At 37.4% G+C, this 268,572-nt stretch overlaps 18 protein-coding genes and 2 long non-coding RNA genes across 30 annotated transcripts; 7 read left to right on the top strand and 13 right to left on the bottom strand.

The window, feature by feature from the left end:
* The first annotated feature begins 595 nt into the window (after window positions 1-595).
* On the top strand, window positions 596-8,446 carry LOC131310219 (high affinity nitrate transporter 2.5). Its single transcript, XM_058337126.1, has 4 exons — window positions 596-1,186; window positions 4,182-4,563; window positions 5,707-6,057; window positions 7,880-8,446. The coding sequence occupies exons 1-4, from the start codon at window positions 742-744 to the stop codon at window positions 8,250-8,252; spliced, it is 1,551 nt and encodes a 516-aa protein (XP_058193109.1). The 5' UTR covers window positions 596-741; the 3' UTR covers window positions 8,253-8,446.
* Window positions 8,447-16,104: 7,658 nt separating this feature from the next.
* Window positions 16,105-20,349, top strand: LOC131310216 (cysteine-rich receptor-like protein kinase 3). Of its 2 annotated transcripts, none has more exons than XM_058337123.1 (8): window positions 16,105-16,652; window positions 16,931-17,319; window positions 17,668-17,781; window positions 17,867-18,006; window positions 18,104-18,317; window positions 18,417-18,651; window positions 19,516-19,660; window positions 19,758-20,349. In XM_058337123.1, the coding sequence occupies exons 1-8, from the start codon at window positions 16,276-16,278 to the stop codon at window positions 20,091-20,093; spliced, it is 1,950 nt and encodes a 649-aa protein (XP_058193106.1). In that variant the 5' UTR covers window positions 16,105-16,275; the 3' UTR covers window positions 20,094-20,349. The 2 variants fall into 2 exon arrangements, with proteins under 2 accessions (XP_058193106.1, XP_058193107.1); XM_058337124.1 differs by having other exon boundaries at window positions 16,106-16,652; window positions 18,104-18,314.
* Window positions 20,350-32,019: 11,670 nt separating this feature from the next.
* On the top strand, window positions 32,020-38,638 carry LOC131310218 (cysteine-rich receptor-like protein kinase 3). Its single transcript, XM_058337125.1, has 8 exons — window positions 32,020-32,523; window positions 35,985-36,370; window positions 36,683-36,796; window positions 36,874-37,013; window positions 37,111-37,321; window positions 37,439-37,676; window positions 37,753-37,897; window positions 38,000-38,638. The coding sequence occupies exons 1-8, from the start codon at window positions 32,144-32,146 to the stop codon at window positions 38,330-38,332; spliced, it is 1,947 nt and encodes a 648-aa protein (XP_058193108.1). The 5' UTR covers window positions 32,020-32,143; the 3' UTR covers window positions 38,333-38,638.
* Window positions 38,639-40,481: 1,843 nt separating this feature from the next.
* LOC131310220 (2-phytyl-1,4-beta-naphthoquinone methyltransferase, chloroplastic) lies at window positions 40,482-45,075 on the bottom strand. 5 transcript variants are annotated; one of them, XM_058337127.1, is made up of 7 exons: window positions 44,883-45,075; window positions 44,649-44,713; window positions 43,592-43,682; window positions 42,410-42,498; window positions 41,963-42,158; window positions 41,205-41,328; window positions 40,482-40,784 (listed from the first exon to the last, which is right to left on the bottom strand). In XM_058337127.1, the coding sequence occupies exons 1-7, from the start codon at window positions 45,021-45,023 to the stop codon at window positions 40,684-40,686; spliced, it is 807 nt and encodes a 268-aa protein (XP_058193110.1). In that variant the 5' UTR covers window positions 45,024-45,075; the 3' UTR covers window positions 40,482-40,683. The 5 variants fall into 5 exon arrangements, with proteins under 5 accessions (XP_058193110.1, XP_058193112.1, XP_058193114.1 ...); XM_058337129.1 differs by having other exon boundaries at window positions 41,229-41,328; window positions 44,883-45,074; XM_058337131.1 differs by lacking the exon at window positions 42,410-42,498 and having other exon boundaries at window positions 41,229-41,328; window positions 44,671-44,713.
* A 2,264-nt stretch (window positions 45,076-47,339) lies between these two features.
* LOC131310221 (protein trichome birefringence-like 2) lies at window positions 47,340-55,057 on the bottom strand. Its single transcript, XM_058337133.1, has 5 exons — window positions 53,650-55,057; window positions 52,181-52,373; window positions 51,903-52,093; window positions 51,485-51,643; window positions 47,340-48,032 (listed from the first exon to the last, which is right to left on the bottom strand). Exons 1-5 carry the CDS (start codon window positions 54,882-54,884, stop codon window positions 47,690-47,692), a joined length of 2,121 nt encoding a protein of 706 aa, XP_058193116.1. The 5' UTR covers window positions 54,885-55,057; the 3' UTR covers window positions 47,340-47,689.
* An 8,187-nt stretch (window positions 55,058-63,244) lies between these two features.
* On the bottom strand, window positions 63,245-64,919 carry LOC131310222 (F-box/kelch-repeat protein At1g23390). Its single transcript, XM_058337134.1, has one exon. The coding sequence runs from the start codon at window positions 64,647-64,649 to the stop codon at window positions 63,504-63,506; it is 1,146 nt and encodes a 381-aa protein (XP_058193117.1). The 5' UTR covers window positions 64,650-64,919; the 3' UTR covers window positions 63,245-63,503.
* An 11,209-nt stretch (window positions 64,920-76,128) lies between these two features.
* On the top strand, window positions 76,129-81,955 carry LOC131310223 (pterin-4-alpha-carbinolamine dehydratase 2, mitochondrial-like). The gene is made up of 6 exons (XM_058337135.1): window positions 76,129-76,406; window positions 76,511-76,609; window positions 77,906-77,991; window positions 78,073-78,196; window positions 80,191-80,259; window positions 81,622-81,955. Exons 1-6 carry the CDS (start codon window positions 76,265-76,267, stop codon window positions 81,708-81,710), a joined length of 609 nt encoding a protein of 202 aa, XP_058193118.1. The 5' UTR covers window positions 76,129-76,264; the 3' UTR covers window positions 81,711-81,955.
* A 984-nt stretch (window positions 81,956-82,939) lies between these two features.
* Window positions 82,940-88,623, bottom strand: LOC131310226 (putative disease resistance protein RGA3). 2 transcript variants are annotated; one of them, XR_009195148.1, is made up of 4 exons: window positions 85,826-88,623; window positions 83,552-84,136; window positions 83,304-83,384; window positions 82,940-83,197 (listed from the first exon to the last, which is right to left on the bottom strand). XR_009195148.1 is itself a non-coding variant. In XM_058337138.1 (3 exons), exons 1-3 carry the CDS (start codon window positions 88,506-88,508, stop codon window positions 83,365-83,367), a joined length of 3,288 nt encoding a protein of 1,095 aa, XP_058193121.1. In that variant the 5' UTR covers window positions 88,509-88,623; the 3' UTR covers window positions 82,940-83,364. The 2 variants fall into 2 exon arrangements, 1 of the variants encoding a protein (XP_058193121.1); XM_058337138.1 differs by having other exon boundaries at window positions 82,940-83,384.
* A 929-nt stretch (window positions 88,624-89,552) lies between these two features.
* LOC131310228 (putative disease resistance protein RGA4) lies at window positions 89,553-193,237 on the bottom strand. 2 transcript variants are annotated; one of them, XM_058337141.1, is made up of 3 exons: window positions 188,818-193,237; window positions 188,272-188,637; window positions 89,553-90,498 (listed from the first exon to the last, which is right to left on the bottom strand). In XM_058337141.1, the coding sequence occupies exon 1, from the start codon at window positions 192,969-192,971 to the stop codon at window positions 192,057-192,059; it is 915 nt and encodes a 304-aa protein (XP_058193124.1). In that variant the 5' UTR covers window positions 192,972-193,237; the 3' UTR covers window positions 89,553-90,498; window positions 188,272-188,637; window positions 188,818-192,056. The 2 variants fall into 2 exon arrangements, with proteins under 2 accessions (XP_058193124.1, XP_058193125.1); XM_058337142.1 differs by lacking the exons at window positions 89,553-90,498; window positions 188,272-188,637 and adding an exon at window positions 90,998-91,117.
* Window positions 90,412-90,904, top strand: LOC131310229 (uncharacterized). Its single transcript, XR_009195149.1, has 2 exons — window positions 90,412-90,516; window positions 90,770-90,904. It is a non-coding gene; the product is annotated as an uncharacterized LOC131310229 (long non-coding RNA).
* On the bottom strand, window positions 91,095-96,124 carry LOC131310227 (disease resistance protein RGA2-like). The gene is made up of 2 exons (XM_058337139.1): window positions 92,747-96,124; window positions 91,095-91,840 (listed from the first exon to the last, which is right to left on the bottom strand). Exons 1-2 carry the CDS (start codon window positions 93,381-93,383, stop codon window positions 91,095-91,097), a joined length of 1,383 nt encoding a protein of 460 aa, XP_058193122.1. The 5' UTR covers window positions 93,384-96,124.
* On the bottom strand, window positions 98,893-112,745 carry LOC131310224 (ABC transporter C family member 8-like). Of its 2 annotated transcripts, none has more exons than XM_058337136.1 (12): window positions 112,625-112,745; window positions 110,242-112,187; window positions 109,829-110,149; window positions 109,646-109,732; window positions 104,395-105,015; window positions 104,127-104,291; window positions 103,727-104,021; window positions 103,424-103,638; window positions 102,735-103,040; window positions 102,532-102,595; window positions 102,060-102,299; window positions 98,893-99,141 (listed from the first exon to the last, which is right to left on the bottom strand). In XM_058337136.1, the coding sequence occupies exons 1-12, from the start codon at window positions 112,647-112,649 to the stop codon at window positions 99,041-99,043; spliced, it is 4,386 nt and encodes a 1,461-aa protein (XP_058193119.1). In that variant the 5' UTR covers window positions 112,650-112,745; the 3' UTR covers window positions 98,893-99,040. The 2 variants fall into 2 exon arrangements, with proteins under 2 accessions (XP_058193119.1, XP_058193120.1); XM_058337137.1 differs by having other exon boundaries at window positions 102,060-102,295; window positions 102,528-102,595.
* Window positions 153,968-161,620, top strand: LOC131309354 (uncharacterized). The gene is made up of 7 exons (XM_058336012.1): window positions 153,968-154,107; window positions 156,253-156,320; window positions 157,235-157,311; window positions 157,831-158,007; window positions 158,089-158,212; window positions 159,982-160,050; window positions 161,373-161,620. Exons 1-7 carry the CDS (start codon window positions 153,968-153,970, stop codon window positions 161,447-161,449), a joined length of 732 nt encoding a protein of 243 aa, XP_058191995.1. The 3' UTR covers window positions 161,450-161,620.
* LOC131309355 (putative disease resistance protein RGA3) lies at window positions 179,076-184,006 on the bottom strand. The gene is made up of 3 exons (XM_058336013.1): window positions 181,232-184,006; window positions 179,302-179,892; window positions 179,076-179,098 (listed from the first exon to the last, which is right to left on the bottom strand). Exons 1-3 carry the CDS (start codon window positions 183,912-183,914, stop codon window positions 179,076-179,078), a joined length of 3,297 nt encoding a protein of 1,098 aa, XP_058191996.1. The 5' UTR covers window positions 183,915-184,006.
* On the bottom strand, window positions 190,278-192,008 carry LOC131309356 (putative disease resistance RPP13-like protein 1). Its single transcript, XM_058336014.1, has 2 exons — window positions 191,457-192,008; window positions 190,278-190,949 (listed from the first exon to the last, which is right to left on the bottom strand). Exons 1-2 carry the CDS (start codon window positions 192,006-192,008, stop codon window positions 190,278-190,280), a joined length of 1,224 nt encoding a protein of 407 aa, XP_058191997.1.
* Window positions 193,238-198,598: 5,361 nt separating the features above from the next.
* LOC131310230 (ABC transporter C family member 8-like) lies at window positions 198,599-210,405 on the bottom strand. Of its 2 annotated transcripts, none has more exons than XM_058337143.1 (12): window positions 210,246-210,405; window positions 207,861-209,806; window positions 207,464-207,784; window positions 207,281-207,367; window positions 204,276-204,896; window positions 204,008-204,172; window positions 203,608-203,902; window positions 203,305-203,519; window positions 202,612-202,917; window positions 202,409-202,472; window positions 201,938-202,177; window positions 198,599-198,873 (listed from the first exon to the last, which is right to left on the bottom strand). In XM_058337143.1, exons 1-12 carry the CDS (start codon window positions 210,268-210,270, stop codon window positions 198,773-198,775), a joined length of 4,386 nt encoding a protein of 1,461 aa, XP_058193126.1. In that variant the 5' UTR covers window positions 210,271-210,405; the 3' UTR covers window positions 198,599-198,772. The 2 variants fall into 2 exon arrangements, with proteins under 2 accessions (XP_058193126.1, XP_058193127.1); XM_058337144.1 differs by having other exon boundaries at window positions 201,938-202,173; window positions 202,405-202,472.
* Window positions 210,406-238,221: 27,816 nt separating this feature from the next.
* On the top strand, window positions 238,222-241,922 carry LOC131310231 (pterin-4-alpha-carbinolamine dehydratase 2, mitochondrial-like). The gene is made up of 4 exons (XM_058337145.1): window positions 238,222-238,387; window positions 238,469-238,592; window positions 240,356-240,424; window positions 241,755-241,922. The coding sequence occupies exons 1-4, from the start codon at window positions 238,286-238,288 to the stop codon at window positions 241,829-241,831; spliced, it is 372 nt and encodes a 123-aa protein (XP_058193128.1). The 5' UTR covers window positions 238,222-238,285; the 3' UTR covers window positions 241,832-241,922.
* A 3,618-nt stretch (window positions 241,923-245,540) lies between these two features.
* Window positions 245,541-246,514, bottom strand: LOC131310232 (putative disease resistance RPP13-like protein 1). Its single transcript, XM_058337146.1, has 2 exons — window positions 246,110-246,514; window positions 245,541-246,035 (listed from the first exon to the last, which is right to left on the bottom strand). The coding sequence occupies exons 1-2, from the start codon at window positions 246,410-246,412 to the stop codon at window positions 245,997-245,999; spliced, it is 342 nt and encodes a 113-aa protein (XP_058193129.1). The 5' UTR covers window positions 246,413-246,514; the 3' UTR covers window positions 245,541-245,996.
* A 1,519-nt stretch (window positions 246,515-248,033) lies between these two features.
* LOC131310233 (uncharacterized) lies at window positions 248,034-252,335 on the bottom strand. 2 transcript variants are annotated; one of them, XR_009195151.1, is made up of 3 exons: window positions 252,208-252,335; window positions 251,918-251,994; window positions 248,034-248,861 (listed from the first exon to the last, which is right to left on the bottom strand). It is a non-coding gene; the product is annotated as an uncharacterized LOC131310233 (long non-coding RNA). The 2 variants fall into 2 exon arrangements; XR_009195150.1 differs by lacking the exon at window positions 248,034-248,861 and adding an exon at window positions 250,653-250,809.
* Window positions 252,336-252,378: 43 nt separating this feature from the next.
* Window positions 252,379-256,874, bottom strand: LOC131309357 (putative disease resistance protein RGA3). The gene is made up of 3 exons (XM_058336015.1): window positions 254,139-256,874; window positions 252,575-252,798; window positions 252,379-252,426 (listed from the first exon to the last, which is right to left on the bottom strand). Exons 1-3 carry the CDS (start codon window positions 256,819-256,821, stop codon window positions 252,379-252,381), a joined length of 2,955 nt encoding a protein of 984 aa, XP_058191998.1. The 5' UTR covers window positions 256,822-256,874.
* Between the last annotated feature and the right edge of the window lie 11,698 nt (window positions 256,875-268,572).

The raw sequence follows: 268,572 nt of genomic DNA on the forward strand, positions 1-268,572 counted from the left end.
AAATAGACCAATAATTATTTTTCAATGGTCAGAGATGTTCGAGCTAACTTACACGAATCTCAACTAATTCCCTCCATGCTAATCAAAAAAAAAAAAAACTAATCCCCTCCTTGGTCAAATGCATTCACGCTAGAATTAGAAAATTCACCAAAAAAATTACTGTAGTAGTATTTTGTGGCTCCATCCCAACTAATGGTTAGGGCCAGAGCTATGTTGGGACCCGGGGGGGGGGGCGGATCCCCAAACATCCCAGTTTTAAATTTTGTATATACGTGATTTTGAATATTATTGATAATTATTCGTGTATGCCTACTTATAATCTTAATAATTTTGGATTGATTTGATAAAAAATCGATTATTTTACGTTCCCATTTCTCAATTTTTTTCATAAATAAAAAATAAATACGTGATAGTTGATGTAGCCTAAAGACTAATTTCAATGTACAAATGTAATGAATTGAAAAGCCAAAACCTTATGATATAAAAAAATATATATCTACTGAGCCGGTCATCCAAGATTAAAATTCTGGTTCCGCCGCTCCTAATAGTCTAACTGATTTGCCGTTAAATAGAACGCTGTTCTCAGTTTATTTTCCACTTTCGAAAGTCAAGCCCTAAACGGCTAAACATCTTACACGCACTGTGAGAGAGAGAGAGAGAGAGAGAGAGAGAGAGAGAGAGTACTCTGTCTCTCTAAAGACTCTGTTTTCTCTCAATTTCACCAAAACCCTCCCTTGAAAAATGGAGAACTCTCAACCAAACATCCCCCAAAATATGGAGAACTCTCAACCCTCACCCAATCCCGACTCCAAAAAGTTCCCGATTCCCGTAGACTCCGAACACAAGGCCACCGTGTTCCGCCCGTTCTCGGCCGCAGCACCGCACTTGCAGGCGTTCCACCTCGCCTGGTTCTCCTTCTTCTGCTGCTTCGTTTCCTCCTTCGCCGCCCCGCCCCTGCTCCCGGTCATCCGCGACAACCTCAACCTCACCGCGACTGACATCGGCAACGCCGGCATAGCAGCCGTTTCCGGCGCCATGTTCGCCAGGGTAGTCATGGGAACCGCGTGTGACCTCTTCGGACCCCGGCTCGCGTCGGCTTCGCTCATACTTGCTACGGCGCCCGTGGTGTTCTGCACCTCTATGGTTAACTCGGCTGTCTCCTTCCTCCTTGTACGCTTCTTCACGGGTAATATTTTCATACTCCTTCCATCTCTTTTTTAGAATTCAATATTTCATTTGGATTGTCCTTCAATAAGTGTTCATTTTGTAAAATTAATGGGTAAAAATTGATAAATTTTTCATTTTGTCCCTAAAAGTAGATTCCATTTTAAAAAGTTAGTGAGTAAAAATATGATTATGATGTTTTCATAAAAATATAATTATAATGTTTTTATAGAGGGTAAGGAGAGAAAATTGAGGTAAAAATTGATATAAAATGTGTAATGATGATGTTTTTTTAATAAGTTAGAATTACGAAGCAGAACACTTAAAAAGGGACAGAGGGAGTACTAGCGAAAAACTTCACGAAAATATTTTGGACCCAAATGTCTTGACATAGATACGTTCACCCGTAACTAATTTATGCACGTGACAATATCTCCGTGCGTCAAGTGAGGGCAGCATGCTCAAACGATTTCGCACACATCTGTAACTGAATATGTATCATCACTCAAAACATAGCTGCCAAAAAAATTGACACCTAATTTTCGTACGGGTAACGAAATGGTGATATTTTAGGGCAATTGATTTTGGAAGTTGATTTTCATACTCCTCTTTTAATATCCACACTTTCTTTTTTGTTTTAATCCACGTGAATTTACAATATTCTTCTTGAATGTGTGAAAAGTTGAATAAAAGGCAAGATAGTAATTCAAGTGGACAATCCACGTGAATTTACAATATTTTTCTTGAATGTGTGAAAAGTTGAATAAAAAGCAAGATAGTAATTTAAGTGGATAAAAACAAGAAAGGAAATGTGAATTGTAAAAAGAGAAGCGTAAAAATTGATTCTCTTGATTTTCGCTCTTCCTTTTAACCATCTGCAATTTTTTATCATTATTTGTGTAAAATTTAACAATGTCTTTTTCATGGATGAAAAACGGTCAAGTCAGAAGAACGATATTATTGTATTTTCATACGAATAAATATCAAAAAAGAAGAAGAGAGTAATCGATGAAAAAAGTATGAAAAACAGTAACCTAAATAAGTATTATATTTGTTTTATATAATTTTTTTCTGACATCTTAGGAGGTACGGAGTAAGGAGGTACGGAATACTAACCGTAGCTATTTCGATAATCGAAATCGTTCATGAAATATTTAAAGAATAACAACTTAAATTTTTGACCAAATATGCTCAATGACATATGCAAGATTTTATACCAAGATTTTGTCGCGAATACAAATTTTTGTACCTAGATATATAGTACCAAACTTGCAATTTTTGTTACCAGCCACAAAAGTAGTTTATAATGTATACTTTTTCCACTCGTCACTTACTCGGTCGCATATTTCATTTTTTTCAGATCATCAATCAACACATCATGATTCGCCGTGAAAGGAACAGAGTTCTTAACTTCTTAGAGGGTGTTCCACTAATTCTTTTTTTTATAAAAAATTTTTTTCTTCAATTTTCAAACTCAAATATAATAAAAATAAAAAATAATTTTTTAATTTTTTTTGCACCGTATAAAAGATCTCAATGAAATCTATCAAATAAGATCCATATTGGTAGAAAAATTATTTGCGTAAATATATAATTTTTGGGCTTGAAATTTACCTTCCTTTTCAAAAACCCACTTTTTGAAAAAGTGGAACACTCTCCGTATAATTTTCATTTCCAAAGTCAAGCCCTAAACATCTCAAAGTCAAGCCCTAGACATCTTAAATTGAGCAAGTGCTCTTTACAGTTGTTTTTGGTTAATGGTGAATTAAGTATGTAGATTTTGTTAGATATTTGTACCTTTTTCCTTGTGCTTTTCAATACATAATATATGCTTTTGTGGTCCCTATTGTGTATGTGTGTCTAATTGAATACATCTCTCTTGTTTTATGAATCAGTCCCGTTTTCAAAAGACAAATAAGTACTTATTTTTTAAAAATGAAATTTCAAACTTAAAAATCACGTGCTTACGCAAATAATTTTTCTATCAACTTGATTGTCCAGTATAGTGAGATATATGTTACCCTTAGTCGCGGTCCCCCTCTCAACTTGTCTCTCTTACTTCAAACTATGAAATCCCTGAATTTATAAGCTTTTAAGTCCTAAATCAGCTTACCGTAGGTGTTATGCAACCCGAAGTCGAGGATTTTCCACCGCCAAATGGGTCGTCATGATCCAATACACAGCCAAACAGAGAGATTAAATTGCGGGGTGATCTGATGTCATAAATCTTTATGCAAATATGTCCAAAACGATATGATGTGTGGGGTAAAATAAAAATAAAAAATATGATGTATGGGTCACATGCTCCCGTAGCATTTTTGTCATACATATGCAGGGACAGATTCAATGTACGACCGCTGGTCACCCAGCTGACCTTATAATAAATAATAAATAAATGTTAATACTATTATAGAAATGATTGATGGTTGGTAAGTACCCCTGCATGCAAGGGAAAAGGCACAGGTTTGAAACTTGTAGTCTACTTTATTGTTTTATTTTTAATGCTCTAACAGTTCTCTCTCCATAATTTTTGGAAGATTTCTCTTTGCTTCATACTTAGTACTCTAAAAGTTCTTTCCTCCATAATTTCTCAAAGTTTTTCTGCGCAAATATATATACACAATACGTTTTAATGTGTTTGACTTAGTTTCAGAAAAAATTCTTCCTATAACTTAAAACTTATTTACTTTTTTTATATTTAAAAAATCGATTATGTGTAATTATAGCATGCCATATATTTTTCTTTGTGCTCTTAGCAAGTTTATTTTTTTTATTGTTGTTCATTACATGATCTTAATTCAAACTTAACTACATTACTACAAAGGTTTAATTTTACTTGAGTGATTTTATAATTTTCAATTATTGTAAAACATTATCGAGAGCCCATATTTGTAGTAGAAATCTCTAGACAGTCTTGTACTCCGGAGGTGAACCATCTGTGTGAAATTCTTGGATCCGCTACTGCACATATGTCTACACAAAATTTGAACTTGTAAAATAGTTTCCCCTTTGCACAGGCTTCTCTTTGGCCACATTCGTCTCAACCCAATTCTGGATGAGCTCAATGTTCTCCTCCTCGGTAGTCGGCACAGCCAACGGCGTCTCCGGCGGGTGGGGCAACTTAGGCGGCGGCGCCACCCAACTCATCATGCCCCTCGTCTTCGACCTCATCTGCACCACCGGCGCCGTCAAATTCACCGCCTGGCGAATCGCCTTCCTCATCCCCGGCTTGATCCAGACCTTCTCCGCCTTCGCCGTCTTCTTCCTCGGCCAAGACCTCCCCGATGGCAACTTCGCGAATCTGAAGAAAACCGGGGCCAAGGAAAAAGACAAGTTCAAAGACGTATTCTACAACGCCGTCACCAATTACAGAGGATGGGTGTTAGCACTAACTTACGGGTACATTTTCAAATTTAAATTGACCATTGTATAATTTTGACGAAACCATAATAAAAGCATTTCCGTGGATCAAAATTTGAAATGAAATACACACCCAAAGGGGTTCTCTCAGCGGTTCGGGCGGATGTTCTGGCTTTAAGAGTACTTCTTAAGGTTTGAAATTCGATTTCCCACCGGATGAGTACTCTAAAATAAGCGGGATGCCGTTATAAGTGTAGTTGTGCTAGCGAATCTAAAGTATTGGACTGTTCATCCGTTACAAAAAAAAAATTGAAATGAAATATTCCCTCTTTCCATTTTATTTGTCCATTTTATGACTTAACCAGTGGCTCAAATTATTTGTCTATTTTGAAAAATCAAAGAATAATATCCTATAAAAGTACTCTTGTACTCTTCTCTTTTTGTTTTGTTGTTGGGTACTTCAGAAGTTATTTACCCTTCTCTCTTGATTTCATTTGATGTGGGAGTGCAATTTGAATACATGGGCGTTTTTGGAAAATTTGAAGTTTTCAATTATTACTTGTAATTTTAATTATTACTTTTATTTCTCTTTCAATTTATAATCTTATAAAATTTTTCAAAAATTTCTAAAAAATTCATCGAATCACAGCATATATCTTTTCGAATAGTGCCCGTTCCACTTACCTTTTTTGCACGTTTTGTCTTTCTTCAATTTTTTTTTGCGTTTGTTAATTTTACACAAAACTTTTATGGATTATTAATTCGTGTCGACGAGACAAGTTGAAAAAGTAAAAAATTTCTACTTTTACCCAATTATTTTGATAAAATAACAACTTTTAAGCACACACAAAAAAATTGACATTTTTTGTGTGTGTTTAAAAGTGGTTATTTTCAAAAATATATAGGTAAAAGTAAAAAAAATATTTTTCCAATTTGTCTCAACTAATAATTCATAAAAATTTGGCACAAAACTAACGAACGAACGCGAAAAAAAATTAAATAAAGACAAAAATGTACACTTTTTTTAATTTAAAAGTTAAGTGGAACAACCAAGTCTGGTTTTTCAAATTGGACAAAACAAATTGAATCAGAGGAAGCAACAATCACCGATGTAAAGGCGATATTACATATTAACCGAATTTGCGCGATTAGTAACGGGTGCGAAAATTGCGGTCCTTACAGCTACTGCTTCGGAGTCGAATTGACGATAGACAACATAATCGCGCAGTACTTCTACGACCGGTTCAACGTGAATCTTCGCACGGCGGGGATCATCGCGGCGAGCTTCGGGATGTGCAACCTATTCTCGAGGCCCGGTGGGGGGTTTCTGTCGGACGCTGTGGCGAGCAGGTTCGGTATGAGGGGGAGGCTCTGGACATTGTGGGTGGTGCAGAGCTTGGGCGGGCTGTTTTGCGTTCTGCTGGGTCGGGTCGGGTCCTTGAGCGGCTCCGTTGCTGTGATGCTGGTGTTCTCTGTTTTTGTTCAGGCTGCTTGTGGGCTTACTTTTGGGGTTGTTCCCTTCGTCTCCCGAAGGTATGTTTTCTCGAAACCACTTCCCATTTTATTCGCATCTAACCAAACAAATAAAACCGAGCCCTGTTTCGCAATCAGTTCGGATCGACTGCATAAATTTTATTTCCTCATCGAGATCCTGACAGGATTACTTGTTCACTCATATTGGGATTCATATCATAAAGATCTAACAAGGCTTTTACGAGCCGGCTGTAAGTTTGCTAACACACGTGATACAATCCTCGTCATTCATCCGGACTTGAGACGGTCGGTGAAAAAAACAAGACTTGCAGAGTTTTTTTCTATTTTCGTTTCTCCGTGAAAAATTCTTACATTACTCATCCAGAAATGATTTGGACATGTATTTCTTGATGCAAATTCGAACACATATGTGTTTGGAGCCGTCACATGTGTGCATGCCCTGCGGGCATCAAACGGTTCCAAACATGTACTTGAATTTGTGTCCTTATATCAGTGTTAACATTTCTCTTTACTTCTCTATTGTAAATGCTACCGTGTTGCATAATTTTTTTCCGTTTTAATTTCTCTCCTATTTTTCCTTCTTATAGAATTTCAAAATAAGAAATTTGGAACTAAGAGTTGAAAGTAAATATCTGATAGTATAAAATTTTCTCTTGTTTTTTTTTTTTTTAAATTTTAAAAAGAAGCATATTTTATCATGCTACGGAGTACCTTTTATATTGGTCCCTCCTTTAGGAAATTAATGCGCCTTCCACTGGGCTCAAGGTAGAGGTATCGATTATGACCCAAGAGAAAAACTTCTTTGCCGCAATTTCCGTGAAAAATAGTTTACGGATTTCAGATCGCGTACGTCTAAAGTAAATTGAACGGTTCGGATTTTAATGAAATTTTTCCATAGAAAAGTTAAACTTTTCCCCTAACTTTTCTCCGAAAAAGTTTTATTAAAATTTGAACCGTTGATTGCCAAAACAAACGGCTATAATTTGACGTCTCCGCAAATGATTTGTTCACGACCGTGAATAAGTCTTATCTCATGAACCAAACCCATGAAGTCATCAAAATTCAACTTATTACCTGAGTGGTAATGGGTCCTAACATAATTTGACCCATATCAAATGAGTACTTTTGGATTGGATTCACTAAAGTATCACATTTCAATTACTTTTTTCAATACGGATTATTTATTAATTAGGTCTCTAGCACTGGGGGATGAATTCCACATCATGTATATCAAAGAGAAATGCTACACTTACAATATTTTTCTACAACATGTTTACAATATGGTGACGTGGCCAAGGGATCCACTCACTTTACCCAGCCAAAAAACAAAAAAATGAGTGGGTCCCCTGGCCACGTCATCATATTGTAAACATGTTGTAGAAAAATATTGTAAGTGTAGTATTTCTGCATATCAAATTTAACTCTTCCCCAACTTTCACTTGCTTTTGCTCCCCTTCACGGCTTCACCCTGGGTCGCTAAACAAATCAAATTATTTAAGTTTGTGCTAATATTTGTTCGTTAAAAACTTATTCAAGATTGGTTTGTTACATACACAAATCAAATAACAAATCAATCTTGAACACTTTTGGAGGTTCATTAAGGTTTCAAACCAAGCTTGAACAAGCTACTACTCAGCTCGTTCGGCTTATAGTAAATAAAAATTCAAGCTATTCTATATTGGCTCTTATTTGGTTTGATTAAAACTTGTTTGAGATCGGTCCGTCTCCTGCACAAGCTAAGCTAGAACATATTTTTGAAGTACGTTAAGTTTTTAAATTGAGCAAGTTTGATCATCGATCTGCTCAGCTCGTTTGACTCGTTTATCACCCCTCCACTTCACATCTCCCATTCTTCATTCAGGTCTTTGGGCATAATTTCCGGAATGACCGGAGGCGGCGGAAACGTCGGAGCAGTTTTGACGCAAGTGATCTTCTTCAGAGGATCCAGATTCAAAACAGAGACAGGAATAACCCTAATGGGCATCATGATCCTCTGTTGCAGTCTCCCAACAGTCCTGATCAGCTTCCCACAATGGGGCGGCATGTTCTGCGGTCCATCATCGAAAGGAGCCACCGAAGAAGACTACTACATGTCCGAATGGAGTTCGGGAGAGAAAGAGAGAGGGTTCCATCTGGCAAGCTTGAAATTTGCTGATAATAGCAGGAGAGAGAGGGGCAGAAGGGTTCAATCCGCACCCTCCCCGTCTGATGAGACCCCGTCCGAACATGTTTGATTATTCGAATATAAGCCTGTTCGATTCGTCATGATCACCGCACGGAAAAGCATCAACATACACTCCCTTTACGAATTTTTGTGGCTCATCTGATGAGACCCATGCATGCATGTTTGATTATTTCATATAAGCCTCAGTTTGATTATGTAAAGACCCGGTATTTTAATAAATAATAATAATTGTCAAAACGAAAATATTATTTTTCTCGTTTGTTTATTTAATGAGAAAAATTAATTAGATCGTCACACCAATTTTAATTCCGTAATTAAAATTGGTGTGAAGATTTTTCTAGTGTGTGCGTGTGTTGCTCCGGACCCAACCCTTCCCCATTTCTTACAATTTCGGCTGAGTTAAAAGGAAACAAAATCCCTCATCTCCTCCCTATTTTCCTCATCATTTGACAACACAACGTCCTTAGGGTAGTATCCCCCATGCAAAAGTCCAAACCCTTTTTAATATCCTCCTCTCCCATTTCAATCTATTGTTTTTCCTTGCAACTATTTTCACGACCGAGAGAAATCAGCTCCATTTCACTCTATAAACTGCTCTGTTCCAGCCCGAAAACAGCCGATCCTACTCCAAAAACCAGCCGCAAAACCAGTATTGCAGTTCCGACCCGCCACCGAACCTCTCCAAGAACCGTTCGCCGGACGAGAAGCAGTCCGAACTCACCTGTGGAGATGTATTGATTAGAGATTGATTGATGGTGAATTTGTGAATTTTTGGTTTGCGAAACCCTGGGTACGACATGGTGGTGATCGACTGTCAGATATTGGGATGGGTCATAAAGGAGGTATTGTTCTTGTGTCACAACCTGGGCTCGAATGTGCTCGCGTGCACATCCGGTGAAGTTTTATCCGAACTTATGGTAGCGGATGGGATACTCGAGTACATAACTTAGGTATCTTTCATCCAGATCTGAAAAATGTGAGTCAGACAACACTAGTGTCTTGTGTCAGAGGTTAAGGATAGGAACGGATCTGTGGATAAGATCTGAGGATACACTTAGGTTGAAGAATAGTAATAAAATGATTAATAACACTCTTCTATGTTTTGTCAATGCATTTCAATTATTGTATCTTGTTGTTTGTAAGTTATGGGTTCAGATGAATTTTGGCTACTAAGCGTCATTGTTCACGGTACTACGTTGCCCTGGTAACTCAAACGTCAGGTATTGAAGATGGAACAGAAGGGCGTAGACAAGGAATGATTTAACGTTGACCGAAGAAGATATTATCAAACTCTAGTTACACTCTTAGTTGCTCTGTAATTTCAATTAACGATTTTAATACTCCATTGTACAGTAAGAGAATCTGGCAAAATTCTTTAATGTTGGTACGTTGTGATTTGACTAAAATTGACAAAATTTTTGGAATTTTAATGCTTCAAAATGGAAATCTATTTAGAAATCTCAATTCAATATTTTTTTTTATATCTCCAAATTTTCGAGACGTTACAGATTAGTTGGATGATCACACGTTCCATGAGATTGGTGAATGTGATTCTGTATAAATTGTTGTCTATAAACCGTAGAATCACATGTCATGTCTGGCCAAACAATAAAATGGCCCATATGGTACTAAATCAAATGTGGAGAACCCGCGGCCATGTTTGGTTTGAGACTTAGGAAGTTTTTTGGAGTAATAAGAGCATCTCCAACGGGAGATGTCTAAGTTGAGGTGGACAATCAAACAACTAGTTTTGGCATTAAGTCACCATCCAACCATGATGCCTTCTATCATGTCAAAAGTGAGATGGCTTTGAAGGGAGGTGATATGGGAAATCCAAGTTATCAACTTTAACATCAACCTTCTAGACTGTCAATTTTCAAAAATTGACCATAAGCTTTCAAAGTAATTTGACATAAGGGTTGGAGAGAGAGAGCTTGATGTCAAATTAAAGATGTCAAATTGCCACATAAGCCTTCAATATAATTTGTCATCTCCATTTTTGACCTCTATGGTTGGAGATGCTCTAAGTAGAAAGATAGATAGAAAAATGAGAGTAATAATTGGAGAAAAAAATTTATTGAAGACCGTGCACAGAAAGAGAATGGTTAGTCTAGAGTCCCAAAACGAACATGGTAATTTCCGGAGGAAAGAAAGATAAAAATGGTTAAAAATTCCATGTTAGTATATACAGTAAGATAATGCAAAATTATTTAATTTTGACTATGAAAATCCCAACCAATCATAAAATTTATAATTCCCTCGTATATATCAATCTTACGGTCAAATTAAAAAAAAAAAAAATCTTGTTTCCAAGAAAGTAAGAAACGTATGATTTCACAAAATTGTTAAGCGACTCTAGACAATGGCCCACACATTCTTATCACCAGATTCACCACACAGAACACCATGACCGTGTCAAAAAGGGTCAAGAGGCAAAGTCATACAGTCCTTCGATAAAATTTTATTTTTTTCGTTCTCAATTCATGCTTTTTGATATCATTCTCAATTATTGACCTTGCGAATTTTAGTAGTTCATAAAATTTTGAAGATGCTTACGAGCTTACGCTTTCGTTCACGAACGCATATATCATGTGACTTAGGTTGTTAAAAAAAAAAAAAGCATTGTTTCTTGAGCATGCATTGAATAATTTCGTGCTACTCACTCAACGATAAAAGGCAGTCAAAATACGATTAGTAAACACAGAGGACTGCTATTCCCCCCCCCCCCCCCCCCCCGACACACCCACGCCCGGCCCCACCTCCCTTTCCCAGATTATCCCCCTCTCTCTCTCTCTCGCTCTCTCTCTCTCTCTTCTTCTCTTTTCTTTCTTTCTTTCTTTACAGTTTTTTTTCTTTTTTTCTTTTTTTTTTTCTTTTTATTTCCGGTTTGGTTTTTTTTTTTTTTTTTCATTTTATTTCCTTTTCTTTCTTTCCATTTTGAATTTTTTTTTTCTCTTTAATAATACGTTCAAGTCTAATTCTAGACTTTGTAAAGTAATTGAGAGAAAAAAAAGTGTTTCAATTGATTATGTTTATCCGACTGTTTTTTTTATTTTTATCCTTTATAGATTAAAAAATATAATTACAAAAATAAGTGTTTCAATTTTCAATCCGTTTGAACCGGTGCAAAGTTGTTATTTTTCTGATCATTTCATCTTAAATGGTTATAATAAATTTTTGGCTCTAAGACCTTTCAATGGACACCCTAAGAGAGTTTTGAAACTAAATAATAAGTCTTAGGGTGTTTGTTGAAAAGCCTTAAATCAAAAAATTCATTATGACTATTTAGTTAAAAAAAAGTAATCCTAAATATAACATTTGTATTCTGGATTAGTATGTCGTTTGCAAAATACATTTCGTAATTAGTTCCCGAATACTAATTGTAATCTTAATAAATTTTTTGCTTCACGGCCTTTCAACGAGCACCGTAAGACTTATTATTTAGTTTCAGGACTCTCTTAGGGTGTTCATTGAAAGGCTTTGGAGCCAAAAATTTATTACGACAATTTAGGATGAAATGATCAAAAAAATAACATCTCTGCACTGGTTCAAACGGATTGAAAATTGAAACACTTATTTTCGTAACTATATTTTTTAATCTATAAAGGATAAAAAAAGAAAAATAAAACAGTCCGATAAACATGATCAATTGAAACATTTTTTTTTCTCAATTACTTTACAAAGCCTAGAATTAGACTTGAACCTATTATTAAAGAGAAAAAAAAATTCAAATAGGAAAGAAAGAAAATGAAATAAAATGAAAAAAAAAACTGGAAAAGAAAAAGAAAAAAGAAGAAGAAAAGAAGCAAACGTAGAAAGAAAGAAAAGGGAGGGAGAGAGAGAGAGAAAGAGAGAGAGAGAGGGTAATCCGGGAAAAAGGGTGGTGGGGCCGGGGGTGTGTGTCAGGGGGAGTAGCAATTTTCGTAAACACAGTACGCCTTTGCGGGCCATATTCAGACTGCGATGCATCAAAGTCATTTATATTTTGTCAAAAAGAGGATCAATCTTTCGTTAAACTCCAAACAAATCCACACCACTTGAGAGAAAGTGCCAAACATAGCAAGTTGACTACAATTCTTTCTTTCTTTTTTTCCCAATATTGTATATATTGGCAAGGCCGTGAGAGTTAGCGGGAAGTCGGTAAATTAATCTAAATTGGATTTTAAAGACTATCTATAGACTTAATCTCAAATGTTCATAACGAGAGTCGAATTCTGGTCTCCCACATGAAAAAGACTAGGAGATGTCAGCTGTGGACAGTTGACCACAAGTAGGGGTGTAAACAAGCCAAGCCTAATTGAATATTGGCATGTTCGAGCTTAACTCGATCACAAAATTGGTCTGGCTTGAGCTCTGCTCGAGTTTGAATCGAGCAGGAAAATCTCGGCTCAAGCTCGGCTCATTAGTATTCGGTGTGGAATAAAAAAGCCGGCTCGGCTCGAATTAGAGTTTGAATTCGTCAATTTTTCAGCCTTAATATTAAAAAATTAGCTAAACGAGCCTAGTCGAATCGAATATTGGCATGTTTGAGCGGAGTCAAGCCAAACCTATATATTTCGAGCCAAGACAAACCTGGTCAAGCCGAGCCCTACTAGGTTCAAGCTTGGCACGTTTATCAAACGCGCTGCAAAATCAAGCTCGAGCTCGCTCATTTATCTTTCGAACCTAGCCCTTACCGGGCCCTTACCACAAGTCAATGGACTATTTCATCTCATTGGTCGATTTTGTCGACATCCTTTTTTTGACTGTTCTACTGTCCCTGACCTAAAATTTAATTTTTTGACTGTTCATACTGTACCTGACCTAAAATTCAATGTTTGGTACACCCAATTTTTGTTTTATCCAACGCACAATTTGCATTCATTCAATAAAAGTCCTCATGTATTACAATAATATTCATATGAATACAGAGATATGGAGTTATGACCAAGCTCGATACTCTAACGATTTATAATAAATTTAAAGAGACGAGTTTATGTCTAAATTCTAAATGCGAGTCTCAAACTCTCTACTTCTTTTAGAAAATGCCAAGCAATCACTAGGCTCTAGCCCACAGGTGTAAAATAATTGGAGATTTGAAGCCTCTTCCTCGTCCCCACTGGCGTAGCTAGCTTAGGCTCCCTTCCGGAAACAAAATAAGAATTATTTTTTGTGTAATAAGAAGGTTTGTTTCTGAAAATAAGAAGGGTGATACTTATTTTGGAAGAATTTGTATAGGTACCGACCGGCCAGGGAGGGAAATCGTACCGGTGGCCGTGCCGGGCCGTCTCCGGCCACCGGACGGCCGATCCAAACCGTCCAAAAATTCTAAAAAAAAAGAAGGGGGTCAATGCGGGAATCAATGGCATCCGAGGTGTGTAGGGTGCTTGATCTGAGCACCCATTTTCTGTGTAGGGTGCTTGAACATATATACACGGAAAAGGGGTGCTCGGATCAAGCACTCTACACACCTCGGATGCCGTTGATTCCCGCATAGGCCCCCTCGGTTTTTTTTTTAGAATATTTGGACGGCTCGGATCGGCCGTCCGGTGGCCAGAGACGGCCCAGCGAGGCTGCCAGTACGATTTCCCTCCGCCGGCGCCCATTATCATAGCAACAGTCTTATTTTTTGTATAAGGCAACTTCAAGCTCAAAAATCATGTGTTTACGCAAATAATTTTCTTACCACTATGGATCTTGTTTAATAGATCTCATTGAGATTTTTAATACGGTGCAAAAAAAATTGATTTTTTTTTTCATTTACATTATTTTTGAGTTTGAAAATATGGAATGAACTTTTTATTTGGGTTTTGTGGAATGCCCTTCTTATTTTTGAATAAGAAGTGGCAAAATAAGTACTTATTTTTTTAAGAAGGTTTTCGGAACGGAGCCTTACCCCATCCACTCAACTCTACTTCTATGACTCTAAAGCGCTACGTGACGTTGTTTCAAACTTTTTTCTTACACATTTGTGTGAGTTTCACACTTTGTAGTAGAGACCAAACGAATGTGTGATCAAAAAAGAGTTTGAGATACAACGTGATGATATTTCAAAAATATTGAATAATTTTTCCCTTATCTCTGGTGGGACCCGTCCTGTTTTCCTACACTGTTCCCCAGTTGACAAATCATTCCCTCTTAGTTTTCATTTGCTATAATTCCCTTTCGTTTATATTCCATCCGTCTCAATTTGTTTGTTCATCTTTTGGAATTCAACTTTTTAAGGAAACATATAATTACACCTATAAATATTTAACTTTCCAACATTTATCCTTTGAACTTTTTTAAAAATTTACTTTATTTAAAAAAAGAAAGGGCAAAAAAGACATTTAATTCATTAAAAAGTCAAATGGACAAACATTTTGAAACATTAAAAAGTCAAAAAGTGGACAAACAAATCGGGACGGAGGGAGCAAAGTTCTGAATACCGTTTCGGACAGAGTACCGGTTTTCTTATTAGTACGGTACGTACCGGTACCGGTCAGGTACCGAGTATCGTTTCAAATTTACCGCAACTACAATTATATATAATTATAACTCAATTTTTTTCCATACTATGTAATTCATTTTATAATAAAAATATACATAAGACAATAAAATTCACATAATTTCCTCTTCCTAACAAACTTAGAAATCCATTTCTTCTCTTCCTTTTTTCAATCGAAAAATTACTCCACTTCCATTCTCAAACCATGTGCTGTAAACCACTGATTTTGTACACATAAAAGAAAATCCACAGCTTTTGTAACTTTTCGGAAAGGTCTTTTCCCAATCCAACTCTCTCTCTCCCCCTCCCTCCTCAGACAAATGAAAAACCCAGATGAACACCCGCCTGAGGCTTCCTCTCTCTCTTAATACTTACAGTCTTACACCACTCCATTTTCCTTAACCAGTGGGAAGATCTAATTTCATCACCCTTCCCTTTTATTCTCCAAGTGGGTTGTATTCTGTATTATTGAGAGGAATTCCAATGGAAAGATCTATGTAAGTAATCACTTCCAACCATGGTCGATCCTAGGATAAGCTGGAGAACACCACGAGGAGCCACTTTTTTTTTCAATCTCCTCTTTTCTCTTTTTTTTTTTCCCTTCTATTTCTCCATTTTCTCCAGCCATGGTCCTGTTTTGCAAAATTCCGGCCAAAATCGCCGGTAACATCATCTTGGCCGGTATTTTCCGGTAAGGTCCGGTATTGGAACCGGAACGGTATTAAAGGGTTACGGTATCATTTTTCTGTCAAACCGGTACGTACCAGCCGGTACGGAATGATATTCATAACTATGGAAGGGAGAAGTACGCGTTCTTTTAAGGAAATGATATTGGCACTCCAAGAATTGATGCATGCACTCCAAAATTAGTGTAATTTCAAAGCCACTTTTCTTTACGTTTTGGAGTGTCTGCATCAATTTTTGGAGTGCCAATATCATTTCCCTTCTTTTACTCTTAACTTAATTTATTTTTTCCCCTTTCGGAATTTAAATAAAAATAGGTTAAGTTCATCCACTCTTCTAAACTTAAACTTAATTGCCTAACATACACAATTACAATATAAGTTAAGTTTAAGGATGGAAAATAAGTTAAATTAAAAGAATGGACTGAATTAAAAAATATATTAAATTAAATTTAAGTTAAGTGTAAAAGAACACAACCTTATCAAATCCAAGTGAAATTTTTCAATAGTCAGGGAGCACCGCACCGCACGTGGTGTTCCACATAAATCCACGACCACATTCTTCTAGGGATCATGATTAAATATATAGACCCACATGAATGTGTGGTTCTGAAGTGTTCTGGAGCACCACGTGGCGTTGCTCTAGACTACTCAACTTCTGTTCGGTTCCCATCTTTGAAAAATATTTTTGATATAATAAATGAAAAGAAATAGGTGGAGTAAATTATTAAAAAAAACGTGAGAAAAATGGGTTTCTCAGGAGACCAAACAAAGGCTGAATAATTACTCCAAATCCATGCCAGTCTCTCCCTTAACCATACATACATCAATTTTTCTCAACCAATCTCTCTCTCTCTCCACAAATAACCCATTAACCAAAGACTACCCATATCCTGAAAACCCACTCCAATTCCTTCATATAAATGGCCTTTCCACTACTCTTCACACTAATACTGCTCTCCTTACGGACAAAACTCTCCCTATGCGACCCAAGGGCCACAGAAGCAGCTCGAATCTGCACCGACACAAGCGCAGCGGAGTCCGATCGGCGAGTCTTTGTGGCGAACTTCTTGGCCGCCGTCGACGCCATGAGCGCTCAGGTCGCCACCCAAGGCTATGGCAGCGCCGTCAATGGGTCCGGGAATACGACCGTTTACTTCCTTGGCGAGTGCATGAAGGACTTATCAAGAAACGATTGTGATCATTGCTTTGCCCAAATCAAGATCAGGATCCTGAGCTGTTTGGCTTTCCAGACGTTGATTCGCGGTGGGAGAATTTCCTATGATGGGTGTTATATCAGGTACGTACGTGAGGACGGATAAACCGTGCGACAGCTGGACCCATGTTCCAAATTTTTATTAGAATCATGCTCATTTTTCCATTGTGTTTGCTAATAAATCTTCGAACTTCTTTGAATTGTCAAGTAATCAAATTTCAATAAAGTCAGCCCGCCCAGCATCCTTTTGAAGAAAAAACAACACCCTTGAAAATGTTGTGAATGCTCGCCCGCTCAAAACCCTTCATTTTTTGGTGAATGTTCGCCCGCTCAACCTTGAATTTCTACGTCCATCCCTGCAGGTACGATGAGTACATGTTCTTCAATGAGAGTTTGAGTGCGGTGAATAGGACTGTTTGCGGGAGTGTTGATTTTGGTGGGAATAAGACTTTGTTTGGGGAAAATGTTGTTGATTTGGTGAGGAATTTGAGCGTTGAAGCTCCAAACAATGATGGGTTCTTTGTGGGTTCTGGGACTACTGGGAATTTATCTGTCTATGGCTTGGCTCAGTGTTGGGAATTTGTGAATAGGAGTGGTTGTGGGGACTGTTTGGCAAATGCGGTTTCCCAGATTGGGTCATGCCTCTCTATGGAAGATGGAAGGGTTGTGAATTCTGGCTGCTATATGAGATATTCTACATCCAAGTTCTACTATAATGATTCTTCGACCAATCCCCCGCCTGGAAAAGGAGGTGAGTTGGGTTTGTTGAATTCTTGTTTCCTTTTTCCTTGTATCATCTTGATTTGAGGGTGTTTTGCTACTCAGAATTTGATTGGAATGGAGAACTAGAAAACAAACGGGGAACAATTGCAAAAAGAAAGACTTCAACCCAACACCTAACGTGAACTCTGATACCATGTTAAGTTACTAATTGTCCCAAAAACTTAAGCTGTTAAGAGCTATCGAGCAATATAGTAGTGAGATTTTGCCATGGTTATGCAAACAGGAATGCGTGTTATGATTGTGTTTCTGCATTTTGTCAAATAACTTCTTGGTTTTTTGCTATGAATTGACACAACCTAATTTTGTTCATAATCAGGCGGCAATCGCTTAGCTGTTATTCTGGCTGCAACATCAGCTGGTGTAGCTTTACTGCTGATTGCAGCGACAATATCTTTCTTTGCGCGAAAGAAACGTGTGAAGAAGAGGAGAGGTGTCTAAATGGTGGTTTAATTTATACAAGTTTCTCCTCTATTGTTTAACATAGAACTTGCACTGATCTTTGTATTTTGTTACAGAAAGGAAGCAATTAGGTGCTCTGCTGGTCTCTGTTAACAAGTCGAGGCTCAATTTCTCATACGAAACACTTGAACATGCCACAAACTACTTTAGCAATTCCAACAAGCTTGGTCAAGGAGGATCTGGTTCAGTTTACAAAGTAGTTTCATATTTCCCTTTCCGCCAATTTCTTCTGCTAAGTCAAGAATCGTTCCATACATGTAGATTAACTGAGGCTGTTTCTCTGCTTCAAATAGGGGATTCTGCCGGATGGACAGATTGTTGCGGTTAAGAGGCTTTTCTTCAACACAAGACAATGGGTGGATCATTTCTTCAATGAAGTCAATCTGATAAGCGAGATTGACCACAAAAATCTTGTAAAGCTGTTGGGATGCAGCATTACAGGCCCCGAAAGCCTTCTTGTTTATGAATTCGTCGCGAATCAAAGCGTTCATGACCACCTCTTCGGTTGTTCTCCCATCTATGCTTTTCTGCTTCAATATATAAATCTTTGTTTCTGTTTTCCCTTTTCAATTACATAAACTAACGAGTTCTTTTGATTTAATTCAGTTAACAAAAATGTTCAGCCACTAACGTGGGAAGAGAGGTATAAGATTATATTGGGTACGGCTGAGGGGTTGGCCTATCTTCATGAGGAATCGAACTTGAGAATCATACACAGAGATATAAAGTTGAGCAATGTGCTTCTTGACGACGACTTCTCTCCAAAAATTGCTGATTTTGGGCTTGCTCGATTGTTTCCAGAAGATAAGACCCATATCAGCACTGCCATTGCTGGCACACTGTAAGTTCCATCACCTTGGCTTTCTTAATCAATTAGCCAACCATGATAGCAAACAAGACTGGCCTAGTTAAAAATTGAATGTTTTTCAACAAAAAAACTCCCCGGGAATCGTAGTTCTTTTGGATCGAGATCAATCGGAAAGACATTGCACGCATGATAGGCATGGCCGGCTCTGGGCTAAGGCCCATGAGGCGCAAGCCTTAAGCCCCTCAAAATGTCAAAAAACTAAGGTCTCCACTTATTTTTAGCACCTAGTATATATGTGTTGCTATAGGCCTCATTTTTAACCCATGAATATGTTTCACATAAAACCCAATGACCAGTAAAAATGGAACGGGGAAAAAACAAAAAGCGAGAATAAAGTTGGATCATGGGACCTCAAGATTGATGATCTCTGGGAAAATTATTCAGTGTGGTGAATGCATCATTCACACGGATGCATCTTTTTCCCTTAAATGTTAATTCTTATAGCAAACAAACCCAACGAACTGACGAAAAAGGAATTACATGTTAAGTGATAGGATATTAAGGGCCTCATTTTCGAAGATCATCTTAGGCCTCCGAAATCTCAGAGCCGGCCCTGATGATGGGGACTAATACCACAAGACGATTCCATATGGTCAACAATTGGTTTAGGGGAAAAGTCTTACCATTCTCATGCTTTTGCCTGAACATTTATGAGCTAAATCATTGTTTTAGGCAGTATTTTCAACGGGAAAGTAATAAATTCATTGAATCTTATCTTGGGTTATGTTGGGAAGATATTCATCGCTGGATATTCCACCTCATGCCTATCTAGCATTTGTTGTGTTTCCATTTATAAATCAATTGAATTCACGTCTGCAATTGAATTCACGTCTGCAGAGGTTACATGGCTCCTGAGTACATAGTCCATGGCAAATTGACCGAAAAGGCAGATGTGTACAGCTTTGGTGTTCTTGTGATGGAAGTTGTCTCTGGAAAGAAGAACATCTCATTCGCTCAGAGTGCACACTCTCTCCTACAAATGGTACCTCTATTTGCTTGACATATTTCATTTATTTCCTAGTCTTAGAACCCCCGTACGTTGTGAGATACTAGCTACTTTGTTTTTCAATTTTCCATAGGCGTGGAACCTCTACCGATTGGGGATGCCATGCGAAGCAGTTGATCCATCGCTGCAGGGTAAGTTCGAGGAAGAAGAGGCCCGTAAATTACTTCAAATCGGTCTACTTTGCGTACAAGCGTCTGCAGAACTCCGTCCGTCTATGTCTATGGTGGTGAAAATGATGAAGGATAACCACGACATTCCTCAGCCGACACAGCCACCATTTCTGATTGCTGGTAGCGCGGAATCTAGTACTCAATTTGCTCAATCAAGAACTAGTCACTCTCGGCCTGCGTCTCACAACACCCAGTCTTCGGGGAATAACATTTCAGAAATCTTTATTCAGCCTAGATAATACCCTTTTCTTCTTAATTATTTATTTTGTTTATAGGATTTTTTTTTTTTTGGTAAATAATTTTGTTTACAGGATTTGTTTGGTTGAAATACCCATTTATGAGAAAATATTTCCCCCTGTTGTACCATTCTTCTCCAAAAGATCCAATTTTTAGATTTGGGTTTTGGGTTTTAGTTTCTGGAAGAGATGACAGGTATACGATAATTTGTAAGAATCTGAGTTATAAATGGTTTTTGTAAATTACTTGTACAGCTAATTATGTATTCGAAAGGTCTATGAGTACTTACATTTTTTTTTTATTAGTAAATGAGTACATACATTTATGTACATACACCACGTACATATCAATTTTGGACCCATTTTGAGTCTTACAAAAATGATCTGAGCCGCTTATTTTGTTCAAAATAGTTTATTTACGGTCTCTGCAAAATATTAACTCAATCCGATATCGATAATGACGTTTACAAAATAGATTGTTGTGGTCGGAGGTGGGAGTTGGTCGATGATCGTCGATGAGGAATCGTTGGTTGTCACTTACACCTCGTTTGGATGGATGGAATTCAGGAGAGGAGAAAAGAAATTGATGGAATATGTATTCTCTCCCTTGTTTGGATAGCCAAATGGGTGAGAAATTGTGAGAGAATGAGAGGGAATGAGAGAATCAAGAACCCCTTAAAACTCATATTTTGTTTCTCACCAATTTTGGTGAGATTCCGTGAGAGAAGAGAGCCGAGTTCTATTTTTTAAGTTTCCGATTTTAACCCTCCTAATTTAAAAACATCAATATCCTAGGATAATACGACACGACAAGCACAATTTTATCTTTCCTTCCTCTCTCATTTTTTACCTTCCCTCCATTTTCCTTGATCAATTTTTCCTCCATTACATAAAGAGCCCTCAGGTAAGTTCATGCAAAATCCTTCTCTGCCATTTTTCGAACGTGAACTCTTTGTTTTAGCTTATGCATGGTTGATTTTGAAACTTGCTTACCATCTCTCAACCTCAACTCAATATAAAGAAGCAAGGAAGCATTCTCTTTTATGAAGTTTTTTTTTTTCTGCCATATTTTGTAGTTAGTGGGAGTTAGTGGGAAGTCAACGAGGGGGTTCAGAAGCTATCCATAGCGCTTAAACCCAAACCCCACCCCTTATGGGGCTCAAACCTTGGTCTCCATGGAGGCATTCTCTTCTTTTATAAAGGTTATATTGGTCAAAATATATGTGACACTCTCTTTTCTTTTCTCTTATGTTGTCTAGCCAAACAAGATTGATGTGAAAGGATGAGAAATCATTCTCTCTTTTAATTTGTCCATCCAAATAAGATGGCGAGAAATCATATTCCTTTCTTTTCTTTTATTTTTTCTCACCTGGGTAGCCAAAGGGCCAGGGTGTTAGGAAAGGGGAACGGGAGGAAGAAAGATTGTGAAGAACAGAGGGGAGAGAATTCGCTAACTTTTGGAATCGCCGGGCCGGGGTTGGATAGTCCGCTGATTTGTTTGGAGAAGTCCTTAAAGCTAACGTATAAAATGATTTGTCCTTGAACCTTAAAAAAGGTCGGAAATAAGAGAAATTTTTATTTACGGAGGAGTCATAAATAAAGTTTACGGAGTTCAATCTCAGCCGTTCAGAAGTATTTTGGATGATTCAGATTATTGAAACAATCTCTTAACGGTAATAGAATACTTATGGATGACTGAAATTGAGTGGAGTCATGAATAGGTTACTCAGGGCGGAGATTTCTCTCTCTCATACACACACACATTGTTTCTCCTCTCATTTTTTGTGTGATGAGCTTTCGGTTTGAAATTGTTTGGTACTGTTCGATCCGTGGCAGGGTTTCCCTGATGCCACTGGCGTTGATGATGAGTTCACCGGCCAGTAGGGGTGTGCACGGGTCGGGTTCGGCCCCGAACCCGACCGACTTGTTGGTTATCGATTTTTTTGTGACCCGAACCCGAACCAAAGGAGGGGGAATAACCGTCCGCGTAACCGATTTTTTGGTCGGGTCAGGTTTTTGTCGGGTCGGGTTTGACCAAAACCGAAGTAATCTATGTGAATTGGTCGTCTTTTGGTCGGGTCGGGTAAGAAAAACAGCACCCCGAGTCCCGAACCGAAAACTGATTTTTTTCAAAAATTGGACCCGTATCCGACCGAACCACATGTTCGGCCCCGCCCGAAAACCTTCGGGTCGGGTCGGGTTTTTTGCACACCCCTACCGGCTAGATCCAGGAGGAAAAAAAGACAGAAGAGGAAGAAGAAAGAAGACATCGGAGAAGGAGGACCTCATATTAGAAGCGATGCAGAAGGAATACTCTTCTGAAGATGCCGATTATCCCGTATGCATATACATACCAAGTTACCAACACATTCTGTTTTTCCAGATTATTTATGTAGGTCTTTTTGATTTTTTCTGTTAATTCTGATGATGATGATATGATACAGTTAAGCACAACTTCATCTCATATATGTAATCATACAGAAGTTTCGTGCTGGGTTTCGCAAACCTTATGTTCTGCGAAAGAAAAAAGCGGAAATTATGTGTCATGTTATCCACTTCGGCTTCTTTTAAACCTCCTAAGGCCGCAGTAGAGGATTCCATCAAAGCTATTGAATACTAGTACAATGAACGACACGTATGTTCTTCATTGAAACGATCTATATACTTGGATAGGGTTTTGTACGTACTAAAACTTGTTTTGTGGATGAATTACATTTTTTAGAAAACAGAGTACAAGTATCATGAGGCCCTGAAGAGCAACACTGTTACTGATCGTACTGGTGGCCTGATTTTCATTACCTTTGAGGCCTGTCGTCGGGATGGGGATCGTCCGGAGATCTTCGAAGGTATCATTTATGCACTCTACAACGCGTGCAACTTTGTATGTACTAAGGTCCTCATGTGCAGGCAGTGTGTACTCGAGAAGTGCTGAGGTATGCTTTGTTCAACTTTGTTTGTTCATGTACAGTACAATGTTATTACCGGTTTGTGCAATGTTTTTATGTGCTATTGTTCGGCTGCGATGAAATCTGAGCCGTTGATTATATTCTCCTTTTGTTTGGTCACTCGCGGCACTTGTGCTGGTGAATGTCGGTTTGAATGCTTCAAAGGTATTGGGAAGTTGGGTATGTATGTTGCTCTCCTAAGTTGTTCTAAATTGGTGAAGATGTCGCTACTAAAAATTCATAACTAGTTGGGTTAATTACTCTAAATCCTCCTTCCTCATCTCACACGAAGTAAACTTTATATCCATCTCAAAACTAATTGGCAATGAGTGGAGAGGTCCCAAATGTTATTAAGTGATCACCCATTCCACCCCCAAGCAATGTGGGATTCATTTCCTTAACATCCCCCCTCACGTGCAGCCGCGTTGAGGTCTGTCACGTGTAGCCACTTTTTGGGTCCTATCATCGTGCAACCTTTTTGCTGGTCTGTTATCGTGGGGTGTGAATTGTTAATTTTTTAAAATGTGGGGTGGAACAGGCCCCGCTCTGATACCATGTAGAAATCCATTAATCAAACCAGAGAATTGAGAGAGAGAGAGAGAGAGAGAGAGAGAGAGAGAGAAATCAATTTTATTTCTGAATGTAATTTTACAACTGAATGCCCAAGTGGTGATGCGTCCACTCCTTATACCAAGAGGTTACAACATAAGCTGACAGCTCAGCCACTAATTAACTAACTCACTAATTTTGACTAACTAACTCACTAATAACAATTGTTAATACTAATGAGACTTACTTACTGTATCAGTTTACACTTCGGAACGAAAAACAATTTACAATGCTCCCTCCCTCAGAGAGAGAGAGAGAGAGATTGGGATTCAATTAATTCATCTCTGTTTTCAATAAGAATGGCTACTTAATTTGCACTTTTAAGCTTAATCTCATACATTTTCACCTGTCAAACACGTATATGTATACGCAATATTGACAACAATATGACCAAAATCATGAGAAAAGGTTGGAGGGTTGTTAATTTTTCCCACGTATTACGCACGTAATGTTTCAGTTTAGTTTTAGCAAGCGAAGCCATGCTTGTGACAATCTAGAGTTGCTTCTTACCTTTTTCTTTTATCAGTTGTCTCTATTTAGGGTGAAACCCGAAAAGACACGAAACCTGAAATGAAACGACACAAACACGACTGGACACGACACGACACGACGTCCACCCCTAAAGGCATATTTCTCCAGCATATACTTTACTCTGTTCCCGTTCATGCCTAACTTCTTCGTAATGGAAGGGGTTAAAGTAAGACGATTTCGTACTCAAGCTTACTGACTTGTAATGGTTTTTCAGTTCAATTGTTAGTCGTTGGTGGCTTAAAAATGAGGGTACGGGAGGCAATGAGACAAGAACGGTTTGAGGAGCGGTGAACCGTCGATTCCCCCTTTCCAGTGAAGCAGGGAGGGCTTTTTTTTTTAGGTTTGTCCTGATGAGCGCACTATTTATTCCTTCCGGTCTATCCCTTGCCGAATGCTCCTCCTACATATCGTTATCCCGTCGCACGCGTCGACGGCCATGGTCTCGCTAGTTGCATAGTGGAATGGTATATGGTATTTGAACCTTTGAAGCGGCGACGCGCCATGCCATGTTGCATAGTGGGGTCAAACCGGGGCTTGCGTGTCTCGAGTTGCCCTTGTTCGAAATATTTTGTAATTCGGTTTTGTTTGGTTTCTAAAATGTCGAGACTAGTTTTAGAATGATCGAACTAGTTTTGTTAATGACTTTATCATAAAATTTCTCCCAAAACGGTTAAAAATAAAAAAAATCAAGAAAGAATGGTTCTAAACAGACAAACACCTCATAAAGCAACCAATATAAATACACTATATGATGAAATTCAAGCATCAAATTAATTCTATGTGTGTATTTTTGAGATATATGCAAGTGCGTATGTTTATATATTAGCATACTTTTATAATTATGCTAATTTTTATGAAAATCCTTTTAAAATAGTTTAATTTTGAGTGGGGGCACGTGCCCCCACGTGGATCCGGTCCTCGGTATCGTTTGATATGATTTATAAATGCATTAAGTTTGTTAAAAAAAAAGTGTGAAACACTGGATTGCAACTTATTTGACACAATTATCTAGAGATAAATGCATTTCCATATCGTATCAAAGGATATCCAATTAATGTGATTTTTGACTTGGTAAATGTTTTCATTGATCTCTAAAAATTAAATGGTTTCGATCATTGTTGTGGACCTGGAAAGGGCCCACAAACGGGCCAAATAGGACCGGATTGGAGGATAGCCAAACTGGACAGGACCCTCGCCCAAAAAAATGTACTGACACAAAAGAAATAAGTTTGTCGGACCTAATTAGCCTAGGCAACAATACTGAGAGTATTAACATAGGAGAACATGTATAGACATATATGGTCTTGTTTGTTTGGGGTATTCAAAATTTTTATGCACGATCTCCAATATTTTTTTTTTATCTATTTATCTCTACTCATTACACTATAAAATCTCCCTCAAAATCCAAACTAAACACGGTAATAGCATGTATCACCACCATCTCCCATGAGTGGGATCCAAAATTTTCAAAGTTTTTATAACTACTTATTCGACCGTATTATAGGAGACTCGGAGTCCAGTGCATCATGCCATATTGCCATTCCACAATTTCAACAATGAATCAAGGGTCAATATATTTATTGAGTACTCCATGATGAATTGGAAGTCGCCTTCAATTTGGTCAAGTCCTGTGTGCTTACAAAAAGAATGTTGGCTGCATTGGGCTTGTTCGTCAAAAAAGAAAGAAAGAATGTTGGCATTGATTAATCGGTCTTGCTATTGTCAGCCCACTGGACTGACGATAAGCACACTAGAAGATAAGGAAAACACATATTTCTGTGTACTTTTTACACTATTTAATACACATTCACACATTTATTATTGTCTGCCCATTGGACTGATTTTAGAATTTTCCTTGATTAATTGGTCTTCAAGAAAAAAAAAACCCACCACTACGTTTACAACAATTACCCAAGTCCCATTCCCAAGTCGTGGTTTAACACCCTTCTAGTACATTTTTGTACGGAGAGAACAAGGAGTCAAGTCTTGCGGAAGCCAATAAGGGCCCGTTTGGATTCGGGATAAGGATTAGGGGTATTAGTTATGAATGAGGATAAAATAGTATGAGGTATTATGTAAGAAGGGTGAGCCAATATTAATGTGACGGAGGGATTAAATAGTACTTGGTTTGGATGAGGGATAAAATGGGAGGGATAAAGTTATTTTTTAGTTGAAATGGAAGAAAGATGGGATATTATGTAATAACACTCCAGAATCTCCTCATAAATAATTCCCTCTCCGGGGGTATAACGGGGCACAAGAGAATCCGGAGCTTAGCTAATACCCCCGGCAAAATGTGTTCCCAAACCATGGCTTAATCATGGGCCCACGGTCTTAGGAGGGGGTATTACTAATACTACTTCGGTAGCCCCCATCCAAACAGGCCATAATTGTTGATGATCTTCTCCCATATAGAAAGTATTCCGTTTCGTATGGGGTTGTGCTTGAGTTGATGTGCGTTGGGCTTGATACCTCACATAATTGATGTAGTATTCTGCTATTGCAACTCTTTTTGAGTGTAAATCTCCTACCGGTGGACAAAAAATTAAGATATCATGGTTTGCCAAATTGCATGAGATTAGATCAGGATAATAATACTATTTTGAGGTTTTAATTGGAGCTTAACTGCTATAACACCCAATACATTCTGCTCGTTTTTCATTATAGAACAAGGGTACTTGGCCACAAAATTTCAGAAGTGCATTATATATCCAGAAAAAGTTAACAACCACATCCACTAACACACACGCGCAAACGCACACACAATCATGTGGACCGTCCACACACCAGTCGTTTCACAACCACATCCACTAACACACACGCGCGCAAACGCGCACACAATCATGTGGACCGTCCACACACCAGTAGTCGTTCTGATGCATGTATCAAACCTTTGTCTAGAATATGATCCGATTGTTTTTTCCAAGCCTAAATCCTCTTGCTACCATACTAAAAGCCCGTTTAATTTTGTTATTATATATTACTACATTAATCTAATCAGATTAATGGTTATAGAAGTAATCGCACATCTCTCTTGGTGGCGTACATTCTTTGTTGTTGTGAGAACCCCCATATATTTCAAATATTTATTTTTTGACTAAGAAAATTTCAACCAATCATAAAATTTGCAGTTCCTTCGAATATACTATAACATTGATAATCAAATAGTCATGATTCTGTAGGACATATTTTGCAAAATTGAGTGACTCTAGACAACGACCCACACATTCTTCTCACCACACAAAACACCAGTTACGCCACAATTGTGTATGTTGATCAGCTGATAGGGTCGAAAGCTAAGTCACAATTCTCCAGCAATATTCTTCGTTCTCATTTTCCATCCGCGATTATTGCTCTCAATTATTGTTTTTGCAGATTTTAGTAATTTAGAAAACCTTTGAAGACACCCGAAAGCTTACGCGCGCTCTCTCCCGCATACGTGTATTACGTGACTTAGTTAAAAAGCATTGCATTCAATAATTTCATGCTACTAGCCCCAAGGGTTCATCCGGTTGGTTGGTGAGTTTGTTCCCCACACAATTGATCAAGGAGGCGGGGGAGCTGCTGCCCCTTTAAGGGGCAGCAGCCTGTTGTTCCGGCCAAGTGGGGCTCGCTCCGGTTTCGCTCCGATGATCAGAAAGGTTCACTTCGTAGAGCTTGTCGAATTAAACAAGTGTACCAAAAATTAGTTCAATAGGATATCATTCAGTACCTGATGGGAACACATATAATTTGCCAATAATGGATTCCAGTGGATTTGGTCCGGTGTTTAGGATCCATTCTTTTTTTTTTTTTTTTTTTTGAGAAACACAAACATAATCCATTAACATCAAAAAAAAACAATTACATCCATGTCTAGCCATGCATCCAAGATCATACAAACCCCATACAACAAAAAGCACACCACACCCCAAACAAACAAAGACAAAGACCCATTAGAACAAAACAAACAAACAAAGCTAATGCAAACCTTCCACAAAACTCAGAGGAACACCCCAAGCAAGTCCTTAACGCCGATCACACAACACACGATACCTGCAAAACAAAGGTGAGGAACAATAGGCGAAGGAACTTCAATGGGAAGCACGACGTTGAGGGGCACGAAAAATATGAGGGTCACTGCAGCCTTAACCCGTTCACGTTTACGCTTTCTCTGAGGGGAGTTGTGAATAGCCCTGCCACCATCACAACTAGCTTTGTGGTCAACCTTGCTCTTCCGGCCGTTTCCATTTGCATTCACAGCAGAAGAATGACCATAGTCTACTAATCGATTTCGCTAGCTGGCCATAATCCTCTTAGTCCTCAAATTCCTAGGCCCCGTAGCATCATCTTGAAGATCACCTTCAAACCCAGCCGTCGAATCATGAAAACCATCTCCAACCCTATTCAACGAGGAGCCCTCAACGTTCAACTGCTGGTGATCAGGTACTTGAGAGGCAGTCACACAGCTAGTAGGCGAAGAAGGAAACTCATCCACCACATCCATCTGGGAAGGACTAAAAAGATTAGGCACACCAACCACAGTCTTATCACTTTCTCGGACATCAACACAAACCTCCTGAGCCCTAAGGCCATCAGGGCTACGTGGATGGCTAACCGTCAAAGATGGCTCCTGAACATTAACTTCCACAGCCGAAAGGCTGGGCATATGGAAAAATCGGAACCTCTTTTCCTCACATCGAAGGCAATGGCGACTTACTAAGAGAAACTCTCGCCCCATAATGACCATTTCTGCCGTCGGCGAAACTTCAAACCACCATTGGACATCAAATTCCTATAAGGTCCTTCAGGCCCTCCAAACCTATCAAATGACCCCGAGCCACCAGTAGGACATTGACAATCAACCTTGGACTCTGTAGCAGCACAACTAGAAGAAACCATGGAAAGGTCATTGGACACAACTACCAAACAACCAATCCCATCCGCCCTCCATCGAATCATTAGACCGTGAAGATTCCCCAATATGAAAATTAGCACAAGTAGCTGAACCCCCACACGATTGATTTGGAAACTCTCTATCCTCAGAATTCATATCCTCTTAGTCGGAATGGTCCCAATTGCCACAGACTCCTTCCCACGGGCTCATAAGCCGGATCACAAACCTCACAAAACTTAGTTGCTGCAGCAGCTCTATCTTTAGCTGAACGAGAAGGTAAGACCCAATCCGATCCAAAATCCTCTAGACCCATATTATCCAAAACCAAATCATGCTCCATAACCATGTCTAGAGATCCAGCAATACCCTTACCTGCTTTAGACAGACGTTGAGAACCACGAGAAGACCCCGCAAAAAAACTCTTACTCAACTGAAATCTCTTAGCCATCGTAAATCCAGAAATCAAACAAAGGACGGGACTAAAATCAAGCCTAAAAAGCTACAAATGAAGGGTCCCCAAAGCAATAACCATGAACCCCGTGACCCTCCACTGACCGGAACAACTAAAAAGATGAACAGATGGACGGAATCGACGAGGACCAACCCAAATTTCAGACCTTCCTTTATGATGAGCAAAGACCTAAACTATCTCGAAACTAAAAACGCAAAACAGGATCACGTAACTTCTTACTAGACGAAGCTAGAACACAACACCTTGGCGCCGTACGGCCAACGGTGAAGCCGCATGCGCGGGAGAAAGCTTAACGGAAGGGAACAGTGCCAAGCTTAACGGAAGGGATCCATTCTTTTCAAGATAAAAATGTTTCAATAAGGCACTTAATGATATCTGATCAAGCTGATTTTTGATACTCTTATTCTACTTGACGAGTTCTACGAAGTGAACGTTTCTAATCATCAAACCGAGACGGAAGATAGCCCCATTCGGCCGGGACAGCAAGCTGCTGCCTCTTAAAGGGACAGCAGCTCTCCCGCCTCCATTGATTAGGGTTCGACTTTTAATGTCAGGCCGCAAGAAAATAATTTCTTACAAATCCCTTAATCCAGGCATAGATTATCTACCTTTGATCGGACTAGGGAGGAATTTAGTTGAGATACGCATAAACTTATCTAGATAATCTCTGATCGATGAACAAATAAAAAAATAATTTTCGTGCTACTTACTCCAATGAGAAAAAGGCAGTCAAATACGTGTAGGAAACACCGATGCTATGCGGGTCATATTCGGATTGCGATGTCCTATCAAAGTCATTTATATTTTGTCAAAAAAGAGGATCTGATAGGTTTTAAACTCCAAAACGGATCCAATTCCAAACCACTTGAGAGAACGTTCCAAACATATATAGCAAGTTGACCACACAAGTCGATATTTGATTGGTCCAACATCCATTCTCCCGAACCCCCATTTTTCATCTCATTGCTCGATTTGTCAACATACTTTTTTGGACTTCTCAAATACATTTGTAAAGGGCTACGAATGGATCGAGCTTTGTCGAGATCGAGCTCAGCTTATACTAAACGAGCTGAGTCGAGCATAAACAGGTTGAATCGAGCTCGTAATTTGCTCGATTCACTTGCAACCATAATTGTGTCCAAATCGTATGTGTTAAGTTGTAAAATAAAATTTCACCATCTTCGTCTAGATGGGCTTCCTTCCATACTCCGTCTCTACCTATCCCTTCAAATTACTATCATTTTTTAGGGTACAATGGTTGCAAATGGCATACTAATTTTTTTTAATAAAAAAATGAACTAAATTAGATATTACTATGCAAAAAAATATTAATTCGTAGCCGATATTACACTTAGACCGTCCACAATATCAACTAGTAAAATATATTTATTTAGGTGCTCGTTGAATTTGATCAAGTTATTGTTTATAAAAACATTTTTGTTTGCGGGGACACACATTGTAAATGATTTTCAAACATGACAACGTGATATCACGTCACTACTGCTGCCACTCTATCGCTTCCAACATTTCTAAAACTCGTTGCTATTGACATAACCCCAACCACCACCATTACTCCACCGCTTTAACACTATCAATCATCATTCAACCGCCACCCCCGCCGCCGCCACCATCACCGTCATTGCCACTCCACCACTGCCACTAATCCACCACCACTGGCACCACCAAACTATCGTCACATATCTACCAGCACCACCACCACCTCTCCATCTCTCCACCACCGTCTAGCGTTACAATAACCCACCTTTTCCCCACCAAGATGACACACAACCAAGCTATAGTCACTAATAGAACCACCTCCTGCCACTGCCAATATCTCTCCGCCATCACCATCCTTCCACCATCACTAATACTTTTGCCACAACCACCACCTGGCTGGCACCACAACCACCACCACACCGTCTCTCCACCACACCACTGCATGAAGTCACCACCTCTACACCATCACCCTTCCATTGCCTCTACAAACACATGGCGCGATCTTAGTAATATTAAAAGAGAACAATTGTTTACAATAATATAATTAACGTTATTTAATTTTAATAATCAAACCATTTGTTTAATTCAACTTTTCACATTTTCATTAAACTTTTCAGCTTAAAAAAATTCATCATCCAATTTTAGTTACTATTCAACCTTCCAAATTTTGATTTTAGTTTTCAACTTCTAAGACTCTGTTTATTTTAAACTAAAATATTTTACGTCCAAATAAATTGAGCCCGAAAGAAGACACATTTGTATCGAGGTCCACGTCAAGTTGTGTTCGTGCAGGGATACAAACTATTCTTCCTCGTCCCCACTCGGTAGATAGCTACCCCATCCACTCCTCGTCTCATCTCTGCTGGGACCCCGTACCGTTTTCCTACTCTGTTTCCCCGTTCACAATTATCAAATCCATACATACATCAATCAAAAACTCTCTCTCTCTCTCTCTCTCTCTCTCTCTCCACCCTTATCAACAAAGAACTACATACATCAATCAAAAACTCTCTCTCTCTCTCTCTCTCTCTCTCTCTCTCTCTCTCCACCCTTATCAACAAAGAACTCATATTAAACCAAAAGCTACTCATATGCTCAAACCCACTCCAATTCTTCCACACCTATGGCCTTTCCACTTCTGTTCACACTAATACTACTCCTCTCCTTACGTACGAGACTCTCTCTAGCCGATCCAAGAGCCACAGAGGCAGCTCTAATCTGCACCAACACCAGCGCGGCGCCGTCCGCCCGGCAAGTCTTCGTGGAAAACTTCTTGGCAGCCATCGACACCTTGACCCCTCAGGTCGCCGACCGAGGCTACGGCGGCGCCGTCAATGGGTCCGGTAACACGACCGTCTACGCCTTCGGCGAGTGCATGAAGGACTTGTCGAGAAACGATTGTGATCAGTGTTTTGCCCAAAGCAAGACCCAGATCCTGAGGTGTTTGCCGTTCCAGAGGTTGATTCGCGGTGGGAGGCTTTTCTACGATGGGTGTTATATCAGGTATGGACCGATGGGCGGACGAATCGGGAGACAGCTGTACCCGTGTTCCAAATTTTTAAGAGGAAATTAAATAGGCATCTTAAGTAGAAGACTTATTTAGGTGCTTATCCGTAAGAGTTTGAATACTTATGTTCACATCTTCAAAATGTATTCTTGACCCATTATACCGGACAGGGGGTGTGTGCTGTGCAGCTTCGTGCTGCACAGCGTGCTGCACGGCTTTCGGTGAGGCTTTTCCGGCATCGATCCGACGATCGGAGACGTTCACCGCGTAGAGCTCGTCGAGTTCTACATGTGCGCCAAAAATTAGCTCGATCAAATATCGTTAAGATCCTCGTCCGAACATATATAACTTGAAAAAAATGGATTTAGTGGTTTTGATCCAGTGTTTCATATCCATTAGGATTCATTTTTTTTCAAGTTATATATGTTCGGATGAGGCCCTTAATGATATTTGATCGAGCTGATTTTTGGTGCACACATAGAACTTGACGAGCTCTACACGGTGAACGTCTCCGATCGTCAGATCGATGCCGGAAAAGCCTCTCCGGAGGCCGTGCAGCACGCTGTGCAGCACGAAGCTGCACAGCACACGCCCTCTGTCCCATTATACCCCTAGTGTGTGTATATATATAGCTATTTATTTATAAATATTTTATACCCATTATTATGTTCCCACGATTACAGGGATTGGGTAATCCCAATTGAAGCAAATCTGCCCCTATTTTCAGGTTTCTCTCGCCCATAAAACTCTCTCTGGAACCAAATTTTATGCCCACCGCTTCTCTCTCCTCCCTTCGAACAGCCTCTCTCACTCTTTCTCTCTCTCTCTCCATGGACAACAAAATCAACCAAGATTGCATCGGTGATGGTTTGGTTGCTGAAGATGAACAAAATCAGCGGTGGTATTCCTACGATCCTAGCCCTGTCCAAGCCATACTACTCAAGAAATTGTCGCCAAATATTTCGGTGACATCCGATCGGTTTTTTCATTCCTCCGAGTGAAGTCTGTTCTTCTATTTGTCGTCCCGATTACCCGACCTATTTTTTGGCACCAAATTTGACCGTGTAAAGTACTACTCATCCAAAAATCTTGGTGGGGTTTACTCTCTATTTTTTTATGTTTATTCCTTACCTAAATTCCTTGTGCTATATGTTATTTTTCATAATCTGTATGGAAGATCGCTCGGTCATATTTTTTAAATTTCATCATGACTTTAAAAGTTTATTATGCGATACAAGTTATTATCTTTTTTTTGGTTTGTTTGAGTTTAATGGTAGATTGGTACAATTTTTTTTGTCGACAGTGCATATAAAAAGGGATTGTTTGAGTTTCAACGCAACATTCTTTTATTCTGAATGGGCAGTAATGGTTTTAACAATTTTTTCATGTTTGTAATAGTGATCATGTTCGGGATAGCTTAGTTTTTAAATTGAACTTGTTTTTTGTAATGTACGTAGGTAACAAACTTATCATGTTTGTCGAAATGTTCACATATTGTCATGTTTTTATTTGATCATGTTTTGTTATCTATCTCGATCGAAACCTACACTTCTCGAAACTTGCCTTGTTTTCCAACCTTGTCATGTTTTTAATTGATCTTGTTTTGTTCATCTACCTCGATCAGGTTTTGATCATATTTTTACACATTCGTTTTTGTAAGAGTCATGCTTTCTTTTTAGATTTTAGGAGAATGAAAATATGAAAGAGAAGATTGGGGGAAATTCAAAAGATTAGGTGAGAGAAATGTTTGAAAGAGGAGAGAGAATTGAGATAATTAGAAAAAAGAAAATAGAAAGATTTGAAAAATTAGGAGAAAGAAAGGATAGTTTAGGATTTAATTGAATTTGAGGATGGAAAGATAAGTATTTAAACACATTAGGATGAACACCTAAATAAGTAGGGTAAAAAGGATAGCTAATTAAGTTTCCCAATTTTTAATTGTGCACCCTTTTTCTTATTCAATAAGTCTAGTATAAGTACACTGCCTCCGACCATTATATTTTTATATTTTTTATAGGGCTCATCTCATATCTTAAAAAAATAAAGAAAAATGTTCATAAATTTTAAAATAATATATTATGGGATTTTGTAAAAAATCAGCTCCAACAATTATCGATAAGTATTATTTCTTAGTTCGTAGGACAAAACTGTACAGTTGAGCAGTTTCGCTCCTAATTTGTTTCGTACAAAAAAAGAGCTAGCACGAACGCACCAATCACGGCCTCTACCCACTCACTACAAGGCACTTAACCTTTGGGGAATCGAATAGACTTTGAAGAGCACCCTCGAAGCCTAAGCATCCGCCCGAGTCACTGAGCAACCCCGGATGTGAAAAAAAAAATCGTGTCATTTTGATGGCAAAAATGGTTCTTTCAATATAAATGACCGTTCAAAATAACCGTTCTTCCGAAGGGAATAAATAAAATAGGACAGATGTTAGATTTATCTTAAAAACTTTTAAACTATTTAAGACCGACCACCCGCCCAACATCCTTTTGAAGAAAAACATCCGTCCAATCAAGAGTTTTTGAAAAAATAATGATATCTTTAGTAATATTTTTATTTTTAGTATTATTTTTCCTTTAAAAATGTAAGTTTGTGTGCATTTATGACTATAGATGAGCATATCTTTGTAATTTCGTAATTCAATAGATTGATCGGGAAGTATATGTAACAATCTTGTTGGTAGTAGGGGTGTTCAAAAAAACTACCTGAACTGTAAAACCAATCAGATCCGGATCGAACTGTCATATTTGGTCCGGTTCTACGGTCATGTTATGGTTCCAAAAAAATTAAGAACCGTTAATTTTGGTTCGCTTACTGGTTCTCAATTAATGAATCATGGTTAGAACTGAACCGGACCTTTTAAAACTAAGATAAATATAGATATATATATGTGTGTAATTAAATATGTATTTGAATTTGATAGGTTAATCTTTTCTTTGCTAAACTTAATTTATTTAGAAATGAAATTTCATTTATTAGAAAAGCTTTTATTTTCTTCTTTCCTTTCCTATTCCAGCATATTATCTTCTTATTTTTTTAATTTTATGAGTTCATATTTTGTGAATAAGTGTGCTTATTGGATAGAACCAGAACAGAACCAAAATCGGACCGGTCTTGCAATTTGGTTCTGGTTGGGTTCCATGCATATATTGGTTAGGTTCCGGTTCCGGTTCCCAATTTTCTAGAACCGTTTGAAATAATTCAGTTACTGGTAGACCTATCCAGATCGTATACACCCCTAGTTGGTTTTTTGCAATTTGTGTTGAAAAAATAAAGCCCCATTCCGCTAAGGTTTTTATTTTATGTTTTGCAAGACATGTTATTCTCTCACACTACATTATCTTTAATTCAAAAAATAAGTACTTACTCCATATTTTAGTTAGTGGAACAAGTGTCGTGTTTTTTAAGTGTTCGCCCTTCCAACCTTAAATTTGTACGTCCTTCCCTGCAGGTACGATGATTACATGTTCTTCAATGAGAGTTTGAGTGCGGTGAATAGGACTGTTTGTGGGAGAGTTGATTTTGGTGGGAATAAGACTTTGTTTGGGGAAAATGTTGTTGATTTGGTGAGGAATTTGAGTGTTGAAGCTCAAAACAATGATGGGTTTTTTGTGGGTTCTGTGACTACTGGGAATTTATCTGTCTATGGCTTGGCTCAGTGTTGGGAATTTGTGAATGGGAGTGGTTGTGGGGACTGTTTGGCAAATGCGGTTTCCCGGATTGGGTCATGCCTCTCTATGGAAGAGGGAAGGGTTTTGAATTCTGGTTGCTATATGAGGTATTCTACATCTAAGTTCTACAATAATTCTTCGACCGATAACCCGCCAGGAAAAGGAGGTGAGTTGGGTTTGTTGAATTCTTGATTCCTTTTCCTTGTATCATTTTGATTTGAGGGTGTTTGGCTACGTAGAATTTGATTGGATTATCATGAGCTCTGATATCATTTTAAGTCGCATATTATCCCAAAAGCATAAGCGGTTAGGAAATGAAAAACAATACAGATCTAATAGTATAGTGGTAATTTTATGATTGATTTCGCCTTGGCCGAACAAACAGGAATGCATGTTATGATTGTGTTTCTGCATTTTGTTAAATAACTTCTTGGTTTTTTGCTATGAATGGGCACAATCTAATTCTGTTTGCAATTAGGTGGCAATCGCTTAGCTGTTATTCTGGCCGCAACATCAGCTGGTGTAGCTTTTCTGCTGATTGCAGCAACAATATCTTTCTTTGCGCGAAAGAAACGTGTGAAGAAGAGGAGAGGTATCTCAATGGTAATTTATTCAACTTTTTCCAATGTTTAACATTGAGCTAACATTGATCTTTGATATTTGTTACAGAAAGGAAGCAATTGGGTGCTCTGTTGGTCTCTGTTAACAAGTCGAAACTCAATTTTTCATACGAAACACTTGAACGCGCCACAAACTACTTTGACAATTCCAACAAGCTTGGTCAAGGAGGATCTGGTTCAGTTTACAAAGTAATTTCATATTTCACTTTCCGCCTTTTTCTTCTGCTAGTCGAGAATAGATCCATGCATGTAGATTTAACCGATGCCGTTTCTTTGCTTCAAATAGGGGATTTTGCCCGATGGACAAGTCGTTGCAGTTAAGAGGCTTTTCTTCAATACAAGACAATGGGTGGATCATTTCTTCAATGAAGTCAATCTGATAAGCGGAATCCACCACAAAAATCTTGTAAAGCTGTTGGGATGCAGCATTACAGGCCCCGAAAGCCTTCTTGTTTATGAATTCGTTGCAAATCAAAGCGTTCATGACCACCTCTTCGGTTGATCTCCCATCTATGATTAAATACTTCAGTATATCAATTTTTGTTTCAATTACATATTTAATTTTTGTTCCTCTTTTTCTTTTCCAATTTCATACTTCTTTTGATTTGATTCAGTTAAGAAAGATGTTCAGCAGCCACTAACATGGGAAGAGAGGTACAAGATTATACTGGGTACAGCTGAGGGCCTGGCCTATCTTCACGAGGAATCGAACGTGAGAATCATACACAGAGATATAAAGTTGAGCAATGTCCTTCTTGACGACGACTTCTCTCCAAAAATTGCTGATTTTGGGCTTGCTCGGTTGTTTCCAGAAGATAAGACCCATATCAGCACTGCCATTGCCGGCACACTGTAAGTTCCGTCACCTTGGCTTTCTTAAACAATTAGCAAACAAGAGTGGCATAATAAAATGCATTTACCTCTGCAGAGGTTACATGGCTCCTGAGTACATAGTCCGTGGCAAATTGACCGAAAAGGCAGATGTATATAGCTTTGGTGTTCTTGTGATGGAAGTTGTCTCTGGGAAGAAGAACATCTCATTCTCTCAGAATGCACACTCTATCCTACAAATGGTACCTCTTTTTGCTTGACATGTTTCATTTATTTCCTAGTCTTAGATATAAGTCTCAGAACCCACGTCGTGATATACTACTTTGTTTTCCAACTTTCCATAGGTGTGGAACCTCTACGGATTGGGAACGCTATGTGAAGCAGTTGATCCATCGCTGCAAGGTAAGTTTGAGGAAGAAGAGGCCCGTAAATTACTTCAAATCGGTCTACTTTGCGTACAAGCCTCTGCAGAACTCCGTCCATCTATGTCTATGGTAGTGAAAATGCTGAAGGATAACCACGAGATTCCTCAGCCGACACAGCCACCATTTCTGACTGCTGCTAGCGCGGAGTCAAGTCAATGTGCTCAATCGAGAACCAGTCACTCTCAGCCTGAGTCTAACAACACCCATTCTTCAGGAAATAACATTTCAGAAAGCATCATTGAGCCCAGATAATACTCTTTTCTTCTTACTTATTTTGTTTACAGGATTTTGTTTGGTTGAATACCCAGAATACACATTTATGAGAATATATTTCCCCGTCTTACCATTCTTTGAGTTTGTTTTTCTTTAAGGATTTTTTTTTTTTTTTGTTTGGGGGGGTGTGGTGTATACGATAATTTGTAAGGATCCGAGTTAATGTTTTTTTTGTAAATTACGTGTACAGCTGATTAAAATTCTTTGACGGTGATTAGAAGTTAGGTTCTTCTGTACAGGCAGATGCAAGAAGCTTTGTGGATTTTATAAACCATTTTTTCTTTGCTCTTTTTCTCATTCCTAAAGCAATTATTTAGGTAACCTAACAGTGCATTTGTTTGCTAAGATTTCTTAACTTTATTTGAATGTGTGACATTGACAGACCAACAAACATGTTTAAACCACTTCCATAGTACTTTGAACTTTCATTCTATCTTCCTTCAGAAGTATACTTCTTTAAGATCTTCAATACAATGATGATGCACTACGAGTCAACTGATTGACGGAACATAATCAACTATTTATTAGTTATCTTTACCATGATTTCAGTAGACTTTTAGCCCCCAAACAACCATGTTTAAGTCAAAATAATCCTCCGAATTCTTGGAGAACTATGCTAACTTACATATCCCGACTTTTTGGTGCTGTCTTTTTGGTTGTTCTGTTAATGACATCGTTCATCTCGGTCTGCGGAATCAGAAAATCATAAAATATAAAACAAAGGGGAAAAAAAGTTCATATAAGACGATGAAAAGGACCAAAAAAGTCAGTCTAGAGGAAGAGGACGGATTTTTTTGGTCTTTTACATCGTCGTATATGAACTTTCTTTAACTTTGATCTATACTTTTACACTTTTTCAATTCATCTCGTCGTTACGAATGATATGATATAAAACTTTGACCCATATGGGCCATATCTAATACAATTAAGAGAAAACAACAAAAGAGACCGTGAAAAAAAAAAAGTCAGGTTAATGGGAGTTGATTCTAAGAAGGATTCAAATGCTCAAAAAACTGCACAATTTTCAAACTTTGCGTTTATTGTTGACTCTCTTAAGTTTTATTCTATTCGTTTAGTGATTAAGATGGTTGATTAATTAAGCCATAAACCCAACTCACTTTCGGTGTAGTTTTACAGGCAGTGGGTTAAAATTGTAAGCTAAGCGTGTTTTATGTGGTTAACAAACTGCACCTAAATACCTAATGTTCCAGACCCATAACAGTGTGACTAAACAGACCTGCTACTGCTCAAAGCAGTGACAAGTTTTTTGATAACTCGGTAACCTGTCCATAGTTTGGGAAACTAATCTTATAGTCCACTTGCGGAAGGCTCAATTAAAATGGGGGCTAAACTTCGTCTGGGCTAGCATAACACATAAATTGATAGCACGCGATAGGAAATTTAACCTCAGACCAAAGGCTTCTTAAGGCCCCTGGTTGCCAGGTGGCGCGTGCTATCACTGTGCCAACCGGAGAGGGTTCAGAGCAGTGAAAAGTTATAAGAGGATATCGAAATTTTAATGCAATTTTTGAACAAAATAGTTACCATCTTACCAAGTATGAAGCTTATGTCTAGTAAGATGTAAGATGGAGTAATAGGAAAGCATTACAGTGGGCTTAGAATAAGAAGTAAACCTTAGCAAGTCGCTTTTAAGATTCAAATAGAAAATGCTAAGCTCAACCGCAAGGGCGATGGATAACTAGTAAAAAGTGCATCGATATCAGAGAAAAGTGAATTGATATATGTGAAAGTGTATTAATGTCCGACATATGTTTTCAAATCTGAACTTGTTTCGAATAATTTGCATATTATCCCATCGCCTAGTAAGCAGAGGTTAGCAAGACCCCATTAAAATTGTGGTCATTTTGGTTCTTAATGCTTCCCCAGCTGGCCACTAAATATTGACGAAATGATGGTTCTCATTCAGGATATTATATCCTTATTAAACTTTCTGGGTTGGATTTGACTTAAAGGAAATTTGACTTAAAGGAAATGCCATCATGTCACCATATTTCTAATCCTCCCAATAGCTACATGCCAATTGCGACTCTCTTTTTTTTCTGACCTTCACTTGCAGTATGAATTTCAGGAAATAATTCCGACATATTGTGCCTCTTCATGTATACCATTGTATGAAATAATCCAATTCCAAATTTTGTTCCAATCAAAATTTAAACATATTATTTAGAAGTTTCACAACTAGAATAAAAACTCAATTTCGTCACGGGTTAAAAGCTGAAAGTATATATATCAGGCAAAATTTAGATGTATCGTTTCAAAGGCATAACATTCACTCAGAAACTGCTTAACAAACAATAAATAAGACGCGCCTACCGTGTGGCTACTAAGTTCCCCATTAGTCCTCCACCAATCTCAAAATGCTTTGAATTTGTAAATCCTACTTCTAAGGCAAGCTCCTCTAACTCCTTCCCTGAAGCAGAATAAACAGTAATTTCTTCAAACAGAAAGCAAAGCGCAAAGTGCACACATTATGCGTTCTTTTGAGGCAAAATCACGAGTTCCTTTCATCTCCTGACAATTCTGAAATGCATTTGTGCAAGTGATCTTTTTTTTTTTCAGAGAACTGATATTGAAAAGATTGCCTTGTGAATCCAAAATTGCAGGGTTAACATCAATGACTCCACCACACACATTAGTGTAGAAACTATACAGTGCTACAACTCTTTTGGTAATGAAAACAAAATGGTTAATTCCATATAATCCTATGACTAGATATTTGGTGTTAGGAAGACAAACACCTGAGTTAATAAATATCAAAGCAGATTGGATTTTTCAGGGATGGTTATTCTACAGAAGGCTAGAAACTTATGCACAAAGGACAAAGATGTACAGTTGGTTAACGAGAAGAAAGAACCTGTTAAAAAATCTTGAATAGAGCTTTTCAAATACTTGTACTCCTCAGCAAGACCATAACCATTTGCCACAGGAACGACTACATTGTCAATCATCCACTCCTGGCAAAAACAGTGTTCGCAGGGTCAGAATTTCTGTTGTTTGATGAAAGGTATTTAGATATGATATTTCCTAAACATGAAGTACGTAATTGATTGGTACAGTTGGAATGACACTCAAGTCACTCAACTATCCAAGGAATTATAGCACTCTCTCAATTTGAGGAAGTGAACGGAAGTGTATCTGTGATATAAACAGCAGAGCATGAAGAGGGTAAAGCATTCTCACCTTTCTTCTTGACTAAAAGCTAAAAGTCTAGAGGCCAATTGTTCTGTGGAGCAGAGGTGATTTTACTATTGTAATGCAAGGGTATAAATTGCAAAACAAGAATGCAACTTCAATTCAAGAGCTCCCAATTTTTGCATGTAAGACCACATGTTAGGTCCTTCGTCATTCCTTCCTACACCACTAATTCCCAGCTACCAAACTTGGGGTAATTTGCTTTCTATTTTTGTTGACAATATATGATGATTTTTGTCCGCAGAATTCAACTAGAAAAACTACACAGCAGAATCAGCCACCTAAGCAAACTAAAGATCCATGTTTAGTTCAACAGCTACCAAATGGTTCTAGAAATCGCATATGGAATGGTGTTTTATTTGAATATCAAACAAAACCATTGTCTTGTCACAATACCTGAATTGAAGCGCTAAATGTGTCGGTGCTTTTGTTGAAGTCGAGGATGGACACCTTTGAACTCGGTTTCAGGACTCGATACATCTCCTCCATGGCTTTATGGAAATTAATCACATTACGCAGCCCATATCCCATGGTGATAGCATCAAAGTAACAATCAGAAAATGGTAACTCAAGAGCATTGCCTTCAACCCACCTAGGATTCATCGCATCAGGTTAATGCCTTGGCATTAAGCATTAGTAACATAGATAATGAAAAGCCTAATGCAACTCACAAGATCATTTACTTATGGATTTTTCTTCAGTGGCTCACTGTATCATAGTAACAAAACACTAAAAGAATTGCTCTTTTTCTTTTTTCCTTCTTTTGGTTTATTCTGTATATGAGGGATACTTCCTCACAGCCAGTTATTTAATCTGTCAATAGCTAGATTCGCCAATGCTCACTCAATATTGTTGTAGCAGGCCTTTGAGCGTGAATGTTGTCGAGATGAAGCAACTGATAATTGCTCCTTGGAGTAATCAAGCCCAATCACCTGCAAATTGTGCCCAAAAAAGGACCTAGTACTTGTAGAGGTGAGATGTATAAATCTGATATTTCAAACCTTTTTCCACAAATTCCTACATTGGGTCTCGAGAGGCAATTCATTCTAAGAAGCAATTCATGTCGATCTCAAATTTAAGTACAGAGTTCTTTTTCTTGAAAAAGAAAAAATTAATGGTGGGCAGCCGTTATTTAAAAATGGTTCTTAAATGTAAGTTGTAATCTTATATCTGACAATACTGCTGATGTAAATCAGAATTTTGTGATGCTTTTGAACAGAAGAAAGAAATATTGCCAACAAAAGGGAAAAACAAGCCACACTTATGCTAAACAGTATGCAACTTCAACAATGTTCGCTAGAGAAGAGACCTGAGTCTACTGGATATGATTCTCGAAAGTTCATTTCCAATGATTTATAAGACAATAGTGACATGGAACAAAAGACATACTCGATAGAAGAGATTTTTTGAACCAAAAAAAGCTACCTTGACATCAAGTATGGCACATCAAACCTAGTTGAAGATGCTTGCAGCTAAAACCTTTGACGAACCAGCATTTTACCCGTTCTGTGAGATAGTATAATACAGCATCCGAAGCGAAATGCAATGAAGGCTTTTGTAAGGACTCATTTCTTGTATAGATAGAAAGTATCGACAGATAATATGCTACTATGTTGCTTGATGAAATGTCTATGTTCTTTTCCAATGCATATTGTTCAATGTGCTTCTGTGCTGCTTGATGAATGTGTTTATTACTTGAAATTTTTAATGTTTGAGTACTGGGAATGGGGTGAGCGATTTTTCACAGCAGTGACACCTTATGTGAAATGGAGGTTCTAGATTGTGTTGTATACTTGTATTAAATACTTGATGAATGATCTCAAACTTTAAGCTGTAGAACTTTAAACCTCCATCTTATTCTCTTTTCAATAGCTTAAAAGTGTTGTTTTTTCTAGTATATTTTCAAGATTACTACCAGCACCGGGAACTAAAGAAATGTGTAAAAGATTAACATGGAAAATGTCTTCAGCAGAAAATTGGACAGGAAACAAACAGGAGGGTGAAGGGAAGATCAGAAGAGCAAACCTTGCCATTGGGACCAACTTTCTCAGACAAGAGAAACGCCAAATCCCCGCTTCCACAACACAAATCCAACACCTTGTTTCCCTCTCTTGCCCTGTACAAAGAAACTATTAACTTTACCAATCCACACACATGGGAATGGACCAGAGGAACTACGACCCCAAAGTTTAGAGGAAACCCCCCTTTGAGGAAGTACTGTAATGAATCTATCCAAATTATAAGGTTCACCACCCCAAGATTCTGGCTAAAGTTTATTTCTCGTCTCCCATATTGCTAGTTATACGTTATTGTGCATTAGAACATATGCAATTTCACTTTCATTTCATTCTACTGATACTCTATTAGATTTACTCATTCAGAACAAACTTGTGCCTCATTCTTTGACCTTTGGTCTTGGCAGACCCCCGGCATCAGCGTCATTGACCTATCGACGGTGGTCCAAAACTGGCTCCTTGGATGCTTGCGCTCAGTGTTATCAATCTAAGGTGCTACTGCTTGGCACTTGGTCGGTCATTGGTAAGATTTTTGTGGAGAAGGATTACACTAGCGGAACCACCGTTTTTAGTTTATCACATTCAGCTTGCCTACACATCTCCACCAGGACCCATCACAGTTTGACCGGTGAATCTATGTGATTACTCATCGCCGACAATTTTGATGGGGGCCATTTTCGCGTGGTATGTCCACCATGTACTGTAGGCAATAGGTTTGTTTTGTGGCCGTGTTGTTCTTTAACAGCAGAAAGTGGGTTTTTTGTGGCCGTGTTGTTCTTTAACAGCAGAAAGTGGGTTTGTTCTTGTTTTCATAACTCAATATCCGGTCCAATGGACCGACTAATCCCGGACTCAAGACCAAAGGCTTCCAAGGTCCTAATTGCCAGATTTGTTATTGTAATTCCTTCTTTTCAGTGAAGCTCTTGCCATTCTCTAAAAGAACAAACAAACTTCTGTAAATGCACATTCTTAATTCGTTCCTAAAATTAGAATTTCCTCCGTCCATGCTCCCATACATACAATTATGCAATTGAATGAAAAAAACAAAAAACAAAATTTGACATTACCCACTCCAGGACACAGCCATACGTTTCCAAATTCGATGCTGCCCCAGGCTCAGCACATCATTCAACTTCAAAAAAAAAACAAAACAAAAGAAACCCAATTTCAAAAACCCCACAAAATATTTTGGAAAAACAGAACAAACTTATGTCATTAAACAGTTCCTAAGTAATATCTGGGGATTAAAATTCATGCAAGTGAGGAGGATAGTACTATATGTGAGGGGGAAAGAGGCGTACGCTATCATAAACAGGAGCAATGCGGCTAAACAGCGCCTGGCGTTCGGCAGTGCACAGCACCGGCCGCCGCCGTGGCCGGAAAATCGAACGGTGGTGGTTCGGCGGTCGGTGAGGAATGAGGTGTACTGAAGCAGCAATCATCGCTCTATCCAATCAGCCTTGTCTATTGGTTACTGTTGCTGTTAACTGATGACAAATAGCGGATTTTTAGTTTGGGCCGTGTTTGGTTTGGGCTGAAATCCAGTCTACATTTTCGAGGCTTTGGAAGCCGGAGTTACACCCATGATGTACAAATTGTTGTGCTTACAACGATCCTCGTTTTCTCAATGCCTTGTTTACCTTGGCTTTTTGGGATTTGATTTTTTTTTCGTCTTCATTAATTCTGCGCCAAATTTTTATCTATTATGAATTCATGTCGATGAGAGGAATTGATTAAAAAAAAATATTTTTTCCTTTACCCAAATATATTTAAAAATTTCTAAATAATCTTGGATATATTTAAAAATGTCTAAATAATCCGGTTTTGGGAGCTTTATCTTGGATATTTTGAAAAATTTTGGGGTAAAAGTAAAAAAATTGGGTTTTCTGATTCCTCTTGTGAGATGAATTAATAATTCACAAAAATTTGGCGCAAAACTAACAAACACGGGGGAATTTTTAAATAATAAGAATAAAACGCCCAATGAAGAAATGTAATTCCACAATCAACAATTCGTGCCCTAGAAAAAGTAGGTCATTTTGGGATGCACTAGGACGTGAATGTCGATTCTTGATCCCCCTCAATTTTACAATAATCTTGTAAATATCCCAAGTTATTCCTCCTAAAATATACTACTAGCATTTATGCATCGTTACCATATATAGCAGTGAGTTCAATTTTTGTTACTAGAAAACTTTCATAAAAGAGTGCATACGAGAATATTACTTACCGAAATAATATCTCAAAATTTATGATCGGTCTTGCTATTGTCGACTCACTGAGCTGACGATAAGCACACTAGAAGGTAAGGAAAACACGTATTTCTGTGTATTTTTTATACCCTTTAATACACATTCACACACTTACTATTGTTAGCCCATTGGACTTATTTTAGAAATTTCCATTTACGATATGCTCCTTTCAATGAAATCTCTTATTATACCTAAAAGAAAGTTACTAGTTTAAGCCCTAACAACTCGAAGGGGGCTTGGACAAGCGAGCATGAGAAAACAACTTAAGGGCTTGCCCCCAAAAAGGTCGCGAGTTCGAATCTTTTGAAGGCAAATCTTTCCAAACTTAGGGGTTACTCGAAGTTTGCTCAGTTGTTAAATTTAGAGCCCTGTTTATTTGGGGTGCGGGCAAACTGGTAACTTTAGAGCCCCTTTTATTTGGGGTGCGGGCAAACTGGTCTAAACATCCAACTATCAAAAGAAATAATTTAGGCCCTATGCCTAAATAATTGGTCTACCGACATCTTTTCACGTGGTGTGAGGTTCAATTAGTAGCCATACATATAACCTGATACATCCATCAAAAATTAGTTGAGGTGCCAGGAAACTGGTTTAAACATCCGGGTAATCTCTCCACTACCTTTTGACTCTATCTCATTGCGTAGTTGGGTGTGAAATAAAACAATCTATCAGTTTCTTGAGACAGATAGCCTGATAGGCATGGATACTATAGTGGGGGAAGAATCCACACATGGGTCGTGAAAGTTAAAGCAGAGCAATTTGGAGAGAGGGTTTATCCAATTCCCTTCTCCAGAATCCAAACAGATTTTATTTGGTGCCTCAGCCAAATTCATCTGAAAAGTGTTGCGTAAGGCCTCGCAAGCCGGCAATTCACAGAAAGGGCAATGGACTCTTGATTGAAGTCTTTATGGCCGAGTCTTTTTTAAGCGTCAAACTCACAACCTGATGCGTCCAGAACACTTATACTTTGGCATGACGGTTGGTTCCTCTCTTTCCGTGTGTGAGGTCCATGCAATTGATCAGAACACTTATACTTTGGCACGACTGAGGTCCATGCAATTGATCAGAACACTTATACTTTGGCATGACGGTTGGTTCCCCTCTTTCCGTGTGTGAGGTCCATGCACTTGATCGTACCCCAAGTAGAAACTTCTGCATTTTGGATTTCGAGGTTGGAGGCAAGGAGTCGAACCCACAGCCTTGCGAACAAATTTGGAAGACCCTCAATTACCACTAGGGATGGATGGCTCGTTCTTCCCTCTCTCGATCCGCGTATGTGACTGATACAAGTGGTGGTGGTGGTAGAGCGGTAGTCCTATGTCGTTTAACTTGTTAAACTCAAAAATATTTGCCGGTAAGGCGGTAACATTCACCTTCAAAATTTAAAGAGAAACATTTTCTGATAACATTCAGCGATATCTTCATTGGATCTACCTTGAAACAATAACTTAAAGAAAATGTAAAAAACATAAACAGGGAATTCAAAAAAAAAAAAAAAAACAAGTGTTACTGAACATTCCCTACATTATATGAAATTTCAACGGTTATGAATTATTACAGAATAAAACAAAAGAATATTACAGAATAATGACTGGACTCTACAAAAGCCGAATTTCTACACGGGTAATCTGGACAATTGGATCCTATATCCCAAAACGCCTTGTCGCCCGTCCCAAATCGATTCCCACAACAGAATGCAGTGGGAACTCGGAAAAAAAAAATGAGCATATGAAATTTCAGGGACAAAAGGACTCCCTTACCGGTTATCTTTAGAATTCAAATCTTGGCCAATTCTAAAAGCTCTGAACTAAGTAAACATACAAAGGAGAAATATACCTATGTCACGAATTGCAATTTCAGCTTCCCCAAGAACCTTTTCCGGCTTGGAGGAGAGAAGCGTATAACAACTCGTTCCAAGTATCGGGTACTCCGGGTAAGCACCAATGGCTGCAATCCTGAAAATGCATGGCAGCAATCTGTTCTTCGACTGTGTTGTATTGCCTTCTGTAAATGGACGGGTGGCCATCTATGCGGTAACCTGTAAGCCTACTAATGTTGAGATATATTACAGTCGTTTTCATTTCTTGGACAATGTCTTCTAGAACTTTCATCTTTGAAGGGTACTTTGCTAAGAATTTCTGGTTGAAGATTGGCTCGGTTTCTTTGTGGCACTTCCCTCCTGAGTTCCATCGCCCTCCCCTGCAACCACATCAAACACCTTTTAAGAGCCTAACTCTTTTTCCTATGACTCAAGTCATGAAAGAACTACGACTTTCTCGTTGTTTATAAAAAACACAAACAACCCTGTGATCTGTACACGATCAATGGGCTTGAGGTAGAATATATTATAGAGTACAAGTGATAAACTTTTATTGGACTATAACAAAGTACATCTCATTTGTTGTATTCACTATGGGATGTAAAGAATAATAAGGGGCATCCCTTCCGGGACATCCGATAAAATTGCAACAATACAAAGAAGAAGAAGAAGAAGAAGAAGAAGGGACCCTAAAAATTATCTAGACTGGCCTTGAGGGAAACAGTTGATGGCATTGGTATCTAACAAGACAAACCATCCTCTGCGACGGAAATATGAAACATATATCACATGGACTCAGGTATGATTATGTCTCCAAGTGTTGAACTCATGTAATTCCCGTGTCAAGGATGCCAAGAAACTGCAAAATATAGGTACTTTATAAACCAGTTATTTTAGTTTCTAAGGTATATGGCGTTTACTAGGTGGCCTAGATTATTTCACTAGTGTTTTGGTAAGGAAACTTGGGTATTGAAACATGCTTAAATTTACTCTGTTTGAGAGTCCAGCATGGGTTAAACTTCGAAGCGTCCAGACTCCATATTATGTGATCCAAGAGAAAGGACAAAGGAGACTGGCTTAAGGATGTTATTATCCATCAGTCATCCGTATAAGTTGACAAGAAGTGGAGGAAAATGGCCACAGAAATCTGTCGTAAAATTAGCAGCCTCCATAACCCAGCCAAGAGTAGAAATAGTGTTCCAAAAGGCGGCCTAGGCGCCAGGTCGCCGCCACAATATACCCCTAGGCGGTTTATTAGGTGCTCAAGGAGACTAGGTGGAGCTAGGCGGCTATGGCCTTAGTGTTGTGTTAAGATAATAAACGGCCTTTGGTGTAATTTTTATTAAGTATATATTCAGTCAAGTCTTTTGCCCTAATAACTCGTTACCCAGTTGCAAGTCGAGGACAAGGAGAAATCGATCGTGATCACCCATCTGTCTCCTCCCGTCGCTGATTGTCGAGATCAAGTTTTGGAGGGGTATGGACAAGAAGAGGAGGGAGATGAACTTTGAACTTTGCATTATGGATCTAGTTTCTACTTTTCAATTTATTTGGTACTTTAGTTTCATTTGCATTTGTACTTTGATATTTGAACATTGAACTTTGCACTACAGATTCATTGAAGGTAGTGTGATGAATTATGTTTCTAACAAAAATATGGAACTAGTAGTCCCCAATTCCATTTTCATCTTGGGATTCCTACTTTCTTTGTGCAAAATTGCGAATGAGGTGAAGAACATTTAGAATAGATCAACTGAAAGAATAATCTCCTGATTGTCTTAAAAATATTAACTTAAAAATATTAACGCCTAATTGTTTCAGCGGCGCCCAGGCGGGCTAGGCGCTAGTTAGTGGGTCGCCGCCCGACTAGCGCCTAGCGCCTTTTAGAACACCGAGTAGAAAAAAACAAAATCTAGCCAAACAAAGAGCAATATTTGACAGCAATTATGTTCCTAAGACTAGGATTTATCGCCTTCTTTCTTCTAATATCGCGTACACAGGTCTTTGGGTTTTGCATCCGAATAACAGAGCCTTGAGGCACTTTGAGCTGAGGATCCTGCCAAGGTACTAGGTGAGACAATTTGATCTCAAGCCCCATACCTCCTCCAGAAGATGGATTTTGGGATCAGGTCAAGATTTTCTATGCTCATCTCCAGGTACCCATATGAAGCCTATATGGTAGAGGACGAGCTTCCATTGGTGACGTGGATATTAAGCTTAAAAGCTCATCGTGAGGTTAAAACTGGAGAATAAGAAAAGATGGATGCAGTCGACATTATGCTCACGTGAAAAATTCCATGAAGTTAGTGGTTCAATGTTGGTATCAAGGTAGAGCGATGATCCTCACACCATTACAACCAAGAGGGCAATATCACCCAGATTGAAAGGACATGTGCACCTTGATACATGCCTGAGGGGAATCCTGGAGGGTGAGGAAAAGTGCATTATCAATCCCTAAACTCCAAGAACTGTGCCACGTCCGGTTGAAGTCCTGTCAAAATGTTATAAGGATGCTCGGGCTCATCATATCGTGGCACCTGTGAAGCTTAGTACCACATTGCCTCGGTTCCAAAGTAATATGAAGTATATAAGCGTGAGGACACCATCACTTCAATAGCTAGCTCGGGGTTGAGTTTTACCCAAGACCGTGTAACATGGTATGAGAGCTAGGTACCAGAGATGGATAGGGTGCATGTCTCTGGCCAGCACACAGCATGTACTGCCAAGTGAACACGCTGCATCGCTTGGATACCAGAGTAATATGAAGTATATAAGCGTAAGGACACCCTCATTTCAATAGCCAGCTTTTGGGGTTGAACTCTGCCCAAGACCATGTAACATGTTATCAGAGATAGGTAGCAAAGATGGGTAGGGTGCGTATGTCTAGCCTGCACGCGGCAAGGGCTGCTGAGTGAGCACACTGCGTGTGAAGAAGGGTGTGAAGTGAAGTCCCACAACACCTAGGTACCAAAGTATATAAGGGTGAGACCTCACTTCAACTAGCTTTTGGGGTTAAGCTCTACCCAAGACCATATAATATGGTATCAGAGCTAGGTACCAGAGACGGGGAAGGTGTGTATGTCTACCCTGCACGTGGTAGGAGCTGCTGAGTGCACACGCTCTGCGTGAGGAAGGTGTGGAGAGAAGTCCCACATCGCCTTATATCAGCATGAGGGCACCTTTACTTCAGTAGCTAGCTTATGGGGTTGAGTTCTACCCAAAACCATGTAACAGACATCGTCAAGGTTCCTAAGTGCTATTCTTACCTAAACTTGCGTGGGGAGCATCAGGCTACCATATGGAGATGATTTTCGAGACAAGATTCAAACAGGCTCCTCTATTTGTTTTCTCTTTCAATCACTGAATTCTCCGTTCCCAGAATAAAACATGTTCCCATGGAGAAACTCTTGTCCCAGCCAAAGGACCGACTAGTGAGTGCTTCATTGCAAGCTGGGGAGATGACGCACCGAGTGGAGGTTGGCTTTGCCATGAAATGACTAGGAGGCCGCACGGATTTCAGGATTTGTAAGTGGCTACTGCGTAGTGTTGAGGCCGAGGCACGCATATGTTAGCCTTGGCTAGCGCCTGGCGGAGCTCGAATCCGGAGATAGGATGGTGATTATGCCGTGATACGTGGGAGATTCACATAGGGCGACAACGTACAGCCCTTAAAGCTCATGACTAATTCAATGCGTTAAATGGTTAACAGTCAACAAGTATCTATTGAAACATCAAACAAGTAAAAGGGACATTTGAGAATACAAGATAGTATAAAAGACTATTATGCAAAGGCATCAACATGTGTAAAAGATGGGGGGCAACAATGAAATACCTGAAATGGATAACTGAAAATCCCCTAAAGATAACCTGAGTTCTGCTGCCATCTATGTTCTTATCTACCCATCTGGCCCAAGTTTTCAGTGCCTTCTTGTATGCTTTTAGGACCTGGAGCCTCGGGTATACATGGTTGCCTTCCTGATAATAATCTTCTCTGTAAAACCAATAGATGCACAAAATTTTAAACGAATATGGTTCTGGAATGGCAGTGGACTTTAAAGCTGAGGAAAATAAAAGTACGCAAAACCCTTTGGACCTACTAGACAACTGTTGTTTCCACTAATTTTTGGTGTCCTCTTTTTGTTTCATGTTCTAATCAGGTTCAGACTCATAACAGATGCAAGAACTCTCTGGTTAATCACACGTAATGTCCTCAAACCTAAATAATGCTACTAAGAAAATGACAGCATTACCCTCTAGAGGTTTTCTCGTGAGTCCACCAATGGCCTGTATTAAAGACTACAACATCGGCATCAGCATACATCGAAGTTGTCTGGTCCATCAAATCCAAGCGTAGTGTTTCCAAAGGACCTTTTGTACCGTTAACAGACATTTCTCTGACAAGAAATGGAGAGCTAACGAAATCCACAGTACAGTTATAGTCCTGCAAAAACAGCAAAAGCATGGAATTTAGACAGCACATTAAAGAGGTAGTTTCATATCATCGTCAAAACAAGTTTGGGAAGCTTGCCTCATGTCTGAATGCATAGAAACCCTTCTTTTTAAACTCTGTCTTTCCAGATATCTCATGTAATCTGTTCTTGTTACGGACACTCTGATGGAGGATGCAAACAAGAGACTCCCACATATTCCTATTAAGTGAATCCCCCACAAAAACCAGCTTCTTCCCTCTGAGTCTTTCCAGAAAATCAGTTGCATTAAAACTGCAGATAACACAGTGGTCAACAGGAAGTTCAAAAAGTGTTCGTTTTGTAATCCAATCTTTCAGTAAAAATTCCTTGGGAAATCCCTTTTCTTAATACCCTTATTCTCCTTTCATCCGGAGCTGCCGTAACTTGGGCTCATCATGCTATACTTGCGGGGAAAGAAAAACGAGCAGTTTACGCTTTAGAGCTACCGTTTTACTGGCTCTAGTATTCACTGGCTTTCAAGGAATGGAATATTATCAAGCACCCTTCACTATTTCGGATAGTATTTATGGTTCTACCTTTTACTTAGCAACTGGCTTTCATGGGTTTCATGTGATTATAGCTACTCTTTTCTTGATCATATGTGGTATTCGCCAATATCTTGGTCATCTGACCAAGGAGCATCACGTTGGCTTTGAAGCAGCTGCATGGTACTGGCATTTTGTAGACGTGGTTTGGTTATTAATCCACACAAAAGATTGCTACCTCCTTATGTAGAAAATGCTAGTAATCTCAGTCGAGCACAATTGCAATGCTAACAATGTGACAAAAAGGCAATGAGAGTTTTCATGGTTTCCATTTGAAAATAAAGGGACGGGAATAATGCTTAATCAACAATCAGAAAAAGTATGGAAATGAGTTCAAATGACTAAACTCCGTAACTTCAAATTTCATCCAAACTAGTCTAGTTTTGAGTAAGATGATTCCTAGGGCTCTTCTATCATATAATTTAGCAGTGGACAAATGAGACAAGTTTATGGGCTAAAAGGATGTCTTGGACACGTAAAGCGACAGATTCTGCTCGAGAAATTCTACAGTATCGTGGAAGTTAACCACTCAAGGAGTCCCAAGAGTTTTGAAATGTAGGACTCATATAGTAGGATTGCGGTCTGTTTTTTCCTCTCTTTGACAATCTTTGATATTGTTTAGTTAGAAGTGTCAAGTGGCTGGGTGAATAAACTTCTGTTAATCCCATATTAGTTTTTTACTCACCTATAGCAAGAGGGGCACGGAAAAAGGATATTGTAGTTTCAAGTTTAAAAGAGCAAGGTTATTTTCCCATTTGTGGAGAAGGAGTGTGATGTTCCCTTCAACATTAAGGCTACTCCCATTTGTAGAATACCTCCAGAAAGGACCAATATAAAATCAGCTTCCACTATCATATTTCTAATAACAAATGATTGTGCCACCACATAGTACAAGTATTTTATATTTATCCAAACCAAATCCAAAGTTCTTTAGCTGAATATACTTATGCATCGAAATTCACAAACAATAAAATAGATCTTACCTTGGAATATCACAGCCATATGGCTTCCATTTCCATTTCAAATACTCACCGTCTGGCCTCCCATTAAGGTGACAATCAAAATCCTTGTCAATGAACGGGCAAGAGCCTGCAGGATAATAGGGTTTCGTTTCATCTCTCACCCATCTACCATCAAAGATATCACAGTTTCCAACTGAATCCTTCTGCTTTTTCACAGGTTGAGGATCGTTAGAAGGGACACTAATATTACCTATATTACTATTTGATAAATTGCCCACATGGCCATCTCCAGTGACCTTATTCACAGAGGTATTAAGAGAAACTTCATTAACACTCTTCCCAGCCACCACATCTCCACCACCAAAGCTCCCATTTTTCATCTCCTCAGAAAAATTCCCCACGCGGGTCGTCCCCAAACCCGCTAACCCTTCAGATTTTGCAGAATTTGCCTTTTTACCAATCTCAGACCCATTTTCAACCCTTCCTTTAGCATGGGTCAAGCTTCCATTTTCAACCTTCTCAGAGAAATTCCCAGCGTGGGTCATCCCCGAAACCGCTCCTTCCCCTTCAGATTTTGTGAAATTTGCATGTTTACCGATATCTGACCCATATACAAACTGGGTTTTTTCTTTAACCCTTCCTTCAACAAGGGTCAAGCTTCCATTTTTAACCTTCTCAGAGAAATTCCCCACATGGGTTTTCCCCAAACTCATCCCTTCCCCATTAGAACCCAAAACATCTCCATTTACCAGAGACCCATTTGTCTTCCCCAAATTTATCCCTACATCATTAGAACCCAAAACATCTCCTTTTTTACCAACCACAGACCCATTTACTTCATGGGTTTTATCAACAACATTCCCTTCTCCATAAACATTCTGTCTCAAATCCCCAGAATTTTGCATGTCTTCATCAGAAGCAATAGAACCAGAAACTCTACTACTATTGGAACGAGGAGAAGAAAATGCAGTAGTACTCGAAAAAGAAAAAGGCCAAGAGACAAGAGAAGCACTACTATTATTATTCACACGAGAACTGCTGCTAACCCCTTGAAACATAGGGCTAAAAAAGGGACCCTTAAAAGATACATTGAACAGTACAACACTCAGGACAATGAGAGAGACCACGAGACCTAATCTGAACCCAGAAACTACCTTCCTTCTGGGGGACACGCAGTAGGGAAACTGATCTGAAACCGCTAAATTCCTCATACCCAATGGCGAGAGAGAAGCAAAATCAACCGGATCATGACACATTAACTGCCTTTGTGGGTATGTTAAGAGTAGTTATTAGTACAGATATCGTGAATGTGGTGGTGGGTCAGAAAGATATCGAGGCAAGAGATTACAAAGAGGAAGTTCCTGTATGAATTTGGGAAAAAGGCAAAGCATGGCGATGGGAATGAGGAGGATTGTATTTTGAGTCAAAAAAAGAAAGAGAATGATTTGTGTTTACTGTTTAGGAAATGGAGAAATTTTTCAGTGCCGGGTGGTCACAGGCCACGTGGTGCCGAGCACCATCCCAACCGTCTAAACGTGTTTTAAACGGTCCCGATCTGTTTAGATAAATTTTGAATGTAAAATTACCAAAATATTTTCTCAAGCCCAAACAAATTTAGACCGTTCAAAACACATTTGAACGGCCGAAATACATGCTCGGCACCACGTGGCCGGTGCCTGATCGGCACTGAAAAATTTCTCAAAGGAAATGGTTATATTGCTGCCTTTTATGTGGGCACAAGGGGTTGATTTGCCATAGAGGCAAACAAACTATAAATAAAGGAAATTGAATTGTACACTTTCTTTTTTGACATCTACTACATTCTTTTTTTTTGTTTTCTAGCAAAAAAATTACATATACTTTAAATACTAAAATCCAAAAAAAAGAGTGTAGATGTCAAAAAAGAGAGTGTAGAATTCAATTTCCTAAATAAATTACATTTTGCCGAACGTTAATATTTTGATTCGCACAAATGGTGATGCTATTTTATTTTAATTATTGTAGACAAGAATTGCAAAAAAAAAAAAAATTATAAATCAAAATGAAGACATCCTATCTCTATTATAAAACAGAAGGGTGTGTGGACAAGTTGTTAGAATGGCTTAGATTCATTTCCCGGTTAAGTGCACATGGTTTTCACTTAAATCACACAACTGTCATCCCCTTTCAATCGGGATGTGTAGTGCCGTAGGCACAAGTTAGCACTAGTAGTACTAAAAATTATAAACATCTAATCCTAGAAGTTTATTAAGAAAAAATCATTTTTAGGTGTATTTAAAATTATTAGAGTCAGCTATTATGCTCAAAATCTACATCAAATAATGTTTAATCCGTTGGAAATCTATGATATCATCATATCGAAAACAACATGTATCCAAAGATTGTCAACAATCATACCTAAGATAGAACAATTCTTTCCCTCCCATTCTTATAATATTGGACACGTACATTTCTTTTAATCACCTAATGAAAAAAAAAAAATAATTCTTCCATCGATGTTTTCAAAGGTAAGCTACTCTAATGTTGTGTTAATAAAAAAAAATCTTTGAATTTTTCAAAGGTAAGCTACTCTAATGTTATTGTGTTAATACTCTCTCTCTCTCTCTCTTTCTGTTTTTTTTAATCTTCAAGGCAGATCCATATCAAATTTGCATGATCCTTGCTTGGGTTTTCTTTATTAATAGTTTATTTGGATAAATAAAACAAGTAGATTGCTTGCTCACAGCTAATAACAGTACTTAAACATGGAATATTGTCACAAATTCATAGGGTAAAAAGCACAATTGTCACAAATTCATGGGAAAAAAAAAGAGCATATGTCACTTATGAATGAAAAGTTGGCTTGTTCGTGGCTTGTTTTTTTTTCCTTATTCAATTTTTTTTCGTACTTGTTTGTTTTTCATTAATTTTTTGTGGATTATTACTTCGACACGACAAGAAGAATCTAAAAAGTAAAAAATTATGATCGAAACCTAAATTTTTTGAATGAAGACAAAAATAAGCCAATTTTTATTCAAAAAAATATGAATTTCGATCGTAATTTTTTACTTTTTAGATTTTTCTTGTCATGACAAAATAATAATCCTAAAAAATTTGACAAAAAACTTATAAATGTGAAAAATATTTGAAAAAAGACCAAAAAAAAAAAAAGCCACTTGGATACGCTGCGATTCGGTAATTAAAAGCGACCGATATGATAATTAAGTGTACAGGGGAAATTTGGTCATTTTGTAGTAGAGGGATAGTATGGTAATTTTAGTATACATGATATTTTAGTCCTTTCAATTTACAGGGGTAATGTGGTCATTTTAGTTACATATGTATTTTAGTCATTTTAGTACTCCTATATAATATGTAATTGGGTTAATTGGCGGGTTGGGTTTGCTTTTAAATAAATGGGTTGGGTTGGGTATGGGTAATTAGACTCATAATTAATGGGTCTAAATGGGTCAATGACCCATTAAAGACACAACCCACTTGCAACTTACTTATTTTGACCCTAACCCGCTCATTTGACACTCTTACTTAAGTTCATGCGTCCCATGCAAAACTTCAAGGGGTGGGGGTAGGGGTGTCAAATGGGCGGGTTTGGGTCAAATTAGATAAGTTATAAGTGGGTTGGATCTTTAATGGGTCATTGACCCATTTAAACCCAATTTGGCCAATTAGTTAGAAATCCAATTACTCATACCCAACCCATTTATTTAAAATCAAACTCAACCCGCCCATTAACCCAATTAAAAATAAAAATGACTAAAATACCCATATACACTGAAATGACCATATCACCCTGTACATTTAAATGACCAAATTACCGTTGCATACTAAAAATACCATAATATCCCTATATACTAAAATGACCAAATTACCCTTGCGCAGCTCCGAGCCTTTAGATTGTGTATCCGACGGCTCGGATCTCATCTCGGCAATGAACGGCTTTCGATCGTTGATTGCCGAGATGAAATCCAAGCCGTCGGATGCATAATCCGACGACGAGCGAGCCTTAAGTCCATCGTGATTTGGAAAGGATCTGCCACCACAGTTATATGAGACACATGCATTTAGACCTCCTAAAATAAAATGAGGTTAAATCTCGTTGTGCACTCGATGCTGTTATTCAATCTTTCTCTAACCTTGTTTTTTTATAAAGTATTTTTTTGTCTAGAAGTACATTTCTAAGTCAATGAACATTTAAACTCCCATTATAAAGCATTCATACAACTTGTGCAGCCCTTAATAGAACATGAAGTAACCACTAAGTACTCTAGCCCAAATCGTTCGGCTAAATAAGCTAACTGATTTTTTTTTTTGTTTTTATTCAATTTTTTTCGTATTTGATTGTTTTTTGTTAATTTTTTAAGGATTATTACATCGTTATGACAAGAGAAATCTAAAAAGTAAAAAATTACGATCGAAACCTCTCTTTTTTTAATAAAGAAAAAAATAAGCCAATTTTTTCGTTTTTATTAAAAAAAAATTGATTTTCAATTATAATTTTTTACAGTTTTAGATTCCTTTCGTCATGACGATGCAATAATCTTAAAAAAATTAACAAAAAACTAACAAATACGAGAAAAAAATTTGAATAAGAACAAAAAAAAAAGCCAATTGACTTATTTAGCTGAACGGGAAACTGCCACACATCCCACGATTCCCTAGAAGTTAGAAAGAAATTAAAAACACGTTCGTAGATTTTCCGTCCACTTGCTGATCTGCGCACCTCATTTCCTCTTTGTAGATTTTCCGTCCATTTGCTGATCTGCGCACCTCATTTCCTCTTTGTAGATTACAGTTGTTTGATGCTTAATTAGGGTGAGGTCATCCGGTTTTTCGGTGAATTGTAATTGAACCGAATGAGTCGAACTCAACACTCTAAATCCTCGGCTCGTTTTGTATAAACTCGGCTCGTTTACAAACAAACGAAGTTTGAGTTCGAATTTTTGGTTCGTTAGTGTACGAGTTCACTATAAAACTCGGCTCGACTCGGCTTGTACTATAACTGAAATTCGTAACATGAAACCATTCAAACCGAGTCACCAGTTCCCGATTTGACCAAGAAAAAGGTTTGCTTCACTTAACATGTTTACTTTTGTTTTATTCATTTTTGTGATAGTTCTATTTTTTTGTTGGGTAATGTTCATGACCTATTGGACATTTAAGTTGGCCCAATTAAGACCCAATAATAAATGGGTTAGATGGGTTTGGACCCATTCTAACCCAATTAATAAATGGGTAAGGTTGGGTCTTTTTTTTAATAGCTGGGTTTGGATTTCTTAATGGGTCTGGGTTCAATTTGTCACCTCTAAGTGGGGGACTTGCGGTTTAATCTCATTTAAGTCAAAGGGTATGTTTGGTTAGATGGAATCAAGGTTGGAATGAAATAGTCATTCCAATGACTTACTTATTCCAATGTTTGGTTCACTATTGAATAATGGAATGATGATTTCAAATGGAATCGATATTCACTAAGGGTCATCATCGGGCCGGGCCGGGCTGCCAATGTACTACCAAGCCCACCCACGGGCCGGGCCGATCGGACTTTTTCTTTTTTGCGGGCCGGGCGGGCCGGGCTACCTACTATAAATTGAAGCCCAAGCCCGGCCCGCAGGCTAGCCCAATTGACGGGCTAGCGGGCCAAAAACCGGGCGGGCCACCGGGCGGGCTTAAATTTCCTTGGGAAAGGGAAAAAAGAAAGGATTTTGTGGGATTTGGGGCTAATGGGCTGGCCCGTGGGCGGGCTTTTGGACGGGTACCACGGGCGGGCTCACGGGGCGGGCCTACAGGCGGGCCGAGTAAAAATTTATAGGCCCGAGCCTGCCCATTACAAACTATGGGCCGGGCCGGCCCACTCGTTTCACGGGCTCGGGGCAGGCTGGCTTAGGGCGGGCCTTCGGGCCAAATGATGACCCTTAATATTCACCTTAGTAAAGGAATTGTCATTCCATCCAAAAAACTAAGGAATTGTTATTCCATTTTTTTGTTACACCAAAATAACTAGTGTCACTCCAACATTCACTATTGCCACACCAAAAATTACTATTGCCACTCCAAAAATTACTATTGCCACCCCAAAAAATTACTATTGTTACTCTAAAAATTACTATTGTCAATTCAAAAATTGCTTTTGCCACACTATTCCATTGGAGATGAGAATGACTATTCCTAAGCACAACCAAACATGAGAATGATTATTCCATTCTCAATTCCTCCAAATCTTTTCCATTTTTAATTCCATTCCTATTCACATTCTTATTCCATCCAACCAAACGCACCCTTTTAAGTTGAAACATTCTAGGTGCTATGGGTTAGTGAACACGAGACTTTGCATTGAATTTTGCTTTGGTCTCCGTTAATGGACTGTAGTATTGATTAATGATAATCCCTAGGAATTATCCAATGTGCTGTGAAAATTTGCTTGAATAGCCTCCGTTATAAAGAGATATACAACCCTTTTTCTTAGGCAACAAGAGATACATAGAATCATGTTCACCTATTGTGAAATTAAATAGGAAGTTTCTAACCCTTTTTCAATGAACGCTATTAATTGTAAATTTGGATTGTTAATTATAAATTTACATTGTTAATTGTTTGTTTTAACACAGTTATTTGTAAATTTAGACAAAAATTAACACTATTAACTATGAATTTGTATCGTTAACATAACGTTGTTAAATAGTGAATTTAATTGTTATTTGTGAATTTCGACAAAAATAAATACTACTTAACATTACAAAAAAAAAAAAAACTAGCAGTGTTTAGAATAGACAATAAACATTTGAACCTAGGAAAACATGCAAAAATCACAATATAAAATTCAGTCACAAAAAAATGAAAAATGAATTTTTTTATTTTTACGTAACTTTATAAACCTTCCAACATTTTAAACTTTAAAATAAAAAGGAGAGAGAGAGGGAGGGGACTGGAGGAGTGTGTTGTACACGACAAATCGCCGTTGCTCCAATAATCAGAATCGTTCACTTCGTAGAGCTTGTCGTGTAGAATAAGTGTACCAAAAATCAGCTCAATCGGATATCATTAAGAGCTTCATCCGAACATTTATCTTCTTCTCTCTCTTTTTTTTCTCTCCAAATCTGAGCCATCCAAAACCGAAAATGAATAGACCGGATCCGTTGCTCAGGCACCACATGGTGCCCGCTTAGCACTCAAAAATTCCTCCATAACTACCACTAGGGGTGTGCATGGGTCGGACGGGTCGGGTTCGGCCCCGAACCCAACCCGACTGGTCGGTTATCGAATTTTTGGGCCCCGAGCCCGAACCGAAGAAGGGGGAATAACCGTCTGCGTAACCGATTTTTTTGGTCGAGTCGATTTTGTCGGGTCGGGTCGGGTCCTACCAAAACCGAAGTGATCTATATAAATTGGTCGTCTTTTGGTCGGGTCGGGTTGGGTAAGAAAAATAGCACCGAGAGCCCCCGAACCGAAAACTGATTTTTTTCAAAAAATGGACCCGTACCCGACCGAAACCACATGTTCGGCCCCGCCCGAAACCCTTCGGGTCGGGTCGGGTCGGGTCCGTCGGGGCTCGGGTTTTTTGCACACCCCTAACTACCACACCCCCTTTTTTGTTGGACGGCTCAGCTTGAAACCTTCTTTCTCCTCTCACCCCATCGTTCTCTCTCCAAAACCGAGCCATCGAAAATCAAAATGGACTGCCTGAATGCGCTGTTCGGGCACCACGTAGTACCGCTCGCACCCAAAAATTCCTCCATAACTACCACCCCTTTTTCGTTGTGCCATTTGACTTAGTCAAAATGACCTTTGAAATGCATGGAGGGAAAAAACCGACTCCAGGGATAACCGATTTCCCTTTTCGTGGGCTCTGTTCCACTCACTTCCTAATTTCATGGACTAATCCATATCTTGGTGTAATACCCATAACTCTTGGGCCAACAGAATTGATCAAATAACAAGGCCCAAGATTATTTAGACATCATGGCCCATAAGCTTTTGATCCGTATCAAAGCCATAAGCTGGCCCAATATAATTATTTAAAATGGCCCAATATAATTATGGGAAATTTTTAAAAATGGTCCCTCTAGTTTGCACGAGTTCTCATTTTCGTCCCTCTACTATTAATTGTATCAATTTTAACCCTGTAAGTTTTCATTCCATCTCAATTTCATCCTTCTCCCTGACACCGTCCATGAAACAAACGGAATTGAAGGGCAAAATTGTCATTTTCTCTCACAGAGGAACCAAATTGAAATTTTATGCAAACCAGAGGGATTATTTTTAAAATTTTATATTTTACTACTTCGTTTTTTGCAAATAAAATAAAAAAGACCATAAGTAATGTATTTGACAACTGAATTATTTTTTATTGGGTAATCAAACTATATTGAAAAATTTATATTTCATTACACATTTTAAAAATATTAGAAAATGCACAAATCAACCCCTTAGCTAATGTCTTTGTATCATGTTCTTATAATCTTCTTATTTTTTCACCCAATAAAAAAAATGTTTAAAATCCGTGTTTATGAGTAAGTCCCAAAATAAATACACTTATACCCGTATTTTAATGTATTTGATCTCTTAATATTTAATAGTGTTTCATTGCTTAATTAAACACAATTACAAGATTTCTAAATACTACTGAACAACTTTTTCTTTTTAATCATGTGATAAAAAAAATAACGATAGTGAAAATTCAATTGAAAAAAAAATACAAGACCAAGACAATTATCATAAGGGTTGTTTTTCGAATTTTCTCATATTTTTTGTGATGTATATAATAAAAACTTTACAAAATTTCAACATATTTTTTATTATTCAATATAAAATGAGATGAGAAATATATTATATATGATGTATTTTAAATTTATTTACAAAAACAAAAGTAAAAAATAAAATTATAGAAATAGTCCCTCTAGTTTACATGAAATTTCAATTTAGTCCCTCTGTGAGGAGAAATGACAATTTTGTCCTCCAATTCCGTTTGTTTCATTAACGCCGTAAGCGAGAGGGATGAAATTGAGACAGAATGCAAATTATAGGACTAAAAGTAACACAATTGATACTAGAGGGACGAAAATGAAAATTCATGCAAACTAGAAGGACAATTTATAAAAATTTCCCTATAATTATTTAAAATGATTTGTTGGGCCCGGAGTGCCCCCATAGATTGGGTTACACAATTCTACTTCCTGCGACCACTCTAAAAATAGACTTGCGGGTGCGATGTCGAATGCCATAAAAGACTTAATTAAAGCCTTTGCCAACACCAATTGATTTTTGAAGAGATTGTGGAAAATCGGTCCGACATAGCCTTCCGATGCTAGTCCGATGCTTGGTGCAAAAATCGGATATAAATAGCATGACAGAGAGATAGAGATGGGTAAGAGAAATAAGACAAAATAGTAAAGACTTATGCCTAGAAGTTGAGCTCCCATGAGTGTGTGTCTATTTGTGTGTGTGTGTGAGAGAGAGAGAGAGAGTTAGTTTGGTTGGGAGGAGATAAAACCGCATTAAGGACTAATGCGACGACATTGATCAGCAAAATGACTTACTCCGTACATAAGTTTACACAAAATGTCATTTTATGCCTTTTCACTGAAAATATTTTACAGTGTGAAATGTTTTCGACTACCAAAAACGAAAAATTAGATGAAATATTTTATCAGAAAATATTTTATCTCCAAACAAATAGAGCCTTAAGATGAAAAGAATTTAATCTCTGATAAAAGATTAAATTTACACTCTACAAATTTACACTCTACAAATAGAGCTTTTTACATTCTCAATACAAATTTACACTCTACTCTTTTGCACATTATTGTTACTCATATTCTAAAACACTGTAATTTACGCCCAAAAATTCAAAATTTTTAAAAATAATCGGAAATCCAAACCCCCTACCACTGTAAAGGCCTAAACCTCCTGTTACCCCACCTCATCGCCTTCTCCACATCCTCAATCCCAACCGTCGAGCACGTAAACACCAACCTCTCCATCCGATTCCGCTCAATCGCAACCGCACACCGCACGCTCCCCCACCTGCACCCGCCCGCACCCAACTCACACCAGATCACTTCCTCCTCCCCTTCAGGATCATACGCATACACTACACTCCCCCCTACACAAACACTAAAATTCTCTCTCTTCAGTTTCGCAACCAACTCCAACGGCATCTCTCCAATCAGTCCTTCACACTCAAATGTGTCGCAATTTACCCCCCACATTTTCACTCCTTTTAACCCATCCACGTCCCCGATTAACCCGATTAAGATCAGACGGTCGTTAGAAAACGCGATAACGGAGTAACAAATACGTGGGTCTGGACGTAGATCGAACGGTCCAGACCAGGTTTTTGTGTCCGGCTCAAACGCATGCGTGGCACCGGATTGTTTCTCCATTATAAAAAGCTTTGTGTTGTTAGTGGCGATGGAAAGCCACGTGGACGACGAGGAGTCCTTGAGATTTGCCGGCACGGAGCCGCATGTGCGGTCCCACGTGCGGGACTTGACGTCGTAGATCTCGACGGCGAGCGGATTGTCCTCGAAGTCGCAGCCGCCACCGGCGATGATAACGTGGCGGCCGACGGCGGCGACGACCGGGTCGGACCGCCATGTAGTCGGAGGGGCGGCGTGGTGCCACGTGAGATGCAGGGGGTCGGAGGAGAAGGAGAGGCTCGATGGGGAGAGCGAGTAGAGGAGGGTGGAGTGGGAGGAATGGAGGATGGACACGTGGCCGATCGAAGGTGGCGGGGTGATTTCGATCCACACGTGCGATCTCGGGTCGTAAGCGTGTGTGGTGGTGTGGTAAGGGGATCGGACTCTCTGCTTATGGACGATGAGCCATTGGTTGAGTTTATTGTTAGTGGTGGTGGTAGACCGGTGGAGGGATGAGAATACGGCGGATTTCCAGGACTTGGACACGTGGGAGGCGGGGACGAGGTCAATGAGTGGCACGTGCGAGAGGATTTCTTCTAATATGTCCCCATCGAGTGGCGCTTCTTGGTCCTCGACCACCTCCACCTCCTTGCAGTTCTCGGTAGCCATTTTTTAAATGTTGGAAGATGGTTTTAGGAGGAGGGATTTATGAGTTCGAGGTGTGCTATCGATGTTACCTTAAATTTTGCAACTCAATTGGTTTTGGATGACGCAATCGATATCTTTGATTATACGAATATCTGGAGTGCCGTCTGGGAGGAGCTTCTTTTTTACGTGGGAAAAATTTGCTAGCGACGTCGGCCCCGAACTTACATGTAACTGAAAAGACGGAAGATATGGAGATTTGAGTTTTTGCGTGAAGTTTGCGTAAAGATGATGAGAGGGTGTCTAAAGTTGGTCTCCATTTATAGGGGTGGAGAAATGGAGGTTGGTAATAGTGGGCCGGACCCTAGTGATTTACTATTTCTAGTTTAAGCACAGTTTAAATAAATTTAAGGGGAATCTAAATCGTGGATTTTCTTCTATTAGATAGTTCATGTGAAGATGTATAGTGCATATGTTCAATGAAAGCTAATTAAACCTAATTTAGCTCAAACATAGTTTAAAGTGTGCGTAAACTGACTCGGAACACCCTGTATTACTAAAGAAAAAAACCTAGTTTGAGCCAATCAGCTCGGAAAGTGATGAACTTTAAATTATTCAAGTTCTTATTTCAAACTAGTTTTCAACGAGGCGAACCAAAGTTGCGTTCGAAGAAAAATAGTACTACCTAGCTCTGTCCGAAAAAAATAATTTGGTTTGCAAAAGGAGAACTTATAAATAATCCTTTTTTGTCAGAAAAATTCCAGATTTCTTTCCTAGAGTTACTAGATAACAATAGGTTATTTCAATTTCCGAAAAAAAATTGAAAATTCTTTGACAAAAATGGATTAATAAATTTTAAATCTCATTTTGCGGATTGGATAATCTTTTTGGGACGAGAGTAAAATAATTGGTTTTACAACAGCTAGCCTTATCCGAAATAGTATTTGGGTAGGTGGGTTGTTGTTCCATCTCTCTCGTTGCTTTCTTTACAGGTGAAAGGGCTATTTACAATCTTGGACACCCCACCAGTTGATCTCTTTCTTTAAGCCATATATTAATTCACCGATTAGACAATTGAAAATTATTTGCTAGGACCCGTTTGGGGGTAGTTAAGTTGATGGATTTAGTCCTCCTAGATAGAAAAGACCTTTCGGCAATCAGAAAAACACAGCAAAGTCATTCGGGACTGTTATGTCTGCTCACCAACTCCTGAAACGACTTAAGTTTGGTGTGGCGTAACTTTTCGGGACGGTCGTTATTATTGGTTTCTTTTAATTTTTACGAGACGATGAAAATGTTGAAAAATATTCACATAAGACTGACAATAAATAAGAACAAAAATAAAGCTTAACAGAAAATAACCAAAAATATTGTGCCAAAGCCCTTGAAAGTTAGGCCAAACTCGCCTTAATTTGATAGCTGAATTCAAAAAATATTACGATAGGTTTGGATTTTGGTATAGGGCAAGTGAAAGGAGAGAGAGAGAGAGAGATAACAAAACAAAATGAATTGAATGAAACTATTTTATTCCCCCCTTTGTATGTGACGGAATGGGGATGTTGTCGAGTATCACCTTGCAAAGCGGGTGCAAATCGAGCGACCGACTCGATCATTCATCTCAGCAATCGACAAGAACTAGCCAAGGAATCATACGATAAAAATAAGAGCTAGCCAAGGTCGGTAGGTAAAGAAAACGACATATGAAAGAGAGATATGCAATTGCAATCCCTGCCGACCAGGATGTGGGGTTGCACTTTTGAATGGATGCACAAGATGATCATGAGGCCGGCCAACATGATCTTGACTTCCTCAGTTTGATATAACTACGTCGTCGTTTTGATTGCTTAATTAAATTTTTTTGTAATACTAACTCTTAAGACATTTTTGGAAATTGGAAGTGGTGAGTCCTTTTAGGCTTTAGCCTCCGTCGTCGTCGTCGTTTTTAAGTTTACCCGAGGAATTTTACGGTCTATCTTTTTTTAACTATAATAATAAACTTGAGTGGACTATAAATGACTAAAAATCCAAGATGGGATAGGAAAAATATGGTTTGTAACATCATGTCATTGATCAAGTATTTGTTTTGTAAGACTTTATTTACTTGTTTGAAACTTTGAATATTTATTTGTGGACTTGATGTCGTAATCGTTTTTTAGACTTTATATGTGGTTTTTCATCGTGTATTTGTTTGTTTGTGTGCCGAGCAAAAAATAAAAAGACTTTATTTGTGGCTTTGAACATGAATTTATGGACATTGATGTGCTTCTTTCCGTAAATGAATATGAGCATTGACTATAGTAGGAATGAAGAAGCTTACCAACTCTCGTAAGAAGGGAGGGAAGGCAAAGGAGGAAGGAAATGCAACGGAGAACGTTGTTGATTCAAGCAGGCATTCATGGATATAGAGGGAGGAAGACACACTTCTTAATGTGTTGAATGAAATGGTTGCAAAAGGTGAGAAAATTGAAAATTCTTTGACGCCTGGATACTTGAGAGAATGTTACTTGTCAGCTGTCGCTTTGCCTGGCACTGCCATCCGTGCCACTTCTCAAATTTTGTCGAAGTTGAAGGTTTGGGAAAAAAATTCTCTCTGTCAGGGGTATGCATAATTCTAGTAGAGAGCGATAAAATTTGGGAGGACTTAAGGTCTTATTTTTTTTAATAGAGATAAATGCTTATTTGGTTAGGTATGTTAACCATGCAAATAACCATTGTATTTTCAATTTTTTTTAGAGAGACAATAATGCGAATGGACCAAGGTTCAAGTCATTCCCTTAATTACTATGAGGATTGGTGCATCATTTTTTAGAATGACAGAGCAACTGGAGACATGGCTGAGTGCAGCTGATGTGGTTGAGGCCTTTAGATGATGAGGATGTTGCTACCAACGAAGCCAGTGATGGTTCAACCACAGTGAGCAAAAATGACAAGTCACCCTCAAGAGCCTTCGAAGAAAAAGACTAAGGCTTCTGAAACCTTCGTAGCTGGAATCAAGGATGGGATCAGGGGGGGTCTAGTAACGGCGACCGCCACAACAAGAATTTTAAAAAATGCAATTATTATATGTAAAAAAAAAAATTTATGCCCAACTTATATAGTTTCGCCACCACTAAATTTTTTTAGTATATATTTCGCCACTGCTAGAGTAAAATCCTAGTTCCGTCCTTGGCTGGAATGTCTGATTTTGCTGACAAGTTAATTGGGGATATATTTTGAGAGGAGTACATGCTAAGCTAGAGGGGATACTTGGAAGTAGGATGGGTTATGCATATGACCTCTCAAAACAAAGAACCGCAGTTAATGAAGCTTCCAACCACGGTGGAGCATAGGGTCAAAGTTGGAATGACAATCACCCAAGATGCACAAAAGGTTGATTACTTTTTCAGCCTTGAGGATGAGGAGAAAATGATAATGGTGCCGAAATTGTGCCCTTAATTTTCTAGTCTAGTTGGAACAAAAACTTAAATCTATGTTTAATTTTAGTTTTTGCCGGTAGCTATGTCTTTTTTCGTGGGGTGATTGGTAAAAATGGTGGCAGCCTGATGCTTTGGTCTATTTTGTCAGAACTATATTTTGTTGGCTTTGCTTTTGCTTGTTTTTTCTTTTGGCTTTGGATTGAGGCTGAAGGTTTGGGTGTCAACATATATATAACAAAATACCAAGCATGATTCTGACAAAGTACCTATAGATATAGTAGAAATGTATGTAATTTTTTTGATTATAAGTTACCTAACAAAATACCAAGCATGTGTAGACACTCCAATCTAGGTTTTCAAATCAGTTTACTTTCGGTTTTTAATTTTCCAATGATGAAATGGATCAAGAATACTCCGGGAATGTCGAGTGGTTGAGTTTTGAGTATTTGGTACCCTTTTAACCCTAACCAAACCTAACCTTTACCCTACTGTCACGCGTTGATTCAAACCTAGCGTGTGCTAGTCAAAGTGTCAGGTATTGGTCAAATTGTTAGGTTTGACCATTGACCAAGGCAGGGTGGCTTTGATTGGCGCGCACAAGTTCTTAACTCGCGTGCGCTAGTCAACCCTTTTCGTTGACCTGTGCGCACTAGTTTAAAACCCGTGCGCGCTGATCAGAGCTCTGGTCAAACTTGTTGTATTCAACATGTAGAAATCATGATTAGGGGAGTACAACACGTGGGAACCTTTCAATCTGTCGAAAAAGCAGTCTTCAGCGAGGAGGAGTGTGTTTGTTTTTGTTTTTGTCCAGAATGGAGCTCGCCGGACTGATGCGTTTGTTTTTGTTTAATATTTTTAGTTCCTTCTTTTTTTTCCAGATTGTTGTAGTGTTTGGGATGAAATACTTGTGATGCCCTCCATTTTAAAGGACAAGAGAGACGGCGTTAGGGGTGGGGATCAAATTGACACACATTTTAAACATTGAGAACGAAATTGGACAAATATTACATTGTAGACAAAATTAGCCATTCGCTAATAATTTGGAACCAAAAAAGTAAATAAGCCTTCTCCTTGTAATCTCATTTGGGACAAAACTTCTTGAGAAATGAGCATATCATACTAATCTTAGTAATCTAGCTGTACCTTTGTTTTTGTTTTTTTCAAGGTTTTTGTCTACTTCTAATGTCACATGTAATCTCTCCAACATCGTTGGGGACGTGTTTCTCCGACTCCACTCATATCTCCCGACAGTTTCCTTGTAGGCTAGTACTCTCTCCAACATTATTATATCCCCTCATTCATAATTGCAGAATCTATGGTAAGTATTTAGTTGAACCACCCCCACGCACTCCGTCCGGGCCGTCCCCTTTCAAAATGTTCACTACGATTTTGCGTATAATTTTTAATAAATTATATTTCTCAAAGTGTATTATATTTTGTGTTTTTAAAATCATTAGTATCAAACAAGATTCATATTGTCTTTTTAGCATAATTAGGAAGTGCAAGTGAATTAGCTCCCATTCTAAGGGCCAAAAATGAAGATTATTTTCTTCTTTTTTTAGCATAATTAGAACTTAATAAAGCATTGTCATCTTCTAATAGCAGAATCTTAGCGAAACATAATGATTGTAAATTAAGAACATGTTAAATTAATTTTTAGTCTAAATGCAGAAATAAAAAAATTAAATTAAGGGGGGCAGCATTTTGAATTAAATTTATGACAAAAGATTTAAACAAATTTCAGTAAAGCTTAAAAAAAAAAAGGCCAAAACAATGTACTTTTTTATTTATTTAAAAGTTTCAACTTTGATCCATTTTTTTGTTTCTCACGTCAAAATAAATAGAAAAGGTCAAATATTTTGTCTAAAACTTCAAATAAAGGTTTTAATTTAGGCTAAACTTGAACTTACCTCCTTCTTTTGTATTTTTGGGTAGATCATATATAACTTCTTATCTGCCTATTAAATGGAAAATACACACCCTAGTCTAGGGCTTTTAGGCTTCCTGGCTGCTGGCCGGTGAGGGTGAGCATTTTGGCGGGTGGAGAATGAGGTAAGTAAAAATGTGAAATAAATATATGGGTTAAAACTATAATAATTTTGGAAGAAGTGCAAACATATTGAATTAAAGAGATACTAATAGTAGTATATACTCATCGATATGATCATAAGGCCAGGGGAATCTGTGCAAAGATTCCCACAGTCCTTACCTCCTTAAGGTACCATTAGTTTTACGGAATTAATTTTCACATTCTCCTTTCATTCAAATGCATTCTTTTCTTTGTTTCGTAGTGATCATGTGAAATTATATGATTACTCTTTTCATGTGCGAAGGAAGAAGTGCATGATGGGTAATTTTGTAATTATACATGAATAAAGACAAAAAAAAAAAAAGGAATTCACTTGGACAAAAAGGAAGCGTGAAAATCAATTTCCAAGTTTTATCGCTCATTTATACTATCGGTCTTGCTATCATCAGCTAACGATAAGCACTCTGAAAGACAAAAAAAACGTATATTTTTATATATTTTACACCCTTAATATACATTTACACACTTATTATTATAAATGTATTGAACTGATTTTAAAATTTTCCTTATGCTATTGCAAAATCTAGGACATGGGAGAGGGTTATCTGTGCAGAGATCCCCACAGTCCTTAACCACACGTTATTGGGCTGAGTCAACTAATCTCCCGATTCCCAGTACTCTCTCTAACATTATTGCATGCCCCCTCATCTTTTACTGTTTTGCAAAATCCTGCACGTGATATAACGTATATTTTATCGGTCACTTGACGACCGGCCCCTAATAAACAAGTCACGTCCGCTTGGCAACTGCGAGATCATGTATGTTGCCGATTAAAGTACTTCATCCGTCTCAATTTAAATGTCTATTAGGGATTGTGGTGTGTTTGGGAGGTCGTGGTGGGGGGTGCATGTGGGTGTGAAAGAGAGAGGGGGGCAAAGTCAGGATTTAACGGGAAAAAAACACATGTTACCAATTCCATTATCAATTTAATAAAAAACAACTTTGGGAGTAAAATCGATTTTTTTAAAAGTTTAAAAGACGTCTAATAGACATCGAGTATAAAGTTCGGGGAATATTTTGAATTTTTCCCTTTTAAGAGTAAAGGCTTCCATGTGAAAGTGCGGCTTATGTAGTTCACTATTCTTTACTACTCCCCATAAACCTTTGTCTATTTAAATGTCTGCAATGAAGTTTTTTAAAAGTTTAAAAGACGTCTAATAAACATCGAGTATAAAGTTTGGGGAATATTTTGAATTTTTCCCTTTTAAGAGTAAAGGCTTCCATGTGAAAGTGGGGCTTATGTAGTTCACTATTCTTTACTACACCCCATAAACCTTTGTCTATTTAAATGTCCGCAATGAAGTTAAGATCTTGTTCTTTGTCAATGGCTTCCGCACTCTAATTACATGGTGGTGCGAATAGCTGGGTCATTCAATTAGTTTCAAACACAACTCCAGACTTTCAGGAATCAAGAAATCGGCGACCCAGACAATAGAAGAGAGAGTCGGGTTCAGGTCCATAACCAGAGCGGGTGCGATGCTGTATGTAATGACTAATTCCGCGTTGTTTCAATTGATAAATGGATTATTTCATCCGTCCCAAATATCTTGTCCATTTTTAGCATACATTTTTGAATTACTTTTATATCTATGATGTATTTTTTATGACTTTAAAAATTTTGTTTAATAGATAAAATCGATATCTATCAATTAAGAATCATATTGTATATTTAACTAAAACATTATACATTTCAAATATAAATATTTTTCTGACATGTCCGGAATAGAATAAGTGGACAAGAAATTTGGGACAGAGGGAGCAGATATTAGTTATTTATGTAAAATTTGTCACCATTTTCATCATTATCGAATAAACTACAAGATTTATAACCATCGTATCAACGTAAATTTTATTATGTCATGTTCAGTGTGATAAATTTACAAATAGACAAATTCTTCCTTTTTATGTCACTTTTTGACATAAAAAAGTGACACTTACACAAACTCATTCACATTAAACATGGGACCCACAAACACTTTGTGGGCCCCATGTTTAAAATGAGTGAATTTGTGTGATTGTGTGTGGTTATATATTAGTAATTGTTTACAAAACTCTCGTACGTTTTGTCCAATTTCAAAACGACATATATCATTCAAATAAAAAAAAATGATTAATATTTTTCCAAAATCAAATGTACCTAAAAACTACCTTAGTTATCGTATTAAGAGCTAAAAAATCATAACATAGTTTTAATTAAAGACCTGGTCAAATACATAAAATCGTTGTATAGAGCTAAAGTTGTATTAGAGTGAAAATAGAATTGAAAGAACAGGTATAAAGAATTTGCTTTGATTCAAGTTCTGTAAATGGGTATGTTTGATCTACTTTTCTTTGACATCCTTTCGAAAGTCATGTGTTTTTAGAGCCTCCTCATTTCAAGACCAAATATTATGGTTCAAAATGCATTTTTTTTAGTTCGTCCAAAATTTCTTTCATAGGTGACAAAAAAGAAGAAGGGAAAAGATCACATCTTCCATCTATTCTATAGGTAATACGTCTCTTACCATTTTCTTGATCACTAGATCTTTGTTTTCTTCCTTTTGGGTCACTCCTTAGGTTTAATTTGACTTTGTTCATACTTTATGCTGTGTTTTACCCTTGACCTTGATTTCTCACATTTTTCGTATGAATTCCATTTATCGCAATTTTTTATAAGGCTATCCACAATAGCATAATCAAAAGTAATAGGTTTCTAAAGTTAACAATGGTTGTGAAAAATATGGCTCACAATAGTATAATCAAACTTAGCAACCTTAGAAATAATCAAATTTTGGGCTGTGGATAACCAAAACTAGCAACCTTTTGTAAATAACCAAATTTAATAGGCCCCACATATTTTCAATCAATTACACCCATCATTATGCAAAAAATTTCTCTCGCTTCCCTTTTCCCCTCTCTCTCTCTCTCTCTCTCTCTCTCTCTCTCTCTCTCTCTCTCTCTTTATTTTTCAAAAATGTTTTTAAAAATATATATATTTTACTACTAAAAAACTATTTTTTAAAAAAATAAATTTTCCCCAAAAATTACTCCCTCCGTCCCAATTTTGAATTGCTTATATATATCTTTCAATCTATAATGTTTTTCATAATTTTGAAAAAATTTGTATTATAAGACTAATCGAGAGCTATCTAACAAGATCCATATTGCATATTTTTTAAGATCCACATTGAAAGATATAGGTAATAGAAATAAAAGAGACAAATGGAATAATGGACAACCAAAATGGGACGGAAGGAGTATTTTCTTTTGAAAAACTGTTTGCTTTTAAAATATGTTCCCTCTACTTATGTTCTCCATGATATTTATGTGTTTTTATGTATTTATGTATTTTCATGTTATGAAGGTGATTATCTACACTCGGACCTATGGAAGGGTTCTGCCAGTTAATGCATAAGGTTGTGAAGTTGAGGAACAAGTGAGTTTCTTTTCTATTATTTATTTCTTATAATTTCATTTATGCGGGGAATTTTAGATGATCTATTTCTATTATTTTATTACTAGCAGCAATCTCGTGCTACGCACAGGAATCGGAATAAAATGTTAAATTATAATATATACTGTTATTATTTTCAACCATAAAAGGATTTTTGTTTCTTTGATTTTCATATACAATGCGAAAAATTGTTGAAATTTTGCCTTTTGTATAATGAGGGTAGAGGAGTTGAGTTAACATGAACGTGCATTGCTACTCGTAAATTTAAAATCACGTTAACAGTATGTATCTTACTTCCAAACATTGCAATACATGTTTTCGCATGTTTAAACTAAAGTACCTCTATTTTGAAGCACGTAAGAGCCTTGAGAGAATTTTTTTTTTTGTTTATTTTAGTCAAGATTGGTCAATTAGAATAAGATCAAGTTATGTATAGATAAATTTCTTTCTCTCTTAATATTTGCTTGTATACGATTCAAGTTGGGTAATTAATTAAATGATAAAAGAAGTTGGAGAAAAATCCATATATGTAAAAGGCATCAAGGCCATCTCATATGTCTAGATAAAACAAATCCTAATCAATCAGGATTCATACACATACACTAGATCGGACAAGTGATCAAGAGAGTCAAATAAAACATACAAAGATCAAGAAAGTAAACTAAAGAAAAATATTATCCAAAAAAAAATTACACTCTCTACACGTTTTCATTTGAAAATACAATGAATTCATTTGAAAATATTACGAAAAAGTGTAGCGAGGGTAGATGTGGGGAAAATTGCGAGGGAAAGTTTTGAAAGTTTTTTTTCCTTATTAAGTGAAAAACAAATAGAATGATAGATGAATACTAGTTGATGAGATGGATTTTAGTCTCATTTTTTATTTTTCTGAAAAAAGAGCATGCCATGTGTCATAATAAGTCACGCTTGGTAATTTCTTTAACATGGCTCCTTTCCTTCGTTTTTCTATTTAATTAGGTTACAAAAAACGTATTAAATCCAGGGATACAAGAATCTCCGTGAATTTAGATAATTGGGATAATGCTGAGGGGTGGGATGCCCAGGAAGACCCTAGGTGGGATATGATTGTGGGTGGCATACCGGTGATGATCGACGATGATCATGAAAGTAAAAAAGATAAAGAAAATGATAATAATCCTGGTGGATTCTACAAATATAGGCATTTTGTGGGTTCATTGAGACGTTTGTTATGGTTTAAATTATAAGCCAGTTTTTAATTCACAAATGTATATTTGTGAATGTTGCGAATATCATGTGTAAATGAATAGTTCGGATAGAATTGACTTTTTGATTGATCTAGACACTTGGGTTCCTATGAATGAAGATATACACGTGCTTAGTACATAACTATATATCATTGTGCTCATTTGAAGAATGAGACAAAAAGAAATTTGAGTGAGAACTTTTTTTTCATATTTTCATATACATCACTCCACTTCCCAAAAACAGTTAAAGTCCTGTCGAGTTCCAGTCCCATCCGGTTTGAATCATGTGGGTCCATTCAGAGCCCATAACAATGACCGGAATAATACATTTTTGTAAAAATCGTCGAGTACTTCAGAAGTGAAAAAAATCATGTTCAATCGTATGCCAATCAATGGCATATATTCTGTAACGCGTAACAGAAAGTCTACCCTTATCGATCCAAATTTCCGATCGGAATCCCGACGCCCCTCCGGACACATTCCGGCCACCGGAAGGCCGATCCAAGCCGTCCAAAAATTCTATAAAAAAAAACCGAATGGGCTATCGCGGGAATAAACGGCATCCGACGTGTGTAGATGGCCGATCCAAACAATCCATTTTTGTGTTTGGATCGGCCAAAAATGGAGTGTTTGGATCGGCCAAAAATGGAGTGTTAGGACAGGATCTTAATTCCCAAAAAGTCTCACTAAAAATTCTCATCCCTCCCCATGTTCTCTCTTTCTCAATTTCTGAAAATTGAAAAATAAAATTTTGAAAAATCTAGGATTAAGGATTTCAGGCTTTTGAGCCTAACTACGTTTGTTTGTTTATGGTATTTATAGAAATAAAACATGGAAGCTAAAAATTATGTTTACCCGTTATCAACTAATAAATTTTTGAAATCCATTTATGTCACGTGAGTTCAAATTCAGTGTTAATTTTGTGCAACATAATTGTGTGTTTTGAAAACATATCGATGAATATCCGATAAACATAGTATCTAGATACTTGAAACTTTCCCGTAATTTCCACCGTAAGAGAAGCGATAATTTGAAGGGCCAACAGAGCATTGAAGGGGACATCGAAGAGCTTGCCCGTGGCTACATCTTCCGCTCAGGAATACAATGGTGCGATCCAAATTTTAGAACCAGGTAGTGTTAACCATAGTTGTCAAAGGTGCGCCTAGACACAAGGTGAGACACATCTCCAGCGCCTTGCTGACCCCAGGCGAGGCGATTTTAAAAAAGCGAGCAAAAAGCGCAAAAGAGAGACAAGGCGAGAAAAATGATGAGGAGCAAAAAAAACTCGCTTCTTTCAAATCGATAAAAAAACACATTTTCTTTCAAAAAAGCGCACATAGCACAATTACTTTCAAAAATAATTATTTCTTCGCATGCTCCTCCCTTCAAAAAGGGGCGCGCCTCGCCTTGAGCCTCGGTGCACCATCCGCCGTTGACAACTGTGGTGTTAGCCAAACCAGTAAGAAAAAGTTTGAATGCGATTTCCTGTTAAGTTCACAAGCTTGGTTTTATATATAGAACAAGGCAGCGGGACATTGACGAGGAGACGGAAGAACTTGTTGGAGGCTTCTTCTTCCGATGAGGAAGACAAGGATGAGATCCAAATTTTAGAACCAGGTAGTGTTAACCTAACCAATGAGAAAAAGTTTGAATGCGTTACATCCTTTTTCCTCGATCTTCGATCAACAGTTAATGTAATCAAGTTCACAAGCTTGGTATAGAACAAGGCAGCGGTGCATTGTTGAGGAGACGTAAGAGGTTGATCGAGGTTTCTTCTTCCGCCAAGGAACGCAAGGATGCGAGCCAAATTTCAAAACCAGGTAGTGTTAACCTAACCAGTAAGAAAGAGTTTGATTGCTTTACATCATTGAGCCATTTACCGGCCGGTCCTGTTTAGATGGCCATCTTCCCCCTAACTCCAGCCCTTTCTTCCCATATTCACCACACACAACAGTCTCGTCTTCCGATTGTGACGACTTCCGATTGTGACGACCACTGGATCGCTTGGCTTGTACACGCCTCTGTCTCTGTGTAGGTTCAACGACAGAGACATATCACCGTGACCCTCGATTCGCCATATGTACTTGATGCCGTGACAGGGGGCGTTTGATCGACGGATCGGAGGAGCGCTAATTCCTGTGGACCTCCAGTTTGATCGCTTTGACGTAAATTGAACAGGGAAGCCACAGCTTCGAACTAGAGCAGAAAGCAATACCAAAATTAGTTCTATTGGTCCTATTTGTTAGAATAACAGACTCAACTTTTGTTAATTTAAATTTTGGTTATTGAACTTAAGGGTATTCTTATTCATGCACATGAAATGTTCGATGAAATGTGTAAGTGAAACTTTAGTTGTTCAAATCCAGTTAATCTAGTTGTAGATCATAATTTTTGAAAGAGCTATTTTGTTGTGTTTTGAAACCCAGCAAATTTCACTAGCTCGAAGCTAATGATATTCAATAGGTGGTGATTGTGTTTTCAAATTCACGAGCTCAAAACTGTTTTGTTGTGTTTTGAAACCCAGTAAAATTCACAAATTTTTTTTTTCAAGGAAATTCGAACTAATGAAATTCACGAGCTCAAAGCTCGTAAAATTCATGAGTTCGAAATATCAGAATTAGTGAAACTCAGTGAAATTCGCATGCTCCAAGTAAGTGAAATTCACGTGTTCGAAAGCTAGTGAAATGCACGAGCTCCAAGTTAGTGAAACTCACGAGTTCAAAAGCTAGTGAATTTCACGAGCTCAAAATTAGTGAATTTCACTTACTTCTGTGGTTGCCGGCCGAAAAAGTCGTCGGCCGGAAAAATTTGCTTGACGGAGGTATTTGTTGGCCGGAAGTGGTTGCTAGGCGGAGGTGAGAGGGGAATGAAGTAAAAAATTGCATTTAATGAATTTCAATAGTCTTTGAATTTTGAAGGGTAAAAGAGCAATTTTATCATGGGGTTGTCTTTGGAGGTAATTAAAAACTGAATTCATCCTTAATGAGAATTAAGTGCACCTTTCTATCCTTGGAGGTAATTTGCTGTTCCCAAATGATCATTCGGGCCAGTGGCCCCCACCGGGTGCTTTTTGCCTTCGCCTCTGCTTGTCAGTAATTTTGTGATTTCCTTGTCAGATTTGTCAGCCAAGAAGTGTGTGCCATGCAACTCCATAGAGATGAGGGTCATGACAGAACAAGCAGCACATGAATTGATCTCACAGGTTCACATTTTAGATCCGAGTTTGGTATATTTATGTCGCTTCCTCCTTTTTTAGGTATTTATAAGCTGGTTTCTTGTTTAGGTTCCTGAATGGGACTTGGTAAATGAAGGCGGAAGATTGAGGTTAAGCCGGTCATGGAAAGTCAAGACTTTCTTGAAAGGCTTGGAGTTCTTTCAGGCTGTTGCTAATGTTGCTGAAGCAGAAGGTATCTCACTAATCTCATATCAAAACTCATCTAAATTGCTGATACTCTTTTAAGAGCTTGAGGTCTGGGTAGTCTTGAGGAACACATAATCTGAAGCTGCATCTCCAGCATGTTCATCTTAAGCAAAGTGCATCAAAACTTAATCCTATGCCCACATTGGTGTTAAATGTTAATGGTTGATCATGAACTTAAGTAAATACTAAGAATGGATTCTTTTAAATTTGTTATGCATCAATCACTAATTTGAAGACAACAATACTATGGAGGAAGTTGAACAACCTTTGAACTTGCCTACCCTTGTTTCTACTGCTATACTCGCCATTCCATCTAGAGGAAGGAGGTAACAAGCATGATACAAAATTCTAGCATGATCTGCTTACTAACCCATTAACTCAGTACACGCATATACGGCACTATATAAGTGGATCCTGTAGCTCTCAACAATAAGACTCACAAGATCTTAGTCAAATTTCCCTCTCATTGTTTCCAAGGTCTTAGTTATTTTTTCTTTCTTGTGCATTGGTTCTTTGGTTGTATAATTATGCAAAGTCTATTGAGTGGAGTTTCTCGTGACTGAATATGCTGCCACAGTGGACTTGCTCTTTTGAGAAATGCAACCATGTTGACGCAAGGCCGGCTCATGAGGTAAGCCGGGAAAGCTGCAACTTCCAGCCCCCGAATTTTGGTCCAAAATTGAGGCCCAATTGTAATGTAATTTTCATATTAATATTAGAATGTTTCTAAATAAAAATACAATTATATCTTATTTTCTTCAAAAACTCTTGCAATAATATCATAATTGTATCCTTTTAGTTTAACTCTTTTTTTTTTGTTTTGTTATTTTTGTACTTTTATCATTTTTAAAAAAAAAATATGAATATATAAGGTGCTCAATATAAGGAATTTGCTTCGAGCCTCCAAAATATATGAGCCGGCCCTGCGTTGAAGTGTCAATGACTGAATAGCAATGTCATAGTTGGGAAGATATCATTCAAAAATTTTGCCATCCTCGAAGGGACATGAATTGAATTTTGATTGTGCTGGTTTTTCATTCTGTTAAACTCTATACAAGTTCATTGGTAGAGAAACTTTAGTGAAGCCATGATTTCCCAGCCAGATAGAGATGATTAGTCAAATTGTTGGTGGTAGCCCTAAAAGAATGCTCCAGTGGATCTTGTTTTAGGATTTTTAGTTTAGACATGCCAAGATGTGACACGAAGATGCTTTAATATTTTGATGTCACATTTATTTCGGTTGGTTTTCTTTTGTGGAGTTGCACTATTCTGTTAGAATAAGGAATTATCCATTTTCTGGGTGGGACTGGAGTAGTGGCTGTCAGATTAAACCCAATGATCCATGAATGGAAAAAGTGCAAAGATGGAGGTTTTTGGATTGAGCATATACAATAGGAGCTTGTGGCTTATGCATACTGCTTTCCTTTTTCTTCTTCTTGTCAGATTCTGCAGGATCCACACCTTTCTGCCTTAGTTCTGGAATCCCCTATTTTCATTATAATCTCCGTGATATGGCTGTTGTGGGGTATTCCATCTATTGATCTCATTTCTCATAAGTGTTGCTTAATTTCAATCTCATGCATAGGAGAGAGACATTCTTCTTCCTTCTCCGGCATGTATATTATGAATCATTATTTTCCTGTACCTCACACCACAAAATGAAGATCTAATATACATTCTTCAGTTTTCTTCAAGTAAGGTATCACCAATATAAAACACAATATTGTTTGTTGTAATGTTTATGCAATGCAATTTGTGTGAATCAGTTTAGGTTTTCCCATGTTTACAAGTCCATTGAACAATGAGCCTATGTTGCTGTCCTTTCAAATTTGTGGGCTCAAATCAGATGAGATACCTCTTTGTAGGCTCAGTGTCCTAACTTGGTCCACTTTTTGACATTATTCTTTTGGCGTAATCCACATTCTGGTAAACTATGTTTTGTTGGTTATAGCACTAAGGAAATCAAGCCTTTCATTACAGGTCATCATCCAGATCTTCATCTTGTTGAATGGAACAAAGTCAAAATTGAGATATGGACACATGCTGTTGGTAAGAATCATCTGTTTAATGAGCGTTCATGCTTTTGTTTTTTTAGTTTATTTTTGTGATGATGTTGTTTCTTTCAAGGGCCTACAATATTAATAGGTGAAAATAATACATTGATATTAACTTGGACTACATTATAGTTATAAAGATCGGCGTTAGATCGAGTGTGTACAATCATGGGCACTACTACGACTCTAAAAGCCTGCCAGCTTAGCTCTTGGAGTATTATGATCTAAGAAGCACATAAATGGATACAGAACATGGAATTCTGAAAAACTGGCACATGGACAGCAAAAAAAGAAGAAGCAGATTTTATTGTACACACTATAAATAGCAACGACAAAGGAGTAGGGGGTCAGACTTCGTGAACTAGAACTCTATCTCTATTCTCTCACCCTCAATACACTTGGTTTCATCTCTTTGCTTGGTTGAAATTGATTGACCAAGATCTCTTGCTCCTTTGCTGACTTAATCCTCGGATGGCACGCAGCCAAATCCTATTTGTGTGTGAGTCTTTGACAGGTTCTTGCTTTTGTAGGCCTATTCGTGTATATTCATGTTTGTGTCAAAAGTGTTCGACTTAAACCCTCTAATTTTGTGTTGGATTCAAATCGTGTTAATGGGTCGTGTCTAAAATCCCACCCCTACCCCTAAATACAACGACCTATTAGGTGCGTCGGTATGAAGAGACAAACAACAATCCTGACATCATAACAAGTGCACAGTGGAATTTAAAATGATTGACTAGAGGTTGTAAGCTCCAAATACCTTGAAAGATTTGATATGCTAGTGTGGTGGACTATCCCATTTGAGGCAATGAGGTGGACCGTCACAACCTGACTGGTTAGAGCATCTCCATCATCATAGTCTTTACGTTTAGCAGTGGTAAAATAGCATATTGCAGCAGAAAACACTCGCTCCAGTTGAGTATTGTATCTCGTGCTAAGATAGTATTATGCTACTGTCGTATTCCCTATCTAGTATAGAAAATAGAATGTTATGTTTTATTATTACGCTTTTGAAAGAGAATAATAAATGTGGAGTTGGACACCACATGCAAATCGATATTAAGTGCTCTTTCGTTGTGTTGAAATAGAATAAAATGCTACTCCAGTAGAGATGCTCTGACTGATTGGATATGAAACAAGTAAATAAAAATGAGAAGCGGGAAAAAAAAACAAAATCAATAAACATGAAATAAGCCATCTAGAAATTTGTTAACATATTTATACATATATTTTTGCAGAATCAAAATATCTTTGGGATCATTGTTCTTCCAGTTGCCTTCACAGTACTCATTGTTTCAGTTGGTCAAAACTATGTGAACGAGAACGCATAAATGTATATGTTTGACTTGTTGTGCAGGTGGACTTACAGAAAGCGATTTCATTATTGCTGCTAAGATCGATCGGCTCAACCTGCATGATCTCGTGCATAGAAAAGCTTGCAAATGACTAATGGACAGAAGTACGCAAGGGCTCAAAGCCTCCAATGTTAATAATTAAGTACCACAGCTCTGTGAAACTAAGTAGTCGCTCAGTCAATGGCAATAATTCTGTATGGATAGATATCTTATATGCAGTTCAACTCAATTTCCTTTCATCTCATCATTGTGCCTAAACATCTGTCAAACCAATTCCAGTTTCTTTTTTCTTCTTCTCGTAAACATTTCACAGCTAAAGATATGACTGGTTCGTTATACGCCATAGTCTGCCTGCAGCTTAGTATTTGGGTGTCCGTTTATTGATTGAGCAGGCTTGGTTTGACATTTTTCACAATTTACACTTTGCCTCTTTCACAGTGCACCTGAAGCTTGCTTGACCTGACCAATATTACCACTTACAACCTGTTTTAATAAGATAAAAACGATAAAAGAACCGCAATTGTTTAGCCTCCCTCAAGCTCCTAGCATTTTGATCTTAGGATCTTGGGTAGCTCGAAAGGTTAACAAGTCCATGACTGCATCCATTGCAAGTTTTTCAAGTCTAAGATCAGCCCCACATAAGCCCAGTACCTCAATAAAGCATGATTGAGAATTGGAAATTGATAGATACGCACCCACCAACCATCCACGTTTAACAAAAGGTAGACTTCCTATTTTAAGATTTTTACATGGAAGTCTACCTTACGGTTTCACTTTGGCAACTCTAATACAACTACACACAATTGTACAAAGTACAAACACTTCGCGTGCACCCTCAGGGTCCTACACAATGTGTGTGGGATGGCGGGCTGTAGGGCGGGCTGGGCGGTTCGGTCGTCCATTTCAACAATGGACTGCTTGGGTTTTATTCTGAACAATGGATTGATCTAGACCGTCCATTGCTCAGATTAAAATCCAAGCCGTCCGCGTCAAAATGGACAGCCGGATCGGCTGCCCTACAGCCCTTGTAGTGCAGGATATCCAATTTCGGGTGGGGATACCCACATGAATGTATGCATGTGATTGTAGAATACTAGAAGTTTTGCAATTGTATCCTGAATTTTTCGTTTCTTACTGTACCATCAGAATTTGATTCTGAAGGTTGTGATTGACCAAAAAAATGTCAAGGGGAACACAATGTCGTTATTCGTTTCAAATGTGGCGATTGTATATTTTAGGAACAAAAATGCCCCCATGGCACAACGGGGCCCAGACTGGAATAATCAAACGAATGGACGTACTTTCTAGCATAATTAAGTGACAATTAAGCTATATATATTATTACGCATAAGAGCAAGGTTAATCAAACATTAGATACGTTACTCTGGGCCGGATAATTATTACATTAGATGAAAAAGGGGAAATCGGTGACGTACAAACGTTTGTAACGTCTATCTCAAGATTCTATACACAACGAGCTAAATAGGTAAGAATTCTAGATTCTTCAACAGAGTCGGCTGTCACAACCACTGTTATTTCATTGTTGCGATTTTGCTGAGGTCTCCGAAATCCTAATGGCTGGATGTGCAGAGGCCGAGAGAACAAAACCAGTTATTGACATTGAAAGAGTACACATTCTAAGAAACACAAACGAAAGAAAATGCAGAAGTGAGAAATTAATTACATGATTAGGAGGGGGATTTTCCTGCTTTATTATCCACCTGGAGAGGGTGCACTTCAGCTCACTAGTCCCGGTACCATGAATCTGCAAGCCCAATAATTACACCAACGAATTGTGTTACCAAACTTTTGCCACAGATTATTTCACACACTCACATGGACAGACAGACACCCGTGTAGAGAGAGAGAGAGAGAGAGAGAGAGAGAGAGAGAGAGAGCAACGAAACATGCAACTTGAAGAATAAGACCTACCTATGCGAATGGATGGAATATGTGCAATCTTGTGCCAATCTTCACCGCCCTTTTTGCATCTTTCCTTAAGATGAGGACAATCAACTATAGCCAAACGTTGAAGCGATGAAAGGTTACTCAGCCAATCCGGCAGAGATTTCAATCCCCCGAAATACCGAAGTTCCAAACTTGTCAAGGCAGGAAGGTGCTCAAGTTGATCAGGAAGAGACACGAAATCTTCCCATCCGTCATCGTACAAGGATAGAGTCTCCAGGGAGGTGAAATCGCAGCACAGTGTTGCGGCACTTGTGGAGGGCCAGGGGAAATATGTTGACTCCTCTCTGAATCCTAGCCACAAACTTTGAAGGCTGGTGGTGCAAACCAGCCCCTTCTCCCAACAAGTCCGCAATATCGGACAATCTACAACTTCCAGATTCACGAGGGATGTGAGGCTGCGTAATGCATCTGGATTAGGCGTAGTTAGCTTCGGACAGTCATTCAGGCGTATATCTTCAAGGGTTGGTTGTAGCAGCTCCTCTGGCAAACTTGAAAGCTCGGAGCAACGCCGGATTTGAAGATGTTGAAGGGACGTCCATCCGTTGAATGCTGCTTTAGTGTTGTCGATTGAACCCATCAGGTTATAGCAATGATATATGTCTAATATCTTACATAACGCTAGGTTTTGAAGCTGGTTTGGCTAATAACCCAACCCATCCATTTCAACTATCGTCATATCTCTTATGCTTTGTTTGGAACATGGAAAAAGGAAGGAAAAGTTTCAAAATGTTATCTTCCCTTGTTTGGATCGACAGGAGCGACAAAATAGAGTATCAACTATCAAGCATAGTGAAATTTTCGCTTTATTTTTCTCACATTTTTCTTCTTAATTTTTTTTTCTCTTCCCTCTTTTTTCACAAGTTCCAAACAGAGCATTACGAATTTACTTCTTTTTTTTAACAAATCTTCCATTAAAGTACAATGTCTTCAATATCTAATCTATCTCTACGAAGAACAATTTTGTTCACCCTTGCTAACTTTACCTGCATTCTATGTTCTATATTGAGGGTCCTGATTTGACAATCGAAACTGCTCATTTTGACATAATTGATTTGTTAGGAGATCAAGAAAAATATTATTAGTTCAATCAAGGATCCGTATGTACTTGATCAAAAAATATAGTTCTTGGGTGTATGTCTGGATAGAGCAAAACTAGATTTTTCTTAATAGTGGCTCATAATGCCACGAAAAGTACCGTTGGTGCCACAAAACTTTGGGTTATTTGACAATTTTACCCTCATTTAATCCTTTGTCAATTTCCTCCCTCTTTGACGCACTCTCTCAAAAATGCATTTGCACATCTCTCCAACCCAGATTCATTTCACCCTCTAGGCCAAGTCTCATTCTTAATCAAAGCCTTTGAATTTAAATGGCTCTGAAATTAGAACAGGAAGAGGCACGAGACTTTAGAAAATGAATTAAAGAAATGATGATTCATTTCACCCAGATTCTTTTTTCTCTATCCCATTTGTATCCCCATTAAAAGTTGAAAACTGTTAGAACTGTGGCTCATATATTGAGTATGAAGAGATACTAAAAAGTTCTAGAAATAGACCAGTTGCCCTCACTCTGCTTTGTTCGGGCAACTGGCCCATCATGGGTCCAGCAGAATGGGTTGGGGGGCCCCTCGCGGTATGGTACAAGGGTATGTTTGGGATGCAAGCCAAATACCGGATTATGGTTAGGATAGAATAGGTATAAATACTCTATGTTATAAACCCTGTTTTAGACTGATTGAATAAAAACAACAGCCGCTCTCTCGCTCTCGTGGACGTACCCTGTTTTGGGAAATCACATAATTCTGTGTGTTAATTTCTTTACTATTTTCTTATACCCGCTTATTGTGTGTGTTTTGGTCCTACAAAAACAAAACGGGAAAGGGATGTAGCTTTGAGGACAAATATGTAATTTTACTATAAAAGCTAGTAAAGTTTTGTGTGAATTGTGGCATTATCGGCCTCCTTTTTTTTTAATCAAGTACTTAGTGATATTCGATAAAACTGAATGTTTGCATAAGAAATTTAATTTTACAAAACAAGCGATTTTAATTACAAAAACGAAACAAGCAACATATATATCATAAAATGACTGTAAAGTTACCCTCACTAAAGGTGGGGATGAACCATAATTGCTCTTGCATGTGTGTGCCGAGCTAGATGTGCTAGACCTCATTTCTTGGAAAAGAATGGTAAATACAGCAAAATGTAACAAGTGACGGATCAATGTATAAGAACTGACCTGGGATGGTTATCAACTTGGGGCATGAGGTGATGTACAACTCCCGGAGACGGGGAAAGAACTCCAGCATACTCATGTCGGCAAAAGCGGGCAATGATGGTACGTCTGACCATTCTTCTAACTGAGGCATATCAAAAAGATGGAATTCCCTCAGTGCTGGAAATACTCCTGCTATCGTTGCCCCACTACTACGGCAAATATCGAGAATGCCTTCATCTGGTCCATAAAATTCGGGACCAATACGCTTCAAGTTATGCAACTTCCACATTTTGACTATCGCAAGATGCGGAAGGTGTCCGAGTGCAGGGACTTGCTCACATAACCTACAGTCATTTAATTCGATCTTCGCCAAATATTGAAGCGAGCGGGCATCTTTACTCATCCATGATGCCAATCTTCTTCCTCCAAACTTCATCAGTCTTAATCCCTTAACATTCCGGTGAGGTTTGAGTCCCTCCAACACCTCCTCATGGTTATTGTTGGAGTTTCTAAGGTCTCCATCCCAATACAATGTCAACTCTCGAAGTTCATATTTTTCTGACATTTTAGCCTTCTCTGCTTCTTCCTTGTCTTTCACGTATTGTAGATCCCAAACCTCTAACCTACCTCTTAGCTTGCTTAAGTTACCCAACTCTTTGATTCTATGGCCACTCTTCTTGCCCACAACAAAGAATGGTAATGTTTGCAAAGATGTCAGCTCCCCTATCTTCATTGGCATCAATTTTCTAGTTTCATAATCATTTTCAAGATATAAATGTCTCAAGCTAACCAAGTTGTGGATATCTTTTGGAAGCTCTTCCAAAGACCTTGGTAGATTAAGTGTTTCCAAATTGTAGAGCTTGGTAATAAAATTTGGGACTTTCCTAATAGAAGATTTAGAGATGTCAAGAAACCTTAAATGTATGAATTTGCATATTGAACTCGGCAACTTGGAGCCTGTTAACCACATGGCGCGAATACATTGAAATTTTTTGGTGTTCTCAGGAAGATCTCCAGTTAAAAATAGTGACCTTAATTTTCCAATGTTTTCTTCCGAAATATCTAACCGTGTTTCTTCTCTAAGAAACAACGACAGATGCTCAACATCAGGATTATTCTTCACCTCACTAGCTTCCAAAGTCAAACAATTACCATTTGAGACATGAAGTGCAAGATCATGTACAAGGTCATGCATCTTGCAAGCCATGGTATTGTTGTACTCATCATATTCCACTTCTTGGAATAATGAATTGCGCAATAAAGTATTAAAATACTCATTGCCTAACTCTTCCATTCCCACCTTACTTCGTGAAGAAGGTTGGAGATATCCTAGAGCCATCCAAAGTTGAATCAACTCATCCTTTCTAATGACTTTGTCCTTTGGAAAAATAGAACATACTGCAAAAGATCGTTTCAAAGATGGTGATGGTAAATGGTCAAAACTAAGCCTCAATATTGGTAGAATTCCATTTTCATTTTCGAGTGATCTCCATATTTCACTCTTCTCGATGGACTCCCATTCTTGTTCATCCTGCTTCGAGTACAGTAAACCTCCTAACGAGTTTATCGCTAATGGCACACCCTTACACTTTTTTACTATTCTTAGACCAATATCCAATAAAGTTCGAGTTTCGCTTGGTCCTCTATTGGAAAATACTTTTTTCCTAAACATTGTCCAACAATCAGCTTCCAAAAGTGGTGTTAGCGGATGGGTGCACAACGGGAATGTTTGCATTGCTAATACGACTTCCATACTACGCGCAGTAACTAAAATTTTGCTTTCCTTAGAGCCGCCTATTCCTACCAAAGAATTTCTCAGGTCCACCCATAAATCTGGCTTTGTGTTCCATACGTCATCTAATACAAGCAAGTATTTTTTCCCATTTAGTTTTTGCCTAAGCTTTCTCACTACCCCTTCAATGTTGGGTGTCTCACACTTATCTCCAGTAAGAGATTGCACCATCTCATTCAATAACCTTCCTACCTTGAAATCATCAGACACACAAATCCAAATTCTCTCCTCACTAAAATTCTTCAAAACTTTTGCTTCTTTGTAAACTACCTGAGCAAGAGTTGTCTTTCCTAGCCCCGCCATGCCAACAATGGCAATGACAGGTAACTCACCTTCCATGTCAGAGCTAAGTAACATATCGACCACTACCGAAACATCACCATCCCTCCCCACAACTAGTGTATCATCTATAAAAGGTAAAGTCGTCCTGAATTCCCTAGGTTCAACAATAGCATCGTTGAGTTGCTCACCTGGTTTAAGACCGATATCATTTGCTGCTTTACAAATTCTGTCTAAGAGTATATTGATGTCATTGACCTTATTAGTCATCTTGAAACGAAACAACAATGGATCAGAGAGTGCAAACAAATCACGCACCTTGTTCCTCTTCCGGTTTTGTACCTCAATCTTTCTTCGAAGAGCTTCGTAGGCCAATTCATCCAGCACATTCTCAGCATGGCATATTGTAGCCTTGAGTTTCTTTAGCCACGCCATCATAGTATGTGATGTTATTTTCCTGTTCTCAGCATCAAGTAACAAAGCCTGAATGATTTCTAGCCTTTCGCGGAGTTTTTCAAGGTCTTTCTTGAAACCCCATGCCAGATTAATCGGATTGTTAATCTGATTGGTTGCTAGGGAAAGCAACCCATACAGGATTCCCTTGGCTACAGGGATGAGCAAAGCCTCGGCCATGGTTTTCTTATGAATTGGGACTTGATGAAAAAATGCTTGGTGAACAATTAGCAAGACAAGAATACAAGAGCAAAGAGAAGAGGTGTTGTGATTACCACAGATCGAGGACAACTTTTTCATGGGGGATATCAAGTCTGGCTTATTTAAATGTTTGATGTCTTGGAATTGCCAGCTATTTTAGCTTAATTATTTTCCCAATTATTTTTGTGAAAGCACAACAATTATAGTTGACGATTCCACTTTCGCCATTGACTGAAATCACTTTCGGCTAGTGGGCATATGCCTTTTTGTGTCATTTTTCACATTTTTTAACGTCTCTCTGTGAAGTTTTCAACTCTTTGAATGAGTCAACATAAACTTTGGGCAGTAAATTCCCACGATGAAAACTTCAATATTACGTAAGTGGACTGGAGTGCAGTTGATATCTCTTTTATATTCTCATACTCCCATGCAGTTGATGCCTCCCTTTGAATTTTTGTGATTACTTTTACGATTTTGTGGCTTACTTTTACAAATTTTGTGATAAAAAGACGGCTAAAGGTATTAAAAAAAACACAGCTCTAGGTTACCATTTTTGTGGCTTATTTTTATGAATTTTGTAACTCATTTTTATGATTTTTTGTGGTGTTATTTTTGATTTTTTGTGGTTCAAAATACAAATTTTGTAGCTTACTTTTATGAAATTTTGTGGCTCAAAATATGGAGGGCACACCTTGCACCCTTTTCTGGGGGTGTTTACTACAGCTTATCTCCTAAATTTTTTTCAAGACCAAAGTTGGAAAACTAAAGTTGATTGTCCTAAACAAAGTTAGGCCAAAGTTTACAAAATGAGGTATGAAAGATTCAAAACATAGCATTTTCTAGCACACTGCTAAATCATCTCGTTGCTAGTCCTAGTTGATTGTCTAAGGTGCAATACCTCACCTCTATACGCAAAACATTACGATGTCTCCAGATCTAAGACTAGCTCAGCTATTTATTAATCTTTGAAGCAAGAATACAGAAATTAAATGGATCTAGGGCATGATGGCATTACAACGAAAAGCACGCATCCCAAGGTAAGTCGGCACCCACACTCTCCGACAATCGTATACCACCCTGGGCCCAAACAGACCAAAACAAGTAGGCAAGAAGCATACCATAGTTCAGTCAAAGACAGAGAATAAAATGGAACAAAGTGAAACTGTTACAAAGGAGGACAAATCCCTCAATTTGACTCAATACATCAACAATCCTTATAACATCTCAACATACGACTCATCAAAATATTTGTACAACCAACACCCTAACAGTATCATCAGCAGCAGCAAGCCAACCATATTTTCAACAGAACAGCACCACCTTCCAACAGATTTAGTTTCAGTGATAAGCAGCTCCAGATCCACTTCCATTTCCACCAGTAGATCAGCAGAAAAACCAGCTTTAAAAGCAGCACAAAACCAGCACTAAGAGCAGAAAAAACAATGCTAAAACCAAACAGAAATAGCAGCCAAAGAACCAGTACTAAATATTGATGCGCATTATTTCTAGCATCATTTCGGTGAGATCAGACACTGAAGTCCTAGATCAAAAGCTTCACTTCGACCTACCTTTGCAAAATATTGATTTCAATCAAGAAGTGCTCAAATCGCAAGCTTATCGATTTCTGGACAATTTGCAGTTAACCAGCAGGCAAAACATTCTCAAACAATTTGAACAGAAACAACGAATTCATGCTTAAGAAAATAAATATCTAGAAAAGTGTTAGAAAAACTATTTATGCACGAGAAAGACCCTTGAAATCCATGTCTTACCGAGAATTTGTTAGATAGACTTGGCATATTGCGCTGTCTCAAAGACATGGGAATCAAAAACACCTAGAAATGGAGCAAAAAAAATGAGGAAAAAAAGAGAGAGAGAAGTCTCATAGCTATTTTGATCACTAGTCTTACAATATTAAGACGTACTAGTGCACTTTAATTTGATTCTCAGGATGCGTTATTTACTGGACCTTGAGGATTTTCACTTTGTACACTCGTTCGCAGAAATCGGGACCTAAAGATGTTCGGTTTGGCACATGAACGGGAGCGGACGATTCCTCGACTCTCCCTTTTCGGGGAATGGTTGTAATCACAAGCAAGTGATTGAATGAGTGGGGGGCCCCGAAAGCACATGCATCCGAAGACTGAAATTCGCTGCCAACCCTATGTCTGGTCAAAATTCTGAGAGGCCACATAGAGCTTACCTACGGCACCTGGCTTCTCCGGCACGTATTAGCTTAGCTGCGCTTAGTGCTCAGTGAATAGGAGAACGGGTTACTTAAACCATTTCAATCACAGGATTTAAATACATGTGGAGCTAAATAGCTAAGGACTACTTTCTTCAACAGAGTCCGCTGTCACAAGCCCTGTTGTTTCATTTTCGCGGAGGTCTCAGAAATCACAACGACTGAATGTATACGACCAAGAAAACAGACCCACTAAAACTGCCATTGAAAGAGTACCTAGTCTAAGAAACGCAAACAAAAGATAATGCAAAAAGTGAGAAATTACATGACTGGCAGGGTACTTTCATGCTTTATCTGGCATGGAGAGGGTACACATCAGCTCAGTAAAATCGATCCCATGAATCTGAAAGCCCAATAATCACAAAGGTCAGATAACATTTTCCATTGATTATTTCACGCACGCACATGGAGAAGAGAAACATAGACACCTGAGAGAGAGAGAGAGAGAGAGGCAAAGACAAGAACTCGAAGAATAAGTTAACTATTTGAATAGATGCAATATGAGCAATCTTGTGCCAATCTTCGCCTCCCTCTTCACATCTTTCCTCAAGAAGGGGACACTCATGTACTTCCAAGGATTGAAGTGATGAAAGGTTACCCAGCCACTCCGGCAGAGATTCCAATCCACTGAAATGCTGAAGTTTTAAACTTGTCAAGGCAGAGAGGTGCTCAAGTTGATCAGGCAGAGACCTGACCTCTGCCCATCCCACTAAAACTAGATACTTCAGGGATGTGAAATGGCACCATGGTGATGATGCAGCACTTGGGGAGGGCCAGGGGAAAAATCTTAACTTCTCAGTGAATTCTCCTATATGCAATGATTGAAGATTGGTGGTGCAAACCAGTCCCTCCTCCCAATAACTCCATAAGATTGGACATTCTTCAACTGTCAGGTTCTTGAGGGATGTGAGGCCACGTAATGCTTCTAGATTGGGCGTTTTTAACTTTGGACACCACTTTAGGCGTATATCTACAAGGGTTGGTTGTAGCAGCTCCTTAGGCAAACTTGAAAACTCAGGGCAACGTTCAATTTCAAGATGTTGAAGGGATGTCAAGCCGTTGAATGCTGCTTCAGTTTCGTTAGTTGGACTCATCAGGTTATAGCAATGAGACCGATATTTCGAACTTCTCAAGTAACGCTAGGTTTTGAGGAAATAACTTAGCTCATCCATTTCCCCTATTGTCAAATCTCTTATGCTTTGTTTGGAACATGGCGAAAGGAAGGGAAAAGAGGGAAAGTTTCAAAAAAAAATCTTCCCTTGTTTGGATTCAGAATTAAGTGGAGAGAAAATGGCAAAATAGTGTATTAAGTAGAGTGTAATTTTCCCTTTATTTTCCTCACATTTTTCTTCTTAATTATTTTTTGTTCCCTTCCCACTTTTTCCACAAGTTCCAAACAAAGCATTAGGGACTCACTGCTTTTTTTTAGCAAATCTTCCATTAAAGTAGCAATATTTTCTCAATCCACATCTACCTCTACAGAGAGAAATTTTGTTCACCCTTGCCTTTGGTAAGCGTAACTTTACCTGCATTCTGTGAGCTAATATTGCAGGTCCTGATTTGATGATCAAAACTGTTCATTTTGGTATAAATTGATTTGTTAAGAGATCAAGAAAAATATCTGTTCAATCGAGGATGAGTAAGTACTTGTTAAAAAAATATAGTTCTTGGGTGTATAACTGGATAAAGCAAAATTTGATTTTTTTTCATCGAGTACTTATCGATATCCGATTAAACTGAATTTCCATGGTATCTTAACAAATTTATTCTTATACAATGAACGATTTTGATTACCAAAATGAACCCGCGAAATATCTCATAAAATGTGTCTAAAGTAACCCTCACTAAAGATGAGGGTGAACAAAAATTGCTCCCACATGTATGAGCAGGGACATGCTGTACTGCATTTCTTGGTAATTATGGTAAATACAGTACAATGTAACAAGTAATTGCTAAATGCATAACAAATCACCTGGGATGGTTATCAACTTGGGGCACTTTGAGATATCTAACTTCTGAAGATGGGGGAAGAACTCCAGCATTCTTGTGCCAACAACAGGTAATGATGATACGTCTGACCATTCTTCTAGCTGAGGCATATCAAAACGTTGGAATTCCCTCAATGCTGGAAATACTCTTGCTGCTGCCCCACTACTACTGCAATTATCAATAATGCCTTCATCTGGTCCATAAAACTCAGGACCAATACGCTTCAAGTTATGCAAACGAACCATTTTGACCATTGCAAGATGCGGAAGGTGTCCAAGCACAGGGACTTGCTCACATAATCTGAAGTTAGCTTGGTTAATCTTCACCAAATTTAGAAGCAAAAGGGCATCTGTAGTACTCATCCATGACGCTAATCTTCTTCCTCCAAAATAACGAAGTATTAATCCCTTAACCTTCCGGTGAGGTTTGAGTCCCTCCAACACATCCTCATGGTTATCATTGGAGTTTCTAAGGTCTCCATCCCAGTACAATGTCAACTCTTGAGGTTTAGATTTTTGAAACATTTTAGCCTTCTTTGCTTCTTCCTTGTCTTTCACATTTTGTAGATCCCGAACCACCAACCTACCTCTTAGCTTGGTTAAGTTACCCAACTCTTCCATTCTATGGCACTCTTCTTGCCCACCACAAAGACAGGTAATGTTCGCAATGATGTCAACTGCCCTATCTTCATTGGCATTAACTTTCTAGATCCATATGAATATCCAAGATATAAATGTCTCAAGCTAACCAAGTTGTGGATATCGTTTGGAAGTTCTTCTAGATACCATGGTAGCTTTAGTGTTTCCAAATTGTAGAACTTGGTGATAAAATTTGGAACTTTCGTAATAGAAGAGCTAGAGATGTCAAGAAACCTTAAATGTATGAACTTGCATATTGAACTTGGCAACTTGGAGTCTACTAAACACAAAGCGCGAATACATTGAAAATATTGGGTGTTTCGGGGAGATCTCCCGTTAAAAATAGTGACCTCAATTTTCCAATGTTTTCTTCCGAAATATCTAACCGTGTTTCTTCTCTAAGAAGTAATGACAGATGTTCAACATCGAGATTATTCTTCACCTCACTAGCTTCCAAAGTCAAACAATTACCCTGTGAGACATGAAGTGAAAGATCATGTACAAGATCATGCATCTTGCAACTTGTGATATTGTTGTACTCGTCATATTCCACTTCCTGGAATAACGAATTGCGCAATAAAGTATTAAAATACTCATTGCCTAACTCTTCCATTTCCACCTTACATCTTGAATAAGGTTGAAGATATCCTAGACCCATCCAACGTTGAATCAACTCATCCTTGATAATGACTTCATCCTTTGAAAAAATAGAACAGTATGCAAAAGATCGTTTCAAAGATGGTGAAGGTAAATGGTCGAAACTAAGCCTCAATATTGGTAGAATACCATTTTCATTTTCGAGTGAACTCCATATTTCACTCTTCTTGATGAACTCCCATTCTTGTTCATCCTGCTTCGAGTACAGTAGACCTCCTAATGAGTTTATCGCTAATGGTACACCCTTACACTTTTCTACCATTCCTCAACCAATATCCAATAAAGTTGGAGTTTCTCTTGGTTCTCTATTGGAAAATGCTCTTTTCCTAAACATTGTCCATCAATCAGCTTCTGATAGTGTCGTCAACTGATGGGTGCATGACGGGGATGTTCGCATTGCTAATACAACTTCCATACTATGGGTGGTAACAAAAATTTTGCTTTCCTTAGAGCCACCTATTCCTGCCAAAGAACTTCTCAGGTCTACCCATAAATCTGGCTTCGTGTTCCAAACGTCATCTAATACAAGCAAGTATTTTTTCCCATTCAGTTTTTGTCTAAGCTTTCTCACTACCCCTTCAATGCTATGAGTCTCAGACTTATCTCCCGTAAGAGATTACTCCATATCATTCAATAACCTTTCCACCTTGAAATCATCAGATACACAAATCCACATTCTCGCACATAAATTCTTAATGACTTTTGCTTCTTTGTAAACTACCTGAGCAAGAGTTGTCTTTCCTAGCCCAGGCATTCCTACAACAGCAACGACAGGTAAATCATCTTCTACATAAGAACCAAGTAACATATCTACCACTACCTAAACATCACCATCCCTACCCACAACTTGTGTATGATCGATAAAAGGTTGACTCATCATGCACTCCCTAGGTTCAACAATAACATCATTGAGTTGCTCAGCTGGTCTAAGACCAACATCATTTGCTGCTTTACAAATTCTGTCTAACAGTTTATTGATGTTATTGACCTTATTAGCCATCTTGAAATGGAATGACAATGGATCAGAGTGGGTGAACAAATGGCGCCCCTTGTCCCTCTTCCGGTCGTGAACCTCAATCTTTCTTCGAAGAGCTTCATAGGCCAATTCATCCAGCACATTCTCAGCATAGCAGATTGCAGCCTTGAGTTTCTTTAGCCACGCCATCATAGTATGTGAGATTATTTTCTGGTTCTCAGCATCATATAGCAAAGCCTGAATAATTTCTAGCCTTTCGTGGAGTTTTTCGAGGTCTTTCTTGAAACCCCATGCCAGGTTAATCTGATTTATTGCTAGGGGAAGCAACCCATTCAGGATTCCCTTGGCCGCGGAGATGAGCACAGAAGGAATCATGGTTTCCTTATGTAAACAGAAATTGGGACTTGAAGGAAAAAATGTTTGGCGAATAATTAGCAGGATAAGAATACAAGAGAACGGAGAAGGGATGTTGTGATTACAACAGCTCGAGGACAACTACTACTCCTATCATATGGCGGCAGATTTGAAGTCTTGATTATTTTTATGGTCAATGTCTTGGTCATTGCCGGCTATTTAGCTTATTTTTGTTAATCAGGGAGAGTTGACCATATCTTTAATAATCTCATTAGAAGTTGAATCTGGGGAAGAACACAACCCATAATTGGTTCAGATACTCTCTCAATGTTTCTCTCCCAATATGGTCCTTCAAAAACTCCAATCGAACAGCGTCAGTAGTGAATCTTGTTTATCACAGTAACTTCTAATAGCAAACCCTACTGCAAGCTTATTCGTGCAATGTGCAAGAGGTCGATTGTTTGGGGGAAAATGGTCTCTTGGACCAACTTTGTCCAGTTTTCTAAGACTAAAAAGCAAATCTTTTTCCTTTTTTTTTTTGTTTGTCATTCGCTTCTCTAATATGAAATCTTAAAGGGAAAAATACAAATTGAAACCAGGGGAGAAAAGAAAGCATACGTTTCGAGCAGTCCACTGAGCTTGTCCTTCAGTTTAGACAACGTACCCACAGAAGCTCGGGCACCCTGGGTTATGATTTTTTAGGGCTTTGATGTTGAGATGACGAAGAAGTGTGTCATTTTAGTATAGTACAAAAAATACGAATAAATTTCAAAAAAAAATATTTCAAGTGCAAAAAATGTGAATAAATTACAAAAAAATTTCTTCAATATGCCACATCCATTTTCTATTTTGAAGTTTTAGAGATTGGTTGGATATGCACTCAGAGGTCAAAATTAAGAAGTGATAAAAGACACAATGAAATGAGCCAATTTCTAAACAATAAATTGGGCTAATTTCTATGTGTACATGTAGATAGATATTTAATCTAGCGTCTTGCCTGCTCAATGAACGTGAACAGAAAAAACATCAAATCTTTCTCTTGTTGCTTCTGCGTTAGTAGGTTGGCATGTATGTTTCTTCAATTTTTCTTCTTTTTTGGCTAAAAATTAAGAAAAATTTCATGACAATAAAAAAACAAAGATAGAAAAAAAAATTAGTTGGTAATTACATTCTTATAATATATAGTATAGATATAGTAGAAAACACACTTTTTTTTATAGAAAAAATACAAAGTCAAGCAAAATTCCACCATAGCCCACTCACGTTCATCTTCCATTTGCTTTTGGTTTTCCCACTCCACAGTGAAATGAAAAAATCTCAAACTTCCCCTTGCATTTTCCCTCACGTTAAATATCTAAAAAAAAAATAACATCGATGAGAGATAAAAACATAAAAAAATATTGTTGTGCTTCCGTACATGGCACGAGTAATGCTATACGCATATACCCATGTGTAGAACACCGAGAAAAATATATAAACAAAGACCTCTGGATGGTGATTGAATTAAGAAATCAAGGTGGCCGGCAACAGTAGCTATATATATTCTAGTGGTAACATGCTGGAGATAAGGACGAAACACCAATGCAAAAAGAAAAGATTTATGCATACAGATATACCTACACCAGTTGAAAAGGGAAGGCTCTTGTGCACATATACACAAACAAAGTCTAACAACGGAAACGTCACATCAATCACGACGGTAGAGTACAACCCATGTAAGAAACTCACATCATAGAAGAATATGGCAAAATCTTACATGTTTAGTAAAATTATATATTTTTTCGATTTTTAGAACTTGAATCATTAATTTCTGAAATAAATGTTAAATAGTTTATATATATCTTGTTAATTGCCTCAAGTATTTGTTGAATTTACTAACATTGTGCCCAGAGAGCTCGGGCACACTGGGAAAGATTAGGGCTTTGATTTTGAGAAGGTAGGGATAAGTTCTCAATGAAATTTGAAAGATTTGATCAACCTCTTACGCATATCTAATGGACCAATGGATCTGATTTTTTGCAGGGATACCCTTAGGCAACATTGACTAGGAGAAAAACTTGTTTATGGTGAGACCGAATTATCCTTTTTATTTTTTCCTCTATGCTATCTTTTCAACTCCTTTTATTTTTTCAGGTCTTTCAACTTCTGCGAGTTTAACCCCAAAAAAAAAAAAAAAAACCCTCCTATGGTGACTCCATATCAGCCACCGAAATGGTAAAAGCAAGTTATTGTTTATTCCGTTGAACTCTAAGCAAGAAAAAGAAAAGAGGAAAAGAGCTAGAGAGGCTAAAACCGCTGAAGCTTGGAAAAACAAATGGAAGAGTATGTAGCACTTCTTTTAATAACTAAATACTTATACATTCCAAAACAAGCTATTAACCAGATTATAATCCAAAAGTTTACACTTTTGGCTTATTGTTTGGGCAAATGTTATATTTTTTGAAACTTTTTTATATTTAGTCTTCTTTTACTTTTATGTTTTCTCTCATCAAAACAAAATATGAAGTAAATTCTCTTGATCAAAAGTTTCAAAAAAAAATCACGAAAGCCGAAGAATAAATAAACTATTAGTCAAGAAAGTCCAATCGGACTCTTAATTAGCATACTAATAATTTTAAAAAAGAGGAATGTTACCGATTGAAACTTTGTAAGGGAGAAAGTGTTTAGGTTTGATTCAATAGCTTCTCTTCTTTTTTCGGATTTATATGTGATAATTAAGTTTGCTGAAATTATATTCCAAAAATTCACGAGAGAACACGAGCAAACATTTTTTTCAAATAAGTTTTGTGTTTATTTGGTAAATTCTTTTAACTCTTAGGTTTTTGTTTGCTGGGTAGCTAGGGCAGTTTCGTCACATAAAAAAAGGTTTATCTTTCCAAAACGTAATTGATTACTCTACCATTGTTTGTGTTACATTCCCTTTGGAAGTGGAGTAATGTAGAGCAATTAATGCGCTTTTATCATATGTCCCTAGGGCCTAGGACTTACATTAACAAAAACCTATTTATTTGTCTCTTGGTCATTGCCGGCTATTTAGCTTATTTTTATGTTTTATGTCTTGGTCATTGACTCATTGCCAGCCATTTAGCTTATTTTTGTTAATCAGAGAGAGATGACCATAGCTTTAATCTCTCTTAGAAGTTGAATCTGGTGAAGAACACAACCCACTGGTGAGGATTTTACTGCAGAGAGGTCTTATGGTCATTAATTTGCTTCTCTAAAAGGTGATCTTTGTAGAGGGTCAAGAATACCCGAACACGTGCCACACCTCCCAAATTGACATGTGAAACGAGAGGAAAGAAATGACTCGGGCCCACTCGACCGTGGGGGGCCGTTCAACCGCAGGGTCCAACCGGGAGGGCAATCGGTTGGACGGAAGGGGACAGGAATGGATAAACCACCGCAACAACACTACTCGCATATAGTGAGGTTTGAACCCAATACCTCTCCGTTGGGTAAACGGCCCTAGTCGAGAGTACAGTAAATACAAGACACCTCACGAAAGTAAATATGAAATTTCTTTTTTCTTATTGATGGTTAACTACTTCCTATCCAAACTAGCGGTCGATTTCTTCTTCTTCTTCCCCTTCTTATTCTATTTTCAGTTTTCTTTCACATTCTCCAGTAATGAATATTAGAACTCTGCATACAGTTAGTTCTTCCTGCAGCTGGACCAATATTCGGCGACAAGCTTAGAGAACGACGAATCAGTTTCCATAAGCTTTGAAGGCTCATCATATTCCACAAGTTCCCCTGCAAAATCACAAGATGCACAAACTAGTTTCATTTGACTAATCCAACACTGCCTTAGTGGCGGCTTCAGAAATTTGGGTGGCTTCAGAAATTTGGGCGGCTTCAGAAATTTGTGGCAGAGTGTTTAGAAATTATCTTAACTCTACTAGTTGATTTATTAACCAATAATATATGTACAAAATTTCATAATTTAGTATAAATAGTGCGGTCAAAAAGTATAACCTCTATTCTACAAAAATTAACTACGAGGTGAAATGAGAACTGGAAAATGTATACTATATTTATTTTACAAAAATTTAATTTTTGTTGAAAGTTGTCGTATTGCGTACTAGATAGTGTTTCGAGAATGCGGGGGGTAAAATTTTACAGTTGTACTTGACGAGTTCTCATGTTTTGTGTCAACGTTTAACAAACATATTAATCTACTAAAACACTTTTAAAAGAAATAGTAGCGAGTGTGTTAGGACTGATATTCTAAAAAATATGTTGTTTTTTAGGATGACACGATGAGATTTTTTATCGTAGTCTTTAAGTTCCAAGGAATAGTATTCAAGTCAACAGGGTTTTGCAACGTAGTTGAAATTTTTTTTTAAACTCATGCCCATAATTCTATAAGCTAACTAAACAAAAAAAAAAGAAAAAAAGTAATAGTTATTGTCATGAATACAAAATTAACACATTTAGACCATCGACAATAAAGATGGAGAGAGAAGGCAGAGCATAATTCTTACCCTATAAATTCTTCTTTCTTTTTTTCCTTTCTTTTTTTCAATTTTTTTCATTATGATTGTGAGTTTTATTTGAGGTAATGTCCTAGGTGTTCAAATAAAAATTATCTGAATTGATGGGCTGCAATTGAGTTTTGGTTGAGTGTTTAATTGATTTTGGGTTGGGTGTCCAATTCTTTATTTCTTTTTGGGTTAGGTGTTCAAGATTATTAGAATTGAGTGTTCATTGACATTTGGATTGAGTGTTCAAAGTAAGTTAGCCCAAAAATTTTACATGTATTCTAAGCAAAAAAAATAAAAAATTTAAATGTTCAATTGACCATGGAACCACAAAAGTAGAGCCGCCTTGCCGCCTCAGAGTCATTTCAAAAAGTAGTACCCGAGTTTCCCGCATTGTAAACAGATAACTAGGAGAAAAAAGCATAACGATAAGTCTATAGATACAAGGGTTTGGTCCAGGACCTCCAGGTGCTTGGAAGGTAACCTTGGCACTCGGTTATCAGAAAAAGAAAGTCTACAAAATAAAAATGTGTTGCTCACAAAATGGATCAAGGACTGAGTGCGGACGTGCTAGGACTTGTCGCGTCTAACGTAAGGATTGGATATCCCTTTTCTGACTTCGTAACCGTACGAGCGAATGTGCTGCAAACCTAAGGACTAGATTGCAGTGATGATTCGTGGTTTTGCCACAACGAGCGTGGACTTAGCTATTTCCTAACCATGTAGGAAAGAGAGCAACGTAAGATAAAGACAAACTTTATTATGTCGGAATAATAAAGTTGGGTACAAGAAAAAGTAAAACCCAAATTACCTGATGAAGTAATTGAGTGAATGCTGGAAAAGTAAATATAGTTGATTCGCTGGGAAGACTTTGGTTTAAGCGTTGAGAAGCGGGGGGGCTGCTGCTCCCAAGGGGACAGCAGCGTGCTGCTGTGCCCCTTTTGTGGGCCCACCCCGGTCTCACTCCGATGATCGGAAGCGTTCACTTTATAGAGCTCGTCGAGTAGAATAACTGTGCAAAAAATCAGCTTAATTGGATATCATTAAGTGCCTGATCGAAACCTTTTTATCTTGAAAAGAATGGATCCGAAACACTGGATCAAATCCACTGTAACCCATGAACCGAGAGTTATATGGGCTCCGATCATGCACTTAATGATATCCAATTAAGCTGATTTTTTGCACAGTTGTTCTACTCGACGAGCTCTACAAAGTGAACGCTTCCGATCATCGGAGCGAGACCGGGGTGGGTCCACAAACGGGGCACAGCAGCACGCTGCTGCCCCCTTAGGGCAGTACCCCCCCCCCCCCCCCCCCCCCCGCTTCCTAAGCGTTGGGCTTGATTGGTGTGAAAACCTTTTTTTTTTCTTGTGAACTTGTATTTATAAGCGAAGAGCATCCACGATTCTGCATGTAAGGGCACTTGTTGGCCTCCTCTCGTGATGCCAAGTGTCCTTTATAACTTTCATTTCATGGGATCATGGGGGTAGTGGGCGGTTATTCGAAGTAAATAAAATTTACCCACGTGCCCATTCCTAATATTATGGGTAGTTAGAAAGACAGTGGGCCTCCTCTACTTCCTTTTTTTGTGGGTTTGCAAGCACCATTGGCCATTTGACCTAGTCAAATAACCTTTTAATAAACAATAATAAATTAACCTAGCCTTTTAATAAACAATAATAAATTAACCAACGTCCATTTTTCATGGGATAGTTCCAGAAGATTTAATCATAGTTCCTAGCAATGGGCTTAAAAATAGAAGGCCTTTGCTCTCATCATACAAACCGAATGGGCCTCCATTTGGCTCGTAAATAATATGACCCATAGCCCATAATTTCAAGTTATATCCAGATTGAGCTAAAATTAACCGGGCCTAGTAAACATTTTTGGCCCATTAATTTTAATTCAATCCATTCCTGTTTTGAGGCCCATTTAATTAAATTTCAATTAAAAGGCTTTCCAGCGCTCGTCAAGGACTGGGTGTAAACACAATGGACCTCTAGAGTAGAGTACTGCTGTTTTGGTAGCAGTACATAGATTTGGGTTGAAGCCCACGGTCATTTGGGAAGAACATGGTGCTATTGAAGTGGCCGTATGTGGTTTATTTTATTTTGTATCTATCTATATATGTTCGCGGAAAAAATAAAGAAGCCTTCACGTATTTCTTAAATATGAGGAAAACAAGCATACCGAAAGAAAGAACCATGACCATGTCGCTATCGGTGACGGTTGGAACTCTGTGAGCCACAGTTATCACAGTGCAACCTGAGAATTCCTCCCTAATAATGGTCTGTAGAATTGCATCAGTTGCCGAGTCAATGGAGGCGGTAGCTTCATCTAGAACTAGAATTCTATTTCTTTTCAGAAGGACTCTCCCAAGACAAAAGAGCTGTCGTTGCCCTGCACTCCAGTTCTCACCTTCATCACTCACTGCAAACATAGACCAAAAGGACATGGTCTTCAGTTGTTAATTATAGACATGTACTTAACAAATCTAGGTTTGTGTGTGGAAACAAAATTACACTGAACAATGAACTCATTCTAACCTTTAAGGTTCATATTGCATCATTGTCCCGAAAAAGAAAGGTCACAAATTATTTCGACGGTTTATTTGAGTCATTCTTCATTTAAATTGCTTCACAAGATTTTGAATTGTACTTGCCTGAAGAATCTAGTAAGTTGGGAAGACTGCTGATGGTAGCCTTGAGTTGGCACTTCTCTAGAGCCTGAAAATAAAAAATTGTTCGGACTGTAAACATGTACATTATGACAAAAGATTGATCAAAATCTACAGAACCGGATAATTGACAAGGCAAATGTCATCAATGAGATACATGGAGACAACTTAGAATTTATTGGCTCTACCTTCCATATCTCATCATCAGAATAAAGGCCTGAAGGATCCAAGTTTGTTCGAACACTTCCCCTGAAAAGTGTTGGCTCCTGAGGAATGATGCTAAGTTTCATTCTCAGATCCTTGAGACCTATGGAGCAAATGTCAAGCCCATCAATAAGAATTTTCCCACTTTCCGGCTCTACCAAGCGAAATAAAGCACTTATGAGGGTTGTTTTGCCACTTCCGGTCCTTCCAACAACTCCTACTCTAGCCCCTTCTCTGAAAGTGCAAGTGATTCCCTTCAGAACTAACGGAGCATTTTGCCTGTATCTTATCTGAAAACAAGAAATGAACCGGGCGACTTAAGAACCATCAGTGAATTGAGCTAGCTAATACATAATAAAAGTTTTAGAAGCATTCGTCAACATGAGAGATAAGTGGGTTTAAACCATCACTGGAGCTTCTGAGATAACTTGTTTGGACATCTCCAATTAGGAGAGGAGACTTGGATACCGCACTGACTGACATTTCCAATTAGGTGAGAACACAGAGAGATCAAGACACGAATCAGTAGGTACATTTCCACCCTTCCCCACGAAGACATCTAAAACGTTTCACCAACTACTATCTCCATACTCATCAAAACCACTTCTTCTTGCATTTGCATGAAGCTCATCAAATCAAAAACATATTATATGGAGTAATAAAGTTCTCTTACCTTGAGATCCTGTAACTCTATCTTCCCTTCTGAAGGCCATGAAAATGGTGGCCTTTTGTCCTCCACAATTGCCGGAGGCTCGGGAGGTATGTTCAAGAACTGTTTGATCCTTTCCACTGAAATGATATAATTACAAAGGCTGCTGTACCATTGAGTAAAAAACACTTGTGCAAAGGTCAGAACCAGAGCATAAGAAAGGGAAAGTCCAACAAGACCTGCAAAAAATGTACACATTTGAAGAATGTGAAAACAGTGATGCTAATTGATATACTTGAATTGTTGTAGTGGATGGTACTAGTTTACCTGGAGCCATACCCCCCTTTGGAAGAAAAATCAGGAGGAACGCAGCGGTGAATAAAGTCAGATTTTGTAGCCCTTCCACTCTTAAATTTAACCACTCCAAGGACACATTGGAGTAAAGGAAAAGTTTTGCATCCGTGTCGATGAGCTTTAGGTAGTTCTGGAAGAACCTCTCTGCCATGTTAAATGCTCTTATAGTTACCACTCCAAGTGATGTCTCTGCTGCATAACTCATGACAGGAGCTTTTGTTGTTCCATTGATTCGCATCAGTTCCCTTGCAGAAGCTATATAATATCTCTGCAGTCGAATAAATGAACAATACATTTGTATCGTACTAAACCTTCTCCCCTCGATCAATGAAGACTACAATGGATACAATAATCAAAGTGAAAACAGACCCACCTGAACATAACTAGAAGCCACTGTAGCAAAGGCTGCTACAATGAGAACTTGCCATGTTACAGAGGCCATAACGATGACAATAATTAAAACCTCAAGCGCAGAAGCATAAACAAAGGCAATGGCGATAGGTATGTCAAAATCCAATGTGCTCAAATCAGATGAAGCCTGAAAACCAATAACGGAGAGCATGCAAAATAAGCAACTGTTCATAGCATGTATTACACCTCACAGAGTGCATAAAGCACTATGGCAACAAAGAGACTCTTACTCTGGTCAAAATCCGCCCGACTGGGGTAGAATCAAAGAAGAGCATGGGGGCAGTGAAAATGGAGTCAATGAAGGATGAGAAGAAGGATTTAGAAGCTTTTAATCCCAGACGAGCAGTTAAATAAGCCCTCAGATACACAAAGACAGCACTTATTGTTGAAATTATGGTGTAAACTCCAATGAAGATGGCACTGCTAATATTAGGTATTTGAATGGCAAATGCTAACCAATAACTTGAGGCAGCCTGAAGAGTAAGAAAACCAATATGGGCTAGTATGCTCAAAGAGAGAACAGGTAAACCCTTTGCGATCACGATATAATCAAAAATTGGTTTCCACCCAACATTGCCCATTTCCTTCTCTTCTTCTTCTGTTAGCTGTACACCAGACAGACCTTTGACAGAAATATCCCCCTCACTATTTTCTTTAGTAAGGTAATGCCCTTTTGTCTCTTCCACCCTATCAATGTTTCCCTTCGAGGAGTTTTTGGTATTTTCATTAATTTCAGGATCCATAGCCGTAGCTGCATTTTTGTGAGCATTCACAAGCTGTTCAAATGCTGTCCCTGTCGTCAAGAGTTCCTCATAGCTTCCTGACTGAGTAACTTCTCCACCTTGTATGACCTAGAAAAGGGAAAAAATATATGTATTGATAGGTCAATACGACAATTTACTCCATCTAACTTAGACTTGTTATGTCCATTTAGTACGCTACTTTGATTTGATACTTGTTAATTGCATTTCAGGACACTCGGAACAAGTGGATAACATTCGGAGATATAAGGGTATCCAAGCTTGCGGGTTACTACATGGTGCCAAATAAGGTCGATCAAATAAATCAAGTGGCAAGCCGTATTAACCCGAGTTGAGGGTCGAAATTATCATGGGCCACCAAGTAGAGAAGCACCCAATCTAATTTCCATGAGGTCAAAGTTTACAGCATAAAAGCCATATACGTTGCACGTGGTTTGTGGCTGGAAATTGGGCCCACTAATTACAAATTTACAATTAGAAGGAATATAATGGAAGGTAAATCTCCTACTCCTCTTAAATAAGAACCAGTTTTGGTGTGGTTTTGCTTGCCACTTTTTGGGCTGCTTTTAGACAGTTTTGCCTTCCTTTTGCTAAGTTGTGTTTGTTTGTTTGTTGGGTGGAATGGAAATTTTATTGCTTTTGATTAGTGGGTTGCGTGGCAATGGGAATGATTAGTGGGTTGCGTGGCAATGGAAATTTAGTTAGTAGGTTGCTTGGCAAAAAAGGGGGTGGACATTTGTTTTCGGTGGAGTTTTGTATATATGATTTCATCATCGGAGAAAAGAAAACAGAGACAGGGAGAGCCAGAGAGAAAGGCTTTGGTAGAGACAGAAGTTTTGGCAACTGGTGTTTGGGATTTACTTCGTTTGTTTATTGGATTTTTGTCATTTATTCGGTTGTTCTGGTCCCATTGGTACGAGGTAATGGGTAATTTCTCATTTTTGATTTTGTAGTTTCTGTTTTTGATTTCTGCATGTCTGAGTGTTTGATTTGTCTGTCTCTGTGTTTGATCTCCGCATGTTGAGTGTTTGATTTCTCTGTGTAGAGTTATTTGTGGTAGAGTTATTTGGCCAAATTCAGGCTTTTTGGTCCTTGCATGTGTTGTTTTTTGACTGGGTAATTTGTCATTTCTGATTTTGTAGTTTCAGTCTTTGATTTATGCATGTTGAGTGTTTGGCTTGTCTATTTCTGTGTTTGATCTCTGTATGTTGAGTGTTTGATTTTTTGGTGTAGAGTTATCTGTGGTAGAGTTATTTTGTCCAGATCCAGGCTTTTTGGTCGTTGCATGTGCTGTTTTTTTTTGGGTCTGTTCTTATGATTGCTCTGTTCTTTTTGGTTGTTGCATGTGTTGTTTTCTGCATTTGGAGCAATTTAGCCACACGAAATCTGGTTCTTATTATAAAGCAGAGGGATATATTTCATCATACCAAATTAGGACCAACCAAAGTTATACTTATGGAGAAAGCTATTCTTCACTGTGTCTAGATGAATGTCGTAGATCGAGGGGTGTAGGAACAGTAGATAGAAAGGAAGAGTCCATAAGTAAAGAATCACTATGCACTGACGTGAGGCAATAGAATGAGATAGAGAGCACTGGAGATTCTCAAATTGATTGAATTATCTCCAGTTCTGTGATTTACTAATATAATTCTTTGTGTCTTATTTTATTCGTGGGTATAGCTAGATATTGATTGTATGTCATTTCAAATCTGATGAATATGTATTGTTAATTTTGTTCACCAGCACTTGGCCAATTTAAGGAAAACTTTTCAATGCGATCAGATGGTTTCAAAATAAACCCATTCTTTGAACTGCAGATTCAGAGTAATGGCTAGTAATTTTTTAGCATTTCTTGTGCACCACCTAACTATTGACATGTACAAGAACAAAGCACAACAAATTGCTGAAGCTTCTCCATAAAATAGACAAAAAGGAACTGCAGCAATCAAAGGGATCCCATTAATTAGTCCTTTCCATATAGATGCTATCGTCAATTATTTGCTTTCCACTCCTTTCCCTTTATTGCTGACTTAGTTATGCCAAAATCACTCCTTTTATGAAGCTAATCACTTCCTATCTCCTTCTCTTTCTGATATACCTAATGTTGAATATAGATGGGTGCATAATAGTAGTTGCTCCTTGCTCTAGCATTGATAAAAAAGAATCTCTAAGGAATCACAGGCTATTACACTACCATTTTTCCTCTAACTAAGCTGGCATTCTACATACGAACCTGTTGAATAAGAAAATTTGTTACAATCTAATTTTCTTAACCCTTTTGTAATCATTAATCAAACTAAACCTAAGCTTCCTTTCATATACTTGACCAAATTTATCCATATAACCTTCACTATCATCAACAAATTCCATAATTTCAAGGAAAATCCAAACCCATCAACACAACAGACATAAATAATGTGCTTTGCACGTTAGCACGCACCTAGTCGTATTATAAAAGGGAAGCAAGGAGGGTTTGCGAGGGGATCTCTTTTCCCACGCAGCAAGAGGCCACGGGAGCGGCCGCGACCGGAGCAAAACCTGAAAGAAAAATGGATAGTAATGCTAGAGTATCCCCTCTTGTATGAGGGATACCGTATCCTCGTAGGAGTATAACATTATCACTCGAAAGCATAACATTAAATAAGCCGAAGGCATAGCACATTTTTTCAAAAATAACATAACATTTTTATTATATTATATATAATAGGCATAACGTTTTTCAAAACGACATAACATAATCACTCGAAGGCATAACACTATGTTGTTTCCCTAAAAAAGTGTTATGCCATTATAACGATATTCTCCTAAAATGGCATAACATAACCACTCGAAGGCATAACATTAGACCATTCGGAGGCATAACTGAGAGATACCTTAGGTGTTCCCAAGAAAAATACCATGATCGGCTAAACTTCTCCGGCTAGGGTAACGAGGATATCTCTTCAAGTAGTATGATTGTATAGATTTTGAGGGGGGTTTTCTATTCAACTTTTGCTTGTGTGACTTGGATGATTCATATTTTCATGAGAGTTTTTATTCTTTCATTTTTTTGTATCGTATTTATATTCGCGATATTAAATACAGTCACACAATGATTTTCAAGGGTTCGAGCTAGGCTTTGAGAGAGTGTTTATATCCGTTTTTTGCACCAAATCATGGGCTAGCGCTAGAGGGCCATTTAATTAAATATTAAGTAAAGGGGCGATATTTAGGATTTTCTCGGGTAAAAATTAATGGACCACATTAATTTTGTGATTTAGAACAAGGCCCAATCAAACTTTTGCTTGCAAGAGTTAAACTTTTCATTGGAAGAGTTTTTTTTAAAATCTAGAGCGTCCAAACACATCTAAACGGTCAGAATTAGTTACACAACACACACAACGGTTGTGCGAGTATCATTTCCATTAATCAAAATCCAAATGGCGCGAAACGTACCAAATAATTTCCCCATTGAGATCAATTTAGTAGACAGCTGGTGTCCATTCTTTCACCATGTATATATTTGACGTGGATTTTGTCCATTAAAAATGGGACGGTTATGGACACTTGGCATTCGGTTTTGCATTTGGAAGTTTTTTGAATGTCCCCATTTCCACGGCATAAGGGAGTGGGAGACTTAATTGACTGATTTTTTGCTCCAAAATAGGGGAGTTACCGCTTATAACCGCCAAGGTGGAGTGTGGGTGAAGAACATGGGACACTTGTCCACTTGTGGTGAAAGTGGGAAACTTGATTCAGACTTGGACCAGTGCAGTGTTTGCTAATAAGTACAAGATTGCAAGATGAAAAACAGGTTCAGCACCATACAAAGCTCAACAATTCTATAAACTTTACTACTTTCAGTAAAGTAGACTTATCCAAATACCTTGTATTCACCGGCCTTCGTGCCACGTTTTATTTGTACCCTCAACTTTATTATTTCGATATAATGAAGTCAATTTCACGTATGTTCCTTTCTTTCCTATACGTTTAGGAAATTTAAATTCCACAACCATTGTGGCAAACTACAAACAAACTTGTGATTTTTACCCTTTGGATCACACACAGTCGATCTACGAGTTGGAAGTCAAGATTCGCGGCATTCATCATTCAAAATTAGGCATTACGTACAAGTCTTGGCACGCCCGCTCTTAACTAATTAACACTTGCAAACGCTCTCGCGCCTTGCTTGTCGTACGTGTGTCAAAAACATGACTGTTCAGATAGACTATACGATGTGAGATGGATTGTGCCGTTGATTAAGTCATGTGAGACGATTCGTGCTGTGTTGAGATAGCCTATACTGAATACGAGTCTTGAGAATATTTTTGTGAATTATCGATAGAAATTGTTATCCTAACGGTGGTCTGGTAATTACAAGTTGAATGAAACCCTAGACTTTGTCATAATTAATTTACAAGGGGAGACTGAATCAGAAACCCTAGTCCCTTCTTTCTCCTATTTCCAAATCCTTTAATTCCTTCCTAGTTTAATTTTAGTTTAATCAAATCAAATCACAAATTCAACTTCCATCCCTTTCTAGAATTAAATTAGAAATTAATTGAAAGTATTGCGACTTAGCTTTTCGCTCCCTGCGAACGATCCTTGACTTATCCGCTATTCTTCGAATAATTGTTAATTCCTACTTCTAAAAATATATTTTTGTTACAAAAAACGACAGACCACGTATTTTGCAAAAAGTGATGGAAAGCCAACATACATCAAAAGTGACTCTCGTTACCAGAATTTTGTGAACTTGAGAGAGAAACTCCACTTGATGAGTTACTAGAATCACGGTCTTCTTCTGCAAGGCTGCCATAACACAGTCCTGCAGTTGCACCATTTTAAAGTCAGTAACACAGACAGCAAGAGTAAAGAATGTGAAATGAAGAGATGATAAATACGTGTTCATACTCGGCCTTACATTGAAAAGAGTTGCTGCTGTATGTGCATCAACTGCACTAAAAGGGTCGTCAAGGAGATATACATCAGCATCACTGTACACAGCTCGTGCAAGTTGGATTCTTTGTTTTTGTCCTCCACTCATGTTCAGCCCTCTCTGACCAATCTCGGTGAGATCTCCATGGTCAAAATTGTTGATGTCCTCGTCCAGGGCACATGCTTTGACAGCCTTCTCGTATTTTGTTTCCTCCATGGGCTTTCCAGAGAGTATGTTATCACGTATTGTCCCACTCTGAATCCATGAAGCTTGAGAAACATAAGCAATGGATCCGACTACAGTAACCTGGAGTTCACATATCAAAAGATTTCAGTTTGTAAACAAAAAAAAAAAAAAAAACTAGAACACGATTCAAAGAACACTTTTCTATAACTCACATTCCCTGAACTCCTGGGTATTTCACCGAGTATAGCACATAAAATCGATGATTTCCCAGCCCCAACTGGCCCACAAACTGCAATTTTCTGCCCCCGTCTTACTTCCAAATCAATATCTCGAAGTGTTGTAATTGCAGATTCGGGGTCCCAATGGAATTTGCCAGACTGTATCTTAATACACATATCAGAGTACAGCGAGGGAACTGTCGTCAATTTCTCCTTTTTGAATTCATCGGCAAGCAGAAAGGCATCAATACGGTCAAAAGAGACCTTGACCTGAATCAATGCAGAAAGAGTCTCTGGTATCATTCTGACAGGTTCTGACATGCTGCGCAACGTTGCCAAGACAGTGAAAATAGTAGCAGCATCTAAGGGGGCACTCCCAGAAATGGCACAACCAAATAAGACAACGGAAGAAACAATAGTAGGACACATCCAGTACAAGGCAGTGCCGTAAGACATGCCATACTGAGTTTCCGCCAACCACTTGAATTCATTTTCCCGGTAGGAATTAATCAATTTCTTGAACTTATCTTCCCATGACTGTAACTTGATTATTTTCATACTGTTAAGGATCTCAGACATGGACCTAAGTCGCTGGTCTTGTGCTATCATAAATTGGAACTGACACTTCTGAAGAAGCTTCGCAAATGGAACATTAAGAAGCCCACAGATAAGAAGAGGGACTAAACCAGGAAGAGCGCCAAGACCCACAACTCCAAACAGGACAATCACAGCTAGAAATAGTTGGAGAGAAAAGGTCCATCCCGAGTGAAACCACACAGGAAATTCTCCCATTCGATAAGCATCAACAGCGATGTAGTTTATAACCTCTCCGGTCGAATGCCTTTGCCTACCTAAACTAGAAAGATTTAGTTGCTTTTGATAAACTGCCACCATTAAAGCTGATCTCATCTTCATCCCAGTCCTCCTTGCATTGAAAAAGAAATGTCGCTGAGACAGAGACTCAACCACTTTGACAACAACTAAGTACCCCACTAAGAAGAGACCTTCACGTATACTTTTTGTGTCCCGATTCGCATAATTAACGAAGGCATAGAGTAACAAGGGAGCAACAACCACACACAATGCCCTAAGAAATGCATAAATTCCTTCATAGACCATTTCTTTCATATGCACTTTAACTAATGCCCAAAAAACCAAATATCGAGCATCGTTTGAGCTCTTCTCTCTTTCAAGTAAATCCCAAGCATGAGCAAATTTCTCGTAGGCCAAAACTGATTCATCCTCGGGGACCAGGCAAGGGATGTCTTCAAGAGCTAAAATCTTAGAGTAACCCAATTTAAGTAAATGATCAACCCAGGAAAATGTTAATTTACTAAGAAAACTAGCTTGGTCGATTTTACTATGGTATTTCTGAGGCTCCTCAACTAGTAGAGGTTCTGATAAGCTCTTTTCTGAGGAAGGTTGACAAAGGAAGAAACTGAAATTCCTCAAAGCACAAAAGAGAAGCAGCAAGTTCACAGGCCATGCTACCATGTCCAAGATTGGAATGTAGTGTGTTCTTATCAAAACCTCGGTATTTATAACCGAAATAAACAGAAAGAACAACACCCACCAAACTGAAGCCAGAATTTTGACCAATTTGGATCCTTGTACTAGCAAGGAAACTGTCAAAGAGATCCAAATTAGTCCCCTAAATAAGTTCACCACCCAGCTCCAATTACTAAATCCTCCATTTTGGGCTATCAGATCCCATAAACTGGAGCCGAAATATGCAATGCTAATAAGAGCAGAGCAGATTGACATAGCAGTAGTGACCCAGTCCCTTTCACTGAGCCTACTATAGTTTCTTATATAACCTATGAACAAACATAAATAGAATGCAAAGAGGAATAGAATGTTGAGTAAATCAATGACAGTCCCCTGAATGCAAGTAGAACTGATGAAATCTAATTCACCTTGACAAATCCAAGACAGTCCTCCTGCATATTAATGAGCAACGGTCAGAAGCATGTTATTTGCTGACATCTCTAAATCAATAAGGACCTAAATATATTTCTTTCTTTTTTTCCCTTGCTAAATTTTCTCAAATTCATGATCCAAGCACAATATTTGAAAAGGCAAGAACTAGTAACTAAGGAAACAGAACAGGAAAAGACAATGCAATTTTGATGTAAAAGGTGGTGAAAAATAATTACGAATAGAATCCCAGTGGTGGCATTTCAAATATTCAAGAGATACTCAAAATCTTACAAGAAGGGCGGTACAACAGCAAGAACAACATCCAGCGAACATAAAAAAAAAAAAAACTAATATATACAATTTTTGAACCGCGATTCAAAATGAAGCACAGTCAACAATCACAAACAAATAGAGTACTAACAGAAAAGGCAAGAGCGAAGGTAAGCAGTGAATGTACCAAGTGCTCTCTCAAAGGAAGCCATCGTACGAGGAACAGCTCCGTAAACTTCTGCAGCTACTGAAACAAACCCACATATATAACCACCTACAGGCGAGGAAGAGCTCAAAACCAACTCCACTGATTGAAGTGTCCCACTTGGCCTCTTAGGTTTGTCTAATCAAAAGCAGAAAGTTGCTGCCACAATTAACAAAGACCGAGAAATTTTTTTTCACGGCTTGTCATGAATAGTTGTTTATGATGCTAATCGCGGTCATCCAAAATTGTTTTGGACGGTTTGGATGAAACGTTTCCCGAAAAAGTTTCATTAAAATTCAAGCCATTCAGAACAATTTTGAACGGTTACGATTGATTGCTGCCATAAAGAAGTTGTTCACAGCTGAACCGTGATCTCTGTTGAAAAGCAGAAATGGTACAAATTCATGCACTATACAATAACTTTATTGATTTCTAACACACACATACAAATTACACCACTCACACTTACACCTCACGTCTCTATTTCTCACATCCACGGAGGAGTCCCCCGTAGGGGCTCCCTAATTCTCTTTTCCTCTCGGCACTCTCTCTCTCTCTCTCCCTACGTCTCGTCGTCTCACATTTGTCCTTATAACAAACCCGTTTGGTTTGGTGTTTCTCGTCTGATTGATCACATCTCGTCTTCTCATCACGTTTTGTTTGATCAAAACAAAACTTGCATCATTTCTGGTCTCGTTATCTCGTCATCATGTCACGTCCCGTCTCGTCTCTACCGTCTCGTTTGTCGTCCTCGTCAATTCTCGTTTGTCCTCTTTTATTTTAGGCATGAAGTGCCCAAAATCTCTCGTCAAATATTGGCAAAGTAACGTCTGATTTTGCTCCGTCACGTCCCGTCCGTCACTTGGCTATGGGTAGCCAAAATATCGTCTCCGTCTCGTTGGCCGTGATCACATCGTCTCATCTACTCCGTCAGATTCTCGTCGAAACTTCATTCGGCACTATTCTCCTATACGGCACTATTCATCCGTATAGTACCGTTTATACGTACGGTTGCACTGTACCTCCAATGTTACCACCACACTGGATAATTGCAATAATAATGGATGCCAGGTGCAGGTGTACTCCATTGTTGACTATAAGTGCACCTCACCTACTCGTATGATTGCTCTGCATCTTTTTATTTCTTCTTTCTTCCTTAATTTCGTCCAGCGCACTAGCTCCCTCTGCTTCGTCTTTTTTCCTTCTGCGCCCTTTCTTTTTCCATGCAACTTCCCCTCTTTTTCTCCGATTGTTTGGCCGGCTGTTTACGTTCATTTTTGGCCAAAATTCAGAATATCAATTTGTGATTAGAAGAAGGCCTTGAATGAAGATCTCAGGCGCTAAAAAGCCTCATGATTGGTCATCCACGAAATCAGGCCGATTTGAACGCCACTGATCAAGTTGAGTTTTCAAAAGCCTGGGCCAAATTATACCTAAGATTTCGTTATCACAAGGCCAAGCCCAAGATTGGCCGAAGACTTAGGTTGACCCGCTAGATCTGAGTATTTTATCTAGGCCTAGGCCAGTTCTTAGAAATAATAAGGCCTTCTAAGTGGGCTTAAATCAGTTAAAGCCCAAGTTTTCTTTTCAAACTTGGGCCTGCATGGCTTACAAAGAGAAGAAACCTATGATGCTCCTCAAATTCAGGCCCACGTAATAGATGGGCCTACTTCTTAAAGAAAACGTCGCCTATGGCCTTCAGTTGGCAGGGAAAATGTCTCAAGCTGCTCACAAGTAGCTCAAAGGCCTAGAATGTTCTTGCTGGGCAGATCTAGGTAAGCTGCTTACAAGCAGCTCAATGTCTAAGTCTTTTCTATCCTTTAGCATGAAGCAAGGCTTGGGACACGTGGCAACCATGCATGGAGACATCCCAAGCAGCTCACAAGCAGCTTAGGCCTGGCCAAGCAGTTCAAAGGCCTCTATCTAACATCACATAAGCTGTTCACAAGCAGCTCAACCAGGCCTGCGTTTTTGGCCTTGGTGGGCCCAAATATCCCTCCTTTTTTTATAAACATCTATGCTCACAAGCAGTTAAAAGGTCTCAAGCTGCTCACAAGCAGCTCAAAAGCCTAGAATGTTCTTGCTGGGCAGATCTAGGTAAGCTGCTTACAAACAGCTCAAGGTCTGAACTGGTGGGACCCCATTCTTCAGCATGATGCAAGGCCAGGGACAGGTGGCGCACATGCAGCCCTTGGAGCTGTTGGTGAATGACTCATGCAGACCTAAGCAAGCTGCACACAAGCAGCTCACTCAGGTCTGGTTAATCTTTTGTTTCTCAATTCTTCTTTCATAAGGAATCAAGATTAGAGGATTTAAGGGCCCACAAGCGATAGAGGACCAATAAAATGGTAGGAAGGCTTGGAGAAGTATTGGTCTTCAGCAGTGGTGGGCCCAGAGGATGTCCAATCAAGCAGTAGCTTGAGTGTTGAAGCATCTCAAGGCCTGGGTGCCGAAATTCCTTTTGCTCTTTTACAAAGTTTTATGTAGAAAATGAGGATTTTTCAGGCTTTGGCCATTTTCTTGGAGTGAAGAGCACGTTTTGGTCGAAGAACAACCCCTCATTGGAGCATTTCAAAGCTGCTCAAGCCTAAGCCTCTACTAGAAGGCCACATGGCAGCCATGCATGAAGGCCTATGGAAGCAGCTCAAGCAGCTCAAGGCCTGGAAGCATTGCTTATAAATACTAGAATTGAAGGCATTGGCAATGGTCCACGACCATCAAGCCCACGGCTTACCCAATTTATCTTTTCATTGTCTTTACTTTCCCGTTCAATCTAGCACGGACTAGATTTTATTTCCTTTCACTTCCTTGTACCCAAACTTTGTTAAACCAATTAATAAAGTTTGTTTTCATTCCTTATTTACCTTTCAATCCTTTCCTTTTCTTTTATCCATTTTCTAACAATGGTTAGGAAATATTTAAGTCCTTATCCAGCAAAGGCGAACAACGAACCATCACAAGGCCTTACCCTTTGGGCCAAGCACAATCCCTTGGAAGAAGTCAGGTTTTGAGGCTCCCAGGCCTTAAAAACAACTTGGACAGCGGACCTGTCCTGGCACGCCCGCAACACATTTGCCAATTCGGTTTCGAAGCATTTTGTGGAGAAACACCGGCATATATGGGAAAACTTCGGCGTCGTCTGCTTCGGGGGAGTCTGTCAATTTTTCAGGCCCTTCTGGCTCTTCTCTTCTCCGCCGTTCAAAGCCCTTTCTGATTTGTCTTCTTGGATTTCTTCACCGGACCGTCAATTCCGGCACTTGCCACTGATGGTGGCGAACTCGTCTCGTCAATTTTCCAGCCCTTCTGGCTTTCCTTCTTGAGCTTCTTCCTTCAGGATCGCTTGGCTCGCTCTGATGCCAATGGGCAGCCTTTGGAGACTTCACATCCGGCACACTAGCACAGCTGCCAACTTTGACATTTTGCCTTCCTTCTTTTCGGCCGGCCTCAATTTTCCTTCAAGCCAATCCACACATGGGCGGCTAAATCAGATCCCACAATAATTAAGTTTAATATTTCAACACTCCCTTTAAACTTAATTCTCTCGTCATGCGTTCGTCTCGTCATCTCAGACAACTCGTCTCGCTGAACACCCGCAGGCTTTTGTACAAAACCAAAATCAATCTCATGGGCTTATTTAATAACCTAAATTCAGCACTTAAAACTGAATCAATTGAGTAATAAGTGATTCAGTACGTTTGATAACAACATTATAGATTGCTTAACAAATTAAGTACTACTTAAAATATAGGTTAAAAAGTTGAAAAAAATTAAGTAGCTTTGAGCTATTTAATTCTGGTTGAATTTTTGTGTACGTGTATTTAATCACCATACTACCACCACAACCACACTCACCACCACCACCCCTCCTAAAACCACTCTACCACCACCACCACCACTCCGCCACCATCACCATCACCACCACCACCACCACCACTCCACCACCACCACTTTACCTCCATTCCTCCTCCACCACTACCACCACCACCCTCCTATCACTCCATCACCACCACCATTATTACCACACTGCCACCACCACAAACACCGCCGTCGCCGCAGGTCATCATCTTTAATAAATTTTAAATCTAAGTCCTAACTCCATTAAAATGCAGATTAAAGTTTCAGATTTTCGAAAAACTACCTCAAACGCGATTCTAAGTCCGAATGAGTGTTGTACGGTGTACGTAGATCGTCGTGGTGGTTCTGAAATCTCGAGGCAGTGTCCGGCGGCACTCCAACAGGGCCCGCAACGGCGGTGTGCTCACGAAACTCACGGTGTGTACACACCTACGGCCACAACTCTTTCTCTCTCTCTCTCTCTCTCTCTCTCTCTCTCTCTCTATTTTAGACTCAACAATAGAATTGGGAGTGAAATAATATACTGGTGTTCAATTTTCGAATTTATGTGGGTATGTATAATGAGAGAGAATAAGATAGTACGAAGGTGAGAGGATAAGTGTAGAAGTGGTGGAATGAGGAAGGAGAGTGATACTGATAATGATAAAAAGATAGGGGACAAGTGCCACATTTTTTTTTGGGGGGGGGGGGGGGGGGGGGGGGTTTCAAATCCAATGTATGTGGACGCATGCATGTACATGGTGAGAATGTATCTGGACGCGTGTATGTATAGGATGAGAGAGAGAAATGGAGAGTTAGTTTGAATAGAGTTCTACTTAGGGTTTAGATAGGAAAGATAAGAGATGAATATGAATCACTGATTCCCTATATATCTAAAGTTTAAATACATATCTTATACAATAGTGCAAATAATATCAATTGTACACATAATAATATATTTTAATTATTCAATCTAATTAATTATTGAATTAGGAATTTAACGATATAAATTTGTATTAAAAAAAAATTGGGTCGAAAATCCGGATCGTTACACCTGAAATTTGGATGAATGAGTGACGGCGAAAGAAGAAGATCAAAATATTCAAAACCCACAAGAAAGTCTACCCATGAGAGGAAAGAACTCTCAACCTCCTCCACGTTTCCCATTTTTTTCAAAGGTTCATACTTCTCTCTCCCCAAATACCACCCACTGCCACTACTTCTAGCTTATCCCCGACCAACACCGTCACCACTTCTGGCTTGTCCCTCACAAACGACGCCACCCACTGCCACTCATCCTCTCTCTCTCTCTCTCTGGGCGTCCCTCTCTCGATAGCATTGCCACGGTCGTCCGTCTACAAAGGGAGATCTGGAACTGCATTCCCAAGCTTGACAACGGAAAATGACTTACTTTGCCCTAAGAGGAAAGAACTCTCAACCTCCTCCACGTTTCCCATTTTTTTCAAAGGTTCATACTTCTTTCTCCCCAAATACCACCCACTGCCACTACTTCTAGCTTATCCCCGACCAACACCGTCACCACTTCTGGCTTGTCCCTCACAAACGACGCCACCCACTGCCACTCATCCTCTCTCTCTCTCTCTCTGGGCGTCCCTCTCTCGATAGCATTGCCACGGTCGTCCGTCTACAAAGGGAGATCTGGAACTGCATTCCCAAGCTTGACAACGGAAAATGACTTACTTTGCCCTAATTTTCATTCTTCATTTTATTCCATATGTTAAAATTTCTTTGATTTTTCTGAAATCAGTTACCTTATATTTTACGGAATAGTCTTAATTTGCTGATTTATTGTTTAGAGAAATTGAAGTGTATATGTGAATTTAGTTATCTTGATGAAGCATTTGCAGATTACATTTTTATATGTTGTCAATATGTATGTGCATAAGTTGCTTGTTGAAATGTCGAGCTGAAGAGGTTAGATATCACATAGCTTCTATACACAAGGCTCTTTTGTATGCATAATCAATTTAGAAAGTCTAATTGCTGCTTCCTAAAGCCAATGTTGTGGTTTTAATGCTTGTTTGCAATTTCAATTTCCAATTGAAGACATCACTACCATTTTTCATAGTGGTTTGTTAGCTTAGTTAATTTCACATCCACTGTTTCCCATTATTGAGTGTGTTTCGGATTTTTGAAAACTACTTGATATTAGGGTTGCAAACGAGCTGAATTGAGCTAAGTTTTAGAATGTTCGGCTTCGTTCGTCAAGTTTTTAAATGAATTCCAATTGAGCTTGAGCTCAAGGAAAATTGGACTACCTGAGCTTGCCTAGTCGAGGTTTGCAAGCCTAATCGAGCCAAATATTGTTAGGTCCAGGTTTAATTCATTTATTTAATTAACGAGCCTAAATTGAGGCTCAGGTTCGGTTCGTTTCGTATCCAAATCAAATTTGAATGAGCCTTTTATCAAGTCGAGCCTCGAATAGTTCAATGTGTTTCTCGTTTGGTTCATAGGGCTTTTGGTCAGGATATATAGTCTCAAATTCTTAAGTTTCTCCTTTTGCATTACCATCAACTTCTTACATGAAATCAGTTAGCTTCCCTCTCATTGAGAAAACATATGCAGACTTGCATTCAAGCATGAAAAGAGTGACAAATTACACACACACACACACACAAAAAACATGGGACATAGGTGTGGATTTCAAACAGGATCCGCACTTGACTGAGAAAACAAAATCTAACAAATTCCATTGTCATCACACAAGAACACAAAATACAACAGATTTCCCTTTTATTGGAACCGCACTTGGCAGAGAAAATCAAAAAACTGCATCAAACCCATAACGTAGGTCCCCAGTACTTGCATGGAAAATCTAAAATTGAACCAAGTAAACAAGAAACTCAGAGGCAAAAAATATGACTCTGCCAAACCCAAATGAGACTCTGTGCTCATTGGAACATCTCTACTAGAATTCTTGGATCTACAAATCTCTAACGAGGAGTTAGTATAGTTGTTTGGTAGCTTGTAATAGGATGCTTTTCTTTTATGTAAAGCAGTGTGTATAGTGGATTTTGCACCCTGTATTTTTTCAGTTTAGTTGGTTATAAAATGACACATTTATCACAAAAAAAAAACCCCCAAACAAGAAAACTGCTGAGGCTGCGGAGAGTAAATTCTTTCATGGATGGGTCTTGAAGCTCAAGAATTGCTTGTGGAATTGCCATTGGTCTCTTCATCATCCATTGCACCTTGTGCTTCCTTTGTTTTCTTTAATTTAGCTCTTTGCGAAATCTAGAGGAGAAGTTAAGGAAATTTGTCATGCTAGATGCATCAATGGAAACATGAGAGAGAGAGGTTTGTCGATCTTGGAGTTGTGGAGGAGGTTGGGGGTTCTTACCTCCCATGGGTAGTCTTATTGTGGGTTTTGAATAGCTTGATCTTCTTCTTTCGCCGTCGCTCATTCATCCAAATTTCAGGTATCCATCTTGAAGAGAGAGAGAGAGAGAAGTTTTATGAAAGAAAACTGGGGATTTCAAATTTTGGGAAAGTAACTGGCAGTCAAATTTTGGGGAGTAATTTGAATGGGAAATATAGCAAGTGAGCAAGTGGAGAAGTGGGGGCCGCATGGTAGAACCCACAATGCCAAGTAGGATCTTTGATGTCTTCTTTGTGCACTTCTTTGCTAATAGCATTTTTGTGCATCATTCTTTCCCTTAGAGCATCCTCATTGTAATAAGTAAATGAGTGTAAATAAGTAAATTTAACAACAATACTCAAAAAATATTCCACACTGTAATAAGCAAAGTTACAAGTCTTTTAGAAAATAACCAAATTTCACTCATTTCATAACCAAACTCATAACTCAAAAACACCTCACATTAGAATCGTCTCATCAAGACGAATAATTTGATGTGGTCGAGTGCGTAATTGAAATTCGTTTGCGATTGGACATATGTGCATTGTGTATTGTGAGAGTTTTTTTGATTAGGGATGCAAAAATAATCAATATGGAGGTAAATGTTGTTAAATTTAATTATAAACTAAATGAATAATCAAATGCTGGTGTGACATATTTTAATTATTGATTTTGATTATTCTCATTGCGGATGCTCTTAGGCCTTAGTTCCTAACTGCACCAGCACATTTCCATCCTCCTCACCCCAACCTTCCCACTGCCCCCCATATCATTTCCAGCCAATTCTCACCCCCACCACCTTATCCCTCTCCCACCCTAATATATACACACACCCCTATAATATCACCTCCCTCTACACCAGCCAACCAACGCACCCCTTAACTCCTCTCCCCCACCCAACCAACACACCCCTTAACTCCTCTCCCCCACTCAATTATACTCCATTATCCCCTTCCTCCCTATATACGTTCATACATCCACCTATCCATACACCATACACACACATACAAAAATCACAGCACAGTCACATACTCCCTTCTGCCCTCCTGCATTCCAGAGAGAGAGAGAGAGCTCTTCATCCATGGAGGTTGAGAGAGAAAAGTGGGTTTGTCACCTTGCACCACTACAACACAAATCCGAGCCTCCAACGGTCCAACCTTCCACCCCAGCACTAAACATCCAGCTCCACTCCAAAACCGTAGCCTAAACAAGACCCCATAACCACCACCCATCATTCCCGTCATTTCCGCAAAAGTTCATTTTTGGACAGCTTGAACACCCTCTGCCAACGACCATTTTCCTTCTAGCTCAAGTGTTTTTAGGGTTAGGTTTCTTCACGAATCTTGTAGAGAACTTTGAGACATTCGATTTAGATACAAAAATCACTCAAATCGGTTGAGTGTAGCCTGAGATATCGCTTCCCAAAATCTGTCATTTCCAATCCCGAGCAGCTCACTGAACCTCTGAAATACTCCATTTTTCTCCTAGTTAAAGTGGGTTTTAGGCTTAGACTTCTTCATCAAAGTTGTAGAACACTTTAAGGGCTTCGCTTTAGACCCAAGAACCACTTAAAAAGGTCAGGGATCGATCAAGATATCACAGCTCAAAGTTTAGTTCGAATTTGTGACTTTTGCGATCAAATTTTCCCGAAACAAGCTTATTTATCTGAACCGGAGGTATTTATCTCTTTTCCCACCCTCCCTAAGTATATTATAGTAGTTAAGACCATAGGGAGGGTTTAGATCAACCCCAAACTTGAATTTCAATTTTTGTTGAAACTGCCTAAAACCCAGAACCAGAACTCAAATTGCTTGCGCAACACCGTGACTTCCGTTCGCAAGTCCGAACCAAAGCCACCTTGAATCTGCAGGGCTACCCCAGAAAACAATTTGTTCAGTTTTGTGTGTTTTATGCATTGGTGTATTTAGATCTGTTTAATTCTATTCCATTTATTAAATTAGTACGTTTGTATTTATTGTTTAGATATGGTATTCTTTGCGGATTAAAAATTTGAGGATTTCGAAAGTTGTTATGGTGATGTATGATTTGGAGACAAGAAAAGAATTAATAAGAGATGTATCAATGATTTCATCGGATTAAAAGTACATACCTAGTATTTAGAGACAAAGTAAAATATTATTATTAATAAAATTTGGATAATAAATAAATCTCTTAAGTAAATAAAATCCAACTTTTAAGAAAGATATAAGTTAGTAAAATGTTCGTATGAAAACTACTATGCCAATATCATCTAGAAGGTTATTTTAGTAGAACAACGAAATTTAGAATTTAAAAACCTAAGTTTGAGAAATAAAGAAAATTTAGACTTAATAATAGTACTCCCTTCGTCCCTTTTTAAGTGTCCTGCTTCGTAATTCCAACTTATTAAAAAGACATCATCATTATACCTTTCACATCAACTTTTTCATCCACTTTCCCTACTTACCCATCATCATTACACTTTTACTCACTTACTTTTTAAAATGGAATATACTTTTAGGGACAAAATAGACAATTCACCAACTTTTATCCATTAACTTACAAAATGGACACTTATTAAGGGACAGCCCAAAATGAAATACCGGACTATATATAAGAGACGGAGGGAGTATATAAAGATCATTTTACATATATAAAGGTACACTACGGATCCAGTGAGGGATCCCTTACCAGTCTACCGTGCGGACCTCCCCATTCCCGATCGAATTGCGACGATCCGAGCCGCTCAATGTGTTCAGAACGTGATTTTAAGGGTACCCGCAAGGATTTAGCAAAAAAAATGATCGGGAAGGGCTTGATCCGAGCAGTTTTTATTGAACCGTTCAATAAAAAACTGCTCGGATCAAGCCCTTCCCGATCATTTTTTTTGCTGATTTCTCGCGGGTACCCTTAAAATCACGTTCTGATCACTTTGAGCGGCTCGGATCGTCCCAATTAAATCGGGAAATGGGAGTTCAGCACGGTAAATCCGTGCGGGATCTCTTAAGGGAACCGGACTATATAAAGGTAATGGGGAGAAATTTTATTGTGTATTATGTAAATTTAAGGAAAATAGTATTATCAAGAAAAACGATAAATAATGGAGGAGCTCTTCTGTCTTCTTTTACCCTATTTAAAACATGTCATTCACGCCTGTTCCTTCTGAATTGACAACCATACCCTTTACTTTCATGTTAATCTTATAAGTGAATTAGCAAAGGGATTGTGATTTTGGCACTCTAAAAATTGATGGAGGGACTTCAAAATTGAACTGTGTTGATACACAAACGTTATCGTTTTGGAGTCTCTCCATCAATTTTTGGAGTGCTAAAATCAATTTCCTTGGCGAAATTCATACAGTACCGATGGGCAGGCAGGGTCACTTAGGGTGGGTTTAGATTAAAAAGTTGAGTAACTTATTTTTTTTGTCTTTATTCAAAAAAATTGCATTTGTTTATTTTGAGTCAAAATTTTGTGACTTAATCGAAAAAGTAAAAAAATTTGATCGAAACTCATAAATTTTTGAATAAAGACAAAAATAAATCAATAAGACAACTTTTTTTTTTACTTTTTCGATTCTTCTCACCGAGACAAATCAATAAGTCACAAAAGTTTGATGCAAAACTAACAAATGCAAAAAAAAATTGAATAGAGACAAAAAAAATATTATTCTACTTTTCAATCCAAATCACCCTTTAGAGTCCCGAGGGAGTCGTTCAAAAATTGAGCGGGTCCGTAAAGTATTGATCCCCTTATTCGCCCCCCTTAGATCTCACACAAAGAATTAGAATTGTCAAATAATTTTTTAAAGTTACTTTAAGAAATTAACTCAATCGACTAATTATAAGCGCTTCAATCAATTAATCATTTCTTCATTTAATAGTCTTCAAATCTGAATAAATTTCCAACTGATTTAATTGTCTAATTTTTTCTGAACGGCAATGGTCTTCAAATCTGAATAATTTTTTTGTTTTGTTTTGTTTTGTTTTTTTTGTTTTTTCTCTTCTGAGGCACCGAATGCCTATCCAACGGGGAGATCATGTGAAACCAAAGTGAGTGTGATTCACATAATTTTTCTATCCTTTATTAGTTTTTGCAAAGGATTTCTATAATTTTACTCTTTTACATATTCAACATTTTCCAATTTTTACATGAATTTCTATGATTTTAGACATTTACAGATTCGTTAGGGTTCTTTTGAGCATGCCAGACATCAACCAAAAGTAATAACACGTATATAGTTTATTGTAATGTTTGCTTGGTGCATGATTTTTGCCTAATCTTAATTTGCAACAAGTTTGTTAATTAATTGGGAATGGGTCGGCTAGATTTATGATGTTTTGTGGATTTTCACACTACTACAATAAACTATAAAGATCACAGCTATTGGCCGTGATTGTAAGTTTTTTATCACTCTCCTGCTCCGTGATGGATTTGGGTGTGATTGTAAATCACTCTCTTTTATCACGGTTATAAACCGTGATTGAAAGAGAGAAACAATCACGGCCAAAAGGCATGATCGTTTCTCTTCTATCACGGTTATAAGCTATGATTGTGTTTCTCTTGAGCGTGGTCGTTTCTCTTTTCTGGGTGTGATTGTAAATCCAATATTTTAGTTCACGGTAATAAACGTGATTAAAAGTTCAAAGTGTGATCATATGTCACTTTAGATCACGGTCTATAACCGTAATTGAAAATTCAAAATGATCACACAATAACTAAGATGGAAACCATTGCGCATGATCTTTTCTTTGTATCTATTAGACATTTTTTCCTGTCATTGCCAAGTTTGAAACCCACGCACCATTGGTTAATTTCCAAAGCCTTTACCACTAAGCTAGCTAAGAACTTCTGTTACATCAGTAAAACAAAAATATTTATACTTACTTCCTAAAGTGGGAAAACATTTTTCCCCCCCTTAAAATTTGCTGAATTTTTTAAACTGCAGAAATCAAACCTATTATCAGTCCAGACGATGGACACAAAAGCATGTTTAAGTGATCATAAGTGTACTGAAATTTCCTTCGTAAAACAGTATGCATGCAGTGAAGTTTATAATGGAAGAAGTCGAATCCATGAAATTAGTGAAGTGAACCATAACGAATTGTGTATGTATAAATAATGCACATACGAATCGTGTATGTATAAATTAGTGCTCCATCTGTTCTGCACATATGGTTGTGTGAGGTCTTGAATGTTCTATGTGGTATTTAGGCCTCCTTTGTGGTTGTTACATCTCCTCTCTTAGGATAGCTTTCCATTCTCTATATTTTCTTTATTATTATCAATGAAATATCCTATCATTTGACCCAAAAAAAATGAAGCACAATGTATAACCCTTTCAGGTGTTTTTTCGTTCTTCGATTTTCTTTTTCTTAATCAGGGGCTGAGCCATGCATCGATCGGCTGTCATTTTTCCAATTTTTTGTTGGATCACATATACAATTGCTAAAGCTCTTCCCCTCAACCACCACATGCATTTCCCTTTCATTCTTTTCTTGTTCAATTTTTTTTTATTATACGTGAATATGTAGACAGGGTACTTCACATACCCATAGGAGATTGAACATTTGAACACAACAAAGGATCTCACCGCACCTACGTGGGGCTGAAATTTAGTTGTCACTTCTCACTGCTTAATTTGAGTATTAAAGAGTAAGTTTAACCTCACCAACCAACCACGAAGGGTCAACCCAACTGGTGAGTTGAAAAATTCAAGTATTGACCCACTGAATTAGCCACTCAGCTGTTGGGTTTCTGAAGCTTGATTTGATTCTGTTGGATTTCTGAAGCTTGATTTGATTTGTTTACGCTTCAATAAGGTTTTTTATTATGAGAGGGTAATAGTTTTGTAAATGATGAGAGATTGGTTGTCATTGCCCAATTTGTTTTTTCCTAAATGGGTAGGCTTTTTATCTCACCGCAAGAGTGAGATCATTTATTTCACTTTTTTTCGCGTTAAAATTTTTTATCACGCCACAATGAGGTCTTTTCTCTTTTATCTCGTCACAAGAGCGAGATCTTTTATCTCATTTTTTCCATCCTAAAATCTTTTATCATGCCGCAGAGGTGAGGTTGTTTTTCTTTTATCTCGCCGCAAGAGCGAGGTCTTTTATTCCGTGCTAAAACTCACTTTTTATCTCAACTTTGGACTTAAACTGAGATAAAAAAATTTACGCACCACTTTTTATTACGCTTTAACTGAAAACCGTAATCTTTGTGAATCTCCACAGTGTGACCCATATCTATTATTGTAGTAGTGTCAAGCTTCTGATCTTATGCCATTTACGAATAGTTGAAATGACATAATCGCTTTCTCTATCATCTATTGAATGATATCAATGGTTTGGACTGCCCTCTTTGATAAGTTTTTTAAATCATACATAGATTAAATTTTTTTGTTTAGGCTATGACTTGAGCATGGCTCACCGAATGCAAGAAAAATTAAATGGTACGAGACCATAACTTTTGTCATTTTATTATTGTTCGTTATATAGTAGTTAATGACGTTTAAGCCCATGTCAAATGCATAGGAGTACGTGATACCCACCACTACTACCACTCCACTTGCTATTATTTATCTTTACATTTTTTTTTCTTTTATCTTTTTATGTCTATGATTCAGAATACTACTTTTTGAAGGATGTTCTTCATGCTTTAATTGTTGTCCAATCTTGGAAAATTCCAAAGAGTTTTTTTCTTACCAACAATCATCTATTTTAACATTTGTTATTTGGGTAAATTTCACTTACCTCCCCTGAGGTTTCTAACAATGACAAACACCTCTCCTCACATTTTAAAAATTGCACTTACCTCCCCTCTGCTTCAGTTGTCAGCTGCAGATTTCCCCATTGCCGTTAGAAGACCGTTACTAGGTAACGGAAAATGCTTACATCAGCTACTAAATCCATTTCATTACCAATTTTACCCTTTTGAATGATTTTGTGAAATGAATTCCCTTCTAGACTCAATTTAAAAGACATTAATGTTCCTAATTAAAACTATTTAAAAGAGTTTAAGTTATTATACATATCTCACATGCGCGTGTATCTTCAAAATTAAACACATATATACATTGATTTTAAATTTGCGTGTATAAGCATTTATTTTACAAAACTTTGAAAACAGTTGTGATTTTTTGAAGTCAAATGCATATTAGGTATAAATATAGAGATTAAGTTACAATTTTTTTCCCTTATTTTTTTGGTAGGAAACTTGAAATGACTTTTGACTTTTTTGAAGTCAAATGCAAATGTAGGCATAAATACAAAGCAATTACAATTTCTTTCCTTTATCTTGAAACTTCAAATGTCTTTTTTTTTTTTTTTTTTGCATAGAATAACAAAAATTTCTAAAAACATTATGCCTTTAAATTAAAGTAAACTTTTTTCCCCAACCCTATCATTTATCATGAAACTTCAAAAGCCTTTTTTTTTGTGTGCATAGAATAACAAAAATTTCTAAAAGCAATATGGCTTTAAATTGAGGTAAACTTTTTTCCCCAACCCTACACCATGAATCTTTATACCAAATTATTATGTTAAAAATTTTAGTCAAAATATCTTTTTTCTGCAACCGATTTCTTTTTCGAACTTTTCAATTACATATATACATTTGGTTTTAAATATGCATGCATAAGTATTTTTTCTATGGTGATTGAAAAAGATTTTGAATTTATTTGAAGACAAGCGCTATGTAAGCACTACAAATAAATTACATAAAGCTTCAATTTTTATTATTTTTGCAAAGAATAACAAAAATCTCTAAAAGACATTGTTTTAAATCAAGGTTACATGTCATCCAAACTGGGAAAAAACTGATTGGAGTAAAAAGGCATATTTTGGCTAAAACTCTTACACAGTTTCTTAGCCAAAACATATTTTTTCTCCAACCGAATTTTTTCCGAACTTTTGGATCTTGTTAAACAAATTTGTGATTAAAATTTTAAAAGTTTCATGGTATTAAAAAATTCTATGGTATATAGAATATAGTTGCTAATTGAGGTCGGTTTAAATTAACAGTACACATGTCAATTTTTTTTTTCTCAAAATTAATCTTCTATTTTTCAGAAAAGGAACTTATGGCTACATGATTTACCCATATGTATTTTTTCGATAATGATATTTATGATAGGATATTATTATAAAATTCAATTTAATTTATAAAGCAACAAAATTATAATTGGAAAAAAAGGTAATGGGTTCCCAATACAAATACCTTTAGAATTTTGCTGGAATTAAATTTTCACAACTTCAATGAAACTTGAAATCTAAAACTAAATATTTATATCTTTGAAAAGAGGCAAAAAAATTAGTAATTTTAAAATTTGTTTTCACAAGAAATTTAGAGATAAGATGAAGTAAACTTTCATTTTTTAAATTATAGACTAGATAACTATTGCATTATCTCCAATATCTTAATTAAATTATAGTTCAAATTATATAGCATAGAGAGACCTAGGGGAAGTACCTGCAATTGTTAGAAACCTCAGGGGAGGTCAATAAAAGGGTAAAACTGTACATTCACGCACTCTGTTAACGTCTGTTAGCCAACAAGTTTGACAGGGGAGGTAAATGCAATTTCAAAAATGTGAGGGGAGGTGTCTGTTATTGTCAAAAACCTCAGGGGAGGTAAGTGAAATTTACCCTTGTTATTTTTGTTTACAATCCTTACAATACGATACAATGTTTGGATAGGGTGCATTAAAGGGCGAATTTCTTGAGGACATATAAGATAGTTGCATTTGCGATTGAAGCACGTAAAATCTAAGGAGCAAATAAATGAACTTTGAACTTTCATATATGAGATTTATTTCATGTTACACTTCAAAAATATTGAAACGTATATTGTAGCACATGCGGTATTCACCATAAATTAATACTATGATGAATACTTCTTTTATTTTGCGCAATTTATTTCAAATAAGTATAAGCATGGCAGTCTTACAATTTTATTCTATGTACATTACGAATCTTCATGACGGTTGAAAGCAGAAGGGTTTCACACTTTAGGTTTGTATGATTTATATGTAGTGTTTTAGGGAGTTTTTTGTGAGCAGAGACGTGAGAGGCAGAGAGCCATGTGACATTATCATTTTTTTTTTTTTACAAATCCAAAATGCAGGTGTATCTTTGATGTTGAGATATTTTTGATAAACTCCTGTGCATAGCATGGGTTTGTTACAAGTGCTTTTTTAACCGAAAGAAATATTTTCATCAAAACATCGGTTAGTGTTGTTTTATGTCATGTCAATTATGTACGATCCCGTGCATAGCACGGGCTTTATACTGGTATAAAAATTAAGCAAAAGTCTGCATAACCAAAAGAATGATCATAAAGGCACAAACAAAATTAAGTTTATAGTAAGATAAGTGTGCCCTTATGACACCAAATTCGTAGTCTCGACTGATGAAAGATGTTCAAATCTGATTTGCCCCATGCCTCGATTATATTCAAGACTTACTCCTAAAAACAATAGATAAACAAAAACATGACTCGTCCTTCGTGTACTACTTGTGAAAAGAAAAAAAAAAAAGTATTGTAACGACCCGGATTTTTGACCCAATTTTTTTTTCTAAATATAATATTATTAGAATTATTTTCCTTAATGTAATTTTTTTTAAATACAATTATGCATACAATATATACATGCATTTTTTTTTTAAAATTTTTCTACACATACATGCGTACATACACACTCCTTCTCCTCCCTCACCTCAAACTCTTTCCGTCTCTCCGTCTCCTACTCAGTCTCTACTTCCTCCCTAACCCTAAAATCAAGCCAAATTCGTCCATTCCAAATCCCATGAACCCAACCCTATTAAATTCACTCTTATTCTCTTCCACCAAATTTTTCCTATAAATATCCCACCCCATTGACCCACGAAATTTACACCACAATATTTCCCACGCCTCACCAGTCCAAAAGAGAGAGAGAAAAATCAGAGAAAATCAAGTTCCAATCCATCTATGGAGTTTTAGAGAGAGAAAGAAAGAGAGAGCAAAGTGGGTTTCGTACCAAGACCCAACCGAAACCCAAATTGACCATTCCAAACTTTTTCCCCAAACTCCTAGCATCACCAAACATCGTCCAATTCGATCCCACGGTCTCCCGATCAAAGAACCCGAAGTCTTCTTCCCCAAAATTCAAGATTCGTTTTTTAAATCAATTCGATCCGATTAAAGGTATTATAATCCTATCTAACCTCTTCTCCAAGTATATTAAGTGTTTATATGCTTAACCCTATGTCCCGAACAAAAAAAAAAATAGTTTACCGCGCGTTTTCTGCCATATTTACCAATCTGAAATTATTTTTGACTCTGACACTTTATTTGTAATTATTTAAAAAGAAGATGACTTTTTGATATTTATTGTACAATCTTTCTGATATTATTATTATAAAAAACGACTGATCTGATATTATTTTCTTACAGTATAATATCAACTTAGTATAAAACGTATTAATTATATCAGTTTAATTTATCTGGTAGATTAAGTTAGTTTTAAATGTTTCGAAACAACTTCGCGACCTCCCGAACAATATTTTTGACCCCCGAACTATTTTTCCTAAATTTTTCACACCTCAAAGATCATAATTTGTTAAGATCATATTTTTTTTATTTAATTATCTATTTATTAAATTATTTATTAATTATCTATCAAAGTTTACAAACGAAAAATCTTTACGACCTTCCAAACAATGTTTTAACACCCAAACTAATTTGTCCTAGACTTCTTGCATCTTAAATATGATATCTTGTTTAATTAATATTTTTTTATTTAATCTACTATTTATTGTTATTTTTATAGCGTTTTCAATCAAAAATTCTTTACGACCTTATAAACCTTATTATAAATGCCCGAATAATTTTATTTAGACTCTCTACTTTCTGAAGATGAAATTTTGTTAACCATAACATATTTTAATTTGTAAATTATTGATTATCTATTTACTTCACTTTCGGTCACTTTATTTAACGTCTTTATTTAAATTAATCCCGTGACTCTCCGAACCCAACTTTTGACACTCAACTGGTTGCATAGGACCTTTATGACTCTTATTTAAGGTCATGATAAATATCCTAATATTTTTATCTAATTAATGTATTAAATTGGTTTTTAATTAATCTATTATCTTATAATTAATTAATAAGAGCCCAGAAAATTTTCCTTTTTATTTCCTTTTAAAACTCTTACTTTATTATTGACATCATGACCATACAAGATTAAGGGCAACGGCCCGTTCATAATAAGTTGCGTGATTACATTGTTTATTAATTGTTTTAATTATTATGGATTTGTTGTATATTGCATCGTACTTGATTTGAATGCTAGATTGGACCCTAGAGACATGGGGTGGTGTTGCGAGATAGAACTCATCTAGACGATGCTAGATAATGGATAAATTGGAAAATTTTATTTTTAGATTGCCTGCAGGCGGGATTTTGAGATGTGATGAGTTGGATGTAATGGTTTGAAACTAGCAAAGTAAGCCCAGTGTTGATTGATGAATGATGATTGGCAAAGTAAGCCCAATGATGAATGATGTATTGATACTGGCAAAGTAAGCCCAGTGATAATTGTGAAGTGGTATATAAGATAAGCGAACCCTAGTTATGATTCGGGCATGATAAGCTTTCTTTTGTTGTAATGAGAGGGATACACGCTAGGTACATAATTGAAGTGCAATCCGCGACAACAAAAGAAAGTGAGCTCATGGGACAGGGCATAGCTAGCGATTGGGGAGGAAAGATCTCGCGGAGAGATCTTAGATTTCACATTAGGTCATGGATAGTAATGAACTGGCTTATGTGGAGAATATTTGTTTGGCTTCTTCTGTTTAATATTATCTTGTTACCTGCTAACTGTAAAGTAAAGGAGGTAGTTGGGTTGAATTATTCTACTGGGTGATTTATCACTCACGGATACGTCTGTATCCTGGCAAATCGTTTGCTTCGGCGATCAATTTGCCAGTGGGCGCAGGATTCAATGGAGAGGATTCAAAGATGTTGCAGTTCAACACGGAAAAAATATCAGGAACGAAGATCAAGTATGTTTCGGATTTGTATCAAACCTAGAGTCAGCTCTGAAATTAATGTATTTTGAATCAATAAATTTATCTTGTGACTGTAATAACTAAACTTTATTTTGAAAATTTATATTTATTTAGCAAATTTTTTTAAAATTTTATTTTATTTTGCTTCCGAAAAGTCGGGGCGTTACAAGTATTGACACATAAAAGTACAATAAGTACGTCAAAGAGGCTTACCTTGAAGTTAGAAAATTGTTTGGCCTTCCTCGACATGATTTTCTTGAATGAATTAAAAAAAAGAGTATCTGTTGGCAATATTTGTGGGTGAGAGAGAGAGAGCGCGCCCAAGTAATAAGGAAATTAGAAAATCGCAACAAAGCGCACGCACGGAATCGGGAAACGGAAATGATACTCACACAACCATTGTGTGTGTTGTGTAACCACTTTTGACCGTTCAGATGTGTTTGGACGCTCTAAATTTTAAAAAAACTCTTCCAATGAAAAATTTTAACTCTTCCAAGGAAAAGTTTAAACGAATCTTGACCATTTATTATAACAATGGACGGATAAAGATTGGTTGTATTTGATGTTTTGCACAACCGTTGTGCATGTAGCATCTTTGATCAGGAAATTAGAAAATATGAACAAAGAATTGTTTAGCTAAAAGGAACAATTATGGAAAGAAGAGAAAGATGATTGCCTGGTGCAATTACCTATGGAAGAATTATGGAAAGAAGAGTTATGGAAGAATCAAAGCAATTTCTGGAGCAATTACGTATGGAAAATTATGGAAAGAAGAGGAAGAATTTTTTAGGAAAATGAGTTTGCCACTCCTTTTTTTTTTATGTCACTCCCTTGCAAGTGTATTTTTTGGTGCAAAAATACACTTGCAGGGGAGTAGCATTAACAAAAAAATGGAGTGGCAAAATCAGCAGCCTTTTTTTTGTTTTATTTTTTTGAATATGTAGGTGCCACATGTCGCAACAATAGGCATCCTTACTAACGCCACATGTTGCAACGTGAGGCCTTCTCACTCATCCTTACTTTTCTTTAATGTATAGCATAGATTAAGATTATATGACTGTTTTACTATCTTACGAAGATTATTTATATTTTCAAACATCTCCCTTTTCTTGAATCTTGGAAATTTTTTTTTGTTTCTAAAAATGAGAGAATAACATCACACTCTCTCTCTCTCTCTGTGTTGACCCGCTCTCTCTTCGATCACTCTTTCCGCGTCCACAAAGTCTAAGAAGTAGGATACTGAACCACGACTAAAAACAGGACATGCAAGAATATGATTGTGTGCTGTAAGAACTACCACGTGTAAATTACAGTTCAGACCATAAATTTTAGTAGTTTTAAGACTAATTACAGTACCTTTTATATATTTCACCAAAATTTTTAGATATTCACAGTTAGAACCCTTTTGAATTTCTTTGTGTTTCCGCTTTCTATTATTCATATTTCCGCCTTTTAGTTACACAGTACCCCAGAATAAAAATTGGTATCAAAGCCCACAGAACTATTTGTTAATTCAAGTAGCCAGATTTTAGATCCTTATTATTGTTTAGTTTATTATTAGCTTTTTTTTTAGTTTGTTATGATTAATGATTTAATAAAGGCAATTAGTCCTAGCTTAAGTGAAATTAGATCCCGACAGTCAAAACAAAATATCCAAATTAGAATAGGTTTCCAGCTAATAGAACAACTTAGCAATAGTCTAGATAAAAAATTTAGCCTAGAAGTTAAAGGTAATATAGTAACCAGAAATCAGTTTGAAGAATTTTCAACAAAATCTCTTGAGCAAACCACCCAGATCTTAGAAAGAATTAGCATATCCAGATATTGTAAGCAGTTAGAAAATCTAGATTATTTTAAAGAATTACATTCGGAAATATTAAGGAGAATCAGTAAGTTAGAAGAAAAACAACTCATAATATCAGAGAAATTGCCCTGCAAACGAGATATAATAGATCTGATCAGTAAGTTAGATGTTACTCAGCCCAAGGATATAGAAATAGAAGCCAAAAAACGTGATTCAAAAATGTTATCAGGACTTGAATGGAAAATCACAAATTTAGTGCCTAAACAACAACTCAGACCCAGTAATAACAGTTTTTTATACCAACAGTCTAGGAGAAGTTAATCTTAGATTCAGTAATTATGTCTCAGCAGGTAGACATTCAGATGTAAGTAGTTCTATTCATACACAATTTGCGAGAAATTTAGATGTAGAAACAGAGCATATTTATATGGCATATGAACAGCCCCAGTTCACCCTAGATCAATTAGTTAAATTCAGTGAATCTGACATAATCAGATTAAAAGAACTTTTAGAACCAGTTTGTAGGCCAGATTTAGATTATTATGATTACCAGATTTTGGAGGGATACTACACCCAAAAGCTTGAGTACGAACATCCAGAATTAGATGATAGTTCAAAGGTCCAAAGACAATATCTATTACAAAATAATATATTTGTCTTAGAAGAAAATTTTCTAGAATATAATTCCAGTAGAAAGAATAATCTTTCAGTAGAAGATATGTTTTGTCACTCAGACCCTAGATCCAAATATTATCAACCACCAATTAAGAATACAGAAAGCCATATGGTAGAAGTCAAAATGGAAACATATGATAATACTCAACCATTACTCCCAAATCAAGTACATGAGATGGGAAACATTCCAATCAGTAGGTCTAGAATTGAGCCATTGGCCCAAGAACTAGAATACAGAACCTATGGGAAAAGGTTACCAGTAGATAGAGATATAACTCTTATGGCACAAGCAAGAACAGGATTAATGCTTGACATTGCAGCATTCGATCCTCAGTTTCACAAAGCAGTAATAGATAGATGGGAATAAGCCTTAGTTAGAAAACTTTTAGAAATGACCAATTGGCGCTTTTCAACAGAGATGTGGTCATATTGTGAATCATTTTTAGGGGACACATCAAAAGGAATTATAGAAGCCTACAAAAGAGATTTTGAAACCCAGTATAAGGCTTTAATAGCCTAAGGACCAAATATTTACAATTTCACCAGTTTAGTCAAAGCCTTGATCATAGGAGCAGATCCTAATAGAGGTAATACAACGTATCAGAATGTAGCTATAAGACAGTTAGAACAGCTTAAGTTACATAAATGGAAATATATAGTCAATTTTTGCAATGATTTCATAGCCCTTACGTCACAGACAGGAAGAGCACTCGATCCAGAAATTAGTGATAAATTCTTTAGGAAACTTCCAGGACCTTTAGGAGAAGAAATATGGGAAAAATGGAAAGTCACTAATGGAGATGAAAATCAGCACCTAGGAATTGGTCCAAGAGTTCAGTTTGTTTTTGCAATACTTAGAGATAAGTATACCACACTTAAGATTCAGAAAGGAATAAAGAAAAATAAATTAAACTTTTGTAGCCAAGTCATATATACTCCACAACAGTATGGATATGGCAAAGAAAGGAGAAGAAAAAAGAAAAACAAATTCTATAAGTATCAAAAAAAAGCCAGTAAATACTAGAAGAAAATAGCTTAGATAGGAAAATACAACTATAGTTACCAGAAACATGGTTATTACCCTACAAAGAAATATAGGAAGAGTCAATCCTATAAACAGACATCCAGTAAACAACAGTTTAGGCCAAAACCTAAAAAACATTTCAGGAAAAGAATTCAGTCTACCCAAAATCGTAAATGTAAGTGTTTTATATGCGATTCAGAAGACCATTTAGCCAACAGATGCCTTAATAAAGGGAAAAATCAAAAAACCATAGAAAAGGCAAATCTTATGGTAGAATTAAAAGATTTTGATAACATTGAATTTATAGAAATAAAATTAGAAGATAGTGACATAGAATCAATATACAGTTTAATTAGTACAGAACCAAAATAAATAAATTTCTTAGAAGAATTAGACAATGATAGTAGTAGTAGTTCAGAAAATGAACTTCCCAGTTATATACCAGAATACACTTTTATGATTAAAAATGCGAGTGTAGAATGTATACACCAGTGGCAACATAATATAGGTCAAGATAGTGAACCTTGCTCAGAATGTAATAGTTATCCTTTCAGATTATTTAGAAGTATATGTGAAAATTGTAAGAAAAATGTTTATAAATTTTGTCTCAAAAAGAACCATCAGATAGATAGAGATCTGATAGATTTAAGTGGCAGTATACAGCAACCAGTATTAAACTAGAATTCAAAACTAGCTCTCCAAGAAGCTAAATTAGAAGCAGCCACAGTAAAGTTAGAATTAGATCGAACCAGATTCCAGTTTGAAAAATAAGTAAGTGAACTAGAAAAGAAAATAGAAATCTTGTCTATAAAAATATAAACATATAGAATAGAAAATAGTAGATTAAGAAACCAGTTACATGAGAAAAATCAGCCTTTAAAATCACTTGAAGTATTTGAAACTATAAAAGATTATTGCAATATTGTTGAATCGGTCAATAGAATAGGGGAGAACAGTCTTATAGAAATAAATTGTGAGATTTTATTACCAGTTAGAGGAAAGAATCCAGGGAAGATCATACAAACTAAAGCTATGGTAGACACAGGAGCCAGTAAAAATCACATTAGCGAAGATTTTATACCAGTTGAATATTTTACTAAACCAGGTTACATAGCCAGAGCAGATCTCATGAATAATACCAGTATTATTTATGATACATGTCTCATGAATAGTAGCATCAGATTTACCAACAGAATCCAACAGCAGCATACCTACCCGTTACCTATATATGATATGGATAGGAGAAATCAATCACAGCTATAAGTTTATCTTAGAATTAAACTTTATCGACAGTATGAATGGAAGTATTACATTTAGTAGACATTTTGTCACCTTTCATAAGCGTAGTTTACAGGTTGAAACTTTACACGTCCAGAATTTAGAATCAGAATTGTCAGCTAAGCGTGGTGGACCTACTGACGAAAATAGAAAAATAGAAGAAAATAGGATAGTAAAAGATAAAATACATGAACTATTAAAAGATTTTCCAGATAAACATTTAGATTCATATGAAGAAACAGTAGATGATACTATTGAAACCAAATTAGAATGGTTAATGGAAGAAGAAGAACAGTTAATCCAGATAGATTATGATCCAGTACATTTTAATCAAATAGAATATTTTTTGTCAATTCTTGATCACAAAAAGAAGAAGACAAATAAAGAACGATTAGAAAAATTAATTAAGTTGGCAGAAGAAACCCAGAAAATTGTATACAGCCCATTAGATGTAGAAGAATTTAAGAAACAAATTCAGAAATTACTAAATCTTAAAGTTATAAAAGAAAGTATCAGCCCACACAGAAGTGCAGCCTTTATGGTAAGAAATCATGCAGAAATTAAAAGAGGAAAAACACGAATGGTCATAAACTATAAGCGTCTTAATGATAATATCCAGTTAGATAGTTATGATATACCCAGTAACGAACAACTTATTAATAGTATTCAGGATGCAATAATGTTTAGTAAATTTGATTGCAAATCAGAATTTTGGCAGATCATGTTAGACCAATCCAGTAGACCATGGACAACATTCACTTGTCCTCAAGGATGTTATAAATGGATTGTCATGCCGTTTGGTTTAAAAACAGCACCCAGTATTTTTCAAAGAAAAATAGACAACATATTCAAAGAGTACCATTCATTTATTCTTGTTTATATTGATGATATTCTTTTTTTTAGTAAAACACAGGAAGAACATTACAAACATCTCAGGATAGCATTTCAGTTATTTATAAATAATGGTTTAATCATTAGCAAAAAGAAGATGAAATTATGCAAAGAATATATAGAATATTTAGGAGCAAGAATAGGGAAAAGAAAAATTCAGTTACAGCCACACATTGCGCAGAAGATACTAGAATTTCCCGATAAGATAGAAGATAAAAAGAAACTTCAGTCATATTTAGGAACTCCGAATTATGTTAGACCATATATAAAAGATCTTAGCAAAATCATAGGTCCTTTATATAGTAAAACGATCCCAACAGGTCAAAAATATTTCAACCAGCAAGATATAGATCTTGTCAGGAAAATCAAAGAAATTTGTAAAGACTTACCAGAACTAGAGTTACCATTAGAATCTGATTACATAGTAATAGAAGTAGACGCTAGGGAAAAAGGATGGGGAGCAATACTCCTTAGCAAACCAACCAAATACTCAGCAAAATCCACAGAAAAGATTTGTAGATATTCCAGTGGAAAATATAGAGAAAAGGAAAATTTGGCAAGCATAGATTGTGAAATACTCGGAGTTATTAATGTCATTAATAGCTTCAAGTTATGGTTGTTTAAACCCTTCACAGTTAAAACAAACTGCGAAGCAATTGTTATGTTTCATAAGCTTCTCAATGAGAAAAAGATTAGTAATCGTAAATTACTTAATTTTATAGATACAATAACAGGAAATGATTATACAGTAGAATTTGAACATATTAAGAGAAAAGAAAATACTTTAACAGACTATTTGTCGAGAGAAATAAATGCTAACGTTTTAAGTTTTTTAGATGGCATCTTCCAGCAATACAATTAGTACAACCAGAACAGATCAGAAGTTTTTAACCTTTGGTAGTGTAACTCTCAGAGTTTTCCCTGAACAATCCAAATCCAAATTCAGGTACCTCATCCACAATATCAGTGAGGAGCAGAAATGTCTTTTAGATAATCTTTGGAACTCTCACAAAAATGTTCCTAGATTCTTAGCCTATTTAAATGCTTTAAATATTTTCTTTAATCAACAAAATGGGTCAAACACAACAAAAAGATTTTCATTTTATTGTGTAGCCATAGGCCGTGTTCCAGGAATTTATTCCTATTGGCCAGAAGTTTTAAAACAAGTAGATGGAATCCCTTCCTCAACATGAAAAGGTTTTCATACCTTTGCAGAAACAAATCAATGGGCAAATCACACCATTGGAAACAATTTTTACATTTCGGAATCTTCTAGAAGAATAAATACTCAAGCAGCCCTTGAGACTGCAGGTTTAGAAAATAACCAAGTTTTCAACTAACCATCTTTTAATCAGCCATTTTCTCAGCAAATAATATTTTGTGGTCATTGCGAAACAATGACTAGAAATTTCAGAATTTTAAATAGAAGAAACCAAAATTTTGAACAAGTTAACCAGCAGTTGATCAATAATCAACAAAAGCTTGAGAGGAGATAACAACTCTCAAAAAGAAGTTGTTAGAATCAGAGAAAGAGCTCAAGAAAATTAGAAACTCTTTTACTCCACTGGTAAAAGTGAGAAAGCAGTCTTTCCCACTGGAAGATGAAGAAAAGAGTGAGTGGAGTAAGGAATATGGTCCAACAGAGCTTTTGCAACCAAAAGCAACCACTTTTCTTTCAAAATTCCCCCCAGATGTTATCCATCATATTTAGTACTTAGCCAGGCAAGATAGAGTTCATTTCCAGAAATTCTTATTCTCAGAATTGATCAAGATCAACCAGAATGAAGGTTATATTCCAGGACTCACTATTTCCTGAAAAACCCTTTATTTACAAGAAAAAGATGTTGTTCTATGTTCAAAGATTAAACCAACTTGTATTCAGACGCCTTTGGAGCGGATGGCTTGTACATGCCAACTTGTCTACAGCATCCCTATGCCCAACATAGACATGAAGCACTTCAAACCCTTTTATCTTAATTTCAAAGATAAAAAGGTGGAAATTACAGAAGTAACTCTTTTGGATTTTGGATATATTCAACAAATTATATTCTATAACCTAGAAGACACTAACAGATTTGGAAGAAAAATTACAGCATGGGTTCTTAATTCCATGGCGGATCAAGGTACAGCAGTTGAAGTAGTAGTGGAATTAAAACTTTTAGAATAGACATCTACAGGACAACTCATCCCTGCCTACCACAATATTCACATCAACACCAATCCTGCAAATATAATCCTCAGAAGAATTTATCACTGTGATAATGATGATCCATGGATTTGCGAATCAAAATTCTATAAGAAAGCAGATCAGGCATGACATTGCCTTCACCATAGCTGAAAGTTTTCATTATGATAGTCTATATGATTATGGGAAGACACCTTTAGTATGTGAGGACTTATTTCAAAAAATTAGGTCCAATGATCACATTCCAGAATTAAAATTTCATTTTGAAACAGGATATGATAATTTAGTCAGATATTATTTGGAACAGAAAGACTAGCAAAGAGCAATGCTAACTGGAGAAGATTTATCAAATCCATCCGATCATGGAGGAGATGAAGATTATGATTTTGATGACGAAGCTATCCAGAACCTCAATAATGCAATGGAAGGATAAAGGTCGACAGCATTACTGTCATCACGTGGGGTGATACTTTATCGGTAAAAGTAGTTTGGAAATATCTGCCAAAAGCAGAATACAACTGTTCCAACCACTCTCTACCAGCCACTTTCAACCACTCTTCACCAGCCAGAAGAAATAATGAACACAATCACTCTTGAACATATCTTCAAGCATCAATAATGAAGACCCTACTTTTCAAAGAAAATTGAAAGATGTGAAGATGAGGGCCAGTGATCACGCAGCATCTACTTTTCTTTTGAAAAATCGGATCTCTTTTCTTAATAGGTTGCTAGTCATTTTAATTTTGAGTCTATAAATAGAATGGAGTCTTTTGATTATAATCACGACTCTCTGAGCATTTGAACACTTGCTATCTGTAAGCATTTGTTGCAATTGTATTTGGTCCAGTCAATCTTCAGCAATTGAGTCTTTGTAATCAGCACCTTTCAGAAATAATATAGTAAGTTTCTGTTAACATTGTGTCGTTCTTTAGGGACTCCCGAAAGGGAACACCCACATGATCATAAATAAGTTGAATATTGTATGAATTATATGACTGTATTACCCAAAGATTTTAATCCAGTTTTGATTATCACCAGTATTTAAAATTCAAAATTTTAAAGAAGTAATGACTTCAGGCCTTTAAACCATAAAGCCTTCTTGAGTCTTAATCCCGTTTTGCCAAAGAGTGGCGTTGAGGGAACATAGTATTCGAAGGTAGGTTAAGAGGGAAAGTAAGAAATTCCTTTGAAAAGATTTTGACACACAAAATAAAGTGATAATGAAAAGAAAGATTAATTAATGGATAATCAGATATATCATTCCATTTACAATATCTAGTTTATTTATACAGTTTATCTGGGTCATGTTGTGGTAAGTACCAAATAGGATTCACAAATATTTGGTTATAAGCTCATATCTTTGCATGCATGAACAAAGAAGAACATATCTTGATTTACATTCGTAGATTAGAAGAAGAAATATTTACTCAAAACCTTTTAATAAATAGACTTCTAAATACAGCTTTATATACAAGTAGACCTAGATCTAGTACCACTCTTACTAGATTTATAGGAAAAGAACAAGATAAACTCAGAAAATTAAAGCAACAATTAGTTGAGGCACAATTTCAGTACCACAAAGCAAAGCCATTCCAGAATTAGGATTAAAACCGTAATAAGGTAAGGGTAAAGTGTAATTAGTATATATAAGTACACTACATATAAACAGATTGCACCACACAGGATAATAACTTGAACCAATCATAGCAGCCATGGGTTGGAGCATGGGCTAGCATCACTCTTCCGCGTCTACCTCTCTCTCTCTCTCCAATCCCTATTTTCACGTTTCTCTCTCTCTTCCATCACTCTTTCCGCGTCTCTCTCCCTCTCTCTTTCTTTCTCCCCAGGTCACTATCTCGCCCCTTTTCTGTTTGATCAACTTTTAAAGGGACCTGGAGACCCTGCCAAGTAAGGGTGTCGAGCACATCTCAGCCGTCCAAAAGTGTTTTGGACGGCCCAGATGTAAAGGTATCGAACGGATTTTAAAAAAAAGAGGAAAAAGGAAAAAGATATTTCGATCCGGACTGTTGATTCCGAGATGAACGGCCGGATTGGCCGCTCGGCACCCGTTTGGCAGGGGTGCCGCTCGGCAGGGTGTGTTCATGGCTTTTTGTTGCATGTATCCGATTTTGGAAAAAATTTATCTGAAACCTACTTGGTGAGAGGTAAATCTGTTTTTTCTTTTACTAGGAGAGATTTCTGTGTGGGAAAGAGGGGCAAATGAGTTGTCACGACCCAAATCCGATCGATGGGTAGAAATTTCGTGACATAATCAGTGATTTAAAAAACACCTCAGGTCTGGATACCACACAACAAAAAAGTATTATTATTATTTTTTTACCTTCTCAATTTTTTCTATGAACGGAAAGATCGAGTTTTCTAGCCTTCTATGGAATTTGCACCATTGTTTTCAGGAAATGATTTTGCCACACCATTTTTTGATAATGTTACACCCTGTAAGTGTATTTTTGCACCAAAAAATACACTTGCAGGGTGTGACATTGTCAAAAAAAGGGTGTGGCAAAATCACTACCCTTATTTTCACACATTATAATACTATATAAATAACCAAGGGCAACTTTGATTAAAAAAAAAAAAAAACAACTCCTCATAACCTCTTTTTTTCGATAACTAACTCATAACCTATTTTGATGATTATAATTTCAATAATATCCCATTGCAACTCATAACCTCTTTTTTTCGTTAACTAACTCATAACCTATTTTGATGATTATAATTTCAATAATATCTTTAGGCGTATTGCCTATCCAACCGTGGTTGGATAGTGTGTTGTACTTTTCATTTAATTTTCTTCCCCTCGATGTACCATTTTCGAGTTTTATAAAATGTTTCGTTTGCCGAGCAAAAAAAAAAAATTTCCATTGCAAAATGTATTATGCGCATATTTACAATTTCATGATCTATTGACATAATCCAAAAAACGACGATTCACAATTTAAAATGCAAAAAGCTAGAAAGAGCATATCTGCAGACTGCAGTTTCATGATCTATTGACATAATCCAAAAAACTACGATTCATAATTCAAAATGCAAAAGGTCAAAAACAAAAATTAAAAAAATTCCAAAATTAAAATATTCACAATTCACAATTAGATCAAAATGCAAAACGCAATAAAAATAAGAAAAACAAAAACCACAACAATCGTCCAAACATGTTTTGAACGATTCAGATTTATTCTCTCTCTTTCCTCACCCACCACTCTATCTCCTATTTTTTTCTCTCTAAAATTCAAACTGTCCAAATTTAGGATCGCCAACAGACGACCGGGTACCATGGTGCCTGCCCGTACTCTAAGAATTCTCATTTTCAAAATATCCAAACAAAGTGCTACGTCGTCTTCGTCAACTTTCTAGTATTTCTTTCTCTGGAAGAAACGTCTTCGTCATCTTTCTTTCACTTGAAGAAATCCACCGCCCACGGCCCCACAGTATATATCCTCCATGGTTTTTGCCCGCAGTATCTTCCATGGTTAACACTTTGGTCTTCGGTCAATTGTATAGAAATATGGAGTACTTTTTTTTTTTTTTTTATCGTCAAATATCGAGTACTTTATTACTTCCTCCGTCCCAATTTAATTGTCTCTCGTTCTATTCTAATCGGCTAAAAAACAAGGGAAAAATCTACAATACACTCCTTAAAAATGTGTACCATATGCACCTATTTTATGGTTCATTCATAACATTTTAGTGTGTTTCGTAAATTTTGTTCTAAAATTCATTACTTTCAGCAGTACGATTCGTAGTATTTTCATTATGATTCATAACATTTTGGTGTATCTCGTAACCTTTATACGATTCGTAACTTTTTAACAATACAATTCGTAACATTTTCTCTATAATTCATAACATTTTGGGGGTACATATGATAGACACCCAAATAAGGGGTGTATATTGTAGTTTTTCCCAAAAACGAGTTATATCTTTAAATCTGTAATAAATTTCATATTGAATATGGATCTTGTTTGATAAATCTCGATTAGTTCTATAATACAATATTTTCGAAGTAACATAAAACATTATAAATTATAAGATATAATCAATTGAAAAGTGGTACAAACGCTCAAAAAGGGCAATTAAATTGGGAGGGAGGGAGTAATAAAAAACGGGAAAATTAATCATAATGACAGTAAAATAGTTTTCATTTAGGGGAATGACGCCAGCAAAATTGTTTTTAGTGGAGATTCTTCAACTTTTTGAATTTTTTAGTCATAAGGCCAAAACATTTTTAGACACTTTCATAGAATTTTCGGATGCACTTTCCTATTAAAGAGTTTTAGTAGTTTAGGCTCTTTCATAGGGTACTTTAGGATTTTAGGCACTTTCATATATAGGGTATCCTAGGATTTTAAGCATTTTTATAGCATTGTATTTTAGGTACTTTTTTAGGGTACTTTAAAATTTTAAGCACTTTCGAAGATGGCAAATGCTAACCAGTGCAACGAAGCACCTCTTATGTGGTTCTATAGGTAATGATAACTGACCCCCTTCAGCTTGCAGGTAGAAGAATTGAAATTTTAAAGTCAAATTACAAATTGGCAAATGCTAAAAACTTCACCATTGCGGTGCTTGACATCGAATCACAGACAATACAATTCCATCCACATATTCCATTGATATTACACTTATCACCCCTTCTGTAAGTAACTTTTTGTTCGTCACCTATTCCAGTTTAAGACCCGTTTCGCTTTCTCAAATACTGTAAAAGTTAAAAAATAAGAATATATTTTCAACCATAAAAATATAATGGATTTACAAGAATAATTTTTTAATTTTTTTGCAAGGTTTAATAAATCTCATCGAAATCTATTAAACAAATTTCATATTGCATATATTTTTATTTCAGTAAGCCTACTATTTTTAAGTTTGAAAATTACAAATAAGTAATTATTTTTTAAGGACCCAATCCGGAACGAGGCATAAGTTCTTCCACAACCACTGCCGATGGTGGACCCATCGTCCACCGATGGTCACGCAAGGCCTACTCTGGATCCCTTACAGAAAATCAGAGTCGTTCAATTTAAAAAAAAAAAACGAGTGATCCTGTAATCTGAATGAAAAATGAGAAGATTGAATCGAGTATCTACACATATTAGATTAAGCAGGTTTTCACAAGTCCGCTTGATATTTTTTTTAAATTATTGAACAATTCGGATTTTTCGTGCGAAATCCGGAGTGAACCCCGTGTGTCCGTCAGTGATAATCCGTCCTACCACTGTCTATGATCCTTTCTTTTTTTATTCTCGGGCTTCAACAAACCTAACCATAAAATTACACATCCTGCCACCTCCGCCTCTATGATTCTCCCTTTTTTTATTCTCAGGCATCAACAAACCCTAATCATAACATTTCACATACTGCCACTGTAACAACTCCGATTTTTAATGAATAAAAATCTCGTTGTTTATTCGAAGTTCTTTATTTTCTCTTGACTGGCTTACTAATTTTCTCGTTGATCTCTGTTAATCTGTCATACTTAGATTTCATCTCTTGGCTAATATAGTTAGCTTTTAACCAAATTAGTTAGAGAGACCTAACTACTAATTCATTTAGTTACTTTTGGACCATTACCCATTGGGCGATAATTGTTAGGATAATCTTTGTCCATTGGACAATAGGCCATTCATTAGAATATTTGATTAGTACAAAGATATAGTATTATATTGGTGTATTTTCCCATATACAAAGGACAAATATGCATTCTTTATCATTTTTCCCATTACCCATTGGTTATTAACCGCTAGGGAAACTATTACCCATTGGGTAATAGCTCTAATCTTTCTACTAAGTACTAGAATCCTATTAAATATTCAACTGTTGATTTTCCATGTGCCTATATGCCTTAAAATATTTGGGTAAATCTAATCCCTAGATTTCTAAAAGTACTTTAATAATACTTAAGGAGTAGTGCTACATGTACCGACCTCCCCGGTACCGAAATCGTACCGCCGGCCGCCGGTGGGCCGTCTCCGGCCACCGGACGACCGATCCGAGCCGTCCAAAAATTTAAAAAAAAAAATATGAGGGGGCCTACGCGAGAATCAACGGCATCCGAGGTGTGTAAGGTTCTTGATCCGAGCACCCTTTTTTCGTGTATATATGTATATTCGCGGGAATATACATATATACACGAAAAAAGGGTGCTCGGATCAAGCACCTTACACACCTCGGATGCCGTTGATTCCCGCGTAGGGCCCCCTCGTTTTTTTTTTTTTAAATTTTTGGACGGCTCGGATCGGCCGTCCGGTGGCCGGAGACGGCCCACCGGCGGCCGGCGGTACGATTTCGGTACCGGGAGGTCGGTACCAATATCATTTCTGATACTTAAGTACTAGTACCTATATTATATTTTAATGGAAAAATCTTAAGCCATATATTCTTGGTACCTATGTATATATAGGCATGTGTACATATATACAATATTATATATAGATATATATTTCCAAAAGTACAATATCTATTAATTTAATAGAAACTTGTGTTTAATTAGAATTCTTTATTGGGATTTTGATTTTGAAAATCTAGTATTTGTACCATTGGCCATTATTATTATTATTATTATTATTATTATATATATAGTGTACTTGAGAGAGAGAGAGAGAGAGAGAGAGGGAGGAAGAGAGAGAAGAAAGATAGGGTTGTACCACCATGATCTTCTTCATCTTTTCAAATCCTTGGGTGTATCTTCTTCCTAGCCAAAATCTATCCTCTCATTGTCCTGCTATGTTTGTTTAAAGACTAAATCTTGTACAAACTATCATTCCTTCCACCAAATCTTCCAAAATTCAATCCAAGGTACACAATCTAGCCATGCAAGCCTAGATAGCCCCATGGCCTAAACCATCAAGCTTTCAATCAAGCTTGACATGTGAAAGATTGAGCTATGGAGAGAGAGAGAAAGAGGGGCCGACCTTTAGAGAGAGAGAAGTTGTCCAATTTTGGCTATAAATAGAGCCACCCTCATGCCATTTCAACTCACACCTTCACTCATTTGCTCTCACTTTTCTCTAGAAACCAATTTGTTTTCCAGACAGCATACTGTCCTTTCGCAAATCCTCATTTTTCTCCTTCTTAGAGTAGTTTTTAGCGTCAACTTCCTTCACAAAAGTTGTAGAGCACTTCAAGACCTTCAAGTTGGACCCAAGAACCATAGTATTCGGTCAAAGATTGACCGAGTTACTGCCATCCAAAGTTCGGTCCAGATTTGTGAGTTTCATCACCCGTAGGATTCTCCAACTAGCTTATTCGGCCCCGACTAGTTTCGGATCAAGGTAGATTATCCTTATCCCCTATCTCTAAGTATACGTAGAATGTCCCTAACCGTTTTCTTTAAGTATATAAGGTTATCTTTCACCTATAATGTTTGCAATGCATGATAGTTTATAAGCTTATTTTCGCTAAATGGAAATTTGAGCATGTTGGAATAATCAACTTTTAACTTCGAATAAACATATGTCGTTTTGAACTTTTCACAAATGAAGAAAGAACGGTTTTTGAAAGGTAGAAACTTATCGCTTGTTTAGAAGTATTCGTATTTTGATATTTAAGTTGGTTATGAGCATGCATGCATGAATTGCTTGTGGTATAATATTGAGTTGGATGATCTTGTTAGATTAAAGATTACAATGAATGATGTCGTATTTGAAAAGTCCTACCGCGGAGTCAATGCATAAAAACGAGACACGAAAATCGAGAAAGTAGAAATATGGCACCTAGGGTGTGGTTTATAAAAAGGCGTGTTTTGAAAAGGGTGAAATGTTTTGAAAACCGCAATGTGGCCGGACGTGGTATCCCATTGTGTGGTGTGTGTTTTGTGTGCCAATGGGAATCCGGGACGGCGGAACCATTGTGAAGATACTCGGGAGACCGGAACAGCGGAACCGAGGTTGGGTGTGTGCTTGGTTAACCGCGGAGAGGAGCCAATGCAATGTGTGCCAATGGGAACCCGGGACGGCGGAACCATTGTGAGGATACTCGAGAACCCGAAACCGCGGAACCAAGGTTGGGTGTGTTAAACAAAGGATTTTGGAAAATGATGATTGGTATGTGAAAATTGTGACACAGTCTACGATGAGTCGCGTAGGAGAAACACATAACTCTTGGACACCAACGTTGATTGAATATCGAATGCAGATATGTCATTGTTAATTATTTTGGCTAGATTAGCGTGTGTTATGTGGAAATTGTTGACTTTATAATATATTGTTTGTAAGTTAAGGGTTAGAGGGTTTGGATTATTCTATTGAGCGTTGTAGCTCATGGTGTTGCCTTTTTGGTGACCCTGACATATTATATTGGTGGCGACGCTGGTATAATATGTCAGACCTCATAGATGAACAGGGTAAACTTTACATCTTGGAAGCCTTTGGAGCCGAAGAGCTAGCCCGGATGGAGGAAGAAATGGAGCAGTAGTTAGGAACCCTAGTTCCCTCCTTGTTTGTTTAAAAGTACTATTGTAAGACTTTGTGTTGTAATAATGAGCCAGACTCACTTGTTTTTGTAATAAAAAGTCTTATTAACGTACCCAGAATTTGGGGGCGTTACAGCCACCTCCGCCTCTATGATCCTTTCTTCAAGCATGTGTACTCTTTTTTTTTCAAAAAAAAAAACTACAAAATCATACGAAGTCCCACATCAATCATTAATGTTCGTATCTTCCCTCCTTTTAGACTCAAACTTTCAATTTTTTCCTCACATTCAAATCTCTCTCTCAATATATTTTTGTTATTTAACATTAATTTATATAGAGGGAAATACCACTACGTTTTTTCTTTGTTTTTCTTTGCATGGCACGTGTATCTTGCTTGTATATTCTATTTCCCAATTATTTCTGAAAAATTCTGGAAAATATTACATTTAAGTAGGTCAATTAGTTTATTTTGTTCTTTTTATAAACCCCAACGGGATTAGCCTAGTGGTTAAAACTCGGGACTTAGAGGTTTGCTCGCTCTCGAGTTCCCAAGTGCTCTGATATCATATTACATTGTTAACCACCAACTCATCTAAAAATTTAAGCTATTAGAGAGAGGTGCAATTTTATTATTTATATTCTCAACATAATCGAAGTATGCGTAAACTGGCCCGAACACTTAATTATCAAAAAATAAATAAAAATCCTTTATCAGGTGACGAGGGTACATATAACGTGTCTCTATTGTCGTTTGAGAGGAGAAGAGAAAAAAGTAGATGGGATAAATGAAAAATGAGAAACACAACATATGGGTTAAAACTGTTATTTTGGGAGTAGTACAAAACAGCAATGATGGTCTTGTAAACTGGGACGAAGTAAAACACAAGAAATAAGTAAATTATTTTTCCCACCCCCGGACCCCACACCCCTCCCGACCCCAAACCCTTTTCCCCCTATTACCCCCCTCCCTTTCCGTAAATTACCCCGCCCTTTTAATTTCTTTCTTTATTTTCTTTCTTTTATTTTATTTATTTAATTCTATAAATACACCTTTTCTATATTAAAAAATATGATTTAAAAATTAAGTGTTCCAATTTTTAATTCAGTTGAACCGGTGCGAAGATCGTATTTTTTTTTTAATCATTTCATCATTTTTTATTCAAAGGTTTTTCAACGAGCACCCTAAAACTCATTATTTAGTTTCAGGACTCTCTTAGGGTGTCCATTGAAAGGCTTTGGAGCCAAAAATTTATTACGACCATTTAGAATGAAATGATTAGAAAAATAACATCTTTGCACTGATTCAAACGGATTGAAAATTGAAACACTTATTTTATTAACTATTTTTTTTGTAATATATATATAGGAAAAAAAGAAAAAAAAACTTTCGGATTCATTAGAAAAATAAGTGTATTCATTAAACAGTCGGATTCAAATGGATTAATTTTTAACTATATTTTTTAATGTATAAATGGTGTAAAAAAATAAGTATTTGGTTCTAAAGTCTTTCAACGAGCACCCTAAAGCCTTTCAATGGGCACCCTAAGAGAGCTATAAAATTAAATAAGGAGTTCTCTTAGGGTGTCCATTGAAAGGCCTTAGAGTCAAAAATTTATTACGACCATTTACGATGAAATGATCAAAAAAATAACATCTTGTGCCAAGATAAGGCAGCGATCGGTTAGTCCAAAAATGTTGATTTGTGTGCCAAAAATATTATATCCAGAGGCTATAAAAGGAGGACTTTGTGTTTCAACTATATTTTTTAACTAAAAAATTGAAATACATAATTTTTAACTATATTTTTTAATATATAAATGGTGTAAAAAAATAAGTGTTTCAAATTTTAATCCATTTGAACCGGTATAAAGATGTTATTTTTTTGACCGTTTCATCCTAAATGGTCGTAGTAAATTTTTAGCTTTAAGGCATTTCTACGAGCACCCTAAGATTCCTTATTTAGTTTTAGAGTTATCTTAGGGTGCCCATTGAAAAGTCTTAGAGCGAAAAATTTACTACGACCATTTAGAATGAAATGATCAAAAAAATAACATCTTTGCACCAGTTCAAATGGATTGAAAATTGGAACACTTATTTTTATAACTATATTTTTTAATCTTGAAAGGACAAAAAAAGAAAAAAAAACAGTCAGATAAACATGATCAATTGAAACATTTTTTTTCTCTCAATTACTTTACAAAGTCTAGAAATAAACTTGAACCTATTAATTGTCTTACAAGTAGTATTTCTTAGATTTTCTAGGTATACATGCATACAAGCCTACATAATCACAAAAATTTATAAAGTATAAAGTCAATTTTAATTGAAAATAGAATTTGAGTTAACAAAAAAAATAAGGGAGGTAAATGGGAAAAGAAACAAATAAAGAAAATAATTAAAAATTAAAAAATGAAAAAAAAATTCAAATTGGAAAGAAAGAAAAGGAAATAAAAAAGAAAGAAAGAAAAAAAATTCAAACCGGAAAAAAAGAAAAGGAAATAAAGAGGGAAAAAAAAAGAGAAAAAAAAAAAAGGCAAACTGGAACGTGGGGTAATAAGGGAAATGGGGTTGTGCGGTCTGGGGGTGGAGTGTCAAGGAAGGAAGGAAAAGCACCTCTCAAGAAATAAACGCGTAGTTAACAGTTTGATTGTGACAACACATTTTATAATTTCTTAAGGAGTGCACAGTAGCATCAGTTGGCACAGAGAGATTATTCCATGCCCCCGGGCATAGCCACGTGGTGCTCCGGGACTTTCTGCACCACACATTTCAGTCGGTCCACAACTGAAATGTGTGGTGCACAAAGTCCTGAAGGCACCACGTGGCTATGCCCTTGGGGCATAGTATAATTTTTCTTTGGCACAACCGTTCAAAGGAACATTTTGCGTGAATTTCTGACTAAAAGTACCCTCCTCTCTCTCTCACACACTCTTTCTCTCTCTCACACACACAGACTTTTTGTTAAACGAACCATGCTACTAGTACAGGCAATTTGTGCACAGATTTTGTGGTGGGATCCACCACGGGTCCCACACAAATGATCCGAGCTATTTATTAAATGTAAAATATTTTTCAAGAGTTCCCGTAAAAAATCAGCTCAATCTAATACCTATAAGTATTCGATCCAATTATCTAAATTTTCATTCAGATTTTTGGATAATGAAAAGTTAGATAATTAGATCAAGCATCTATAGGTATTAGATTGAACTGATTTTTTATAGAAACCCTTGAAAAAATGTTTTACATTTAATGAACGACTTAGATCATTTGTGTGGGACCCATAATGGGCCCCACCACAAAATCTGTGCACAATTTGTGCACGGATTGTATGTACCAGTAGCATTTCGGTTGTTAAACTTTCTCGCTTTAATAAATACCCCCTCTCTAACACACACGCACTCAGACTTTCTCGCTTGGATTTCTGTTGGTTCCATTGGTTTCACCGTCTCTTAGCCTCCTTCGGCCTAATGGGCGGTACTTCCCTCCCTCCCTACAATTCCCAATTTCTTTTTTTTGCTAGTACAGTACTTCTTTCATTCCTATTTAATTGTCCGGTACGGTATTATGTGTATTTTTAATAATTTATATTTTTGACATATATTGCTAAAAATATGTAATATGAATTTTTTTTGACAGATTTCAATTTTTTTTATAAGACTATGATTTCAAAAAATAAAACATAATATATGTCGAGAGATATAAATTTTTAAAAAATGCACACAATATTGGACAATTAAATAGAAATAGAGAGAAAATTAGTTTTTCCTTCGGGAAGTTATTTTTATTATTTTGTTTGGAGGAAACAACGTACGGTGTACTACCCCGCGCCCTTTTTCATGCTAGACAGAACGTGTCAATGTCGATTTTGCAAGCACCTGAATACATGAGGTTTAAATCGCGAGAATTCAATACTTTTTTGCTAAATTTAGATTGATTTAAAGGGGGGCAAGAAATTGTTCAGAATGTTTTGTGCTTTACAACAACTTTTGTCCATATGACTTATGATAGCTCTTGGGATCAATGAATTTTTTTTTCTTTTGTTTCTTACAGTGTTTTAAATTGGAATACGTACGGTGTATTAATTTTTGTATTCTATGAATTGTATTGAGATACGCATTATGCAACGTAAGATAAGTTAACAATTACTAACACACAATAAAAATATAGTTAAACGTAATTACAAAATAAAAAGTGCTATATAGATATAGAACTGTGTATTTATGAAAAATAAATTTTTAGGATGAGAAATTCCGAGTCTCGCAATTGTGGTTTATCCCCTTGCGGCTTTCCAGTGCCTTGGTCAGGGGAAGAGAAGAAGAGTCTGTATTTACTGAGCTAGCTTTGAGCCAAGCCAGACAAGGCCGCCGGCGTAAGCCCCCGAACTTTGGCTCAAAATTAGGGCCCCAAATAGGTATAATAAAGTATGTAATTGATGAGCAATCTAGTCTAGTGGAAAATTTTAGTTTTGCTATCCAATAGATACATGATTCAAGGTCTAGGCATCTCTCTTTTCCTTATGATATTTTTTTTTTCTCCTCTCAATTCCACCTTAGACCCCGAGAATCTTAGAGCCGGTCCTGCTATTTGATTCAACTAAGACATGACATAAATATGTTTTTTCTTCTATTTGAGCTCTAGTGGATCGAGTTTCGATTTTCATTAAATGGTTTGAATGTCACCATAATTATATCAAACAATTTACAACATGTTTCATTTTTGCTTCTTAAAATATGGTATGACTTGTTTGAAAACAAGTAATCATAGGATGCGTATCGAATTGGGATACATGAATATTTCGCAGGCATGGTTAAAATCCTACGATGCGGGATGGTATCCTGCAATTCGTATCGTCTCCTTCCGAAAATAATATGTATCGCACCCCATATATATCTTTTTTTATAGAAATCATACGATATGGCGGCGTAATTAGATATAATGTTGTATCCGACAATTATTTACAGCAAATCATACCATATTTTAAGAAGTGAAACACCAAATGCGTTATGATCTTTTCATCTAATTATGGTTGTATCCAAATCATTTAAAGAAAACCCAAATTCAAAACTCAAATGAAAGAAAGAACGTATTTCGATTGTTTTGCGTGAATCAGATAAGGGCTCCTTTTTTTCTTCCCTTAACTCAGGCACCAAAAAGCTTCAATGCGATATAGATCTTACTTGAGAGACTTGGATTTTTTTCCATCCTAAAAGCTTTTTTTTTCATACACAAAACACTTCCTATTTTCAAATATACACCAAATTTTTAGATTATATTTAGGTATAATATTATGTTATAGTATATTAGCTTCTGTTAACGTATCTTATGATATGTGATACGAATCTCAATATAATTCATTAAATAAATGTAAAATTACATAGAAACCCCATTATCTATACATTTTGGACACAAACACCCTCTACCCTTTAAAAATGCTCAAATGCACCCTGGTTCATTAAATAAATATGAAATTACATAAAGACCCTCTCATCTATACATTTTTAGACACAAACACCCTATAACCTTTAAAAATGCTCAAATGCACCCATCAAGCAAAACTCATCTCCGTCATCTCATCTTCCTCCCAACCGCTGCCATTGTCGATCGCCGACGACGAAAACTCGCCATTAAAACCGATCAAGAGCAACCACGAGCAGCACCAACAACCAACCAAGACCCACAGTTAAATTCAATCGACCAAGATCCACCATTAAATTCGACCAAGACCCACCCCCAGAAACAAGTTAATTTCTTACCATTAAAACCTAGCCAATGGTGAGGAAGCTGCCGCCCTAATGGCGCTCCTTTGCCGCCGCCTGCCACCATTACCACCAGTTCCTCCTTTGCCGCCGCCTGCGACGGCGCTCATTCTCATCACTCTCATAATTCTAGACGCCAATTTATACAACTTTATTTTAGATCGGGTTCAAAACGGGTAATCCACTCAGAGCTCCAACTTGCGCTTCTTCTTTTGTTGAAAATTAACAGTTTCATCCATTAGCTCCAAGATTTGATCTAGCACACACCTCTCATCCACTCTCTCACTAATAGAGAGAGAGAGAGAGAGAGAGATGTAATTAGGCGAATGCCGCTCTGCAAGCTTTCGCTCTTCTACAGATGGTAATGCAACCTGCTATTTGTACCCCCTTCCATGGCTGCTGCCGTGTGAGAGAGAGAGAGAGAGAGAGAGAGAGAGAGAGAGAGAGAGAGAGAGAGAGAGAGAGAGAGAGTCACGACTGTGTGATATGGGGAGAATCAAGAATGAGGTTTGAAATGGAAGAAACATGTATGTATTGGCGTTAAGGGCATTTTTGTCTAATAAATATCAAACTAGTGACATGTGCCTTTGCAACAAATGGTTCTGAAATGGAAGAGTGTCACTGGGGTAACGATAAGGGTAAATTACACTTAACCCTCTTTAACTAACGTCCATTAGCACTTTACCCCCTCTAACTATAAAACTCAACACTTAACCCCCTCTAACCATGTAAATCCCAAATGCTTTAGACGTCATTAACAGAAAACGTTAAATTCCCATTTTGCCCTCTCAGAATAGGACACTATTGTCCAAAGCTCCTTTTTTTCTATCCCACCGCCATCACCAAACCCAAACCACCTCCTCGGACACCATTGACGTCACTCGGTGAGAAGATGAACAACTAACACCCAATTACAAGTCCAATTGAAATACCCACTCCAAATTCGAAAAAACCTATCACAGTACTCACAAAACCCATCACTTATTTTCTCTCAAATCAAGAATTCAACAAGACGAGCGTGATGGAATGAAAAAAGAGCCCTTATTAACCGGTTATTACTCTTTACAAATCTGCACCATTAACTGGAACCAAAATAGAGTCCCAATTAACAGAAACACCACCGCCACCACAATCGGGCCGCCAACGGCACCCCCTTACCCAAACCCATCTTCGATGCTCAAACTCCACAGACGAAAACTGCCTCTTCACTGCCGAGCTCAAATCCGTTGCCGCCGTTCTCCGCCGCTGCCCTAACTGCAACTTTCTCGTCTTCGGCAAACCCACGAAACCCTCCTCTGGAACACCATCAACACCATGGCCGCTCCGTCTTCATCGACGAGAATGCCTACCTTATCTCCAAGCTCAAACAAACCCACCTCGAAATCGAGGCCCACAACATCGACGAGTCCTCCACTGCCGCCGTCGCGTCCACTTAGACCAACGGAAAATGATGTTGTCGGAGCCCTATTGGAGAAATAGAAGATGATGAGGAGAGATAAGATGAGATCAAAGAAGAAGAGAGCACGGAGTTGAGCAGAGAGGAGATCTCTCTGCCACCATCGGGTGCGAGCTCTGAAACCCTAGAAACCTTAATGAAGGCCGACGGTAGATTTGACCCTATTTGCTCTCTTTGCCGCCGTCGCGTCTTGTGGTGGTCATAGAGAGAACAAAAGCAACAGAGAGAGAGAGAGAGAGAGAGAGAGAGAGAGAGTTTTACAGAGAGAGGTGAGAAAAGGAAGAGAGGAGTTGGGTGAGGTTCCTGTGCTCAACTGTTTTGTTTTGTATAAATGAAAGAGAGACAGAGACGTTGGGGTGGGGAAAGGTAGATAAAGGGCATATTTGTCTTAAAATTGAACTAAAGATGACATGTGACCGGCACATGTTGCTTTCTATCCAAAGACATAACAGAGTCTAAACGGAAGGTCTACCTTTACCAGGTTTTGGTAGTTAAAGGTGGTTAAGTACCAAAAAAAAATAGTTAGAGAGGGCATAGTGTAACCGGGTGATAGTTAGAGGGGGCAAAATATAATTTACCCTATACATGAGGGGGTGCGTTTAGGCGTTTTTAAAGGTTAGGGGGTTCGTGTCCAAAACGTATAGATGAGGGGTTCTCAGTGTAACTTTATCTTAAATAAAATAAACGATACACGGTTCGTATCCAGATTCATGAGATTTCTATAACAAAGAATACGGGGTGAGATATTTATAGTTTTTGGAAGGAGATGATATGATTCTACATATAGATCCCATATCATAGATTTTAAAGACTGTGCCCTTGACTAATATTGCCTCTACTGCACATCTTTTTTTTGTTGTATCAGGTGCTGTGTTTACATCTCTTCAGAAATGCTATGTAACGCTGAACTTGTATTAGCAATAAATTCAGGAAGTTAGTTCTATGGTGTAGATTTGAGTTAGTTGGTGCGTGACATACCTTGAATGAATATGGTCCATGGACTATTGGGTTGAAATTCTGGAAAAAGAATAATCTCCTGGATTTGTAGCATAGGAATTGATGCTTAAAGTTACAGCTATCAAATCATGAATCGAATCGAGAATGTCCTTTTGCGAAACGTGAATTGAATCAAATTGTGAGCTGCTCGGATTTGGTGATGATTTCGGATGAACATTGAAAAGTCTTTTTCTGTATGCGGACGATATAAATACGTAGTGCAAATGCATATTTTATTTAGATTCCGATCAATAAAAAGATAGTCTCAAAAGAATGGATGATTGTGTGGTCTTATAGCAAAGGCACTTGCAATAGGAATTCCGTTTGGAGCTTGAAACATGAAAGGCTTCAATAGAGTTAGGCAGTTAGTAGGTTATTAGGATGTGCATGGACATCTATTGGGTTCTGCAACCAAAAATAGAAGGCAAAGTTTTAGTAGGCCCTTTTAGAGGTCATTCTGTAGTTTTAAAAGGCAGTTCCTTTTTCTGAATTGATGTGTGAGTACATGGTCTTCAGTGGGTCCCAGTGACTCGTGTTTATTTGCCTAATAAGTTTTAATTTGGACTTGAATTTTGATTGTTGGGAAGGCTCTATCTATTAGTTTTAGAGGAGGGGGACGTGTAGATCATGTTATTTGTTTCGCGAGCCAATAAAACTAAGAGTGTAAATGCCAGGAAGCGTATTAGGAACCTTGTCTTTTGTTCTCTATTGGTAGTAGTAAGGTACTATGTTCATGGGAAGTATGAGTTGCGTAGCGAGGGAGGAATGGTAGAATGTATGACGGTTGCCTTACAGTTGGTGAGACGGGCAAGGACAGAGTGCTCATTTTTGAACTCTCATTCTCCTCTTAGTGAAGCACTTAAGCTTTAATATTCTTAGAGTTTCCTCTGTTGAAGTTCCTCTGGGACAATGGGCCGTAAACCGGAAGGTATGAGTGGTCTTTGTAGAAAAACGAGACCTGTGTGGCTACTTGCGAAGCTGATAGGTTTTAGAACATAAATATATTTGAAACCGTCTTATGGGAAATTAGGCAATAGCTTGTTAATGTTGCTGCCTATCTAAGTTTCCACGCCTAGCTTGCACTACTTTTAGTGATGGTTGTGGAATTGAAAAAACAAAGAAAAGATGAGGAAAAGGATGATAGGATTTGCAATTGGTAACAACTTATATACTTATTTGTAATTGGCTCTAAGTCAGTAATTTACACCACCAGTTGGGGCAACTATTAAACATGACTTCAAGTCGGCTATCATGAGTGGAGTCAAGAACTTATTGAGGTATCTATTATTCTTTTTAACATAGTCCCCCATGAGTTTTCATTTTATAAAAGGTTTGCATGATTGTTGGGTTAAAATTGGGAATCATAAATGAAGTTAGTCGGGTGCGTAGTATAACTTTAAAAGGGATAATTTGTACTAGTTTCTGAAGTCTATAGGTCCAATTGCAGTTCCCAAATCATTCATTGGGGCCAGTGGCCACCACCGGGTCCTTCTTGCCTTCGCCTTGGTTTGTCAGTAATTTTATGATTTCCTTGTTAGATTTGTCATCCAAGAAGTGTGTGCCATGCAACGCAAAAGAGATGAGGGCCATGACAGAACAAGCAGCAAATGAATTGATCTCACAGGTTTTCTTTTTAGATCCAAGTTTGGTATATTTATGTCACTTCCTCCTTTTTAGGTATTTACTAATCTGGTTTCTTGCTTAGGTTCCTGGATGGACCTTGGTAAATGAAAATGGTAGATTGAGGTTAAGTCGGTCATGGAAAGTCAAGACTTACTTGAAAGGTTTGGAGTTCTTTCAGGCTGTTGCTAATGTTGCTGAAGCAGAAGGTATCTCACTAATCTCAGATCAAAACTCACCTAAATTGCTGATACTCTTTTAAGAGCTTGAGGTCTAGGTAGTCTTGATGAACACATAATTAATCTGAAGCTGCATCTCCAGCATGTTCATCTTAAGCAAAGTGCATCAAAAGTTAATGTTATACCCACATTGGTGTTAATGGTTGATCATGAACTTAATTAGGTCCTAAGAATGGATTCTTTTAAATTTGTTACGCATGAAGACAACAATACTATGGAGGAAGTTGAACAACCTTTGAACTTGCCTACACGAGTTTCTACATGAATGGTTTCATTCACTGTCTAGAATTACTGCTATACTCGCCATTCCATCTACGGCATGATAGTTACTTAAACTGGCTTAATTCAGTATCTTTCTCTAAATTAACTCTACCTGCGGCTGTATCCTCTTAAGTATTCGTGTAGACTGTTGCCTATGTTACCTTCGGTCTTCCCTGCAGTGCCTCCATTGGGATAAAATCGGCTCTATATAAGTGGATCCTGTAGCTCTCAACAATAAGACTCACAAGATCTTAGTCATGTTTCCCTCTCATTGTTTCCAACTGATACTCCTATGTGGTCTTAAAAATATTATCTTTCGGTTGTTATTTTTTCTTTCTTGTGCATTGGTTTTGGGTTGTATATTTATGCAAAGTCTTTTGAGTGGAGTTTCTCGTGACTGAATATGATGCCACAGTGGGTTTGCTCTTTTGAGAAATGCAACCACGTTGAAGTGTCAATGACTGAATAGCAATGTCATAGTTGGGAAGTTATCATTCAAAATTTTTGCCATCCTCAAAGGGACATGAATTGAATTTGATTGTGCTGGTTTTGTCATTCTGTTAAACTCTATACGTGTTCATTGCTAGAGAAACTTTAGTGAAGCCATTATTTCCCAGCCAGCTAGAGATGATTAGTCAAATTGTGGGTGGTAGACCTAAAAGAATGCTCAAGTGGATCTTGTTTTAGGATTTTTAGGTTTAGACATGCTAAGATGTGACACGAAGATGCTTTAATATTTTAATGTTACATTTAATTTAGTTTGTGTTCTTTTGTGGAGTTGCACTATTCTGTTAGAATATGGAATTATCCATTTTCTGGGTGGGACTGGAGTAGTGTCTGTCAAATTAAACCCAATGATCCATGAATGGAAAGAGTGCAATGATGGAGGTTTTTGGATAGAGCATATACAATAGGAGCTCGTGGCTTATGCATACTGCTTTCCTTCTTCTTCTTCGCAGATTCTGCAGGATCCAGACCTTTCTGCCTTAGTTCCGGAATCCCCTATTTTCATTATAATCTCCGTGATATGGATGTTGTGGGGTATTCCATCTATTGACCTCATTTCTCGCAATCTCATGATTAGGAGAGAGACATTCCTTCTTCCTTCTCCAGCATGTATATTATGAATCATTACTTTCCAAAACCTCACACCACAAAATGAAGATCTAATACATTCTTCAGTTTTCTTCAAGTAAGGTATCACCAATATAAAACACAATATTGTTTGTTGTAATGTTTATGCAATGCAATCCGTGTGAATCAGTTTGGGTTTTCCCTTGTTTACAAGTCCATTGAACAACGAGCCTATGTTGCTGTCCTTTCAAATTTGTGGGCTCAAATCTGATGAGATACCTCTTTGTAGGCTCAGTGTCCTAACTTGGTCCTCTTTTTGACATTATTCTTTTGGCGTAATCCGCATTCTGGTAAACTTTGTTTCGTTGGTTATAGCACTAAGGAAATCAAGCATCTCATTACAGGTCATCATCCAGATCTTCATCTTGTTGAATGGAACAAAGTCAAAATTGAGATATGGACACATGCTGTTGGTAAGAATCATCTGTTTATTGAGCTAACCTTCATGCTTTTATTTTTTTAGTTTATTTTTGTGATGATGTTGTTTCTTTCGAGGGCCTACAATATTAATAGGTGAAAATAATACATTGATATTAACTTGGACTACATTATAGTTATAAAGATCGGCGTTAGATCGAGTGTGTACAATCATGGGCACTACTACGACTCTAAAAGCCTGCCAGCTTAGCTCTTGGAGTATTATGATCTAAGAAGCACATAAATGGATACAGAACATGGAATTCTGAAAAACTGGCACATGGACAGCAAAAAAAAGAAGAAGCAGATTTTATTGTACACACTATAAATAGCAACGACAAAGGAGTAGGGGGTCAGACTTCGTGAACTAGAACTCTATCTCTATTCTCTCACCCTCAATACACTTGGTTTCATCTCTTTGCTTGGTTGAAATTGATTGACCAAGATCTCTTGCTCCTTTGCTGACTTAATCCTTGGATGGCACTCAGCCAAACCCTATTTGTGTGCGAGTCTCTGACTGGTTCCTGCTTTTGTAGGCCTATTCATGTTTGTGTCAAAAGTGTTCGACCTAAACCCTCTAATTTCGTAATGGGTCGTGTCTAAAATTCCACCCCTACCCCTAGATACAACGATCGATTAGGTGTGTCGGTATGAAGAGGCAGACAACAATCCAGACATCATAACAAGTGTGCAGGTGTGGAATTTAAAATGATCAAATTAGAGGTTGTTAGCTCCGAATACCTTGAAAGATTTGATATATGCTAGTGTGGTGGACTACCCCATTTGAGGCAATGAGGCGGACCGTCACAACCTGACTGGTTAGAGCATCTCCATTGCTGTAGTCTTTGCGTTTAGCAGTGGTAAAGTAGCATAGGGCAGCAGAAAACATTCACTCCAATAGAGTACTGTATCTCGTGCTAAGATAGTATTTCGTATTCCCTACTTAGCATAAGAAAATAGCATGTTATGTTTTATTACTACGCTTTTGAAATAGAATAATAAGGGTGGAGTTGGACACCACAAATCGATATTAAGTGCTCTTTCGTTGTGCTAAAATAGAATAAAATGTTACACCAGTAGAGATGCTCTGACTGATTGGATATGAAAAAAGTAAGTAAAAATGAGAAAAGAATCAATAAACATGAAATAAGCCATCTAGAAATTTGTTAACATATTTATACTTGTATATTTTCGCAGAATTAAAATGTCTTTGGTATCATTGTTCTTCCAGTTGCCTTCGTAGTAGACTCATTGTTTCAGTTGGTCAAAACCGTGTGAATGAGTATGCATAAATGTACATGTTTGACTTGTTGTGTAGGTGGAGTTACAGAAAGCGATTTCATTATCGCTGCTAAGATCAATCGGCTCAACCTGCATGATCTCGCGCGTAGATAAGCTTGCAAATGACTCTGTGAAACTAAGTAGTCTCTTAGTCAATGGCAATAAATCTGTATGGACAGACATCTTATATGCAGTTGAACTCAATTTCCTTTCATCTCATCATTGTGCCTGAATATCCGTATGGACAGACAACCGCAACTGTTTATCCTCCCTCAAGCTCCTAGCATTTGATCTTAGGATCTTGGTCGCTCGAAACGTTAAGAAGTCATGACTGCATTCATTGCAAGTTTTTCAAGTCTAAGATCAGCCCCACATAAGCCCAGTACCTCAATCGCACAACGTAGAGATATAAATAGAAAACTCCAGAATGGATAAAAACCACAGAAAGAAATCAAATCACTATAATCATATATTGTGCAGTTATAGATATACCTATCCAAATGATGTAAATTCTCACAACGTTCTAAGTATTACCTACCGAGTCACACGTACACGTACCGCACTCAGTGATCTTGATTGCCAACGGCCCTGAATCCACAAACCCTCCAATAGACCTAATAAAAATAGCTCCCAAAAATACCTATTGCTTCAATTTCCTTGCTACAGCCGCCGCACCCTTTTTTGTAGTAGTAGCACAAGGCATGTCACATGTGGCTTTCTCCCTTTTGCCGTACTTCTTTTTTTCTTTATATATAATCCTGTGCTCCAAACCTAGGAAGTAAATAATAAGTCCATAAATAGACCTCTTATTCACGTTGCTTTTCTTTACAAAACAGAATGTGACGATTGATAACCGGATTGATCCGTCCATCGATCCGTTTTCGCCAAAATTCGTTTCGTTGAAGCCGATTTTTTTTATCTCGAACGCTCACTCTTAATTACAAATAATAATAATTTCTTCCACTCTAATCTTATACAGACTCACTAACTTATAAAAAATAAAAAATTACAACTCAATATAAAATATATGTTTTGTCATACGGAATTGTCAATACAAGTGACTACGGAATTTGGTCCTTACAACAACTACACACACTTGTACAAAGTACAAACACTTCACGCGCACCCTCAGGGTTCTACACAGTCCTATAAACATTTCAGCAATGGACGGCTTGGGTTTTATTTTGAGCAATGGATTGATCTGGATTTACAGCTCCTGTAGTGCGAGATATCCAAATTCGGGTGGGGATACCCACGTGAATGTGAATGTATGTACGTGATTGTAGACTAGTAGTACTTTTACATGCCAAATATGCCTGCCGACATTATTTAGCTGTCGCCTCCCCTGTCTCTATATCCCAAGCTTAATTAGTTCGTGCTCTAATCAAGGAGTAACAATTTTTCTATTCGACAGTATCAGCATCAACTTTTCATTGATGGCTTTCTCATATTATAGGGCTACTAAACAAATCGACAACTTATTGAATAAGACCAGATCGCGCGGCGAAATTACTAAATTCACTGTTCATCCATGAAAAGCTCTCCCTTCTCTAACCAAGGATGGAGCCAGGGGGTCTAATAGGAGCGGCCACCACGGCAAAAATTTTAGAAAATACAATTATTATATGTAAAAAAAATATTTATCCCCAACTTATATATATTTGCCACTGCTAGTTTTTTTCCTATTTTTTACTATATACTAGTCCTAAATTCTATATTTTTTTCTCAAGAAAGAAGACCCAAAATAGTATTCCAAAATTAAATTTAATGGGCCAAAGTGAAATAATATATAGGTTGAGGTCTAATTAAGGGAAAAAAATCCACACTTCAACCTAAAACAAATTAACCTAAAAAATTAAACAAGTTAACCAAAATCAATACAGTCGACTGTGCACGACTCAGCAGTAGTGGATTTCTCATTTAGTGGACTTCCAAATTTCCAATGCCGGCACTGTGCAATAGTGGACTTCTGAAAAATTAAAAAATTATTTATTGTTTGGTGCTTTGTGTGAATTTCTCAAACTCCATTGAAAAAAGGTTAGTCTTCTTCAATTTTTCAATATTCAATTCAACTTAGAGAGAAGATAAAAAAAAAAATTGAAGTTAGAAAAATTATTGAATGTTTTAAATCCCTTATTGAGTTTGTGTGGAGAAATAGATCCTATTTGCACTATATGAAAAAAAAAATCCCTTATTGAGTTTTTCCTAGAGTCGATGATTATTCATATTGCAATGCATCTATTTATTTTTTTAATATACATTTCGACACTGCTAGGGAAAAATCTTGACTCTGTCCCTGCTTCTCTCTACATCACAGCTAGAGTCTTCAGCCGGCCGAAATAACTAAATGGGCAATCCTTGATCGGCAATGTTGTTAGTGTCTTTTAAGAAATTAGTTGCCATTTTTTTGGCTTTTGGGTTATTTGGAATCTGAAAGAGATTTACTAAAAAACAAAAAAATGAACCAATTTTGACTTTTGGCATTGTTATTTTTGATATTTTGTATGTCTTTTGTGCTTCTCACGAAATTTGTTCAGAATAGTCTCAATATTTGTGTACTACGGAGTACTTTTTAGATAGAACACTTAGATATAATGCAAAAACTAAAAAATAAAATCGAATAAAAGTTTATAAAAAAAATTTAATAGGCTCATTTTTCTAAAAAAAAAAAAATTGTTTTGTGTGTTTTGTTAGTTTTTTCAAAATTTTTGCTAAATTCGAGTGATTTTTTTGGATTAATCATCCGTCTCAACGAAAAGAGTTTAAAAAGTACAAAATTATAACTAAAAGCCAAAAAAATTTAACTAAAGACGAAAAATGCATCAAACAGCTGTTTTATTTGTCTGAATTGTCATCTTATTTCTATTTTTTCAACATCAGACCATATTTTTATACTTTTCCGATTCGTCTCATTAAGAAAGACGATTTATCCTAAAAATTACGATGAAAAGCTAAACAAAAAGTCACGAAATGTAAAAAATACTGAAATAAGTTTCGGACTTACGTAGCCCAAGAATGATGAAGCAGTCAAAGGAACTCAAAAAGCCCATGACTATGTTCGTTTTGAAATTTTGGATTTTGAGTAATGAATGGAGAGAAAGACTATTGTTTGGGGGGACACTTCACCACGTCACCCTAGGCATGTTTCGGCGACATGTGCATAAATGAGTCACCATTAACTTTTAGTGTCACAGATATGGTGACATACAGCTGAGATGTCACCAAAAACAATAGGCAACAATTTTACTGCTTTTGGTGACATTTTTTCATGTTGCCAAATCTGCTTTTTCTTGTAGTGAGTTTGACTGTTTCAGGCATACCTTACGGGTTGAAACCAGCCTTCAGCCCAGCCTAGCGACCGTGACTGAACCGTCATATTCGGCCTACTACACTACCGGTCTCAAATATACGGAGTACAAAATAATATGACAGTGAACAACAAGGATTGAACTAAGGAAGGGCCAGTACGGACAGTTGCCCCTACAAAGAAAAAAATAACTCTACTATTATATAGAAAAAAAATTCCTATGAAAATATATAGGAAATTCTTAGCTAGCATACATGGTCGCTCTAGTGAACAAGAACATAGGATAAGAATAGAGGTGGCAAATGAGTGGATTTGGGTGAGTTTGTGCGGGTTGAAATGAGTTTGTGGGTTGAATGTGGGCGGGTCGATTACAGATCAATAGTAGATTTGTTGAAATGGATCAGATCAAATGATACCCATATGCACCTGACCTGACCCGTTTTACTTTCTTTTCTCTCCTTTTCAAATGGACTTTTCCAAAAGGTTTTTATTTTTTTTCCCCCCCGGATATTTTAAGCTGTTTTCGGCACATATCCGAGAATGTAAAAGCAGAGCATTAATAATCTCCTGAAAACAAAATACTGTAATCGACGAGGAAATCCAAGCTTCAAAGCTTAGGAATAAGATCATAAGGGTTTGGGCTGCGAGGCGGGGCTCAGAATCAGAGCGACGGACAACGAATTTGATGTCTTTGAGGAGGCGTGGGTCCACCTACCCGTCGTCGACGATGTCGCGCAGTGGGAGCCGAGGCTGAATTACACAATCGAGGAGCATTTACATTCAAGGGGATGGGGCTGGGGAAGGCCGTGGTGGAGACTCTGGAGAGGGTGGTGGGTGAGCTGTTGGCGAAAGGGATCAGAGAGGGAGAGAGAGAGAGAGAGAGAGAGAGATCAGTGATTGAGTTGAGTTCAGTTATGCGGGAACAGGTTAAAAGAACGGAAAGAACGGGCCAGTGGGTGAAAAGCCCTGGCAGAAGAATTCTTATTAGCCATCTTGAAACGAAACGACAATGGATCAGAGAGGGTGAGCAAATCACTCACCTTGTTCCTCTTCCGGTTATGTGCCTCTATCTTTCTTCGAAGACCTTCATAGGCCAATTCATCCAGCACATTCTCAGCTTCGCATATTGCATCCTTGAGTTGTTTTAGCCACGTCATCATAGTATGTGATGTTATTTTCCGGTTCTCAGCGTCAAGTAACAAAGCCTGAATGATTTCTAGCCTTTTGCAGAGTTTTCTGAGGTCTTTCTTGAAACCCCATGCCAGGTTAATCTGATTGGTTGCTAGGGAGAGCAACCCTTTCAGGATTCCATTGGCTGTAAGGAGGAGCAAAGCCTCGGCCATGTGTTTCTTATGAATTGGGACTTAATGAAAAAATGCTTGGTGAACAATTAGCAAGATAAGAATACAAGAGTAAAGAGAAGGGGTGTTGTGATTACCACAGATGGAAGAGAACTACTCCTATCATCATATATAATGTCTTGGTCATTGCCGGCTACTATTTTAGCTTTATTTTTTGTTAATAAGAGAGAGAGTTGACCATAGCTTTTAGAAGTTGAATCTGGGGAAGAACACAACCCACAATGGGTTCAGATCCTCGATCCGTCAATTGGTGGTTGCCGGCTATTTTAGCTTTATTTTTTGTTAATCAGCAAATTTTTTTCCTTTTTTTTTTTATTTGTCATTTGCTTCTCTAATATAAAATCTTTTTCTTGTTGTTTGTGCGTCAGTGGATCGGCATGTATGGTTCTTCAAAAGGTTCTGTGCATGTATTTGAGGTTTGTCACATGTGGCCATTTTTTTGGTCCTATTATCGTGCAGCCTTTTTTTTGGTCTGTCATCGTGGAATGTGAATTGTGAATTTTTTAAAATGTGAGGTAGAATATGCCCCACTCTCATGTAGAAACTTTATGTCCATCCCAAAGCCAATAGCCGGCAATGACCGAGACAAATTAAAGATTGTGATCCCACAACGGGAACCAACTCCGGAACCCGTCCTTATGGATTGCACAGAACCTTTTTCCAAATCTATCTGTTCATTTCCAATTCTTAGGTGCCATGCGAAATTTCAAAGGCTTGGATAATTTTTATGATGCAAAATCTATCTTCTCCTTGTTGGGTAATAAGTTCAGAAACAGGACCGGCCTATAAACTCCTCTTGTGATTATAGTGCTGCTTTGGTGAACCACATGACCCAACTAATGCACGGAAAGGTCCGGGCGGAAAAAGTAGCCACGCACTTTTGTGCGAGAGAGGAGCAATGCCTGAGAGCTAGCAGTGAATAATCTCTCACCAAGCCTGACACTTGGTTAACCACCGGGTATTTCGACAAAGTGAACAATAACATAGGATTAGGAATTAGTTTCATTTGTTGAAAGTGTAGAACCTTCCCAATTAATATCAATGTCAAAAATACATTTCCGATTTCCCAAATCCAGACGTGTAGGGTACACTTATGGTGGTACCGGGACTTAGTTGCGAAACAGGAAAATGCAATTATGATGGTACCAAGACGCACACCAGAAACTTGCCATGGAAATAGAAAAAAAGAAAAGAAAAAAAAGTCATAACAAGAAGAAGATTGATAAGTTTACGCGGCTGCAGTGATGTACTCAATTGCCTGTTCGCATATATGCCAGTAATTGTTGCCTCAAGTCCATAAACCTGCAACAGAATGTAGAAATGCGATAACTCGATATATTCTTTATTCCTCATACAAGAAGTTGACAACATTTTTTACATCAGATGTTTACATCGCAGAAAGCTGAAGCAGGAAACTAACTGGGAAACATGTTGCAAAAGTAAAATGGGAAACGCTAGGTGATACAAGGTCAAATAGGATATCCATCCCAACAAATCGCTCATGACATTGAAAACGACAGTGTATGCTATAGCGTTTTCATATTCAATTAGATATTAATGGTATATCCTTTTTCAAAAAAGCTTGTTACAAATGTTATTTAATCTAGGAAAAACTAGCTTGCAAAAAACATGAGAAGCGAATCTCTCGAGAGTTGGAACATATTTCAAGAATTTTGACAAGTTGCTTTAGGATTTGTAATAGTTTTGGAAACGTCTCAAAAATGGTATAAAAAGCACTGGGAAATGTCATGAATTAAGACATAGCTTGCTCTACTTTTCTTTGAACAGCAAATAAAAGGAATTATAAATCTTTGAAACAATGATCACAAAAATTAAACGGATCAAGAGCACAATGGCATCAGAAGAAGAAAGTATCCCAAACGAAGTTGTCACCCTAACTCCTCAACAACCATATGCCACCCTTGACCCCAACAAAAATGGTACACGATTGCCAAAAACCAACCAAAAAGAGAACTAAAACAAATACCAAATAGGCCTGCCAGAAACGAAGCACCAGTACCTCCAATTTCCAATGTAGAACAGAAAATACCATTATACCATACCAGCTATGGATCATTTGCAGAAACCAGAAAACACCAGCAGCAAAAGCAGCAATAGAAAACAGGAAAAACTAGCAGCAGCAGCAACGCCAGAAAAACCAGGGGAAAAAAAAAAAAACAGCACCATGCTACATCAACACCAACAGTTGCAGTAGCGTTAACAACAACTTTAGCAACAACACAAGCAGTAAAAATATCAACAGCATCACCCCAAAACCATCTTTTCGCAACCGAAAAACCAGCAGTACAAGCTCATACACCATCTGAACTCCTTAGCTGCAACTTTCAGGACCCTCTGATATAATTCCCCCTTCTAAACAACCTCTCAACACCAAGAATTCAAAATACGCAGTGCAAGTAACAACTATGAACAAGCAACACCAACTCCATAGCATAGAGTCTCTACAAGAACATTGAGTTTATGACTGAGTACCATAGGAATATGCGCAACCACAAAGGTATAGCTACATGCGGATATAAGTTCACAAAATGAGGTATGAAAAATTCAAAACATAGCATTTCCTAAAACACTGGTAAACCATCTCATTGCTACTAATAGTTAATTGTGTATGGTGCCCCACCTTTATGCGCAACAGGTAAAAGTGTCTTTGGAGATATTATGAGCTAACGGCAACCGAGCTACAAAGACTTGAGAAGGGCTAATTGATAAATTATTGATTGGTTTGCTGAAAAGGGGAAATCGATGACGTACTAACATTATAGCGTCTATCTCAAGATTGTAGGACTGGCTCAACTTGTTTGCATTATCTCTAGCATCATTTCTGTGGGATCAGACACTGATGTCCTAGATCAAAAGCCTCACCTTGACTTACCTCTACGAATATTGATTTCAATCACGAAGCGCTCAGATTCCAAGCTTATCAATTTACGGACAATTTGCAGTCAACCAGCACGCAAACATTCTCAAACAATTTGAGTAGAGACAAAGTATTCATGGCTAAAGCAAATGAATGTTGAGAAAACCGTTGACAAAATGTCTCTGTGTAAATAAGACCTTTGAGAACCCAAGTCTTACCATGAATTTGGACAGACTTAGCACATTGCACTATCTCAGAGACTTGGGAAACAAAAACACCTAAAAACGGTTCAAAAAGAGAAAAGATAAAGAAGTCTCATTGGTTTTTTTTTAATTTTTATCGGCCACATAGCTAATTGGTTTTCTAGTCCTGGAAATTATAAGCAAAGAAGTACTAATGAACTTTAATTTGATTCTTAGGATGCGACTTAGGCAGGACCTTGATCATTTTCAGTTGGGAAAAATTCAAAATACATCCCAACCTTTACACCAAAATTCAATTAAACTCCCAACCTTTCAAAAACTTCAATTTTACTCCCAACGTTATCTTCCATTAATCAAATTGCCCCTTTCCGTCCAAATGACTAACGGATTCCGTTAAAGGCTCCGTTAAATATCGTCCCGATCGAATTTTGATGATCCGAGCCGCTCAATGTGTTCAAAACGTGATTTTAAGAATACTTTCCAAAAAAATCAGCAAAAAAAATGACAGGGAAGGCTTCATCTGAACAATTTTTTATTGATTCAATAAAAAACTGTTCAAATGAAGCCCTTCCCAGTCTTTTTTTTTGTTGATTTTTTGCGGGTACCCTTAAAATCACGTTCTAATCACATTAAGCTGCTCGGATCATCGAAAAAGAGCAGGTGCAGTCCAAAGCAAAATCCGGACGTTCGGACTTGAACAAAATCCTGATCGATCCGCACCTCCCCTTTTCCAGTCGAATTTCGATGATCTGAACCACTTAATGTGTTTCAAACGTGATTTTAAGGTTACCCGTGAGAAATCAGCAAAAAAAATAAACGGGAAGGACTTCATCTGAACAGTTTTTATTGAAAATAAAAAACTGAATAAAAAATTGTTCAGATGAAACCCTTCCCGTTCATTTTTTTTGCTAATTTCTCGCCAATAATCTTAAAATCATGTTTTGAACACATTGAACTGCTTGAATCATCAAAATTCGATCGGGACGGAATTTAACGGAGCTTTTAACGAAATCCGTTAGTCATTCGAATAGAAGGGGACGTTTTGATTAACGGAAGATAACGTTGTGAGTAAAATTGAAGTTTTTGAAAGGTTGTGAGTCTAATTGAATTTTGGTGTAAAGGTTACCACTGCCATTTCATTGTTGCAAAGGTCTCCAAAATCCCAACGGCTGAATATGCAAGACTAAGAGAACAAAATCATTTATTGACTGATAAGTGCCAAAATATTGATACATGATGATTATTTTAGTGACTTGATGATTATTTTGTTCTTTTGTGTATAGGTTGCTCGAGCTCATTGTCCATGATTTTGGATAAAAACATAAGTTAAAAGAAGATTTGGGGTTAAAGTGCAAAGGGCTTGAAAGTTGTATGTTAATTTATCACCTCAAAAGTCCAAGGGGCGTTTATGTTATTAGTGCATTAAAGCCCTATATTCTTTTTTCGGTAAATTGGGCTAGGATCCGTTTTGAAGGTGGTTTTGGGTGTTTAGTCCAGCCTAATGTGTAATAGTGGTGAAGGTCCATTACTGTACATTTATTAGGTCTACAATCCATTTTTAGACGAAAATGTCCTGACTAGGTGTACTATATAATGTTTTATTTTTTAGTTTTTCAATGTTACGGAAAGACAAAATAAAAAAATAAACTACCCGACCGACTTCGGCGTTGCTCGTTTCCACCATTTCCGACCAAGTCCGAGTCCAGCAGCCTTCGTCGTTTCACACCATTACCCTTGCCAGTCGCCACACAAACTACCCCAAACATCTTTGATTGGCCACTGGCGTAGCCGGGAGTCGTCGTCCCATTGGAAGTCACCGAAAATTCAGTTGCAATTTACAATCGCCGGCGACCGGTGCTAACGTCCGACGCCAGAGATGGTTGTAGAAGACGAAAGTCATGTGGAGGCCGTCAACGTCGGAAAAATCAAAAGTAGCAGCATTTTTCATTGACTACATATCTCTCTCGCTGTCTCCTTCTCTCTCTCTCTGATGTAGAACACGTGGAGGCCCAATTCCATGATCAGCTGGACCGAGCCAAGCCCCGAAAGTCCAAACGGTGTTTAATTTCAGATTACCCAAATTGGCTAAATTCGGACGAGCTCGGAATAGGCCCAAACTTGGTGGGCTGACTTAATTTCGCGCTCCGGTCAATACTCATTAACCCTAAGTTGATGATCGATGGTGCTTTTCGGCCTAATTCCTTCGTATAGGCCTTCAATTGCGTTATTTTGCCGTTTTAGGAAAGATTTGTTTCATTAATAACTCTTAGACCGTATTTCCTTTTAAGTTGATTCTTTTTGGGAAAGTCTTGTTTTTCTTTCCCGTTTTCAGTTTTAGGAAAAGCCCCAAATTATGGCACTTTTTATTTTCCAAGTTTATTTTTAGGGTTTCTAGGGTTTCAGCCTATTTAAGGGTTTGTAACCTAGAGTTTATGTAGCTTTTTGATTAATAATATTGCAGAGATTTTCTCTTTCTTTCTTGTGCGCAAGATTTGCTCGTTGCGACGAGTTGTTTATCTCGTTTGGATTAGTACGCTAACTAATCTCTCGTGAATTCCGCTGCGTCACTCTCTCTCTCTCTCTTCCCGCGATCACAGCTCAGTTCTGGATCACGATCTCGATTCTGTATTGCGATCACGATCTTGTTTCCCTTTGTGACGATCTCTCCCGATCAGGATCACGATCTTTGTCCTCGGAGTTTTTTTTGTTCGCGATCTCTGTGGTGATGTTTCTCTGTCGCTTTGTTCTTCTCTGTCTCAGTATTTGTTTTGATTTTTGCTGTGTTCTTCAATTTTTGTATTTATAGAGTTTATTTGCTGAGATAGCGTTATCTATTGCTTTATTCTGGTAGATACTGAAATTATTTTTTGTTGAGATAACATTATCTATTGCTTTATTCTGGTAAATACAAAAATTATTGTTGCTGAGATATGTGTATCACAGTGAACTGTATTTGCTGAGATACTATTATTTCTTTCTATTTTTGTTTATTTGCTGAGATAGCATTATATCTATTTCTTTGTTCTGGTAAATACTGAGACTGTTTTTGTTAAGATAACAATGTAAACACATGTGAAAACTCTATTTCACAATATTTAACATGTTTTTTGTCATTTTTCTTGTTAAAACAGATGAGATAATAGTATCTCAGCCAATTCAATTCACAAATAAGCTAAGAGATAACTCTATCTGCCATTTTTGGTTTAACATCCTCTTCCTTCACCTCTTTTGCGTCTTCTTTCTCCTCATTTTTTTTTTCTTCTTCTTCTTTTTCTTCTTCCTCTTCCTGTTGTTATTCCTCTTGAGATAGCGTTATCTTTTTTAATTTTTGTGAAATTTACTGGCTGAAATGTATTGGTTAAGATACTGTTAAAACGGATGAGATAATAGTATCTCAACCAATTCAATTCACAAATAAACTTAGGGATAAAGCAAGAGATAGTAATATCACAATGTAAACACATGCGAAAACTCCATTTCACAATATTTAACATATTTTCTGTCATTTTTCTTGTTAAAACAGATGAGATAATAATATCTCAGCTAATTCAATTCACAAATAAACTAAGAGATTACTCTATCTGCCAGAAATATAGTGTATCAACAAAAATGAAGCAAGAGATAACAGTATCTCAGATAAATAGTGTTGGTATCTCACAAACTGAATAAAGAGATAATGTTATCTCATCGAAAATATTTTATGGTTGTATTTTACAACAAAGGATAAGGACTGGAATGTTGGAACATTTCCAAAATATTTAATGAATATTAAATGTAAATATTGGTGAACGGTTTTAATCCAAAAGGCGTGACTATTCAGGTTAAAAGAATAGACGTGAATATTGGATTTGAGCACAAAAGGTGTGTCTATTCAGGTTAAATGAATAGACATTACCAGACCAAAAGGTGTGACCATTGGGGTGAAATGAATAGACATGACTATTATAAATAGACATGACTATTGCATTTAATAAAGAGGTGTAATCATTAGCCAACGGTCACGATCTATGCCTATAAAAGGCAAATGGTTCTACCAATTGAAATGATGAAGAGAATCAGAACAATTCTGATTGTTCGTTCTCTCTAAAATTATCTCCTACGATTATACTTAAGAGGCTCGCAAAATCCAAAGGTATTCGGGTCTCTCTTCGTTTGTGCATAACGCAGTTAGACAACAGTTGGAGACTGGGCTTCATTTTATCTTGGAGGCGGCTTCGCTGTAACCCGGTGCACACCGAATTCTCTTGAATTGGTGGGGGCGAATATCGTCTTAAGGACAGCGACATAGTAACGTGACTTGAAGCATCTCTGTTTATCCACTTTTATCGGCTACGACGAATTTTGCACTAACAATCTTAAGACGATATCCTTTCGGAAGATGAAAGTGGATTGATTACGTTATGGATCCTTAAGACGAAGACGGATAGATGCGATTGGAGAATTCTCAAAGGAAAACGGTGATGTAATCGAATTATAGCGCTGCGGTTGTTTCCGTAAGTTTCCTCTCATAATATTCTTTATTGCCATGGAGTAAGGTATGTTCTAAATTCTTTTTTGATATACCAATGGTGTTTAAAATGTGAACTCAATTTTTCTCGGCCATGATCTGTAGTAATTACTATTGATTTCCATATCATCTGGTTTTCACATTTTGAGTTGTTAATATTTTTTGATATGGGTCGGCACTCTTTAGGATATAAATGGTTAGAATCAACCGTTGTGTTGGTTAATCAGTTTCCTAAGGGACCTAGTAGGTGGTGTAGCCTAGTTGTTACTTCTAATATTTTTGGCAGTTAGGTCCAAGGGTTGGAATTAGTTTCCAAGGGTGGCGGTGACACCGATTCGGTAAAATCGATTTCGGACCGTTATAGGCTTTAACTGCCTTGGTGTCTTTTGGAAGCAGACACTTACTTTCTTAACTGACGTTGTGTCTCTACGGAAGAGTTGTCTAGAAATAACTATTTTTTGCCTATTTAAGGAGTCAAATTCCGTGGGTCCAGAGTTACGCAATATTGGTTTAGTATTTTGTTTCGCTAAGGAAGAAAGCATACAGACCATTTCGTTATCCGGTTTCTTTGGTTTCTCGGTTGTGTTACAATTTTGAGGAGCATTCTTTTTGTCAAGATGCCTTCTGAAATCCCTTTGAACATTATACGTCTTTCGGCGCCTTTCCTTCCACCGTTTAATATTGTTTTGGGAAATTCATCACATCCAAGTCCCGATGATATTCTTTGGTTTAAAGAATGGAAAGAGGTCTTTGCAAGGCAAGGCCTCTTGCATGAGAGTCAACCGGTGATGATTGATATCTCTTCTGATGAAGAGGACTCTTTTGTGGTAGAACGTTTAGTCCAAAATGTTGCGGCCATTCCGGTTAAGGAAATATCGGAACATGGATCTCAGGAAATTGAAAAGGATTCATCTATGTATGATGATTTTCATAGTCCAAAGGAGATGGTTCCATTGGAAAATATGGAGGATTCCGATGAGTCTACTGCAGCAATGGGAGGTTCGCCTAACAGTATCAACCATGAATTGTCCCCTCCGCCGGCATTTGAAGGAGTGAGCGAGAGTGTTTATACTTCGACTCCTTTGCGTCAATTGCGGACGATGGAAATGGCGCGAAAGAAACGTCATGATGGTTTTGGTCACAAAGGGCCAATAATTAGGCGAATGGCGCGTAAGAGCGTTCCTTGTCCTGGATCTTTAAAGAAGATCAAATTTTCGGTTGATTAGAATGTTGAAATATGTGTGATAGTTTATGTATCCACATGCTAAGTAGGTTTTATCTACAATTCTTTTAATTTTGGAGATGTTTGCTGTGTACTCTTGTGCTTTTAATAAAGTGTATTTATTTGACAGTTTTGGCAGTGATAATACTTTATTCTATGTATGGTAATACATATTTATTTAAAGTTGTGAAGCGCTTCATATCTGTATATGAGAGTCATGTGTTACTGCTTGATAAAACTCTTACACCGTTTGAAGTTTTGAATATTATACACCTTTTTTGTATTCTTGGATAAACAAATTAGACGACTGTGTTTTGTTGTCTTTTATTTAAAAGATCAAAATGGTTATATGGGCTCACTAGACTTGTAGAGAATTCATTGATACCCATAAAAACCATGACAGTGCCTATGGTTAAATTGTGCATTATTGAATCTTTCAATAGATGTGTTTTTTCGTTGGATGGTGACTCTTTGAACAGTCATGGCTATTGCTTGAGTTCATAGTGGTTCAGAATTTTGATAGTTTCGGGATTGATTATTCGTAAAGTATTAATTAGAATTTATCTAATTGTAGCTTTACTTCGTTAATATCTATGGAGATATTGTTGCAATGCATGTATCAGATCTTTGATGAGATCTGATGGAATAGTATGCTTTTCCAGGTTATTTTAGTTCATGTGAATCGGTGACTTCTATTGATATTTTACTAATATTTAAATTGTTGCACCGTTTGAATGGTTTCGGTTTTGGACCATTGTGGAGGAGTTAACTACTATGCATGGTGACCGTGCATATGCAACGGTTTTATTTAAAATGTTTCTTTTATGAGTATGGAAATAAGATTTTATTGATGGAAATCTTTTGCCATATTTAGTGTCAGGAATAATTTTATATAGCCAAGGTGTTTGTATGGCTGTTGAAGGTGATGCCTGACATGGTATTTGTGTCAAGGTAGTGTTTCGGTAACACGGAAATGTGTTATGTGACTCTTGATGAGCGGTGTTTGTCGGCCTTAATAGAATCGTGTTGGGGTAAGTACAAGGTTACAGTACGGTTGGACACGTGGTCGGTAGTTAACCGAATTAGCGGCTATTTAAATTATCTTGAATGTTTTGCTTTGTGCAAATGATATGAAATTTTATTTGTATGCATGTTATTTGCATAAGGTAATCAAAATGGTGGGTGTTGTGAATTCTTTATATGAATGAGTTTTTTTTTTTTTATGAGAAAATTAAAACTGACAGGACTCATCTTTTGTCTTTACCGAAATACACTTTGATATAATATACATGTTAATGTATTTATGTGGAGGTTAAGGATTTAACCCATGGGTGTTACCCAAAAAGTGTGGCTTTTGGATTTTAAATAAATGGTGTAACCATTGGAGGCTAAATAAAGCGGTGAGGTGTTTGGATTAAAATGAAGAGTCATGATTATTCCAAGAAGTATGAAACGTGATTTTCATTGGAAGGAATGTAGTTAATGTGGCCTTTAGGTCATGTTCTCCAATGTATATTGGAGAGTAAACAAAGATGTGGAATAGTGGATTCCTATTATCTTAGTTGCATAGTTGTTCCAAACAATTATGGCCCACAAGTTAATCAAATCCAAATTTGTTTATTTGGAGGAATTGGTTTATATGCTTGTAATTGGTATTCGTCAGTTCTGATGGATACAAAGGCGCCTGATATAATTTAAGCATGGAAACCATGGATAAATAGTAAGTCTATTTTGTGGGGTTTTCTCTCTTGAATAAAGTAAGGATTTTACGATGAGATGGGGTGACATTGTATTTTGTCATTGATATATTTCTCAGTAAATCACTTAAGAGATGGTTGATAGTTATGATTGTGATGGTAGTCCGGACAAGTGAATCACATCATAAACTATGGTGATATAGCTATGGTAAATATTGCTTTCAAGGCAATAGTTTTATTTACTCTTGCAAGGGGGTTTGATGTGGCAAACATCAAAAGGGATGGGGTTTTAGCCCAATTAGTTTAATCACTCCTGGTGGAAACTCGACTCAACGCTTGAGCCATACCTCAAGTCTTGAGTTCAATGAGCAAAGTACACCATATGTCGTGATTGTGAGCACTTAATTTTTAAATTGATCCATCCCAAGGTAAAGTGCTTGGTACCTGTAATGTTGAAAAATAAGAGGGTGAACTACTTAGTTCTTAATAGGATTTTTGTGTTATAATTACAGGAACACTAACAAAATTCTACCTATATGAGTGTGGAGGTGGTGCCGCCTCCTATAGGTCTCGGGGGCTTTTGACTTTAGAGCACTCATGAAACCAAGATATAGATCCAAGGCCAATACATGGGTCGGCTTTTATGAATTACCTAAGGAAAAGAAAATTTGTGTGTGAGACGTGTCCGGTTAGTCAACAAGGATTGCTAGTTCAAAGACAAGTCTACTATGCTCTTCCGACTAACTTTGATGTGTCTTCACTAAGTGAATGGTTCAAATCGTAAGATACCTTCATTTATGCACAAATTTTCCGAACTAAAACAAGTTTTATTTTCAATATTTTGAAAATGGTGGGGGATTGTTGGAACATTTCCAAAATATTTAATGAATATTAAATGTAAATATTGGTGAACGGTTTTAATCCAAAAGGCGTGACTATTCAGGTTAAAAGAATAGACGTGAATATTGGATTTGAGCACAAAAGGTGTGTCTATTCAGGTTAAATGAATAGACATTACCAGACCAAAAGGTGTGACCATTGGGGTGAAATGAATAGACATGACTATTATAAATAGACATGACTATTGCATTTAATAAAGAGGTGTAATCATTAGCCAACGGTCACGATCTATGCCTATAAAAGGCAAATGGTTCTACCAATTGAAATGATGAAGAGAATCAGAACAATTCTGATTGTTCGTTCTCTCTAAAATTATCTCCTACGATTATACTTAAGAGGCTCGCAAAATCCAAAGGTATTCGGGTCTCTCTTCGTTTGTGCATAACGCAGTTAGACAACAGTTGGAGACTGGGCTTCATTTTATCTTGGAGGCGGCTTCGCTGTAACCCGGTGCACACCGAATTCTCTTGAATTGGTGGGGGCGAATATCGTCTTAAGGACAGCGACATAGTAACGTGACTTGAAGCATCTCTGTTTATCCACTTTTATCGGCTACGACGAATTTTGCCACTATGAAAAGTTAAATAGTGTTGGTATCTCACAAACTGGGTATTTTTGGAACGCGCGTCCATATAAGTACTGGAACCACTATGAAAAGTTTAGGTGGACTAATTGCACATTGAAACCTGCAGTGTGTCCTTATCAACAAGGCTCCCTTTTTTTTTTGGGTAACTATTAAAGCCCTATATGCTTCTACATAAGTCAGTGAACGACCGACTTCGGAGGCAGCTTTTGGACGGGCAAAAGGCCGTGGAATTGGTTCCGGACGGGGAACAGTTGAAGCATGACGGAGGCAGAGAAGTCTTTCGAATATGAAGACTTTGATTCTCTCCTACCCATGAGCAACTAATCATCTTTCTTAGGATGGAGAGGAAACCCTAACCAAGTAACTTCGTATGTTTTTATGTTGATTTTGGATTTCGATTACTGAAACAATGGCTATATAATGCTGAGACTTGTTTTTTATTATTTGAACTTGTTTTTCCAATCTAGTTATGCAAGGATATTCTTTGTGCATGCAAGTGAGGGTTAGGATAATCTATGCCTAGGGAAGACGAGTCATTCCTAAATTAATTAGTTATAAAATCGAAGACGATTCGTGCCAACAAAAGATAGGTTATGCCCGGTTTTCAATTACATGCTATTTTTTGGGCGATGTCGTTAGGGCTTGTAGCATCTGGCGAATCATTGTAGCTCAGTAATTGGTTTCCTAAAATTAATATAATTGCTTGTTATGAAGTTATGGTAGATTTGAAATCCTAAGACCTTTTTTCATATTCGAATTTAACATTTCTCTTGCTTGCTTTCTACCCAAACTCCAATCATACTTTCTTGAGTTGAATTTAAGAATTGATTTTAAAAATAAATAACTTAGCCTTTTGATCTCCATGGTACGATATCTTGGCTTAAACTACTATTCTATTTGAATTGAGATTTTCGCTCAATTTTAATAATTTATTTTTTGTATGAAAAATGACCTACCATGAACGTTGAAAGAGTACATAGTCTAAGAAACACAAACAAAAGAAAATGCACAAAAGTGAGAAATTACATGTTAGCAGGCGACTTTCATCCCTTATCCGCATGGAGAGGGAGCACTTCAGCTCACAAGTCTCGGTACCATGAATCTGCAAGCCCAAAAATTACACCAAAGAATTAGCTTACGTAACTTTTGCCACAGATTATTTCACACACACATGGACAACAGAAACATAGACACCCGTGTAAGTAATATTCCTGTGGAGAGAGAGAGAGAGAGAGAGAGAGAGAGAGAGGAGGAGGAGGAGGAGGAGGAGATCAATGAAACATGCAACTGAAGAGAATAAGTTACCTATGATAATGGATGGAATATGAGTAATCTTGTGCCAATCATTGCCTCCCTCTTTGCATCTTTCAGATAGATCAGGACAATCAGCTATTCTGAAGCGTTCAAGAGATGAAAGGTTACCGAACCAATCCGGCAGAGATTTCAAACCGTAGAAAAACCGAAGTTCCAAACTTGTCAAGGAAGGAAGGTGCTCAAGTTGATCAGGCAGAGACTCGAAACAATCTTCCGATCCATCATCGAATAAGGACAGAATCTCCAGAGAGGGGAAATGGCACCACGGTGTTGCGGCACTTTTGGAGGGCCAAGGGAAATATGTTGACTCCTCTCTGAATCTACCTATATGCAAACTTCGAAGGCTGGTGGTGCAAACCAGCCCCTCCTCCCAACAAGTCCGCAATATCGAACAATCTACAGCTTCCAGATTCTTGATGGATGTGAGGCTGCGTAATGCATCTGGATTTGGCGTAGTTAACTTTGGACAGCCATTCAGGCCTATATCTTCAAGGGTTGGTTGTAGCAACTCCTTTGGCAAACTTAAAAGCTCGGGGCAGTGTCGAATATAAAGATGTTGAAGGGACGTCCATCCGTTGAATGCTGCTTCAATGTTGTCGATTCAAACTATCAGGTTATAACAATGATATATTTCTAGTATCTTACGTAATGCTAGGTTTTGAAGCTGGTTTGGCAAATAATCCAACCCAATGCGCCCATCCATTTCCACTATTGTCATATATCCTATGTTTTGTTTAGAACATGGAGAAATGAAGGGAATAGAAGGGAGAATAGCAAATGGCAAAATAGAGTATCAAGCATAGTGAAATTTTCCCTATATTTTTATCACAATTTTCTTCCTAAGTTTTTTCCCTTCCCTCTTTTTTCACAATTAGTTTCAAACAGATCAATTAAGAATTCACTGTTTTTTAAACAAATCTTCCAATAAAGTACAATATCTTCAATATCCACATCTATCTCTACGAAGAACAATTTCGTTCACCCTTGCCTTGGGTAAGGATAACTTTACCTGCATTTTGTGTGCTATATTGAGGGTCCTGATTTGATAATCGAAACTACTCATTCTAACATAAATGATTTGTTAGGAGATCAAGAAAAATATCAGCTCAATCGAGGATCCATAAGTACTTGATAAAAAAAATAGAGTTCTTGGGAGTATAGCTGGATAGAGCAAAACTATATGTTTTTTAATGGTGGCTGATAATGCCACGAGAAGTATTGTTGGTGCCACAAAACTTGGGGTTATGAGACAATTTTACCCTCATTTTAATCTTTTCTTAATTTCCTCACTCTTTGACGCTCTCTCAAAAAAAGCATTTGTTCATCTCTCAAACCCAGATTCATTTCTCCCTCTATCCTTCTAGGCCAAGTCTCATTCTTAATCAAAGCCTTTAAATTTAAATAGCTCCGTAATTAGAAGACGAAGAGGAACGAGAAGTTAAAAAATCAATTAAAGAAAGGATGATTCATTTGACCCAGATCCCTTTTTTCTCTATTCCATTTGTGTCCCCATTAAAAGTTGAAAGCAAACAAAATTGGTTGGGTATGTCAAGAAAAGATCGGAGAGTAGACTGTGTTTCTCTGCATGCAAGAACGTGACGAAGAAGAGAACCAGGAAGGAAGAAGTTTGATGGAAGACGCATTGATGGGGTTTCTTTGCCACCGCTAAGGATGGGTTTAGGCGGGCGGTTGAAGTTAGAGAGGAAAGAATCTGGGGAGAGGAGAGATAATCAATAACAAAAAGGGAAAGGGATGTAGCTTTGAGGACAAATATGTAATTTTACTATAAAAGCCAATAAAGTTTCGTGGCACAAACTATTTCTTCTCGTGGCATTATCAACCCCATGTTTTAATCAAGTACTTACCGAGATTAACTAAATTTTTGCATAAATAAATAACTGCTCAATGCAAAATAATTGACCTGGGATGGTTATCAACTTGGGGCATGTCGTGATGTATAACTCTTCAAGACGGGGAAAGAACTCCAACATATTCATGGCAAAAGCAGGCAATGATGATACATCTGACCATTCTTCTAGCTGAGGCATATCAAAAAGATGGAATTCCCTCAATGCTGGAAATACTCTTGTTGTCGCTGCCCCACTACTACAGCAACTATCAAAAATGCCTTCATCTGGTCCATAAAATTCGGCACCAATACGCTTCAAATTACGCAAATAACACATTTTGACTGTTGCAAGATGCGGAAGGTGTCCAAGTGCAGGGACATGCTCACATAACCTGCAGTCATTTAATTCAATCTTCACCAAATATTGAAGCGAGCGGGCATCTTTACTCATCCACGATGGCAATCTTCTTCCTCCAAACTTCATTAGTTTTAATCCCTTAACATTCCGGTGAGGTTTGAGTCCCTCCAACACATCCTCCTCATGGTTATCGTGGGAGTTTCTAAGGTCTCCATCCCAATACAATGTCAACTCTTGAAGTTCATATTTTTCTGACATTTTAGCCTTCTCTGCTTCTTCCTTGTCTTTCACGTATTGTAGATCCCAAACCTCTAAACTACCTTTTAGCTTGCTTAAGTTACCCAATTCTTCAATTCTGTGGCCACTTTTCTCGCCCACAACAAAGAATGGTAATGTTTGCAAAGATGTCAACTCCCCTATCTTCATTGGCATCAATTTTCTAGTTTCATAATTATTTTCAAGATACAAATGTCTCAAGCTAACCAAGTTGTGGATATTTTTTGGAAGCTCTTCAATAGACCTTGGTAGATTCAGTGTTTCCAAATTGTAGAGCTTGGTGATAAAATTTGGGACTTTCCTAATAGAAGATCTAGAGATGTCAAGAAACCTTAAATGTATGAACTTGCATATTGAACTCGGAAACTTGGAGCCAGTTAACCGCAGGGCACGAATACATTGAATTTTTTTGGTGTTCTCAGGGAGATCTCCCGTTAAAAACAGTGTCCTCAATTTTTCAAGATTTTCTTCTAAAATATCTAACCGTATTTCTTCCCCAAGAAACAACGACAAATGTTCAACATCGGGATTATTCTTCACCTCACTAGCTTCCAAAGTCAAACAATTACCCTGTGAGACATAAAGTGCAAGATCATGTACAAGATCATGCATCTTGCAACTCGTGATATTGTTGTACTCATCATATTTCTCTTCCTGGAATAATGAATTGCGCAATAAAATATTAAAATACTGATTGCCTAATTCTTCCATTTCCACCTTACCTCGTGAAGAAGGTTGGAGATATCCTAGACCCATCCAAAGTTGAATCAAGTAATCCTTGATAATGACTTGGTCCTTCAAAAAAATAGAACATAATGCAAACGATCGTTTCAAAGATGGTGATGGCAAATGGTCAAAACTAAGCCTCAATATTGGTAGAATTTCATTTTCATTTTCGAGCGAACTCCATATTTCACTCTTCTCGATGGACTCCCATTCTTGTTCATCTTGCTTCGAGTACAGTAAACCTCCTAATGACTTTATCGCTAATGGCACACCCTTACACTTTTCTACCAATCTTCGACCAATATCCACTAAAGTTCGAGTTTCGCTTGGTCCTCTATTGGAAAATGCTATTTTCTTAAACATTGTCCAACAATCAGCTTTAGATAGTGGTGTCAGCGGATGGGTGCATGACGGGAATGTTCGCATTGCTTCTACGACTTCCATACTACGGGTAGTAACTAAAATTTTGCTTTCCTTAGAGCCGCCTATTTCTACCAAAGAATTTCTGAGGTTTTCCCATAAATCTGGCTTTGTGTTCCACACGTCATCTAATACAAGCAAGTATTTTTTCCCATTCAATTTTTGTCTAAGCATTCTCATTATCGCTTCAATGTTGGGTGTCTCACACTTATCTCCAGGAAGAGATTGCACCATCTCATTCAATAACCTTCCTACCTTGAAATCATCAGACACACAAATCCAAATTCTCTCCTCACTGAAGTTCTTCAAGACTTTTTCTTCCTTGTAAACTACCTGAGCAAGAGTTGTCTTTCCTAGCCCAGCCATTCCTACAAAGGCAATGACAGGTAACTCACCTTCCACGTTAGAGTCAAGTAACATATCAACCACTACCTTAACATCACCGTCCCTCCCCACAACTTGTGTATCGCCTATAAAAGGTAAAGTCGTCCTGAATTCGCTAGGTTCAACAATAGCATCATTGAGTTGCTCAGCTGGTTTAAGACCGACATCATTTGCTGCTTTACAAATTCTGTCTAACAATTCATTGATGTCATTGACCTTATTAGCCATCTTGAAACGAAACGACAATGGATCAGAGAGGGTGAACAAATCACGCACCTTGTTCCTCTTCCGGTTATGTGCCTCTATCTTTCTTCGAAGACCTTCATAGGCCAATTCATCCAGCACATTCTCAGCATGGCATATTGCATCCTTGAGTTTCTTTAGCCAAGTCATCATAGTATGTGATGTTATTTTCCGGTTCTCAACATCAAGTAACAAAGCCTGAATGATTTCTAGCCTTTCGATGAGTTTTTCAAGGTCTTTCTTGAAACCCCATGCCAGGTTAATCTGATTATTAATCTGATTGGTTGCTAGGGAAAGCAACCCTTTCAGGATTCCCTTGGCTGTAAGGAGGAGCAAAGCCTCGGCCATGTGTTTCTGATGAATTGGGACTTGATGAAAAAATGCTTGGTGAACAACTAGCAAGATAAGAATACAAGAGCAAAGAGAAGGGTTGTTGTGATTAGCACAGATCGAGGACAACTACTCCTATCATATAGCCGCGGATTTGAACTCTAGATTATATTCTGGTTGATGTCTTGGACATTGCCAGCTATTAATTTATATATGAGGTTGATTGCTTTCGTGCAATGTGCAAGCTTATATATGAGGTCACTGCAAGCTTATTCGTGCAATGTGCAAGAGGTCACTGCAATCAACATTTAACAAATAAGCTTGTTTCGTTTTGAAAATAAACACATAACTTATTTATGAGGTCACTGCAAGCTTATTCGTGCAATGTGCAAGAGGTCACTTCTACCAACTTGTCCAGTTTTCTTGGAGTAAAAGCAAATCTTTTTTTTTTTTTTTTGGTCATATTCGTTTCTCTAATATGACCTGGCGCAACGATAAAGTTGCTCCATTGTGACCTAGTGATCACGGGTTCGAGTTGCAAAAATAACCTCTCTGCTTGCGAAGGTAAGGCTGCGTTACTACGTACATCAACCCTTCCCCAGATCCCGCAATGATGAAAGCCTCGTGTATTGAATTTGCCCTTTTAAAGGAAAAAATACAAATTGAAACCAGGGGGAGAAAAGAAAGCATATGTTTCGAGCAACCACACCTTATTAGCTGCTAAACCCTTTTTTCTCTGATCACATTCAGGAACTTTAATCCACTGAGCTTGTCCTTCCACACACCGAATTCTTTAGTTTAGACAATGTACCCAGAGAAGCTCGAGCACACTAAGAAGTGAGACAGAGGCACAATTAATTGGGCCAATTTCTAAACTGTATATGTCACTGCCTTGTACGTCTGGGGACTCAAAATTCCTAGACATGGTTTTCAATAAATTTTCTCTATCTATCTATCTTCAAATATCAAATAGTGAGCCTGAGCCCATCTCAGACGTCTATCTCAGTAATCAATAGTTCGGATTTAAAACAAGCTCTTCCAAGGAAGAGTATTTCCACAAAAGAGATTGTTTTTAAATCTGAACTGTTGAAAATATTTTTGGACGGCTTTGATGACTCACTAAGCCTTTAGTGACTTTACTAACTACAGTATCTCCGGATCCATACATGTAGATACTAAAATATTAAACACGTTAATGGCACACAATACACTCCTTTTTTTAGGGAAAAAATTACAAAGTCATACAAAATTCCACCATAGCCGCTAAAGTTCGTCTCCCACTTGTTCTTTTGATTTTCCCACTTCAGGAGTGAAATGAGAAGCTCTCAAACGTCCCCTTGCATTTTCCCTCACGTTGAACTTTCTAAAAAATCGATTAGAGATATTTAAAAAAAGGCTTAAATACTTAAATGGTCCTTACAAAATAGAGTCTGTTTCATTTTCATCCTTATAAAAAATTTTGTGTCAATTTCGTCCTTTCAGTTTGTGACTCAGTTCAATATCACCCTTGCCGTCAACCAGTGGATGGAATTCACCCTTGCCGTCCTTCTAGTTTGTTACCCAAGTTTTTCCGCCCAAAAGATGTTGTTTATTACAGGAACATCATTAGTTTATACTCCCACCGTCCCGGTTTGTTTGTTCTCTTTTTGACTTTTTGAGAGCGTTTGACCTCTCAAAGAATTGTCTATAATTTTCAATTAGTAATGTTTTTAATATCAAATATGGATTTTGTTTGATAGATCTCAATTAGTTTTATTATACAAAATCTTCAAAATCATAAAAAAATATTATAAAATATAAGATATAAGTATATTTTTGAAAGACACGAATTTTGACAATTAGACAAATGAATTAGGACAGAGGAGTACTAATTTGTATCATCAGTTTTTATACTAATTTTTTCAGTGGGGGACAAATTTAAAGTGTGCATGGTTTTTTATACCTTTCACCTACCTTTTTCTCTGTTAAAAAATATCTGTTTTGTACGCATTTGTGGTCCCCTCTTTGTACGCATTTAGGTTCAATTCGAAACGGCCCAACGGTCAATGCATATGGCCCTTGGCCATGTACCATGGTTTTTTAGCCGTTTAAGGCTGTTTAGGCCTTCGGAAGCTCAAATTTGCCGTTTAAGGAAATATTTGACTTGCTAATAATAACTTGGGCAAGAAAAATCCGAATTAAGTCGTTATTTTGGGAGAAGTCTTACAATTTTCTCTATTTTCTAGTTTTGCTATTATTCTGAATTTTTTCATTTTTGGTAATTTCCGTTATTAATTGATTCGGTGTCTGTTTTGAGGCCAATCAATTAGAGTTAAGGTTTTTCTAGCCTTCGGGGCAAGATAGTGATTGATTATTATTGAATGAAAAGAGTCTAGAGAGCATTTTCTCTAAACCTATATCGTTTGTGATTTTTTTTTGTCGCACATTCATATTGTAATTGAATGGCAGATTGATCTTGTGCGTCTTTTTTTGGTAGAAAACAATGTCGGTAATATTGGGGAAAGAGACGTGGGCCAGGTAGGTACCAAATAAGGCTTCCGTTATCCAAGTAGGCGAATTCCGTCCACTGGTTGACGGCAAGGGTGACATTGAACTGAGTCACGAACTGGAAGGACGAAATTGACACAAAAAATTTTATAAGGACGAAAATGAAACCGACTCTATTTTGTAAGGACCATTTAAGTATTTAAGCACATAATACCATACCAATGTGTAGAACACACACACACACACACACATATATATACATATATATATATATATATATATATATATATATATATATATATATATATATATATAAACAAAGACCTCTGGATCAATTGATAGTTGCATTAAAAAATCAAGGTGGCCAGCAGTAACTATATCTATTCTAGTGGTAACATGTTGGAGATAAGGACGAAACACCATGCCCATATGAGAAGAAAAGATTTAGTTTCAGTGATAAGCAGCTCCAGCTCCAGTTTCACTTCCATTTCCACAAGTAGATCAGCAGATAAACTAGCACTAAAAGCAGCACAAAACCAGCACTAGAAGCAGGAAAACAAAAAGAGCAGCCATAATGGCACGAGGCCTTTTGTTAAGGCCACGACAACTTACATTTTTTGACAAATATAGCCCTGTTAGTCAAAGCAGTCAATATGCTCAACCCCCCCCCCCCCAGCACAAAACAGAGTAACTCAATTTTCTTCTCTATTCCTTCTTCCCTTGGCTTCACCAATCATCACTATCACAGCACAATGCATACGACTCCAACGACAAATTAGCTACTGCCGCCCCCAATTTTTCCCAACTCCACGAAACCCACTTCCATCCGTTCTCTCCCTTTTTTGGGGTCCTTGTTACTCTTCCAACCTCAAAAAAGCCACCGCCCCGTTCGATTGCATCCTTCCAACGTAACCAATCAAGATACTCACTCGGAAACTGCAACTATTTATACATTCAGACATTGGGAAATTGGAGCACTAATTGTTTGTTTTTATAGAGAGATATAAATTTCTTCAGTCCACAAGACAAAAAGATGTAGGGGCCGACAGAAAAGCTGTGATTTTTTTCTTCTCTGCCCGCACTGCGTTGATGTTGAAGCTTCTTACTTTTTCATGTGGTAAGAACACTTTAGATAGCAGATGCAAATTGAGTGAATGGTACTCAGGTATTGCTCGATTCGAAGAAACACTGTCGTCATGAGCGAAAGGAGCCAATCGCGAGACAATCTCGCTGCTTTTGTGCGGAAAGAAGTGGTTGGGTCTGTATCATATGAGGGTTGCAAAATCATATTCAGATTGGTGACCTTGGATGTTCGACCCTCAATTGGTTGTCTCCGCCATCTGATTCCTCAAAATAAATAGATCTGGAATGGTAGATGCCCAAAATGAGATGAGATGAAAGGGGGAGCAGAGCTCAGAGAGAGAGAGAGAGGGGGGCCAGAACTGTTAGAACAAAGGGCTGAGTCAAAGAGTGATGAAGGGAGGGCATAATAGTCTCTCAGCCAAAATTGTTGTGGCATTAAAAAAAAGAATCGTGGCATTAGCGCCACCCCAAAAAAAAAGTGCTAAAACCAAACAGAAATAGCAGCCATAGAACCAGTACTAAATATTGATTTCAATCAAAAGCTTCACTTCGACCTACACAAATATTGATTTCAATCAAGAAGCACTCAAATCGCAAGCTTATCGATTTCTGGACAATTTGCAGCTAACCAGCAGGCAAAAAACATTCTCAAACAATTTGAACAGAGAATTCTTGTCTAAAGAAAATAAATATTTAGAATAGTGTTAGGAAAACTATTCATGCACGAGAAAGACCTTTGAAATCCAAGTCTTACAGTGAATTTGTTAGATAGACTTGGCATATTGCGCTGTCTCAAAGACTGGACCTTGAGGATTTTCACTTTGTACACTGAGTGCTCAGTGAATAGAAAGAACGGATTACTTAAACCATTTCAATCACAGGATTTAAATAAATGTGGAGTTAAATAGTTAAGGACTACTTTCTTCAACAGAGTCCGCTGTCACAAGCCCTGTTGTTTCATTTTCGCAGAGGTCTCAGAAATCACAACGGCTGGATGTATACGACCAAGAGAATAGACCCACTAAAACTGCCATTGAAAGAGTACCTAGTCTAAGAAACACAAACAAAAGATAATGCAAAAAGTGAGAAATTACATGCCTGGCAGGGTACTTTCAAGCTTTATCTGCATGTAGAGGGTACACGTCAGCTCAGCAAAATCGATCCCATGAATCTGAAAGCCCAATAATCACAAAGGCCAGATAACATTTTCCATTGATTATTTCACACACGCACATGGAGAAGAGAAACATAGACACCTGAGAGAGAGAGAGAGAGAGAGAGAGAGAGAGAGAGAGAGAGAGAGAGAGAGAGAGAGAGAGAGGCAGAGACAAGAACTCGAAGAATAAGTTACCTATTTGAATAGATGCAATATGAGCAATCTTGTGCCAATCTTCGCCTCCCTCTTCACATCTTTCCTCAAGAAGGGGACACTCATGTATTTCCAAGGATTGAATTTTGAAAGGTTACCCAGCCACTCCGGCAGAGATTCCAATCCACTGAAATGCTGAAGTTTTAAACTTGTCAAGGCAGAGAGGTGCTCAAGTTGATCAGGCAGAGACCTGACCTCTGCCCATCCCACTAAAACTAGATACTTCAGGGATGTGAAATGGCACCATGGTGATGATGCAGCACTTGGGGAGGGCCAGGGGAAATATCTTAACTTCTCAGTGAATTCACCTATATGCAATGATTGAAGATTGGAGGAGCAAACCAGTCCCTCCTCCCAATAACTCCACAAGATTGGACATTCTTCAACTGTCAGGTTCTTGAGGGATGTGAGGCCACGTGATGCTTCTGGATTGGGCGTTTTTAACTTTGGACACCACTTTAGGCGTATATCTACGAGGGTTGGTTGTAGCAGCTCCTTAGGCAAACTTGAAAACTCGGGGCAACGTTCAATTTCAAGATGTTGAAGGGACGTCAAGCCATTGAATGCTGCTTCAGTTTTGTCAGTTGGACTCATCAGGTTATAGTAATGAGACCGATATTTCTAACTTCTCAAGTAACGCTAGGTTTTGAGGAAATAACTTAGCTCATCCATTTCCCCTATTGTCAAATCGCTTATGCTTTGTTTGGAACATGGAGAAAGGAAGGGAAAAGAGGGAAAGTTTCAAAAAAAAATCTTCCCTTGTTTGGATTCAGAATTAAGTGGAGAGAAAATGGCAAAATAGTGTATTAAGTAGAGTGTAATTTTCCCTTTATTTTCCTCACATTTTTCTTCTTAATTATTTTTTGTTCCCTTCCCGCTTTTTCCACAAATTCCAAACAAAGCATTAGGGACTCACTGCTTTTTTTTAGCAAATCTTCCATTAAAGTAGCAATATTTTCTCAATCCACATCTACCTCTACAGAGAGAAATTTTGTTCACCCTTGCCAAAACTTTACCTGCATTCTGTGAGCTAATATTGCGGGTCCTGATTTGATGATCAAAACTGTTCATTTTGGTATAAATTGATTTGTTAAGAGATCAAGAAAAATATCAGTTCAATCGAGGATCAGTATGTACTTGTTAAAAAAATATAGTTCTTGGGTGTATAACTGGATAAAGCAAAATTTGATTTTTTTTCATCGAGTACTTATCGATATCCGATTAAACTGAATTTCCATGGTATCTTAACAAATTTATTCTTATACAATGAACGATTTTGATTACCAAAATGAACCCGCGAAATATCTCATAAAATGTGTCTAAAGTAACCCTCACTAAAGATGAGGGTGAACAAAAATTGCTCCCACATATATGAGCAGGGACATGCTGTACCGCATTTCTTGGTAATTATGGTAAATACAGTACAATGTAAAAAGTAATTGCTAAATGCATAACAAATCCCCTGGGATGGTTATCAACTTGGGGCACTTTGAGATATCTAACTTCTGAAGAAGGGGGAAGAACTCTAGCATTCTCGTGCCAACAACAGGTAATGATGATACGTCTGACCATTCTTCTAGCTGAGGCATATCAAAAAGTTGGAATTCCCTCAATGCTGGAAATACTCTTGCTGCTGCCCCACTAGTACTGCAATTATCAATAATGCCTTCATCTGGTCCATAAAACTCAGGACCAATACGCTTCAAGTTATGCAAACGAACCATTTTGACCGTCGCAAGATGCGGAAGGTGTCCAAGCACAGGGACTTGCTCACATAATCTGAAGTCCTTCAATTCAATCTTCACCAAATTTAGAAGCAAAAGGGCATCTGTAGTACTCATCCATGAAGCCAATCTTCTTCCTCCAAAATAACAAAGTATTAATCCCTTAACCTTCCGGTGAGGTTTGAGTCCCTCCAACACATCCTCATGGTTATCGTTGGAGTTTCTAAGGTCTCCATCCCAGTACAATGTCAACTCTTGAAGTTTAGATTTTTGAAACATTTTAGCCTTCTCTGCTTCTTCCTTGTCTTTCACATTTTGTAGATCCCGAACCACCAACCTACCTCTTAGCTTGGTTAAGTTACCCAACTCTTCGATTCTATGGCCACTCTTCTTGCCCACCACAAAGACGGGTAATGTTTGCAATGATGTCTACTGCCCTATCTTCATCGGCATTAACTTTCTAGATCCATATGAATTTCCAAGATAAAAATGTCTCAAGCTAACCAAGTTATGGATATCGTTTGGAAGTTCTTCCAGATACCATGGTAGCTTTAGTGTTTCCAAATTGTAGAACTTGGTGATAAAATTTGGAACTTTCGTAATAGAAGAGCTAGAGATGTCAAGAAACCTTAAATGTATGAACTTGCATATTGAACTTGGCAACTTGGAGTCTACTAAACACAAAGCGCGAATACATTGAAAATTTTTGGTGTTTTCGGGGAGATCTCCCGTTAAAAATAGTGACCTCAATTTTCCAATGTTTTCTTCTGAAATATCTAACCGTGTTTCTTCTCTAAGAAGTAACGACAGATTTTCAACATCGGGATTATTCTTCACCTCACTAACTTCCAAAGTCAAACAATTACCCTATGAGACATGAAGTGAAAGATCATGTACAAGATCATGCATCTTGCAACTTGTGATATTGTTGTACTCGTCATATTCCACTTCCTGGAATAACGAATTGCGCAATAAAGTATTAAAATACTCATTGCCTAACTCTTCCATTTCCACCTTACATCTTGAAGAAGGTTGAAGATATCCTAGACCCATCCAACGTTGAATCAACTCATCCTTGATAATGACTTCATCCTTTGAAAAAATAGAACAGTATGCAAAAGATTGTTTCAAAGATGGTGACGGTAAATGGTCGAAACTAAGCCTCAATATTGGTAGAATACCATTTTCATTTTCGAGTGAACTCCATATTTCACTCTTCTCGATGAACTCCCATTCTTGTTCATCCTGCTTCGAGTACAGTAGACCTCCTAATGAGTTTATCGCTAATGGTACACCCTTACACTTTTCTACCATTCTTCGACCAATATCCAATAAAGTTGGAGTTTCTCTTGGTTCTCTATTGGAAAATGCTCTTTTCCTAAACATTGTCCAACAATCAGCTTCTAAAAGTGTCGTCAACTGATGGGTGCATGACGGGGATGTTCGCATTGCTAATACAACTTCCATACTACGTGTAGTAACTAAAATTTTGCTTTCCTAAGAGCCACCTATTCCTACCAAAGAACATCTTAGGTCTACCCATAAATCTGGCTTCGTGTTCCAAACGTCATCTAATACAAGCAAGTATTTTTTCCCATTCAGTTTTTGTCTAAGCTTTCTCACTACCCCTTCAATGCTATGAGTCTCAGACTTATCTCCCGTAAGAGATTGCTCCATATCATTCAATAACCTTTCCACCTTGAAATCATCAGATACACAAATCCACATTCTTGCACAGAAATTCTTAGTGACTTTTGCTTCTTTGTAAACTACCTGAGCAAGAGTTGTCTTTCCTAGCCCAGGTATTCCTACAATAGCAACGACAGGTAAATCATCTTCTACATAAGAACCAAGTAACATATCTACCACTACCTTAACATCACCATCCCTACCCACAACTTGTGTATGATCGATAAAAGGTTGACTCATCATGCACTCCCTAGGTTGAACAATAGCATCATTGGGTTGCTCAGCTGGTCTAAAACCAACATCATTTGCTGCTTTACAAATTCTGTCTAACAGTTTATTGATGTTATTGACCTTATTAGCCATCTTGAAATGGAATGACAATGGATCAGAGTGGGTGAACAAATGGCGCACCTTGTCCCTCTTCCGGTCGTGAACCTCAATCTTTCTTCGAAGAGCTTCATAGGCCAATTCATCCAGCACATTCTCAGCATCGCAGATTGCAGCCTTGAGTTTCTTTAGCCATGCCATCATAGTATGTGAGATTATTTTCTGGTTCTCTGCATCATATAGCAAAGCCTGAATAATTTCTAGCCTTTCGTGGAGTTTTTCGAGGTCTTTCTTGAAACCCCATGCCAGGTTAATCTGATTTATTGCTAGGGGAAGCAACCCATTCAGGATTCCCTTGGCTGCGGAGATGAGCACAGAAGGAATCATGGTTTCCATATGTAAACAGAAATTGGGACTTGAAGGAAAAAATGTTTGGCGAATAATTAGCAGGATAAGAATACAAGAGAACAGAGAAGGGTGTTGTGATTACAACAGATCGAGGACAACTACTACTCCTATCATATGGCGGCAGATTTGAAGTCTTGATTATTTTTATGGTCAATGTCTTTGTCATTGCCGGCTATTTAGCTTATTTTTGTTAATCAGGGAAAGTTGACCATATCTTTAATATCTCATTAGAAGTTGAATCTGGGGAAGAACACAACCCATGGGGAAGAACACAACCCACAATTGGTTCATATACTCTCCCAATATGGTCCTTCAAAAACTCCAATCGAACAGCGTCAGTAGTGAATCTTGTTTATCACAGTAACTTCTAATAGCAAACCCTACTGCAAGCTGATTCGTGCAATGTGCAAGAGGTCGATTGTTTGTGGGAAAATGGTCACTTGGACCAACTTTGTCCAGTTTTGTAAGACTAAAAGCAAATCTTTTTCCTTTTTTTTTGTTTGTCATTCGCTTCTCTAATATGAAATCTTAATGGGAAAAATACAAATTGAAACCAGGGGAGAAAAGAAAGCATACGTTCCGAGCAATCCACTGAGCTTGTCCTTCAGTTTAGACAACGTAGTGAACGTACCCACAGAAGCTCGGGCACCCTGGGTTGTGATTTTTTAGGGCTTTGATGTTGAGATGACGAAGAAGTGTATCATTTTAGCATAGTACAAAAAATACGAATAAATTACAAAAAAAAAAAAAATTCAAGTGCAAAAAATGTAAATAAATTACAAAAATTTTCTTCAATATGCCACATTCATTTTCCATTTTGAAGTTTTAGAGATTGGTTGGATGTGCTCTCAAAGGTCAAAATTAAGAAGAGAGAAAAGGCACAATGAAATGGGCCAATTTCTAAACAATGAATTGGGCTAATTTCTGTGTACATGTAGATAGATATTTAACCTAGCGTCTTGTTTGTTCAATGAACGTGAACAGAAAAAACATCAAATCTTTCTCTTGTTGCTTATGCGTTAGTAGGTGGGCATGTATGGTTCTTCGATTTTACTCCTTTTTTTGGCTAAAAATTAAGAAAAATTTCATGACAATAAAAAAAAAAACAAAGATAGAAAAAAAAAAAAAAGTTGGTAATTACACTCTTATTCCCTCTGTCCCTAAATAAGTGTCCAACGCGCAAAACTAGGCTTTACAAAACATGCATATTTTTTATTAAAAAAATTAATTTTTTTTACAATCTAATAGAACTCATTATTATCTATTGATTTGTAAAAAAAATTAATTTTTTTAACAAAACAAATGCATCTTTTTGAAGGCCTAGTTTTGCACGCCGGACATTTATTTAGGGACAGAGGGAGTATAATATATATATATATATATATATATATATATATAGTAGAAAACACACTCTTTTTTTTTTTATAGAAAAAATAAAAAGTCAAACAAAATTCCACCATAGCCCACTAACGTTCATCTTCCATTTGCTTCTGGTTTTCCCACTCTACAGTGAAATGAAAAACTCTCAAACTTCCCCTTGCATTTTCCCTCACGTTAAATATCTTAAAAAAATTTTAACATCGATGAGAGATAAAAACATCAAAGAATATTCTTGTGCGTCCGTACATGGCACGAGTAATGCTATACCCATGCATAGAACACCAAGACAAATATATAAACAAAGACCTCAGGATGGTGATGGCATTAAGAAATCAAGGTGGCCGGCAACAGTAGCTATATATATTCTAGTGGTAATATGTTGGAGATAAGGACGAAACACCAATGCGAAAAGAAAATATTTATGTATACAGATATACCTACACTAGTTAAAAAGGGAAGGCTCTTATGCACATATACACAACAAAGTCCAACAACGAAAACGTCACATCAATCATAATCACGACGGTAGAGTACAACCCATGTAAGAAACTCACATCATGGAAGAATATGGCAAAATCTTACATGTTTAGTAAAATTATACTCCCTCCGGCCTATAATATTTGTCCGGTCCACAAAACGGAGATGTAAAAATAATACAATTTTTGTAAGAAAAGTTGAAAAAAAATTTAACAATTTACTAGATCTTGACGAGTTCTTTTAACTTATGAAAAAAATTTGAATTTTTTCTTGAAAGAAATACATTATTTTATAGTCTCCGTTTTGCGGACCGGATAAATATTATGGAACGGAGGGAGTATATTTTTTCGATTTTTAGAACTTGAATCATTAATTTCTGAAATAAATGTTAAATAGTTTATACTATCTTGTTGCCTCAAGTATTTCTTGAACTTTACTAAACATTGTGCCAGCAGGTACCGTTTTCTAATCCGCTGAGCTTGTCCTTCAACGTACCCAGAGAGCTCGGCCACACTGGGTAAGATTAGGGCTTTGATTTCTAGAACGCGGGGGTACGTTCTGAATGAAACTTAAAAAGATTGGATCAATCACTTATGCATGTCCAATCCAACGCCAATGGATCTGATTTTTTACGGAGGCCCTCAAAAAATTATTTAAAAATTAATGAACAATTTGGATTATTTGTGTGGGACCCAAAAGTGTACGTTTTTTTTACAATTCGCTTTCGGTACCACTATCATAATTGTAGATAAAATCATCAAAAAAAAAAAAATTGTGCTTAATGCATAGCACGAGAGTACCGTGCTTGTTAATACCATCCCCATGGGTAGAAAGAGAAAAGAAAAGAAATATATATATATAAACAAAGACCTTCAGGTCAATTGGTGGTTGCATTAAAAAATCAAAGTGGTTAAGAGCAGAAACTATAATTTATAGGTAATTTGATAGAGATAAGGATGAAAGACCAGTATATAAAAAGAAAAAGTTTATATGTATCGATGTACCTACAGTAGTTGAAAAATGAAAGGATCTTGTGCACGTAAATACAACGAAGTTCAACAATGAAAACGCCAATCACACCCGGTAGAGTACAACTCATGTAAGAAACTCCATACTGGGAAGAATCTGGAGAAAAAAAATCTTATATGTTTTATAAATAATTTTCCTCGATTTTTAGAACTTGAATCTTATATGTTCTTGAATCATTAAGAACTTGTTAATACCATCCTCATGTGTAGAAGAAAAAAATACAAAAACAAAGACTTCTGGGTCAATTGGTGGTTGCATTAAAAAAATCAAGGTGGCCGAGAGCCGTAATTATATTCTATAGGCAGTGGCGGATCCAGAAATTTCAAACAGATGGGTCACCTTTCGATCATAAACGTAATAAAAATACTCATAATCTAATATAAAGAAAAATGCATTCAAAAAAATATAACAGAATAAAAAAATGAATGTACTATTGTTTTTACATTTTCAATAGATCATTTATGACATTTTTATTTGAGTAATTGGTAGAATTGTATGATTTGGCTTTGTAGTACTACAACTTGTTAAGTCTTGAATTATCTGGTTCAAGTCCTACCAGGAGCCAATTTTGCAGAATTCTTTTTTTCTAGGCGTAAAAAGAAATAGTCAAATGGCAATACCCAGTTTCGAACACAAGACCTTTCTAGTGGGAAACTAGAGTCCGTACAACTTGATCTAGGTGTACATTATGTTATATTATGACTAGTTTAATATATAATACATCCTGTTGTGATTCACACAAAAAAAATGCATTGCGTTGGATCCGACCCTGTCTATAGGTAGCATAATAGAAATAAGGACAAAAGGCCAGTATATAAAAAGAAGAGGTTTATGCGAACAGAAAAGCTTTATGTGTATAGATTATAGATGTACCTACACCAGTTGAAAATGGAAGACTCTTGTGCACATGTACAAAACAAAAGTCCGACAATGAAAACGTCAAACAACCCATGTAAAGAAACTCACATAATGGAAGAATATGGCAAAATACAACCCATGTAAAGAAACTCACACAATGGAAGAATATGGCAAAATCTTACATGTTTAGTCAAATTATATATTTTCCTCGATGTTTAGAACTTGAATCATTAATTTCTGAAATAAATGTTAAATAGTTTATATATATATATATATATATATATATCTTGTTAATTGCCTCAAGTATTTGTTGAATTTACTAACATTGTGCCCAGAGAGCTCGGGCACACTGGGAAAGACTAGGGCTTTGAATTTGAGAAGGTAGGGGTAAGTTCTGAATAAAATTTGAAAGATTTGATCAACCACTTACGCATATCTAATGGACCAATGGATCTGATTTTTTGCAGGGATACTCTTAGGTAACATTGACTAGGAGAAAAACTTGTTTATGGTGAGACCGAATTATCCTTTTTATTTTTTCCTCTATGCTATCTTTTCAACTCCTTTTATTTTTCCAGGTCTTTCAACTTTTGCGAGTTTAACCCAAAAAAAAAAAAAAAACCCTCCTATGGTGACTCCATATCAGCCACCGAAATGGTAAAAGCAAGTTATTGTTTATTTCGTTGAACTCTAAGCAAGAAAAGGAAAGGAGGAAAAGAGCTAGAGAGGCTAAAACCGCTGAAGCTTGGAAAAACAAATGGAAGAGTATGTAGCACTTCTTTTAATAACTAAATACTTATACATTCCAAAACAAGCTATTAACCAGATTATAATCCAAAAGTTTACACTTTTGGCTTATTGTTTGGGCAAATGTTATATTTTTTGAAACTTTTTTTATATTTAGTTCTTTTACTTTTATGTTTTCTCTCATCAAAACAAAATATGAAGTAAATTCTCTTGATCAAAAGTTTCAAAAAAAAATCACGAAAGCCGAAGAATAAATAAACTATTAGTCAAGAAAGTCCAAACGGACTCTTAATTAGCATACTAATAATTTTAAAAAAGAGGAATGTTACCGATTGAAACTTTGTAAGGGAGAAAGTGTTTAGGTTTGATTCAATAGCTTCTCTTCTTTTTTCTAATTTATATGTGATAATTAAGTTTGCTGAAATTATATTCCAAAAATTCACGAGAGAACACGAGCAAACATTTTTTTCAAATAAGTTTTGTGTTTATTTGGTAAATTCTTTTAACTCTTAGGTTTTTGTTTGCTGGGTAGCTAGGGCAGTTTCGTCACATAAAAAAAGGTTTATCTTTCCAAAACGTAATTGATTACTCTACCATTGTTTGTGTTACATTCCCTTTGGAAGTGGAGTAATGTGGAGCAATTAATGCGCTTTTATCATATGTCCCTAGGGCCTAGGACATACATTAACAAAAACCTATTTATTTGTCTCTTGGTCATTGCCGGCTATTTAGCTTATTTTTATGTTTTATGTCTTGGTCATTGACTCATTGCCAGCCATTTAGCTTATTTTTGTTAATCAGAGAGAGATGACCATAGCTTTAATCTCTCTTAGAAGTTGAATCTGGTGAAGAACACAACCCACTGGTGAGGATTTTACTGCAGAGAGGTCTTATGGTCATTAATTTGCTTCTCTAAAAGGTGATCTTTGTAGAGGGTCAAGAATACCCGAACACGTGCCACACCTCCCAAATTGACATGTGAAACGAGAGGAAAGAAATGACTCGGGCCCACTCGACCGTGGGGGCCCGTTCAACCGCAGGGTCCAACCGGGGGGCAATCGGTTGGACGGGAGGGGACAGGAATGGATAAACCACCGCAACAACACTACTCGCATATAGTGAGGTTTGAACCCAATACCTCTCAGTTGGGTAAACGGCCCTAGTCGAGAGTACAGTAAATACAAGACACCTCACGAAAGTAAATATGAAATTTCTTTCTTCTTCTTCTTCCCCTTCTTATTCTATTTTCAGTTTTCTTTCACATTCTCCAGTAATGAATATTAGAACTCTGCATACAGTTAGTTCTTCCTGCAGCTGGACCAATATTCGGCGACAAGCTTAGAGAACGACGAATCAGTTTCCATAAGCTTTGAAGGCTCATCATATTCCACAAGTTCCCCTGCAAAATCACAAGATGCACAAACTAGTTTCATTTGACTAATCCAACACTGCCTTAGTGGAGGCTTCAGAAATTTGGGCGGCTTCAGAAATTTGTGGCAGAGTGTTTAGAAATTACCTTAACTCTACTAGTTGATTTATTAACCAATAATATATGTACAAAATTTCATAATTTAGTGTAAATAGTGCGGTCAAAAAGTATAACCTCTATTCTATAAAAATTAACTACGAGGTGAAATGAGAACTGGAAAATGTATACTATATTTATTTTACAAAAATTTAATTTTTGTTGAAAGTTGTCGTATTGCGTACTAGATAGTGTTTCGAGAATGCAGGGGGTAAAATTTTACACTTGTACTTGATGAGTTCTCATGTTTTGTGTCAACGTTTAACAAACATATTAATCTACTAAAACCCTTTTAAAAGAAATAGTAGCGAGTATGTTAGGGCTGATATTCTAAAAAATATGTTGTTTTTTAGGAGGACACGATGAGATTTTTTATCGTAGTCTTTAAGTTCCAAGGAATAGTATTCAAGTTAACAGGGTTTTGCAACGTAGTTGAAATTTTTTTTTAAACTCATGCCCATAATTCTATAAGCTTACTAAACAAAAAAAAGAAGAAGAAGTAATACAGTAGTTATTGTCATGAATACAAAATTAACACATTTAAACCATCGACAATAAAGATGGAGAGAGAAGGCAAAGCATAATTCTTACCCTATAAATTCTTCTTTCTTTTTTTCCTTTCTTTTTTTCAATTTTTTTCATTATGATTGTGAGTTTTATTTGAGGTAATGTGCTAGGTGTTCAAATAAAAATTATCTGAATTGATGGGCTGCAATTGAGTTTTGGTTGAGTGTTTAATTGGTTTTGGGTTGGGTGTCCAATTTTTTATTTCTTTTTGGGTTAGGTGTTCAGGATTATTAGAATTGAGTGTTCATTGACATTTTGATTGAGTGTTCAAAGTAAGTTAGCCCAAAAATTATACATGTATTCTAAGCAAAAAAAATAAAAAATTTAAATGTTCAGTTGACCATGGAACCACAAAAGTAGAGCCGCCTTGCCGCCTCAGAGTCACTTCAAAAAGTAATACCCGAGTTTCCCGCATTGTAAACAGATAACTAGGAGAAAAAAGCATAACGATAAGTCTATAGATACAAGGGTTTGGTCCAGGACCTCCAGGTGCTTGGAAGGTAACCTTGGCACTCGGTTATCAGAAAAAGAAAGTTTACAAAATAAAAATGTGTTGCTCACAAAATGGATCAAGGACTGAGTGCGGACGTGCTAGGATTTGTCGCGTCTAACGTAAGGATTTTCTGACTTCGTAACCGTACGAGCGAATGTGCTGCAAACCTAAGGGCTAGATTGCAATGATGATTCGTGGTTTTGCCACAACGAGCGTGAACTTAGCTATTTCCTAACCGTGTAGGAAAGAGAGCAACGTAAGATAAAGAAAAACTTTATGATGTCGGAATAATAAAGTTGGGTACAAAAAAAAGTAAAACCCAAATTACTTGATGAAGTAATTGAGTGAATGCTGGAAAAGTAAATATAGCTGCTTCGCTGGGAAGACTTTGGTTTAAGCGTTGGGAAGCGGGGGGGCTGCTGCCTCCAAGGGGACAACAACGTGCTGCTGTGCTCCGTTTGTGGGCCCACCCCGGTCTCACTCCGATGATCGGAAGCGTTCACTTTATAGAGCTCGTCGAGTAGAATAACTGTGCAAAAAATCAGCTTAATTGGATAACATTAAGTGCCTGATCGAAACCTTTTTATCTTGAAAAGAATGGATCTGAAACACTGGATCAAATCCACTGTAACCCATGAACCGAGAGTTATATGGGCTCCGATCAGGCACTTAATGATATCCAATTAAGCTGATTTTTTGCATAGTTGTTCTACTCGACGAGCTCTACAAAGTGAACGCTTCCGATCATTAGAGCGAGACTGGGGGTGGGTCCACAAACGGGGCACGGCAGCAGCCCCCCCTCCCCCCCTTCCTAAGCGTTGGACTTGATTGGTGTGAAAACCCTTTTTTTTTTTCCTTGTGAACTTGTATTTTTAGGCAAAGAGCATCCACGATTCTGCATGTAAGGGCACTCGTTGCCCTCCTCTCGTGATGCCAAGTGTCCTTTATAACTTTCATTTCATGGGATCATGGGGTAGTGGGCGGTTATAAGAAGTAAATAAAATTTATCCACGTGCCCATTCCTAATTATGGGTAGTTAGGCCCCGTTCCGGAACGTTAAAAAAGTCCTTATTTTTTAAGAAAGCAATTTCAAGCTAAAAAATTATGAATTTATTGAAATCTAAAAATATGCAATATGGATCTTGTTTGAAAGATCTCATCGAGATCTTTTATACGATGCAAAAAATATTTTTTATTTACATTATTTTTGAGTTTGAAAATGTGAAATAAGCTGCTTATTTTTTAAGAAGATTTTTGAAACGGAACCTTAGAAAGATAGTGGGCCTCCTCTACTTCCTTTTTTTGGGGGTTTGCAAGCATCATTGGCCATTTGACCTAGTCAAAGAGCCTTTTAATAAACAATAATAAATTAACCAACGTCCTTTTTTCATGGGATAGTTCCAGAAGATTTAATCATAGTTCCTAGCAATGGGCTTAAAAATAGAAGGCCTTTGCTCTCATCATACAAACCGAATGGGCCTCAATTTGGCTCGTAAATAATATGACCCATCGCCCATAATTTCAAGTTATATCCAGATTGAGCTAAAATTAACCGGGCCTAGTTAACATTTTTGGCCCATTAATTTTAATTCAATCCATTCCTGTTTTGAGGCCCATTTAATTAAATTTCAATTAAATGGCTTTCCAGCGCTCGTCAAGGACTGGGTGTAAACACAATTGACCTCTAGAGTAGAGTACTGCTGTTTTGGCAGCAGTACATAGATTTGGGTTGAAGCCCATGGTCATTTGGGAAGAACATGATGCTATTGAAGTGCCCGTATGTGGTTTATTTTATTTTGTAGTATCTATCTATATATGTTTGCGGAAAAAATAAAGAAGCCTTCACGTATTTCTTAAATATGAGGAAAACAAGCATACCGAAAGAAAGAACCATGACCATGTCGCTGTCGGTGACGGTTGGAACTCTGTGAGCCACAGTTATCACGGTGCAACCTGAAAATTCCTCCCTAATAATGGTCTGTAGAATTGCATCAGTCGCCGAGTCAATGGAGGCGGTAGCTTCATCTAGAACTAGAATTCTATTTCTTTTCAGAAGGACTCTCCCAAGACAAAAGAGCTGTCGTTGCCCTGCACTCCAGTTCTCACCTTCATCACTCACTGCAAACATAGACCAAAAGGACATGGTCTTCAGTTGTTAATTATAGACATGTACTTAACAAATCTAGGTTTGTGTGTGAAACAAAATTACACTGAACAATGAACTCATTCTAACCTTTAAGGTTCATATTGCATCATTGTCCCGAGAAAGAAAGGTCACAAATTATTTCGACGGTTTATTTGAGTCATTCTTCATTTAAATTGCTTCACAAGATTTTGAATTGTACTTGCCTGAAGAATCTAGTAAGTTGGGAAGACTGCTGATGGTAGCCTTGAGTTGGCACTTCTCTAGAGCCTGAAAATAAAAAATTGTTCGGACTGTAAACATGTACATTATGAAAGAAGATTGATCAAAATCTACAGAACCGGATAATTGACAAGGCAAATGTCATCAATGAGATACATGGAGACAACTTAGAATTTATTGGCTCTACCTTCCATATCTCATCATCAGAATAAAGGCCTGAAGGATCCAAGTTTGTTCGAACACTTCCCCTGAAAAGTGTTGGCTCCTGAGGAATGATGCTAAGTTTCATTCTCAGATCCTTGAGACCTATGGAGCAAATGTCAAGCCCATCAATAAGAATTTTCCCACTTTCCGGCTCTACCAAGCGAAATAAAGCACTTATGAGGGTTGTTTTGCCACTTCCGGTCCTTCCAACAACTCCTACTCTAGCCCCTTCTCTGAAAGTGCAAGTGATTCCCTTCAGAACTAACGGAGCATTTTGCCTGTATCTTATCTGAAAACAAGAAATGAACCGGGCGACTTAAGAACCATCAGTGAATTGAGCTAGCTAATACATAATAAAAGTTTTAGAAGCATTCGTCAACATGAGAGATAAGTGGGTTTAAACCATCGCTGGAGCTTCTGAGATAACTTGTTTGGACATCTCCAATTAGGAGAGGAGACTTGGATACCGCACTGACTGACTACCATTTCCAATTAGGTGAGAACACAGAGAGATCAAGACACGAATCAGTAGGTACATTTCCACCCTTCCCCACGAAGACATCTAAAACATTTCACCAACTACTATCTCCATACTCATCAAAACCACTTCTTCTTGCATTTGCATGAAGCTCATCAAATCAAAAACATATTATATGGAGTAATAAAGTTCTCTTACCTTGAGATCCTGTAACTCTATCTTCCCTTCGGAAGGCCATGAAAATGGTGGCCTTTTGTCCTCCACAATTGCCGGAGGCTCGGGAGGTATGTTCAAGAACTGTTTGATCCTTTCCACTGAAATGATATAATTACAAAGGCTGCTGTACCATTGAGTAAAAAACACTTGTGCAAAGGTCAGAACCAGAGCATAAGAAAGGGAAAGTCCAACAAGACCTGCAAAAAATGTACACATTTGAAGAATGTGAAAACAGTGATGCTAATTGATATACTTGAATTGTTGTAGTGGATGGTACTAGTTTACCTGGAGCCATACCCCCCTTTGGAAGAAAAATCAGGAGGAACGCAGCGGTGAATAAAGTCAGATTTTGTAGCCCTTCCACTCTTAAATTTAACCACTCCAAGGACACATTGGAGTAAAGGAAAAGTTTTGCATCCGTGTCAATGAGCTTTAGGTAGTTCTGGAAGAACCTCTCTGCCATGTTAAATGCTCTTATAGTTACCACTCCAAGTGATGTCTCTGCTGCATAACTCATGACAGGAGCTTTTGTTGTTCCATTGATTCGCATCAGTTCCCTTGCAGAAGCTATATAATATCTCTGCAGTTGAATAAATGAACAATACATTTGTATCGTACTAAACCTTCTCCCCTCGATCAATGAAGACTACAATGGATACTATAATCAAAGTGAAAACAGACCCACCTGAACATAACTAGAAGCCACTGTAGCAAAGGCTGCCACAATGAGAACTTGCCATGTTACAGAGGCCATAACGATAACAATAATTAAAACCTCTAGCGCAGAAGCATAAACAAAGGCAATGGCGATAGGTATGTCAAAATCCAATGTGCTCAAATCAGATGAAGCCTGAAAACCAATAACGGAGAGCATGCAAAATAAGCAACTGTTCATAGCATGTATTACACCTCACAGAGTGCATAAAGCACTATGGCAACAAAGAGACTCTTACTCTGGTCAAAATCCGCCCGACTGGGGTAGAATCAAAGAAGAGCATGGGGGCAGTGAAAATGGAGTCAATGAAGGATGAGAAGAAGGATTTAGAAGCTTTTAATCCCAGACGAGCAGTTAAATAAGCCCTCAGATACACAAAGACAGCACTTATTGTTGAAATTATGGTGTAAACTCCAATGAAGATGGCACTGCTAATATTAGGTATTTGAATGGCAAATGCTAACCAATAACTTGAGGCAGCCTGAAGAGTAAGAAAACCAATATGGGCTAGTATGCTCAAAGAGAGAACAGGTAAACCCTTTGCGATCACGATATAATCAAAAATTGGTTTCCACCCAACATTGCCTATTTCCTTCTCTTCTTCTTCTGTTAGCTGTACACCAGACAGACCTTTGACAGAAATATCCCCCTCACTATTTTCTTTAGTAAGGTAATGTCCTTTTGTCTCTTCCACCCTATCAATGTTTCCCTTCGAGGAGTTTTTGGTATTTTCATTAATTTCAGGATCCATAGCCGTAGCTGCATTTTTGTGAGCATTCACAAGCTGTTCAAATGCTGTCCCTGCCGTCAAGAGTTCCTCATAGCTTCCTGACTGAGTAACTTCTCCACCTTGTATGACCTAGAAAAGGGAAAAAAATATATGTATTGATAGGTCAATACGACAATTTACTCCATCTAACTTAGACTTGTTATGTCCATTTAGTACGCTACTTGGATTTGATACTTGTTAATTGCATTCAGGACACTCGGAACACGTGGATAACATTTGGAGATATAAGGGTATCCAAGCTTGCGGGTTACTACATGGTGCCAAATAAGGTCGATCAAATAAATCAAGTGGCAAGCCGTATTAACCCGAGTTGAGGGTCGAAATTATCATGGGCCACCAAGTAGAGAAGCACCCAATCTAATTTCCATGAGGTCAAAGTTTACAGCATAAAAGCCATATACGTTGCACGTGGTTTGCGAGGGGATCTCTTTTCCCACGCAGCAAGAGGCCACGGGAGCGGCCGCGACCGGAGCAAAACCTGAAAGAAAAATGGATAGTAATGCTAGAATATCCCCTCTTGTATGAGGGTTACCGTATCCTCTTAGGAGTATAACATTACCACTCGAAAGCATAACATTAAATAAGCCGAAGGCATAGCACACTTTTTCAAAAATAACATAACATTTTTATTATATTATATATATTAGGCATAACGTTTTTCAAAACGACATAACATAATCACTCGAAGGCATAACACTATGTTGTTTCCCTAAAAAAGTGTTATGCCATTATAACGATGTTCTCCTAAAATGGCATAACATAACCACTCGAAGGCATAACATTAGACCATTCGGAGGCATAACTGAGGGATACCTTAGGTGTTCCCAAGAAAAATACCATGATCGGCTAAACTTCTCCGGCTAGGGTAACGAGGATATCTCTTCAAGTAGTATGATTGTATAGATTTTGAGGGGGGTTTTTTATTCAACTTTTGCTTGTGTGACTTGGATGATTCATATTTTCATGAGAGTTTTTATTCTTTCATTTTTTTGTATCGTATTTATATTCGCGATATTAAATACAGTCACACAATGGTTTTCAAGGGTTCGAGCTAGGCTTTGAGATAGTGTTTATATCCATTTTTTGCACCAAATCATGGGCTAGCGCTAGAGGGCCATTTAATTAAATATTAAGTAAAGGGGCGATATTTAGGATTTTCTTGGGTAAAAATTAATGGACCACATTAATTTTGTGATTTAGAACAAGGCCCAATCAAACTTTTGCTTGGAAGAGTTAAACTTTTCATTGGAAGATTTTTTTTAAAATCTAGAGCGTCCATACACATCTGAACAGTCAGAATTGGTTACACAACACACACAACGGTTGTGTGAGTATCATTTCCGTTAATCAAAATCCAAATGGCGCGAAACGTACCAAATAATTTCCCCATTGAGATCAATTTAGGAGAACATGGGACACTTGTCCAAATGGCACTGGATGAAGAACATGGGACACTTGTCCACTTGTGGTGAAAGCGGGAAACTTGATTCAGACTTGGACCAGTGCAGTGTTTGCTAATAAGTACAAGATTGCAAGATGAAAAACAGGTCCAGCACCATACAAAGCTCAACAATTCTATAAACTTTACTACTTTCATTAAAGTAGACTTGTCCAAATACCTTGTATTCACTGGCCTTCGTGCCACCTTTTACTTGTACCCTCAACTTTATTATTCCGATATAATGAAGTCAATTTCACGTATGTTCCTTTCTTTCCTATACGATTAGGAAATTCAAATTTCACAACCATTGTGGCAAACTACAAACAAACTTGTGATTTTTACCCTTTGGATCACACACAGTCGATCTACGAGCTGGAAGTCAAGATTCGCGGCATTACGTACAAGTCTTGGCATGCCCACTCTTAACTAATTAACACTTGCAAATGCTCTCGCGCCTTGCTTGTCGTACGTGTGTAAAAAACATGACTGTTCAGATAGACTATACGATGTGAGATGGGTTGTGCCGTTGATTAAGTCATGTGAGACGATTCGTGCCGTGTTAAGATAGCCTATACTGAATACGAGTCTTGAGAATATTTTTGTGAATTATCGATAGAAATTGTTATCCTAACGGTGGTCTGGTAATTACAAGTTGAATGAAACCCTAGACTTTGTCATAATTAATTTACAAGGGGAGACTGAATCAGAAACCCTAGTCCCTTCTTTCTCCTATTTCCAAATCCTTTAATTCCTTCCTAGTTTAATTTTAGTTGAATCAAATCAAATCACAAATTCAACTTTCATCCCTTTCTAGAATTAAATTAGAAATTAATTGAAAGTATTGCGACTTAGCTTTTCGCTCCCTTCGAACGATCCTTGACTTATCCGCTATTCTTCGAATAATTGTTAATTCCTACTTCTAAAAATATATTTTTGTTCCAAAAAACGACAGACCACGTATTTTGCAAAAAGTGATGGAAAGCCAACATACATCAAAAGTGACTCTCGTTACCAGAATTTTGTGAACTTGAGAGAGAAACTCCACTTGATGAGTTACTAGAATCACGGTCTTCTTCTGCAAGGCTGCCATAACACAGTCCTGCAGTTGCACCATTTTAAAGTCAGTGACACAGACAGCAAGAGTAAAGAATGTGAAATGAAGAGATGATAAATACGTGTTCATACTCGGCCTTACATTGAAAAGAGTTGCTGCTGTATGTGCATCAACTGCACTAAAAGGGTCGTCAAGGAGATATATATCAGCATCACTGTACACAGCTCGTGCAAGTTGGATTCTTTGTTTTTGTCCTCCACTCATGTTCAGCCCTCTCTGACCAATCTCGGTGAGATCTCCATGGTCAAAATTGTTGATGTCCTCGTCCAGGGCACATGCTTTGACAGCCTTCTCGTATTTCGTTTCCTCCATTGGCTTTCCAGAGAGTATGTTATCACGTATTGTCCCACTCTGAATCCATGAAGCTTGAGAAACATAAGCAATGGATCCGACTACAGTAACCTGGAGTTCACACGTCAAAAGATTTCAGTTTGTAAACAAACAAAAAAGATTCAAAAAACAGTTTTCTATAACTCACATTCCCTGAACTCCTGGGTATTTCACCGAGTATAGCACATAAAATCGATGATTTCCCAGCCCCAACTGGCCCACAAACTGCAATTTTCTGCCCCCGTCTTACTTCCAAATCAATATCTCGAAGTGTTGTAATTGCAGATTCGGGGTCCCAATGGAATTTGCCAGACTGTATCTTAATACACATATCAGAGTACAGCGAGGGAACTGTCGTCAATTTCTCCTTTTTGAATTCATCGGCAAGCAGAAAGGCATCAATACGGTCAAAAGAGACCTTGACCTGAATCAATGCAGAAAGAGTCTCTGGTATCATTCTGACAGGTTCTGACATGCTGCGCAACGTTGCCAAGACAGTGAAAATAGTAGCAGCATCTAAGGGGGCACTCCCAGAAATGGCACAACCAAATAAGACAACGGAAGAAACAATAGTAGGACACATCCAGTACAAGGCAGTGCCGTAAGACATGCCATACTGAGTTTCCGCCAACCACTTGAATTCATTTTCCCGGTAGGAATTAATCAATTTCTTGAACTTATCTTCCCATGACTGTAACTTGATTATTTTCATACTGTTAAGGATCTCAGACATGGACCTAAGTCGCTGGTCTTGTGCTATCATAAATTGGAACTGACACTTCTGAAGAAGCTTCGCAAATGGAACATTAAGAAGCCCACAGATAAGAAGAGGGACTAAACCAGGAAGAGCGCCAAGACCCACAACCCCAAACAGGACAATCACAGCTAGAAATAGTTGGAGAGAAAAGGTCCATCCCGAGTGAAACCACACAGGAAATTCTCCCATTCGATAAGCATCAACAGCGATGTAGTTTATAACCTCTCCGGTCGAATGCCTTTGCCTTCCTAAACTAGAAAGATTTAGTTGCTTTTGATAAACTGCCACCATTAAAGCTGATCTCATCTTCATCCCAGTCCTCCTTGCATTGAAAAAGAAATGTCGCTGAGACAGAGACTCAACCACTTTGACAACAACTAAGTACCCCACTAAGAAGAGACCTTCACGTATACTTTTTGTGTCCCGATTCGCATAATTAACGAAGGCATAGAGTAACAAGGGAGCAACAACCACACACAATGCCCTAAGAAATGCATAAATTCCTTCATAGACCATTTCTTTCATATGCACTTTAACTAATGCCCAAAAAACCAAATATCGAGCATCGTTTGAGCTCTTCTCTCTTTCACGTAAATCCCAAGCATGAGCAAATTTCTCGTAGGCCAAAACTGATTCATCCTCGGGGACCAGGCAAGGGATGTCTTCAAGATCTAAAATCTTAGAGTAACCCAATTTAAGTAAATGATCAACCCAGGAAAATGTTAATTTACTAAGAAAACTAGCTTGGTCGATTTTACTATGGTATTTCTGAGGCTCCTCAACTAGTAGAGGTTCTGATAAGCTCTTTTCTGAGGAAGGTTGACAAAGAAAGAAACTGAAATTCCTCAAAGCACAAAAGAGAAGCAGCAAGTTCACAGGCCATGCTACCATGTCCAAGATTGGAATGTAGTGTGTTCTTATCAAAACCTCGGTATTTATAACCGAAATAAACAGAAAGAACAACACCCACCAAACTGAAGCCAGAATTTTGACCAATTTGGATCCTTGTACTAGCAAGGAAACTGTCAAAGAGATCCAAATTAGTCCCCTAAATAAGTTCACCACCCAGCTCCAATTACTAAATCCTCCATTTTGGGCTATCAGATCCCATAAACTGGAGCCGAAATATGCAATGCTAATAAGAGGAGAGCAGATTGACATAGCAGTAGTGACCCAGTCCCTTTCACTGAACCTACTATAGTTTCTTATATAACCTATGAACAAACATAAATAGAATGCAAAGAGGAATAGAATGTTGAGTAAATCAATGACAGTCCCCTGAATGCAAGTAGAACTGATGAAATCAAATTCACCTTGACAAATCCAAGACAGTCCTCCTGCATATTAATGAGCAACGGTCAGAAGCATGTTATTTGCTGACATCTCTAAATCAATAAGGACCTAAATATATTTCTTTCTTTTTTTCCCTTGCTAAATTTTCTCAAATTCATGATCCAAGCACAATATTTGAAAAGGCAAGAACTAGTAACTAAGGAAACAGAACAGGAAAAGACAATGCAATTTTGATGTAAAAGGTGGTGAAAAATAATTACGAATAGAATCCCAGTGGTGGCATTTCAAATATTCAAGAGATACTCAAAATCTTACAAGAAGGGCGGTACAACAGCAAGAACAACATCCAGCGAACATAAAAAAAAAAAAAAAACTAATATATACAATTTTTGAACCGCGATTCAAAATGAAGCACAGTCAACAATCACAAACAAATAGAGTACTAACAGAAAAGGCAAGAGCGAAGGTAAGCAGTGAATGTACCAAGTGCTCTCTCAAAGGAAGCCATCGTACGAGGAACAGCTCCGTAAACTTCTGCAGCTACTGAAACAAACCCACATATATAACCACCTACAGGTGAAGAAGAGCTCAAAACCAACTCCACTGATTGAAGTGTCCCACTTGGCCTCTTAGGTTTGTCTAATCAAAAGCAGAAAGTTGCTGCCACAATTAACAAAGACCGAGAAAATTTTTTTCACGGCTTGTCATGAATAGTTGTTTATGATGCTAATCGCGGTCATCCAAAATTGTTTTGGACGGTCTGGATGAAACGTTTCCCGAAAAAGTTTCATTAAAATTCAAGTCATTCAAAACAATTTTGAACGGTTACGATTGATTGCTGCTGTAAAGAAGTTGTTCACAGCTGAACCGTGATCTCTGTTGAAAAGCAGAAATGGTACAAATTCATGCACTATACAATAACTTTATTGATTTCTAACACACACATACAAATTACACCACTCACACTTACACCTCACGTCTCTATTTCTCACATCCACGGAGGAGTCCCCCGTAGGGGCTCCCTAATTCTCTTTTCCTCTCGGCACTCTCTCTCTCTCTCTCCCTACGTCTCGTCTTCTCACATTTGTCCTTATAACAAACCCGTTTGGTTTGGTGTTTCTCGTCTGATTGATCACATCTCGTCTTCTCATCACGTTTTGTTTGATCAAAACAAAACTTGCATCATTTCTGGTCTCGTTATCTCGTCATCATGTCACGTCCCGTCTCGTCTCTACCGTCTCGTTTGTCGTCCTCGTCAATTCTCGTTTGTCCTCTTTTATTTTAGGCATGAAGTGCCCAAAATCTCTCGTCAAATATTGGCAAAGTAACGTCTGATTTTGCTCCGTCACGTCCCGTCCGTCACTTGGCTATGGGTAGCCAAAATATCGTCTCCGTCTCGTTGGCCGTGATCACATCGTCTCATCTACTCCGTCAGATTCTCGTCGAAACTTCATTCGGCACTATTCTCCTATACGGCACTATTCATCCGTATAGTACCGTTTATACGTACGGTTGCACTGTACCTCCAATGTTACCACCACACTGGATAATTGCAATAATAATGGATGCCAGGTGCAGGTGTACTCCATTGTTGACTATAAGTGCACCTCACCTACTCGTATGATTGCTCTGCATCTTTTTATTTCTTCTTTCTTCCTTAATTTCGTCCAGCGCACTAGCTCCCTCTGCTTCGTCTTTTTTCCTTCTGCGCCCTTTCTTTTTCCATGCAACTTCCCCTCTTTTTCTCCGATTGTTTGGCCGGCTGTTTACGTTCATTTTTGGCCAAAATTCAGAATATCAATTTGTGATTAGAAGAAGGCCTTGAATGAAGATCTCAGGCGCTAAAAAGCCTCATGATTGGTCATTCACGAAATCGGGCCGATTTGAACGCCACTGATCAAGTTGAGTTTTCAAAAGCCTGGGCCAAATTATACCTAAGATTTCGTTATCACAAGGCCAAGCCCAAGATTGGCCGAAGACTTAGGTTGACCCGCTAGATCTGAGTATTTTATCCAGGCCTAGGCTAGTTCTTAGAAATAATAAGGCCTTCTAAGTGGGCCTAAATCAGTTAAAGCCCAAGTTTTCTTTCCAAACTTGGGCCTGCATGGCTTACAAAGAGAAGAAACCTATGATGCTCCTCAAATTCAGGCCCAAGTAATAGATGGGCCTACTTCTTAAAGAAAACGTCGCCTATGGCCTTCAGTTGGCAGGGAAAATGTCTCAAGCTGCTCACAAGTAGCTCAAAGGCCTAGAATGTTCAAAAGCTTAGGCCAAATTATACCTAAGATTTCGTTATCACAAGGCCAAGCCCAAAATTGGCCGAAGACTTAGGTTGACCCGCTAGATCTGAGTGTTTTATCCAGGCCTAGGCCAGTTCTTAGAAATAATAAGGCCTTCTAAGTGGACCTAAATCAGTTAAAGCCCAAGTTTTCTTTCCAAACTTGGGCCTGCATGGCTTACAAAGAGAAGAGACCTATGATGCTCCTCAAATTCAGGCCCAAGTAATAGATGGGCCTACTTCTTAAAGAAAACGTCACCTATGGCCTTCAGTTGGCAGGGAAAATGTCTCAAGCTGCTCACAAGTAGCTCAAAGGCCTAGAATGTTCTTGCTGGGCAGATCTAGGTAAGCTGCTTACAAGCAGCTCAATGTCTAAGTCTTTTCTATCCTTTAGCATGAAGCAAGGCTTGGGACACGTGGCAACCATGCATGGAGACATCCCAAGCAGCTCACAAGCAGCTTAGGCCTGGCCAAGCAGTTCAAAGGCCTCTATCTAACATCACATAAGCTGTTCACAAGCAGCTCAACCAGGCCTGCGTTTTTGGCCTTGGTGGGCCCAAATATCCCTCTTTTTTTTATAAACATCTATGCTCACAAGCAGCTAAAAGGTTTCAAGCTGCTCACAAGCAGCTCAAAAGTCTAGAATGTTCTTGCTGGGCAGATCTAGGTAAGCTGCTTACAAACAGCTCAAGGTCTGAACTGGTGGGACCCCATTCTTCAGCATGATGCAAGGCCAGGGACAGGTGGCGCACATGCAGCCCTTGGAGCTGTTGGTGAATGACTCATGCAGACCTAAGCAAGCTGCACACAAGCAGCTCACTCAGGTCTGGTTAATCTTTTGTTTCTCAATTCTTCTTTCATAAGGAATCAAGATTAGAGGATTTAAGGGCCCACAAGCGATAGAGGACCAATGAAATGGTAGGAAGGCTTGGAGAAGTATTGGTCTTCAGCAGTGGTGGGCCCAGAGGATGTCCAATCAAGCAGTAGCTTGAGTGTTGAAGCATCTCAAGGCCTGGGTGCCGAAATTCCTTTTGCTCTTTTACAAAGTTTTATGTAGAAAATGAGGATTTTTCAGGCTTTGGCCATTTTCTTGGAGTGAAGAGCACGTTTTGGTCAAAGAACAACCCCTCATTGGAGCATTTCAAAGCTGCTCAAGCCTAAGCCTCTACTAGAAGGCCACATGGCAGCCATGCATGAAGCCCTATGGAAGCAGCTCAAGCAGCTCAAGGCCTGGAAGCATTGCTTATAAATACCAGAATTGAAGGCATTGGCAATGGTCCACGACCATCAAGCCCACGGCTTACCCAATTTATCTTTTCATTGTCTTTACTTTCCCGTTCAATCTAGCACGGACTAGATTTTATTTCCTTTCACTTCCTTGTACCCAAACTTTGTTAAACCGATTAATAAAGTTTGTTTTCATTCCTTATTTACCTTTCAATCCTTTCCTTTTCTTTTATCCATTTTCTAACAATGGTTAGGAAATATTTAAGTCCTTATCCAGCAAAGGCGAACAACGAACCATCACGAGGCCTTACCCTTTGGGCCAAGCACAATCCCTTAGAAGAAGTCAGGTTTTGAGGCTCCCAGGCCTTAAAAACAACTTGGACAGCGGACCTGTCCTGGCACGCCCGCAACACATTTGCCAATTCGGTTTCGAAGCATTTTGTGGAGAAACACCGCATATATGGGAAAACTTCGGCATCGTCTGCTTCGGGGGAGTCCGTCAATTTTTCAGGCCCTTCTGGCTCTTCTCTTCTCCGCCGTTCAAAGCCCTTTCTGATTTGTCTTCTTGGATTTCTTCACCGGACCGTCAATTCCGGCACTTGCCACTGATGGTGGCGAACTCGTCTCGTCAATTTTCCAGCCCTTCTGGCTTTCCTTCTTGAGCTTCTTCCTCCAGGATCGCTTGGCTCGCTCTGATGCCAATGGGCAGCCTTTGGAGACTTCACATCCGACACACTAGCACAGCTGCCAACTTTGACATTTTGCCTTCCTTCTTTTCGGCCGGCCTCATTTTTCCTTCAAGCCAATCCACACATGGGCGGCTAAATCAGATCCCACAATAATTAAGTTTAATATTTCAACACTCCCTTTAAACTTAATTCTCTCGTCATGCGTTCGTCTCGTCATCTCAGACAACTCGTCTCGCTGAACACCCGCAGGCTTTTGTACAAAACCAAAATCAATCGCACGGGCTTATTTAATAACCTAAATTCAGCACTTAAAACTGAATCAATTGAGTAATAAGTGATTCAGTACGTTTGATAACAACATTATAGATTGCTTAACAAATTAAGTACTACTTAAAATATAGGTTAAAAAGTTGAAAAAAATTAAGTAGCTTTGAGCTATTTAATTCTGGTTGAATTTTTGTGTACGTGTATTTAATCACCATACTACCACCACAACCACACTCACCACCACCACCCCTCCTAAAACCACTCTACCACCACCACCACCACTCCGCCACCATCACCATCACCACCACCACCACCACCACTCCACCACCACCACTTTACCTCCACTCCTCCTCCACCACTACCACCACCACCCTCCTATCACTCCATCACCACCACCATTATTACCACACTGCCACCACCACAAACACCGCCGCCGCCGCAGGTCATCATCTTTAATAAATTTTAAATCTAAGTCCTAACTCCATTAAAATGCAGATTAAAGTTTCGGATTTCCGAAAAACTACCTCAAACGCGATTCTAAGTCCGAATGAGTGTTGTACGGTGTACGTAGATCGTCGTGGTGGTTTTGAAATCTCGAGGCAGTATCCGGCGGCACTCCAACAGGGCCCGCAACGGCGGTGTGCTCACGAAACTCACGGTGTGTACACACCTACGGCCACAACTCTCTCTCTCTCTCTCTCTCTCTCTCTCTATATTTTAGACTCAACAATAGAATTGGGAGTGAAATAATATACTGGTGTTCAATTTTCGGATTTATGTGGGTATGTATAATGAGAGAGAATAAGATAGTACGAAGGTGAGAGGATAAGTGTAGAAGTGGTGGAATGAGGAAGGAGAGTGATACTGATAATGATAAAAAGATAGGGGACAAGTGCCACATTTTTTTTTTTGGGGGGGGGGGGGGGGGTTTCAATTCTAATGTATGTGGACGCATGCATGTACATGGTGAGAATGTATCTGGACGCGTGTATGTATAGGATGAGAGAGAGAAATGGAGAGTTAGTTTGAATAGAGTTCTACTTAGGGTTTAGATAGGAAAGATAAGAGATGAATATGAATCACTGATTCCCTATATATCTAAAGTTTAAATACATATCTTATACAATAGTGCAAATAATATCAATTGTACACATAATAATATATTTTAATTATTCAATCTAATTAATTATTGAATTAGGAATTTAACGATATAAATTTGTATTAAAAAAAAATTGGGTCGAAAATCCGGGTCGTTACACCTGAAATTTGGATGAATGAGTGACGGCGAAAGAAGAAGATCAAAATATTCAAAATCCACAAGAAAGTCTACCCATGACAGGAAAGAACTCTCAACCTCCTCCACGTTTCCCATTTTTTTCAAAGGTTCATACTTCTCTCTCCCCAAATACCACCCACTGCCACTACTTCTAGCTTATCCCCGACCAACACCGTCACCACTTCTGGCTTGTCCCTCACAAACGACGCCACCCACTGCCACTCATCCTCTCTCTCTCTCTCTTTGGGCGTCCCTCTCTCGATAGCATTGCCACGGTCGTCCGTCTACAAAGGGAGATCTGGAACTGCATTCCCAAGCTTGACAACGGAAAATGACTTACTTTGCCCTAAGAGGAAAGAACTCTCAACCTCCTCCACGTTTCCCATTTTTTTCAAAGGTTCATACTTCTCTCTCCCCAAATACCACCCACTGCCACTACTTCTAGCTTATCCCCGACCAACACCGTCACCACTTCTGGCTTGTCCCTCACAAACGACGCCACCCACTGCCACTCATCCTCTCTCTCTCTCTCTCTCTCTCTCTCTGGGCGTCCCTCTCTCGATAGCATTGCCACGGTCGTCCGTCTACAAAAGGAGATCTGGAACTGCATTCCCAAGCTTGACAACGGAAAATGACTTACTTTGCCCTAATTTTCATTCTTCATTTTATTCCATATGTTAAAATTTCTTTGATTTTTCTGAAATCAGTTACCTTATATTTTACGAAATAGTCTTAATTTGCTGATTTATTGTTTAGAGAAATTGAAGTGTATATGTGAATTTAGTTATCTTGATGAAGCATTTGCAGATTACATTTTTATATGTTGTCAATATGTATGTGCATAAGTTGCTTGTTGAAATGTCGAGCTGAAGAGGTTAGATATCACATAGCTTCTATACACCAAGGCTCTTTTGTATGCATAATCAATTTAGAAAGTCTAACTGCTGCTTCCTAAAGCCAATGTTGTGGTTTTAATGCTTGTTTGCAGTTTCAATTTCCAATTGAAGACATCACTACCATTTTTCATAGTGGTTTGTTAGCTTAGTTAATTTCACATCCACTGTTTCCCATTATTGAGTGTGTTTCGGATTTTTGAAAACTACTTGATATTAGGGTTGCAAACGAGCTGAATTGAGCTAAGTTTTAGAATGTTCGGCTTCGTTCGTCAAGTTTTTAAATGAATTCCAATTGAGCTTGAGCTCAAGGAAAATTGGACTACCTGAGCTTGCCTAGTCGAGGTTTGCAAGCCTAATCGAGCCAAATATTGTTAGGTCCAGGTTTAATTCATTTATTTAATTAACGAGCCTAAATTGAGGCTCAGGTTCGGTTCGTTTCGTATCCAAATCAAATTTGAATGAGCCTTTTATCAAGTCGAGCCTCGAATAGTTCAATGTGTTTCTCGTTTGGTTCATAGGGCTTTTGGTCAAGATATATAGTCTCAAATTCTTAAGTTTCTCCTTTTGCATTACCATCAACTTCTTACATGAAATCAGTTAGCTTCCCTCTCATTGAGAAAACATATGCAGACTTGCATTCAAGCATGAAAAGAGTGACAAATTACACACACACACACACACACACAAAACATGGGACATAGGTGTGGATTTCAAACAGGATCCGCACTTGACTGAGAAAACAAAATCTAACAAATTCCATTGTCATCACACAAGAACACAAAATACAACAGATTTCCCTTTTATTGGAACCGCACTTGGCAGAGAAAATCAAAAAACTGCATCAAACCCCTAACGTAGGTCCCCAGTACTTGCATGGAAAATCTAAAATTGAACCAAGTAAACAAGAAACTCAGAGGCAAAAAATATGACTCTGCCAAACCCAAATGAGACTCTGTGCTCATTGGAACATCTCTACTAGAATTCTTGGATCTACAAATCTCTAACGAGGAGTTAGTATAGTTGTTTGGTAGCTTGTAATAGGATGCTTTTCTTTTATGTAAAGCAGTGTGTATAGTGGATTTTGCACCCTGTATTTTTTCAGTTTAGTTGGTTATAAAATGACACATTTATCACAAAAAAAAAACCCCAAACAAGAAAACTGCTGAGGCTGCGGAGAGTAAATTCTTTCATGGATGGGTCTTGAAGCTCAAGAATTGCTTGTGGAATTGCCATTGGTCTCTTCATCATCCATTGCACCCTGTGCTTCCTTTGTTTTCTTTAATTTAGCTCTTTGCGAAATCTAGAGGAGAAGTTAAGGAAATTTGTCATGCTAGATTGGAAACATGAGAGAGAGAGGTTTGTCGATCTTGGAGTTGTGGAGGAGGTTGGGGGTTCTTACCTCCCATGGGTAGTCTTATTGTGGGTTTTGAATAGCTTGATCTTCTTCTTTCGCCGTCGCTCATTCATCCAAATTTCAGGTATCCATCTTGAAGAGAGAGAGAGAGAGAGAGAGAGAGAGAGAGAGAGAGAGAGAGAGAGAAGTTTTATGAAAGAAAACTGGGGATTTCAAATTTTGGGAAAGTAACTGGCAGTCAAATTTTGGGGAGTAATTTGAATGGGAAATATAGCAAGTGAGCAAGTGGAGAAGTGGGGGCCGCATGGTAGAACCCACAATGCCAAGTAGGATCTTTGATGTCTTCTTTGTGCACTTCTTTGCTAATAGCATTTTTGTGCATCATTCTTTCCCTTAGAGCATCCTCATTGTAATAAGTAAATGAGTGTAAATAAGTAAATTTAACAACAATACTCAAAAAATATTCCACACTGTAATAAGCAAAGTTACAAGTCTTTTAGAAAATAACCAAATTTCACTCATTTCATGACCAAACTCATAACTCAAAAACACCTCACATTAGAATCGTCTCATCAAGACGAATAATTTGATGTGGTCGAGTGCGTAATTGAAATTCGTTTGCGATTGGACATATGTGCATTGTGTATTGTGAGAGTTTTTTTGGTTAGGGATGCAAAAATAATCAATATGGAGGTAAATGTTGTTAAATTTGATTATAAACTAAATAAATAATCAAATGCTGGTGTGACATATTTTAATTATTGATTTTGATTGTTCTCATTGCGGATGCTCTTAGGCCTTAGTTCCTACCTGCACCAGCACATTTCCATCCTCCTCACCCCAACCTTCCCACTGCCCCCCATATCATTTCCAGCCAATTCTCACCCCCACCACCTTATCCCTCTCCCTCCCTAATATATACACACACCCCTATAATATCACCTCCCTCTACACCAGCCAACCAACGCACCCCTTAACTCCTCTCCCCCACCCAACCAACACACCCCTTAACTCCTCTCCCCCACTCAATTATACTCCATTATCCCCTTCCTCCCTATATACGTTCATACATCCACCTATCCATACACCATACACACACATACAAAAATCACAGCACAGTCACATACTCCCTTCTGCCCTCCTGCATTCCAGAGAGAGAGAGAGAGCTCTTCATCCATGGAGGTTGAGAGAGAAAAGTGGGTTTGTCACCTTGCACCACTACAACACAAATCCGAGCCTCCAACGGTCCAACCTTCCACCCCAGCACTAAACATCCAGCTCCACTCCAAAACCGTAGCCTAAACAAGCCCCCATAACCACCATCCATCATTCCCGTCATTTCCGCAAAAGTTCATTTTTGGACAGCTTGAACACCCTCTGCCAACGACCATTTTCCTTCTAGCTCAAGTGTTTTTAGGGTTAGGTTTCTTCACGAATCTTGTAGAGAACTTTGAGACATTCGATTTAGATACAAAAATCACTAAAATCGGTTGAGTGTAGCCTGAGATATCGCTTCCCAAAATCTGTCATTTCCAATCCCGAGCAGCTCACTGAACCTCTGAAATACTCCATTTTTCTCCTAGTTAAAGTGGGTTTTAGGCTTAGACTTCTTCATCAAAGTTGTAGAACACTTTAAGGGCTTCGCCTTAGACCCAAGAACCACTTAAAACCACTTAAAAAGGTCAGGGATCGATCAAGATATCACAGCTCAAAGTTTAGTTCGAATTTGTGACTTTTGCTATCAAATTTTCCCGAAACAAGCTTATTTATCTGAACCGGAGGTATTTATCTCTTTTCCCACCCTCCCTAAGTATATTATAGTAGTTAAGACCATAGGGAGGGTTTAGATCAACCCCAAACTTGAATTTCAATTTTTGTTGAAACTGCCCAAAACCCAGAACCAGAACTCAAATTGCTTGCGCAACACCGTGACTTCCGTTCGCAAGTCCGAACCAAAGCCACCTTGCATCTGCAGGGCTACCCCAGAAAACAATTTGTTCAGTTTTGTGTGTTTTATGCATTGGTGTATTTAGATCTGTTTAATTCTATTCCATTTATTAAATTAGTACGTTTGTATTTATTGTTTAGATATGGTATTCTTTGCGGATTAAAAATTTGAGGATTTCGAAAGTTGTTATGGTGATGTATGATTTGGAGACAAGAAAAGAATTCATAAGAGATGTATCAATGATTTCATCGGATTAAAAGTACATACCTAGTATTTAGAGACAAAGTAAAATATTATTATTAATAAAATTTGGATAATAAATAAATCTCTTAAGTAAATAAAATCCAACTTTTAAGAAAGATATAAGTTAGTAAAATGTTCGTATGAAAACTACTATGCCAATATCATCTAGTAGGTTATTTTAGTAGAACAACGAAATTTAGAATTTAAAAACCTAAGTTTGAGAAATAAAGAAAATTTAGACTTAATAATAGTACTCCCTCCGTCCCTTTTTAAGTGTCCTGCTTCGTAATTCCAACTTATTAAAAAGACATCATCATTATACCTTTCATATCAACTTTTTCATCCACTTTTCCTACTTACCCATCATCATTACACTTTTACTCACTTACTTTTTAAAATGGAATATACTTTTAGGGACAAAATAGACAATTCACCAACTTTTATCCATTAACTTTACAAAATGGACACTTATTAAGGGACAGCCCAAAATGAAATACCGGACTATATATAAGAGACGGAGGGAGTATATAAAGATCATTTTACATATATAAAGGTACACTACGGATCCAGTGAGGGATCCCTTACCAGTCTACCGTGCCGACCTCCCCTTTCCCGATCGAATTGCGACGATCCGAGCCGCTCAATGTGTTCAAAACGTGATTTTAAGGGTACCCGCAAGGATTCAGCAAAAAAATGATCGGGAAGGGCTTGATCCGAGCAGTTTTTATTGAACCGTTCAATAAAAAACTGCTCGGATCAAGCCCTTCCCGATCATTTTTTTTGCTGATTTCTCGCGGGTACCCTTAAAATCACGTTCTGATCACTTTGAGCGGCTCGGATCGCCCCAATTAAATCGGGAAATGGGAGTTCAGCACGGTAAATCCGTGCGGGATCTCTTAAGGGAACCGGACTATATAAAGGTAATGGGGAGAAATTTTATTGTGTATTATGTAAATTTAAGGAAAATAGTATTATCAAGAAAAACGATAAATAATGGAGGAGCTCTTCTGTCTTCTTTTACCCTATTTAAAACATGTCATTCACGCCTGTTCCTTCTGAATTGACAACCATACCCTTTACTTTCATGTTAATCTTATAAGTGAATTAGCAAAGGGATTGTGATTTTGGCACTCTAAAAATTGATGGAGGGACTTCAAAATTGAACTGTGTTGATACACAAACGTTATCGTTTTGGAGTCTCTCCATCAATTTTTGGAGTGCTAAAATCAATTTCCTTGGCGAAATTCATACAGTACCGATGGGCAGGCAGGGTCACTTAGGGTGGGTTTAGATTAAAAAGTTGAGTAACTTATTTTTTTTGTCTTTATTCAAAAAAATTGCATTTGTTTATTTTGAGTCAAAATTTTGTGACTTAATCGAAAAAGTAAAAAAATTTGATCGAAACTCATAAATTTTTGAATAAAGACAAAAATAAGTCAATAAGACAACTTTTTTTTTTACTTTTTCGATTCTTCTCACCGAGACAAATCAATAAGTCACAAAAGTTTGATGCAAAACTAACAAATGCAAAAAAAAATTGAATAGAGACAAAAAAAATATTATTCTACTTTTCAATCCAAATCACCCTTTAGAGTCCCGACGGAGTCGTTCAAAAATTGAGTGGGTCCGTGAAGTATTGATCCCCTTATTCGCCCCCCTTAGATCTCACACAAAGAATTAGAATTGTCAAATAATTTTTTAAAGTTACTTTAAGAAATTAACTCAATCGACTAATTATAAGCGCTTCAATCAATTAATCATTTCTTCATTTAATAGTCTTCAAATCTGAATAAATTTCCAACTGATTTAATTGTCTAATTTTTTCTGAACGGCAATGGTCTTCAAATCTGAATAATTTTTTTGTTTTGTTTTGTTTTGTTTTTTTTGTTTTTTCTCTTCTGAGGCACCGAATGCCTATCCAACGGGGAGATCATGTGAAACCAAAGTGAGTGTGATTCACATAATTTTTCTATCCTTTATTAGTTTTTGCAAAGGATTTCTATAATTTTACTCTTTTACATATTCAACATTTTCCAATTTTTACATGAATTTCTATGATTTTAGACATTTACAGATTCGTTGGGGTTCTTTTGAGCATGCCAGACATCAACCAAAAGTAATAACACGTATATAGTTTATTGTAATGTTTGCTTGGTGCATGATTTTTGCCTAATCTTAATTTGCAACAAGTTTGTTAATTGGGAATGGGTCGGCTAGATTTATGATGTTTTGTGGATTTTCACACTACTACAATAAACTATAAAGATCACAGCTATTGGCCGTGATTGTAAGTTTTTTATCACTCTCCTGCTCCGTGATGGATTTGGGTGTGATTGTAAATCACTCTCTTTTATCACGGTTATAAACCGTGATTGAAAGAGAGAAACAATCACAGCCAAAAGGCATGATCGTTTCTCTTCTATCACGGTTATAAGCTATGATTGTGTTTCTCTTGAGCGTGGTCGTTTCTCTTTTCTGGGTGTGATTGTAAATCCAATATTTTAGTTCACGGTAATAAACGTGATTAAAAGTTCAAAGTGTGATCATATGTCACTTTAGATCACGGTCTATAACCGTAATTGAAAATTCAAAATGATCACACAATAACTAAGATGGAAACCATTGCGCATGATCTTTTCTTTGTATCTATTAGACATTTTTTCCTGTCATTGCCAAGTTTGAAACCCACGCACCATTGGTTAATTTCCAAAGCCTTTACCACTAAGCTAGCTAAGAACTTCTGTTACATCAGTAAAACAAAAATATTTATACTTACTTCCTAAAGTGGGAAAACATTTTTTCCCCCCTTAAAATTTGCTGAATTTTTTAAACCGCAGAAATCAAACCTATTATCAGTCCAGACGATGGACACAAAAGCATGTTTAAGTGATCATAAGTGTACTGAAATTTCCTTCGTAAAACAGTATGCATGCAGTGAAGTTTATAATGGAAGAAGTCGAATCCATGAAATTAGTGAAGTGAACCATAACGAATTGTGTATGTATAAATAATGCACATACGAATCGTGTATGTATAAATTAGTGCTTCATCTGTTCTGCACATATGGTTGTGTGAGGTCTTGAATGTTCTATGTGGTATTTAGGCCTCCTTTGTGGTTGTTACATCTCCTCTCTTAGGATAGCTTTCCATTCTCTATATTTTCTTTATTATTATCAATGAAATATCCTATCATTTGACCCAAAAAAAATGAAGCACAATGTATAACCCTTTCAGGTGTTTTTTCGTTCTTCGATTTTCTTTTTCTTAATCAGGGGCTGAGCCATGCATCGATCGGCTGTCATTTTTCCAATTTTTTGTTGGATCACATATACAATTGCTAAAGCTCTTCCCCTCAACCACCACATGCATTTCCCTTTCATTCTTTTCTTGTTCAATTTTTTTTATTATACGTGAATATGTAGACAGGGTACTTCACATACCCATAGGAGATTGAACATTTGAACACAACAAAGGATCTCACCGCACCTACGTGGGGCTGAAATTTAGTTGTCGCTTCTCACTGCTTAATTTGAGTATTAATTAAAGAGTAAGTTTAACCTCACCAACCAACCACGAAGGCTCAACCCAACTGGTGAGTTGAAAAATTCAAGTATTGACCCACTGAATTAGTCACTCAGCTGTTGGGTTTCTGAAGCTTGATTTGATTCTGTTGGGTTTCTGAAGCTTGATTTGATTTGTTTATGCTTCAATAAGGTTTTTTTTTATGAGGGGGTAATAGTTTTGTAAATGATGAGAGATTGGTTGTCATTGCCCAATTTTTTTTTCCTAAATGGGTAGGCTTTTTATATATCTCGCCGCAAGAGTGAGATTATTTATCTCACTTTTTTTCGCGTTAAAATTTTTTACCACGCCACAATGAGGTCTTTTCTCTTTTATCTCGCCACAAGAGCGAGATCTTTTATCTCATTTTTTCCATCCTAAAATCTTTTATCATGCCGCAGAGGTGAGGTTGTTTTTCTTTTATCTCACCGCAAGAGCGAGGTCTTTTATTCCGCGCTAAAACTCACTTTTTATCTCAACTTTGGACTTAAACTGAGATAAAAAAAATTTACGCACCACTTTTTATTACGCTTTAACTGAAAACCGTAATCTTTGTGAATCTCCACAGTGTGACTCATATCTATTATTGTAGTATATAGTGTCAAGCTTCTGATCTTATGCCATTTACGAATAATTGAAATGACATAATCGCTTTCTCTATCATCTATTGAATGATATCAATGGTTTGGACTGCCCTCTTTGATAAGTTTATTAAATCATACATAGATTAAATTGATTGAGTATACTGAATAGTTCTTTGTTTTTTTGTTTAGGCTATGACTTGAGCATGGCTCACCGAATGCAAGAAAAATGGTACGAGACCATAACTTTTGTCATTTTATTATTGTTCGTTATACAGTAATTAATGAGGTTTGAGCCCATGTCAAATGCATAGGAGTATGTGATACCCACCACTACTACCACTCCACTTGCTATTATTTATCTTTACAATTTTTTTTTCTTTTATCTTTTTATATCTATGATTCAGAATACTACTTTTTGAAGGATGTTCTTCATGCTTTAATTGTTGTCCAATCTTGGAAAATTCCAAAAGAGTTTTTTTCTTACCAACAATCATCTATTTTAACATTTGTTATTTGGGTAAATTTCACTTACCTCCCCTGAGGTTTCTGACAATGACAAACACCTCTCCTCACATTTTAAAAATTGCACTTATCTCCCCTCTGCTTCAGTTGTCAGCTGCAGATTCCCCCATTGCCGTTAGAAGACCGTTACTAGGTAACGGAAAATGCTTACATCAGCTATTAAATCCATTTCATTGCCAATTTTACCCTTTTGAATGATTTTGTGAAATGAATTCCCTTCTAGACTCAATTTAAAAGACATTAATGTTCCTAATTAAAACTATTTACAAGAGTTTAAGTTATTATACATATCTCACATGCACGTGTATCTTCAAAATTAAACACATATATACATTGATTTTAAATTTGCGTGTATAAGCATTTATTTTACAAAACTTTGAAAACAATTGTGATTTTTTGAAGTCAAATGCATATTAGGTATAAATATAGAGATTAAGTTACAATTTTTTTCCCTTATTTTTTTTTTTTTTGTAGGAAACTTGAAACAACTTTTGACTTTTTTGAAGTCAAATGCAAATGTAGGTATAAATACAAAGCAATTACAATTTCTTTCCTTTATCTTGAAACTTCAATTTTTTTTTTTTTTTTTTTGCATAGAATAACAAAAATTTCTAAAAACATTATGGTTTTAAATTAAAGTAAACTTTTTTCCCCAACCCTATCATTTATCATGAAACTTCAAAAGCCTTTTTTTTTTGTGTGCATAGAATAACAAAAATTTCTAAAAGCAATATAGCTTTAAATTAAGGTAAACTTTTTTCCCTAACCCTACACCATGCATCTTTATACCAAATTATTATGTTAAAAATTTTAGTCAAAATATCTTTTTTCTGCAACCGATTTCTTTTTCGAACTTTTCAATTACATATATACATTTGGTTTTAAATATGCATGTATAAGTATTTTTTCTACGGTGATTGAAAAAGATTTTGAATTTATTTGAAGACAAACGCTACATAAGCACTACAAATAAATTACATAAAGCTTCAATTTTCATTATTTTTGCAAAGAATAACAAAAATCTCTAAAAGACATGGTTTTAAATCAAGGTTACATGTCATCCAAACTGGGAAAAAACTGATTGGAGTAAAAAGGCATATTTTGGCTAAAACTCTTGCACAGTTTCTTAGCCAAAACATATTTTTTCTCCAACCGAATTTTTTCCGAACTTTTGGATCTTGTTAAACAAATTTGTGATTAAAAGTTTAAAAGTTTCATGGTATTAAAAAATTCTCCGGAGTCCAATTTGAGCAAATTTTATATCTAGATTGATGTACTAAAAGTCTTCTTGCTAGTGGTGGTGGTCTTGTAGTATTCTTTGAAACTTATAGAATTCTATAGTCAGAAATCGATCAGTGGTTCTGTTGATAGTGTGTGAAATTGTGGAATTCTTGGTTTTGGGTACGAATTGGTGAATTTACTTTTGTTCGGCAATTGCTATATAGTTGAATTGATGCAGAACATTGTTAATGCATTTGTTAAAGCCTTAAAAAGTATTTCTATACTAAAATGTTTGGCTTGTGGATAGGTGACGAATCGGTGAATCAAGGAACACCGAAATCATAAGTTGTTCTTTCTATTGGAGTACAAGGTGAGTGTTTAATTCATAGATGTTGTTTTATATTGAATTGAACTTGATTGTTAGCTTAGTGCCCGGTGATTGACTTTATGCCTTAAGTTATTGGCTGTGTGCCCGGTGATTGGCTTTATGTCATATGGTTTTATGCCTTAAACTATTAGCTGTGTGCCCGGTGATTGGCTTAATGCCAAAAGCCTTATGCCTTAAATTATTGGCTGCTTGTCTGGTGTTACTTTTTATTTCTTGATAAACTGTTACAAGTTGAGAATATCTTTTAGCTGTACCTTTGAATATGGACATGCATCCATGTCTCATAAACACTCCCGGATTCCATTTGAAATCCAGTTTTGCAGGCGTTGTAGGTAGATATCCACTGCTGATCATCGTGTGGTGGTACCCTCGCTTAGGGTAGCATGTCGGGAAGGCTGGACTGATTTTGGTGAAATATTGTAGATAGAGATGTAGTTGCAGCCTATGTTGATATTTAGTTTGTTGTATAGTTTAATGCTTTCTTAAAACTTCCGTTGTGTTTGTAAGAACGTTAAGTTTTGCGTAATCAATAAAATGGCTGTTGGTTAATTTAATTGCTAGAATTTGAGTTATAGGAATGGGCTGGTGGTTGATGTTGCACCCTCACGTCGGTTTAGGCTCAATTGAGTGCTAGCCGGGGTGGGGTGTGACAGTTGCTAATTGAGGTCGGTTTAAATTAGCAGTACACATGTCAATTTTTTTTTTTTGTCAAAATTAATCTTCTATTTTTCAGAAAAGGAACTTATGGCTACATGATTTACCCATATGTATTTTTTCGATAATGATATTTATGATAGGATATTCTTATAAAATTCAATTTAATTTATAAAGCAACAAAATTATAATTGGCAAAAAAGGTAATGGGTTCCCAATACAAATACCTTTAGAATTTTGCTGGAATTAAATTTTCACAACTTCAATGAAACTAGAAATCTAAAACTAAATATTTATATCTTTGAAAAGAGGCAAAAAAAATTAGTAATTTTAAAATTTGTTTTCACAAGAAATTTAGAGATAAGATGAAGTAAACTTTCATTTTTTAAATTATAGACTAGATAACTATTGCATTATCTCCAATATCTTAATTTAATTATAGTTTAAATTATAGAGCATAGAGAGACCTAGGGGAAGTACCTGCAATTGTTAGAAACCTCAGGGGAGGTCAATAAAAGGGTAAAATTGTACATTCACGCACTCTGTTAACGTCTGTTAGCCAACAAGTTTGACAGGGGAGGTAAATGCAATTTCAAAAATGTGAGGGGAGGTGTCTGTCATTGTCAGAAACCTCAGGGGAGGTAAGTGAAATTTACCCTTGTTATTTTTGTTTACAATCCTTACAATACGATACAATGTTTGGATAGGGTGCATTAAAGGGCGAATTAAAGGGCGAATTTCTTGAGGACATATAAGATAGTTGCATTTGCGACTAAAGCACGTAAAATCTAAGGACAAATAAATAAACTTTGAACTTTCATATATGAGATTTATTTCATGTTACACTTCAAAAATATTGAAGCGTATATTGTAGCACATGCGGTATTCACCATAAATTAATACTATGATGAATACTTCTTTTATTTTGCGCAATTTATTTCAAACAAGTATAAGCATGGCAGTCTTACAATTTTATTCTATGTACATTACGAATCTTCTTGACGGTTGAAAGCAGAAGGGTTTCACACTTTAGGTTTGTATGATTTATATGTAGTGTTTTAGGGAGTTTTTTGTGAGCAGAGACGTGAGAGGCAGAGAGCCATGTGACATTATCATTTTTTTTTTTTACAAATCCAAAATGCAGGTGTATCTTTTATGTTGAGATATTTTTGTTAAACTCCTGTGCATAGCATGGGTTTGTTACAAGTGCTTTTTTAACCGAAAGAAAGATTTTCATCAAAACATCGGTTAGTGTTGTTTTATGTCATGTCAATTACGTACGATCCCGTGCATAGCACGGGCTTTATATACTGGTATAAAAATCAAGCATAAGTCTGCATAACCAAAAGAATGATCATAAAGGCACAAACAAAATTAAGTTTATAGTAAGATAAGTGTGCCCTTATGACACCAAATTCGTAGTCTCCCGACTGATGAAAGATGTTCAAATCTGATTTGCCCCATGCCTCGATTATATTTAAGACTTCCTCCTAAAAACAATAGATAAACAAAAACATGACTCGTCCTTCGTGTACGACTTGTGAAAAGAAAAATGAAAAGAGTATTGATACATAAAAGTACAATAAATACATCAAAGAGGCTTACCCTGAAGTTAGAAAAATTGTTTGGCCTTCCTCGACATGATTTTCTTGAATGAATTAAAAAACAAAAGTATCTGTTTGCAGTATTTGTGTGTGTGTGTGTGTGTGTGAGAGAGAGAGAGAGAGAGAGGGATTAGGAAATTACTCCAGTAATTATTTACACCGCCGGTGTAAACATTTATTTTCTCCAAATCAATTATTTTGTGCCACGTCGCCATGCCCTATTGATTGGGACTACTATTTTGCAACGTGACGCGATGTAATTGATTTGGAGAAAACAAATATTAACACCGACGGTGTAAAGAATTTACTCTCAATTAGAAAATACAGTAGCAACAAAGATTTGTTTAGCTAAAAGGAACAATTATGGAAAGAAAGAGAAAGATGATTGCCTGGTTTCCATTTGAAACTGTATCAATTACTGGTGCAATTACCTATGGAAGAATTATGGAAAGAAGAGTTATGGAAGAATCAAGCAATTTCTGGGGCAATTACGTATGGAAAATTATGGAAACAAGTGGAAGATTTTTTATTTTTTATTTTTGAATATGTTGGTACCACAATCGCAACTATAGGCATCCTTACTAGCGCCACATGTCGCAACCATAGGCATCTTTGCTAACGCCACACATGTCGCAACGTGAGACCTTCTCACTAACCTCACTTTTGTTTAATGTGTAATATAGATTAAGATTATGACTGTTTTGTTATCTTACGAAGATTATTTATTTTCAAACATCTCCCTTTTCTCTTGAATCTTGGAATTTTTATTTTTTTCTAAAAATGAGAGAATAACACACACTCTCTCTCTCTCTTCCATCACTCTTTTCGTGTCTCTCTCTCTCTTTTCTTGACCCGCTCTCTCTTCCATCACTCTTTCCGCGTCTCTCTCTCTCTCTTTCATCACTCTTTCCGCGTCTCTCTCCCTCTCTCATTCTCTCTCCCCAGGTCACTATCTCGCCCCTTTTCTGTTTGATTAACTTTTAGAGAAATGCTACGTGCAAAGAAAATGGACAAAGAATTGATCCTAACACTCCTCTAACTTTTAAAGTGTTCATGGCTTTTGTTGCATGTATCCGATTTTGGAAAAAAAAATATCTAAAACCTACTTGGTGAGAGGTAGATCTGTTTTTTCATTTATTAGGAGAGATTTCTGTGTGGGAAGGAGGGGCAAATGAGTTGTCACGACCCAAATCCGATTGTAAAAATTCGTGACATGACCAGTGATTTAAAAATCACTCCAGGCTTGGATATCACACAACAAAAAAAAATATTATTATTATTATTTTATTCAAAACTCTCAGGATAGTAAATAGATAATAAAATATTATATTCAAAACTATCTAGCATGTTTTAAAATTTCATAATTGTGGCTCACACATACAAGCGCCACTTATTAGCACACTATTTTCTTATTTAGCCACGACAATTAATATCTTTCACATGGAACGGATAAAGTCTTCTTAAAACCAGATTTTCTGAAAAGGTTTTATGAAACACAAAACCAATTCAATAAGTTACGATATACTAAGGTTACATAATAACATGGGATAGTCAAATAAAAACACATTATGTACAGAAACGATATCTTTCATAATAAGTAAATAATCAGGCTAAAAAATAATCGTCCAATATTAATCCAAATAATAGCATAGACATCTTTTTTGGGCAGAATGTCGGCGGTAGCTTGGGGCGCGACCCCATCACTTTTCTCCAATTTCATGGTCTATTGATATAATCTAAAAAACTACAATTTACAATTTAAAATGCAAAAGGCCAAAAACAAAAACAAAAAAAATTCCAAAATTAAAATATTTACAATTAGATCAAAATGCAAAACGCAATAAAAATAAGAAAAACAAAAACAATAACCACAGCGATCATCCAAACATGTTTTTAATAATCGAGATTTATTTTCTCTATTTCCTCAACCCACCACTCTATTTCCTATTTTTTTTCTCTCTAAAATTCAAACTGTCCAAATTCAGGATCACCGACACGCGACCGGATACCATGGTGCCTGCAAACACTCAAAATAATTCTCATTTAAAATATCCAAACAAAGTGCCACGTCGTCTTCGTCATCTTTCTTTCTCTAGAAGGAAAAGTCTTCGTCATCTTTCTTTCACTAGAACTAGAAGAAACCCCCCGCCCACGCTATATATCTTCCATGGTTAACACTTTGGTCTTCGGTCAATTGTAGTATAAAAATATGGAGTATTCTTTTTTTTTTTAGCGTCAAATATCGAGTACTTTGATACTCTTCCGTCTCAATTTAATTGTCTCTCATTTTATTTTAATCGGCTAAAAAATGAGTTATATCTTTAAATTCGTAATGAATTTCATATCGAATATTGATCTTGTTTGATAGATCTCGATTAGTTCTATATATAATATAATATAATATTTTTGAAATCATATAAAATATTATTAATTATAAGATATAATCAATTGAAAAATGATACGAACGCCCAAAAATGGCAATTAAATTGGAAACGATGGAGTAATAAAAAAAAGGAAAAATTAGTGATAAGGACAGTAAAATAGCTTTCATTTAGAGAAAGAACGTACGCCAGCAAAATTGTTTTTAGTGGAGGTTCTTCAACTTTTTGAATTTTTTTAGTCATAAAGTCAAAACATGTTTAGGCACTTTCATAGAGTTTTATGGTGCATTTTCCTACTATAAGCTTTAGTGGTTTAAGCACTTTCATAGAATACCCTAGGGATTTAGACACTTTCATATATAGGGTACCCTATGATTTTAGGCACTTTCATAGCTCAGTGTTTTAGGTATTTCTATATGGTATACTAGGATTTTAAGCACTTTCATAAGCACATTTATCCTTATGTGAATTTTTTACGAGCCTCGTTCAGCTAAATAAGTCAACTAGCTTATTTTTATGTTCTTATTCAAATTTTTTTCGTATTTCTTAGTTTTTTTACAGTATCAATTTTTGGGGACTATTGCATCGTCGTGACAAGAGAAATCTAAAAAGTAAAAAATTATGATTGAAATTCAATTTTTTTAATAAAGACGAAAAAATTGGCTTATTGGTTTATTTTTGTCTTTATTCAAGAAAATTAGGTTTTTTACTTTTTGAATTCTTCTTGTCATGTCGATGAAATAATCCCCAAAAAAATTGACAAAAAACTAACATAAACAAAAAAAAATTAAATAAGAACAAAAAATAAGCCAATTGGCTTATTTAGCCGAATGGAAAGTCTAAAAAAACACTCTTCGGATGCTCCTTTCTCGCTTTAAATGCCCCATTTGATAACAGTGATAGATGAATGGGATTCTTAAGGAGATTGAATTAAGATTGAGATTAGTAATGAGAAGAGATTGTTAATGAGAATGGATTGATAATGAGTATGTTTGTTTGGGATGAGATTAGATGATGGAATTATTAATATCATGTTTGTTTGAGATGGGATTAGATGATGGAATTGGATTGATAAAAGAAATTGATAATGAGAAGGGATTAGTAATGAGAAGAGGTTGAGATTGAACTGCGAATATCAAGTCTCAAGGGGTATTGCTAATACCCCCTATGAGCCGAATTATTCATCCCATAGGACTATCAATCCGAAACAATTTTTGAAACCAAACAAAATATTACTAATACTATCACCTTAGTAATCTAATCCCAACCTCAATCCGTTTATCAAACGGGGCCAAAGAACCCTCCTCTCTCTCTCACACACAGTCACACACAGGGACTTTTTGTTAGGGCCTATTCCCGAACTCCAAATAAGTACTTATTTTTTAAGAAGATAATTTTAAATTCAAAAAAAATGTATTTACGTAATTAATTTTTCTAGCAATATGGATCTTATTTGAAAGATTTCAATGAGATCTATTATACGATGAAAAAAAATTTAAAAATTATTTTTTGTTTACATTATTTTTAAATTTAAAAATATGAAATACGTACTTATTTTTTAAGAAGTATTTTAAAAGGGATTAACCTTTCTTGCTTTAAATACCCCCTCTCTGACACACATGCACTATCCCCTCTCTGACACACACGCACTCAGACTCTCTTTTACCCTTGCTTGGATTTCTGTTGGTTCCATTGTTTCACTGCCTCAAAGCCTCCTTCGGCCTAATGGGCGGTAATTCCCTCCCTCCTTCCAATTCCCAATTTCTTTTTTTTGTTAGCACAATACTTCTTCCGTTCTTATTTAACTATCTAATACGGTATTGTATACATTTTTAGCGGTTTATATCTTGACATATATTGTTAAAAATATTCAATATGAATTTTGTTGATAGAGCTCAATTTTTTTTATCAAACAATAATTTTAAAAATATAAAACATAATATATGTCAAGAGATATTAATTTTTGAAAATACACACAAAATCGTAATCGATAATTAGTTTTCCGTCGGAAGTTATTTTTGCTTGGAGGAAACAACGTACGGCAGTGTACTACCCCGCGTCCTATTTCATGCTCGACAGAACGTGTCAATGTCGATTTTGCGAGGATTGGGGGAAGCTGCTGTGCAGCTTCGTGCTGCATAGCGTATTGCGCACCCTCCGGGGAGCCTTGCCTGCATCGGTTCGGCGATCGGAGATGTTCACCGCGTAGAGCTCATCGAGTTCTACGTGTACGTAAAAAATCAGCTCGATCAAATATCGATAAGTGTCTCATCCGAACACATATAACTTGAAAAAAATGGATTCAGTGGTTTTGATCCAGTGTTTTGTATCCATTAGGATTTATTTTTTTCAAGTTATATATATTCCGATGAGGCACTTAACAATATTTGATCGAGCTGATTTTTGGCGTACACGTAGAACTCGATGAGCTCTACGCGGTGAACGTCTCCGATCGCCGGACCGATGCCGGCAAGGCTTCCCGGAGGGTGCGCAGCACGCTGTGCAGCACGAAGCTGCACAGCAGCTTCCCCAGTCCATTTTGCGAGAACCTGCATGCATGTGGTCTAAATCGCCAGAATTCAATATTTTTTGGCCAAAATTTCGCGGTCGTCATTCTAATTTTACGGTTGTCTTAATTTTATCCCTCTAGTTTTAATTGCTACCAAATAAATCATGTAGTTTGTTTTACATTTCAAATTAGTAAAATTATTAACACTGTTAATAAAACTAACGGAAAAATATGATTAAAATATTAAGTGCTCCAATTTTCAATCCAGATGAACCAGTGCGAAGATCTTATTGTTTTGATCATTTTATCTTAGATGGTCGTAATAAATTTTTGACTCTAAGACCTTTCAACGAGCACGCAAAAACTCCTTATTTAATTTCAAGGCTCTCTTAAGGTGTTCATTGAAAGGCCTTAGAACCAAAAATCCATTATGACCATCTAAGATCAAATGATCAGAAAAATAAAATCTTTGCACCGGTTCAAATGGATTGAAAATTGGAACAATTTATTTTTTACACCATTTATATATTAAAAAATTAAGTGTTCCAATTTTTAATCTGTTTAAACCGGTGCGAAAATCTTATTTTTCTAATCATTTTATCTTAAATGTTCATAATAAATTTTGGCTCTAAAACCTTTTAATGAGTACTTTAAGAGAGCCCTGAATCTAAATAAAGAATCTTCGGGTGCTTGTTGAAAGACCGTAGAGCCAAAAATTCATTATGAACATCTAGAATAAAATTATCAAAAAATTAAGATCTTCGTACCAGCCGGTTCAACCGGATTGAAAAATGGAGCATTTAATTTTTTAATCATATTTTTCCGTTAGTTTCATTAACGGTGTTAACGATTTTACCAATTTAGAACGTAAAACAAACTACAGGATTTACTTGGTAGCAATCAAAATTAAAGGGATAAAATTGAGGCAACTGTAAAATTAGAGGGACGGCTATAAAAATTTGCCCATATTTTTTTGGTAAATTTAGATGGGAAAATTGCGGAACAGTGGAGGGAGAGGCAAAGAATCTCCAAGTCATGGACTAGTTTTCGGAATTGCCCAGTTATAGGAAGGAAAACAATAATTCCCAACACATGGTTTTGAGGACAAAAATACCCCTCTTTACTAAAATTGTTGCACTTTCATACCTCTCTAGTTCTCAATTAGGTGCAACTTAGGTTCATATACAGGGCAACTTAGGTTCATACATAGGGCAACTTAGGTTCATACACGGGGCAAATTAGGTTCACGAAAAAACTTAGGGGTAACTTAGGTTCATACACGGGATAAATTAGTTTCATACACAAGGCAATTTAGAGAAACCTAACTCCTCCAGCTTCCACCATCACCACATGCTCTCTATGAGTACCTGGACTCGCCATCCCTATCCTTGCCATCGCCTCCATACCCATAACCACCACCTCCATAACCACCACCACCGCCTCCACCACTCCTGCTACTGTAACCACCACCGCCGCCTCCATAACCACCTTTATCACGGCGTCCAATCACTACTAGCACCACAGAAGCAAAAATCCCAACCTCAGACCCCCATTTCGCAACCCCAATTTCGGATTTCAAACTCCAATTTCAATCGTATGAGAACCAAACCTTACCTTAATTGTGTCGACATCCACCGCCACCATTTCTACTCGTCATCACCGTGAATCACCACCGCCGCTATTCGCCAACAATCTCGAGAAGATAAAGGGTCTAATTTTTGGAACCCTTAGATCGCTAACCCTAAAACCGAATTAATCAGAATGGTTGAGAGAATTTGTGAGAGAAAGAAGAGAGAGCAGGCCAGAGATGGGGTGCATGGGACTGATCGGGAGAGAGAGAGAGAGAGGGTGTTGGTTTTTGGTCAACACACGGAGAAAAGGAATGGATCTGATTTGAAGCCCTAATTTTATGGGGGTATATTAGTAATTTTACCTTGCCATTTTCACGTATGAACAATTACTTTTTTCCTTCTCATGCCAAGAGCAATTTGATAAAAACCTCTCCATGACATGGAGATTCTTTGTCCCACACTCCACTCTCCCGCAATTCCCCCAATTTAGATTGATTTAAAAGGGGGCAAGAAATTGTTGAGAATGCTTTGTGCTTAACAACTTTTGTCCATATGACTCTTATGATAGCTCTTGGGATCAATGATTCCTGTTTTTTTTCTTTTTGTTTCTTACGGTGTTTTAAATCGGGATACCCGTATGATGTATTAATTTTTGTATTCTATGAATTGTATCGAGATGCGCATTGTGCAACGTAAGATAAGTTAACAATTACTAACACACAATTAAAATATAGTTAAACGTAATTACGAAATAAAAAGTGCTATATAGATATAGTACTGTGTATTTATGAAAAATAAATTTTTAGGATTAGAAATTCCTAGTCTCGCAATTGTGGTTTATCCCCTTGCGGCTTTCCGGTGCCTTGGTCGGGGGAAGAGAAGAAGAGCCTGTATTTGCAGGGCCGGCTTTGAACTAAGCCAGAAATGGTCACCAACTTAAGCCCCCGAATTTTGGCTCAAAATTAGGGCTCCATATAGATATAGTAAGGTATGCAATTGATGAGCAATCTAGCCTAGTGGAAAATTTTAGTTTTGCTATCCAATAAATACATGATTCAAGTCATAGGGGCCTCTCTCTTTCTTATGAGAATATTTTTTTTCTCCTCTCAATTTCACCTTAGACCCCGAGAGTCTTAGAGCCAGCTCTGCATATTTGATTCAACTATGACATGACATAAATATGTTTTTTCTTCTATTCGAGCCAGCTCTGCATATTTGAATCAAGAATGAGGTTTGAAAGGGAAGAAACATGTACTATGTATTGGTTTTACGGGCATTTTTGTCTAATAAATATCAAAACTAGTGACATGTGCCTTTGCAACAAACAGTTCTGAAATGGTAGGGTGTCACTTGGGTAACGATAATACATGAGGGGGTTCATTTGAGCGTTTTTAAAGGTTAAGGTGTTCGTGTTAAAACGTAGATGAGGGGATCTCAGTGTAATTTTATCTTAAATAAAATAAACGATATGCGGTACGGTACGTATCCCTATTCGCAAGATTTCTATAAAAAAAAAATACGGGGTGGGATATTTTTAGTTTTTGGAAGGAGATGATATGAATTCTACATATTGATTCCATATCATAGGTTTTTAACAACTATGCCCTTGACTAATATTGCCTCTACTGCACATTTTTTGTTGTATCAGGCGCTGTGTTTACATCTCTTCAGAAATGCTATGTAACCCTGAACTTGTATTAGCAATAAATTCAGGAAGTTAGTTCTATGCTGTAGATTTGAGTTAGTTGGTGTGTGATTTGAGTTAGTTGGTGTGTGACATACCTTGAATGAATATGGTCCATGGACTATTGGGTTAAAATTCTGGAAAAAGAATAATCTCCTGGATTTGTAGCATAGGAATTGATGCTTAAAGTTACAGCTATCAAATCGTAAAGTTACAGCTATCAAATCGTGAATCGAATTGAGAATGTCCTTTAGCGAAAAGTGAATTGAATCAAATTGTGAGCTGCTCAGATTTGGTGATGACTTCGGATGAACATTGAAAAGTCTTTTTCTGTATGCGGACGATATAAATATGTAGTGCAAATGCATATTTTATTTAGATTCCGATCAATAAAAAGATAGTCTCAAAAGAATGGATGATTGTGTGGTCTTATAGCAAAGGCACTAGCAATAGGAATACCGTTTGGAGCTTGAAACATGAAAGGCTTCAATAAAGTTAGGCAGTTAGTAGGTTATTAGGATGTGCATGGACGTCTACTGGGTTCTGCAACCAAAAATAGAAGGCAAAGTTTTAGTAGGCCCTTTTAGTGGTCATTCTGTAGTTTTAAAAGGCAGTTCCTTTTTCTGAATTGATGTGTGAGTACATGGTCTTCAGTGTGTCCCAGTCACTCGTGTTTATTTGCATAATAAGTTTCAAATTGGACTTGAATTTTGATTGTTGGGAAGGCTCTATCTATTAGTTTTAGAGGAGGGGGCGTGTAGATTATGTTATTTGTTTCGCAAGCCTATAAAACAAAGAGTGTAAATGCCAGGAAGCATATTAGGAACCTTATATTTTGTTCTCTATTGGTGGTAGCAGGGTACTATGTTCATGGGAAGTATGAGTTGCGCAGAGAGGGAGGAATGGTAGAATGTATGACGGTTGCCTTACAGTTGGTGAGACGGGCAAGGACAGAGTGCTCATTTTTGAACTCTCATTCTCCTCTTAGTGAAGCACTTAAGCTTTAATATTCTTAGAGTTTCCTCTGTTGAAGTTCCTCTGGGACAATGGGCCGTAAACCGGAAGGTATGAGTGGTCTTTGTAGAAAAACGAGACCTGTGTGGCTACTTGCAAAGCTGATAGGTTTTAGAACATAAATATATTTGAAACCGTCTTGTGGGAAATTAGGCAATAGCTTGTTAATGTTGCTGCCTATCTAAGTTTCCACGCCTAGCTTGCACTACTTTTAGTGATGGTAGTGGAATTGAAAAAACAAAGAAAAGATGAGGAAAAGGATGATAGGATTTGCAATTGGTAACAACTTGGTTATATACTTATTTGTAATTGGCTCTAAGTCAGTAATTTACACCACCACCAGTTGGGGCAACTATTAAACATGACTTCAAGTCAGCTATCATGAGTGGAGTCAGGAACTTATTGAGGTATCTATTATTCTTTTTAACATAGTCCCCCATGAGTTTTCATTTTATAAAAGGTTTGCATGATTGTTGGGTTAAAACTGGGAATCATAAATGAAGTTAGTTGGGTGCGTAGTATAACTTTAAAAGGGATAATTTGTACTAGTTTCTGAAGTCTATGGGTCCAATTGCAGTTCCCAAATCATTCATTGGGGCCAGTGGCCACCACCGGGTCCTTCTTGCCTTCGCCTCGGTTTGTCAGTAATTTTATGATTTCCTTGTTAGATTTGTCATCCAAGAAGTGTGTGCCATGCAACGCAAAAGAGATGAGGGCCATGACAGAACAAGCAGCAAATGAATTGATCTCACAGGTTTTCTTTTTAGATCCAAGTTTGGTATATTTATGTCACTTCCTCCTTTTTAGGTATTTACTAATCTGGTTTCTTGCTTAGGTTCCTGGATGGACCTTGGTAAATGAAAATGGTAGATTGAGGTTAAGTCGGTCATGGAAAGTCAAGACTTACTTGAAAGGTTTGGAGTTCTTTCAGGCTGTTGCTAATGTTGCTGAAGCAGAAGGTATCTCACTAATCTCAGATCAAAACTCACCTAAATTGCTGATACTCTTTTAAGAGCTTGAGGTCTAGGTAGTCTTGATGAACACATAATCTGAAGCTGCATCTCCAGCATGTTCATCTTAAGCAAAGTGCATCAAAAGTTAATGTTATGCCCACATTGGTGTTAATGGTTGATCATGAACTTAATTAGGTACTAAGAATGGATTATTTTAAATTTGTTATGCATGAAGACAACAATACTATGGAGGAAGTTGAACAACCTTTGAACTTGCCTACATGAGTTCTACATGAATGGTTTCATTCACTGTCTAGAATTACTGCCATACTCGCCATTCCATCTACGGCATGATAGTTACTTAAACTGGCTTAATTCAGTATCTTTCTCTAAATTAACTCTACCTGCGGCTGTATCCTCTTAAGTATTCGTGTAGACTGTTGCCTATGTTACCTTCGGTCTTCCCTGCAGTGCCTCCATTGGGATAAAATCGGCTCTATATAAGTGGATCCTGTAGCTCTCAACAATAAGACTCACAAGATCTTAGTCATGTTTCCCTCTCATTGTTTCCAATTGATTCTCCTATGTGGTCTTAAAAATATTATCTTTCGGTTGTTATTTTTTCTTTCTTGTGCATTGTTTTTGGGTTGTATATTTATGCAAAGTCTTTTGAGTGGAGTTTCTCGTGACTGAATATGATGCCACAGTGGGTTTGCTCTTTTGAGAAATGCAACCACGTTGAAGTGTCAATGACTGAATAGCAATGTCATAGTTGGGAAGTTATCATTCAAAATTTTTGCCATCCTCAAAGGGACATGAATTGAATTTGATTGTGCTGGTTTTTCATTCTGTTAAACTATATACGTGTTCATTGCTAGAGAAACTTTAGTGAAGCCATTATTTCCCAGCCAGCTAGAGATGATTAGTCAAATTGTGGTTGGTAGACCTAAAAGAATGCTCAAGTGGATCTTGTTTTAGGATTTTTAGGTTTAGACATGCTAAGATGTGACACGAAGATGCTTTAATATTTTAATGTTACATTTAATTTAGTTTGTGTTCTTTTGTGGAGTTGCACTATTCTGTTAGAATATGGAATTATCCATTTTCTGGGTGGGACTGGAGTAGTGTCTGTCAAATTAAACCCAATGATCCATGAATGGAAAGAGTGCAATGATGGAGGTTTTTGGATAGAGCATATACAATAGGAGCTCGTGGCTTATGCATACTGCTTTCCTTCTTCTTCTTCGCAGATTCTGCAGGATCCAGACCTTTCTGCCTTAGTTCCCGAATCCCCTATTTTCATTATAATCTCCGTGATATGGATGTTGTGGGGTATTCCATCTATTGACCTCATTTCTCGCAATCTCATGATTAGGAGAGAGACATTCCTTCTTCCTTCTCCAGCATGTATATTATGAATCATTACTTTCCTGTACCTCACACCACAAAATGAAGATCTAATACATTCTTCAGTTTTCTTCAAGTAAGGTATCACCAATATAAAACACAATATTGTTTGTTGTAATGATTATGCAATGCAATCCGTGTGAATCAGTTTGGGTTTTCCCTTGTTTACAAGTCCATTGAACAACGAGCCTATGTTGCTGTCCTTTCAAATTTGTGGGCTCAAATCTGATGAGATACCTCTTTGTAGGCTCACTGTCCTAACTTGGTCCACCTTTTGCCATTATTCTTTTGGCGTAATCCGCATTCTGGTAAACTTTGTTTCGTTGGTTATAGCACTAAGGAAATCAAGCATCTCATTACAGGTCATCATCCAGATCTTCATCTTGTTGAATGGAACAAAGTCAAAATTGAGATATGGACACATGCTGTTGGTAAGAATCATCTGTTTATTGAGCTAACCTTCATGCTTTTATTTTTTTAGTTTATTTTTGTGATGATGTTGTTTCTTTCGAGGGCCTACAATATTAATAGGTGAAAATAATACATTGATATTAACTTGGACTACATTATAGTTATAAAGATCGGCGTTAGATCGAGTGTGTACAATCATGGGCACTACTTCGACTCTAAAAGCCTGCCAGCTTAGCTCTTGGAGTATTATGATCTAAGAAGCACATAAATGGATACAGAACATGGAATTCTGAAAAACTGGCACATGGACAGCAAAAAAAAGAAGAAGCAGATTTTATTGTACACACTATAAATAGCAACGACAAAGGAGTAGGGGGTCAGACTTCGTGAACTAGAACTCTATCTCTATTCTCTCACCCTCAATACACTTGGTTTCATCTCTTTGCTTGGTTGAAATTGATTGACCAAGATCTCTTGCTCCTTTGCTGACTTAATCCTTGGATGGCACTCAGCCAAACCCTATTTGTGTGCGAGTCTCTGACTGGTTCCTGCTTTTGTAGGCCTATTCATGTTCGTGTCAAAAGTGTTCGACCTAAACCCTCTAATTTCATAATGGGTCGTGTCTAAAATTCCACCCCTACCCCTAGATACAACGATCGATTAGGTGTGTCGGTATGAAGAGGCAGACAACAATCCAGACATCATAACAAGTGTGCAGGTGTGGAATTTAAAATGATCAAATTAGAGGTTGTTAGCTCCGAATACCTTGAAAGATTTGATATATGCTAGTGTGGTGGACTACCCCATTTGAGGCAATGAGGCGGACCGTCACAACCTGACTGGTTAGAGCATCTCCATCGCTGTAGTCTTTGCGTTTAGCAGTGGTAAAGTAGCATAGGGCAGCAGAAAACATTCACTCCAATAGAGTACTGTATCTCGTGCTAAGATAGTATTTCGTATTCCCTACTTAGCATAAGAAAATAGCATGTTATGTTTTATTACTACGCTTTTGAAATAGAATAATAAGGGTGGAGTTGGACACCACAAATCGATATTAAGTGCTCGTTCGTTGTGCTAAAATAGAATAAAATATTACACCAGTAGAGATGCTCTGACTGATTGGATATGAAAAAAGTAATTAAAAATGAGAAGCTGGAAAAAGAATCAATAAACATGAAATAAGCCATCTAGAAATTTGTTAACATATTTATACTTGTATATTTTCGCAGAATTAAAATGTCTTTGGTATCATTGTTCTTCCAGTTGCCTTCGTAGTAGACTCATTGTTTCAGTTTGTCAAAACCGTGTGAATGAGTATGCATAAATGTACATGTTTGACTTGTTGTGCAGGTGGAGTTACAGAAAGCGATTTCATTATTGCTGCTAAGATCAATCGGCTCAACCTGCATGATCTCGCGCGTAGATAAGCTTGCAAATGACTCTGTGAAACAAAGTGTCTCTTAGTCAATGGCAATAAATCTGTATGGACAGACATCTTATATGCAGTTGAACTCAATTTCCTTTCATCTCATCATTGTGCCTGAATATCCGTATGGACAGACAACCGCAACTGTTTATCATCCCTCAAGCTCCTAGCATTTGATCTTTAGGATCTTGGTCGCTCGAAACGTTAAGAAGTCATGACTGCATTCATTGCAAGTTTTTCAAGTCTAAGATCAGCCCCACATAAGCCCAGTACCTCAATCGCACAACGCAGAGATATAAATAGATAACCCCAGAATGGATAAAAACCACAGGAAGAAATCAAATCACTATAATTATATATCGTGCCGTTATAGATATATCTATCCAAATGATGTAAATTCTCACAACGTTCTAAGTATTACCTACCGAGTTACATGTACACGTACCGCACTCAGTGATCTTGATTGCCAACGGCCTTGAGTCCACAGGCCCTCCAATAGACCTAATAAAAATAGCTCCCAGAAATACCTATTGCTTCAATTTCCTTGCTACAGCCGCCGCACCCTTTTTTGTAGTAGTAGCACAAGGCATGTGGCTTTCTCCCTTTTGCCGTACTTCTTTTTTTCTTTATGTATAATCCTGTGCTCCAAACCTAGGAAGTAAATAATAAGTCCATAAATAGACCTCTTATTCACGTTGCTTTTCTTTACAAAACAGAACGTGACGATTGATAACCGGATTGATCCGTCTTCGCCAAAATTCGTTTCGTTGAAGCCGACCTTTTTTATCTCGAACGCTCACTCTTAATTACAAATAATAATAATTCCTTCCACTCTAATCTTATACAGACTTATTAACTTATAAAAAATAAAAAATTACAACTCGATATAAAATATATGTTTTGTCATACGGAATTGTCAATACAAGTGACTACGGAATTTGGTCCTTACAACAACTACACACACTTGTACAAAGTACAAACACTTCACGCGCACCCTCAGGGTTCTACACAGTCCTATAAACATTTCAGCAATGGACGGCTTGGGTTTTATTTTGAGCAATGGATTGATCTGGATTGTCCATCGCTCGAATTAAAATCCAACCAGCCCGTCAGCCTTAAAATGAACTGCCAGATTAGCTGCACTACAGCTCCTGTAGTGCGAGATATCCAAATTCGGGTGGGGATACCCACGTGAATGTGAATGTATGTACGTGATTGTAGACTAGTAGTACTTTTGCATGCCAAATATGCCTGCCGACATTATTTAGCTGTCGCCTTCCCTGTCTCTATATCCCAAGCTTAATTAGTTCGTGCTGTAATCAAGGAGTAACAATTTTTCTATTCGACAGTATCAGCATCAACTTTTCATTGATGTCTTTCTCATATTATAGGGCTACCAAACAAATCGACAACATATTGAATAAGACCAGATCGCGCGGCGAAATAACTAAATTCACTGTTCATCCATGAAAAGCTCTCCCTTCTCCGGCCAAGGATGGAGCCAAGGGGTCTAATAGGAGCGGCCACCATGGCAAAAATTTTAGAAAATACAATTATTATATGTAAAAAAAATATTTATCCCCAACTTATATATATTCGCCACTGCTAGTTTTTTTCCTATTTTTTACTATATACTAGTCCTAAATTCTCTATTTTTTTCTCAAGAAAGAAGACCCAAAATAGTATTCCAAAACTAAATTTAATGGGCCAAAGTGAAATAATATATAGGCTGATGTCTAATTAAGGAAAAAAAATCCACACTTCAACCTAAAACAAATTAACCTAAAAAATTAAACAAGTTAACCAAAATCAAAACAGTCGACTGTGCACGACTCAGCAGTAGTGGATTTCTCATTTAGTGGACTTCCAAATTTCCAATGCCGGCACTATGCAATAGTGGACTTCTGAAAAATTAAAAAATTATTTATTGTTTGGCGCTTTGTGTGAATTTCTCAAACTCCATTGAAAAAAGGTTAGTCTTCTTCAATTTTTCAATATTCAATTCAACTTAGAGAGAAGATAAAAAAAAAATTTGAAGTTAGAAAAATTATTGAATGTTTTAAATCCCTTATTGAGTTTGTGTGGAGAAATAGATCCTATTTGCACTATATGAAAAAAAAAATCCCTTATTGAGTTTTTCCTAGAGTCGATGACTATTCATATTGCAATGCATCTATTTATTTTTTTAGTATACATTTCGACACTGGTAGAAAAAAATCTTGACTCTGTCCCTGCTTCTCTCTACATCACAGCTAGAGTCTTCAGCCGGCGAAATAACTAAATGGGCATCCTTGATCGGCAATGTTGTTAGGGTCTTTTAAGAAATTAGTTGCCATTTTTTTGGCTATTGGGTTATTTGGAATCTGAAAGAGATTTACTAAAAAACAAAAAAATGAACCAATTTTGACTTTTGGCATTGTTATTTTTGATATTTTGTATGTCTTTTGTGCTTCTCACGAAATTTGTTCAGAATAGTCTCAATATTTGTGTACTACGGAGTACTTTTTAGATAGAACACTTAGATATAATGCAAAAACTAAAAAATAAAATCGAATTAAAGTTTATAAAAAAAATTTAATAGGCTCATTTTTCTATAAAAAAAAATTTTGTTTTGTTTGTTTTGTTAGTTTTTTCAAAATTTTTGCTAAATTCAAGTGATTTTTTTGGATTAATCATCCGTCTCGATGAAAGGAGTTTAAAAAGTACAAAATTATAACTGAAAGCCAAAAAAATTTAACTAAAGACGAAAAATGTATCAAACAGCTATTTTATTTGTCTGAATTGTCATCTTATTTCGATTTTTTCAACATCAGACCATATTTTTATACTTTTCCGATTCGTCTCGTTAAGAAAGACGATTTATCCTAAAAATTACGATGAAAAGCTAAACAAAAAGTCACGAAATGTAAAAAATACTGAAATAAGTTTCGGACTTACGCAGCCCAAGAATGATGAAGCAGTCAAAGGAACTCAAAAAGCCCATGACTATGTTCGTTTTGAAATTTTGGATTTCGGGTAATGAATGGAGAGAAAGACTATTGTTTGGGGGGACACTTCACCACGTCACCCTAGGCATGTTTCGGCGACATGTGCATAAATGAGTCACCATTAACTTTTAGTGTCACAGATATGGTGACATACGGCTGAGATGTCACCAAAAACAATAGGCAACAATTTTACTGCTTTTGGTGACATTTTTTCATGTTGCCAAATCTGCTTTTTCTTGTAGTGAGTTTGACTGTTTCAGGCATACCTTACGGGATGAAACTAGCCTTCAGCCGAGCCTAGCGACCGTGACTGAACCGTCATATTCGGCCTACTACACTACCGGTCTCAAATATACGGAGTACAAAATAATATGACAGTGAACAACAAGGATTGAACTAAGGAAGGGCTAGTACGGGCAGTTGCCCCTGCAAAGAAAAAAATAACTCTACTATTATATAGAAAAAAAATTCCTATGAAAATATATAGGAAATTCTTAGCTAGCATACATAGTCGCTCTAGTGAACAAGAACATAGGATAGGAGTAGAGGTGGCAAATGGGTGGATTTGGGTGAGTTTGTGCGGGTTGAAATGAGTTTGTGGGTTGAATGTGGGCGGGTCGATTACAGATCAATAGTAGATTTGTTGAAATGGATCAGGTCAAATACGGGCCAAATGATACCCAAATCCACCTGACCTGACCCGTTTTACTTTCTTTTCTCTCCTTTTCAAATGGACTTTTCCAAAAGGGTTTTTTTTTTTTTTACCCCCCCGGATATTTTAAGCTGTTTTCGGCACATATCCGAGAATGTAAAAGCAGAGCATTAATAATCTCCTGAAAACAAAATACTGTAATCGACGAGGAAATCCAAGCTTCAAAGCTTAGGAATAAGATCATAAGGGTTTGGGCTGCGAGGCGGAGCTCAGAATCAGAGCGATGGACAACGAATTTGATGTCTTTGAGGAGGCGTGGGTCCACCTACCCGTCGTCGACGATGTCGCGCAGTGGGAGCCGAGGCTGAATTACACAATCGAGGAGCATTTACATTCATGGGGATGGGGCTGGGGAAGGCCGTGGTGGAGACTCTGGAGAGGGTGGTGGGTGAGCTGTTGGGGAAAGGGATCAGAGAGGGAGAGAGAGAGATCAGTGATTGAGTTGAGTTCAGTTATGCGGGAACAGGTTAAAAGAACGGAAAGAACGGGCCAGTGGGTGAAAAGCCCTGGCAGACGAATTCTTATTAGCCATCTTGAAACGAAACGACAATGGATCAGAGAGGGTGAGCAAATCACTCACCTTGTTCCTCTTCCGGTTATGTGCCTCTATCTTTCTTCGAAGACCTTCATAGGCCAATTCATCCAGCACTTTCTCAGCTTCGCATATTGCATCCTTGAGTTGTTTTAGCCACGTCATCATAGTATGTGATGTTATTTTCCGGTTCTCAGCGTCAAGTAACAAAGCCTGAATGATTTCTAGCCTTTTGCAGAGTTTTCTGAGGTCTTTCTTGAAACCCCATGCCAGGTTAATCTGATTGGTTGCTAGGGAGAGCAACCCTTTCAGGATTCCATTGGCTGTAAGGAGGAGCAAAGCCTCGGCCATGTGTTTCTTATGAATTGGGACTTAATGAAAAAATGCTTGGTGAACAATTAGCAAGATAAGAATACAAGAGTAAAGAGAAGGGGTGTTGTGATTACCACAGATGGAAGAGAACTACTCCTATCATCATATATAATGTCTTGGTCATTGCCGGCTACTATTTTAGCTTTATTTTTTGTTAATAAGAGAGAGAGTTGACCATAGCTTTTAGAAGTTGAATCTGGGGAAGAACACAACCCACAATGGGTTCAGATCCTCGATCCGTCAATTGGTGGTTGCCGGCTATTTTAGCTTTATTTTTTGTTAATCAGCAAATTTTTTTCCTTTTTTTTTTTATTTGTCATTTGCTTCTCTAATATAAAATCTTTTTCTTGTTGTTTGTGCGTCAGTGGATCGGCATGTATGGTTCTTCAAAAGGTTCTGTGCATGTATTTGAGGTTTGTCACATGTGGCCATTTTTTTGGTCCTATTATCGTGCAGCCTTTTTTTTGGTCTGTCATCGTGGAATGTGAATTGTGAATTTTTTAAAATGTGAGGTAGAATATGCCCCGCTCTCATGTAGAAACTTTATGTCCATCCCAAAGCCAATAGCCGGCAATGACCGAGACAAATTAAAGATTGTGATCCCACAACGGGAACCAACTCCGGAACCCGTCCTTATGGATTGCACAGAACCTTTTTCCAAATCTATCTGTTCATTTCCAATTCTTAGGTGCCATGCGAAATTTCAAAGGCTTGGATAATTTTTATGATGCAAAATCTATCTTCTCCTTGTTGGGTAATAAGTTCAGAAACAGGACCGGCCTATAAACTCCTCTTGTGATTATAGTGCTGCTTTGGTGAACCACATGGCCCAACTAATGCACGGAAAGGTCCGGGCGGAAAAAGTAGCCACGCACTTTTGTGCGAGAGAGGAGCAATGCCTGAGAGCTAGCAGTGAATAATCTCTCACCAAGCCTGACACTTGGTTAACCACCGGGTATTTCGACAAAGTGAACAATAACATAGGATTAGGAATTAGTTTCATTTGTTGAAAGTGTAGAACCTTCCCAATTAATATCAATGTCAAAAATACATTTCCGATTTCCCAAATCCAGACGTGTAGGGTACACTTATGGTGGTACCGGGACTTAGTTGCGAAACAGGAAAATGCAATTATGATGGTACCAAGACGCACACCAGAAAAAAAAAGTCATAACAAGAAGAAGATTGATAAGTTTACGCGGCTGCAGTGATGTACTCAATTGCCTGTTCGCATATATGCCAGTAATTGTTGCCTCAAGTCCATAAACCTGCAACAGAATGTAGAAATGCGATAACTCGATATATTCTTTATTCCTCATACAAGAAGTTGACAACATTTTTTACATCAGATGTTTACATCGCAGAAAGCTGAAGCAGGAAACTAACTGGGAAACATGTTGCAAAAGTAAAATGGGAAACGCTAGGTGATACAAGGTCAAATAGGATATCCATCCCAACAAATCGCTCATGACATTGAAAACGACAGTGTATGCTATAGCGTTTTCATATTCAATTAGATATTAATGGTATATCCTTTTTCAAAAAAGCTTGTTACAAATGTTATTTAATCTAGGAAAAACTAGCTTGCAAAAAACATGAGAAGCGAATCTCTCGAGAGTTGGAACATATTTCAAGAATTTTGACAAGTTGCTTTAGGATTTGTAATAGTTTTGGAAACGTCTCAAAAATGGTATAAAAAGCACTGGGAAATGTCATGAATTAAGACATAGCTTGCTCTACTTTTCTTTGAACAGCAAATAAAAGGAATTATAAATCTTTGAAACAATGATCACAAAAATTAAACGGATCAAGAGCACAATGGCATCAGAAGAAGAAAGTATCCCAAACGAAGTTGTCACCCTAACTCCTCAACAACCATATGCCACCCTTGACCCCAACAAAAATGGTACACGATTGCCAAAAACCAACCAAAAAGAGAACTAAAACAAATACCAAATAGGCCTGCCAGAAACGAAGCACCAGTACCTCCAATTTCCAATGTAGAACAGAAAATACCATTATACCATACCAGCTATGGATCATTTGCAGAAACCAGAAAACACCAGCAGCAAAAGCAGCAATAGAAAACAGGAAAAACTAGCAGCAGCAGCAACGCCAGAAAAACCAGGGAAAAAAAAAAAAAACAGCACCATGCTACATCAACACCAACAGTTGCAGTAGCGTTAACAACAACTTTAGCAACAACACAAGCAGTAAAAATATCAACAGCATCACCCCAAAACCATCTTTTCGCAACCGAAAAACCAGCAGTACAAGCTCATACACCATCTGAACTCCTTAGCTGCAACTTTCAGGACCCTCTGATATAATTCCCCCTTCTAAACAACCTCTCAACACCAAGAATTCAAAATACGCAGTGCAAGTAACAACTATGAACAAGCAACACCAACTCCATAGCATAGCGTCTCTACAAGAACATTGAGTTTATGACTGAGTACCATAGGAATATGCGCAACCACAAAGGTATAGCTACATGCGGATATAAGTTCACAAAATGAGGTATGAAAAATTCAAAACATAGCATTTCCTAAAACACTGGTAAACCATCTCATTGCTACTAATAGTTAATTGTGTATGGTGCCCCACCTTTATGCGCAACAGGTAAAAGTGTCTTTGGAGATATTATGAGCTAACGGCAACCGAGCTACAAAGACTTGAGAAGGGCTAATTGATAAATTATTGATTGGTTTGCTGAAAAGGGGAAATCGATGACGTACTAACATTATAGCGTCTATCTCAAGATTGTAGGACTGGCTCAACTTGTTTGCATTATCTCTAGCATCATTTCTGTGGGATCAGACACTGATGTCCTAGATCAAAAGCCTCACCTTGACTTACCTCTACGAATATTGATTTCAATCACGAAGCGCTCAGATTCCAAGCTTATCAATTTACGGACAATTTGCAGTCAACCAGCACGCAAACATTCTCAAACAATTTGAGTAGAGACAAAGTATTCATGGCTAAAGCAAATGAATGTTGAGAAAACCGTTGACAAAATGTCTCTGTGTAAATAAGACCTTTGAGAACCCAAGTCTTACCGTGAATTTGGACAGACTTAGCACATTGCACTATCTCAGAGACTTGGGAAACAAAAACACCTAAAAACGGTTCAAAAAGAGAAAAGATAAAGAAGTCTCATTGGTTTTTTTTTTTTTTTATCGGCCACATAGCTAATTGGTTTTCTAGTCCTGGAAATTATAAGCAAAGAAGTACTAATGAACTTTAATTTGATTCTTAGGATGCGACTTAGGCAGGACCTTGATCATTTTCAGTTGGGAAAAATTCAAAATACCTCCCAACCTTTACACCAAAATTCAATTAAATTCCCAACTTTTCAAAAACTTCAATTTTACTCTCAACGTTATCTTCCGTTAATCAAATTGCCCATTTCCGTCCGAATGACTAACGGATTCCGTTAAAGGCTCCGTTAAATATCGTCCCGATCGAATTTTAATGATCCGAACCGCTCAATGTGTTCAAAACGTAATTTTAAGAGTACCCGTAAAGAAATCAGCAAAAAAAATGACGGGGAAGGGCTTCATCTGAACAGTTTTTTGTTGATTCAATAAAAAACTGTTCAAATGAAGCCCTTTCCAGTCTTTTTTTTTGTTGATTTTTTGCGGGTACCCTTAAAATCACGTTCTAATCACATTAAGCTGCTCGGATCATCGAAAAAGAGGAGGTGCAGTCCAAAGCAAAATCCGGACGTTCGGACTTGAACAAAATCCTGATCGATCCGCACCTCCCCTTTTCCAATCGAATTTCGATGATCTGACCAACTTAATGTGTTTAAAACGTGATTTTAAGGTTACCCGCGAGAAATCTGCAAAAAAAATAAACGGGAAGGGCTTCATCTGAACAGTTTTTTATTCAATAATCAATAAAAAACTGTTCAGATGAAGCCTTTCCCGTACATTTTTTTTTTGCTAATTTCTCGCCAATAATCTTAAAATTATGTTTTGAACACATTGAATTGCTTGAATCATCAAAATTCGATCAGGACGGTATTTAACGGAGCTTTTAACGAAATCCGTTAGTCATTCGGACGGAATGAGACGTTTTGATTAACAGAAGATAATGTTGTGAGTAAAATTGAAGTTTTTGAAAGGTTGAGAGTCTAATTGAATTTTGGTGTAAAGGTTAGGGGGTATTTTGAAATTTTTCCTTTTCAGTCAGTACATTGAGTGCCCAACGAACAAGGGAACAGGTTACTAAAACCATTTCAAACATAGGATTTAAATACATAAGGAGCTGAATAGTTAAGAACTAGATTATTCAACAGAGTCTCTCAGAACCACTGCCATTTCATTGTTGCGAAGGTCTCCAAAATCCCAACGACTGAATGTGCAAGACTAAGAGAACAAAATCATTTATTGACTGATAAGTGCCAAAATATTGATACCTGATGATTATTTTAGTGACCTGATGATTATTTTGTTCTTTTGTGTATAGGTTGCTCGAGCTCATTGTCCATGATTTTGGATAAAAACATAAGTTAAAAGAAGATTTGGGGTTAAAGTGCAAAGGGCTTGAAAGTTGTATGTTAATTTATCACCTCAAAAGTCCAAGGGGCGTTTATGTTATTAGTGCATTAAAGCCCTATATGCTTCTACATAAGTCACCGACTTCGGAGGCAGCTTTTGGACGGGAAAAAGGCCGTGGAATTGGTTCCGGACGGGGAACAGTTGAAGCATGACGGAGGCAGAGAAGTCTTTCGAATATGAAGACTTTGATTCTCTCCTACCCATGAGCAACTAATCATCTTTCTTAGGATGTAGAGGAAACCCTAACCAAATAACTCCGTATGTTTTTATTTTGATTTTGGATTTCGATTACTGAAACAATGGCTATATAACATTGAGACTTGTTTTTTATTATTTGAACTTGTTTTTCCAATCTAGTTATGCAACGATATTCTTTGTGCATGCAAGTGAGGGTTAGGATAATCTATGCCTAGGGAAGACGAGTCATTCCTAAATTAATTAGTTATAAAATCGAAGACGATTCATGCCAACAAAAGATAAGTTATGCCCGGTTTTCAATTACATGCTATTTTTTGGGCGATGTCGTTAGGGCTTGTAGCATCTGGAGAATCATTGTAGCTCGGTAATTGGTTTCCTAAAATTAATATAATTGCTTGTTATGAAGTTATGGTAGATTTGAAATCCTAAGACCTTTTTTCATATTCGAATTTAACATCTCTCTTGCTTGCTTTCCACCCAAACTCCAATCATACTTTCTTGAGTTGAATTTAAGAATTGATTTTAAAAATAAATAACTTAGCCTTTTGATCTCCATGGTACGATATCTTGGCTTAAACCACTATTCTATTTGAATTGAGGTTTTCGCTCAATTTTAATAATTTATTTTTTGTGTGAAAAATGACCTACCATGAACGTTGAAAGAGTACATAGTCTAAGAAACACAAACAAAAGAAAATGCACAAAAGTGAGAAATTACATGATTAGCAGGCGACTTTCATCCCTTATCCGCATGGAGAGGGAGCACTTCAGCTCACAAGTCTCGGTACCATGAATCTGCAAGCCCAAAAATTACACCAAAGAATTAGCTTACGTAACTTTTGCCACAGATTATTTCACACACACACATGGACAACAGAAACATAGACACCCGTGTAAGTAATATTCCTGTGGAGAGAGAGAGAGAGAGAGAGAGAGAGAGAGAGAGAGAGAGGAGGAGGAGGAAGAAGAAGAGATCAATGAAACATGCAACTAAAGAGAATAAGTTACCTATGATAATGGATGGAATATGAGTAATCTTGTGCCAATCATTGCCTCCCTCTTTGCATCTTTCAGATAGATCAGGACAATCAGCTATTCTGAAGCGTTCAAGAGATGAAAGGTTACCGAACCAATCCGGCAGAGATTTCAAACCGTAGAAAAACCGAAGTTCCAAACTTGTCAAGGAAGGAAGGTGCTCAAGTTGATCAGGCAGAGACTCGAAACAATCTTCCGATCCATCATCGAATAAGGACAGAATCTCCAGAGAGGGGAAATGGCACCACGGTGTTGCGGCACTTTTGGAGGGCCAAGGGAAATATGTTGACTCCTCTCTGAATCTACCTATATGCAAACTTCGAAGGCTGGTGGTGCAAACCAGCCCCTCCTCCCAACAAGTCCGCAATATCGAACAATCTACAGCTTCCAGATTCTTGATGGATGTGAGGCTGCGTAATGCATCTGGATTTGGTGTAGTTAACTTTGGACAGCCATTCAGGCGTATATCTTCAAGGGTTGGTTGTAGCAACTCCTTTGGCAAACTTAAAAGCTCGGGGCAGTGTCGAATATAAAGATGTTGAAGGGACGTCCATCCATTGAATGCTGCTTCAATGTTGTCGATTCAAACCATCAGGTTATAACAATGATATATTTCTAGTATCTTACGTAATGCTAGGTTTTGAAGCTGGTTTGGCAAATAATCCAGCCCAATGCGCCCATCCATTTCCACTATTGTCATATATCCTATGTTTTGTTTAGAACATGGAGAAATGAAGGGAATAGAAGGGAGAATAGCAAATGGCAAAATAGAGTATCAAGTATAGTGAAATTTTCCCTATATTTTTATCACAATTTTCTTCTTAAGTTTTTTCCCTTCCCTCTTTTTTCACAATTAGTTTCAAACAGATCAATTAAGAATTCACTGTTTTTTAAACAAATCTTCCAATAAAGTACAATATCTTCAATATCCACATCTATCTCTACGAAGAACAATTTCGTTCATCCTTGCCTTGGGTAAGGATAACTTTACCTGCATTTTGTGTGCTATATTGAGGGTCCTGATTTGATAATCGAAACTACTCATTCTAACATAAATGATTTGTTAGGAGATCAAGAAAAATATCAGCTCAATCGAGGATCCGTAAGTACTTGATAAAAAAAATAAAGTTCTTGGGAGTATAGCTGGATAGAGCAAAACTAGATGTTTTTTAATGGTGGCTGATAATGCCACGAGAAGTATTGTTGGTGCCACAAAACTTGGGGTTATGGACAATTTTACCCTCATTTTAATCTTTCTCAATTTCCTCACTCTTTGACGCACTCTCTAAAAAAAAGCATTTGTTCATCTCTCAAACCCAGATTCATTTCTCCCTCTATCCTTCTAGGCCAAGTCTCATTCTTAATCAAAGCCTTTAAATTTAAATAGCTCCGAAATTAGAGGACGAAGAGGAACGAGAAGTTAAAAAATCAATTAAAGAAAGGATGATTCATTTGACCCAGATCCCTTTTTTCTCTATTCCATTTGTGTCCCCATTAAAAGTTGAAAGCAAACAAAATTGGTTGGGTATGTCAAGAAAAGATCGGAGAGTAGACTGTGTTTCTCTGCATGCAAGAACGCGACGAAGAAGAGAACCAGGAAGGAAGAAGTTTGATGGAAGACGCATTGATGGGGTTTCTTTGCCACCGCCAAGGATGGGTTTAGGCGGGTGGTTGAAGTTAGAGAGGAAAGAATCTGGGGAGAGGAGAGATAATCAATAACAAAAAGAGAAAGGGATGTAGCTTTGAGGACAAATATGTAATTTTACTATAAAAGCCAATAAAGTTTCGTGGCACGAACTATTTCTTCTCGAGGCATTATCAACCCCTTGTTTTAATCAAGTACTTACCGAGATTAAACTAAATTTTTGCATAAATAAATAACTGCTCAATGCAAAATAATTGACCTGGGATGGTTATCAACTTGGGGCATGTCGTGATGTATAACTCTTCAAGACGGGGAAAGAACTCCAACATATTCATGGCAAAAGCAGACAATGATGATACATCTGACCATTCTTCTAGCTGAGGCATATCAAAAAGATGGAATTCCCTCAATGCTGGAAATACTCTTGTTGTCGCTGCCCCACTACTACAGCAACTATCAAAAATGCCTTCATCTGGTCCATAAAATTCAGCACCAATATGCTTCAAATTACGCAAATAACACATTTTGACTGTTGCAAGATGCGGAAGGTGTCCAAGTGCAGGGACATGCTCACATAACCTGCAGTCATTTAATTCAATCTTCACCAAATATTGAAGCGAGCGGGCATCTTTACTCATCCACGATGGCAATCTTCTTCCTCCAAACTTCATTAGTTTTAATCCCTTAACATTCCGGTGAGGTTTGAGTCCCTCCAACACATCCTCCTCATGGTTATCGTGGGAGTTTCTAAGGTCTCCATCCCAATACAATGTCAACTCTTGAAGTTCATATTTTTCTGACATTTTAGCCTTCTCTGCTTCTTCCTTGTCTTTCACGTATTGTAGATCCCAAACCTCTAAACTACCTTTTAGCTTGCTTAAGTTACCCAATTCTTCAATTCTGTGGCCACTTTTCTTGCCCACAACAAAGAATGGTAATGTTTGCAAAGATGTCAACTCCCCTATCTTCATTGGCATCAATTTTCTAGTTTCATAATTATTTTCAAGATACAAATGTCTCAAACTAACCAAGTTGTGGATATTTTTTGGAAGCTCTTCTATAGACCTTGGTAGATTCAGTGTTTCCAAATTGTAGAGCTTGGTGATAAAATTTGGGACTTTCCTAATAGAAGATCTAGAGATGTCAAGAAACCTTAAATGTATGAACTTGCATATTGAACTCGGAAACTTGGAGCCAGTTAACCGCAGGGCACGGATACATTGAATTTTTTTGGTGTTCTTAGGGAGATCTCCCGTTAAAAACAGTGTCCTCAATTTTTCAAGATTTTCTTCTAAAATATCTAACCGTATTTCTTCCCCAAGAAACAACGACAAATGTTCAACATCGGGATTATTCTTCACCTCACTAGCTTCCAAAGTCAAACAATTACCCTGTGAGACATAAAGTGCAAGATCATGTACAAGATCATGCATCTTGCAACTCGTGATATTGTTGTACTCATCATATTTCTCTTCCTGGAATAATGAATTGCGCAATAAAATATTAAAATACTGATTGCCTAATTCTTCCATTTCCACCTTACCTCGTGAAGAAGGTTGGAGATATCCTAGACCCATCCAAAGTTGAATCAAGTAATCCTTGATAATGACTTGGTCCTTCAAAAAAATAGAACATAATGCAAACGATCGTTTCAAAGATGATGATGGCAAATGGTCAAAACTAAGCCTCAATATTGGTAGAATTCCATTTTCATTTTCGAGCAAACTCCATATTTCACTCTTCTCGATGGACTCCCATTCTTGTTCATCTTGCTTCGAGTACAGTAAACCTCCTAATGACTTTATCGCTAATGGCACACCCTTACACTTTTCTACCAATCTTCGACCAATATCCACTAAAGTTCGAGTTTCGCTTGGTCCTCTATTGGAAAATGCTATTTTCTTAAACATTGTCCAACAATCAGCTTTAGATAGTGGTGTCAGCGGATGGGTGCATGACGGGAATGTTCGCATTGCTTCTACGACTTCCATACTACGGGTAGTAACTAAAATTTTGCTTTCCTTAGAGCCGCCTATTTCTACCAAAGAATTTCTGAGGTTTTCCCATAAATCTGGCTTTGTGTTCCACACGTCATCTAATACAAGCAAGTATTTTTTCCCATTCAATTTTTGTCTAAGCATTCTCATTATCGCTTCAATGTTGGGTGTCTCGCACTTATCTCCAGGAAGAGATTGCACCATCTCATTCAATAACCTTCCTACCTTGAAATCATCAGACACACAAATCCAAATTCTCTCCTCACTGAAGTTCTTCAAAACTTTTTCTTCCTTGTAAACTACCTGAGCAAGAGTTGTCTTTCCTAGCCCAGCCATTCCTACAAAGGCAATGACAGGTAACTCACCTTCCACGTTAGAGTCAGGTAACATATCAACCACTACCTTAACATCACCATCCCTCCCCACAACTTGTGTATCGCCTATAAAAGGTAAAGTCGTCCTGAATTCGCTAGGTTCAACAATAGCATCATTGAGTTGCTCAGCTGGTTTAAGACCGACATCATTTGCTGCTTTACAAATTCTGTCTAACAGTTCATTGATGTCATTGACCTTATTAGCCATCTTGAAACGAAACGACAATGGATCAGAGAGGGTGAACAAATCACGCACCTTGTTCCTCTTCCGGTTATGTGCCTCTATCTTTCTTCGAAGACCTTCATAGGCCAATTCATCCAGCACATTCTCAGCATGGCATATTGCATCCTTGAGTTTCTTTAGCCAAGTCATCATAGTATGTGATGTTATTTTCCGGTTCTCAACATCAAGTAACAAAGCCTGAATGATTTCTAGCCTTTCGAGGAGTTTTTCAAGGTCTTTCTTGAAACCCCATGCCAGGTTAATCTGATTATTAATCTGATTGGTTGCTAGGGAAAGCAACCCTTTCAGGATTCCCTTGGCTGTAAGGAGGAGCAAAGCCTCGGCCATGTGTTTCTGATGAATTTGGACTTGATGAAAAAATGCTTGGTGAACAACTAGCAAGATAAGAATACAATAGCAAAGAGAAGGGGTGTTGTGATTACCACAGATCGAGGACAACTACTCCTGTCATATAGCCGCGGATTTGAACTCTAGATTATATTCTGGTTGATGTCTTGGACATTGCCAGCTATTAATTTATATATGAGGTTGATTGCTTTCGTGCAATGTGCAAGCTTATATATGAGGTCACTGCAAGCTTATTCGTGCAATGTGCAAGAGGTCATATTCGTTTTTGACTAAAAGCAAATCTTTTTTTTTTGGTCATATTCGTTTCTATAATATGACCTAGCGCAACGATAAAGTTGCTCCATTGTGACCTAGAGATCACGGATTCGAATTGCAGAAAAAACCTCTCTGCTTGCAAGGGTAAGACTGCGTTACTACGTACATCAACCCTTCCCCAGACCCCGCAATGATGAAAGCCTCGTGTATTGGATTTGCCCTTTTAAAGGAAAAAATACAAATTGAAACCAGGGGGAGAAAAGAAAGCATATGTTTCGAGCAACCACACCTTATTAGCTGCTAAACCCTTTTTTTTCTGATCGCATTCAGGAACTTTAATCCACTGAGCTTGTCCTTCCACACACCGAATTATTAATTTAGTTTAGACAATGTACCCAGAGAAGCTCGAGCACACTAAGAAGTGAGACAGAGGCACAATTAATTGGGCCAATTTCTAAACTGTATATGTCACTGCCTTGTACGTCTGGGGACTCAAAATTTCTGGACATGGTCTTCAATAAATTTTCTCTATCTATCTATCTTCAAGTACCAAATAGTGAGCCTGAGCCCATCTCAGACGTCTATCTCAGTAATCAATAGTTCGGATTTAAAACAAGCTCTTCCAAGGAAGAGTATTTCCACAAAAGAGATTGTTTTTAAATTTGAACTGTTGAAAATATTTTTGGACGGCTTTGATGACTCACTAAGCCTTTAGTGACTTTACTAACTACAGTATCTCCGGATCCGTACATGTAGATACTAAAATATTAAACACGTTAATGGCACACAATACACTCCTTTTTTTAGGGAAAAAATTACAAAGTCATACAAAATTCCACCATAGCCACTAAAGTTCGTCTCCCACATGTTCTTTTGATTTTCCCACTTCAGGAGTGAAATGAGAAGCTCTCAAACGTCCCCTTGCATTTTCCCTCACGTTGAACTTTCTAAAAAATCGATTAGAGATATTTAAAAAAAGGCTTAAATACTTAAATGGTCCTTACAAAATAGAGTCTGTTTCATTTTCATCCTTATAAAAAATTTTGTGTCAATTTCATCCTTTCAGTTTGTGACTCAGTTCAATATCACCCTTGCCGTCAACCAGTGGATGGAATTCACCCTTGCCGTCCTTCTAGTTTGTTGCCCAAGTTTTTAATGCAAATGGGACCCTGCTTTGTTCTCTTTGCAACTAAAAAAGAATTTTTCAAAAAATTCCTCCTAGATTCTCCCTACTTTCAACATTTTTCTCTCTATCTCTCTTCACTTATTACTTCTACTATTTTTCAAAAAATATTTCAAATTCCAATCCAAACAAATAATAAGGTTTTCCGCCCAAAAGATGTTGTTATTACAGGAACATCATTAGTTTATACTCCCTCCGTCCCGGTTTGTTTGTTCTCTTTTTGACTTTTTGAGAGCGTTTGACCTCTCAAAGAATTGTCTATAATTTTCAATTAGTAATGTTTTTAATATCCAATATGGATTTTTTTTGATAGATCTCAATTAGTTTTATTATACAAAATCTTCAAAATCATAAAAAAAATATTATAAAATATAAGATATAAGTATATTTTTGAAAGACACGAATTTTGACAATTAGACAAACAAATTAGGACAGAGGGAGTACTAATTTGTATCATCAGTTTATATACTAATTTTTTCAGTGGGGGACAAATTTAAAGTGTCCGTGGGTTTTTATACCTTTCACCTACCTTTTTCTCTGTTAAAAAATGTCTGTTTTGTACGCATTTGTGGTCCCCTCTTTGTACGCATTTGGGTTCAATTCGAAACGGCCCAATGGTCAATGCATATGGCCCTTGGCCATGTACCATGGTTTTTTAGCTGTTTAAGGCTGTTTAGGCCTTCGGAAGCTCAAATTTGCCGTTTAAGGAAATATTTGACTTGCTAATAATAACTTGGGCAAGAAAAATCCGAATTAAGTCGTTATTTTGGGAGAAGTCTTACAATTTTCTCTATTTTCTAGTTTTGCTATTATTCTAAATTTTTTCATTTTTGGTCATTTCCGTTATTAATTGATTCGGTGTCTATTTTTAGGCCAATCAATTAGAGTTAGGGTTTTTCTAGCCTTCGGGGCAAGATAGTGATTGATTATTATTGAATGAAAAGAGTCTAGAGAGCATTTTCTCTAAACCTATATCGTTTGTGATTTTTTTTTGTCGCACGTTCATAATGTAATTGAATGGCAGATTGATCTTGTGCGTCTTTTTTTGGTAGAAAACAATGTCGGTAATATTGGGGAAAGAGACGTGGGCCAGGTAGGTACCAAATAAGGCTTCCGTTATCCAAGTAGGCGAATTCCGTTCACTGGTTGATGGCAAGGGTGACATTGAACTGAGTCACGAACTGGAAGGACGAAATTGACACAAAAAATTTTATAAGGACGAAATGAAACCGACTCTATTTTGTAAGGACCATTTAAGTATTTAAGCACATAATACCATACCCATGTGTAGAACACCAAGACACACACACACACACACACATATATATATATATATATATATATATATATATAAACAAAGACCTCCGGATCAATTGATAGTTGCATTAAAAAATCAAGGTGGCCAGCAGTAACTATATCTATTCTAGTGGTAACATGTTGGAGATAAGGACGAAACACCGTGCCCATATGAGAAGAAAAGATTTAGTTTCAGTGATAAGCAGCTCCAGCTCCAGTTTCACTTCCATTTCCACAAGTAGATCAGCAGATAAACTAGCACTAAAAGCAGCACAAAACCAGCACTAAAAGCAGGGGAAAAAAAAAAAAAGAGTGCTAAAACCAAACAGAAATAGCAGCCATAGAACCAGTACTAAATATTGATTTCAATCAAAAGCTTCACTTCGACCTACACAAATATTGATTTCAATCAAGAAGCACTCGAATCGCAAGCTTGGTTGAATAAATTACAAAAAAAAAAATTTCAAGTGCAAATAATGTAAATAAATTACAAAAAATTTCTTCAATATGCCACATTCATTTTCCATTTTGAAGTTTTAGAGATTGGTTGGATGTGCTCTCAAAGGTCAAAATTAAGAGATGAGAAAAGGCACAATGAAATGGGCCAATTTCTAAACAATGAATTGGGCTAATTTCTATGTGTACATGTAGATAGATATTTAATCTAGCATCTTGCCTGTTCAATGAACATGAACAGAAAAAACATTGAATTTTTTTCTTGTTGCTTATGCGTGAGTAGATCGGTATGTATGGTTCATCAATTTTACTCTCTTTTTTTTGTTAAAAATTAAGAAAAATTTCAAGACAATAAAAAAAACAAAGATAGAAAAAAAAATTAGTTGGTAATTACATTCTTATAATATATATATAGTATAGATATAGTAGAAAACACACACTATAGAAAAAAAACAAAGTCAATGAAAATTCCACCATAGCCCACCAACGTTCATCTTCCATTTGCTTTTGGTTTTCCCACTCTACAGTGAAATGAAAAACTCTCAAACTTCCCCTTGCATTTTCCCTCACGTTAAATATCTAAAAAAAATTAACATCGATGAGAGATAAAAAAAAACATCCAAGAATATTCTTGTGCTTCCGTACATGACACGAGTAATGCTATACGCCTATACCCATGCATAGAACACCAAGAAAAATATATAAACAAAGACCTCCGGATGGTGATTGCATTAAGAAATCAAGGTGGCCGGCAACAGTAGCTATATATATTCTAGTGGTAAGGACGAAACACCAATGGACGATAAGGACGAAACACCAATGCAAAAAGAAAAGATTTATGTATACAGATATACCTACACTAGTTGAAAATGAAAGGCTCTTGTGCACGTATACACAAACAAAGTCCAACAACGGAAACGTCACATCAATCACAACGGTAGAGAACAACCCATGTAAGAAACTCACATCATGAAAGAATATGGCAAAATCTTACATGTTTAGTAAAATTATTTTCCTCGATTTTTAGAACTTGAATCATTAATTTCTGAAACAAATGTTAAATAGTTTATACTATCTTGTTGCCTCAAGTATTTCTGGAACTTTACTAAACATTGTGCCAGCAGGTACCGTTTTCTAATCCGCTGGGCTTGTCCTTCAACGTACCCAGAGAGCTCGGCCACACTGGGTAAGACTTGGGCTTTGATTTTTAGAACGTAGGGGTACGTTCTGAATGAAACTTGAAAGATTGGATCAATCACTTATGCATGTCCAATGCCAATAGATCTGATTTTTTATGGAGGCCCTCAAAAAATTATTTAAAAATTAATGGACGATTTGGATTATTTGTGTGAGATCCAAAAGCAGGCTCCACCAGCCGATGTACATTTTTTGTACAATTCGCTTCCGGTACCGCTATCATTATTGTAGATAAAATCATCAAAAAAAAAATTGTGCTTTATGCATAGCACAAGAGTACCGTGCTTGTTAATACCATCGCCAGGGGTTGAAAGAAAAAAAAACAAAAACAAAGACCTTCAGGTCAATTGGTGGTTGGATTAAAAAATCAAAGTGGTCGAGAGCTGGAACTATAACCGATCTATAGGTAATTTGATGGAGATAAAGAAGAAAGACCAGTATATAAAAAGAAAAAGTTTATGTGTATTGATGTATCTACACTAGTTGAAAAACAAAAGGCTCTTGTGCACGTAAATACAACGAAGTTCAACAATGAAAACGCCAATCACACCCGGTAGAGTACAACTCATGTTAGAAACTCCATACTGGGAAGAATCTGGAGAAAAAAAATCTTATATGTTTTATAAATAATTTTCCTCGATTTTTAGAACTTGAATCTTATATGTTCTTGAATCATTAAGAACTTGTTAATACCATCCCCATGCGTAGAAAAAAAAATACAAAAACAAAGGCACCGGGTCAATTGGTGGTTGCATTAAAAAAATCAAGGTGGCCGAGAGCAATAACTATATTCTATAGGTAGCATGATGGAAATAAGGACAAAAGGCCAGTATATAAAAAGAAGAGGTTTATGCGAAAAGAAAAGCTTTATGCATATAGATTATAGATGTACCTACACCAGTTGAAAAGGGAAGGCTCTTGTGTACATGTACAAAACAAAGTCCAACAATAGAATCGTCAAACAACCCATGTAAAGAAACTCACATAATGGAAGAATATGGCAAAATCTTACATGTTTAGTAAAATTATATATTTTCCTCGATGTTTAGAACTTGAATCATTAATTTCTGAAATAAATGTTAAATAGTTTATATATATCTTGTTAATTGCCTAAAGTATTTGTTGAATTTACTAACATTGTGCCCAGAGAGCTCGAGCACACTGGGAAATATTAGGGCTTTGACTTTGAGAAGGTAGGGGTAAGTTCTGAATGAAATTTGAAAGATTTGATCAACCACTTACGCATATCCAAAGGACCAATGGATCTGATTTTTTGCAAGGTACTCAAGAAATTATTTAAAAATTAATGGACGATTTGAATTATTTGTGTGGAATTCAAAAGTGGACCCCACAAGCCGATGTACATTTTTTGTACAATTCACTTTCAGTACCGCTATCATCATTGTAGATAAAATCATCAAAGATTTGTTTGTGCTTCCATGCATAGCACGAGTACCGTGCTTGTTAATACCATCCCCATGTGTAGAACAAAAAAACAAACACAAAACAAAGACCTCTGGGTCAATTGATGGTTGCATTAAAAAAATCAAGGTGACCGAGAACAATAACTATAATCTACAGATAACATGATGGAGATAAGGATGAAAGGCCAATTTATAAAAAGACAAAGTTATGTGTATTGATGTACCTACACTAGTTGAAAGGGGAGGACTCTTGTCCAATGCACGTATATGCAACGAAGCTCAACAATGTAATGCCAATCACACTCGGTAGAGTACAACTCATGTAAGAAACTCCATAGTGGGAAGAATCTGATAAAAAATCTTACATGTTTTATTAAAAAAAAAATTCCTCAATTTTTAAAACTAGAATCATTATTTTTTGGAGTAAATGTTGCATAGTTTATATTTTGTTGCCTTAAACGGATCAAGAGCACAACGGCATCATATAAAGAAAGCATCCCAAACAAAGTTACAACGGCATCATATGAAGAAAGCATCCCAAACAAAGTTGTCACCCTAACTGCTCGACAACCATATGCCACCCTTGACCCAACAATAACGGTATGCGGTTACCAGAAACCAACCAGAAAGAGAACTAAAACAAGGACCAAAACATACAGAATGCACAAGAAAAAAATAGCCACAAATCTCAATTGCCCCTAACAACACCAGAGCCCATTGATAATACCAAAACCTCTGGCATCAGCTTCTTCACGGCATGAACTGGCCTGCCAGAAACAAAGTAGCACCGCAAGTTTTCGATGTAGAACAGACCAGACCAGCCACGGATCATTTGCAGAAACCAGAAAACACCAGCAGTAAAAGCAGCAACAGAAAACAAGAAAAAACAGCAGCAGCAACAGCGCCAGAAAACCAGGAAAGAGAGAAAAAAACAGCACCTCCCAGCATTAACACCAACAGACTCGCAGCAGCGAAAAAACATCAACTTTAGCAACAAAATCATCAGCAAAAACATCAACAGCATCACCCCAGAACCATCTCTTCGCAACCAAAAAACCAACAGCACAAGCTCATACACCATCTGAACTCCTTAGCTGCAACCTTCAGGTCCCTCAAATGCAGTAGTAGTCTCTAGACCCTCTGATATAATTCCCCCGACTAAACAACCTCTCACTCCCGAGAATTCAAAATACGCAGCACTAGTAACAAATATCAACAAGCAACACCAACTCCATGGCATAGCATAGCTTCTCTACAATAACATTGAGTTCATGACTGAGTACCATAGGAATATGCGCAACCACAAAGGTATAGTTACATGCGGATATAAGTTCACGAAATGAGTTATGAAAAATTAAAAAACATAGAATTTCCTAGAACACTGGTAAACAATCTCATTGCTATTAATAGTTGATTGTGTATGGTGCCCCTCTTTATGTGCACCACGTAAAAATGTCTTTGGAGATATTATGAGCTAACGGCGACCAAGCTACAAAGACTTGAGAAGGGCAAATTGAGAAGTTATTGATTGGTTTGTTGAAAAGGGGAAATCGATGACATACTAACATTATAGCGTCAATCTCAAGATTCTAAGACTGGCTAAACTATTTTGCATTATTTCTAGCATCATTCCCGTGGAATCAGCCACTTATGTCCTAGATCAAAAGCCTCACCTTCACTTATCCCAAGCTTATCAATTTCTAGACAATTTGTAGTCAAGCAGCAAGCAAACATTCTAAGTCTTACCATGAATTTGGATAGCATATTGCACTGCCTCAGACAATTGGGAATCAAAAACCCCTAGTTGTGTTCTTTTGTGCTTTGAGGCGGTCTCTGGCCTTAAAGTGAATTTGGGGAAGTCAGAAATGATTCCGGTAGGGGTAGTCGATGATATCGGTGCTCTTGCTCAGCTTTTGGGTTGTAGAGTGGCGTCATTGCCGGCGATGTATTTGGGTATGCCGTTGGGCTCCTCTTTCAAATCAAAGGCAGTTTGGGATTCAGTTGTGGAACGTTTTCAAAAGAGGTTAGCAGGATGGAAGCGTCAATATATTCCAAAAGGAGGTAGATTGACACTTATCAATAGTACACTATCCAGCCTGCCTACTTATTTTATGTCTTTGTTTGTTATTCCGGTTTCGGTTGTTAAACGTTTGGAGAAGATTCAAAGGGATTTTCTTTGGGGAGGAGTGGGGGAAGAGTTTAAGCATCATCTTGTTGATTGGGATACGGTGTGCACTCCTATTCGTGAAGGAGGATTGGGAGTGTGAAGGTTAAAATTGTTTAATGAAGCTCTGTTCGGAAAATGGCTTTGGAGGTTTACTTGTGAAAGAGAGAGATGGTGGCGAAAAGTGGTTGTTGCGAAGTATGGATGTGAATGGGGAGGATGGTCTACCCGTTTCGTGAACTTGCCTTATGGGGTGGGATTGTGGAGGGGTATCATGAAAGGTTGGGAAGCCTTTGTAATCTATACTCATTTGGCAGTTGGCGAAGGAATGAGGGTGAAATTTTAGGACCATGTGTGGGGTGGGGAAGTGAGCTTGCAAGTGGTCTTTCCGCGTATTTATCGCTTGGCTTGCAAAAGGGATGCAACTGTCTCAGATTATCTTCTCCACAATGACGGGGCTACAGTTTGGGATATCCGTTTGCATAGAAATGTTAAAGAACGGTAGGAGGAAGCCTTGATGGCATTATTTTCTAGATTGTACGGTTTGCAAGGCATAGGAGAAGGAGAGGATGAGATGCGTTGGAAACTAACCAAATCGGGTCTTTTTGAGGTGAAATCGTATTATCAAGCATTACGGGGGAGTGGTAACTCAACCCTTCCCTGGCAAGCGATTTGGAAATCAAAAACGCCGTTGAAAGTGGCTATTTTTGTTTGGTGCGCAGCTCAAGGCAAAATTCTTACAATCGATAATCTGATTCGTAGACGGAGAATAATTGTTAACTGGTGCTGTATGTGTAAAAGGGATGCAGAATCAGTGAATCACCTCCTCATCCATTGTTCGGTGGCATGGGAACTTTGGTCCACGGTGTTATCTTGGTTTGGGTTACAATGGGTTATGTCGAGAAATGTTTTGGAGCTTTTAATAGCTTGGAGGGGTGCTAGAGTGGGCAAGCAGAGAAAGCGCGTATGGGGTGCTCGGAAGTACTAAAGCAAAATAAACAATGCCCGATTCAAATTTCTTTAAGGGAAACTCACACGCACATTATTAGCTTCATTCAAAAACAATTACATTTGTGAGTTGTGCGTCAATAATAAATACAAAAAAAAAATAGTCAAATTCAATTATTAAGCAAAAACACCCGAGTAAAAACTGCGAATGTTGGAATTAAATACGTTAAATGGCCTACTACTCTCATGTGAAAGCACAAGGCGGGTAGCTTAATTCAGCACACAACATCAAAAGTCAAAGCTCGGAAGTACAAAAGCACAATGAACAATGCCAAATTTAATTTCTTTAGGAAACTCACACGCACACAGGAGAGAGAGAGAGAGAGAGAGAGAGAGAGAGAGAGATGACCTTTGCTTCTTTTTGTAATCAGAGAGAGATCAGAGATGGCCATAGCTTTAATGTCTCTTAGAAGTTGGATCTGGTGAAGAACACAACCCACAATGGGTTCAGATCCTCTCTCTCTCTCTCTCTCTCTCTCTCTCTCTCTCTCTCTCTCATCAATGTTTCTCTCCCCCGATATCGTCCTTCGAAAAGTCCTTCGAAACTCCGATTCGACAGTATGATGAGTGAATCTTGCTCATCAAAGTAGCTTTTGAAAGCAAACCCTACTACTATTACCTTATTCATACTCCAATGTACCTAGAGGTCGATTGTTTGGGGAAAATTGTCACTTGGAGTGGTGAGGATTTTACTACGGAGAGGTCTTATTGTCAATAATTCGCCTCTCCATAATGGGATCTTTAAAATGAATAATTTGAAAACGAGTCCTGCTACGTACACAGAGATCTGTGCACAGACTGTGCACAGATTTTATTGTGGGGCCACCACGGGTTTCACACAAATCATCCGAGCCGTTCATTAAATGTAAAACATTTTTTCAAGGGTCCCCGTAAAAAAATAAGCTCAATCCAATACCAATAGGTGCTTCATCCAACCATTTAACTTTTCATTCAGATTTTCGGATAATGAAAAGTTATATGGTTGGATCAAGTACCTATAGGTATCGGATTGAGCTAATTTTTTACAGGGACCTTTGAAAAAATGTTTTATATTTAATGAACGGTTTGGATAATTTGTGTGAAACACGTGATAGGCCCCACAACAAAATCTGTGGACAATCTGTGCACAAATTTGCTGTGTGTAGACTTTCTGTTTGAAAACAGGGGAGATTGATTATTGAAGAAAGAAAGCATATTTCGAGCAACCCAATGTTGGCACAGTTGTCAAGATAAGATAATTATTACAATCTAAAATTCAAAATTTTTAAACGAACGGAACCGAATGAAAGATTTGCGAAAAATTACTGGCCACCTAGCCCCCGCTTGAGAGGGTTGGTCTTATTCTAACCTTTTTTTGTCTTGTCATTCCTTTATAAGTCCTTCGTGGGTGGATAACATATTAAACCAGAAAAGCTACGTGCACAGCATGCTGTACACAGATCTCGTTTTCTCCCATTTTGTTCAAAATATATTATTTAAGGTCTCTCTAAAAAATGAGATTCGTTCGATATCATTAGAAGCGTTAACAAAACACCCAAAATCACTTCAGAATTTAGGCCTAAATTCTGAAGTGATTTTGGATGTTTTGTTAAAGCCTCTAACGATATCAAACGAAACTCATTTTTTACAGAGACCTTAAACAACATATTTTGAACAAAATGAGCGGCTTCGATCATCTTTGTGCGACCCGAGGAAGGAGAAAACGGAATCTGTGCACAGCTGCTGTGCACAGCTTGCTGTGCCCGTAGCACAGCTCATATTAAACTATTTAATTGATGCTGATATATACTGATGTGGACATACTTTGTTACTTTTAATTTTTAATTTTAATGTTTAATATATTTTATTATATCACAATGGTTCCCTAAGGGATCGCGGATTCTCCAATTTGTGAGGGACTCGCGTTTGAACTGTTGGATCTAATCCAACAGTTCGGAAAGAAAAGAGAATCTCGCGGATCTTAAAGGGGAGATGGGTCGGGTATTAAACAAAATATATGCTAAATATTAAACACGTTAATGACACACAACAAATTGTTCAAGCTCTTAGGCGACGGAGGACTTACGCGGCTGTGAAACGCAATTGTAACAAGCTAGTTTACTCCGTGGCTAAGCATTCTCCGTTAAATATTTGGACGATGCGTTGGCAGGGGTGATTATCCCCAGTGGCTCCTCTCGTCTCTGGCCTTGGATGATGTTAGGGCATTTTGTCCTCCTTCCCATCGATAAAATTCATATTCTTTTGCGAAAATAAAAATTAATAATGACACACAACATACTCATTTTTTAGAGAAAAAAAAATGCAAAGTCATACAAATCCATATAGCCACTAGTTCATCTCCCACTTGCTTTTGATTTTCCCACTTCAGAGTGAAATGGAAAGCTCTCAAACGACGTCCCCTTGCATTTTCCCTCACGTTAAACTTTCTAACAAACAAATTGAACATGGATGAGAGATAAAAATATTAAAGAATGTTCTTGTGCTTCGATTCCATACATGGCACTACTATACCCACGTGTAGAACACCAAGACAAATATATAAACAGACCTCTAGATCAATTGGTGGTTGCATTAAAAAATCAAAATGACCGGCAGCAGTACGTAGTTGCAATGTTTTAAAACTCGGACCGGGTCGGGCGGTTTGACCTGTTGAACCGTCAACTTGCCCTTACTCCGGTCCGGATAAACCCCACATCCGATCTAAATAAACCTCAGAACCGTTATAATTTTAGAACCGGCTTTATTAG

The sequence above is a fragment of the Rhododendron vialii genome, chromosome 12a, assembly GCF_030253575.1.
Source record: "Rhododendron vialii isolate Sample 1 chromosome 12a, ASM3025357v1".
Taxonomy (NCBI): domain Eukaryota; kingdom Viridiplantae; phylum Streptophyta; class Magnoliopsida; order Ericales; family Ericaceae; genus Rhododendron; species Rhododendron vialii.

Coding starts and splice junctions, on each gene's coding strand:
- LOC131310219 (XM_058337126.1), top strand. CDS start 742: ATGGAGAACTCTCAACCAAACATCCCCCAAAATATGGAGAACTCTCAA. Junction 4,564..5,706: donor GTGTTAGCACTAACTTACGG/GTACATTTTCAA, acceptor CGGTCCTTACAG/CTACTGCTTCGGAGTCGAAT. Junction 6,058..7,879: donor GTTCCCTTCGTCTCCCGAAG/GTATGTTTTCTC, acceptor TTCTTCATTCAG/GTCTTTGGGCATAATTTCCG.
- LOC131310216 (XM_058337123.1), top strand. CDS start 16,276: ATGGCCTTTCCACTACTCTTCACACTAATACTGCTCTCCTTACGGACA. Junction 16,653..16,930: donor TATGATGGGTGTTATATCAG/GTACGTACGTGA, acceptor CCATCCCTGCAG/GTACGATGAGTACATGTTCT. Junction 18,007..18,103: donor GATCTGGTTCAGTTTACAAA/GTAGTTTCATAT, acceptor TGCTTCAAATAG/GGGATTCTGCCGGATGGACA.
- LOC131310218 (XM_058337125.1), top strand. CDS start 32,144: ATGGCCTTTCCACTTCTGTTCACACTAATACTACTCCTCTCCTTACGT. Junction 36,797..36,873: donor ACGTGTGAAGAAGAGGAGAG/GTATCTCAATGG, acceptor TATTTGTTACAG/AAAGGAAGCAATTGGGTGCT. Junction 37,014..37,110: donor GATCTGGTTCAGTTTACAAA/GTAATTTCATAT, acceptor TGCTTCAAATAG/GGGATTTTGCCCGATGGACA.
- LOC131310220 (XM_058337127.1), bottom strand. CDS start 45,023: ATGATTGCTGCTTCAGTACACCTCATTCCTCACCGACCGCCGAACCAC. Junction 44,714..44,882: donor TTGCTCCTGTTTATGATAGC/GTACGCCTCTTT, acceptor TTTTTTTTGAAG/TTGAATGATGTGCTGAGCCT. Junction 42,499..43,591: donor AAGTTGGTCCCAATGGCAAG/GTTTGCTCTTCT, acceptor CACAATTTGCAG/GTGATTGGGCTTGATTACTC.
- LOC131310221 (XM_058337133.1), bottom strand. CDS start 54,884: ATGTGTCATGATCCGGTTGATTTTGCTTCTCTCTCGCCATTGGGTATG. Junction 52,374..53,649: donor TATGGCTGTGATATTCCAAG/GTAAGATCTATT, acceptor TGTTATCTGCAG/TTTTAATGCAACTGATTTTC. Junction 52,094..52,180: donor TCTATGCATTCAGACATGAG/GCAAGCTTCCCA, acceptor CTGTTTTTGCAG/GACTATAACTGTACTGTGGA.
- LOC131310222 (XM_058337134.1), bottom strand. CDS start 64,649: ATGGCTACCGAGAACTGCAAGGAGGTGGAGGTGGTCGAGGACCAAGAA.
- LOC131310223 (XM_058337135.1), top strand. CDS start 76,265: ATGCGATTTCCTGTTAAGTTCACAAGCTTGGTTTTATATATAGAACAA. Junction 76,407..76,510: donor GATCCAAATTTTAGAACCAG/GTAGTGTTAACC, acceptor AGCTTGGTATAG/AACAAGGCAGCGGTGCATTG. Junction 80,260..81,621: donor GATATGGACACATGCTGTTG/GTAAGAATCATC, acceptor CTTGTTGTGCAG/GTGGACTTACAGAAAGCGAT.
- LOC131310226 (XM_058337138.1), bottom strand. CDS start 88,508: ATGGCCGAGGCTTTGCTCATCCCTGTAGCCAAGGGAATCCTGTATGGG. Junction 84,137..85,825: donor CAAGTTGATAACCATCCCAG/GTCAGTTCTTAT, acceptor ACACTAAAGCAG/CATTCAACGGATGGACGTCC. Junction 83,385..83,551: donor TATTCCATCCATTCGCATAG/GTAGGTCTTATT, acceptor TTGGGCTTGCAG/ATTCATGGTACCGGGACTAG.
- LOC131310227 (XM_058337139.1), bottom strand. CDS start 93,383: ATGGAAGAGTTGGGTAACTTAACCAAGCTAAGAGGTAGGTTGGTGGTT. Junction 91,841..92,746: donor CAAGTTGATAACCATCCCAG/GTGATTTGTTAT, acceptor AAACTGAAGCAG/CATTCAACGGCTTGACATCC.
- LOC131310224 (XM_058337136.1), bottom strand. CDS start 112,649: ATGGCTTCCTTTGAGAGAGCACTTG. Junction 110,150..110,241: donor TACCCAGGAGTTCAGGGAAT/GTGAGTTATAGA, acceptor TGTGAACTCCAG/GTTACTGTAGTCGGATCCAT. Junction 103,041..103,423: donor TAGAGTTACAGGATCTCAAG/GTAAGAGAACTT, acceptor TCTTGTTTTCAG/ATAAGATACAGGCAAAATGC.
- LOC131309354 (XM_058336012.1), top strand. CDS start 153,968: ATGGCGCTCCTTTGCCGCCGCCTGCCACCATTACCACCAGTTCCTCCT. Junction 156,321..157,234: donor ATTAGCAATAAATTCAGGAA/GTTAGTTCTATG, acceptor TTCTCCTCTTAG/TGAAGCACTTAAGCTTTAAT. Junction 158,008..158,088: donor CAAATGAATTGATCTCACAG/GTTTTCTTTTTA, acceptor TTTCTTGCTTAG/GTTCCTGGATGGACCTTGGT.
- LOC131309355 (XM_058336013.1), bottom strand. CDS start 183,914: ATGGCCGAGGCTTTGCTCCTCCTTACAGCCAAGGGAATCCTGAAAGGG. Junction 179,893..181,231: donor CAAGTTGATAACCATCCCAG/GTCAATTATTTT, acceptor ACATTGAAGCAG/CATTCAACGGATGGACGTCC. Junction 179,099..179,301: donor TATTCCATCCATTATCATAG/GTAACTTATTCT, acceptor TTGGGCTTGCAG/ATTCATGGTACCGAGACTTG.
- LOC131309356 (XM_058336014.1), bottom strand. CDS start 192,008: ATGCGAACATCCCCGTCATGCACCCATCAGTTGACGACACTTTTAGAA. Junction 190,950..191,456: donor GTTGCAAGATGCATGATCTT/GTACATGATCTT, acceptor GTGGTGGGCAAG/AAGAGTGGCCATAGAATCGA.
- LOC131310228 (XM_058337141.1), bottom strand. CDS start 192,971: ATGGAAACCATGATTCCTTCTGTGCTCATCTCCGCAGCCAAGGGAATC.
- LOC131310230 (XM_058337143.1), bottom strand. CDS start 210,270: ATGGCTTCCTTTGAGAGAGCACTTG. Junction 209,807..210,245: donor TTCCTTTGAGAGAGCACTTG/GTACATTCACTG, acceptor ATTAATATGCAG/GAGGACTGTCTTGGATTTGT. Junction 203,903..204,007: donor TGGCTTCTAGTTATGTTCAG/GTGGGTCTGTTT, acceptor ATTCAACTGCAG/AGATATTATATAGCTTCTGC.
- LOC131310231 (XM_058337145.1), top strand. CDS start 238,286: ATGATTTCCTTGTTAGATTTGTCATCCAAGAAGTGTGTGCCATGCAAC. Junction 238,388..238,468: donor CAAATGAATTGATCTCACAG/GTTTTCTTTTTA, acceptor TTTCTTGCTTAG/GTTCCTGGATGGACCTTGGT. Junction 238,593..240,355: donor TAATGTTGCTGAAGCAGAAG/GTATCTCACTAA, acceptor ATCTCATTACAG/GTCATCATCCAGATCTTCAT.
- LOC131310232 (XM_058337146.1), bottom strand. CDS start 246,412: ATGGCCGAGGCTTTGCTCCTCCTTACAGCCAATGGAATCCTGAAAGGG. Junction 246,036..246,109: donor ATAACCGGAAGAGGAACAAG/GTGAGTGATTTG, acceptor TTCGTCTGCCAG/GGCTTTTCACCCACTGGCCC.
- LOC131309357 (XM_058336015.1), bottom strand. CDS start 256,821: ATGGCCGAGGCTTTGCTCCTCCTTACAGCCAAGGGAATCCTGAAAGGG. Junction 252,799..254,138: donor CAAGTTGATAACCATCCCAG/GTCAATTATTTT, acceptor ACATTGAAGCAG/CATTCAATGGATGGACGTCC. Junction 252,427..252,574: donor CTTGTTGGGAGGAGGGGCTG/GTTTGCACCACC, acceptor ATGGATCGGAAG/ATTGTTTCGAGTCTCTGCCT.